This window comes from Oryx dammah, unplaced genomic scaffold (genome assembly GCF_014754425.2).
Source record: "Oryx dammah isolate SB20612 unplaced genomic scaffold, SCBI_Odam_1.1 HiC_scaffold_13, whole genome shotgun sequence".
NCBI classification, from domain to species: domain Eukaryota; kingdom Metazoa; phylum Chordata; class Mammalia; order Artiodactyla; family Bovidae; genus Oryx; species Oryx dammah.
In genome coordinates, this window is record NW_024070197.1 from 18,343,590 (window position 1) to 18,606,231 (window position 262,642).

At 47.5% G+C, this 262,642-nt stretch overlaps 14 protein-coding genes and 1 long non-coding RNA gene across 39 annotated transcripts; 8 read left to right on the forward strand and 7 right to left on the reverse strand.

Annotated features, from left to right (window-relative positions):
* Positions 1-1,589: 1,589 nt before the first annotated feature.
* Positions 1,590-22,652, reverse strand: ZNF146 (zinc finger protein 146). Of its 3 annotated transcripts, none has more exons than XM_040253048.1 (3): positions 22,546-22,652; positions 14,488-14,709; positions 1,590-4,867 (listed from the first exon to the last, which is right to left on the reverse strand). In XM_040253048.1, exon 3 carries the CDS (start codon positions 4,148-4,150, stop codon positions 3,272-3,274), a length of 879 nt encoding a protein of 292 aa, XP_040108982.1. In that variant the 5' UTR covers positions 4,151-4,867; positions 14,488-14,709; positions 22,546-22,652; the 3' UTR covers positions 1,590-3,271. The 3 variants fall into 3 exon arrangements, with proteins under 3 accessions (XP_040108982.1, XP_040108983.1, XP_040108984.1); XM_040253049.1 differs by having other exon boundaries at positions 22,167-22,630; XM_040253050.1 differs by having other exon boundaries at positions 22,587-22,607.
* A 5-nt stretch (positions 22,653-22,657) lies between these two features.
* On the forward strand, positions 22,658-50,500 carry ZNF565 (zinc finger protein 565). Of its 11 annotated transcripts, none has more exons than XM_040252981.1 (8): positions 22,705-23,123; positions 32,234-32,326; positions 32,913-33,003; positions 35,931-36,068; positions 37,324-37,397; positions 42,010-42,136; positions 42,981-43,076; positions 48,722-50,500. In XM_040252981.1, exons 5-8 carry the CDS (start codon positions 37,389-37,391, stop codon positions 49,972-49,974), a joined length of 1,485 nt encoding a protein of 494 aa, XP_040108915.1. In that variant the 5' UTR covers positions 22,705-23,123; positions 32,234-32,326; positions 32,913-33,003; positions 35,931-36,068; positions 37,324-37,388; the 3' UTR covers positions 49,975-50,500. The 11 variants fall into 11 exon arrangements, 9 of the variants coding, with proteins under 9 accessions (XP_040108918.1, XP_040108915.1, XP_040108914.1 ...); XM_040252980.1 differs by having other exon boundaries at positions 35,934-36,068; XM_040252987.1 differs by lacking the exon at positions 35,931-36,068 and adding an exon at positions 44,776-44,905 and having other exon boundaries at positions 22,707-23,123.
* Positions 50,501-70,928: 20,428 nt separating this feature from the next.
* On the forward strand, positions 70,929-72,538 carry LOC120872584 (cytochrome c oxidase subunit 7A1, mitochondrial). Its single transcript, XM_040253087.1, has 4 exons — positions 70,929-71,035; positions 71,724-71,810; positions 71,934-72,018; positions 72,400-72,538. The coding sequence occupies exons 1-4, from the start codon at positions 71,021-71,023 to the stop codon at positions 72,453-72,455; spliced, it is 243 nt and encodes an 80-aa protein (XP_040109021.1). The 5' UTR covers positions 70,929-71,020; the 3' UTR covers positions 72,456-72,538.
* Positions 72,539-73,104: 566 nt separating this feature from the next.
* Positions 73,105-80,232, reverse strand: CAPNS1 (calpain small subunit 1). Its single transcript, XM_040253051.1, has 11 exons — positions 79,971-80,232; positions 78,967-79,169; positions 77,990-78,023; positions 77,593-77,682; positions 77,366-77,423; positions 77,204-77,268; positions 75,775-75,843; positions 75,591-75,669; positions 75,333-75,449; positions 73,818-73,876; positions 73,105-73,622 (listed from the first exon to the last, which is right to left on the reverse strand). Exons 2-11 carry the CDS (start codon positions 79,158-79,160, stop codon positions 73,596-73,598), a joined length of 792 nt encoding a protein of 263 aa, XP_040108985.1. The 5' UTR covers positions 79,161-79,169; positions 79,971-80,232; the 3' UTR covers positions 73,105-73,595.
* On the forward strand, positions 76,827-98,314 carry LOC120872615. The gene is made up of 2 exons (XR_005723284.1): positions 76,827-76,898; positions 98,150-98,314. It is a non-coding gene; the product is annotated as an uncharacterized LOC120872615 (long non-coding RNA).
* TBCB (tubulin folding cofactor B) lies at positions 95,565-104,024 on the reverse strand. Of its 2 annotated transcripts, none has more exons than XM_040253060.1 (6): positions 103,803-104,024; positions 103,265-103,408; positions 99,818-99,914; positions 98,943-99,134; positions 95,995-96,067; positions 95,565-95,844 (listed from the first exon to the last, which is right to left on the reverse strand). In XM_040253060.1, the coding sequence occupies exons 1-6, from the start codon at positions 103,914-103,916 to the stop codon at positions 95,730-95,732; spliced, it is 735 nt and encodes a 244-aa protein (XP_040108994.1). In that variant the 5' UTR covers positions 103,917-104,024; the 3' UTR covers positions 95,565-95,729. The 2 variants fall into 2 exon arrangements, with proteins under 2 accessions (XP_040108994.1, XP_040108995.1); XM_040253061.1 differs by lacking the exon at positions 103,803-104,024 and adding an exon at positions 103,686-103,750.
* POLR2I (RNA polymerase II subunit I) lies at positions 103,801-105,805 on the forward strand. Its single transcript, XM_040253088.1, has 6 exons — positions 103,801-104,655; positions 104,739-104,793; positions 105,079-105,152; positions 105,239-105,313; positions 105,421-105,472; positions 105,703-105,805. Exons 1-6 carry the CDS (start codon positions 104,597-104,599, stop codon positions 105,763-105,765), a joined length of 378 nt encoding a protein of 125 aa, XP_040109022.1. The 5' UTR covers positions 103,801-104,596; the 3' UTR covers positions 105,766-105,805.
* Positions 105,806-105,813: 8 nt separating this feature from the next.
* On the reverse strand, positions 105,814-107,838 carry OVOL3 (ovo like zinc finger 3). The gene is made up of 4 exons (XM_040253084.1): positions 107,634-107,838; positions 107,495-107,559; positions 106,552-106,753; positions 105,814-106,067 (listed from the first exon to the last, which is right to left on the reverse strand). The coding sequence occupies exons 1-4, from the start codon at positions 107,725-107,727 to the stop codon at positions 105,859-105,861; spliced, it is 570 nt and encodes a 189-aa protein (XP_040109018.1). The 5' UTR covers positions 107,728-107,838; the 3' UTR covers positions 105,814-105,858.
* Positions 107,839-111,035: 3,197 nt separating this feature from the next.
* WDR62 (WD repeat domain 62) lies at positions 111,036-162,139 on the reverse strand. Its single transcript, XM_040253113.1, has 32 exons — positions 161,880-162,139; positions 151,010-151,101; positions 149,306-149,368; positions 146,917-146,974; positions 146,514-146,684; positions 145,214-145,351; positions 144,627-144,809; positions 142,113-142,273; positions 140,421-140,610; positions 137,821-137,958; positions 136,122-136,300; positions 133,769-133,860; positions 131,389-131,514; positions 127,897-127,964; positions 127,694-127,815; positions 126,887-126,962; positions 125,497-125,608; positions 125,173-125,236; positions 124,337-124,462; positions 122,636-122,769; positions 120,372-120,424; positions 118,974-119,192; positions 117,020-117,147; positions 116,621-116,724; positions 116,157-116,264; positions 115,751-115,885; positions 115,258-115,372; positions 115,035-115,161; positions 114,901-114,952; positions 114,121-114,741; positions 113,176-113,333; positions 111,036-113,081 (listed from the first exon to the last, which is right to left on the reverse strand). Exons 1-32 carry the CDS (start codon positions 162,054-162,056, stop codon positions 112,818-112,820), a joined length of 4,554 nt encoding a protein of 1,517 aa, XP_040109047.1. The 5' UTR covers positions 162,057-162,139; the 3' UTR covers positions 111,036-112,817.
* A 470-nt stretch (positions 162,140-162,609) lies between these two features.
* Positions 162,610-176,559, forward strand: THAP8 (THAP domain containing 8). Of its 2 annotated transcripts, none has more exons than XM_040253057.1 (4): positions 162,610-162,834; positions 173,978-174,170; positions 174,282-174,638; positions 175,970-176,559. In XM_040253057.1, the coding sequence occupies exons 1-4, from the start codon at positions 162,752-162,754 to the stop codon at positions 176,108-176,110; spliced, it is 774 nt and encodes a 257-aa protein (XP_040108991.1). In that variant the 5' UTR covers positions 162,610-162,751; the 3' UTR covers positions 176,111-176,559. The 2 variants fall into 2 exon arrangements, with proteins under 2 accessions (XP_040108991.1, XP_040108992.1); XM_040253058.1 differs by having other exon boundaries at positions 174,282-174,607; positions 175,894-176,559.
* Positions 176,560-176,654: 95 nt separating this feature from the next.
* On the forward strand, positions 176,655-191,319 carry CLIP3 (CAP-Gly domain containing linker protein 3). 3 transcript variants are annotated; one of them, XM_040252966.1, is made up of 14 exons: positions 176,655-178,216; positions 178,434-178,757; positions 182,411-182,550; positions 182,635-182,728; positions 182,932-183,093; positions 183,491-183,609; positions 184,102-184,338; positions 186,887-187,022; positions 187,143-187,271; positions 188,142-188,285; positions 188,354-188,477; positions 188,684-188,748; positions 189,119-189,191; positions 189,774-191,319. In XM_040252966.1, exons 2-14 carry the CDS (start codon positions 178,592-178,594, stop codon positions 189,826-189,828), a joined length of 1,644 nt encoding a protein of 547 aa, XP_040108900.1. In that variant the 5' UTR covers positions 176,655-178,216; positions 178,434-178,591; the 3' UTR covers positions 189,829-191,319. The 3 variants fall into 3 exon arrangements, with proteins under 3 accessions (XP_040108900.1, XP_040108901.1, XP_040108899.1); XM_040252967.1 differs by having other exon boundaries at positions 178,517-178,757; XM_040252965.1 differs by having other exon boundaries at positions 178,534-178,757.
* A 393-nt stretch (positions 191,320-191,712) lies between these two features.
* On the forward strand, positions 191,713-197,526 carry ALKBH6 (alkB homolog 6). Of its 6 annotated transcripts, none has more exons than XM_040253040.1 (7): positions 191,713-191,812; positions 192,617-192,699; positions 193,016-193,084; positions 194,965-195,025; positions 195,398-195,549; positions 195,762-195,965; positions 197,089-197,526. In XM_040253040.1, exons 1-7 carry the CDS (start codon positions 191,743-191,745, stop codon positions 197,350-197,352), a joined length of 903 nt encoding a protein of 300 aa, XP_040108974.1. In that variant the 5' UTR covers positions 191,713-191,742; the 3' UTR covers positions 197,353-197,526. The 6 variants fall into 6 exon arrangements, with proteins under 6 accessions (XP_040108974.1, XP_040108977.1, XP_040108976.1 ...); XM_040253043.1 differs by having other exon boundaries at positions 195,762-195,878; XM_040253042.1 differs by having other exon boundaries at positions 193,058-193,084.
* Positions 197,527-197,737: 211 nt separating this feature from the next.
* On the forward strand, positions 197,738-202,956 carry SYNE4 (spectrin repeat containing nuclear envelope family member 4). Of its 3 annotated transcripts, XM_040253020.1 has the most exons (8): positions 197,738-198,322; positions 198,727-198,877; positions 199,910-200,053; positions 200,354-200,548; positions 200,620-200,868; positions 201,816-201,893; positions 202,578-202,636; positions 202,730-202,956. In XM_040253020.1, exons 1-8 carry the CDS (start codon positions 198,195-198,197, stop codon positions 202,908-202,910), a joined length of 1,185 nt encoding a protein of 394 aa, XP_040108954.1. In that variant the 5' UTR covers positions 197,738-198,194; the 3' UTR covers positions 202,911-202,956. The 3 variants fall into 3 exon arrangements, with proteins under 3 accessions (XP_040108954.1, XP_040108952.1, XP_040108953.1); XM_040253018.1 differs by lacking the exons at positions 201,816-201,893; positions 202,578-202,636; positions 202,730-202,956 and having other exon boundaries at positions 200,620-201,296; XM_040253019.1 differs by lacking the exons at positions 201,816-201,893; positions 202,578-202,636; positions 202,730-202,956 and having other exon boundaries at positions 200,363-200,548; positions 200,620-201,296.
* A 6,201-nt stretch (positions 202,957-209,157) lies between these two features.
* SDHAF1 (succinate dehydrogenase complex assembly factor 1) lies at positions 209,158-210,579 on the reverse strand. Its single transcript, XM_040253085.1, has one exon. It carries the CDS (start codon positions 210,285-210,287, stop codon positions 209,811-209,813), a length of 477 nt encoding a protein of 158 aa, XP_040109019.1. The 5' UTR covers positions 210,288-210,579; the 3' UTR covers positions 209,158-209,810.
* A 28,578-nt stretch (positions 210,580-239,157) lies between these two features.
* On the reverse strand, positions 239,158-251,237 carry LRFN3 (leucine rich repeat and fibronectin type III domain containing 3). 2 transcript variants are annotated; one of them, XM_040252939.1, is made up of 3 exons: positions 246,899-251,237; positions 243,951-245,387; positions 239,158-241,032 (listed from the first exon to the last, which is right to left on the reverse strand). In XM_040252939.1, exons 2-3 carry the CDS (start codon positions 245,369-245,371, stop codon positions 240,567-240,569), a joined length of 1,887 nt encoding a protein of 628 aa, XP_040108873.1. In that variant the 5' UTR covers positions 245,372-245,387; positions 246,899-251,237; the 3' UTR covers positions 239,158-240,566. The 2 variants fall into 2 exon arrangements, with proteins under 2 accessions (XP_040108873.1, XP_040108872.1); XM_040252938.1 differs by having other exon boundaries at positions 243,951-245,390.
* Positions 251,238-262,642: the final 11,405 nt, after the last annotated feature.

Genomic DNA, 262,642 nt, shown 5'->3' on the forward strand with positions numbered 1-262,642 from the left:
AAATACAAATTCTAAGCCCCCATCAACACAGATTTCCTGCATCAGGAACTCTGGAAATGGGACCAGCAATAAGCCCTCATTAAGCCCAGAGATTCTAGTGTACACTGAAGTTTAAAATTTTACATGAAAACACTGTAAAAAATAGAACACCAGGTTATTACTGACTTGTATGACAAAATCACATTTGCTGTTCACTAATGGTACATAGTAAAATTACAAAGTGGGGTTTTTCATAAAATAGTTTGTGTTGGCCCAGTATTTTAAAACAGAACACCTTAAATGTGAACTACATATGCAGTATCTAAGCAAGAAAAGCAGAGATAGTATTGCTTAAACAGATATAACTAAGGAATACCTCAAACAGTAGATGAAAGGTTGTAACTGAAAATTAGGATAATTTATTTTGTTGGATTTTGGGAAGAGATGTTTTATGGTGCCTCACATGGTTTGGGTATAAGGGAACTAATATGTATGTGGGCAAAGTGGGATTAACCATAATTTATCTTATACATCTGACTAACAATGATTCAAGTTCCCAACAAACTACTTTATTAGGATGAAGTAAGATAGATGTTCAGGTCATCTGCCTCCTGACATGTTAAATAAAATGACAATTGTGATTTTCAGATTTGACTTCCCTCTTTGGATCAACACAGCCAAGCTGGGTGGGAGTGGGGCATATCCTAAGCCACAGTCAACAGATACATTAATGTATTCTCTTAGTTTTGTCTTAGCATTTCAGGCTTTATTTACTGACTCCAAAGCTGCAAAAACAGAGCCAAGTTAAGACCTAAATGAAGCATGAGAGATTAAGAAAATGCCTTATGACTAAAATCTTTATGGGGAATGTTCTTCCTACTGTGATTGATAAGTAGAGACACTTTTTTTTTTTTGGCTGCACCCAACCCCCAACCAGGGACTGAACCCACACCCTTGACAGTGCTAAGTGCAGAGTCCTAATCACTAGACCACTAGTGAATCCCCTGGAGGCAGTTTTTAAACGGTGTACAAACAACTGGTGTAATTCCCTAGTAAATTAGTACATAACACAGTAACGTTGTGGGTTTTCTTCCTTTTTGGACATGCAGCATGCAGGAACTTAGTTTCCTGGACCAGGGATTGAATCCCAGACCAGGGATAGCACCTGTGCCCCCTGCATTGGGAGCATGGAGTATTCCCTGCATTGTGAGGGAAGTCCTTAAGAGCTTTATAAAAAGCAGTTTTAAGTCAACCTCAAATGCTGTATTGCTGATGTTCACAATTGAAGAAAATCTTAAAATATTATTTATATCAAGTTACATTGTGATAAGGGAATAAAAAGTACCTTCAGGAAGGACTGGTTTACACAATAGAATCCTGCCCAGAGTATGAACCACTTTTTCCACACCCATCCCATCCTTTCCACCTTTGTAAAAGAAAACAGTAACTTGATGGGGAGACTCCCTTCACAATGTCTACCAAATCATCATGTAGTATGCCTTACAATTTTGTCAAGTTATACCTCAGAAGAGCTAGAAAAAACAAAAACAAAAAAGATGTGTTTGTCAAAGTAGGGGAAGAATGAAATAACCTGCAGATTAAGACTGAGATCCAAGCGTTGACATTTAATTCAAATTGTGGATGTTCTGGGATGCTGAGTGATTTTCTTTTTAAAAATAAAATAATCAAAAGCTTTCTTGTTAACACATATGCTGTTCCCACAGAAATGCACAAGACAGTAAAATGGTCATTCCAAAGTCAGTTTATCTGAAAAAGACAAATTATATCAAGTCTATGTTTATCTTTATTTAACTAAATGTTCTCAAAACTTCCTAAGCTCAAATGATATGTCACAAAATAGTGTCAGAAACATGAAGATATAAATAAATTAAAACATTTGGATTATACTGTCAGTTTTAATTTTAATAAAATAGATAATTTCCTACTACATAGAGAGCAAGTCCATCCACTCATTGATAAAATTTTAGAAATATTTCCTATAAAAAGTTTAGTAGTTGATTGGGAATGAATCCATTAGAACATGATTTCTATAGGTACAGAGTGTTCCCATCCTCACCCCCATTCTTACTAATTTTGAGAAAATTTAAAAATACAGAAAAGTACAAAAAATAAGACAAGATATCCATATACCACAATCCAGAATTAACCAGTATCTCAATATATCTTTTGCAGTCTTTTTTTTTAAGAGAAATTGATGTTTATATATAAAACTGAAGTCCCCCTCTAACAGCCCCCTCCCCCACACACATTCCCTTCCCTTCTCCACTCTTCACAGGCAACCACTATCAAGAGTTTGGTCTGTATCCTTCCAACCCATTTCAAAAACACTTAAAAAACATACATACATATATGTATCCATTACCAATATATAGCACTGAAATTCTGTGAGGAAGTTTTCATTCAAATTTACAAAAATGTCATCGTATTATGTCATTCTGCAACTTTCTTTCCCCCTCAACATGACTTTTGAGATCTTTCTAATACATATAGATCTCATTTATTACACTTTACAGATATACAGTATTCCATCATAAGTATTTTCCATTTTGTTCCTGATGCACACTTGTTTCCAATTAATGAGTACTACAAATCATGCCACAGTAAATAGTCTGGTACATAATTTCCTGAGCATACAAACTCAGAGTAGAATTGCTAGATAGTTTTCAATTTGCCGTAAGGAATGTTTCCCATTCCCAAGGTCATAACCATTTTACTATATAGCTTTCTCATACTTCTGCTTTTAACCCAATCCCCTTATCTTTGTATATAGTTCATGTTCTATTCCCCGCCCCCCCTTGGAGAACAAATTACCTCCAAAGCACTTTTTAAAATAGTCTCATTAGCTTCTCAGCTCCTGATGCCTTTTCTATATTATAAATTCTAATAAATGCATAGGTTTTTGCAGAATCTCTTCTGTTCTGCTAAATCAATACCATAGAAGTCTCTTTCTAATACTTATAGCTTTGTTTTTATTACACTGGTGAAGATCTCCAAATTCATGCAGATGGCAATCATAAAAATGTTTTCCACTCCCAATTTTAGTGGAAATGCATCTAAAGTTTTCAGTATTACCTTTGCAGTATATTTTTTTTATTGGATACAGGATTTTAATCACACAAATGTCTTTCTCTTCAAGATGAATTCTCTGGTGTCCTTTAAGTTTTTAGCTTTTGCTTCCCTCATTTGTGATGCCTTCCTTCAGAATGATTATTTCTGATGTGTTATAAGGTGTAAATTCCTGATGAACACCTTTCATGATATCCACAGGGTTTTAATGGGTATGAATTTTCTGGTGTCTAATGTGGTGTGACTTCTGGCTGAAAGCTTTCCCACATTCACTACACTGATAAGGCTTCTTACCTGTGTGTATTCTCAAATGTAGAGCAAGGGTTGAGAACTGCGAGAAAGCTTTCCCACACTCATTACAACCATAGGGTTTCTCACCTGTATGGCTTCTCACATGTACAGTAAGAGATGAACTTTGAGAGAAGGCTTTTCCACATACATTGCATTCATACGGCTTATCACCTGAATGAATTCTCACATGCACAATAAGGGATGTTCGCTGAGAGAAGGCTTTTCCACATTCATTACATTCATAAGGTTTCTCTCCAGTGTGAATATTTTGATGTTTTATGAGGTACTTCTTCTGACCAAAAGCTGTTCCACATTCATTACACTTGAAGGGTTTCTCTCCGATATGAATTTTCTCATGCTCAGTAAGGTTTGATTTGCCACTGAAGGTTTTCCCACACTCCTTACATATAAAGGGCTTCTCTCCTGTGTGAGTTCTCTGGTGTCTGATGAGATTTGACTTCTGAATGAAAGCTTTCCCACAGTCCTTACACTCAAAAGGTTTTTCTCCAGTGTGAATTTTCTGATGGGTAAGAAGGTTTTCCTTCTGGCTAAAGGATTTTCCACATTCATTACATTCAAAAAGCTTCTCTCCAGTATGGGTGTTCTGATGTTTAATGACATACTGCTTTTGGCTGAATGCTTTTCCACATTCATTACATTCAAAAGGTTTCTCTCTATTATGAAAATGCTCATGCTCAGTAAGAGTTGATTTGTGGCTGAAGATTTTCCCACATACCTTACAGGCAAAGGGGTTTTCCCCACTACAAATTCTCTGCTGACTGAGGTGTGACATCTGAATGGAAGCTTTCCCACATTCACAAGGTTTCTTTCCTGTATGAATTTTTTGATGAATGAAAATTTACTTTTAGCTGAAGGTATTTCCACATTTCTTACATGTGCTGGGCTTCTCTGTGTATGGCCCTTCAAATGTAGAGTAAGAGATAAGGTTCAAGAGAAAACTTTATCATAATCAGTACATTCAGAGCTTTCCAACTCTGAATTTTCTAAATATTCAGTGACGTTTATAACCTTCCCTGATTTCCCTCCAGTATGAATTTTCTTCTGCTCAATGAGATATTATCGAGGTAAAGGATTTTCAATATTCTTTAGAAGCACGGGATTTCTCTCCAGCCCGACTTCAACACTGAATGAGGTGCAACATACAAATGAAAGTTTTCTCACATTCAGCAAATTCATAGGTTCTCTCTCCAGTATGAATGCTCCGATATCATGTGGGGTTCAAATTTTTAATGAAGGCATTTCCACACTGATTTTATACCCTTTTACAAAAAGGGTTATCACTACAAGGAGTAAGCTGTGAAAGATTTCCACACTATTTAAATCGATGATTCTTTCCTACACAACTAACTCTAAATTGTGTTTCAAGAAGCACTTTTCCAATTTTCTTAGTCACTGCTTTTTTTCTGTCTGTACTTTATTGAAGCTGGATGCAACTTGTCTCCCAAGTCTTGTTGCCAATCTATCTGTTCATCATCTTCTCAAGCTTCTTCTAAATAAAATGGAGTACAAAGAATCATCATTTAAAGCAGTCAGTGTATAACGTGCTTAGAACTGTGGCAGGCACATGGTAAGTACCCATAAATGTTAGCTTTATGTTATCATTATTTATGATTTTTCCCATTATTATAATGAAATTTCAGATTGTGCTTTGGGGGATGAACTAGCTCAAAGTATGAAAGAATCCTCATGATCAATGTCTTCAACTAAATTCGAGATGGAAACCCTTGAATAGGACCCCTGGTTGAAAATTAAACATTTACATATATACAAACAGCTCAGAAAACTCTTGAAAAATAACAACTTCATAATCCAGCAAATTGAATATAACAAAAAATGAGGGATTAACAAAAAGGATAAAAAGATAACCACATAAAATTGAGGAAGTCTACCAGGGATTCTGGAAAAGAAAAAGGAAAAGCCAACTGCTTCCTTCTAAAATTCCATTCAAAGGACAAGAAAAGGGGAAATGGCACAAACTCACAAGAAAGAAGAATGACAGGCAACATCAATACACACAGGTATTAACATTTTTTTTAAAAATAACAAAGTATATGGAGTATTTTCGACAGAAGAGCTGAGGAAGTTCAAATAACATAAAGGCACTGCAGAAGAGGACAATGATGTCAAGCAAGCAAACCTGTGCCACAAAATATCATAAAGACTCAGAAAATGAAGGGAAATTTTAAGCATCTCAAAAGAAGGAATAGTATTTGCTGTAAAAATAAAATTTGTTTAAGTTGCAGCTGGCCCCTTACTGTCAGTCATGAGGACAAAGGGGCCACTCCTTTCACAAAGTCAAAGTTATTCTTTGCAGGAATTTAATCACAGAAGCCTCAGTCTCAGGGACACTCAACAAATGAGATGACAGGTGCTATATTGAAAGCAATGGGATGTATATGTAATATGGTGAGACTCCAGCTCCATTCTGTAGTCGATGCCAAAAGTGTTGGAAACTTTGAGCAGGATATGAAAGGACCCTTTTCTGGACAAACTAAAAGGCCAATGAAAAACTTAAATAGGATGCCTCCCATCTAAGATGATACTTATTTGTGGTCATTTTTTTCTGGTGAAACAAAGGACCTGGCCACATCTGATCATGAGAGTAAGACAGTATAACTCAGAAGGAGACCCCCAAGTCCATGAAGCATTCTAGGCTCTACTTATCCACTGACTAGAAGCACCCAGGAACAAAAGAGCTTACCTTTTAGTGAATTACTCTTAAACATGACTGTTTAGCCAATACTCCACACACAGTAGAGGAACCCCACTGACATGAAAGATCAACATTGAAAGAAAGTAAGAAACTCTAAGGCACAGCAAACAACAGAACCCTGAAACCAACTGCAGACAGTTATGAGAAGATATTTTATCAGTGAAACAGTAACAGCATTCTGGAAGCAAGAAACAGAAAAAGTTCCCTCAGAAAGTAAGACTGGGACAATGGGGTGGGGTGAGAGGTAAGGTAAGGGTAATTGTATTACCATTCACCAATCACAGGGTCTCTGTAGTCCAGAAGGATTGCACTGCTTCACTCTAGCAAACTCAGGCATGGCCAGGTGCCTTGTTTGGTCAATGACATATAAGCACAGGTAACAACTGTCATTTCCTGGTAGAAGTTATAGGAAGACACACTGAAAGATAAACCAAAGTAATAAAATAGCCGAGTAAAAGAAGTTCCAGAAAATGAAAGGGGGAAACTGGCTTAGAGGAAATATTCAAAGAACAAAAAAATGTCCTCTCCTCTAAGTCATGACTCTCCAGACGTCTTAAAAGATGCACTTGGTACCCTGCACAATGAATAATAAAAGATGAGTATCTAGACACATTACCGGGACATTTCAAAACAGCAAGGAGGCGAAAAATGCTTTCAAAATAAAGAACATACATCATTCAAAGAAAAGAGAATAAAATTTCCCAACAGAAAGACAGGAAGCTAGAAGACAGAATTCTGATTGAAAAAAATTTAAGCTTAGACTATCAATCTAATGAGACGGTCAAGTACAGGCATTTTTCAGTTATGCAAATGCACAAAATGCACCTCTTCTCCCAGGATGCTATTAGAAGATGTGTTCGACCAAAATCAGTAGACAGAGATGGTAACAGATATAGAATCCAAAAATGAGGGGATGTACACTGGGGTAAAAAAATGAAGTAATTTCTATGTTAATGGTGATGAAAAGCTAAAAGGTAAGAGATGACTATCAGGTCAGAGTACAACCTGGTCTACACTGAAGTAAGAGGACAAGAATTCTAGACTTACTGTCCCCAAAGGGAAAAATGGAGATTTCCCAATGCATGTAACAATGTGGAAACTAGTACTGAGAGGGCTTTGAACTATTCTGAATAGGAAATCTGTGCTTTAGTATAGGAAAATCAAGCAAACAAAAAGTGTAGTGAGTATCAAATCCATGAAAAGCAAAAACTATAAAGAATATTAATTTTATACATATACACATATACTTCTGTTGTACACAAGAGGATGACAGTTGTCTCAAGGGAAAGCACTTGGGCAAACAAATTAAGTTGTGAGCTAAACCTAGCCACTTTACTCATGAAGCACCATTTTTTACTTTATTTCATGCTGCACCATTAATTTGCTTTAAGCAATTAATAAATGCTTTACAAACTATGGTTATTAAGACTTGGGCATTGTTTGGCACAAACTTTCTTCAGACAAAAAAAGAATCATCTCAAGGAAAATAATTGATAGTATATGCTGCCAATGATAGAATTTAAGTTCTCAAACAAAAGTAAAAATTAAGATTTTGGAAAACCTGTTTCCTCCACCATGTGACTGAAACTTCCAAAGACTTTTCTAATGAGACTGGTAATGTTATCAAAATATGATGTTTTGATATTGTATGAGTTATGTTAACACTTGTGTGTTCAGCTGTGTCTGACTCTTTGCAACCCCATGGACTGTAGCCCACCAGACTCCTCTGTCCATGGAATTTTCCAGGCAAGCATACGGGAGCAAGTTGCCATTTCCTTCTCCAGAGGATCTTCCCGACCCAGGGATTGAACTGGCCATCTCTTGTGTCTCCTGCACTGGCAACCAGGTTCTTTACCAGCTGAGTCACCCAGGAAGGCCCCCATGTCAACATCTGAAAGAGCTGCAGTTCCACTGGCCAGTGCATGATGGGTTTCCCTGGTGGCTCAGAGGGTAAAGTATCTGCCTGCAATGTGGGACACCTGAGTTCAATCCCTGGGTTGGGATGATCCCCTGGAGGAGGGCATGGCAGCCCACTCCAGTATTCTTGCCTGGAGAATCCCCATGGACAGAGGAGCCTGGTGGGCTACAGTCCATGGGATCACAAAGAGTCAGACACAACTGAGCAACTAAGCACATAATGCGGGATGTTACAAAATCACGCATGGGTCAGAAATCCATTCAGAGTTTCAGATAAATGGATATTGCGTAAGAGAACAGAAAAATCTGTTATAATTTCAAATTTCACATTGTGGCTAATCTTGAAAAACTTACCACTTGTGAAGTGTTAGTATAGTACCAAAGAATATTCACAATTATCTGAAAAGGCTATTAAAACACTGTTCCACAAACATGCAAACAATGCCACTCTTCTCACTAAACCTTTTTATTTTGGAAAACTGTTACTTAAGAATTGTAATTTAAATAAGTTTACATGTAATGAGATTATTATTTGAGTTTTTTAAATTAATAAATGTTTTCCAAAGTTTCTCAGTTTTACATTAAATAAACATAAAAGTCCACATAATAAACCAAAGCCCTTTGGAGGCCCTCAAGTTTTAGGACTGACTATAAATGTTACTGCTCATGGGTAATGGGTTACATTCTGTGATGAGGAAAATGTGATAATGGTGATGAGTACACAACTTTGTGAATATACTACAAAACACTGAACTGTATATTCCCAGAAGGGTAGATTTTATGTTATCTGAAATACATCTCAATAAAGCTGTTTTTTTAATTAGAAAATGTGAAGAGTTCCTAAGACCAAAAAGTTTGGGAATTGATGCTCAAAACATTTCTCATTATTCATTCAACAAATACCTTCTTCTACCTTCTTCTTACTGAGAGTCTGGCATAATTCTAAGCTCCAAGGATAAAAAGCACTGAACACCACTGACAAAACTTTCTGCCCCCATCAAGTTTACATTCTAGTGGACAGAAAAAAAAAATAAAAGAGAAGGTGTGTTAACAAGTTTTAACTGCTATGGGAAAAAATTAGGGAATGGATAGTTATAGTTTCAGACAGAACAGCTTCTGAGAAGGTTAAGATTCATGACCTGAAGGAAGAAAGAGAGTGATCCTTACAGATGCGTGGAGAAAGAGCATTCTAAGTAATGGTTAAGTTCACAGGTCCTGAGAAAAAGCCTACCAAGCATGTTAGGTATACAATCAATGAATCACAGTTAGGCATATTACGTTCCTTATGTCCCTTGGTTTAACCCAACTCCTTCCTATATCTTAGGCTTCTTATAATCTGTAGAACCTCCTGGAATCAGCTCCAGTAACAGGCTCCTAAAGACTTCTCCAATCTTGTCTTGTACTTCTAAACATCTTTCCCTTAACTTCTATTCACAATCACACTTCACTTTTCTTAAAATAAGTGTTTCATATGAAGTATTTTTAAACCCAAATTTCTATATAGCTAAGTCAATATACTAACTATAATCTGAGATGCTAGACTGCAGTAATGGCTGTACTCTTTTTTTCTTTGCATGGCTGACAATTAATTATTTTCTAAATACAACGGGCAAAATGAAGGGGTAAATAAAGGAGAGGACAGTTTACCATTTAAAGATTAAAAAGACAATAACCAGATCCAACATTTAAACCTTGACTGGATTCTGGCATTAAAGACAAAAAAGCTATAAAAGGTATTTTGGAGGCAACTGGGGAAATCTAAATATTATTACATAATATCAATCATCTAAGGTACAGGTAAACAGTGGTTGACTTTATTTTGGGGGGCTCCAAAATCACTGCAGATGGTGATTGCAGCCATGAAATTAAAAGACCCTTACTCCTTGGAAGGAAAGTTATGACCAACCTAGACAGCATATTAAAAAGCAGAGACATTACTTTGTCAACAAAGGTCCGTATAGTCAAGGCTATGGTTTTTCCAGTAGTCATGTATAGATATGAGAGTTGGACTATAAATAAGACTGAGTGCCGAGGACTTGATGCTTTTGAACTGTGGTGTTGGAGAAAACTCTTGAGAATCCCTTGGACTGCAAGGAGATCCAACCAGTCCATCCTAAAGGAGATCAGCCCTGGGTGTTCACTGTTAGGACTGATGTTGAAGCTGAAGCTCCAATACTTTGGCCAACTGATGTGAAGAGCTGATTCATTTGAAAAGACCCTGATGCTAGGAAAGACTGAAGGTTGGAGAAGGGGATGACAGAGGATGAGATGGTTGGATGGCATCACTGACTCAGTGGACATGGGTTTGGGTAAACTCCAGGAGTTGGTGATGGACAGGGAGGCCTGGCATGCTGCAGTTCATGGGGTTGCAAAGAGTCAGACACAACTGAGTGACTGAAGTGAACTGAAGGTATGATAACAGTATTTTTGTTATGTGGGCCCCAGCCCCATAACATTATTTTTAGAAAATGCAAACTTCATTATTTAGGAGTTAAATGTCATGCTGTTTCAATGCACACAATACTCATGCACTAGGGAACAGATGCATCAAACACGGCAAAATACATATTACTGAATCGATGTGGTGGATATACAGTAGATCAATGTACTCTTCTTTCAATGTTTTTACTGTTTGAAAATGTTAAGAACAGATCTAAAAAAATCTACAATAATTCAGATTATTTAACAAGTTACAGCATGTGTAATCAAAATTTCAGACAGAAAAAATAAAATATTGGCCTTCCTTTCAATAGGTCCATATGATAGAGTCCACACATAAAAGTAAAAAATATGTAAGATGTTTACTACGGACTTTTGAATTTCTGTGCAAAATGTGAAGCAGGATGGACAATTATATGGTAGATCAATAAAAGAGGAATTAAGTAACAAGTTTAAATAATCAGGAAATGAAAAGGTAGGGAATTTCATAATCAAAGGCCAAGATTCAAATAATTTTATAGAGAAGGAAATATGTTCACATTACACTCACAGGGTTAATATGTCCTCTCTTTATTAAACTGTATCTTTTAAAAGGTTTGACTGACCATGTCACAAGGACCAAGAGAAAGGAAATGATCTAGACGTAATTTGATGTGACATCTGGACCTGAAATAATGAGCTGAAATCTCTGTCTAACACAATGAAAATGAAGTCACAATTGGATAATTGTTTATCCCATAAATAGGTAAAATTATGGTGGGCAAGACAGAAAGGCTGGAGGTACAAAAATAAAGATATTTATAGAAAGCTTGGGACTTCCCTGGTGGCTCAGATGGTAAAGTGTCTGTCCTACAGTGGGGGAGACCTGGGTTGGGAAGATCCCCTGGAGAAGGAAATGGCAACCCACTCCAGTACTCTTGTGTGGAAAATCCCATAAATGGAAAGGCCTGGTAGGCTACAGTCCATGGCATTGCAAAGAGTCAACACACAACTGAGCGACTTCACTTTACTTTCCTTTTATTTCTAACTTCAGAATCAATGAGTCATTTCTGAGAATTAATTTATAAAAGGAAAGAGGAAAGGCAGAATGCAGAATTCCAGAAGACATGTCCAATAAGAGGATAGAGCGAAGGGGGAGAAAAAAGCAAAAGATAGGGAAACACTTAGATAAAGCAACAAAAGCACCCATAAAGCTGAATCTGGAAAGAACTCCTAGAAGAGTGACTCAAACATATCATAAGTAGATCTTTTCCTCTAAAACGGTAAAATAAAGACATGTTGGGATTTCCCTGATGGTCCAGTGGTTAGGACTCCGCCCTCTCGCTGCCAAGGGCCCAGGTTCAATCCCTGGCTGGGGAACTAAGGTCCCATAAGCCTCAAAGTACAGCCAAAAAAAACCAAAAAGACATCTCTGCTCACTTTGTCTGAGAAGGAGAAAGATAAAGACAAAAAGGAAAAACTGCATTGTTGGTAAAAGTAGGAAATAGCTATAATTCTAATGTCCTACTAGGAAGAATATGAGTAGGCAGCTGTCACTGCTGTTTTTAGGAAGAGCTCTTATGCACAACACTCTCCAAAAACAAACAGCACAGTCTCAGGGGGTCACATCACCACTTCCTAGTTTCTAACAACAGAATCTAGGAATGCAGGCTGGATGCAGGAGACTTGGACACAATGGCATCTCTGAGTGCTAAGAAAAGTAGAACTGAGCAAGGATATGCAGACACCACCACTGATTAAAGCAGCTTGTCAGTATAGCAAAACATACATCTTCTCAACTTTCTAGGTTCCCTAAATTCCTGACTTTTCAGCTCCCTAGATTCCTGACTGCCTACCTGAATATGCACTTAGATGATGGATCAGTAGACAGGACACAATTAACAAGTCCATAAGAAAATCCTTGCTCGGTCTCCCAAAATTCCTGAAGTCTTCTTGTCTCATCCTCATCTAGTTAAGTTGTCAGTAACTTCTCTTTCTCTCATATCCAACATATAATCAGTCAATCTTTCAACTATTCCTTTAAACCATCTTAAAAATCTGACCACTTGTCACAAGTATAACTATTACCTAGATCACTGCAGTAGTGATCACTCACATTAATCTCCTAGCCTTGGCCCCCTATACTATATTTTCTTCATAGCAGCTCAAATTTAATTCTGATCTTTTCACTCCCACCTCAAAAACCTTTGATGGCCTCTCAAATCACTCAGAATAAAGGCCAAAGTCTATGATTTGGCCTGTTACCTAACCAAACCCTTTATCACTCTGCTCAAGCCCACTCCCCTCATCACTATTTCTTTAAGAGGAAGCTCCAGCCTTAGGGCTTTTAAGACTTTTTGTTCCTTTTGGCTGAATGCTCTTCCACCAAATACTGCACACTGCACTCTCATACTCTTAAATGTTACTCTCTTAATGAGACCTTTCCCTAACTTATTTAAAATTATAACCTCCAACTGGCCCTCACTATGCAAGTTTTCCTTGCTTTATTCTTCTTCATAGGACTCACCACCATCTGATAGAATACATTTTTTACCTATTTACTCATAGTCTGTCTTCCCCAGTTAGAATGTAGACCTCAAGAGGAAGGAATTTTTGACTGCTTGATTCACTAACATTTCCCTAGTACCTGAAATGGTGCTAAATATAAATCATGCAGGAAATACTTATTGAATGTATCAATATACCATGTTGGTAGACATGTAAATTGGTTTACTTCTTTTCAAAACAATGTGCCTATTTCTATCAAATCTATAAATAAACTTAACTTTGACCCAGCATTTCTACTTAGAGTAAATTAGGATGCAACTGTATCTGCACATCTCTGCAAAGCAATATAAACAAGTATACTGACTTGCATCTTCACTCACACAAGTCTGGAAACAACCTAAATGTCCATTAGAGGCAGGTTAAATGAATTAAGTGTTGATGGAGAAAAGAAAACTAGGTACACAATAGAATACATACCATCATTTAAATGAAAAGACTGAGTGCTTATATATATATTTGTATTTGTACCACAGATACATTAATATATGCTTGTTTATTCACAGACTACCTCAAGAAGAATCCTTAAGTGATTGCAGCTTTGAGAAAGAACTACAGGACCAAAGGTCAGATGTTTTCACTGATGTTCAAAAATTTTTTACAAATTCATATATTAAATAATAAATACAGACTCATCCATCCATTCATCTATACACACACACATAGCAAAAAAGCAGAACTGATTTCTACAGCAAAAACTTCTGAAAAGAGGTACACTGGGGCAGAACGGAAGGAGGCAGGAGTTTATTGATAATAGGGGAACTAGATAAGAAGACAACAGGAAGTGTGATTACAGATGTAAAATAGGATGCTGAAGCATTTAACCACTGAAAAATGAGAGAAATTGGTAAGTAATAAAAAGGAAACTGGAGAAGGCAATGGCACCCCATTCCAGTACTCTTGCTTGGAAAATACCATGGACGGAGGAGCCTGGCGGGCTGCAGTCCATGGGATCGCAAAGAGTCGGACACAACTGAACGACTTCATTTTTACTTTTCACTGTCATGCATTGGAGAAGGAAATGGCAACTCACTCCAGTGTTCTTGCCTGGAGAATCCCAGGGACAGAAGAGCCTGGTAGGCTCCCATCTCTGGGGTCGCACAGAGTAGGACACAACTGAAGTGACTGAGCAGCAGCAGCAGCAAAAAGGAAACTAAATATCAGACAATATGTAAACCTAACATATTAAAAGACAACTCACAAGGAAAGGAGCCGACACACACCAGGAGATATGAGACTGAGGCTATCATGGAAGACAGAACAATCACAGAGAGGCAGGGGGAATGAAGTGTGAAGGGCTGACATGCAGAATAAAAAGAAGAAGGGCACCTGGCCCTCTAGAATCTGATTAAAGGGATAAACTACTGAAAGAAAAAATAATGACTGGAAATGTCCTTCAGGTTTCTAAAGACTCACTCTAAGACTAGGGCTGGTAACACAGCTTTTCCGAAGCGCTGACTGAACAACTGGGATGTGCCTGCTTGTGATGCACTCACCTGAACAAACTTCCTTTCCACTTCTTTCTCCACCATCCAGAGGTCGTCTTCGTGCTTCAACAGAGGATCACATCCAGCCTGATCAGTTCACAACCTGCTACTGGGGAAATGACACAGCACTAGAATGTTAATGCTGGAGCCAAAGTTCTCTCCTAGAACTCGGCTGAGCCCTGGGGCCTCCTGGCCTTCTGAAGGATGAGGACGGTGCACAAGGAAGTGACCCTGTGAAAAAGAATAAAGTAATAACTTTTTGCCTTAAGAGATTAAAGCATATACAACTATATGAGAAAAGGTACTATCTGGATCCAGAATTTCAAAGCCATATACTCATTAAACCATTTAAGGCTCCACACAACTGAGAAATGGAGGAAGAAAGGGGGAATTTATTTTGAGAATTTGACTTACATACGAAAAGCTGTTCACATCTTACATGACTGGCTGCTACTGTTCTCTAGCACCACACTTCTACATAGGTTCCTAAGTATGATTTTAACTGTGACCCTGACTCTTGGATGAAATTTAATATTCATTATCTAGAACAACTTATGCCTATCACAACTAAGTCACATGGATAAAGTTGTTCTTAACAGTATTTAGGAACAAAAACTGAAAAAGTGTTCCTGGATTACTAATATTTGATTGCAATATACTCTAAATGAAACTATATATTAAAACATGTCCTATAAATATGTTCACCCACACATTCAAAACAACAACAACAAAGAGTTATGAACATTATTGGGACAACAGACAAAAATCTGAATATAGACTTTGAAATAATATTATTATACTTTCTGATTTTGATTACTATACCATGATGATGTATAAGAATGTCCTTATTCTTAGAAAATTTATGCTGAAGTATTTATAGATAAAGGGAGCAGTATACAACTTAGTCTCAAATAGTGCAAAAGAACCTACACATTTCTGGAGAATTAGAGAAGGAAAAATAAGGCAATTTAAAAAGTAAATGGTGAATTTGGGTAAACTGTATATGGGACTTCTCTGTACACTGTACTCTTCTCTAGAAAGGGTACATGCAGCTTTTCTATAAAGTTGAAATTACTTTTTAAAAAAAAGCAAAATCCTAAAAAATACAAGTTACTACTTATACACTCTATCTACTATGCACGGTGAAAAAGCACAGTCACCAACTTGTACTGGGGTATGGCAGATGGAAGGCTCAGAGCATGACTTAAATAGTAATGTACACAGAGATAAACATGAGAGTGTGGGTTGCCTAGAAACAACCTGCAAGAAGAAGGAGATCAAGTTTGATCTGGACATTCAGAGTGTCAGGTTTCTAAGGAACATGCAGGCAAATATATCCATTAGGCAACAGCATACATAAACAGGGAGCTCAGAACAGCCTAGAATGGAAATGGCAATCTGTCAGCTGTCAGACTATAACTGCTGCAGAAGATAGGTGGAATGTTATGTGATTGCTTATAGAGAACATACACAGTATGTGAATGGTCAAGGACAGAATCCTAGGAACACCAATGGTCAAGGAGACAAGGAAACATTTCACAGGAGCAAGGTGACTGCTTAGTTTCAATCTTTTAAGTACTTTTCCTTAAAACCATACAAAATATTAAGCAAAATGGGTTAATGGGAAGAGGAGAGTAAGGGGCAAGCAGCTAACCCATACATTACACCTGTACTGAAAGTAGTAGAGAGAATTTATTTTAACTCTAAATTATTATGTCAGTGTGGCCCCAAAACCTAAAATAGCAGAGGTGGTACAGGAAGGACAATAATGTGTGACAGTGTAGCAAGAGAGACTAAGATAATGGTGAGAGTTCCTTAAGGTAGCAGACTTCAGAAATAACCAGGAAAGATTCATTCTCAGAATGAGGAATTCACCCTGAGTGAGAACTGTGGTCATCAACAAGACTCATGACAAAAAAAAAAAAAACCACCCAAACTCCACCAAAGGAAAACCCACATAGGGGGCCTACAGAGTAAGTTGCAAAAAAGCCTGTGAAGAACTAGGAATGCTGAGGGAGATTCTAAGGACTTAGGGAGTTCAGAAATCCACAGTTAATATTTCCTTACAGAATGAGTCTTACTCGAAGACAGAATCAATGAGAGTAAAACCTAGATTAAACTGAAAAAGACTGCAGGGGAAGCAGAACAGACTTAAAAAGCACCTGGGAGTGGGGTGACCTCAGATTTAGAAACCTCTAAAAGTAAATGCATCATCCTGGAAGGCAACTACTATGAAGATTTATGGGAAACAGAAAGAGAAAGATAGAGGTTGGCCTCAACCAAGTTAGGGTCAACTAGCCAAAGAACACCTGGAAGTCTTCTGCTTTTAAACACTAGAAGAGGCAGGAGAGCCTTGAAGCACAGAATGCTGCTATGTTTCTCTTTTCCTGATACTTATCTAGGAAAATCTACCTCCTACAAACACGGCAAATACTTTGTGTCTATACAAGGAGGCTTTAAGAAAAACAGTGGCAATCAACAGCAGAATTTTTCAACAATTAAACTCACCTGAAAATTACTGCCACAAGTACATAAAAAAAGAAAATAATGTAACAAAATTATTTTTTGAAAAAGACAAAAACTTTAAGCAAACAAAAGCTATAAAAAGAATACAAAAGATAAATGGAGAAACTGAGTTACAAAATGGTCACCCAAAAGGAGGAAATGGAAAAACAGAATATGAATGGGTATCTTATTTTTGTTCTGTTTGATGTTTTAAGACTGTAGTTATCAGAGTTTAGAGAGATTTTTATTTCCCTGATTAATGTGCTCTTTCCTGGTTGTTGTATATGAGGCTTGGCAGTGGTCTCAGTTTTAAACTTTTTATTTCTACTCACACCCCCAGAGATCCAGGCAGGAGGAGTAATATTTACACATATAGGTCATCATACTCTACATCTGACCACAAAAGCCAGCATCTTATCTAACGCAAAAACATTGAGGGCATTTCTATTAAATTCTAAATAAAGATATGGATGCCCAAAGTCTCGTTTTAAATAATTACATTTAAATGTAATTATAAACAATAATAGGTTAAGCAGGGAATAAAATTAACTTATAGAAACCAACAAGCTTTATATTATATACCACAACAAAGACTCCATTCATAACAGCAATATAATAAAGGACCTAGAAATAAATTTAGTAAAGTGTCTAAAATTTATATGAAGAAAATTTTAAGACACTCTAATAAAAGACCCAAAAGGAAACTAGCATATATACAACACACAACATGTACACACACAGGAATATTCAACACTATAGTCCCTTTCGCTAAAATTATTTTACAAAATTTAATGCAATATCAAATAGCTTTTTCCTAGAACTAGACAAGCTGATTCTAAAGTTTACATAGAAAAATAAATGAGAATAGTTAAGAAACTGAAAAAGATAAGCAATAACAGGAGACCAAATATACTAGATATTAAAACAAAATCATAAAGCTCACACACTAAAAAGATAAATATGGGTACACGAACACAGACTGGAAGATGGATGAGAATATAAACTCCAGAAACAGACCAAATATATGAAAATTTACTATATGATCAAAATAAAGAATCTTAAAATAGTAGAGTTAAGGTCTTTTAATATTAATAAATGGTGTTGGAAGTACTGGGTAGCCTACTGGAAAAAAAATATAAACCTGGATGCATACCTAAATATCATAAGCTAGGATATGAAAACCCATAAAAATTATAACCCTGTAAGGATTTGAAAGTAAAGATGAAACTTGGAGTGAGAAAGGCTTTCTACGACCATAAATGGGAGAAGGCAATGGCACCCCACTCCAGTACTCTTGCCTGGAGAATCCTATGGATGGAGGAGCCTGGTAGGCTGCAGTCCATGGGGTCGCTAAGAGTCAGACATGACTGAGCAACTTCACTTTCACTTTTCACTTTCATGCACTGGAGAAGGAAATGGCAACCCACTCCAGTGTTCTTGCCTGGAGAATCCCACGGACAACAGAGCCTGGTGGGCTGCCGTCTATGGGGTCGCACAGAGTCGGACACGACTGAAGTGACTTAGCAGCATGACCATAAATGAAAAGACCAATTAACTAACATCATTTTAACTAACTGATAAATCTAACATAAAAACAAAAACTTCCTGATTCCACATGATTCTTAAAAAGAAACAACCACTGAACAATATCAAAACGCAAATTTAAAACGTGAAAAAAACCTGCAACTCATCTCACATAGGACTAACCTTTCTAATGTAATTTAACAGTTCCTAGAAGGAAGAGGCACTCTGAAGTAAAACGAGGATAAGGATATGGACAGTTCCCATATAAGTGCATGTGGCCTTTAAAGGTACTCAACCGCACCCATAATAGAGATGTAAATTAAACCTACATTTAGATAGCAATTTTCACTCATACTTTTGGCAAAAAAAATAAAACATTCAACACTACACTCTGATGGTAAGGTTCTAGGAAGAGAAGTGTTCTTGTAGATAGCTAAAAAGAAATTACTTAGCTCTATGTGCAATTCCACTTGCAGCAATCTACTTTAGAGATAATCAAGGGCCTTCCCAAGTGGCGCTAGTGGTGGTAAAGAATCCTGCCAACTCAGGAGAACCTTCCATAAATACAAAATGACACAGGTGAAAAATTACTCATTACTGCAAGTAATTAGTAACAGCGAAAGATTAGGAATAACCCAAATGTCCAACAGCAGAATCAACTACAGTACACACACACACGAGGCAGTTAAAAATCATGTATATGATTAAGAAAGGGTATCTCCGGGATATATTGTGAAGTGACGAAAAAGAGGAATGTACAGAATGCATCTTTTACATAAGGACTGGGGACAGGAGGGAAGAATAAATATACACGAATGGCCCACCAAATACAGAATCTATTTGAAAGATAAACAACAAAAAAAAGCTTTTTTTTTTTTTAAATTGGGACAGAGATGAATGTGACAGGGAGGAGAGCAAAATGAGATCTCTCTATGAGAGAGTTTTTGTTGAAATGCATTATCTACTTTTTTATATAATCAAATTCATTTCTTAAAAAGCAGTCCCTAAACTGGAAACAAATTGAAATACATGAACTCAACTGTGCATTAACTTGGTAATTAACATAATTCCTCAAAACAAGGATTTATTTCCAATGACTTTAAAACAGAGAACTTTGACTCTACATCTTTTGTGTACTCAGGGGAAGGGCAAAAACAGCCACAAAGAAAATTTTCACAGGATACAGTACGTTTATGGTTACAACACTACCAACATTATTATTTTGAAACTATTTTCAGTTACTTTGAAACTGCAGAATAAAGCAGATAAGCCCACACTTGTATTAACCTACTCCAAAATTTTTTTACCATAAAATACAATTAGGAGCTATTGAGGTAAAAATCCTGAAACATTTAAACTGAATTAGATATACTAGTATGAACTCATGATTTTTAAAAATGGGTTTATTCATTCTGTCTATGAAATGGCCTTGAAACAATGTTACCTCTGCAGCAATGAGAGCATCTAGCAACCAGATCTTGGTGTCCAATACCATTCTCCAGTAAAAGGAACCAGAGCTCCTTGGAGAAATGGCCAATTCCAAGTTTGGGAGAGAAGGTACAAGGTGGGCCTGGAGTGGAAAAAGCTTTCAAAGTTAAATGGTGGCAAGTTAAAATGAGACAGGAGTTAGCAAGAAGGAAGGCCCACTGAATAAAATTGTGATACTATGACTATCAGAAAGAAAACTAGCTATAAGAGGACAACTTTAAAATGATGATTAAGGAAGAAAAAAAAACAGGATAAATTTGATACAATTTGAGGTAGCAATCAAAGTAAAAGTAATGAAAAAACTAGAAAATCGTCACTTTGCAAGCCTTAAATTACTGCTGATTCAGCTAAAGGATTATTTATGGGTGTTAAAACCATTCATTAAATGATCGACGAGGATGAGCAAATTATGAAACCATAAAGATTACATTTTGGTCATAAAGGAGAAAATACAATCGCTAGTGGTGGATCAATCATATATTTCTCTCCTGATGTTATTATGTATGCAATTTGAAGATCACCTCTGATGTAGTCTGACCCAAAATAACTCACAATTAGGATCTGTAAAAAATATCACCAGAAGCTCTGTCTTAACCATGAAACCATGGGAAAACAACCATCATGGAAATCAAAGAACAAAATCTCATAAAGGAGGCAGTGATGAGTTGCTAAAGATGAGTGTAACCTGAACAAAGAATTCTAACTTCCTCATTCCAGTTATAAAAGGAAATGTCAAAAAAAAAAAAAAAAGCTTAAACACAGCAATTTTAAAAGAGCATCCGCATATCTGAATCTTTCAGAAATTTTTACCAGAAACAGTAAGAATATCTATACTATTTCTATTTCTGAGGAATTTTTTCTCCCTTTCTGTATTTTTAAATTGTTATTTTATATTGGAGTATAGGTGGACTATCAATGACATGTTAGTTAAAGATGAACAGCAAAGAAATTCAGTTATACCCATAGACCTAGCCATTCTTTTTCAAATTCAATCTCCTACTGATGGACATGAATTGTTCCTAATCTTTTCCTATGTGAAACACTGTACCTGTATCACTTCATGTAAATTCAGGTACATTTGTAGAATGAATTTCCATCTGTAAAATAACTAGGTCAAAAAGAAAAGTAGTTATTATATATACTGCTGAATTGCCCTTCATAGGCCTGTTTCCTTCTAATACCAATACTATTTTAATTTCTGAGGATTTAAAATGTTACACCATCAGGGGAACTCCCTGGTGGTCCAGCAGTTAGGATTCCAGGCTTTCACTGCCCAAGGTGTGGGTTCAATCCACACCCTGGCTGGGGAACTAACAAACTCAGCAGTGCGCCAAAAAAAAAAAAAGGTAAAATGTTACTGTTGGGTTCCCACACCCCAACTGCTTTTCTTTTTGAGTTTTACTGGCTATTCTAGCTTGTCTATTTTTCCATATGAAGTCCAGAATCAGATTAATCTAGGTCCCCCTCCTAAAAAAAAAAATTTGTGATTCTTTTATTGGGATAACATGAAAAACACTATTTTTGTTCCTATCTTACAATACGCCCTTCAGCAGTATTTTAAAGTTCTTTTCCGGTACTTTCTTAAGCTTATTCTTCAATTTAAAAAAAAAACTGTTGTTGTAAATAATGATTTCCCTCTATCATACCTTCTAACTGGCAGTTGTTTGCCTATCTGAAGGCTACTGATGTGTAGGTATTGATTTGGTACCCAATTATTTAAAATACAAGAAGGATAACTGTAGGAGATTCCTCAGAAAAAGTACCTTTGTTACTTCACAAAATCCATAACCCGGGAAAACGCATTTAGCAGTCAGGATACTTAACTGGTCCAGATTCATGGATAAACATTGCAGGAATTAGTTTTTTCAAAGAACGAGGATAACAGTGCCGAATCTAGAACCTCAAACCCTTGAATCCCCAGTTCTCGGCTTCTGCGCAATAGGACACTGCTTCTAAAAACGGAACGCTGATATTTACTCTAAGACTTAACAGGAGTCCTATTAAAGGACCCCAAAGATCAGGACATTGGAGACCATTTGAAGCAGGCTCCCCCTAACAAAAATATCCTTTAAAATATTGTGTAAAAAAAAAAACAAAAAACAGTGATTTGCCTTCTACCCAATTAAAAGGAAAAGCACTTTTATACCAAAACCCATTTTAAAATTATTTACCACTTAGCTTTTATAGACCTTCAATCTTCAAGTAAATAAGATGTTCCAGAAAGATGGCACCGTTAATCATCAGCACTTTCGACAAGGGAAGTGCCGCTCGGATGTTATTCTCTCAGTGCCGGTCTCCTACATCTCTGAGAAGCAGCCATACAATCCCGTACCCAGTTTCTCCCTCAACAATCTCAAACATCCGGTCAAATTTGCGGTCAAACTCAGGGTCACGCATCGCTCGAACCCTCCCCAGAGGCCCCCACCCCCACCCTACATGTAGGCCAGCAGCTCTTAAACCCACTCCACACTCTCGCACCGCACCCCAATAGATCCGGAATCCTTCCCTTCAACCTCCCCGACCCCATCGGCCCAAATGCCCACATCCCACCTCCTATTTTCGCGCCACGTGGACCCAGGGGCCGGACTGACCCGCGGACAAAGACCAAAATGTCCACTCGATGCGCTGCGCCTGCGCACTCCGAGGGCGAGTGAGCACTCCCAGAAGTCTTCACGACGCGGCCCGCACGGTCACGGTGGCCGAGCACAGGCTGGTATCTGATTACCTTCTGTCAACAGCAACCGCGCTTTCCCGGCCTTGGACTACATTTCCCTTAAGGCTTTGCTAGTTGACACTCTACGTCTCTGTCTCTTTCCCCCAGCCAACTTGGTAGGCTCTTCTTGTGATTATGAGGCTCTCAGAGTGAGTAATCCTGACTTGGAGGAAGATAAGTTCAGGCATGGTGGAAGGTTTGGAGAGGGAACCCCTTTCTTTGAAGGCTTTCGAGGGCAGTGTCAAACGGGCCAAGCCCAGACTGTGGGTATGAGGACGCCATCTTGTCTGTGGCTGGACTAGCTCTGGACTACGTTTCCCAGAGTCCACAGTGGCCCAGCGTTAGGTCTCTCTTGACGTCGTGGCGAGATCTTTAGCTCCGCAGGGACCCGGACGCGACCAAGGGAAGGCAGAAGGTGAGGGGTCTGGGACTCTGGGGCGGGGACTGGGCGTGTCCAGAGAGCCTTGGGTTTTTGCGCGCTGGCTGCTGAGGATGCGAGATTCTGTATGTGGCTTTGTGTGTCATAGTGTGAGCAGATTGTGCGACTGTGTGTGCCTTACTGGGTGTGAAATTGTGACTGTGTATAAAGATGTGGAGGTGTCTCATTCTGTGGTTGTGTCCTTGTGTGTCCTAAGAGCGAATATCTGGTGGTATTTCTGTGATACTGACCATTTGTTCAGCACCAAGTGTGTAGCTGTGAGGTGCCTGTGACTCCAGTGCTCTGACAGATTGTGACCCCAGACAGTAATTATAACCTCAGCCTTCCCGTGTAACACCGAGATGGGGCATGAGGGCCATTCTTCTCTGCTCACCCTTGCCTGTGCGGGAGAGTTGGGCGATGAACCTTTAAAAATGACCTGATCCCTCACGATTGTTTTTTCTTGATTCTTCTCCAAGAGATACATTGAGAGAACTACTGTTGAACATTAAAAAGCCAGGTTCTCCGTGCATCAGTTTTTCTTCTTTCCCTGAAACCCTTGTTTTTCGAGATATGTGATTAAACACATACACAAGTAATTCAGCCAAATGTGAGGACTAATTGGCTTTATTCAACTTCTGAATCTGGCAGTATCCCATCTACCAAGTAGCTACTCCAAAGGGTTGTACAAAATGGAAGTTTTTTACGGGCAGTAGGAAAGTGGGACAAGGAAGTTATTAGCAAAAGAAAAGAAACGCTTGTTTTAGGCCTGGACATCTTTTAGGGGAAGGGAATGGCAGGGGTCTTATCATGCAGATTAGCTCACCGGTGCCAAGCAGGAAATTTCAGATCGATTTGTTTAAAGAGCACATTTTCTTGAGAAACATTTAAACTGGAATTAAGTCTTGGTTTGTTGTTATGGGACACATTACTCCATTTTAGGCTTTTTTTTTTTTTTAAACATGTGCTTTCTTTTTCTTCTGAAACTTCTTGCCTAACAAAGCGTCACACCACCATTCACCTCCAAGTGAACTGGAGTCCTGTATTTGCTGTTGGAGTCAATTACTGAGTGCCATGAAGGTAAACTGAAAGGCCCACGCTTTCCATATTCCCTGCACACCTAGTGTTCATCTAAATGTTTTAAACTTTTCATTTTAAATACTAAAAAATAAAAATAAATACTTAAAACTGTTGCAAAAATAGAATTCCCAAGTACTCTTAACCCAGCTTCTCTATCAAGACCAGGAGATTAACAGATACACTAATAGATACTGATATTGTTGTTGTTGTTGTGTTACCGGGTGCAGGCTTGCTCTGCTCACCACAGGTAGGCTAATGAATCCAGGAGACGAGGTGCTGAGGCAAGGAAGAGACTTTAATCAGGGAGCAGACCAACCGAGAAGATGGCAAGCTAGCGCCTCAAAATAACCATCTTATTGGAGTCTGGATGCCAGGTTCTTTTATAGATCAGAGAGAAAGAAGCGATGAGGAACTAAAGTCAAAAGACAGAATAGAAACGGAGATGCAGGGGGGAAGTAAACTGAAAGGGTCTTCAGCCTTGCAAAACATCTCCAAGGGAATGTTCAGCCTTCAGAAGTGAAAGTGAAGTCGCTCACTCGTGTCCGACTCTTTGCGACCCGTGGACTGTAGCCCTCCAAGCTCCTCCGTCCATGGGATTCTCCAGGCAAGAATACTGGAGTGGGTTGCTATTTCCTTCTCCAGGGGATCCCTCCCACCCAGGGCTCAAACCCAGGTCTCCCACATTGCAGGCAGACGCTTTAACCTCTGCACCACCAGGAAAGCCCTTAAATACAAGAATACAGTCTCTCAGAAAACCTCCTATAGAGACACAGAACTTAAAATCCAAGTACTAACATCAAAGATTTCAAGGGAGGAAAGGAAGCCAGGTTGAAAGAAGGGGGAGGAGGCGGGAGAGGGGGGCGAAAGGGGTGGCCTTACAAACGTTTCCTGCCACCCTACAGATACCCAGGCCTTATGGGACTTTTCCCTGGGCCTCCAGAGACGGGAGGCCTGGAACTTGGCCCTAGCAGAAATCAGACCAGACCAGAACCAAAATTCGAGTTCTCTGCCAAGAGGAGGTGATCAGTCTCCAATCCTCAGCTCAGGCTGAGGGCCCTTCGACCAGATTCCTGCGTCCAGGACCGGGGGACTAGAAAAATGGGAAAGGATAGGAAGGGTTAAGGAGAGGAAAGTGAGAGGGAAGGGGAGAGAGGTCAATAAAGTCTTTTGTTCCTTACCCGGTCGGGGCACTCTGGCCAGTTGTCCACGTCAGGAGGAGACCAGGGACAAAAGGGTCCCAGTTGTGGCCGCTGGGTCTGGTCCATTGGCAGACAAGGTGGCCCCTGAGTACCCCGAGTGGTCAGGATGTCAGTCTCAGCAAAGAAGAATCCCACCAGAGTCGCCATTTGTTGCAGGAAGGAGGACCCCTTCCAGGGCCCGAAAATGGGCTCTTGTCTAACATTCGGAAATGAATTGTCCGAGAAGACACATGCTAACAAAGCAAGAGACTTTATTGGGAAAGGGCACCCGGGCAGAGAGCAGTAGGGTAAGGGAACCCAGGAGAATGTATTAATCTCTTCTATTCACAGGTGGACAGGGACAAACTCTGTCAGCTGAACAAAGGCACTCTAAAGTCAAGCAGAGGGCAGGGTTCTCCAGGCAAGCCATTGAGTATGATTATAATAATAAAAGCAAGTCAAAGAAACAGCTTCCAACAAGAAGTCAGAATTGGCTTCCTCCCTGCAACAGTTGTTGTTCAGTTGCCCAGTCATGTCCAACTCTTTGTGACCCCTTGGACTGCAACATGCCAGGCCTCCCTGTCCCTCACCATCTCCCGGAGTTTGCTCAAGTTCGTGTTCAGTTATAGTTAGTTAGTTAAGTAGCTCAGTTGTGTCCGACTCCTTGCAACCCGTGGATTGTGGGGCTCCTCCCTCCATGGGAGCTACCAGGCTCCTCCCTCCATGGATTCTCCAGGCAAGAATACTGGAGTGGGTTGCCATTTCCTTCTCCAGGGGATCTTCCCAACCCAGAGATCGAACCTGGGTCTCGCACATTGCAGGCAGACGCTTTAACCTCTGAGCCAAGAGTTAATAACTAATCTACAACTTTTGCTCAGATTTCATCAGTGTGGCTTAACCGTCCTGTTTCTGGGCAAGGATCCAATCCAGGATCATATGTTGCAGTTAAGTTGGTAACTCTCCTTAATCTTCTCTTTTAATTTTATTGTATTATTTTTATTATTTAAAAAAATTTTTTTGCTGCACTGCATAGCACATGGGATCTTAGACTAGGGATCAGATCCCCTGTATTGGACACATGCAGTCTTAATGACTGGACTGTGGGGGAGGGGTGAGTTACTTACTAGGGCTTCCCAGGTGGCTCAGCTGGTAAAGTGTCTACCTGCAATGTGGGAGACCTGGGTTCAATCCCTGGGTCCGGAAGATCCCCTGGAGAAGGAAATGGCAACCCACTCCAGTACCTTTGCCTGGAAAATCCAGTGGACAGAGGAGCCCGGTAGGCTATAGTCCATGGGGTCGCAGACAGTCGGACATGACTTAGTCTTTCATGACCTTGACACTTTTGAAGAGAACTGGCAATTTATTTTGTAAATTCTGAAATGTAGAATTTACAGCCTCAATTTGAAGTTGTCTGACACTTTCTCATAATTAAATTCAGAGTATACAGTTGAGGCAAAATGAAAGTCACTCAGTCGTGAAAGTCGCTCCATCGTGTCCAACTCTTTGTGACCCCATGGACTGTACAGTCTCTGGAATTCTCCAGAACAGAATAGTGGAGTGGGTAGCCGCCATTCTCTTCTCCAGGGGATCTTCCCAACCCAGGGATCAAGCCCAGGTCTCCTGCATTGCAGGCAGATTCTTTACCAACTGAGCCACCAGGAAAGCTCTATTGGGAGACATAAGATCAATTTGTCTCATTATTAGCAATGTTAACTTTAATTTGCCAGGTTTCTTCACTGCAAAGTCATTCTTTTTTAATTACAATTAATGTGTCTTATGGAGAATTGCTTTTTAGTCTATATGGTGTTTCTTATCCCACTTTAACCTACTACATCAATTGATAATTCTTGCCTGAAAATTTATTACCAGGTATTTTCCAAATGCTTTTTTTTTTCAGATTCTGTTATTCATTCTATATTTATTCATTATAATTTTGTTAGAAATAAAATTTCCTTCTCCCCATTTAACTTACCAACTCTTTGAATTTAAGTTCTGTAGGTTATAATCCATTACTATCACTATTTTATTGCTGAATTATCCCAAATTTGACCACTGGAATATCCTTTGGATTGGCTTCTGTATTCTTTCAGTGTGTCTGCTTGATGTATTTATTTATTTTTAGTATTTCCTTATTTTCCTGCACCACAAGATGTTCCAGGTTGATACTGTACCTTCCCAGCCCCAGTCCTGAAATCAGCAAATTTCTGAGGGATCTCTGGCTCCTTTTATGTGAAAATTATACTTAGAAACCAGGATTAGATGTACTCATTGCAAATGGGATGCTCTTGCTTCTTGTCTTTCTCAGATATGAAATACATGCATTTGTACTCACATATCTGTATTTGTCTTTATGAAGTGACTTAGCAGCAGCAGCAGCATACTTATATAGATAATCCATGATTTCATATGATCTCTCCAGTTCAGTACCACAGCACTTCTTCTAGCCTTCTCCATTTCCTTTTCTGGAATTCCTTTCTCTGACAGTAAAAAAACTTGGCTTTCATTAACTACATATATTTATTTATATTCTCAGTCTTAAGTAGAAAGTAGTTTAAGAATTGCTAACCCATATCCCCAAACCTCATACAGTACTTTTTGTACTTAGTCTTACAGTCCATAGTAAAAATACAGTTGTTTATTCACTGAGTCTTGTCCAGCTTCTGTCCATGGTATTTCCCAGGCAAGAATACTGGAGTGGGTTGCCATTTTCTTCTCTGGGGGATCATCCCGACTCAGGAATCGAACCCACGTCTCCTGCATTGGCAGGTAGCTTCTTTACCACTGAGCTACCAGGGAAATATCCCAAAATACAGTACCCAACCCAAAAAAATGAATAAAAAATAGTTTTCCCTGTACCTTTCTACATTACTCGTTTGTAATATACCTGAGTTCATTTGAGACTGTATTTTATTTGGGGTTCCCAAACACACATCACACATCTTGGTTGATTTTAATTATTTTTTGAGTATGTGAAACTTTAGCATATTGTGAAAGACATAATTAGATCAAAAGGTCTACTCAGTTATTCCTCCATCATTCCATCTCTTCTAATTCCATCCTCCCATTCTTTCCACACTGTTCCCAGTCACCCATTGTAGGTAACCAACCAATCTCAGTTTGTTGGGGGTTTTATGGTTTAATTACATAACATAAAATTTTCATTTTAATTCTGCTGTTCAGTAACATTAAGTGCATTTACATTGTACATATATACCACATTATGTTTATTGGTTTATCTATCCATGAGCGCTTAGGTAACTAACGTCTTTTCACTTTTGTGAATAATGCTGCTATGAACATGGGTTTACAATTATCTGTTCAGGTCCCTGCTTTTCCTTCTTTTGGTTATATATCCAGAAGTTGAATTGCTGGATCACATAGTATGTTTATTACTTTGAGGAATCACCATACCATTTTCTAAAAGAGCTGCATTGTTTTATTAATACATTCCCACTGGCAGGGCACAAGGGTTCTGATATCTCTACATCCTTGCCAGTGCCTGTTTCTTTCTGATTTTTCTTTTTTTTTTTTTAAATAATACCCATCCTAATGAGTGTGAAGTGGTATCTCATTATGGTTTTGATTTTTGTGAATTGTCCATCTCTTTTTCCTGTTTACTTTCATGGTGCTTTTTTTGTTTGTTTGTTTGGGGATTTTTTTTTATGCTTTGTCACATGTTTAAGAATTCTTTACACATTAGGAATATTAATTCCTCATCTGTGATGTATGATGCAGATGTTCAATATTCTCTCCCTGTTTGACAGCTGTCTTTTGACTTTGCTTCCCTGGTGGCTCAGCAGTAAAGAAGCTGTCTGCAATGCAGGAAACCCGGGTTCTGTCCCTCGGTCAGGAAGATCCTCTGGAGAAGGGAATGGCAACCCACTCCAGTGTTCTGGCCTGGGAAATCCCATGGACAGAAGAGCCTGGCCAGCTACAGTCCAAGGGGTCCAAGAGTTGGACACTACTGAGTGACTAACACACACTTTTGACTCTGTTTATGTTATTTCTTTTTCCATTGAATGTTTTTATTTTTATATAGTCAAATTACCAGTATTTTCCTTTACTGCTTCTAGATTTTGAAAGCCTTTCTTGATCTCAGAATTAAAGGAGAATTTACATGTGTTATCTTCTAATAATTGTAGGGTTTCATCTTTTACATCAAGCACCCTGATCCATTTGGAGTTTAATCTTGGAGTATGGATTTAATTTTGTATCTTCTAAAGGGCTCTACAGTTTGCCTAGCACCATTTATTAAAAGTTTTCTTTGCTCCAGTGATTTGAAATGTGATCTCTATCATATACTAAATGTCCATATATACTCGGTTCTCTTTATAGGCCTTTGGGTCTCTTCCCCTGGTTTGTCTGTTTACGAACTACTGCCATACTTTTTTTAATTAAAGAGGCTTTATGGTACATTTTAATATCTAGTACAGCTACTTTCCTGATGTTCATTTTTTTACTGTCAAATTGTTCTGTTTCTCTTTTATACCATCTCTGCAGCAAAGAGTTCTGTTAGCATAGACCTATGTCTTTCTTTTTTTGATAGATCATATGATAATTCTATTTTTATTTATTTTAAATTAACTTTTATTGGAATATAGTTGCTTTACAATGTGTTAGTTGTACAGCAAAATGAATCAGCCATACATACACATATATCCTCTCCCATTTGGACTTTTTATAATGAATTCCTTTGGATCAGACATTAGACATTTATTAAGAATTGCAAATATGCAAAATCCTAATCTAGAACACAGGGAGACAAAATACTTTTAAAAAGTGAGTCTCTATTTTTAAATTACAGATAATGTAATATGGGAAATAAAACTGGTATATAAATGTCCAAAGCAAAGGATGATAAAGGGCACTAGTTCACTCTGCTATTACACCGTGTGAATTCTTAGGAGGAAGATATTTGTATGACCAGAGAGCAGTCATTGTCATGTCATCATATCTAAGTCAAACTGATCCCACAAGAACTCTGAGGAGGTGAATTGAGTCACCTGTATTTGCTGCAATTTTCATTCTAATCTTCAGAAATCCAAATATGACAAGTGGAGCAAGGTGCCTCTATAGATGTTCAGAGAACCCTGAGGCCAATAGGGCAGGTTACAAAAACATCATAAACCCATCTGGCAAGAAGAGCTGAAAGGAAGCATCACTTAAACACAGGACTTGGCCTCAGTGACTTTTAGTTCTTTTCCAGCCACATAAATGTAGTTACCAAATCAGGAAGTTTGCAGCTATTGGGAACTGACCAAGTAAAAATAACAAAAGCCATTCTGTGAAAGAGAACAGCTTTTGAATATCCTGAGCTATTGTTTCATGTTCAAAGGAAGATTCTTAGGAAAGTACTTTCTTTTTTATCTGCTACTTGTCAGAGAAGGCAATGGCACCCCACTCCAGTACTCTTGCCTGGAAAATCCCACGGATGGAGGAGCCTGGTAGGCTGTAGTCCATGGGGTCGAAAAGAGTCAGACACGACTGAGTGACTTCACTTTCACTGTTCACTTTCATGCTTTGGAGAAGGAAATGGCAACCCACTCCAGTGTTCTTGCCTGGAGAATCCCAGGGACAGGGGAGTGTAGGTTATATTTAAAAATTAATGTGTGGTTATTGAAAAAATACACTTAAGTAAAACTAAGGAAATTGAAGAACACAACCCAGAAATAACCAAAGTAATCTGTAAGGATAAAAATTTCCAGAGGGACTTCTACTGGCTGTCTAGTAGTTAAGATTCCATACTTCTAGTGCCTCCACTGCAAGGGGTGCAGGTTTGATCCCTGGTCAAGGAACTAAGATCCCACATGCCTCACATGGCATAGCCAAAAAACAAAACACACAAAACTTCCCAGCTGTGTTCAGTCTGGTTTTTCTATCTTGTCTACTTTGATATATACACCACATGATGCCCAGTTGTTTTGTAATCTTTTATTTCACTAGCCATATCTTGAATATTTTCTATGTTATGAACTACTTCATTACTACTAAATTTGTGAGTACTCAGCATTACCATTTTATAGAAATCTTTCACTTATTTAATATGCTGTTGTCTGACTCAGAATCTTGACCATTGCCCAAGAATGTACATACCTCTCAGTGTGTAGATTTTGGGTTGATTTTAGACTGGAAAAATTTATGTTTATGTCCATAAAGCTCAATACATATAAAAATATGACATACAGGGAAAGTTTCAAGTTACATCAGAAATTCACTTGGTAAAATATCAGTGTCACGTGAGTGTTTTGACAGAGGTATAAATTGGCTTGTCAACAAAAGGAATAACTAGTTGTCAATAGCCATAATAATCAGTGATCAGGAAGTGATGTTTTAAGAAATTTTCATCTTAATACAGTAGTTTCTTATTTATATGTAGGTTTTTTGTGTTTAATTATGTTTAGAAATTATTGGGGGGCTTTGTGTTAAAATGTGGTACATATTATTTTTCCAAATTTTAAATATTGGGAAAGATGCTCCTAGTTAGAGTTTTTACTCAGGATGATTGCTTTTTCAGGAATAGGTTACTGATGTTAAGGTGACAACACCTATATAGATCTACTCATGACTGGCAACGTCTCCCACTACCCCTACCCAGGTGCTGGCAATCCAGTCTAGTATTCTTGCCTGGGAAATCCCACGGATAGAGGAGCCTGGCTGACTAGTGTCCATGGGGTGGCGGAGTCACGACTTGGCGACTAAACACAGCTACAGGGGACTGGAAAATGTCATCTGCGTGCCCAAAAGAGAGGAAAACTGGATGCTTGAAAGACTGGATAATGGTGAAACTTTAGTAATTAAATTAGTAAGGTCACCACACTGGCTAAGACCCATTTCTTTTTCTGTGTATAGAAAGTTGCTTCTGGATATTAGGTGTCAATTCTTTTTAGAACAAGGAAGACATCCTGGGCTATGGAGAGAGACTGACAAAAGGCCTGTGCATAGGTGAGTGAGTGTGTGCCTGCGTGGTCACTTCAGTCGTGTCCGACTCTTTGCAACCCTATGGACTGTAGCCAGCCAGGCTCCTCTTTCCATGGGGATTTTTCAGGCAAGAATACTGCCATCGGTTGCCATGTTTTCCACCAGGGGATCTTGCTGACCCAGGGACTGAATCCTCCTGCTTATGCCTCCTGCACTGGCAGGCATTTTCTTTACCACTACCACCACCTGGGAAGCCCAGGCGAGTGAGGAGATGCAGACAGCAGGAAGCCTTTTACATGAAAGCTTACGTCCTCTGTGGGAACCAGGTCAGTCCCTCAGTGGCTCTAGAACTACACAGATTAAGCTCCTTCAGTATACAAGTTCCCAAAGGCACTTCACTGTCACTCATATCATAGTTTATACATACTTTAGGTCTTCCAGATCTCTCTTCCATATCTCTGTCCTTTATCTTCAGAATTCATCTTATCTTCAGGTCTTCTACCTTTTTTATTCCTTCCTTTCAGTCTTCTGTAGGCAGTCTTATTTAGTATCAGAGCTTTAAATATCAGCTGAACATCAGTAACTTCCAGGTTTATATTCCTGCATTTAGACTTTCTCTGAACTCCAAGATCAAACAGCTAATGGACATTTGGCATTTCCACTTGGATGTATAATAATCATCTCAAGGATTAACGTAAAAGGTAAAACAGAACCTGTAATTGGTCCATCCAAACCCACTTCTGTCATAGTCCATTGTGTTAAAAAATGGCAACTTCATGAGAATTCCTTGGTGGTTCAGTCGTTAAGCCTTGGGCTTTCACTGCTGTGGGCCTGGGTTCAGTCCCTGGTTGGAGAACTAAGATTCTCACAAGTCACATGGTGCTGTCAAAAAAAGGGCAACTTTATACTTCTAGTTGCTTAAGCTAAAAACCTTTTTTTTTTAATATACCTAAAGTCAGCAAATCTTGTCAACTCTTTCTACAGAGAATATCTAGATTTTGATCAGTTCTCATCACCTCTCCTGCAACCATACCACCCTAACACAAGCCCTTCATCCCTTGCCAGGATTACTGCAGTAACCTTCTCATTGGTCTCCCTGCTTTGGCAAACGCCCCCACACACACACACACCCCCACCCCTGTCGTCTTAGTCCATTTTTCCATGAATGATCCCTTTTTAAAATATATATATATATTTATTTGCTTATTTATTTATCTGGCTTCTCTGGGTCTTAGCTGTGGTATGTGGGATATAGTTCCCTGACCACGAATCGAACCAGGCCTCCCGCACTGGGAGCCTGGAGTCTTGGCCACTGGACCACCAGGGAAGTCCTGAGTGATCCTTTTAAATGAAAATTAGATTATGTCAATCCTTGGCTTAAAATGTTTCAGTGGCTTCCTGTCTTACTCAAGAATAAAAATCAAAGTTCTTACAATGGCCTATAAGCCCCATGTGATCCAACTTCCATCTTCCTCTCTGGCCCTCTTTTTCTCACTCACCCCATTCCAACCTCTCTAGTCTCCTTCCTCTTTGTTATCAGAGAAACCTGCTCTTATCTTGAGGCCTTTGCATTTGTTTTTCCCTCTGCTAGGACTGCACTTCCCCTAGATATCTGTGTACCACGTGTCATCTTCCCAGTGAAAAGCATCCTTGGGCTGCCCTTCATTCCCTCAATGCTCCCTGTCTCTCCTTAACTGTTTTATTTCCCTCCACAGAACTTTGACCTCTTTACATATATAAACAGGAATATCAATGTCAGTGTATCAATATTTTTTACTTTTTCCATTAGAACCTGAGATCCGTGGGAGAGGGGCTGGATTTGTTATCTTCCTTACGTGTAGAACCATGCCAACTGAGGTAGGAACTCAGTAGATAGGAAAGAATTCCTGACTCCTTTTTCTCTCTCTGCGTGCATATTCAATCAGATGCCAGAGCCTGTTGATTTTACTTCTCCAACATCTTGAATTCATCCCCTTCCTGTTTCCGCTGTCACTGTCTTGGGCCAGACCCTTTGTTTGGGAAAGGACAATCACCTTTCAGTTGATCTCCCTGACTCCAGTTTTACTCCTCTCCATGAAAATAATCTGGCCATATTGGCCCTATCACTTCTTTCTTTAAGTTCTTCAGTGGCCTTCCATTAATTTCTGGTGAAAACCAAACTTTTATATATTTGATCAGTACTCATTGGTCACCTTTACCCTTCGATCACTGTGGCAGGTGCCATTCACAGTGATGATGAGACCTGTCCTCATAGTTAATGTTGTAAGCATTAGCTACATGCATTATGTAGTGCATGCATGCTCACTTTGGTTGTGTCCAGTTCTTTGCAACACTATGGACGGTAGCCAACCAGGCTCCTCTGTCCATGGAAGTTCTCCAGGCAAGAATACTGGAGTAGGTTGCCATTTCCTACTCTAGGGGGTCTTCCTGACCCAGGGATTGAACTTAGGTCTTTTGCAACTCCGGCATTGTAGGGAGATTGTTGACTGCTAAGCCAGCTTCCTCTAGATTCTAGAATTAATTAAATTTAAATTCAGATTAACTGAAATTAAATTAAGAACTCAGTTCCTGGGTCAGACTAGCCACATTGCAAATGCTTAGTTTGCCACATGTGGCTATTGGCTGTGTTACTGACAGAACAAGATGTGTAGATTTCCCCCATCACAAAGGTTCTATAAGACAGCACTGGTCTGAACTCTGCCCCAAACTATACAAGCTATTCCCAGTATTCTCTGCTCTCCAAACACACCATCATTTGGTCCACTGTTTTTTGCCACTACTCTTCACTCTGCTCAGAGTGCTCTTCTGTCATTTTCCATGTGTGTACACTCAATCATGACCAACTCTGTGTCACTCCATGGATCGGAGCCCGCTGGGCTCCTCTGTCCATGGCATTCCCAGGAAAGACTACTGCAGTGGGTTGCCATCTCCTTCTCCAGAGGATCTTCCCAACCCAGGGACTGAACCCATGTCTCCTGCTTGGCAGGTGGATTCTTTACCACTGAGCCACCTTCTGTCCTTTTTTTCTCTATTAAATTCTCTGATTTTTAGGCCCCAGATCACATTCTGAAATCTTCTTGACATCACCCCCCAGTGATTTAGTCTTCCTTCTGACTCTCCTCACCATAGTAAGCTCCTTGCCTCTCTAATTAGAACCAGCCTCTTAAAAAAAAACAAACAAAAAAAACCCCTGAATTATGGGACTTCCCTGCAGTTCAGTCATTAAGAATTAGAGCTTCCATCCAACTGCCATATACTATTTACTGCAGCTGTCTTGCAGAGCACTTAAGAGTTACTAAGTACATATTTGTATAATGCTAGATGAGGTTATAATAATTCTTCACATGAGATTATAAATTTTATGTATGCAATGACTATATCCCCCAATGCTGAGCACATAGTATGTGATCAATAACTATTTGTGAATAAATGAATAATTTTAACTTCAATAAAAAAAGAATCTGAAAGTAAAGATAATTAAAAAAAAAAGAGTCTGAGTTTCCACTGTAGGGGTTACAGGTTTGGTCCTTGGTCAGGAAACTAAGATTCTGCATGCTGCTCAGTGCTGCCAAAAAAATCAAAAAACAAACAGACCAAAAAAAACCCCTGCATTCTCCTAATTTTGAAGTAGGCTGCTCTCCCACCAGCCTCAGCAGCTGCCAGCCACAGAAGGAATCTTATTCTTCAGGAAAGCAGTGGAGAGGGCTTAGGTGGAAAATAAGGATTGCCTGGCCAAGAGGCTTCTAGGAACTGAGTTCTCACTCAGGTCAGTACTCTGGATGTGCCCATATGCTTGTAAGATGCCTGTATTACTGTGGTTTCCTTGCTCCTATCTGGTTAGTCCAGCTCTGGCTGGAGGCTTTGACAGAGCCCCTCGTATGGGTGGTGTGGCCCCTGTTTGGACTTGGAAGGAGAACGCAGAACCAGGGACATACCCAAGAGGTTTTGCCTGTTGAGCCCAGAAAAGCTGGAAGACTTTGTTTAAGGATGTCTTTTTCATACGGTTTGGCCTGCACAGGTATGCTCTGCTCCTAGCCTGTAGGTCCCAGCCTGTAGGTACTGTCCTCACATGAAGCTTGAGTGAGTCTGTGTTGCAATCTTCCTTGCTTCAGCCACAAAGGAAGGTCTGGTTGGAACGACTGGGAGCTGTCTAGGCCCCATCTGGGGTATAGATTAGCATTAACAATAGGTGATGCTATCCCAGTCTCTGGGACAGAGACTGTCCCAGCTGGAACCCCACCTGCTGAGATGCTTGGATTCTGTGTGAATGATGGAGCACATTCGCCTTGATTCCATCTTTCACTTTCCCTATGGTCTAGAAAAGGGCTTGGTTTTGTTAACTCATTAGTTCTTGGTATTAGTGTTGTGTGGGGGATCAAGGAGGTGGCAAAAGAAGCCAAGCAGGGACCCCGGAAGTACAGTTGTTTTAAGCTTGTCTGTTTAGGTGGTTTATGGCTAAATTTAAAAAAGTCACTTAGTTGTGTCCGACTCTTTTGAGACCCCATGGACTGTACAGCCTGCCACACTCCTTTGTCCATGGAATTTTCCAGGCGAGGATACTGGAGTGGGTTGCCATTTCCTTCTCCAAGGAATCTTCCCAACCCAGGGATCAAACTTTGGTCTCCTGCATTGCAGGCAGATGCTTTGCCATCAGAGCTATTGCTGCTGCTGCTGCTGCTAAGTCGCTTCAGTCGTGTCCGACTCTATGCAACTCCATAGACAGCAGCCCACCAGGCTCCCCCATCCCTGGGATTCTCCAGGCAAGAACACTGGAGTGGGTTGCCATTTCCTTCTCTAATGCAGGAAAGTGAAAAGTGAAAGTGAAATTGCTCAGTCATGTCCTACTCTGTGCGACCCCATAGACTACAGCCCACTGGGCTCCTCCGTCCATGGGATTTTCCAGGCAAGAGTACTGGAGTGGGGTGCCATTGCCTTCTCCAGTCAGAGCTACTAGAGAAGCCTAAATAAATGGTGTCTCTAATTAAGCTCGGTTTATGAGATGTGCCCCTTCTCTTTTTCAGGACTCTTCACTTGTTCAACAGAAGAATCTAAAGAAATACAAGCAGGACAGGTGGTTCTAAAAGCCATGATCCAGGTAAGTGGAAATTTCCTCTATTCTTGAAATAATATCAACATTTGTGTTCCTTATCCTGAAATTTTCCTGTCTCGATTGAGCCCCATTCAATAACCTGCTCCCAGTTCCTCCAGTGCAGGGAATGGACGATGATGCCCCTGCCCCCACTTCTGGTGGCCCTCTTTCTCCATCAGCGTTCTTACCAGAGCACCAATGGAGCAGAAGTATATCCCTTGAGAGAAATACGAGAGCTGCCCTTATCAGAACCATGGCTAAATAGAGCCAAAAAGAAGATAACCTTCACCTTTTTCATTAACCCAAGTAGTTTCTTTTTTTCTCTTTGATTTTTAAATGTCACCCCCCATAAAAATCATAAAACATTTCACATTATCAAAGAATATATACAAAAACATATCTATAACATGCATGTGATATAAAGAATAATAAAATGAATGTTGATATATTCATCACTCAGCTTAATGTACCATCTGAGGAACCCCTCCCACATCCCTTCACATATACTGCCTTGCCAGTGTTTTTTAATTTATTTGTTTATCTGTGGCTGCGCTAGATCTTCGTGTTTATGTGAGGGCTTTTCTCTAGTTGTGGCAAGTGGAGCTACTCTGGAGTCGTGCACAGGCTTCTCACTGCGGTGTCTTCTCTTATTGCAAAGCACAGGTTCTAGGGCTCAGGCTTCAGTAGTTGTGGCACAGGGGCTTAGTTGCCCTGCAGCATGTGGGATCTTCCTGGATCAGGGACTGAACCGGTGTCCCCTGCATTGCAAGGTGGATTCTTAACCACTGGACCACCAGGGAAGGCCTGCCTTGCCAGTGTTAATGACTATGTTTAATTTTGTGTTTGTTGGTACTTTCTTTTTTTTTTTACTTTGATTCTTATAATAATTTTGCCATACATGGATTCATGCATGCGTGTGTGCTGAGTTACTTCAGACGTGTCTGACTCTTTGCGACCCTATGGACTGTAGCCTGCCAGACTTCTCTGTCCGTGGTATTCTTCAAGCAAGAGTACTGGAGTGAGTTGCCATGCCCTCCTCCGGGGGATCTTCCCAACTCAGGGGTCAAATCCGTGTTTCTTATGTCTCCTGCATTGGCAGACAGGTTCTTTACTACTAGTGCCACCTGGGAAACCCACATGGATGCCTACTAAACAATTTACTTTTGAGTTTTTACTTTTTACTTGTATTAGAGTTTGCAATTTTTAAATTTGATGTACACTTATCATACTCTCCCTGGGGAAGGAAATGGCAATCCACTCCAGTACTCTTGCCTGGAAAATCCCATGGACAGAGGAGCCTGGTAGGCTACAGTCCATGGGGTCGCAAAGAGTCGGACACAACTGAGTGACTTCACTTATCATACTCTGTTTTTTACCAGATTTTTTTTTTACTCAGCACAGTGTATTTTCAAGTCTTTCATGTTAAATTGTGTAGCGCTAGGTCAGCAGTTCTTAAAGTGGTCCAGGAGGACTTTGAGACCCTTTCAGGAGGTCTAGGGGCCAAAATTACTTCAATAATAATACTAACACATTATTTCCTTTTTTCATTCACAACTCTAATGAGTATACAGTGGAATTTCCCAGAAACTATATGAAATGTGTTATCCTAACAGACTGGGGAATTCCCTGGTGGCCCAGTGGTTAGGATTCCAAGCTTTCATTACCATGGCCCAGGTTCAGTCCCTGGGTGGGAAGCTAAGATCCTGCAAGCCATGTGGCATGGACAAAAAATAAAATAAAGTTAAGTTGACCAACAGGTTGAATACAGAAGGTATGAAAATCTCTTTCATTCAGCCAGTCATTAAAAAGATTTGCAAAAATATAAACCTGTACTACTAAATGCTTTTTTATTTTGATGATTCTTTTCCATCAAATGTGTTATTTATATTAACATGTAACAGGCTTATTATTAGTTATTTAAATAAATTAATAATAATTTAAACATTTTCTCTCTTTTAATTTCTAATGTGGTATATATTAGTAGATTTAACCAGCATTAACAAAAGCCTTCAGTTGCACTAACAGCTTTATTTATTATACATATATATATAATTCACATACAATGAAAGTCATCCATATAAGTGTATTGTTCAGTGGTTTTTAGTATATTGGCAGAGTTGTGCAACTGTCAGCACAAGCCATTTTAGAACATTTATATCACTACCAAAAAATAATAATCCTGTGCATTAGCCATCACTCCCAAACTCCCCTCCTCTTGCCCTGACAACCACTAATTTACTTTCTGTCTCTATGAAATTGCCTATTCTGGACTTTTTGTATAAAGGAGTCATTCAATATTTGATCTTTTACGTGTGATATTTTTTCTCAGTATGTTTTCAAACTTCTATGATACAGCATGTATTCGTACTTTGTTAATTTTTATAGCAAGCAATATTCCATGGATATTGTAGACCACATTTTGTTCATTTTGTTCATCAGTCTTTGGACATTTGAATTGCTTCTACTTTTTGGCTATCATGAATAATGCTGCTGTAAACATCAGTATATACCAGTGTTTTTAGGTGGACGCTTTTCTGTGTACCTCGGAGTGGAACTTCTGGGTAGCTTGATAACTCTCTAACATTTTGAGGAACTGTCACAATTGTTTTCCAAAGTGGCTACCCCATTTTAGATTCCTACCAGCAATGTAAGAGCATTCTAGTTTCTCCACATCTTCACCAAAATGTGTTTTTGGAAGTTTTATTTTTTTGTTTTCTTCTGTTTTTCATAATAGCCATCCTAATGGATGTGAAGTACCATTTTATTGTGGTTCTGATTTGCATTTGCCTAATGATCAGTGATGTTGAGCATCTTTTCATATACTTATTGGCCATTTGTATATCTTCTTGGGAGAAATCTCTTCAGATTCTTTGGCTAGTTTAAAATTAGCTTGTCTTTTTTATTATTGAGTTGTAAGAGTTCTTTATATATTTTGGATTCAAGTCTCTTATCTGATATACAAATTGCCAGTATTTTCTCTCAGTTTTGTGGGTTAGATTTTCACTTTCTTTATGAAATTATTTGCAGAACAAAAGTTTTTAATTTTGATGAAATTTATTTTATCTTCTTGTTCTTTTGTTCTTTTTGTTTATTTTTTGGTGGTTGGTGCCATGCCTAAGAAACCATTGCTCGACCAAGGCTGTGAAGATGTACTCCTGTGTTTTCTTCTAAAAGTTTTATGATTTTAGCTTTTACATTTATATCTACAATCTATTTTAAGTTAATTTGCATTTAATACTCACTTATTCCAGCACTATTTGTTAACAGACTAATCTTTCCCCACTGAATTAACTTAATTGGTTTGATATGTGGTAATCCTTAGGGAACTGGTAGAAGGTGCCTTTCTTCAAAGAGGCTTTATACCTAGGAATGTCTTACTGATTCAGTGGACATGAGTTTGAGCAAATTCCAGGAGATGGTGAAGGACAGGGAAGCCTCGTGTGCTGCAGTCCATGGGGTCACAAAGAGTCAGACACAACTGAGAGACTGAACAACAAGAAGATGCCTTTCTTCAGAAAGGCTTTGTACCTAGGAGTGTCTCACATTGGGCAGACTTTAATTTTTCTATTTCCCCCAACTGCATGAATTTTAACCTCATTAAAAATGAGACAACCAGTGATTATGTGCCTCCTAAGGAGACGCCACAGGAAGAACACAGTACAACCTCTGACATATTTATGACCCTTAAAAAAATATGGAAGTAGAGCAGCATATTAAACACCACCATGAAGATGTGATGAGCCAAATTCAGAATCTGGGAGATGCTACTGATTCAAATGTTTCTTTAATGAATAAATAGCAATAAAACTTTTTAAAGGGGCTGTTAGAGATTTGAGAGATACAGGAAGTCTGTAAACTAGTTTCAAGGGGTGGATTTTGCTTGAATCCTGATTTCAACAAACCAACCATCAAAAATCATTTCTGGAAAAAAAAATATCTACTGAGAAAATTAAGGCAATTTGAAACTTGAAACTTGATCTAGTTATTAGGAAACTGTTGTTAATTTTATTCCATGTGGTAGTGATATTCTGGTTATTCCCTGGTGGGCCAGTGGTTAAGAATCTGCCTTGCAATGTGAGGGACACCAGTTCAATCCCTGGTCTGGGATGATCCCATCTGCCATGAAGCAGCTAAGCCTGTGTGCCACAATTACTAAACCAGTGCTCTAGAGCCTGTGTGCTGCAACTGCTGAAGCCCGCATGCCCTAGAGCCCACGCTCTGCTACAAGAGAAGCCATCAGAATGAGAAGCCCACGCACCATGACAAAGAGTATCCCCCACCCACCGTAACTAGAGAAAGCCCATGCTCAGCAATGAAGACCCAGCACAGCCAAAAAATATATAAATAAATCTTAAAAAAAAAATTTAAGTCTAATCTGTTAGATACTAAAGTATTTGTGAGTGAAAGACTATAATTTTGTATGTGGGATTCACCTCAGAAAACACCAAGGGTAAAAAAATGGAAATGTGTAAGGTCCTCTTAAATGACTGAAGCAGAGTAATGGACGCATGGGGGCCATTATACTATACTATATACTTCTGTGGATTTTGAAAAATTTTGTAATTTAAAAAATAAAAGTCATTTCATTTACTGGTAGTGCCTGGGTTTATTGTTTCAGGGATTGGTGACATTTAGGGATGTGGCTGTAGAGTTCTCTCAGGAAGAATGGAAGTGTCTGGAGCCTGCCCAGAGGGACCTGTACAAGGAGGTGACTTTGGAAAACTTTGGCAACTTGGTCTCACTAGGTAAGGACACTGTATGATACAGGAGCAGCCAGGAAAGATGGCTGCCCGGGACTACAGCAGTGGGAGGCTGTTACCCGCTCTGGCTGGAGGGGGTCAAGGGAGGAAAGACTGCCACTGGAAAATGGTGAGAGCACAAGCCATGGAGAAGGGCTGGCTAGCAGCAGATGTAGCTGTATCCAGAACTCCTGGGTCAGAGCGGGAGAGGAGAAAGAAATATCCTGGACTGTCTCTTCCTGCCCACTGAGGCTTTCCACCTACCAAACCCAGTGAGAAATGATAAGACCAAGGTAATACAGTCCTTATGTTCCAGGTGGATCAGTGGTAAAGAATGCAGGATACATGGGTTTGATCCCTAGGTTGGGAACATCCCCTGGAGGAAGAAATGGCAACCCACTCCAGTATTCTTTCATGGAAAATTCCATGGACAGAGGGGCCTGAAGGGCCACAGTCCATGCGATTGCAAAGAGTCTGACATGACTGAGCGACTGAGCACTCACACAAGCACACACATGCAATACAGGTAAACTAGGGCACAACTGGGCATAGAGCAGGGCCAGGAAGAGTGAGGACTGGGGAGAAGGAGAGAGCAAATGGAGAATGCAGTTTCTGGTTTCTTCATGGTGAATTTCTAGGAAGACTTACAAGTGGCTGCTCTGTCTCCAAGGGAGTTGTTTAGTGCTTCATCGAAGTGCAAATGGATAGTGCCTTGGCACCTCCACCTTCCTAACCTGCAGACAGCCTCACACCTCCCTCTGTGTAACTGCCTCTCTTCCTCAGCAACCGGGGGACTGGGTTGGAGTTTGGAAACAGCATGATCATGCCCCATTTCTTTTCCTATAAACAGGACTTTCTATTTCTAAGCCCGATGTTGTCTCCTTACTGGAGCAAGGGAAAGAACCCTGGATGGTTGTGAATGATATGACAGGACCATGGTGCCCAGGTGAGTGAGGGCTGATCCAATGGTGGGAAGTCACTGTCAATGACAGCCCTGCAGGAGTGTTAACTCATCACAGTAACTTGAGTTATTATCCCGAAACTCCCTCAAAACCTTGCTAAGGAAGAAAAGCCTGAGACATGAAGCCCTAAAGAACAGAGCATCTGCTTCCAAGGGAACTTCATCCTTATCCCCATTAACTCCTTCTTGTTCTTTCTTCTCTCATGTTTCATCTCATTTCAAAAAGGAATGTGCCTCTCTTTATTCTCCAGGGGCACCTGTTTCACCTGTTCTTAGCATCATTTTTTCTGCAAATGTCTTCATTCCTTAAAAAATACTTATTTTCTTAAAACAGCTTCTCGCTTTACCTAATTTAGCAATCCATTTTATTCTTTTACCTTTTGAGAGGTTAGGATGTAGAGTGACTGAGGGAATACTCTAGAATCAGATTTTGTGAGTTCACATCCTGACTCAGTCACTTACTAGATCTGTGAGTTTAGGTCAGTTACTTCAATTCTCTGTGCTTCAGTTTTCTCCTCTGCAAATATGATTAAAAATAGTGCCTTCCTCATGTAGTTATTGTGGCTTCTTTATGAGTTAGTATGTGAAAATGCCCAGAACAATGCCAGGCCATAACAATCACTAAATAAATGTTAGCAAGTATTTGTAACTGGCACTTGCTTGATAGAGTTGGAGCCTTTGAATATTTGGTTATCAGTTACAACCTCCTGACTTCTTTGTATTGTTGTCATTTATTTCCCTCTGGGAGCATTTTTTTCTCTATCTGAAGAACACCCTTAAAATTTCCTTTTGTGTAGGTCTGCTGTTGACAAATTCTCTCAGTATCTGACCACATGAAAATGTCTTTATTCTACCTTCTTTCTTGTAGGATATTTTCACTGAGTATGGAATTCTGTGTTGGCAAGAGTTTTTTCTCAGCCCAAAGAACTCATTCCACTGCCTTTTTTCTTCCAGTGTTGTCAATAAGTCAAGTTGTTCCAGTTTGGGGAAATACTCCATGTGTATTTAAAACTAGTGTTCTTTGGATGGTGCATTCACCTCTTTAAGCCTTTTTATTATATGGTTTAGAGTCTTTATGTCCTTTTAACATTCTCTGTACTTGTACTGTCAAATTTGGAGAGCTGTTAATTGTATTAACAGCAAAATTTTATTTTGCTACTACATACAGCATTTTTATTAATAGAAAGGTGAAATGTAGATCCTTGTTGCAAATTGTATTTGCAGTACAGTCCATCCTTCATTTTGCCACTTAGTGCTTTTAATCTTGAATTCTAGTTTTTCTGATATTAAGTGCCCTGTTGTTGTTAGTTTAAAAAATTATGGTGTATCTTTGCTTATCCTTTTTAAAAATCGCCATTTTAAGTTGTGTCACTGTAATCAGGATTAGTTTCCTTTTTAAATCAGTTTTAATAGAATTTAATCTATTCTCATTTGTGATCATTCATATGTCTGTTCTTATTCCTGCTATCTTATTTTATATTTTCTGTTCCTCATTCTTTTTGTTTCCCTCACATTTTATTGCCTTTCAAGCAGTTTAGAAGTACAATAACCTTTAACTTGACTTTTAAAAAATGTGCTTAAACCTGCATTTCTCTTCCCACCTAAAGACCGAAATAGGATTTTTTTCTGTTTAGTAAAAATTTTGTTTTTAAATATTTGTTTATTTAATTATTTGGCTGCACAGGATCTTTAATTGGCAGTACAGGAGCTCTTAACTGCAGCATGTGAGATCTAACCCAGGGATTGAACCAGGCCCCCTGCACTGGGAGCTCAGAGTCCTAGCCACTGGACCATCAGGGAAGTCCTTCTTTCTGGTAAAGTTTTTTTCCGAAATATTTTTATTTTGAAATCATATTAGTTTAGACTTATAGAAAATTTGCAAAATTACTACAAGGAATTCCCAAATACCCTCCACTCAGCTTCCCAGTGTTAAAATTTTATGTAATCATAGTATAGTTATCAAAACCAGGAAATTAACATTGGTATAGTACTATTAACTGATCTACAGATCTTATTAGAATTTCATCAGTTTTTCCCCTGATGTCCTTCTTCTATACCAGGATCTAGTCTGGGATCCCACATTGCATTTAATTGTTGTGTCTCCTTAGCATCCTCCACTCTGTGACAATTCCTGTCTTTCATGACCTTGATCCTTTTGATGAGTTCTCTTTTGGAGAATGTCTCTCACTTGTGTTTGTCTGATATTTTCTACAATTAGATTGAGGTTATGCATCTTTGGCAGGAATACCACAGAAGTGATACTGTGTCCTTCTCTCTGCATCATATCAGGGATTGCAACCCCTTTTTCTGAGCAAAGTAAGACCTTAAGACCTTTACCATCTTTTACTCTGCTATGCCCTAGACTAGGGGTTGGCATACTACAGTCTATGGGTCATGTCCAGCTTGTGGCCAGTTTTTTGTACCATCCACAAGCTAACAATGGCTTACACATATCATAAGAGTTTAAAATTATATATATGTGACAGAGACTTTAAGTAGTCCATAAAGCCTAAAAAAAATTTACTATGTAGGCCTTTACAGAAAAAGTTTGCCGACCTCTGCTTGGATTCACCCCAAACTAATCTTGTTTTAGTGATCTGAAATTCTTGCTTCATACTGTTATTTTTATAATTTATAAATGTATAGTTTGTATTATTCTTAACAGTAATGATATAAATCAGTCATCTGCACACTATGAACTATGGGCTAAATCTGTCCTGCTACCTGTCTTTATATAGCCTATGAGCCTGTTGAATTCTGTAAATGCCTTGTAAGAGAGGGCATATACATAATTAAAATCATATGCTTATGGATTTATATCAGTATTTGGCAGTACTATCTATATGAAACATTTTCAAAAGTGAAATACATAAAATCTGACTACAGATCAGCACTAACAGATAAATATTTACCATCAATTCTGATGCTGGAGAACAATAACCTTGAATTCCAGTTAAGTGAAATGTTACCTCCCGCAGAAAAGAATTCTGTGCTTCTCATTCTTTGATCTGTATTACCAAAAAAAAAAAAAAATTATTATGCTTTGAATTTCATCAATAAAAAATGTGTAGCAATTTGTTTTCTTTCTTATTACGTAAGTGCCTACATAACATCCTTATTTTTGTCTCTTGAACCACAAAGCCTAAAATAATTATCAGTTCAGTTCAGTTGCTCAGTCATGTCCTACTCTTTGCGACCCCATGAATCGCAGCACACCAGGCCTCCCTGTCCATCACCAACTCCCAGAGTTCACTCAGACTCACGTCTATCGAGTCCGTGATGCCATCCAGCCATCTTATCCTCGGTCGTCCCCTTCTCCTCCTGCCCCCGATCCCTCAGAGTCTTTTCCAATGAGTCAACTCTTCGCATGAGGTGGCCAAAGTACTGGAGTTTCAGCTTTAGCATCATTCCTTCCAAAGAACACCCAGGGCTGATCTCCTTCAGAATGGACTGGTTGGATCTCCTTATAGTCCAAGGGACTCTCAAGAGTCTTCTCCTACACCACAGTTCAAAAGCATCAATCCTTCGGCACTCAGCTTTCTTCACAGTCCAACTCTCACATCCATACATGACTGGAAAACCATAGCCTTGACTAGATGGACCTTAGTCGGCAAAGTAATATCTCTGCTTTTGAATATGCTATCTAGGTTGGTCATAACTTTTCTTCCAAGGAGTAAGCGTCTTTTAATTTCATGGCTGCAATCACCATCTGCAGTGATTTCATCTGGCCTTATAAAGAAAATCCAACCCCTGATTCAGAGATGCAATTGAAAGTCCATGTTTAAGGACAGAAGTATATATAATCAAAACTATATTTGCCATGGACTTAAATTAGCCTTAAATTACCAAGACATCTGTACTTTAAAGCTCAGAGACCAAGAACCAGATTTCTGGTTTTATTTGTACTTGGCTCTATCTTACATTTCCCTGGAAGACTGGACTCCAGAGTTAAGACTGAATAGTCACGATACATTGAGTTTCAGTGTTTTCTTTCTGTGTGTATTAGTTTCCTACCCTTGTATAACACATTACCACAAACTTAGTGGTTTAAAGAAACACATGTATTTTCTCACAGTCCTAGAGATTAGAAATCCAAAATATATCTCACTGGGGTAAATTCAGGGTATCCAAAGGGCTTATTCCTTTCTGTAGGCTCTCGGTAAAGATCGGTTTTCTTGCCCTTTTCCAGCTTCAAGAGGCACCTGCATTTCTTGGATCATAGCCCGCTTCCATCTTCTTCTTCTTCTTTTTTTTTTTTTAATGGCTACACCACACAGCTTGCAGGATTGACCAGGGAAACCCACACCCTGAGCAGTGAAAGTGCTGAGAGCTTTTTGAAAGTGTGTTTTAATCTGAAACCTGAAGAGAAAATCAGCCATGTAAAGGGTCCAGGACAGGATTCCTGACAGAGATCTAAGATGGAAAAGACCTAGATTTATTCTAGATGCTCAAAGGAGGGCTGTGGTTTGTTACTTTGGGAGGAAAGGGGAGAGTACGCAATTTGAAGATGCATTGTCCTTGGTGGAGATAGAGCAACAGAATGACTACAAAGACAAGCAGGGACCTGCTTTGCCAAAAACCTGTGAACCATGGCATTGAATTTGAAATTTATTCTAAGTGTAGTGGGGAGGCTATGAAAAAGTTTAAGCAGAGATTTTCATTCAATTGACACTAGCATCACATGGTGGAAAGTGTTAAAAATATAGATGCCTTATTTGTATGAAATGCCCTGAAAAGGCAAATCCATAGAGAGAGAATTAGTATTGCTCTGCCATTAGTGATTGCCAGGGGCTGGAGGGACTGGAGAATGGGGAGTGGCTGCTTAATGGGCACAGGGTTTCTTTCTTTTTATTGAAATACAGTTGATTTACATGTTTTGTTTCTGCTGTACAGTAAAGTGATTCTGGTATATACATGTCTGTGTGTATGTATATTCTTTTTCATATTCTTTTCCATTGTGGTTTATTACAGGAAATTGAATATAGTGCTATATAGGACCTTGTTCTTTATCCATCTTATATATAACAGTTTGCATCTGCTAGTCCCAAACTCCCAACCAAACCCTCCCCCGCTCCCCCTCCATCTCTGCAACCACAAGTCTCTTCTCTGTCTCTGTGAGTCTGTGGCATAGCATTTTTATTTGGAGTGATGAGAGTGTTCTGGAGCTAGGTAGTGACAGTGATTGCATGACACTGGAAATGCACTCTAAACCACTGAATTGTACACTTTAAAATGATTAAATGAGAAATGTCACGTTATGTGAATCTTAACTTTGTATTTCGAGAAGTATCTACACACGTGTCTTGTGCCTACACCTGAAGATTTTGATTCAGTGTGAGGTGGTTCTTGAAGAACATTTCGTTACAAGCCTTTCTGGATGATTCTGTCCTCTGGCAGAACTAAGAACCACTGGTTTAACTTGTTTTCTTATTCCTTTCTGGCACCGTGTGAGGTCTCATCATATCTGTGCCTTCATGTGCTTTTTAGACATTGCACAGCAATATTTGAGGCTTACACAAGCAGTTCACCAATTATGGTGATTATTTTCATTTTTTCTCTCTAATCTACTGGAGAATTTTTAAATTTCTCTAAGAGGGAGAAAACAAGTTGTATTTTTTTTCATTTTGCAGACTTGGAGTCAAGGTGTAAGACATTTCTGCCGAAAGATACCTTTGAAGTCATGTCATTCAATTGGGAGCTAATGGAAAGCCTTCAGTGCTATGATGAAGACTGGGCATACAAAGGCAAGTTTGAAAAACAACAAGTAAATCATGAGTGCTGTTTTAAGCAAGTGAAGGTCACCTATGGCAACATGCCCACTTTTGAGTGTGGGCATACATCACTCACCCTACATCCCAGCAGTGAGACTGGTGAGAAATCAATTGAATGTAACGAATGTGGGAAAGCATTCAGCCGTGGCTCACACCTTATTCAACATCAGAAAACGCATACTAGTGAAAAACCCTTTGAATGTAGGGAATGTGGGAAGGCCTTCAGTCGTACCTCACACCTTGTTCAACATCAGAGAATTCATACAGGTGAGAAACCTTATGATTGCAAGGAGTGTGGGAAGGCCTTCGGTCGAACTTCAGAACTCATTCTCCATCAGAGACTTCATACAGGTGTCAAACCTTATGAATGTAAAGAATGTGGAAAGACCTTTCGACAGCATTCACAACTTATTCTGCATCATAGGACTCATACAGGTGAGAAACCCTATGTCTGTAAAGACTGTGGCAAGGCTTTTATTCGTGGCTCACAACTTACTGTTCATCGGCGAATTCATACAGGTGCTAGACCCTATCAGTGTAAAGAATGTGGGAAGGCCTTTAGACAGCATTCACAACTTACTGTACATCAGAGAATTCATACGGGGGAGAAACCCTATGAATGTAAGGAATGTGGCAAAGGCTTTATTCATAGCTCAGAAGTTACCCGACATCAAAGAATTCATTCTGGGGAGAAACCCTATGAATGTAAAGAATGTGGGAAGGCCTTTAGACAGCATGCACAGCTTACACGACATCAGAGAGTTCATACAGGTGACAGACCCTATGAGTGTAAGGACTGTGGAAAGGCCTTCAGTCGTAGTTCATACCTTATTCAACATCAAAGAATTCATACAGGTGACAAGCCCTATGAATGCAAGGAATGTGGGAAAGCCTTTATTCGTGTTTCGCAACTGACTCATCACCAGCGAATTCATACTTGTGAGAAACCCTATCAATGTAGGGAGTGTGGAATGGCCTTCATTCGTAGTTCACAACTTACTGAACATCAAAGAATTCATCCTGGTATCAAACCTTATGAATGTAGAGAATGTGGGCAGGCCTTTATTCTTGGCTCACAGCTCATCGAACACTATAGAATTCATACTGGCTAGAAAGCCTTGGTGTTAGGGATATAGGGAAGCCTTTATGTGGAATTCATGCCTCACTCAGTAGTAAATAATGCATAATGTAATTATTGTCAGAGAACCTTCATTTGTCACTTCCATTATGGAACATCAGGTAACTCATACCACAAGAAAATTCAATAAATGTGGGAATTCTTTTTGCCTCATACTCACTGTTTACTAAGGGAATCAGGGAGCTTATAATGAAAAAAATTTAATATGAGTATAGAAAAGCCTCATATTACCACTCAAAATAAATTATGAGAATTCCTAATAGAAAATGACCCTATTAAAGTATTTTATGGCTGTGCCTTTTGCCATTTACCTTATTTAATTAACATTATCTCTCTTCCACCAATTATTGACTATACAACATTGCACAAATTATGCAGTATCTGAGTTCCTCAGTTGATTTATTTTTAAGCAGTGATAATTATGTGTATCTAATAGAGTTTTTGTGATGACTGTCAGAAATTTTAATAAGCCCATGCTCAATAAATACTAGTTATTGTCATTAATTAATAACAATATTACTGTTAAGGACATAAGTCTGGATGGCTCAGATGGTAAAGAATCTGTCTGCAATGCCAGAGACCTGGGTTCAATCCCTGGGTCAGGAATATCCCCTGGAGAAGGGAATGGCAACCCACTCCAGTATTCTTGCCTGGAGAACCCCATGGACAGAGGAGCCTGGTGGGCTACAGTCCATGGGGTCTCAAAGAGTCAGACATGACTGAGCAACTAAGCATACATACATATTACTGTTAAGGAGTTAGGAGTTCATGTAAGAGGTGGGCCTTATGAATATATCAAATGTGAAAAAACCTTCAAAACCACCTCTTCTGAAAAACAGTAGCAAAGTAATTATCATGAGAAGATGTTCATTTAAAGGGTTGTAAAATTTGAAGATTAGAAATGGAACAGAAGAGTAGTCAAAGAAATCTGCCCAATTAAGGAATCTGAAACCACCTCCAAGTATAACTTCAAGAGAATCAAAACTAAAACTACAAACTAGAAGTGAATGGCAGTGAATTCTGCATATCAAAACCAGTTCATGGGACTTCCTCGGTGATCCAGTGGTTAAGAACCTGTACTTGCACTGCAGGAGGCACGGGTTTGATCCAGGAGGCACAGGTTTGATCCTGCATGATGCCTGATATGGTCAATAAATAAATAAACAGTTCAGTGTAACCAAAGCTGTACTCCTATCAGAACCCAAGGTATAAGGGTAGATTAAAGGATCCAAGTAAATCTCCAGCATCTACTCCTTGCCAATCACATACTAAACACATTAAGTGAATGGTCAACTAAAAGGGGAAATTATCACATCAACCCAAGTTAACAGTAAGAATGATTATTAAAAATAAAAGAAAAAGCTAATAAAGTCAGAAACAATAGTAGACCTAAACTGAAAGTTAACAATAGACTTTCCCTGGTGGTCCAGTGGTAAAGAATCCACCTTTCGGTGTAGGGAACATGGGTTTGATCCCTGATCCAGGAAGATTCTACATGCCCCAAGGCAACTAAGCCAGTGTGCCACAACTACTGAGCAGCCCATGCACTGCAACTAGAGAAAGCCCATGTGCAACAATGAAGACTCAGCACAGCCAAAAATTTAAAAATACATAAAATTATTAAAAAAAAATTTTTAATAGACAATTGAGAATGCTGATGTAGGAAGAAAAAGACATTTATGAATGAGGAAGAGGTATTTTTTTAAATAGCTACTATGCATGACTATTTAGAAATCTAGAAAGAATGGATTTTTGTAAAAATATCAAAATTGATTTAAGAAAATAAGGGATTTCTGAACAATCAGTGATTATGGAAGAACATAAAAAGTCATCCAAGCTCTGTCTCTGTAGAGAAACAGTTTAACCTACAAAACCCTAAAGAACAAATAATCCCTGAGAGAAGCTTGCCAATTTATCATCAAGGCTAAATAAAATTATGATTAAAGAAACTCAACAAGGATAGCTCCCGAAGAACAAACTGTAGGTAATTATCATTTGTGAAGATAATAGAATCCCAGTTAATTTGATCCAATTTATCATAATTAATTTTAGATGGGATGTCTGGAATTGTACCCATTTCTGGATTAAATATTCAGTTCAGTTCAGTCGCTCAGTCATGTCGACTCTTTGCAACCCCGTGAACCACAGCACACCAGGCCTCCCTGTCCATCACCAGCTCCCGGAGTCCAACCAAACTCAGGTCCATTGATTTGGTGATGCCATCCAACCATCTCATCCTCTGTCGTCCCCTTCTCCTGCCCTCAATCTTTCCCAGCATCAGGGTCTTTTCCAATGAGTCAGCTCTTCGCATCAGGTGGCCAAAGTATTGGAGTTTCAGCTTCAGCATCAGTCCTTCCAATGAACACGCAGGACTGATCTCCTTTAGGATGGACTGGTTGGATCTCCTTGCAGTCCAAGGGACTCTCAAGAGTCTTCTCCAATACCACAGTTCAAAAGCATCAATTCTTTGGCAATTCTAAGATTCTCAGCTTTCTTTAAATATTAAAATTTTGATATTGTAACTGCAGGATATGATGGTGATGGGGGAAAAGGCCTTGATCCAACTCCAGGGACATCCAGGTCAGGGCCTGTGAATGAATCTGAGAATCTTAGAAAACACATCCCCTCAGCCCTCGTGGTAGCCTGGGGCAGAATACCCATTGCACCCAGTGTCTGGGGCAGAATACGCATTGCACCCTGATGCCGTCCATCTTCTCAGTCATCCTGAGTGTTCAGCCAAAATACCTGGATTTTCTGCATATACCACTGCCTACAAAGGGTTTAGAAAGCAGTGTGCTGTATGTCATTTTTCTTTTAAGTGGCTTAATGATTAGGATGTACTGTTGGAAGGGCTCAAAGCTATGACATTAAGAATTATCTCTCATGGGACTTCCCTGGTGGGATGGGGCTTCCCTCATAGCCCAGTTGGTAAAGAATCCGCCTGCAATGCAGGAAACCCTAGTTCGATTCCTGGGTCAGGATGATCCGCCGGAGAAGGGATAGGCTACCCACTCTAGTATTCTTGGGCTTCCTTTATGGCTCAGCTGGTAAAGAATCTGCCTGCAGTGCAGGAGACCTGGGTTCGATACCTGGGTTGGGAAAAAACCCTGGAGAAGGGAAAGGCTACCCAGTCCCGTATTCTGGCGTAGAGAATTCCATGGACTGTATAGTCCATGGGGTCACACAGAGTCGGACATGACTGAGCGACTTTCAGTGGGTAAGACTGTGCTTCCACTGCAGGGGCACAGGTACCAGGCTTGGTCAAGGAACTAAGACCCTGCTTGCCAAGCGACACAGCCACAAAAAAGAAAAATAACTCTGAATAGTTTAAACACAGGCACAGGATAAAAATTTTCAAGTTAAATTTTGTATTCACATAAGTGAATCTTCACACCCTTCTTCAGGGTGAATAATTCTCACCCTGTCGCCCTTCATGTAGCAATCACTGCTGTCAAGTTCATGTATATACTTCCTGATTTCTCTGCTTAAGTGTCAACATACACATAACACTCTTTATAAAAATGTTTTATATAAGTGGTAGCAAATTTCCGTACATTTCTATGAATAGTTTTGCTTAGCCATATACCTTAAAGATTGGACCACATCAATACAAAGTGGCCTTATTCTTTTGTAACAGCTGCATAGTATTCCATATATGTTTCATACTTCTTTAACTTCATCAATTTAGTTTTTACTAATTTTTGCTCTTTCCGTCAATCCAATAATATCCTTGCACATACATTATTTTATATATGTGTAATATATCCTTAAGATGAATTTCTAAAAGTGGAAATGTTAGATCAAAATGTATATACTTTTTTAAAGCTTTCTATCCTCACAGACTCTTACAATGTATCCAGTGCTCCCATGACCAACTTCAATAATTACCATTTTATGGCCAGGCTTGTTTTATCTGTATTTCCACCAACTCCTCCAACTTCATGTTGTTTTTGAAATAAAACCCAGATATATCATTTTAACTATAAAAATTTTAATATGTATCTCTAAAATATATCACAATTTTACAAAAGATTTTCACACCTTAAAAAAAAAATTGAGAGTACTGCCTTAATGCTATTACATATCTGATAGGCAGTGTTCCTTTCTGATTGTTTCATGAATGTCAATTTTTTAAAAGTTAATCAGGATCCAAATAATGCCCCAAAATTGCAGTTGATTGTTATGTTTTTTAAGCCTCAGTCTATGCGTTCTCCTTTATCCTTGTTTTTGCCTCCACCAATTTAATTTTTGAAAAAACTATTTTGTTTGCCTTACAGTTTCGTAGACCTTGGTTTTTGCTGGCAGATCCCAGTGGTTAGTTTAACCTGCTCCTCTATCCTTGGTTATTTCCTATGAGCTGGTACTTGATATCAAGGATACATTGAGGTTCAATTTTTGTGGTTAAGATTCCTTATAAGTGGTTAATATTGAGAGGCATAATATTTAGATGTTTTTTTATGACGTAGCAGCCATTGATGTTCAGTTGGTAAATCTGTTAATAGGGACTACAAAATGATATATTATTTCTTTTTCCTTCTTTAGCTAGAATACTTTTATAAAGAAAAACGTCCCCTAAACTGTTCAGTTACCCATGTAAAGAAAGGCAAGTTTCCAAAATAATGAGCTGGTTCTCTAGCCTACTGCCACGGTAATCAGTGAGTTTAGAGTGGTGTGTATGTGAAACATACTCAGTACATTTAAATCTATGTAAGCTGTATTCTCATTGATGCTCAGATTGTTCCCTGTGTGGTTTGACACAGGAGTGTCAAAAAGGACACTTGTCTTTGATCACTGGTCTGGTGTCTGCAACAGAAGGATGTCCCGAGCTCGTCTTGTTCATTTCCCTAGTTCCCACCTTGATGTAGCCATTTTCTAAGGAGTCCTTTTTCTTTCTGGTATTTTGGTACTTTCCAAAATGGTATTTAGAAACCACAGTCACTAGTTGTACATCATTCTGCTGTTTGAACTTTTTTTTTATATAAATACACATTTTAGGCCATTTTGTACAAATCATTCAAGTGCCTTCAGGAAGATTATGCATCTATGCATCTGCCCACTTTACAAGAGATCCCAAAGCACCGCATGAATTCATCTAATATTTATTGAATGTTCACCACCGGCTGGGTGAAAAAAGTCACTTTTGTTTTCTCTTTCATTCCTTTGATTATGATGAATAGAGATGACCATTGTTCACATATTTGTTGACCACTGGTTTTGCTTTCAGCATGGTGCCTAAAATATAGTAGGTGCTCAATAAATATTTGTTAATTGAATAAATTAACTGTATGTTCATATGCTTTATTCACTTAATATTGAGGTAGTCATATTTTTCTTACTTAAAAGAACTATTTTTGAGAGGAATAAATGTGTACAAAATCCCTAGTACAATGCCTAAAATTCACCAAGTGTTAGTTCCCTGCCTTGCTGTTTGTGTCCATTGTCATTTGTGCCTCTGATTTGGCTTATTTTTCTACTTTAAGATAAAGAAATTGAGGGACTTCCCTGGTGATCCAATTGCTAAGACTCCACACTCCCAGTGTACAGGGCCCAGTTCAATCCGTGGTCGCGGAACTAGATCCCACATGCTGCAACTAAGAGTTCACATGCTGCAACTAAGACCCAGTGCAGCCAAATAAATAAATAAAAATTTAATTGAAAGAAAGATAAGTTGAAAGTCAAAGAGACAAAGTAGTTTGCCCAAGGCCTCTTAAGTGGAAGATCCTAATTTCAAGGACAAGGGCAAGACAGGGTAGAGTTTCACGTGTACATATTTGAGTGTATGACTGAAAAGGAAAAAGATGATCAGTGTTTTTTTCAGATAATCTATAAATTTCAGTCTGAAAAATCACTGGTGGCTCAGACGGTAAAGAATCCACCTGCAATGCGGGAGATCTGGGTTTTATCCCTGGCTTGGGAAGATCCCTTGGAGAAGGGAACAGCTACTCACTCCAATATTATGGCCTGGAGAATTCCATGGACTGTATAGTCCGTGGGGTTGCAAAGAGTCAGACACGACTGTGTGACTTTCACTTATAAATTATAGTCAGTTCATGGCCCTAACACAGAAAGTGGAAATGCTAGGAATAAAAGGATGAAAGAACTTAATAAGATTTTTGTTTGTTTTATCCTTATAAAAAAGTAAAAATGCCCAAATAGAATACAGAGAATATAGGAAAATAGGAGGGAAAAACATTTACCTTAAACATAAATGTTACCATTTTTGCATACTTACTTCTAGCTTCTAAGTTTTTAAAAATTCAAACTTTGTCTTTACTATGGAACACTTCAAACATATGCAGAAGTAGAAAGTATAGTAGAATGAGCCCTCATATTCTCATTACCCTGCTATATAAACCATCAGCCCAGGGACTTCCCTGGTAGCCCAGTGGTTAAGACTTTGCCTTCCAATGCAGGGGGTATGGATTTGATCCCTGGTTGGAGAGCTGAGATCCCACATACCTTACACCCAAGCAGAAGCAATATAGTAACAAATTCAATAACTTAAAAATAGTCCACATCAAAAAAAATCTGAAAAACCGTCGGCCCGTGGCCAGTGTTGTTTGTCTGTACTCATATCTACTTCCTGTTTCATTGGATTCTTTTGAAAGCTGATCTCAGATGTTATATGATGACATCTGAAAATATTTCAGTAATTATCTCTTAAAGAGACTTTTAAAAAATATGAGACTTTTAAAAAATTCTAAAAAATTAGAATTTCTAATCCTGAGCCACTAGTAGAAAACAGTAAAATTTTCTACCAAATCCATTTTAGCTGATTCTCACTGTGATTGCAAAGTTGTTTCATATGCATAGGAAAATTAGGAATTTAGGAAAAGACTTTCCTAGAAATGACATTCTCTCCCAGATTCTCTCTTTTCTTTTCAAAAAGAAAAATTTCACAGGTGTGATTGTGAAATGTGAAGGGTTTTTTATTGTTTGTATTAAAAATAACTGACATGGTACAAGTCTTAACCATAATTCTAAATCTTTGATATGTTTAGAATTGCATTTGCTACTCTGTTCCTAGGATGCAGTCAGATACCTGCTGAATGACTGAGTTAATAAAGTAGGCAAGTAATAGAATATTTTTATGGTGAGGAAAGATGTAGGTGGGGAAGTTCCCTTTACAAAAAAAAATAAATTTTTAAGATAAATATAGATGTGAAATTCCCCACTTAGAAGTCACCATGCCTTAAACCTTGGCTGAAGAATTTCACGAGTAATTCCAAAGAATTAACTTTTTTTTTTTTTTTTTTTGGTTGTGCTGTGTGGCTTGCAGGATCTTAGTTCCCTGACCAGGGATCCAAGCCAGGTCCCAGTAAAAGCACCAAGTTTTAACCATTGGACCACTAAGGAATTCCCAAGAACTCACATATTTTAATTTTGGAAATAAAGTTTGATATTTCATCTTTGTTAGATTCATAAGCAACATTAATGATGGACCAGGTTGCTTTACTGTTCCAGCTAGGAACCCCTCAGGCATCTCAAGTGTAATATCTAAAGCCAGGTTTATACTTCCACCCCCCCCCACCTTACAGCTCCAAAATCCTCTTTTCCTTCCACATTTCTAATATATCTTCTAACAATGTCCCAGTTAGCCTGGTCTCCCAAGCCATAAATAGACTATTATTGGCTATGAGTTTTGGTACCTTATCTTCCACATTTGAAATATTAGCTTTAGGATGAGGTCTGGACTCTTATCACTAGACAGATATGATAACCTAGCTTCTCTAAGCATCTGTTTGGGGCTCATAATAGTACCTCATGGAGTTATCATGAAAACTTCAGTGTGAAAACCTAGCAGAGTTTCCAGCACAATAAAATCAGAAAGGAGGGTGGGAGGGGGGTTCATGTTTGGGAACGCATGTACACCCATGGTGGATTCATGTCAATGTATGGCAAAACCAATACAGAATTGTAAAGTAAAAAAAAAAAAAAAATCAGAAAGGAAAATCTGATGTTACATAACAATTCAAAGTTACTTTAGTAATTGCAGGCATACCTAAATTGACCCATTCCTAGTCATACAAATAAGTTCCTCTAGTTCATTAAATGGCCCCCCATTGCCCACCCTGATACCCAGGGACCTTCCTTGGCCCGCCTCTCCCTGGTTATTTTAAAATCTCTTGTGCCTCTATCACTGGGGCATTTCTGGAACACACACCCCTTTGGTGAGTACCATGAAGAGGTACTTTAGGACGATAAGCCCTGGGCCAGAAGTCCTGAGTTCCAAGTCCAAGTGCTGCTACTTTACTTGCCAAGCGGCCCTGAACTAGCTTCATAATTTGTGTCTAGGTAGTAACTCTTATGTGAGGAGACAAATAATATATGCTTAGAGCATGTCTGGAGCATAGTAAAGGTTGAGTACATGTATTTTAATTCAGTTCAACTCTATTTATTGAGCACCTACTATATGTCAGGCACTATTCTAGGCCCTGGAGATACAGCAGTGAACAACACAGACAAAAAGCCCCTCCTTCCTGCAGGCTGTATTCCAAATAGGGGAAGAGAGACCAACATCATAAGTCAATTTTGTAGTATGTTGGAAGGTGTTATGCATTGAGGTGAAAAAAAGGGCAGGGTAAGGAGATCAGGAATGGGAGGGAGGTTGCAATACAGCGATTACTAGTTATTGTCATCACCAAGTATTTAATAATTGTTCTTTTATATATGTTAATACATATATATGTGTCTTACTTATTAATTAATGAACTCATTACTGTTTATCATTTGTTGTTGTTTAGCCACTGAGTCCTGTCTGACTCTGTGACCCAATAGACTATATATAGACCACTAGGATCCTCTGTCCATGGCATTCTCCAGGCAGGAATACTGGAGTGGGTTGCCATTTCCTTCTCCAGGGGATCTTCCCGACCCAGAGATCAAACCCACAATCTCCTGCTTTGCAGGCAGGTTGTTTACCACTGAGCCACCTGGGAAACCCTTATTTATAGTTGTGCTGTGCTAAGTCACTTCAGTCATGTCCAACTCTTTGCGACACTCTGGACTGTAGCCCACCAGGCTCCTCTGTCCATGGGATTCTCCAGGCAAGAATACTGGAGTGGGTTGCCGTGCCTGCCTCCAGGGGATATTCCTAAGATCAAACCTGTGTCTCTTTCCTCTCCTGCATTGGCAGGTGGATTCTTTACCACTAGCGCCACCTGGAAAGCCCTTATTTATAGTTATTAAGTGCTAATTATTAAGTAGGGGGATTCCCTGGTGGCTCAGACAGTAAAGCGTCTACCCATAATGTGGGAGATCCAGGTTTGATCCCCGGCGGGAAGATCCCCTGGAGAAGGAAATGGCAACCTACTCCAGTACTCTTGCCTAGAAAATTCCATGGATGGAGGAGCCTGGTGGGCTACAGTCCATCAGTGATCATTGTTTATCACTGTTACAATTTTTATTATTGTCTTAAGTCAGCCCTCATCATCTCTTATCTTCCATCAGAAAGCTGTATGTAAAATCAAGTATAACTATGTTCCATCAATAGTCTTCACTCACTTAAGGAATAGAGTAACCTAACTGAACCTTAGCTCTGCTTTGCTCACCAGCTCCAGCTCTTAGGCCTCTCTCTGGATCTATCTAAGTCGCTTGCAGCTCATTCTCACAGCATATTGTGATTTCCTGTGACGTAATGACATGAGAAGGGGACAGTGTCACTCTGTGACCAAATCTGAAATGAGAGACAATAATGCTCTGCAACCACAAAAATCACATGGTTCATGCTACATGGTTCAGGGTCATGACTATTCTTCTAGCTTCTAATAGCCAAGGGGACGTGGGGACTTCCCTGGTAGCCCAGTAGCTAAGGCTCCACACTCCCAAGGCAGGGGGCCTGGGTTCCATCCCTGGTCAGGGTTCCTGGATCCCACACACTGCAACTAAGAGTTTGCATGCCACAGCTAAAGATCCTGCATGCTGCCACTAAGACCCGGCACAGCCAAATAAATAAATATTTATTTTAAAAAAGCCTGACATGAAGGGGAAAGGTATCGGGAAAGACAGCAGATTTTCTTGGGCAGCTTTCACCTTCGTTAGATGCCCAGAGTCCTGATGCAGGAACTGGAAGGAAAGATGCTTCAGGCCTTGGCAAGCAAACACATCCACCCTTGGGGAACATGGATGGCCTCTAACTAAGGACAGAACCCTTGAAATCCAGAGGGCAGCCCCTGGCTTAGGCTCCCTCCTGGGGATGGTCAGGGTCTTGAGACACTTTAGCTGGGGAAGGGCAGAGAAGAGGCTCCCAGACTCACCTACTGTGCCCACCCTCCTTCAGCCTGGGGGATCAGTCCTTACCCTCTGACCTGCATACATCTTTTCTGATACCCACACAGTCCCGCAGCTCTTACCGCTTATACCCACACCAGCGGGGAAATCAGCCCCCTCTTCCTTTCTCACCCATGATGCCTGGGGATATAGTAACAGCCCTGTTTTGCAAATGAAGAAACAGACTTGGGGGGGTTAAAGCAACTATTGGGCTTAGTAGCAAGCCCAATAAGATACCTCAGAGAGACAGTGAGGAAAAACTACAATAGAGACTTCCCTGGTGGGTCCATTGGTTAAGACTCCACCCTTCCAATGCAAGGGGCATGGTTCCATCCCTGGTCGGGGAACCAAACTACGATCCCACGTGCTGCATGGTACAGCCAAAAATAAATAAAATTTTAAAATAAAAATCCACAATGGGAAAAATAGGACAGTGGGAAATGGCAGGGGGTGGGGTGGGAGGGGCATAGGAAATGGGACAATGGGGGAAAAAACAACCAAAACTGAATTTATATCTAAGGAGTGAAAGTGAAAGTCGCTCAGCTGTGTCCTACTCTTTGTGACCCCATGGACTATATCCTGCCAGCCTCGTCTGTCCGTGGAATTCTCCAGGAAAGAATACTGGAGTAAGTAGTTGCTCTCTTCTCCAGGGGATCTTCCCCACCCAGGGATCAAACCCAGGTCTTCTCCAGCATTGCAGGCAGATTCTTTACCTAAGGAGCCATAGCCTAAACCAAAATCACAAAGATTTACTCCTATATTTTCTTCTCAGTTTCATAGTTTTAGCTCTTTGATCCATTTTGAGTTAGTTTTGGCATATGGTATGAGGAAGAGCCCAACTTAATTCTTTTGCCTGTAGATACACCATTTTTAATTACTATTCTTTCCCCTACTGTATGTTCTTGGCACTGCACTTTACTCTTATTATCTATCATCTTATTTTTGACCACAAGGTTCAGAACTACCCCTGGTATGAGAAGGAAGGGAAGGAAGGAATGGTGACTACTAATATGCTTTTTGGAAATCTGCAGAAAAGTATACCCTGTCAGTCAAAGTTCTGAGTTTAATTTCATACTGGCACTTCTGCTTAGTTATGAGGCGAAATTCGAGAGAATTTTACTACTGCTAGAAAAATAAATGTTTGACTGAGTTTCAGCTACCAACTTTCAATGCATTTTTAAAATAATTTTATTTATTTACTTATTTATTTTTGGCTGTGCTGGATCTTTGTTGGTGTGCAGGCTTTCCTCTAGCTGTGGCAAAAGTGGGCACTACTCTCTAGTTGTGGCTGAGGGCTTCCCACTGTGGTGGTTTCTCTTGATGCAAAGCACAGGCCCTAGGGCATGAGGGCTCAATACCGGTAGTTCCCGGCCTCTACGTCACAGGCTCAATAGTTGTGGTGCATGGGCTTAGTTGCTCCTCAGCATGTAGGATCTTCCAGGACCAGGGATCAAACCTGTGTTTCCTGCGTTGGCAGGCAGATTTTTTACCTCTGAGCCACCTGGGAAGCCCTCAAAATCCAACTGTACATGTTATCTGAACTAGTATTAATTGTGCTTAGAATGAATGGTTTTATTGTTAGAAGAAAAAGATTAATGAAATGAAGAGATGTGTTCAAGTTCCACTGCTGGATCAGAAAACATAAATAATGGCAATGTTCAGAAAAAACGTTGATTCAGCGGACTTCTTAGAGCAACATTATCAAAGGAAAAAAATATAAGACTTTAACACATATATATGGAATCTAGAAAAATGGTACTGAAGAATTTATTTATAGGGCAACAGTGGAGAAACAGACATAGAGAACAGACTTATGGACATGGGGAGAGGGAAGAGAGGAAACTTATATTACCATATGTAAAATAGATAGCCAAGGGGAATTTGCTGTATGGCTCAGGAAACTCAAAGAGGGGCTCTGTATCAACCTAGAGGGGTGGGATGGGGAGGGAGATGCGAAGGAGTTTCAAAAGGGAGGAGATATATGTATACCTGTGGTTGATTCATGTTGAGGTTTGACAGAAAACAGCAAAATTCTGTAAAGCAATTATCCTTCAATAAAAAATTTAAAAATATAAGACTTTATCATGAAGGTTATTTTTTAATGGTTTATCAAATATATAAAATTCAAGGAAAAATGTCATGCCACAATATATTTCTCTATGGTTATATTCTTACCAAAAAAAAAAGAAATTAATTCAAGATACATGAGGGACATCCTCGGTGGTCCAGTGGTTAAGAATCCACCTTACAGTGCAGGGGCACAGGTTTGATTCCTGATCCAGGAATGAAAACCTCACATGCTGCGGAGCAACCAAGCACCTGTGCCACAACCACTGAGCCCGTGCTCTGCAACAAGAGAAGCCACAGCCACAAGAATCCCACACGATGCAACCTGAGAGTAGGCCCACACCGCAACCCACAAGAATCCCACATGATGCAACCTGAGAGTAGGCCCACACCGCAACTAGAGAAAGCCTATACTCAGCAACGAAGAGCCTGTGAGCCACAACAAAGACCCAGCATGGCCAAAAATAAATAAATAAAAATTAATTTAAAAAAAAGAAACATGGACATACAGCACACCCACCTGCTGCTGTGCCCAGAGGATGCTGTGCTGTGCCATCCAGATCACTGTTTCAGGACCAAGGCACTCAGTCCTTCATCTGCTTGAAGTGCTGGCTAGTAATGCCTTGCAGCTGAGTTCCCCCCAGTGCATGCTCTCAGCTAAAGAAAGATTTCAATTGCAACTATGTCTGGTGATGAATGTTAACTAAACTTGTGGTGGTGCTCATTTTGCCATATATACAAATATCAAATTGTCGTGTTGTACACCTCAACTAATAGAACATTATATGTCAATTATATCTAAATTTAAAAATAAATTTAAAAAACAAAAGGTCAAATAAAGATTACAAGTAATATCCCCTTTCTATAGATGCCTTATACATGCACACATCAGACATACTGTGAGCTTGGTTCCAGGCCACCATGATAAAGTGAATAACGCGATAAAGTGAGTCACACCAATTTTTGGTTTCCCAGGGCATATGAAAATTATGTTTACTCTATATCATAGCCTATTAAGTGTACAATAGCATCATATCTTTTAAAGTACATACCTTATTTTTTAAATCCTTTATTGCTATAAAGTACTAACCTTCATCTGACAACACAGGGTTGTCACAGACCTTTAATTAGTAAAAACCACAATATCTGCAAAGCACAATAAAGTGAAGCATAATAAAACAAGGTATGCCTGTATCCAGTTACTGATTGATTCTAGAGATTTCAGCCCCATTGTCCCAACTTGGAAAACTCTGAGAGGCCATCCATCCAAGTTCCACAGCTCCCCTAGGCCTGATGTAGAACACCCAAGGAAAAGGCCCTCCCAGGGCTTGAGATCCAGAGCTTGTTGGAGAGGGCATGGCTATGGCTCACCGAAGGGCAGAGAGAAAGGTGGTGGTGAATCTTGCTGGAGATGTGCCATTTGGAACTTGTTGGAATGGAAATCCACTCTGGTGTGTCTAGGAAAGCTGTGTGAGGGGAAGCGTCTCACCCGAGGCACTCTGCTATAAAACCACCCAAAGAGGACACTTCCCTAGTGGTGCAGTGGTTAAGATGCCATGCTTCCACTGCAGGCGGTGTGGGTTCAGTCCCTGGTCCGGAACTAAGATCCCACGCAGCAGGACTACGGGGTCGGGTGGGGGGGGGGAACAAAGCTACTGGCCACTAGGTGCTACTTGGCTGCGATGTACTTTATGTCATGCAGCACCCTGGTTCAGGAGAAGCTGAGAACGCCATGGGAACCTGGTGCTAGAAACTGCCCACACTGCAGGAGCTGGGCATCAGGGAAGCCAAGCACACTGTAGGAACCTGGCCATCGAGCACAACAGAGCCAGGACACAGACCCCCCCCTTTCCATTCTGCAGTCTCATTCAGCCTCTACTGATGAAGCTTATCATCATGCCAACTGGCAAAGAAAAAACTTTTTTTAATGACCCTATATTCATTTTCACAAAAGAGACAAAAGGGTGAATTTAGAGCTAAAGGGCAATAAATCAGAAATCAACACTGTCTATCTCTTGGACTAATTAGTATAGCACACTCTACACACATGTAAACCCCTATACAACTGCAAAATGAGAAACAGTTGTGTAACTAATAAGATACAGCTGTCCTCCTTACAAATGAAGAAATTCTCCCCCTTTCCCCTAAGTGAGATGCACAGACCCCAAAAGTCACTGTATCCATTACTGGCTATATTAATTACTCCTCAAGTCACAGTCTGACTGAATACTAGTTTAAGGCTCAACTGTAAACTAACTTCCAACAACTTGCATACAAACTAAAAAGGTATCAAGGAAAGAGGAGAAAATAGCATGTACAAATAAATACCTACAGTAGAAAAATGGGCGACTGGCCATTCTTTGTGGCTCAGATGGTAAAGAATGCCTGCAATGCAGGAAATCCAGGTTCAATCCCTGGGTCAGGAAGATCCCCTGGAGAAGGGCATGGCAACCTACTCCAGTATTTTTGCCTAGAGAATTCCATGGACAGAGGAGACTGGGGAGTTATAGTCCATGGGGTCGCAAAAATAGGACACGACTGAGCAACTAACACACACAGAGGCAAATAAGAGACTTCACTGGGGGCCAGTGGCTAAGATTTGGGGCTCCCAATGCAGGGGGCCAGGTTCAATCCCACAATCTGCAACTAAAGAGCTCGCCTGCCATAACAAACAGCCAGCACAGTCAAGCAAGTACACATTTTTTTTTAAATAGGCAAATGGGAAATATGGAAAGCCACTACAATTTTCATTTTTGTAACCAGTCACAAGGCCATAATTGATAGCTTCCTTCTTCCTCAGCCCATTCTGTATTCCCACCACCCTCAGCCAGAACCTCATCTGCTCCAGGTTCTTTACCTGGTGGGGTGATCTGTTTTGATTGTCTCCTACTCACCCCACTGCTAAAGGAGGGTTCCTCTACCTGAACCTTATTTGTACTGACTTGCATTTGGTGTGACAAAGTATCAGTGAAACAACTTAGGACTTGGCACTTTCACTGCTGAGGGCCCAGGTTCAATCCCTGGTCAGGGAACAAAGATCCCACAAGCCATACAGCTCAGCCAAGAAAAAAAAAAAAACACTTCTATTTTGGGATATAGTGTATATAATTTTTCCATAATAAGTCAACAGATAAGTTAGAACTCTACATCTCAATAATAAGGGCATATATCTCATCAAACCAAACCTACACTGCTGTGAAATACTAAGAAGCAATTCTTTTTAGGCCACCAAGTCTGGCATAGGTTTGATATAGTCTATTTCCTTAGAATACTAATACTGCAAACTTCACAACACTTTTCATTTATGTGACATATCAAGATAATTTTATGAGGGAATTCCCTGGCAGTCAGTGGTTAGGACTCCATGCTATTACCAAGGGTTTGGGTTCAATCCCTGGTTAAAGAACTAAGATCCTGCCAGCTATGCGTACTGCCAAAGGGGAAAAAAAAAAAACCACACAAAAAGATAATTTTATGACAGTTAGTTTTATTTAAATTCAACTCTATACTCACAGGATTGAACATACCAATAGGACTATTAAAAGGTATTATTAATCAGTACACATGAAACTGAAAATTTTGTGAAGGAATTACAAGCAATGGAGCTATAAGTATGACCAGAAAAGATAGTGGAGCTATTAAACTATTGGAAGAATTACAGAAATAATTCTTTATATGACAAAACTTTGGCACCCAAAGAGATTCTTCTGAATCTTATTAGATGCACTGTTTTCAAATGCAGTAAGAATTGTTAAAATGAATCTCATCAAAGAGCTGAATTAATGAAATATTTTGTTCCAACACTGGAGGTATTATACTGAAATGTGTTGATTGGTTGGGATCAAGGTGAAGTTTTACACGTTGTCAGTCTTCTGGCTTCAACTGTTCTGGGGTCTATGTGCTTGAGGCCAGCAGTTTTCAGCTGTGGGGGTCTGGTTCCTTACAGGAACAACTTAGGAAGGTGTGTCAGACCTTCATAGCTTCAGGGAACTGGGTGTTGTGATTCTGCTATGTGACTGGTTTATAGTCTAAACTGTTACTGGCTTCCCAGTCCAACAGCTATTTCTTATGTCTACATCTTCACATTTTCTAATCATTAACTCTTGAGCAAGGCTTTTGGGACTCTGGGGAGGACTGGGAAACTAAAGCAAAAGCCTTTTACTTCAAAAATCAGGGACACAGGGGCCTGTATACAGTTTCAAGCTCCATATTACCCCTAAAAAATGAACATTAATTCCTTCTTATAATAAAATTTTCAGTCCATGTTCACATTTCCCCGTTTGGTCATATTATTTTTATATTTTTCTTTGTGGAAAATATATACATACTGCTTGTTCAAATCAGGATCAATAAATATCACTGAATAACTGCTGATTTCAGGAACAAATTATCCTTTTATGCCTGGGGAAGGCCGAGTATATTTTTGTACTTTTGTTGTTGTATTTGAGGGGTTATTTTTGTTTTGTTTTTTACATGCATAAAATTTCCTTGGAAGGACACACAGAATGGTTCCCTTGGAGAGGATCACAGAGAGTGATCAGAAGGAAGATTTTTCTTCCTATGCACACTTATGAATTTTAAACCATATTGAACTCATGATCTACTCAACAACTGGGGAGTTAAAAGTAAAAAGTTTTCTAAAGGCAAGTCCTAAAACATCATCAAAAGGGATTAGAATGTGGGAAGTAAAGGTGGGAGGGCTGTTTCCAGACCTGCCACAAGATGGCAGCAGAGTGACACCGAAGCTTGGTTCTGGACTCTAGAAGGCTGCCTGGCTGCCATCAGTCTCCCTCCCCATTCAGGACAGGCAAATGCTGGTAGGTTCCTGCCCACCACTATCCTGAGCTGTGACCCTGTACCTGAGCTAAATCCCCAGATTCCTCACCCACAGAGGCTGTGAGATGTTTACTGTTGTGTTAAGCTTCCACATTTTGAGGTGATTTGTTACTTGCCAGTTAGATACTAGACTTCATACTATTCCACCAAAAAGTATTTGAGTATGTATTTCTAAAACGTAGAGACTCACTCTTAAAAAAAACACAACCACAATAGAAATATGTTTAAATTATTTACTATAATAAAATATCCAAGCAGTCTAGTTAATGACGCATGAAGGATTTGAATTAAAAATATTAATGTCTGCAATCTATTTTAAAATAGATCAAAAATTTATATGGATGGATAGAGGTATAGATGGCTAGTTATGTGATAAGGCAAATGTAGCAAAGTGTTTATTATAGAATCTAGGTGGTGGGTATATGAGTGTTTACTAGAAGATTCCTTTACCCTTTCTGTATCTTTGAAATTTTTCATAAAATGTTGTGGGAAAAGTCAATCACTGGGGCTTCGCTGGTGGCTCAGTGGTAAAGAATCTGCCCACCAATGCAGGAGACTCGGGTTTGATCCCTGGTCCAGGAAGATCCTGCATGCCAAGGAGCAACTCACTCCGTTGGCCGTAACTGTTGAGCCTGTGCTCTAGAGCCCGGAACCGCAGCTACTGAGCCTTCATGCTGCAACTACTGACGCTCAGTGCCCTAGAGCCACAAGGGAAGCCACTGAGATAAGAAGCCTGCAACCAGAGAAAAGCTCGCGAAGCAACAAAGACCCAGGACAGCCAAAAGTAAATACATTAAAAAAAAATTTTTTTTAAGTCAATCATTGTTTAAATTTCCAGTTGTCTCAAAAGTGTTGCAGGTGTTTTTTGTTTTTTGTTTGCCCATATCAAGATCGAAATAATAACCACAGGGTGAGATTGGTAAATATAAGTTCTGTGTTCTTCAAATCACAGAATTTTGGTGCCTTTTTGTTATATCAATAAGCGTTCATCCTAACACAGGGCAACAGAGTTTACATCCCCCAGCTGGCTCTTGATCCTGAAGTTGAGCTCTTTAGTCTTGCAAGCTGATGAACCCATTCCTAAAGGAGACCTGAGTGATGGCAGCAGCAGCTTTTTTCTTTTTAATATTTCTTTTTAGTTATTTATTTGGCTGCACCAGGTCTTAGTTGCCATATACAGATCTTCCTTGGAGCATGCAGGTCTTGTTTTTTTTTTAGTTGCAGCATGCAGAATTTTTATTTACTGCATGCAGAAATTTTAGTTGTATCATGTAGGATCTAGTTCCCAACCAGGGATCGAATGCAGGTCCCCTGCATTGGGAGTGAGGAGTCTCAGCCACTGGACCACCAGGGGAGTCCCGCCAGCAGTTTGTGACTAGGGCTTCCTGACCAAGGTCAGTGCTGCAGGATGTGTTCTGGACTCTGTCCCTGTAGGGGCAGCTTCCGAGAACAGCCCTCTCAGGTCAGTTTTTACCTGTCCCGAGTGCCAGTCCTATAGGACTAGCCTAAAAGTGAGGCACGTGTCTAGTGCAGCTACGCGGAGCCCCACCCTCAGAAGTGGGGAGTTTAATCCTCTGCAGTTGCCATCATGTAATTCCTTTTTATTTTTCATGAACTGCTGCTCATTCAACACACATTTTTGTGATTTATTATTTATATGCTGTGCTGGGTCGTCTTTATGGCGCCCGGGCTTTCTCTAGTTGTGGTAAGTGGAGGCTACTCCTCATTGTGAAGCATGGGCTCTAGGTGTACGGGCTTAGTTGCTCCACAGCATGTGGAATCTTCCCTGACCGGGGATTAACCACTAGACCACCAGGGAAGCGCGCCACCTTGTAATTCTTCATGTTATCTTTGAATTTGTGTTTTGTGTTTTATAAGTGAAGTCTGCTGGGATAATGGAGCAGGCATCAGGAACTTAAAGCCTGACCTGTGTGCATTCTCCCTTCCCACCACTCTCTCTCCCTGAGACAGGCTCTTAGCTGCCTGTTCTGCCTCCTTGAGGGCCTGGGCTTCAGGAGGGGCAAGGTCCACTACACACATCCCATGGGTCTGAGGGCAGGGCAGAGTGGCAGCTACTCCCTGCTCAGTTGGCAGCATATTCAGCAGGTGACCAGCAGGGGCGAGTGTCCTGCCCACCACTGACCCCAGTTCTGTGTCTTCTTGGAAGAGAGGCTGCGTCCCCCTGTGGGGAGCAAGCCTGAGAGAGGAAGATATGCCTTGTTTGACTTCTCCACCTCAGGCCAAGGCACCAGTTGGTCCAGTGGTTGGTGGGGAGAGAAGGAGAACTTGGCAGCCAGCAGACATGTGTACAGACACACAAAGTTGCAGGGCAGGTCACCCGGGTGACTGTAAGACCTTGGACTCACCCCAGGGTATCCCTTGCTCTAGGGAGCATGACAATGAATAGCACATTAAAAACACCATGACAGGTTACGAACAATCATGGAAGAAAGGAAAATGCTTTATATCTTAGTATTTTTATTTTTTTAATATCTATTTATTTAGCTGTGCCAGGTCTTAGTTGCAACATGTGGGATCTAGTTCCCTGCCCAGGGACGGAACCCGTGCCCCCTGCCTTGGAAGCACAGAGCCCCAGCCGCTAGACCACCAGGCAAGTCCCAATATCTTAGTATTTTTAACAGCGGTTTTTTTTCTTTCCGTTTGCTGTTTGAAGGAGGGGTCCCGCATTTTCATTTTGCACAGGGCCCCATACATCAGTTCGCAGTCCTGCTTAGAGGACACTCCTTCAGCCTTTCCAACATTTCTGGTATCCCAACCCAGAGCAATTTCTGTTTTCTTCCCCGAACACTGATCCTACACAGCTGCAGATAACAGGGGACAGCTGGGGGAATGAGCACATGTGTGGCCACTTCCTGGATGACTGGAAATATCTAAATGAGTAGAATCTAGGAGGAGCACTGAAGCCCTACTTGGTTAAGGAGATGGGAGTGACCAAGTTAGAGAACATTTGGCTTATATTGTATATCCTTTGACAAATATTTATCAAATCCACCCATTTTTCAGTTGCTGGGGATGCAGTGGAGTCTAAAGTCAACAGACAGAGCAACTACACTGTTTTCCAGGGTGAAGAACCGAGTGTGGAGGTGGGGGTAAGATGAAGAAGCAAAGACGATTGCTATGCAGCGCAGTCATTTTGTGCGCATGTTTAAGTTAAGCAGTCAGCTACATGGGTTCACAATAAACAAAGATAATGAAAAATAATTAAACAAGATTATCCTGCCCTTCATTCCACTTAATGAATAAGCAGAGTATGCTCCCTCCTGTATGAGATATGGGAGTAATCTACTTCCTTGGGTCTCGTATCTCATCTGGATGTAGTGTGAGTTGAGTGTACTTTCCATACAACGTAGTCCCTGAACTCAAAAATGAACATTGACATTTAGCCAAAGCCATAGCCATCTGTTACAACGTGGGAGGAAAATGCCATAATGAAAGATGGTGTCTTACCTTCCTTTAGTTGCTCTCAACATCAGCTGGATAGGGAGAGATCCGGGGAACACAACGGAGAAACTGCACTTACCCTAGCCGGATACCTCCGCAGAAACAACCCAAAAATGTATTCTCTGGGACCGCTTTCCTCTCCCCGTGGACCAACAGAATTCTGAGATGAGTAACAGATGGGTGCTCCAACCATTCGGCGCTGGGATGCTGGGATGGGGTTGCAGCGTCTTCCCCGCCCATCTATTGGACGAATCGGAAAGCGTCCTCGGGACCGCGGTGTCCTGGGGCGCGCGGGGGGCGTGGCCTGGGACTCCCCCCGAGGGGAGGGCGCCGTCTGTCCTTGGGCAGAGAGGGGAGGTGACTCCGGCCGAAGAGGAGGACACAGGATGAGGGCCCTGCGGGTGAGGGCCCCCAGGGGTCGGGTTGGGGCCCCCAACTCGGAAACTCTCAGAAACTCTCACCCCTATTTGAGACTCTCCCCAAATTCCGGGATCTGGGGACTTGGAACGTGAGCCCCCTTCAGGGCTCGGGACTCCCTCGTAATAAGCCTGGGGCCCCTCTCCCCAGCTCCCAACCCAAAATCTTTTGAGACAGCCGTGGACCCGTTAACTTGACCAAAAGCCCAGAGTTGGAACTTCTTCCCTTCATCCAGGGCTCCCTTAGCATTCCTTCCCCTCTCCCTAACTTCTTAGGCTGCCGAGAAATTCCCTAAGCACCCCGATCCAGCCCTGCCCTTCCCGCAACCTGAGCTCTTCCCATTAACCCTGGGAACCGAAAAGAAAAAAAAAAAACCTCTCGGGACTGGGACCCGCGGAACGTGAGCCTTCCTTCTGGGTCCGATCCTCTAGACGGTCCGATAACCTTCAAGCCAGACCCTCTAGGCCCGAGTCCCGTTCATCTAGGCCTTTCCTGCCAGGACACCCTCCCCCACTCACGCTGTCAGTTCGCATCTTGCCTTTGAGACGCTCCCAAGGGACAGGAGTGTCCCCAAGTCAGAGCCTCGGAAAGTCCGACACCCTCCCCCCAAAGGGACCTCCTCCGGGACGCCCCTGCAGACTCCCTCAATGTCCACCCATCCCCTCTGCACAGGTCTCCCAGGCGCTGGCCCGCTCCTTTAGCTCAACCGCCCGGAACCGCTTCGAGAACCGAGTAGCTGAGAAACAGAAACTCTTCCAGGTGGGCGGAGCGGGGGAGGAGCCTGGGCGGCCCGCTTGGTCCCGAGGAGAAGTTGGGGGTGGCAGGAGCTTAAGGTCTGCGGTGCTGACAGCGCCTTTCTCATCGTGTGCCCTCAAATTCCAGGAGGACAATGGCCTCCCGGTGCACTTGAAGGGCGGTGCAACAGACAACATCCTGTATCGAGTGACGATGACTCTGTGTCTGGGGGGTGAGTGCAGGGCCAGGCTCGGCCTGAACTGCGGGAGGAGGCGGCGGGGCTCGAGATGGAGAGGGGAAGGGGCGGGTTCTGGCGCTAGAGTTTCGCCAGAGAATCGGATTCTGAGCTGGTGTGGGACCCTATGGGAGCCTGGGCTGACAAATACGGAGCGAGCACCCCAGGGCTTGGGCTCCTGTCCCAGGAAGATGGCTGGGCCAGTGATGCATCTGGGGAGAAAGCCTGAAGCCTGGTCTGTATCAAGGTCCAGCATTTCCCCAGCTGAAGGGCAGTTGGGGAAGGGACTCGAGCCTGCAGCATGGGCTCAGAAGCAAGATGGTGGGGCTCAGGGAGGGAACTGGGGCTCATTCAGTATCCCCCACACTCCCTCCCTAGGCACTCTCTACAGCCTGTACTGCCTTGGCTGGGCCTCCTTCCCTCACAAGAAGTGAAACCAAGAAGTCTGCAGGACCCGAACAGGCATCAATAAATGTGCTGGTTTCCTGGGGAACCCAGCCCAGCTCCATGCTCCCTATTTGTGCCTCCTAGCCCATCCTTCCACCAGCGAGTCATCTCTGCCCTGTGGACAACCCTGGGACCCTCCTACTAGACCAGGGTTATCCCCCTAGGATGTCACTGCCTCTCAGCCCTCCCAGAAGCCCCAAACAGCATCCCTGAGCTGTCCCCTCAGGGTCTGGGGACCTGCTTTGTATCCTGGGATGGCAGCCCCTCTCCCTGCAGAGGCCCTGGGGTGGGGAAGAAGATCCTGAGCATAGTGTATGACATCAGAGAGGTAGAGGCAAGTGAAGACAGACTCATTCAAGCACAGAAGCTGAGAGGGGCAAATATGGCCTTGGGGGGCACAGCCAGGGGGACACTGAGACCTCCCACAGGTCTGGCTCTGGCAGCAGAAGCAGACATGGTCCAGACATCTAGTCTTGGTTTCCATGGGATCTGAGCGAGATCTCAACAAGAATAAGGCTACAGCTCATTTGGGATCCAGAATGAGAAAAAACACTGGGACTAAGAGACACATAGACAGGCTTCCTCTGCCTCAAACAGAGGCAGAGCCACCCCCCACCTCAAAAGAGGAGGCAGATATCGGAGAGAGCAGCAACTAGGGTACATTTATTTCCTCCCAGGCCTGGCAGCCTGGGAGCAGAATATAGACAAAGGCACTGGGGCATGTGGCCCTGTTTTGGCCTGGAGTTCAGGTGCCTGGGTGGTAACTGAATGGGTGTGCCTGGGTGTGGAGGGACTGGAGTGATCCTCCCAGAACTAAGAGAAGGGCCCTTGGGGTGTGGAAGCCACACAAATGTTGGGCTTGGCACAGGTGCAGGAGAAGGGTTATGGAGTAGACGAGATGGGTGTGCTGGGTGGGGGTGACTAGAGGGGCAAGGCGTGCTGAAGCATGTTGGGCCCTGGCTGTTGACTGAGAATCCAGGTGCCAAGGGCTGAGAGGACAGAAAGGCCTGTGGGTCAGCAGGACCCACGAAGATGTGACTGCAGACAGAATCAGCCCTGGGGGAGACCGAAGAGTCCAAGGTGACTCCTACAGCGAGGTGATGAGGGGGCAGGCCTGCGGCTCCCGTTCAGGAGTACATGGTCAGCTGCAGCCACTGGGGAAAGGAAGGGACAGACAGTGAGGAGCAGGGAACCCAGGAATACCAGCAGCCCTTCTCTGCTTTCACCCAGGGGTGTTTGGGAAATTGGGAAGGAGGGAGGGAGCCCTAGCTCCAAGCTGGTACATGGGGCTGAGGGGAGGGGCCCTCTGCTAGTATCCCACATCCCAGGGTGGAGATGGGGGTTCTTACCTCCTGGATGTTCACCTGGATTTGTCCAGTGCCATCTTTGTCGAGAGATTTGAAGGCACCTGGGGAAAGGAAGGGTTGGTGGGACTGGCTTTTAGGATTAAAATATACTAATATATGATAATACTAACAGCTAGTAGTCTGTCTACTCTGGCAAGCACCTGTATAAAGTGCTTTCCATGTATGAATTCATTTAACCCGATTTGGGGAGGTAAGTGTCATTTTAAAATAAGGCACAGAAAGGTGAAATGATGTGCCTGTGTTACATAGAGAAAAAGGAAACTGGGATTGGAACCCAGACTGCTACTCATCTCAATAATGGCCTCCATATCTTGACCTTCACGCCCCTCATCACCCTCTGCCTAAGCCCCAGCCCCCTACCAACTTCCAGTTCCAGCTGAAACAATCTACTGCAAGGAGGCTCTGCATTTCCTGCTCCTACAGTCTATTGTGGTCCCCACTCCTGCCCTGAAACTCATCTCCATGTTCCCCACTCACAGCCAAACCTGTATGTAAACAGGTGCCCACAGTCTGTGTGGCTCTCTCTCACTCACGGCTCAGTCACCACCCTCGGGGGTCCACGCGTGTGGTACCCTGGACCCTCCACGTGCAGCTAGCCCTCTTGCTGGTAAACCCCAGGCCATTTCTTGACACTCATACATGGCTTTTGGCATCATCTGCCCTGTGGTCCTCTCCCACCTTCCCTTCATGTCCCCAGCATACATGCCCCTTTTCTTCCCTGCATGCTCTTAATATACTGTCCGCCCTGGGCTCTTGGCTGCCAGGAGATCTTCCTAAAGGAAACCTGAGACCCTGTTCTTCCCCTGTCTAGACCCTGTTCACTGTCCACATTAGTGTCTGAGCACCTCCAAACTTGGCATTCACAGCCCTGCATGGCCTGACCATCCCACTGCTCCTGCCCCCTCTCTCAGACAAATCTATGTTCAAATTCTAGCTTTGCAAATTCTAGCTAAGTGGCTGTGAGCAAGAAATTCACCTCGTCAAACCCTAGGTTCCTCCTCCATGAAATACTCTAACCAAAATCACCGAGATCACCATCTCCTCTTTCCTTTCTAGGCCTTCACACAGGCTGTTCCCAATGCAACACTACTCCCCACTCGCTTGCTGGGGTCACTTCTTACCCACCAGGTCTCAATTCACACATGCCCTCCCTCCTCCAGGAAGACCTCCCTGATCACTTAAGCTACATCAGCTGCCTAGTTAAGTTTGAAGAGCTCCCAGTTACAAGTCTAAACCTGATCTACCCTGACCTTCCCCTCACAGCCCCCATCACTCTGCAAAAGCTTCCCCGATCCCAGACTTAACCAGCCCGAGCTGTCACTGTCCGTTAATTTGCCTCTCCTGTGGACTGTGAGCAACGTAAGGGCAAGAACATGGGCTGTTTCAGTCACTGCTGTGCCCCTAACACTGCCTACCTCAGTGTCAGGCTCAAAGGAGGCTTGGCCCAAGGAGGCTGGACAAATCCCCACCTGGGAAGAGAGCTAGGGTGTCACTTACGGAACATGGCATCCAGTCTGACCAGGCAACTGATGAAATTGTCAAAATCCATGTTCCCTCCCTCATCTGAGTAGCGTCGGATGATCATGTTGTAGAGATGTTCATTCAGGTGGAATCCTGAGAAACGATTTAGTTAACAGGTGTGGGGGCCACATAGCCGAACCCTCTCCCAACCCCAGGATTCAGGCTCAGACCAGATCAGTGGGGGCTGCCTCACCATTCCCACCCCCAGTCCCACCATGTTCCTGCCAGCCACACCTGCTGCCTCAAAGGCCCCTGGGAGTTCACTGCTGCCAATGGTCCCTGAACGGTCAACATCAAACTGTTTGTATATGGCCTGTGGGGACAAGGAGGTCAGGATTCAACTGGGCCTCACGGGGCGTGGCATTTCCAAGGCTTGGGGCACTGTCTTTGTGCCAGTCGTTTCAGAGGCTGAACACACCTGCCACTTTTTGATGTTGTTCCACAAGTACTTGAATTCTTCGAAGCCCAGTTTACCAGTCGTGTCACTCTGGTGGGAGGGTGTTAAGAATAGCCATACCCAGAAGTGTGGACAGTGTACACAATGATGGTAAGGGCCAAGCAGGGGAGCCTGGGCTAAAACCCCAGCTCCTATCCCACCCTCGTCCTGTCACCTTGTGTGTGGCTTCATTGTTCGTTTTGCCCATAGGTACTTTAGTTTGTATTTCTAAATGATAAAGACTCTCTTTACACATAATCACATGAAATCCTCATTTATAACATTTTTTGATAGTAATTCAAACTTACAAATGTTAGGACATGTAAAACACCAGGGTATCTTAGAACTCTAAGGAAATGAGGTGAAAAGAGTAAATACCTGATGCATTTGTGATAAAAGTGAATGAGATATTGGTATAAAGCCCTCACTCAGCTCAGGGTTGGCACTTGATAAATTCTCAGTAAATAGCAACAATGGCCAAGACTTATCACATGACTTCAGATAGTGCTAAACTTCTCAGGAACATCACTTGTCTCACTAAATCCTCAAGATACCAGCCCCATCAGTATTGTATCTGGGTGACAGAGAAACAGCTTCAGAGCTGAAAAATCTATCCAGGTGAGATCATAGTAACAGTTAGTGTGTGCAGACCACTTACTCTGTGCTACCCATTGTGCTAAGCCTTTTGCATGAAACGCCAATTTGGTATCACCATTATCATTCACCCAATTTTATCAAGAGGTAAACTGAGGCACAGAGAGGTTCAATAACCTTGCTAGGAGACTGAGCTGCATTTGTTTCACCCTAGACAACACATGTATGTCATCACATGACATGCATATGTGTCTAATGCTTTGTGCAGTATGTGCCTGTGTCCAAAATCAGTGAATGATGTGTGTTCCCATGCACACGCCTCTACATATCTTCATGTATGTGGGTGTGCCCTTATATATGTGTGTGTGCATGTGGGCAAACCTATGGCAGTTACAAGGTGGGGTTATAAGGTTATAAGGTCCTTCTGATTGCCTCTCTAGGTCCTGGTTTCTTCATCTGTAAAATGGAATATAATAATCATACCTGTCCAACAAGGTGGCTGTCAAGTAAATGTAAGTAAAGTGCCAGTTATGACAGCTGATGTTATGTATTGCCACATGTCCATAGGTGGGTGTGTGTTCTAATGTACACATGTCCACATCTGTGGGTGTGAAAGCTACACCCTGACTGCCCCAGCCACTCTCGCAGAAAATCCCTTCTTGCGAATTCCCTGGCAGTCCAGGGGTTAGGACTCCCTACTCGGTCAGGGCCCCAGTTTAATCCCTGGTTGGGGCATGAAGATCCCACAAACCACGCAGTGTGGCCAAAGAAAATTCCCTCATCCTCAAGTTCTACACCAGACTACTCTCAAGGATACATCCATTACGGCCACCATGCTGCGACACGTGTCAATGCCGAAGCCATCAGTCTTCAGATCAGGATCTGTGGGATACAGGCTGAAGGTCAGAGGCCAGAGACCACAGCTACCCCAGCCACCATGCCTCCAAACCCGCCCTGTCTGCTGACCCAGGTCACTCACGTCGGGTCACCACTTTGTTGAGAATATTCATGAGTTCTGTGGCGCTGACCTCCATGTCCTGGGGGGAGAAGTTAGGAATGGGTCAGGGGTGACTGAAAGCGGTCTGAGGGTGTGATGAAGGCGGATGGGAACTTTGGGATTGCCATGGTGGAGTGTACATGTAAAGGGCAGCCCAAGGGAAGGCATGGAAGGGTTAAGGATGGGTCTGGGGTCCCCTGTTTACTTACATCTCCAGCCAGCTGGGCAAAAAGCCTCCGGAACTGCCGGACCTCCTCACTCTCATTGGCCTCGATGTTGGAGTAATGTGTGCGAGGGGGCTGCAGAGGGAGGAGATTTCAGAGCAGGTAGGGGGAAGGGTGCCCTGGCCGGGACAGCAGTAGCTTGGGAAAGTCTGAGTGGGCTGAGTGGTGAGTGACCAATGGCAATGAATAGGAATGGATATAGCTAAGTCCGCAAAGAGTTGGATATGACTTAGCGACTGGAAAATAATAGCTAAGTTTGAGGATGTTACAAGGGAGAGATTCAGTGAGATAAATTTCATAAGGAAAGGGATGGGGCTTCTTCAAAGGGACAAGGATGGGTGTTGGAAAAGGCCTCAGAATGAGAAAACAGGTGGCGGCTTACCAGGGGCTCTGGGTTGTACTGCGCAGCCGCCTCACTGAAGGAAAACATGGGGGTGGGGGGTTAGTGCCAGGGGGCGGGGCCTCCAACCGGCAGCCAGCCCCACACCCCATCCCTCAACCCCTAGCTGGCCACCCTACCTACTTGCTCCCTCCGCCCTCATCAGACTTTGTCCTCTCCTGTCCCTATCCTTGCTGCCCTGGTTGTGCCCCCACAGTAAGACCCCCCTTGCCAGAGCACACCTACATAATGGCAGATTCCTCAAAAGACCCAGGCCCTTCGAGGGCTCGCCTCATAGAAGCTTGGCCCCAGCTTCCCGGGGCCCCACCCTCCTGGGTTCCTCCATGGCTTCTAACGTTTGTGTCTTCTCAATATCTCACCCCAGCTCCATTAGTTCTCACCCCTTCATAATATCACACTCAATGGCTAAGACCTACCAGGCACCTACCGACCCCTACTCTCCCTTCACTGCTGCTGCTGCTAAGTCGCTTCAGTCGTACCCCTTCACTAGGACATTTTTAATCCAATCAGTTCCCAGCCTCGCCTTGCCCCTTGATGGCCTTTTCCCCAATCCTATAAGGGCTAGACCTCTTCTGAGCTCACCTCATTGACCCACCTACGAGGGCCACGCCGCGCGCACAAGGCTAGCCTTGCCCCCATGAAGTGATAACCAGCCTCATTGGCTCCGCCCTCTTAACGTTTGTCTCCAGGTTAGCGGAAGTAGGCCCCGCCAGCCCCATTAAGTCCCACCTCCCAAAGCCCCGCTGGTCCCATCAGACTATGTCCCCTCAATAATCAGAGTACCCCCATGTCAAGCTCCACCCCCATGAACTTATTAAGGTCGGCCCCCTCAAAGCGGGTCTCCTAGCCCAGGCCCGGCCCAACCTAATTAAGGTTCCTGGTCAGTGTCCAGGTTACCCCATTCTACTGCTGGACAAGCCTCCTCCTCAGGCCACGCCCATCACCAGGCTCCGCCTTACCTAATGGCGCTAATGACCCCGCCCAGGATGCGCATGGCAGTTCCGCCTCCGCCGCCGCCGCCGCCGCCTCCGCCACCGCCGCCGCCTCCGGCCCCGCTGATAAGGCCTCCAAGCACATTCCCTAGACCCCCGCCCAGGCCCCCGCCTCCTCCGCCGCCTCCGCCACCCTTCAAAAACGAGTTAACCAGGAACATTGCTGATTCCTGAGGAGGGAGAAAGGGGTCAGATGGCTGTCTCGTCCCTGAGCCCGCCCTTTCCCCCACAAAAATACGCATTTCTGACTGCTGGACGTGAGGAAGTAATATGAAACCTCTAGGCGGAGACCTATCCTCCGGCTGGGGCTTAAGGGCCCATTCGGGGTGAGGTCTGGGCTTCTAGGGGAGGTGGTTCTTGGATGGTGGCATAGGGACAGAAAATCAGGTTTGAAACCTCCTTCCGTTCCAAAGGTCCGCATCTGGCTTGAAAAACTCTGGACTGAGTCTACGCATAGGCATCATGAAGTACCAGGCACTGGCCAGGTCAAGTGGGATTCTCAAGGTGGGGGGTCCCAAGCTAGCGCTCGAATCTGAGATCCAGAGCTCTAGAGGTTCGAGGCGGGTCAGGCCCCTGACACAGAGTTTAGGAAATCCAGAATGTGGGTTTAAGGATTTAGGTGCAACCAGCAGTGAGACTAGACTGACTCATTGCTGGGTCTGTGGGATCAGGTCTAAGATTTTAAGTGTTGAGCCCCGGAGCCTGGGATAACGGAGTTCCTGTTAGAATTGAGAGGACGGATCGTGGTCCCAGAGGCTGCACCCAGGGCTGAATTTACTATTTTAGATCCTGAGAGGAAGGGTGGAAGAGTCCCTGGGGCGGGATAACTAGGCCGGACAGATCTGGGAGCACGAATCTGAGATCAAGGGTGTAGTGGATCCCTGAGGCTAAGATTTTAGGATCTCTTCGGGTCTGGAGGCCTCCAGGGCCGGAATTACAGAGTGCAGGGGGAGTTCGGACTGGGCGCTCACCGCCTCGTTCGCTCGTCCGCCGGTCCGCTCGTCGGTGTAGCTCTGGGGCCTCCGGCTGCGTCCGACTCCGCAGGGCGGGGCGGGTGACTCAGGCTGCCAAGGCCGGGTTAGGCTCTGCGGGGTGGCCCAGCCCGCTTCCGCCAGGTCCTAGAGCCGACATTAAGACTAAGCATGCGCTTTTCGGTCCCGCCTCCTGTGATTGGATGCCGCTGCACAAGGTCCACCCTGCGTTTCCAGTGCCTTGCATTCCCGACACCGCCCTGAGTTGACGGATCTGAGGTCTTTCCCTATTCTATGTGGTCCCAGATGCAAGCACCTGGGACCTAGAACTCCGAGGGAATTTGGGCAGTCATCGTGCCCAAGGCCACCTAGTGTCGATTTTCGCCCCAAGCCTGCTGCCATCGTCTCACAGATGTGGCTTTCGGTTTCCTCTGAAAAGGACTCCTGATACTCTTGGAACTTGTCTCTTAAGTTCCAAGCCTTGTCACGACAAACAGCGTCTGGAATTGTGTTTGGCCCACAGTCTGGGACAAGTGCCCGCTTCTATGGCGGGGATCCTGCAGGCAAAGCCCTGATGGTGGTCCAGTTTCACCTACGAATCGGACCGCCTTGTGCCTCCTGCATCCACACCCCTTGACCCCCTGAGCCAAGACCACTAGAATTATTTTTCCTGGACGGGTCCAAGTGTAGTCTCAGTCTTCCAGTCTCTAAAGAGGGGCCCGGATACAGGAAAAATCCGCTGGCCACAGCCTGGTTTCTGAGGCTGGACGTTCCCAGGGTCGGTTGGTGGCCGAGGTGGAAAGTGCAGCTGGGAAGGAAAACGGCAAAGGAGGTCACCTTTGGAACACTTTCGCTTGCTCTCTGCTTCCAACCTGTAAGCGCCCAGGACCTTTTCAGGGTGCCTCAGAGGGAGCTGTCAGTCTGTCTCTCTAGCCCTTAGGCGCTACTCTGGAAGCTGACTCAGGTTGGGGTTGAATCCTGACTTTGCCCCTTAATAACTTGGAATTCCAAAACAGTGACCTGAGCCATGATTTTCTAATCTGTAAAATGTAAATAAAGGTCTCCATGCCCCACTGTCTAGGCTCCTAACAGAATGAAGCAGTAAAGGCTTAGTTAAATCGTAGAGGATACTGTGTGTCTGTTCTTTCCTCCTGGAGCCTTCTTGGGTTCCTGAGGTAGACTCTTGCTCTTCCTTAGTTAATACAGTAAGTCCCCTACATACAAACCCTCAAGTTGCAAACTTTCAAAGATGCAAATTGTGTTTGCATGTCCAATCACGTAAGTTAGTTCACCTGCCCGGTGTACATTGTCGGTGCAAGTATCCTCTATAAGCTGTTGTGCTTTTGTGTACTTTGCAGAACTGTATAGAGTGGGCTTCCCTTGTGGCTCACCTGGTAAAGAATCTGCCTGTAACGCAGGAGACCTGGGTTGGGAAGATCACCTGGAGAAGGGAAAGGCAACCCACTCACTATTCTGGCCTGGAGAATTGCATGGACTGGATAGTCCATGGGGTCACAAAGAGTCGGACACAACTGAGTGACTTTCACTCACTCAGTCACTCACTCACTCACTGTATAGAGTTCAGTAGTATAGTATGTTTATTTCCAGCCCAGGATGTCCAGAAGCAAGCATAAAGGCAGTGATGATGTACCTGGTACTACTGTACTTTTTAAGGTACTGTACTGTAAGATTAAAAATGTTTTCTTATAAGTTGAGAAAGCCCGTGTGCTGTGAGCAGTATTATAAACCTATTACAATACAGTATCTTATGGCCGTTTGTGTTAATTGGTACCGAGGCTAACTTTGTTGGATTTATGAACAAATTGGACTTACGAGTACACTCTCAGAACATAACTCATTCATAAGTAGGGGACTTACTGTACAGATAAAAAGAGCTGCCAAGCACGTTCCCAAGTACTTTACATAATGGCAACCCACTCCAGTATTCTTGCCTGGTGGGCTATAGTCCATGGGGTTGCAAAGAGTCCGACATGACTGAGCTACTGACGCTTTACATGTATCAGCTCATATGTCCTCATAACAGTCTTTGAATGGATGCTATATATCATCTCCATTTCACAAATAAGTAAACTGATTCTGAGGGTAAACTCCCTAGCTTGTACTCTTATTTTTTTTTAATTATTTAAAATTTATTTGACTGTGTCAGGATCTTTGTTGCATCATGTAGGATCTTACTTTGTGCCCATGAACTCTCTAGTTGTGGTGTGCAGGGTCTGGAGCATGTGGGCTCAGTAGCTGCAACACGCAGGCTTAGTTGCTCCTCAGCCTGTGGGATCTTGGTTCCCTTATCAGGGATCGAACCTGTGTTGTGAGGTGGATTCTTAACCACTGGACCACCAAAGTGTTAGTCACTCAGTTGTGTCAGACTCCTTGTGACCCCATGGATTGTAGCACACTGACTCCTCTGTCCATGGAATTCTCTAGGCAAAGATACTGGAGTGGATTGCCATTTCCTTCTCCAGGGAATCTTCCTGACCCAGGGATTAAACCCAGATCTCCCACATTGCAGGCAGACTCTTTACTGACTGGACCACCAAGAAAGTCCTTAACCTGTACTCTTAAGCACTACCGAAACTGAGCAGGACTCTTTGAGGCTCCTGGACGTGGAAGCCTTTGTGTTCCCCATTACTTGTTTGTAGGAAATAGGCTTCACTCCTTGACCTTCCTTGAGTTCCAAAGGGCAAGTTCAAACAGTTGCTAATCAGGAAAGAATGAAACATACATACTTCCCATGAACAGTATGAAAAGGCAAAAAGATATGACACTGAAAGATGAACTCCTCAGGTCGGTAGGTGCCCAATATGCTACTGGAGAAGAGTGGAGAAATAACTTCAGAAAGAATCAAGAGACAGAGCCAAGCAAAAACAATACCCAGTTGTGGATGTGACTAGTGATGGAAGTAAAGTCTGATGCTGTAAAGAACATATTGCACAGGAACCTGGAATGTTAGCTCCATGAATCAAGGTAAATTGGAAGTGGTCAAACAGGAGATGGCAGGAGTGAACATCGACATTTTAGGAATCAGTGAGCTAAAATGGAAAGGAATGGGGGAATTTAACTCAGATGACCATTATATCTACTACTGTGGTCAAGAATCCCTTAGAAGAAATGGAGTATCCCTCATAGTCAACAAAAGAGTCTGAAATGCAGTACTTAGGTGCAGTCTCAAAAACGACAGAATAATCTCTGCTTGATTCCAAGGCAAACCACTCAATATTACAGTAATCCAAGTCTATGCCTCAACCAATAATGCTGAAGAAGCTGAAGTTGAATGGTTCTATGAAGACCTACAAGACCTTCTAGAACTAACAGCCCCCCCCCCCAAAAAAAATGGCCTTTTCATTATAGGGGACTGGAATGCAAAAGCAGGAAGTCAAGAGGTACCTGGAGTAACAGGGAAATTTGGCCTTGGAATACAAAATGAAGCAGGGCAAAGGCTAACAGAGTTTTGCCAAGAGAACGCACTGTCAAAGCAAACACCCTCTTCCAACAACACAAAAGAAGACTCTACACATGGACATCACCAGATAGTCAATACAGAAATCAGATTGATTATATTCTTTGCAGCCAAAGATGGAGAAGCTCTATACCATCAGCAAAAACAAGACCGGGAGCTGACTGTGGCTCAGATCATGACTCCTTGCCAAATTCAGACTGAAATTGAAGAAAGTAGGGAAAACCACTAGACCATTCAGGTATGACCTAAATCAAATCCTTTATTACTATACAGTAGAAGTGACAAATAGATTCAAGGGATTAGAACTGATAGACAGAGTGCCTGAAGAACTATGGACAGAGGCTCATGACATTATACAGGAGACAGGGATCAAAACCATCCCCAAGAAATAGAAATGCAAAAAGCCAAAATGGTTGTCTGAGGAAGCCTTACAAATAGCTGAGAAAAGAAGAGAAGCTAAAGGCAAGGGAGAAAAGGAAAGATATACCCATTTGAATGCAGAGTTCCAAAGAATAGCAAGGAGAGATAGGAAAGCCTTCCTCAATGATCAATGCAAAGAAATAGAGGAAAACAATAGAGTGGGAAAAACGAGATCTCTTAAAAAAAAATTAGCAATACCAAGGAACAGTTCATGCAGAGATGGGCACAATAAAGGAAAGAAATGGTATGTACCTAACAGAAACAGAAGATATTAAGAAGAGGTGGCAAGAATACACAGAAGAACTGTACAAAAAGATCTTCATGACCCAGATAATCACGATGGTGTGATCACTCACCTAGAGCCAGACATCCTGGAATGCGAAGTCAAGTGGGCCTTAGAAAGCATCACTACAAACAAAGCTAGTGGAGGTGATGGAATTCCAGTTGAACTATTTCAAATCCTGAAAGATGATGCTGTGAAAGTGCTACAGTAAATATGCCAGCAAATTTGGAAAACTCAGCAGTGGCCACAGGACTGGAGAAGGTCAGTTTTCATTCCAATCCCAAAGAAAGGCAATGCCAAAGAATGCTCACACTACTGTACAATTGCACTCATCTCACACGCTAGCAAAGTAATGCTCAAAATTCTCCAAGCCAGGCTCCAACAGTACGTCAACCATGGACTTCCAGATGTTCAAGCTGGATTTAGAAAAGGTAGAGGAACCAGAGATCAAATTGCCAACATCTGCTGGATCATCGAAAAAGCAAGAGAGCTCCAGAAAAACATCTACCTCTGCTTTATTGACTATGCAATGCAGGGGGCACAGGTTCAATCCCTGGTCAGGGAACTAAGATCCCACATGCCACAGAGCAGCTAAGCCCACAAGCCAGAACTAGAGAGTTCATGCACTGCAGTGAAAGACCCTGCATGATGCAAGGAAGTTCACACAAAGACCCAATGCAGCCAAAAACAAAAAGAAACAATAGTGCAGCTTTGGGACAGGATCCTCGTTCTGCCTCAAGGGACACACTTTATACCTCTGAGCTCTGCAGAATTAAAACCTCCACCCAATGGAAGATGTTAGATGCTTAATGAAGCATTCTTCATTCCAGAGAAGCTCATCAGGAGACCACCAGGAGGTCAGATTAAAGGAGTGCAGACCCAGCATACTCCCTGATCCTTATCAGCAACCCTGCCCTTGAACTATTGCTCTAAAACTCCTCACCAAGTCCTCCTGAGTTGATACACAAGTTTTGAGGGCACAAGCCCTCTGTGTCTCCCTTTGCCTGGCAAAGCAATAAAGCTATTCTTTTCTACTTCATCTAAAACTCTGTCTCCAAGATTCAATTCAGCACTGGTGCACAAAGGCCAAGTTTTTGTCATCACTTACCCGAGTGTATTGACTCTTCAATAATATAATGAATAAATAGCCCAAATAACAAGGTCACAACAGACAAAATTCCAGTCACAGCTATGCTTCCTGAGGGCTTGTTGGGGCTGCTTGGCAGGCCTTATCTATGATGCAGGATCTAACAGGAGAGAAAATGGAGGCTGGGTCAACTTGCCTGAGTTCACAGAGAGTGGCAGGACCAGATCTGAACCTGGGCTTGGCTGATGCCAAAAGTTTGCTTGATGACTTATCTGGATTCCTTTCTGGCCACACCCCTCCCTGCCAGTCTGAGTAGCTTCCTCCTCTGCCCTTTCCTGGGCTCACTTGCTGCCAGGCCTTTGCATGGGCTGTGTCTGGAACACACTTCTGCCTCTTTTGCCTGGTGGTGTTGTAACCACTCAAGCTTTGAGGAGTCACCCCTTCTAGGAAGCCCTCCCTGTCTGAGCCTGAGACTGAAGCTGAAGTTTGCAGTTCCGTGCTTGTAGCATACATTCTCATAGCACTCACTGCCAATTGCAATCATCTAGGTCTGGCTCCCTCATCTCTCAATTCTGACCAGCTCTAAGTCTTAGTCTGCCTCTCTAGCCCACTCATGCCATTGTGGATCTCCCTTTTTTGTTGTTGTTGTTCAGTTGCTAAGTTGTGTCCATCTCTTTGTGGAGATGGACCCCATGGACTGCAGCACGCTAGGCTTCCCTGTCCTTCACCATCTCCCAGAGTTTGCTCAGATTCATGTCCTTTGAGTTGGTGAAGTTATCTAACCATCTCATCCTCTGTTGCCCTCTTCTTTTGCCTTCAATCTTTCCCAGCATCAGGGTATTTCCCAATGAGTCAGCTCTTCCCATCAGGTGATCACAGTATTGGAGTTCAGCATCAGTCTTTTCAATAAATATTGAGTTGATTTCCTTTAGCTTAAATTCCACCTCCCGGAAATTTCTTGGTAGTCCATTGGTTAGAACTCTGTGTTTCAATGCTGAGGGCTAGGTTTCAACCCCTGGTCATGGAACTAGGATCTTGCAAGTCACACAGCATGGCAAAATAAATAAATAAATTCCATCTCTAGGCTATCAGCTTATGCCCAGGTTTCTATCTTCAGCCCAGATATTTCTATCTTTAGGCTCCTCCATTCTGTATCCTACTCACTGCCTCCACAGGGGTCTTAAAGATGTGTCCAGCTTGGGACATCTTTACCTTCCTCCTCACCTCCCCCAACTAGTTTAATGGCATCTCTATCATTCCAGTGACTGAGATCAAATACCCTAGGTTGGCCCTTTAAAACTTTTTTTTGTTTGTTTATTTGGCTGTGCTGGGTCTTAATTAAAGCTCGAGGTATCTTTTAGTTGAGGAATTGGGGATCTAATTGACTTCCCAGTAGTAGCATTTAAAAGCCAGTGCAGGATGCTCAAAGCTCTAATCTTCTGATGCTCTCAGGTTGCCTAGGCAACCCTGGAAGCTATGCAAGCACTGAGGTGCCACAGGAAGGAAGCTAGCTGGATCCCTAAGCCATGACAAGGAGCACATCTGCCAATTTCTACGAGCAAGAAATCAATTTTGAAGTGTTAGTCCACTGAGGGTCAGAACTCATTGTCACCACCATATAACCTAGCCTATTCTGACTGATGCATGTACAAGTAATTATGATGCCATGAGTTAACCAGAGAGATGCGATTACTTGTCCAACATCATACAACTAGGAAGTACCAGGGTCAAGATTCAAACCCAGGAAGACTGACTTTGTAGCTTATGCTTTTTTTTTTTTTGTCATGCTGCCTGGTATGTGGGATCTTAGTTCCTTGACCAGGGATTGAACCTGCATCCCCTGAAGTGGAAGCATGGAGTCTTAACCACTGGACAGCTAGGGAAGACCTGTGGCTTATGCTTTTAATCCTCACAATTTGCTGCCTCAACGATGTTAATGTTACAATGCCGCCACCAATTAATAAACTCAAAATAGTCATAACTAAGCTAGCTCATGTCTCCTGAGGGTTTGATGTGCCCAGGCTGAAGTCACAGCATTTTTATAGACAAGTCTTGCCAGGCCTCTCACAACCCTCTTAGCACGGAACTAACATGAAAAGAAGTGGAGGTTCAGAGAGATGGAGTCATTTGCCTGAGGGGATGGCAGAGTCAGGTATGAACTCAAACGTAGTTGATGCCAAATTGTTTCCCGATGACTGATACAGTTTACTGTGCTTTTACCTCACCAGTGTATTAGTCAGAGCTTTCAAAGAAACAGAACCAGTAGGGTATACGGAGAGAGAGAAAGAAAAAGACTTATTACAGGGACGTCCCTGCTGCGCCAGAAGCTACGACTCCATGCTCCCAGTGGAGGGGGTCTCGTTTCCATCCCTGGTCAGGGAATTAGATCCCTCTGTGTACTACAACTAAAGGTGCCTCATGCCGTAACGAAGATCAAAGATCCTGGGTGCTGCAACTAAGATCCCGCACAACCGAATAAATAATTTTAAAAAAGAAGAATTCAGATCTATGTGGCCTCCTCTTGAATATGGGTGGATTTGTAATCACTTTCATCAATAGACAGTGGCAGAAGTGACTTCTGAGGCTGAGTCAGCAAAGGCCGTGCAGTTTTCCCTTGGTTCTCCTACAACACTTGCTTTGGAGAAAGCCAGCTCTCATCTAAAATGTCCAGCTACACTGGCACAGCCGTTATGGAAAGAACATCTGAGGTGCTTTAGTTATAGGCCCCACTCAGCTCCCGGCCGACAGCTAGCATCACTGCCAAGCTGCTGAGTCACTTTGGACATCCAGCCTGCTCAAACCTTGAGATGACTGTAGCCTCAGCCAACTTCTGACTCAAACACAAGAGAGATCTCAAGTCAAGTTCATCCCAAATTCCTGATCTACAAAAGCAGAAAAATGGGAAAAATAAAGTGGCTGTTTTAACTTGCTGAGGTTTAGATAAAATTTAATGTAGTTAAGATAACTGGAAAACAGTTACATTAACTACTGCTGTTGCTGCTGCTGCTGCTAAGTCACTTCAGTCGTGTCCAACTCTGTGTGACCCCATAGACGGCAGCCCACCAGGCTCCCCCATCCCTGGGATTCTCCAGGCAAGAACACTGGAGTGGGTTGCCATTTCCTTCTCCAATGCATGAGAGTGAAAAGTGAAAGTGAAGACGCTCAGTCATGTCCAACCCTCAGCGACCCCATGGACTGCAGCCCTCCAGGCTCCTCCGTCCGTGGTATTTTCCAGGCAAGGGTACTGGAGTGTGGTGCCATTGCCTTCTTCAAACTATTGCTGTTAACAAGTTAAAAACCAAGATTGAATAGCCTCAAACAATATCTACTATCTCACATTGTCTGTGGGTCAGGAACTCAGGAGTCCTTCCTCCCGCTGGCCTACTCCAGGCCTATGCTGTTAGCAAGAGGCCTGCCAGCTCCTTGCTGACGAGTCCTTGCAGGACTGTTTCTCAACCACAGGTTGTCACATATGGAAAGCTGGTTTCTCTTGGAGCCAGTGAACCCTGAGAGCAGGATGAAAATACAATGCCTTTTGTGAACTGATCTTAGAAGTCCCACACAATTTTTTCTGTTATGTTCTCCTGTTCCTTAGAAGGAAGGCATTAAGTCCAGCCCTCACTCAATGAGAGGGTCTTTTTTTTTTTTTTTTAACAAACTACTGAATTAAAAAAAAATTATTTATTTGGCTGCCTTGGATCCTAGTTGCTTTATGGAGCATTTTTTGTTGCAGTGTGCAGACGCAAGTTGTGGTGCCTGGGCTCAGAAGTTTCAACGGCTACTTGTTCTGTGGCATACGGAATCCTACTTCCCCAGTCAGGGACTGAACTCCGGTCACCTGCACTGCAAAGTGGATTCTTGTTTTTTTTTCTTTTTATCTTTTAGAGTTTTATTAGATTCATGGCAAAACTGAGTGGAGATTCTCACACACTCCTTGCCAGCATAGCTTTCCCCTTTATTAACATCCCCCACAAACGAGGTGCATTTATTGATCAATCTACATTGACACATCATTTTCAGTCAAAGTTCACAGTTTACATTAGGGTTCACTTTTAGTGCTATGCATTCTGTGGGTTTAGACCAATACACAAAGACATATATCCATTGTGCAAGGTGGATTCTTAACCGCTGGACCACCAGGAAAGTCCCAATGGGAAAGCTCTTGAGAAATGAGTCCAAAAATTTGTGGACATATTTTATCTATGTATATATTTATTTATTTGTTATTTATGTTCTCTTTTTTTAAATAAAAAATACATACTCCAAACCCTAGAGACCTGGGGTTTGATCCCTGGGTCAGGAAGATCCCCTGGAGGAGGGAATGGCAACCCTTTCTAGTATTCTTGCCTTGAGAATTTCATGGACAGAGGAGCCTGGTCGGCTACAGTCCATGGGGTCGAAAAGAGTCAGACACAACTGAGCGACTAACACTTCACTTTCTCTCTTTTTTTTAACTGAAATACAGTTGATGTACATTATGTTAGTTTCAGGTGTGTTGTAGACATATTTTAAAATCACAACAGGGATTGCAAATTTAACCTCTAATTCTAATCCTAAAGCAGTCAGACATATCATGTAAATCAGTGAGCCTGGTGTAGAACAACAGGTCAGGGTGGGAACCCTGGTGCAGAGGGGAACCCAGGCCCTGCTGCTCTGGGCTGTACCGCCCCATCTGGCCCTTGCCCTCCCCTTACTGCTCTAGGCCACGGTAGTCCCCCAGTCTCCTCTTCATAGATGGCACCTGGGCTTTTGCCAACAGGAAATGTGGACAAGAGACCAGAGAGAGCTGGGAACTTTAGGAGCTTCCTGCTGCACTAATTTCCATTTGGTTTACTGGCTCCTGTTCGGCCCCGCAGCTCCTCCATCTGCTGTGTAACCTCCTCCATGTGTTCATGTCCCTCAGTTTTCACATAGGAGTGGTTTCTGCATGCCGGTTAGGTCCTGGCAGGTACAGCAGCTCCAGCCCACTGGGCCTAGTAGAGACATGGACTCTGTATTGTTAGATATCCTGGTGTGGCAGAAGCCAGAGACCAGCGTTGTCACAGGGAATGTTTGGATATTTCAAACGCTGGGGACACCCAGGCATCCTTCAGATCTTTTTAGGGAGTCTTTGAAGTTAAAACTATTTTCATAATACCGCTAAAACTTTTTCCTTTTCCACTCATTCTTTCACAAGGGAACAGAGGAGGGTTTCAGAGGTGATATGATAATATTCAGTAGTTCACATGCAGAAGCAGATGTGAGAACTCAGCTCTCTTCTCTTAAGCCTGACATGGTGGGCTTACTGAATCTTAACTCCCCAACCTGGGCCCTTCACTGTGAAAGCTCAGAGGCCTAACCACCAGACAACCAGGGAGTTCCCTAAAAAGATTTTCAAAATGTAAGAACATGTCACTCTTCTTGCTAGTTTTTTTCAAAAGTTATTTTAATAAAAATGTTAATAATGGTAACATGTCTATTTTGTTGGTTTACTTACTTACTTATTTGGCTGTGCCACATCTTAGTTGCCACAAGCAGGACCTTCTTTCTTTGTTGCAGCATGTGGGGAACTAGTTCTTTGATCAGGGGTCGAACCTGGGCCCTCTGCATTGAGAGGGTGGAGTCTTAGCCACTGGACCACCAGGGAAGTCCCTGGACTATTATTTTTTAAATGAAAGTTTAAAATTTTTAATCTCCATAGTGGTAAATATCTACAGATAAAAGCCACCTAAACAAAAGCTGTCTGAGGTTCTCAACAATTTTTAAGAATGTAAAGTCCTGAGACACAAGTTTGAGAACCAGTGGTCTAAATGTCAGCTGTCATTGCTGTATCAGTAAGTTGAGGTGAAGAGTCACCTCCTGAGTTTAGCAACAAGGAAGGGCTTCAGCAAATAAAAAGTTTAGTTTTTGTGGAGTTGGGAGAGGGTTGCAGGAAGGAGCACCTAGACATCTCTTGCCTGAAGTTTGGTTGTGGTTTTATAACGGATGGATCAGGCTGACAACACAAGAATCCAACCTTGGATTGTCATGTCACAAAGACAAAGACAACCTGGTAACGTGTGCCTCCTGAGACAAAAACTCAACACCACCCAGAAAGTATATTTATTGCAAAACTGAACCTGAAGCTGACCTAGTTTTTTAATCTACCAGTTTGTAGAACACACAGGGATAGAGGACAGCAGCGTGTACAACCAGCTAAATCAGACTGTGGCAAATCACACAGGGAAACTGTTGCAGAATAGAAGATTTAGAGCATTAATAGCCAAATACAGCGCCCGAACCCTATTTGGATTCTGATTTGAACAAGCCAACAGTAAAAAGACATTTATGAAACAAATGGGGGCTTTGTTTCATACATAATAACGCTGACTGTATATTAAGTCATACTAAAAAATTACTGCAGTTTTGTTTGGTGTGAAGACCTCATAACTTTTAGAGATACATTTAGAATACAGATATACATCTGGATGAGATGATATATGTTGCCTGAGACGTGCTTTAAAATAATGATGGGAGAAATAGGAGGAGGCCAGAAAAACTGAACACGATTGGCTATATGTGGACAATTACTGGCTCAGTTGGCAAAGAATCTGCCAGCTATGAAGGAGACCTGGGTTCCATCCCTGGGTCGGGAGGATCCCCTGGAGAAGGAAATGTCAACCTACTCCAGTATTCCGGCCTGGAGAATCCTATGGACAGAGGAGCCGGGCAGGTTACAGTCCATAGGATCGCAGAGTCAGACATGACTGTGCGACTTTCACTTTTCACTTTCACTCTTTTCATTGAAGCTGGGTGACAAGAATAAGGGGGAAAACTTTTTTTTTTTTTTCCCTTTAAGCTGGGTGCGCCTTGACCCAGCTTGAGAGCTAATCAGGAGCCCGGAGAGTGACCGGCTGAGATGCAGGAAAGCAAGCGGGAGGCAAGAACACGCCGGCCGCGAAGTCGCCTCTGTTCTTTTAGTGCAGCCAGAAAGTGAGCTCTGGCGCCCCCGCCAGGACATTGGTTCTTAGTTTCTGATTAAACCAAGGCGGGTTCGGTAGGTCTCCTGCATCGGCACTGACCAGCTCTCCGCTAGGGAGCCAAATCCTTTTACCCCAGAATTCCCCGCGCCGCAGGAAGGGAGCAAGACCTTCGCTTCCAGACTTGCACAAGGTTAGACCGAGGGTGTCGCTTGGTTTTCTGGGAAACTCAGTTCGTGTGGTAGACTGAGACACCGCCCAGCGAAAGCGAGCCTATGCATGCGTTGCTGCCCCCCGCGGCGACTGAGCGGTCATTGCCCGCATCTGGGACCGTGCAGAGGGTTAGGGTTAGGGTGCTGAGGCTTCAGGGACTTTGGGGAGGCCGGTGCCAGCCTGGAAAACCCTTTAGGAGAGAGTGGCCCCAGACCTGGCCCAGAAAAGATGGGATGGGAAGAAAACGAAGAAATTGGAGCCAGGACCCGCAATGAGGATTAAATGAAGCCAGCATTGTAACTGTTGACCGTATACAGGCATTTTTGTTCCTATGGCTTATACAGCATTTACCTGTGTGCCTGGCTCTGAATTTAAGTGCTTTAGATGTATTAGCTCATTTAATGCTCATAAAATCGTTTGAGGTGATTACTATTATTGAAATGAGGCTGAAATTAATAGAATTAATAGAAATGAGGCTGAAACCCAGGGAGAAGGACTTGTTCAGTACCCCAGCTGGTGAGGGACAGAGCTGGGGTTTGAACCAAGGCTGTTAGGCTCTTTCTCATTAAGTTACACTACCTCTTAACCTACTGAATTATCCCAAGTTTGTACTGGTACACGAGTGAATTCAAGTGAGCCATTAGCATGTTGTTAGCCATTTATCACAGTTCCAGGAACCAGGGGAAAGGTTGCATTCACCCTAATTTTGTGTTTAGCACCGGGATCAAGTTTCTGATCAGCATGAATCACCAAAAGGATTACTTCAGGCCCACAAAGCCTAGTCCTCTTGTTCACATGACTACTATTCAAATATCCTCCATTTCATCCCTTCCCTCATACCAGCACCACCTGGTAGATTTAGTGATTTTATTCTCCTTTCCCCTACGGTCAGTAAACTTCTTCATATGAAATATCACAGTCAAAAAAATAAGAGAAAATACTTGGTAATTATGTTTGTCTGCCTTCAACTCCCAGGCCCATATGGAGTTCATGAGCCTGTAACCAGCATCAAGCCTGACATTGTGGGCGTGGGGAGGACTCCAAAAATGTGCAGAAAGCGTGCTAGACATCCACTGTCTTCCACCTGCATTTACCTGAGGATTAAGAGGAGGCTGGTGGATGGTGCAGGTCAGGCATGGGCAGTTTCGGATTTAATGGGTCTGGTGGATCCCACAGCCCTTTCCTGCTGCTTCCCCTGAGACTGTGGATCTAGTGACCCTGTGAAGGGTGGTCAATGCTAGAGCCACCAACATTCACAGTCGGTTTTCAGTTAGTAGCTAGGAGGGAGCTGCTCAGCCCAGGAGTTATGTTCCAAAGCACATTCTGCATAGGAGTGGCTGCATGACTGACAAGTTCTCACCCATAGAAGCAGAAATGGAACATGTAGATTTTTAAAGAAAATGGTGAAATGTCCCCTATCTGCCACCTGAAAGCTGGTAATTCCAAACACAAGAAAATAATGGAGCCCCAATATGGAATCTGGGTGTGTGAATCATGGAGACTGCTGCCAATTAACCAGAACCTCTGCACTGGAGTGTGTAGGGGGATATTGGTTACAGCAGCTGGTATTTCCTTAACACACTGACCACTGTCCCCCTTCCTTTCTGGGCCCCCCTTAAAGCTTAAGCACCAGGTTATTCTGTAAAATGTGTCTCTGCAATCCCTAACTGTGGTTGACTTTTACAGACATGTTGGTCGCACAATCACGTCCGACTCTTTGTGACCCCCTGGATTGTAGCCCATCAGGCTCCTCTGTCCATGGAATTCTCCAGGCAAGAATGCTGGAGTGGGTTGCCATTCCCTTCTCCAGGGGACCTTCCCAACCCAGTGATTAAGCCCAGGTCTCTTGCAGGCAGATTCTTTACCATCTGAGTCACCAGGGAAGCCCATAGCAAGTGTTTCCTATTTAGAAATCACCAGCATGATCCCTTCCATTGTCCTCTGATGGGGACAGCTTCTTCCATGCTGACAGCTGGACGCCATTAAAGCACAACCCTGGAAGTTTGTGCTGAGATCTTCCACTGCAGTTGGACAGATCCTCATATTCGCTGATGCTGTGACCTGTGCTTGGAGCTCAAAGGTGATTTTGGGCAATCAGTGTGTCCAGGAAAGCACATGATCTTCCTGTCCCTGTCTTTAGCCTCGTCACATGGAGGTGCATAGTGGGCCTGATTTTAAAGTGAGCCTCAGGTCCTCAAATGCCAATCCATTAGCTAATTCTGCTGAACTCTGGCTGAACTTTGATTGGTAGTTATTGAGAATTTGCAGACACCCCCCAATGCTCCTTGCTCTGACAACTCCCTCATGTGGAATAGACCTAAGCCTTGGGGTCCTTTTCTAAAGTAACCAGTTAGGGGACTTTCCTGGTGGTTCAGTGGGTAAGACTCCTCGATTTGAATGCGGGGGGCCCATGGTCAGGGAACTAGATCCTGCACGCTGCAGCTAAGAGTCTGCATACTGCAATGAAGATCCTGGGAGCTGCAACTAAGACCCAGCACAGCCAAAACAAATAAAAATAAAAAATAGCCAGTTTTGCTTTATAGATTGACAACTTCATTGATTTGCGTGTGTGGCATGTGTGTGTAGGTGTATGTCTACTCCACAAAGGTGTTTGATGTCAATCTCTGAGTGTATCCTGTGTGCTTCACTCTCCTATGTAGAGAAGAGAATCTTTGTGCACTGACTGTATTTCTCTACCTATGATCTGTAGTGTCTGTATTCTCCAGAAGTCAGTCCAGCTGTGTGAATGTTCTGAGTATCTGAGTGAGTCTGTGTACATTACAGTAGGCATTGGAGAATGTATCAGGTTGTAGGTACATGTGAGCACCTTCCCCCAGAACCCCTTCAGCTCCTAAGCATTTCAACCTCATTCTGCTTACTGTAGTTGCTCCTACCACTGCCAACTTCTTCTCCAGAAGTTATAATTAATTGCAACAATTAAGTAGAATCTCTCAAATATTATAGTCAGGAATCCCTCAAGGAGCTAATGAGGGATTACTGTGCATGCAGACAGAAACAGGGTGGATCAGGCTTTCTAGAATGCATGGGCTGCACGCACTCATCACATACCTAAAGCCTCACCATGCCCAACTTGGATTTTGCCCAGCCTCCTGTTTCACCCTCACCCATGCAGCTGTCCACAGCCTCTCCTATAATCACTGAGTCCTCCAAACACTTCCCAGGTTTTCGGCAAATTTAATACATGTGTCTCAAAAGTCAATGGTGAGGGTAGTCAATAAAATAAAAACAGGTTCACGGGGAGAGGGCCATGGGCACACACACAGGGAAGGGCAATGAGTAGGCAAGTTAGCTGGAGCAGGGGGCTGCCCTTCCTTGGCCATCACATCTCATCCAAACCGTAGTCCTCTTCAGGGAAGTCCCCCACAGTCACGACCGATGGCTTGACGAAGGCGCCGTACTTGGCCTGGCATTCAAAGTAGCGTTTCCCATTCACGCTGCAGGACAGGATACGGGGGGCATGTCAGAGGGCTCCTACTCCAGATGCTAGCGTGGGTGGGCTCCCCCAGTAGTACACGCATGCACTTACACAGAAACGCACACGTGTGTGCACAGGCACACACACACACTAGAGTGAGGATCTTTACCTGCCATCGTTTTTCCCTAGTGGTTCATCATAGCGGACGCCGATCCAGTAGCCAGGTTTGAAATCTGTCAGTCCTGCCCAGGGGAGAAATCCCTGTGAAGCCTCCCTTCGCAGCTCATCCCAGATTTGTGCCTGCCACTGACTATAAAGCCTGTCCAGGCAAAAACCACTCCTTGCTACCACCCAGGACAACCACCACCTCCAGCCCACTCTAATATGGTAGTCTCTTCACTGGTCTCCCTGTTCCTACCTCTGACCCCTTGTTCCCTCAACAGCCCCAGTCACAGGGGGCTTTGTAAAAACAAAAGGGAAGCAGCCCCGCTGGGGTTCTCAGTCCCTCAGTCGTGTCCGACTCTTTGCAACCCTATGAACTGCAGCCCGCCAGGCTCCTAGGGATTATCCTGACCTTGCCCCAAATTCCTCAAAGGCTGCCTATCCCACTCAGCATAAAATCCACAATGTTTATGGCCAAATGATTTCTGACAAGGGAGCCAAGACAGTTTAATGAGGAAGGAATAGACTTTCCCTCAAATTGTATTGGGATGACTAGATATCCACATGTAAGAGAATGAAATTAGACTCCCACCTCACACCATACACAAAAATTAATTCAAAATGGTTCAAAGACCTAAATGTAAGTTATAACACTAGAAACCCTTAGAGGAAAATACAGGAATAACTCTTTGTGGCCTTGTCTAAGGCACTAGTTTCTTAGATATAATACCCTAGACACAAGCCAAAAATAAAAATAAATTGGAGTTGATAAAATTAAAAATGTTTGTGCTTCACAAGTCACTATCAAGAAAGTAAAAAGGGACTTCCCTGGTGGCCCAGTGGTTAAGAATCCACCTCGCAATGCAGAGACACAGCTTTAATCCCTGATCAGGAGACTTAGATCTCACATGCTGCAGAGCAACTGAGCCTGCACACTGCAACTACAGAAGCCTGTGCACCACAACCAGAGTTCATGCACAGCGAAAGATCCTGCATGCCACAACTAAGACCTCATGCAGCCAAATAAACAAATACTAAAACAAAAACCAAAAAAAACAACCAACCAACCTACAGAATGGGAGATATGTATTTGTAAATCATATATCTGATAAGGGAACTGTACCTAACATATATAAAGAACAACTTGTTATGGGCTTTATTGTGTTCCCCCAAGTTGAAATGTTGAAGCCCTAACCCCTTGTAGCTTAGAATGTGACTGTGTTGGAGACAGGGCCTTTAAAGAGATAATTAAGTTAAAAGGAGGCCATTAGGGTGGGATCTAATCCAGGCTGACTGACATCCTCATAAAGATTATCTGGACAAAGACTCCAGGGATGTGCCTACACACAGAGGAAAGAACATGTGAGGACAAAGGGAGGAGAGGGCTGTCTCTAAGCCAGAGAGAGAGGCCTGAGAAGAAATCAAGTCTGCTAAGGCATTAATCTAAGACTTCCCGCTTCCAGAACTGTGAAAAACAAATTTCTGTTGTTTAAGCCATGCAGGGTGTGTGGTACTTTAATATGGTAGCCCTAACATACCACTCAAAAACCAAAAAGACAAACAACCCAACTAAAAAATGGGCAAAAGAGCTGAATAATCTGTCTCTAAAGAAGACATACACAAGGCATTAAGCACCTGAAAAGAGGTTCAATATCATTAGCCACGCAGAAATGCAAATCAAAACCATAATGCTGGAACTTCTCTGGTGGTCCAGAGGCTAAGTCTCTATACACCCAATGCAGTAGGCCCAGGTTCGATTCCTGGTCAGGGAACTAGATCCCACATGCTTCATGGGGGTCTTCCCACTAAGACCTGCCACAGACAAATATTAAAAAAACACAACACTGCCACATGCTACAACATGGGTGATCCTTGAAATTATGCTTCTAGTAAAAGAATCCAGTCACAAAAGACCACATATAATTCCATTTGTAAGAAACTTCCAGAAAAGGCAAATTTTGAGAGACAGAACATGGATTAGTGGCCACCGATGTGGACTAGAAGAGCTGGGGTTTCCTAAATGGGGAATAGCTGCTAATGGTTATAGCATTTCTTTTGGGGGGTGATGAAAATGTAAAACTGACTGTGGTATGGTTGCACAATTCCGTGAACATGCTAAAAAATAATGAATGGTACTCTTTTTCATTTTTATTTTCTCTTAGCCATGCTGCTTGGTTTGTGTGACCTTAGTTCTCTGACCAGGGAGTGAACCTGTGCCCCCTGTAGAAGTCCTAAACACTGGACCACCAAGGAATTCCTGAATGGTACTGAGTGAATTTTATAGGGTATATAAATTATAGCTCAATAAAGCTTTATAAAAACAAACAACCCACACTGCTCTCTCCTGTCCCCGAGGCCTAGCACAGTCCAGCCTGCCCATGCCCCAGGCCTTGACTCTCTCTTTCCCCCCTGTCACTCCCCACTAGCCATGCTGACTTCCTTTCTCTGCCTCAAACAAGTCAAGCTTGTTCCTGCTCACAGACCAAGCCGTTTCACGGCCTTTGCGCTCACTACGCCCCCGGCTCCCTCTTCCCCCTTTCCACCTTCACTCATCCCTTTCCTTCAGATAGCCCTTCCTCAGGAAGCCTCCCTGGTTTACTCTCAAGGGTCTGGTACTTCCTTGCAGGTCACACAGCCGCCTCAGCTTCCCTCATCACTGCTCTGATCACTTCAGCCTGAGCTTCCCCCATCACAGCCCTAATACTTCTGCTTGTTTCCCCATCTCAGCTCTGATCACTGCACCCCAGGGTTTCACCTTAGAATTGATCCCTCTGGCCTCTGCTTCCTCTGTCACATGCCAGGTCACATGGCCTCTGCTTCCCACTTCCGTGCTGTGAACATGCTAGGCTGTCAGTCACCCCTGGCGCCATCTCCCCTCCTGGACTGAGATCCCTTTGCAGGCTAAGGCCCCAGCACTGCCCAGTGCAGGGCATGAGGCCCCTGGGGGCCACGTACCTACATACATGACAGTGCCCCTGCGAGGGGGCTGCCCAGGTGCCCGCACCTCACAGCGGCTGCCCACAGGGATGGTGCTGGCCTGGGCCTCCTCCTCGACAAGGCGCTTGGAGTTCTCGGCCTCTTGCTGGGCCCGCTCTTCTTCATTGAATCGACCTAGCTTGTTGCGCTTCAGGAAGGAGCGGATTGAGTCTGTGGGTGGAGCGGGTGGTGGGGGGTCAGACATGAGAGACCTGGGAGACCTCTGGCCTGAGGAGATAACCTGCTACCCCCACAGGGCCAACATCCAGAGACAAACTCTCCCGTTCTGGGTGCTGAAGGGCTGTCATCAAGCGCCCCCAGGTCTCCCACCAGAGCCCTGACCTCCCCACAGAACCCCTGGGCTTCCCCACAATCCTGAAAATAAACAGAAGGCGCTTGCCTGCAGCCTGTCACGTTACCCCGTCTTCCCTGGCCCTTCAACCTCACACTTACCTCCATCCGACCCCTGAAACCTTCCTCATCCCTCCCCCCACATTCTGATCTGTCACCGCACTGGTCTCCACACTGTTCTGTCTGGCCCACATATTCTACCACGCTCGGCCCTCCGCACTGTGCCTCTGACCAGACCCTCACACCCTGAACCTTTCCCGTGGCCCTGTTTGTTTGCCCACACGCCCCACACCTCCCAGCTTCCATTCACACCTCATGCCTGTCCACCCTGACTGCTCTCCCACAACCCATCTGTCCCCATGCCAGCCTTACCCCACCCCACACAGCGCCAACGTTCCCCTCAGTGTCCTTGTCTATCCTGTGTGCCCCTGCACACACCTCTGCTTGCCCCCACACTTCCTCTAGCCCCCACAGGCCCCCATCCATCGCTGGGCATCCCGTACCTTGCCTCTGTTCATAGGCTTCTTGTGAGATCTCGTATTTCTCCACCTTGGATATGTCCTCATACTCCCCAAGGCGGGCACCGCTGTGGTCAATGACCTGGAATGAATTGAGGGAGGTCAGTGGGGATCAGGGTGAGGGCACAGAGACCTAGGATGCTGTGGGGGTGTGTGGCTGCACATTCTGCAGATTTAAGTCTCTCCTGCCTCCAAAAAACCTCATTCCCCTACCTTCACCTTTATCCCAGCCTTCTGTCCTCCCTGGAGCCCAGCTGAAAGGGTGACAGCAGGTGTCTACAATAGGTGTCTCCCCCTCCACACTCCATCTTGAGGCCCTGGAGGCTGCATCTGCCTCCCATGTACCCCATACACCAGCATCCACATGATTGATGGCCCCAGGCTACTGGAACCCAAGGGCAGAGCTTAGGCCTTGCTCACCCTCTCGGCAGCATGTCTGTCCTCTCTGGACTCTGGGACCCACCTACACTGACCCCAGCTTCCGTGTCTTGGAGCATCTCTTCCTGTACCATCCCTAACATCCGTCCACTTGTTCCTCCAGGGTGCCCTGCTGGGCCCTGTGCTGAGTACTAGTGCTAAGTCGTTTTCACCTGTGTCCAACTCTTTGTGATCCCATGGACTGTAGCCTGTCTGGCTCCTCTGTCCATGGGACTCTCCAGGCAAGAATACTGGAGTGGTTGCCACACCCTCCTCCAGAAGATCTTCCTGACCCAGGGATTGAACCCCTGCCTCTTATGTCTCCTCACTGGCAGGCAGGATCTTTACCACTAGCATCACCTGAGAAGCCTGGGTGATGGGTACTAGGGCCACGGTGCAAAATCATATCAATCCCTGCCCTCAAGAAGTGACCATTCTGTTGGGAGGCCAACTGGAAAAAAAATGCACAAAGATGTGTATTAAACACGAGACGACGACAAGGTTCTAAGCAGACAAATACAACTTGAAGAGGCTTCTGGCAGGAAGGGATAGCTGAGACAAGGCCAGGAGGAACAACGGGCACAAAGCCCCAGCTGTATAAATGTCTTTAGCTCCTTTGAGGAACAGCAGGGCCAGTGAGGTTGGAGTGGAATGAGCCACAGGGAAAGTGGGAGACACAAAAGGCCATTGAGGATTTTGGCTTTTACCCACAATGAGATGCAGCTATGGAAGGGCTCCACTAGGAGGGCTCTGATCTGACTCAGGGGCTCACAGGCTCCCTCAGCTGAGTGTGGGAAGCAGACGGAGAGGCACTGGGATGGGGGCAGGGAGAGGCTATGTGATGGCCCTGCGGTGGGGCGGGGTAGGGGTTGTGAAAGGGAAGGATGGAGGTGGGGTCAGTACGGGGGTATTAGGGAGCAGAGTTTAGACTCTGGATAGATTTTGTGGGTGGAGCCAACAGGGGCTGCAGAGAGATTAGATGCGGATGTGGGAGAAAGACAGAGATCAGGAATACCCTAAAATGTTCGGCTGGAGTCGCTCAGCAAAATAGAAATGGCCCTTATCTCTGGCCAAGGATCACTAAGAATGTCTATTTTCTACATTAGGGATTTTTGTAAGTTTGAGATTGCTGTTGTTCACTGCTATAAGAAATAGGGGTGATATTTAGAAACAGAAAAAGAATTTTAGAAAAAATACAGGGGAGGCAGGTGGGAGGGGGATTCAGGATAAGGGGGACACATGTATACCTGTAGCTTATTCATGCTAATGTATGGCAAAAACCATCACAATATTGTAAAGTAATTATTCTCCAATTAAAATAAATTAACCAATTAAAAAAATACTAATTCTCCAGAGGCTCCACCTTTAGGAAACTTTCCTTGTGTGGCCACGTCAGTCAGCAGCCAGCCTGTACCTGAATCCATGTGTAAAACCCTCCTGTTGGAGATGCCACTACCCTGCGTGATCCACCCAGCATCCCTAGGGTGAGACTGCCTAGGTCAGCCCAGTCCGTTCTAGGGGCTACGAGTTCTAGTTCACAGTTCTAGGACTGTGAGCCCAACACAGTCCTGACCGACTCCCACTATGGTCCAGGACCCATCACTTCAACTGGGTCCTGGACCCAACTAAGGAAGCAGCCTCCTCCTTGGTCTCCCTACTTTTCTGTCCTCCAGTCATTTCCCCACAGGCAGTCAGAGGGCACCTGTTAACACCTGACTCACACCAGGACCCTCCCCTAGCTACCACTTCCCTCCACAAGAGAAGTCACTCTTCAGCCCCCATACCTACTCTGCTCCCTCCCACCTCAGAGTGCACATGCTGTGCCCTCCTCCTGGAGCATGCTTTTCCCTTCTTTAGTTAATTCTTCCTATTCTTCACGTCTCTGCTCAGTTAGCACCTCCTCCAGGAAGGCCGCCTGGATCTTGCTGATGGGGTCAGGCTTCACAGTATATGATCTTCCAGCTCTGCGATGTCCTCCTGTATGGGCCTCATCTCACTAATCCTTCCCATTTATTTCTGTGAGTGTTTAGCTAACAACTACCTCACATACTGGACAAAGCTAAAACAGAGACCTTCTCAAAGCTGATTCATGGCTATACCCCTGGCACATCATGTATGCTCAATGAATAGTTATGAATAAATGAAAGAGATGTTCTACCCATGTTCCTCCTTAGGAAAGTCAATTCCATCCTGAAGCCAAGTTTTCTCTTCTGCGAAATAGTGTTAATCATACCATTTTCTAAGCCTTATTTTCTGGATTCAATTCATCATTCACCAGTGAATCACTGAGCATCCTCTGTGTGCCAGGCTCTGTTCCAGGTACTGAAGAAAACTCCACAGTATGTCACAGGGAGATTAGTAAGAAGGAAAATCAAATAAAGTGGGAAAGGGAGGTTTAAATTTTATACTGAAGGCCATGAAGCCCTCACACCCAGAGACATTTATGTAAAGACTGGAAGGAAGAAGCAAGCCATGGAGGCATAGAAAAAACAATCATTCAGGCACAGGGACTAGCATCTGCAAAGCTCACCCAGGATGCTGGCTTGTCTGAGTTTTTGTGGGGGATACCGAAAACAGAGAGGATGATCTGAGCTGATGCATGCAGAGGTCCTCTGTGTTCTGGCTTCTGACACATGAGCCTCTTCGCTCACCCTGACCCATCTGACCCTCTGTTCCCTCTGCCTGGCGTGTCCCTTCTACCTCTTCTCTTAGGAGGCCCTTTCCTCATCCTTCAGATTTCAACTCAGGCAACCCGCCTTTCAAGAATCCCCTTCATATACCCCTGGGTGGGGTCAGGCACCTCTGCTGGATGCCTCCAGTCCCCTAGGCTTTTCTCAGCCCAGTCCAGATCGCTAAGTGCCAATGTCTGGGGATGGGTCTGTCTCTCTCCCTGCTGGACTGGGAACTTCATAAGGTTAGAGGCTATCTTGGTTATCACATAGTGCAAAGCACTGCAAACATCTGTTGAATAAATAAATGAATGGAAGGGAGGGATCCTAGGTACGGAGGCCTCACATGGATGCGACAGCCGTCGTCTACGGGGTAGGAGCCCAGCAGCGCATCATCCTGATCCAGCTTGCAGTAGAACTTGTCGTCAGGTCCATGCAGCTCCAATTCCATGCAAGAAGCAGGGCTGCCCACAACAAGCTGTAGTTTACACTGTTAGGATACAAGACGGGGAAGGCGGGGAAGAGGTGGAAGGCTGTCAGTGGCCCCACCCTCTGCCCTGAGGCTCCGTCCTTTGTATCAATAAACACCACCCCTTCCCAGTTCCTCCAAGAGACCTACCATTTGGGACCCACCGGGTATTCCCGGCCCCACCCCGTTCGGGTCTGTCCTCAACTCCCCGCAACCTCTGATTTTCCCTGGCCCCGCACCCATTCTCTGGAACCTAAGGTTCCACCTGCCCCCGCCCCGCTGAGGTCTCGTTCCCAACCTCTGCAACCTGGGTTCATTTCTGGCTCCTTTCCTGCGTTATGGAAGACCCTCTATTTCTTCTTGGTCCCGCCCCCTCAACGCCCCGCCTCTCCGGACCCCGCCCCCATGGCCACACCTTGAACTCAGCTACGGTGAGGCTGCGACTGTACCGCTTCTGGGAGCGAAAGCTATTGAGAGAGCTGCTAATGAACACGTTCACTGTGGGCGCCGACAACCCCGTCACCTCCATCTCGCCGCGCCCTGTGGCGGCCCGCAGCCCGGTCAGCCGCCTCACACCGGCTCCGCAGCCGCCACCGCTTCTGGGATATCAGCTCCGCCCCTGCTCCCCGACCTGGCCAATCCACGCCCTCCCGTCAGGAGAGTCCACCAATCGCCGCGCCTATTCGCCGTCCGCAGGAAGAGGGTGGTAGGCTTGGGTAGGCCCAGCCAATCCTGAAAGGCCTTCCACGGCCTTTCATGGTGCACAGTTCCTCCAATAGAGGCACGGGAAACGGCCTGCCGGGCGAAGGCTGAAGCCGAGAGGAAAAACTGGCAAAAGCTAGCCCAGTCCGCGAAGGGTAAACTCGCGCATGTGCACTGGCCTTCAGCCCGCGAAGAGCTGGGGCTTCTTCATTAATGCTAAGCTCTGCGCGCGTTACGCGACGCGTCGTTTTGCTGGCTCTCGTACTACACTATTGTGTGAACTAGGGAAGCACGGCCCAGAAGTTGGAAGCAATTATTCTAGGGTATCAAGAGACTGAAGCAAGTAATTAATCAAACCTCAGGACAGACAGGCGAGCACAAAGCCGCTGGGCACCAGTACATGTGCCCAGGTCCGCCCTTAGTTTGGCGAAGCTAGGAATTCTGACCCTTCCTGCGACCTGTCGCACGGGGGAGCAAGCGCGGAAGTTGGACCGGCAGTGAGTCGCTATGGAACCCGACGGGACCTACGAGCCAGGCTTCGTGGGTATTCGATTCTGCCAGGAATGGTGAGGCCCGGCCAGCATCGTGGAAGGGCAGCAAGTAATGGCCTCCGTACTGACCTCTGATTTCCCTCTTCCCCTCTTCACAGTAACAACATGCTTTACCCCAAGGAGGACAAGGAGAACCGCATTCTGCTCTACGCGGTGAGCGCCGCCCGCAGGGTATTCCGGGACCGACCCCCTGGTACCCAACGTGGCCCCGCGCTACTCCGGTTGCCGCCCCGACCGCTCCTGGTCTAAACGCCAGTCTGTCCCCCAAATGAACTAGACTTTGTCTTTGCCATCCCGGAGGTGATCCTCGATTACACCCCATGATCCCAGTTCCGAGACTCCGTCCCCTAGTCATGCCCTCCGGGAAAGACCCTGCCCTTCCACTCCCTTTGGGTATCACCCCTTGACCCGCTTCCCGCCGCACACTCCCTCTCGCAGTGCCGGAACTGTGATTACCAGCAGGAAGCCGACAACAGCTGCATCTACGTCAACAAAATCACGCACGAAGTGGAGTGAGTGGCAGGACTGGAGTTCGGGGACGGGGTTGTTGGCTTGGGAGGTCGGACCAAGCATACTTATTCACCCTCTATTCCCTTAGCGAGCTGACCCAGATCATCGCTGACGTTTCCCAGGACCCCACGTTGCCGCGAACCGAAGACCACCCGTGCCAAAAGTGAGTGCGCAGCTGGTATTGGGGAGGGGAGGTGGCTGGCTTATCCTCACCAAACCGAGAAGCGGGGAGGGGAGAGGATGGCAGGCTCTGGGTGACTGTCTCCTCAGGTGCGGCCACAAGGAGGCAGTGTTCTTCCAGTCACACAGTGCTCGGGCCGAGGTGAGTGGCGCGAGCAAAACTTTCTGGGTGATCTTGGTTTGGTCCTTCCCGGGGGGTGGAAATACCTATATTGGGGAAGACCCTGCCCTTCCGGGTGTCCTGAGATGGACATTTAGCAGTGAGGAAAGCCCTCTATTGTTTGTTCTTTTGGGGTGAGGCTTCTCTGAATGGAGGTTGCTTGTACCCCGCTGTGGGTCGAGAGCCTTCCTAACCATGTATCTTTCTGCCAGGATGCCATGCGCTTGTACTACGTGTGCACGGCCCCGCATTGCGGCCATCGTTGGACCGAGTGACCCTCTCTCTTCCTTGTGTAATAAATGCTGTGTTCTGTGAGTGCCTTTTCTTTGTTTATTTCCGTCTCATGGGTTGGACGCCGGGTACACAGTCTAGGCAGCACGATGGAGAGCACGGTGCCGAGCGAAGGCATCGGGCTGCGAGCTGGTGAAGCCACAGTCCTCGCACACGTGCAGCTTTTCACGGCGCTCGCGGTAAGCGTAGCTGGCCGGCTGCCCGTGCACCTTGGCGAGGTGTGCTTCAAGTGAGCAGCGCTGCGTAAATGCTTTTCCACAAGCTCCGCAGCGGAATGGCCGGATCCCTGCACAGGTGGGCCAGAGGGAGGGCAATGATCCCCATACCAGAGCCTCCCCACCCTCACCCTCCGTGAGCATCCCCCCCACACACACACATTTTTGCTCCAAATTCGCCAGACCTTGGCCTGCATCCCATCATCTGCTCCCTCTCCACCCAGTGCAAACATGGACCAGACACCTGTGTCCCCACCCTCCTCACTACGATGTTCCCTTTTGCACCCTGCAGTCTGGGACCTGAATCCTGTAACCAGTATCTGTTTTCTCCCCATATCCCTCAGCAGGCCCCCAACTTGGCACTGTCTGACAACCACTGGCTGGGAGCCGAGGTGCGTGGTGTTCCTAGCCTGCTGAGGCCTAAGTCCTGCCCCACAAACACAAGCACCACTTGTGCACAGAACTCAGGTGCTTGGAGTCTCTGAGTCCCCTGCACCTCCCTCCATTTCCTCCCATCCCCGAAAGCAGCCCCTCCCAGTCCCTGCCACGGCTCACCTGTGTGTGTCCTCATGTGGCGCTTGAGGTCGAAGGCGTCATGGAAGCCCTTGCCACAGCAGTGGCATACGTGGCGGCGAGCAGGGCTGTGGCACTTGAGGTGCCGGGTTAGCATGCGCTGCAATGGGAAGGCCTTGGGGCACAGCGGGCAGCCAAGGATCCCAGGGCTACTAGGGGTGGCAGTCAGAGTGCCCTGGGAATGCTGTGGAAGGAACAGGGGGGTTAGGACCCCAACTCCCCTCCACTGGATGGAATGAAGTGCCTAGAACCGGGAACCACGGAGGTCTGGTAAGGCCAGAGACTGCAGTTTGTGTGAGCAAACACCACCCACAAAGCCTTCCCTGGTCACCCGGCCCCCATCTCCCTTACTTTGTTTTATATTTTCCCATAGTACATACCATCTTCCAATGTATTTTTTCCCTAATTTTATTATCTATATCTGCAACCCCCACCAGATGATAAGCTTCAGGAAGGAATGAGTTTTTGTCTTACTCTTAAACATCCATAGCCTAGAACAGTCCTGGCTTCCAGTAAAAATTGAAATAAAACTCCAGCACATTCACATCCCGTCTAGGGCTTTCTTTCCTCCAGGGTACTCAGAGCTGAGTATCTCTTCTGAGATGCCCCAAGCTCCTCCTCTACCCCTCATCCTGCTCCTGTCACCTTGTCCAACTCTGACATAGATCACCATCCATTTATGGGCCTGAATCTGTTCTTCTGCCCCACTGGGCACAGAATCCCTGGGGAAACAGTGCTTAGGGGAAGGTCTAACAGTGAGCCCACTACTCAGAAAGGAAAGGCATTCCCAGCAGAGAGGGCAGTGGGTGGGCAGGTCCTAAGGCTGGAGGGGTCTGTGGGAGTAAGGGGTAGTCAGGGTCTCTTGAGGCTGAGCGCCGGCAGGGGTGAAACTGAGCAGGGTCTTGGGGGCCTGCTGCAGACTCACCGCTGCCCAAGAGTCCCCGAGCCCGGAAGTCCGGTGTACTGGCGGCCCCCCCAGGTTGCTGCAGTCTGAGGAGAGAAACCAGGTGGTCATGCTTTATGTCTTCCCTGCCCCTCACCTCCAGGCCCAGGGAGGGGCCCACCTGGGACATAGGCGTCTCCCCGGAGCTGGTCAGGCAGGTGGTCCCAGTTGGGCGGCTGTGGACGCCGACTCCTGACCAGAAAGGCACGGGGCATCACCTCTGGGAATAGGGCGACAGCTCCACACACGCGGCTGCTTCTTCCACCTGCTGTCAGACCTCAGGTCCAGGATGACTCTCCCAGGTGGGAAGGGAGGGGGAAGCCCCAGAGAAGCCTTGTTCACTCCATGCAAATTTCCTGACAGGCCCTGGGGGCAGACTTGGCCAGCTCTGGTTACCTCTGCCTTAGGTCCTGCCACTCCTCCCGCTTCTCCCCTGCCAAGTTTCCCAGCTGCACTCTCCAGCCTCCAGGGGAAGACAAGCCTTAAGTCCTCTGAGGAGGTGCAGCAGGGCAAGATGGAACCCAGGTGGCTCTTGGGGTGTTGGGAGAGGAAACAGAGAACCCAGTGAGGCTGAGTGTCTTTCCATAGTACCAGCAGGGCCCAGGACCAGAGGGTCTGTTTGCCAAGCAAATTAGTCACTACCGGACATCCACCAGCCTGCTTGGTTATTCAAATCACAGCAGCTGTATGAGGAATCAGGGGAGGAGGTGACTGTGATTGCTCCAGAGGCTGGGGGGACAGCAGGGTCTACTTAGTAAGATCAAAGTGAGACTCCATGCTGAGCATCGTCAAGAAGAAGCTCTACCTTTCTGATCTTCAGAGGGTAAGAGCTGCCGGTCAGCCAGAAGCATTGTTCAAGTGTAGGGGATGTTACAGTACTGGTTTATTCATCGTCCAGGGGCTTCCCAGGTGGTGCCAGTTGTAAACAACCTGCCTGCCAATTCAGGAGACACAGGAGACTTGGGTTCAGTTCTTGAGTCGGGAAGATCCCCTGGAGAAGGAAATGGCAACCCACTCCAGTATTCTTGCCTGGAGAATCCCTTGGACAGAGGAGTCTGGCAGGCTACAGTTCATGGGGTCACAAAGAGTTGGACATGACTGAGCGACTGAATGTGCACCTGCGCGTGCACACAGGCACACACACTAGTCCAGCTCCTAGTAACTGTCTGGGACACCACTCCCCCACCCTCCTATGGTTCAGGAACTAAAGGAGGGGTCATGTGACATAGCCAGAGGCTCCCAGGACCCTAACCCCAGCACTCTGGCCAGGCTCTGTTCTAGATTGGTCATTGGTTTCTTAGCCAGGGGTTAAGGATTTTGAATATTCTCCTGCAGTTAACTTTTTTTTTCACTTATTCACCTACATTTTCCTGAGATCCAACGACAGACCAGGCCTACCTTAGCACTGAAAATGAAGACACAACCTGGTCCATGGAGGAGATACCCAGAATGACCAAGGCTATGGAGCACAGGCAGAGGGACCCAGCTTCAGTGGGGAAAAGCCAGGGGGCTCAGGGGACCCAGAAGAGGCTCCTGATTCAGTCTAAGGGGTCAGGGATGACTTTCCAGGTGTGAAACTTGATGGAAGAAAAGGTTGCTGATAAACAGGGAGGGCTCTCCAGGCAGAACAGTCTGTAAAAGGCTTGGTGGTGAAAGAAGCAATATTTATTCATTTCTTCACATTCCTGGAGAGTCAGTCCTGCTAATGCATTTTCAAAAACAAGGGAGTTTAGCACTGGAAGTCTGCAGGCCCAGAGCTTTGCTATTTTAGCTCCACGGAACCTGGGCCAAGCCATGTCTAGTTGAGCCTGTTTCTTCTTCTGGAAATGGGACTGATGTGTCTTCCTACCACTGGTTTGTGTTGAAAATCCATATGTCACCAGGCGGGAATGCTTTGCATAGAATCTGGCATGTGACAGAGATAAATGGGGGTTGTTAAAAGTCTTTTTTTTTTTTTGGCCACATAGCAATCATGATGCAGGATCTTAGTTCCCCAACCAGGGACTGAACCTGCCTCCTCTGCAGTGGAAACTCGGGAGTCTTAACCACTGGACCACCAGGGAAGCCCTGTTTCAAAGTCTTGAAGGGTGGGGTGGCTAGGAAAGCATCTGAGTTTCAATCAGCCCGTGAAATGTGATTTTAGGTGTCTCCATCTCTCAATTGCTGGACTTTACGCAATGTGCCTGGAATGCCTAGCCCAGGTCTGGGGGCCCAGTATCTAGGACCTGTCGGTTGTGGAGTGCAGGGCCCAGAGGCACTGAAGAACGAGCCAATGAATGGGTTATGGGAGCCATTTTGTGGCTCTCTGCTGTCTAGTTTTCCATGCCCGACACCACGTCTCTTGGGACAACTGGTTCCTGAGTTGTTGCTGAAAACACATTAGGGAAGAACCCTGGGCTTGGGGGTCTTTACTTGCCCCCAATCCCCTTCCTGTCCTGGGTCCTGGAGGCTGACCGGGGTGGGAAGCATCACCTGGACCCCTGTGCCTGCTGGCTTTCAGCAGGATTTGGTAATGGGGGGCCCCACAGAAGATGGAGCCCCACTTTCCAGGGTCACAGCTCCCCTCAGGGCAGCCCCCTCTCTGGGTTCCACTGTGCTCCCTGTGCCTTCTGGCCTGAGCAGCAAGGAATAGCTCTCCTCCAGTACCATCCTAGGGTACTTTACTGGCCCTGAGGTTCCCCTGTCCACTTCTTTACAAATGATCCCTCTGCTGAACTCTCTTTGAAATATCCCACATGAGCATGCTTCCTGCTTGGACACTGCTGCATGCACACACATTCACCAGCAGTGGTTCCTTTTTAAAAAATATTTACTTGGCTGTGCTGGGTCTTAGTTGTGGCGCTCTGAATCTTCTAGTTGTGGCATGCAAACTCTTGAGTTGCGGCATGTGGGATCAAACCTGGGTCCTCCACATTAGCAGTGCAAAGTCCTACCCACTAGGACCACAGGGAAGCTCTAGCAGTGGTTTCTTAACCAGTTGGTTTGTCTAAGGAAAGTCTTGTCCTTCCAGGACTGAAGAGCTTGGCGAAGGTGGAGACTGGCAGACACACTGCCCGCCCACCCTCCTTTTGTATTGAGAGAACCCAATTTTGCTCACTAACATGCCCGGGAAAGAATGGCTGAATCAAATAAATTAAAGCCACTTCCATTCCTGTTGCCTCCAACTGCCCTGAAAGAGAAGGGCGTCTAACAATTGTCCCTATAGCTTGGGGCCCCTTAAGCCAGGTGTTTGCTTCCTGGAGTTGAAGACCTTAACTATGATACAAGGTGGAAGGAGGGGAAAATCCACGAGGGACAGAGGCTCAAGGTGGTCCCCTTGGTGTTCAGTCAGCTCAGAGATTTTACAGCTTTGGCTGAGCCAGGCCAGGGCGGGGAGAGTGGTCTTCAGTCTTGAGGGGTGGTCTGTGAACCCAGGGAGGGAGCCTCCCGACAGAAATGCGGCCCACCTACGTGTCCTGGGCTGCCTGGGCTCCCTAAGGCAGGAAGAAGGAAGGAAACCTTGTGAAATAAGCAACACTGGGCATCTCACAAACACCAAGATCAGGGATTTTATTTAGAGAAAAACCTGTATTGTGAATGTGTCTTGGATTTAATTTTTTTCTTTTTTTAAATTTAATTTTGGTTGCACTGGGTCTTTGCTGCTGTGCAGAGCTTTCTCTAATGGTGGCGAGCAGGGGCTACTCTTCATTGTGGTACATGGGCTTCTCATTGCGGTGGCTTCTTTTTGTCGTGGAGCACAAGTTCTGAGCAAATGGATTTCAGCAGTCATGGCTCGGAAGGCTCTTTAGAGCACAGGCTCTGTTGAATGTGGGATCTTCCCAGACTAGGGACCCTTGTCCCCTTCACTGGCAGGCAGATTCTTAACCACTGGATTATCAGGGAAGTCCCAGATTAAAATGATTTACAACATCAAGGCCCTGCCTGGTAGGACCCATTTTTCCTCCCACCTCCTCTCCTACCATCTCCTTGAGCCCACTCCATTCCAGCCTCCTGGCTTCATTGCTATTCCTTTCATCGTCACATCTGAGCCTGCCATGGGGCCTTTGCACTAGCAATTCTCTCTGCCTAGATACTTGCCCAATTGTCCACACTGCCTGTCCCCTCTATCAAGCCTCTGCTCCAATGTCACCTAAGAAAGGCCTTTAACCAGCACAGTGACTGTGAGATCCTTCCATTTACCTGCAGTTACACAGTTATCGTATTAATTCCTATCTTTTGTTCTCTAGAAGGTGAATGCACGATGCTCTGCTTGACCATTGCTTGTTCCTTGCTCTACTCCTAACATGTAGAACAGTGATGAGAGATGGGACCAGGAATTTCCTGGGGGCTGGGAAGACTTTTTAACAACTGCATAATTAGTTCAGTGTTTACAGGGGCAACAGAGGGCCACGTCCTCAGGCTGAAGGGCCTGGCTCTACCATCAGGCAAGCCTGGGTTTGAGTCTCAGCTTTGTGGGGCCTTAGGCATGACCCCGGGTATCTCTCTGAACCTGTTTCTGGAGAGCCATGATCACATTAGGGCCTGGAGGAACTCACAGGCAAGTGGGGGTTCGGGCCCCACAGAACACGTGATAGGACTGGGCTTCAGGGTAGGGCCCTGCTCCTGCTGCGCTTCCTTTTGTAGACTCAGGACAGTGAAGGCTTTTGTGGTCCCAGTAGTATCTTCTCAGCAGATACACCACGTGGCTAGATGCCTGCTGCCTGGGGAGGCTGGTCCCAGAGCTGGAAGCCCATGGGATGTTGGAGCTGGACACAGTCCTGCTGGTGAAGGAATTACTGGCTCCAGCTGCTGGGTGGCCTGGGCTGGGTTGTCCAGTAGCCGAGCCTGTTTGTCCTTCCTCACTTTCCCCTGCTGTAAATGGGAACAAAAGCCTGGAGCTCATAGGATCCACTGTGGGCCTGGCCCAGGGGCCGTGAGACAGTGTTGTGGGGATATGTGAATTGGTGGCCAGCGTCTGGCACATGGTGGTCATAGCGGCTCCAGTGGGTTCTTGGGCATTGGCAGGGGGCAGGGAAGAAGGGCTGGCCCCTCCCTAGGGGCCAGCAGCTCAGTGGGCTGGGGACAGGTGATGCGGGAGCCAGGTGCTGAGGTCATCACTCCTGCAGTGCCCAAACAGTCCTGTGTGCCCCACGACCGGAGTTCCCTAGACTGTCCTCCTCCCCTCTCCCCCGACATCCATCTGAATGGGGCTTTGTGGATGCACCAGGACAGGCACCAGGTACCACTTATGCAAGCTATCTGTTTATTTGCTTAAAATACCTATTTCCTCAGAAACACAGGACTGCGGTGGAGAGGCTGCTGGCCCTCAGTCCCCACGCGCCTTCCTCCTCACGGCCTGCACCAGCAGCTCTGAGTAGTGTTCCAGCAGGGCATGCAAATCCGGGCTGGCCAGGGGGCACAGGGTAGGCGGGGAGGGGGCACCTGGGCTGGGCGGGGCCTGGGCTGTGGCCACATCCGTCCCCACCAGCCAGTCGCTAGCCTCTAACTGGCTGTGGATCCAGAGGAAAGTGGAGGCCAGCTCAGTTTGTGCCTGCCGCTGTTCGGCGTTCACCTCATCACCAGAGACCATCTGCAAGGGGCACCCACCTTGTTAGGGGCCACCTGGGCCAGGCAGTGCCAGGGAGCCCCTCAGCCCTTTCCCCTGACCCTGGGGCTTGGCTCACCAGGTGGTAAAGGTCCAGGGCTTCCTGGAAGGCAGCCTGCAGTCTGTGCACGACAGTCCCCACATTGCTCAGCTCCAGGGGGTCTGGGGGCAGGAAGCTGGTTGGCGCCCCGGGGTCCTCCCAGTGTCCAGGGCAGTCCTGGACTGGACTGGGCACTTCTGGGGGTGGAAGGGAGGAAATGAGAAAGACGCTTTTACTCCCCAGCTGATCTGAAGAGGCCAGGGTGGCTGGGCCGATCCCAACTGTTGTCCCCTTTTCCTGGGACACTTTCTTCAGTCCCCAGGGCTCCTTTCCCAACCCTCCTGCAGGTCTCTGCTCAAATGCTATCTTCTCGCTGAAACCTTTTCTCATCATTCACCATCCATCAGCCACCTGTCACTCCCTAAACCCTTTCTTTCTCTTCCTTTTCTCCATAGCGCACCTCGCTATGATACACTTAACCCTTTCCTTATAGATTTAGTCTGGTCAGGGAGGGGGGCACAGTTCTTGAGGCGCTAGCCTACTGCGTTTCCCCTTTGTTTGCCTGGCAAAGTAATAAAGCTACTCTTTCCCTCTCCTTTAAAAAAAAAATTTAGCCAGGGCATCTCCCCCAGTTAAGGTATTAATTTCTGTAGTCTCATTTACCACCAGCTCCTATGGATCGGGAAGATCTCCTGGAGAAGGGTACGGCAACCCACGCTAGTATTCTTGCCTTGAGAATTACATGGACAGAGGAGCCTGGCAGGCATCGGTCCATGGGGTTGCAATGAGTTGGACACGACTGAAGCGACTCAGCACACCCATGTCCCCAGGGCCCAGAACAAAGCCCAATATATACAAGTAATCACTAAATATGTAAGGAAATGAATGAATGAATGGCAAAGCGCCTGTAGCCTTTGGGGCTGAGCTAGCTGTTACATGGGATGAGCTTAGGGAACAATCCTTCATTCTAAGGATGCTACTCACCAGCAGTGGGCTCCCGGAGAGAGGCGATGCTGCCAAGGACCCTAGGCCTGGCCTCTGGGAGCGGGGGACTGTCGGGGAGGACAGGTGTATCGAGGCGCACAGGGGCCAGGAACCTTGGGAGAAAGGCGGACTTGTGCAGCCTTGAGGCGATCCCATCTGCAGGGCTGTGGGCTGGGAAACCATCTGTCGTAACAGTGACATTGCGCTCAGTGTCCACAGGCTCCTGAGACCAGACACACGTGGTGGGAGGCTCCAGTTGGGGTGGGGGCAGCAAGAGCCTGTCACAGATGCTCGACAGGCTGAGTTTCAGGCTAGCGCGGGCCTCATGGTTGCCCCGGGAGGGCAGGGCAGGTTCTCGGCCCTCGCTGTCAGAACTGTGTGTCACTGTGGTGGTGACAGCCTGGCACTCCTGGCTCAGGGAGGCCAGCTCCTCCAGGGAAATGCTGCGGGACATCTTGGCACGGGAACTGGCAGTGGCCTCCATGTGGGAGCGGGTGGCAGGGGTGTGGACACCCTGAGCCAGGCCTGCAGCGGGTAGGGCTGTGGGTGCTGGTGGCTTCTTGTCTGTGGGCAGCGCAGAGGAGGAGGGGATGCAAGGCGCCAGGCCCGTGAAGCAGGGGGCTGGAAAGGAAGCAGGTGACTTGCTCTCACAGCCCAGCTCAGGGCTGACAGACAGGGCCCCCACCTGGCGTGGCTGCATGGTCCAAGTGGCCCCTGGCCATCCCCACCATGGCTCAGTGAGCCACCCAGGGCTTTCCACTGGGAGATGGGGACACTCACACAGTGGGGCCCACACCTCCAGCGTCTCCTCAGCCTTTCCTCCAGGGAGGACCTACAAACACAGCCCTGCAGTGAGGACAAGGCCTCCCGGCTCCCAAGCCCCATGTCTCGAGGGAGGTGGCTCCAGTACTCACGTTGGTCCTGACTGGGGAGGTGGAGCCAGCACCCACTCTTGGGGGCTCGACCTGGAGGTCCGTGAGTCTGATCTCTGAGGACTTCATGAGGTGCCGGGGCAGTCGGGAAGGGAAGGTGTGGGGAAACCTGTTAGGTAAACAGGTGGCAGTGGCTGCCCTCAGGGTGCCCAGGGGCACACAGTCCTGCCCTGCAGGGAGAGTTCACTAATTCACCCGCTCCTACCTGGATGTCTTCTGAAGGCGGGAGAGGAACTGGGCTGAGATGCTCAGTCGGGGGTTGAAGAAGTCATCCTCGGTCTCAGGGGCTTTCAGGTCTCTCAGGGATCCGAGGAAGAGCTCTAGGGCAAGATGCCAAGGGAGCCCTCAGAAACCCTCCAGCCAGCCAGCCCTGGGCCCAGGCAGACCCCACAGACCAGCAGACAGATCCTCAGAGACCCTCAACAACAGATAACATGGGGCTTCCCTGCTGGTCCAGGAAAAGATCCCGCATGATGCAACTGAGACCCGATGCAGTCAAAAAGCAGACAACACACACCTTGGGAGCAAATCGAGCTGGCAGAGGATACCGTGCCGCTCAGTCCCTACCTAAAAAGTAAAACGCACACCCTCCCACCACTCTCGCCAGCCCTGCCAGGGAAAGCCGCACCCTGGGGACGTCCACACTGAGCCCAGTCCTCGGTGCGCCCAGGCAGGTGTCAGAGAGGGGCAGGGCTTACCCTCAGGGTGGGCATCAGTAAGCGTCTCGAAGTGGTGGCGGAGGAACTTCTCTTGCTCAGGGGTCTGGGGCAGGGAGCTGTTGGATATGCCTGGCACCTCGGGCATGGGCAACTCTCCTGCAGTCCCTGGGCATCCTGGGCAGAGGGCGTGGGCAGGGGAGAACCGTCAACACCATGAGTCATGGAAGACGCCCTGAGAGAGCCACCAGCCGCTTAACGATGGAGGAAGCTGGACTCGCCCATCACACACCCTGTGGCCACCAGGCGGAGAAGGCGGGGCTGACGACTGTCTTCTAGGGGAGGGAATTGGGGGTGCAGGACTGATGTATGGCCAGTGGTTATATATTACAGCCATCACTCGGCCAGGCCCACGCACTGCCCTTTTCTGCATGTGGCCGCTGCTTACCTGGTATGGGGGGCATTGTGTCAAACTGAGGTTCTGGGTCTGGCTGTGGAGGGGAGGAATGGATGGTGGTGAAGCTGCACTCCAAGTCAGCCTCTGACTCCCCTGAGTCTGGAAGAGAGTGGCTAGGGTCAGGGGCCCAAAGCTGGGCCCTGACTGGGTGAGTCAGGTAAGGAGGCTACGGGTTTCTGGGCTTCAGTTCCCTCATCTGAAGAAGGGGGACTATAGGACCCATGCCCTATTTTATGGACCAGCAAGGCTACACTTCAAGAGAGATGCAGAGCTGGTCTCCCACTGGTGGGCAGCTGGGCTCCAGAAGTCTAGGGTGAAGACAGCAGGGATGATGTCTGTCTCTATGACAGACTCTGAGCTTCAGGAAGACTGGGTCACAGTCACCATCAGTGCCCAGAAAGGGCTCTGGCCAGATGAAGAGATGACTGCAAGGTGTCCTGCTGGTGCTCACTCACCCTCAGGTGGACTCCGGTCCTTCGAGCTGATTGAGGGGACCGGGAGGAAGGGGTCCCCTTGCTGGTCTCCACGCGCCTCCACTACCTCCTCCGTGCAGTACTCACTGCATGCCGGGGGTGAGGGATGGGTAGGGAGAGGGAGAAATGGCACTGGTTAGTAAACACCTGGCCCCTACCCAGAAGCCCTGGGTATCTGCACCTGCTCCCGCTGGGAGCACAGCCTCGCCTCTCCTGCCGGCACCAAAGGCGGCCTCCATGCACCTCCTCTTGGAACCAGGGAAACAGATTGCAGCCTCAGCCCTCTGCCTCCCTCCCTCAGGCCCACTGGGACAGCGGAGCGCAGTTCTTCCAGGGTGTGCCTACTAGTCGAGGCTTCCTCTCTCCAACTAAGGAACTCACCTGTCCCTCCCTGTGACTGTCACCTCTGTCTCCGGGGGGCAGGTGATGAGCTCGCTGGCCTCAGAAGACTCCTGCTGTGGGGGTGACAAGGAAGGGTGCCCGCAGCCATCCTCCTGGGGACTCTCAGACTGTGGGTGAAGACAGCGCAGCCTCAGAGGCAGCCGTGAGCCCTGGGCCCATGTCAGCTGCAAGGCCTGCCACCCACACCGGTGGCGACGGGAAGGATGGCAGGCCTCACTGTCGGATGCTCCCTGTGAGGCAAGACCTGGGCGGGGCCGTACTGAGCTTGTACTGAGCTTGCTTTCTGCTGCTCCTCCATTTCATCAGCCCCTTTACAGATAAGGAATAGGTATGGCTCCCCCCCCCCCATAAGAGTCTATTCATATGAAGTTCAAGAACAGGCAAACCAATCCATGGGGACAGAGGTCAGCATGCTGGTGACTTCACTGAGGGTACTGACTCCACGGGCAGAGGGGTCCTCCAAGATTAAGAGGCAGAAAATGCTCTACATACTTTGACTTAGGGGGTGGATACGTAAGTGTGTACACAGGTATTCAGCAAACTGTGGTTTTATGATCTGTGCACCTAATTGTACTTATATTATGCCACATAAGAAAACTTACGTTGTTGTTAAGTTGCTAAGTCGGGTCTGACTCTTTGTGACCCCATGGACCACAGCCCACCAGGCTCCTCTGTCCTTCACTATCTCCTGGAGCTTGCTCAAACTCACATCCATTAAGTCAGTGATGCTATCTAACCATTTCTTCCTCTGCTGCCCCCATCTTTCCTCCTGCCCTCAGTCTTTCCCAGCATCAGGGTCTTTTCCAATGAGTTGGCTCTTTGTATCTGGTGGCCAAAGTACTGAAGCTTTAGCTTCAGGATCAGAAAACTTACATAAGAAAACTTATATCAAAAAAGAATTTTGTTTGGAAAATAATAGAATAAGATCTAAAGATGTGTTAGCACCTTTTTGGGCCCAGACTCTGTTTATGGCCCTGGATAACTGTAAAAGCCCTCTGAGGGCTTCTTTTTTTAATGACCATTTTAAACTTTTTTTAAAAAATTATTTTTTGGTCTTGTCCCACAGCATGTGAGATCTTAGTTCCCTGATCAGGGATCAAACCTGTGCCCCCTACTTTGGAAGTGTGGAGTCTTTTTTAAGATATTGTTTTGTTTTTATTTATTTGGCTGTGCTGGGTCTTTGCTGCAGTGTGAGAGATCCTTAGTTGCAACATGTGGGATTTAGTTCCCTGACCAGGGATTGAACCCTTATCCCTTGCATTGTGAGCCTGAAAGACATCTTAGCCACTGGACCACCACGGAAGTCCCTTGAAGTGTGGAATCTTAACCACTGGACTGCCAGGAAAGTCCCTATGACCATTTCAAAAAATGACTTTTTGATATCCTTTTTCTTGGTCATCTTTTTTTTTTGTCTTTTTTGAAATGATCGTTATTTTTTAAAACCAAAGACCAGAGAATTGAGAATCAAGCCTTGCTGCAAGTTACATAGCCAGGAGTGGGTAGGCCCAGGGCACCACCTGCTCAAACGCCCTCCACTCAGGTACAGGCCTGCCCTTGGGCCCAAGCTCTGACCCCCAAGCGAGCGCCTCCCTGACTCTTGGTCTGCTCTGGACGCCTCCCTGTGCACCAGGCCCAGGGCTCATCCACCTGCTCACTGCTGTCTCGTTGCCCTCTCACATCCCTGGAGTGGCGTCTGCCTGCTAAGTCGCTTCAGTCTTGTCTGACTCTTCGTAATCCTATGGACTATAGCCCACCAGGCTCCTCTGTCCAAGGGATTCTCCAGGCAAGAATACTGGAGAGGGTTGCCATGCCCTTCTCCTAGAGTGGGATGGCCAACCTTATTTTCAAAATGCACGCGCGCTGAGGCCCCAGGTCCTCGACTGGCGGTCGTGGTATGTATGCTATGGGTGGGGCTGGGGCCAGCAGTCCATACCTCGCTCAGCAGGCCTGCCAGTCTCTGTGACTCCATCGCATCCACGACAGAATCCTCCAGGCTCTCGGGCTTCATGGGGGTGAAGTAGCAGTCCAGGTCCCTGGCATCCAGGATGGTCTTAAGAGGCTCCTGGTCAGCCCGCTCTGCCCAGCGGCCATGCGGCTGGTAGCTGCGCTTGGCATGGAAGGCTGTGCTGTCTGCTGCGTCATCATCTCCTAGCTGAGGGGACAAGGGGATGCTCAGGCAGCTGGCCAAGTGCTCGCCAATTCCAGTGAGGGTGAGGAACACTGCACAGCCCCTCTTCTAGCCTTGTGGCTTTAAACCTCACTCAGAAACAACTTGCAGGTATCTGTCTCCAGCAGAACCTTGCTATTTTTTTTTTGCCATATCACGTGGCTTGTGGGATTTTAGTTCCCTGACCAGGGATCGAACCTGCACCCCCTGCAGTGGTGGCACAGGAGTCTTAACCACTGGACTGCTCAGGAAGTCCCGAACCTAGCTCTAAACTTCAGAAGTCCTCATGCAACTGCTCCCCATCTCCACATAGATGTTTAGCAAACTTTCAGAGCAAACATGTTGAAGACAACTGACCCTTCCGTCTAAACCAACTCAACCTAAAGTCTTCTATCTCAGTGATTCTTTCCAGCTACTCAGGCCCCAAACCTTCAGGTCCTCTTTCTTCCTCTTATTCTGTCCCTCACACTTCACATTTCTGCAACTCTGCCACTCAAACACACCCAAGATATGTACACTTCTCTTCTCTGCCGCTTCCCTGATCCTGCTTACCACTGCCTCCTACTAAGACTTGCTTGGCAGACAGTGGAAGGGTGAGTGCTTGAGAACCTGGGCTCTGGAGCCAGCCTTCTAGGGTCAATCCCACCTTCTCTAATTCCTAGCTGTGTGACCGCTTTGGGCCTCAGTTTCCTATCTGTGAAATAACAGGGGATATGAAAAGCCCAGACATCAATGATGATTAAATAATACATATAAAAGACTCAACAGAACCTGTACAGAGCAAGTGTGCTGTGAATAATTGTTATTGTTGTTTTAGTCGCTAAGTTGTGTCTAACTCTTTGTGACCCCATGGACTGTAACCCACCAGGCTCTTCTGTCCATGGGATTTCCCAGGTAAGACTACTGGAGTAGGTTACCATTTCCCTCTCCAGGGGATTTCCCGACCCAGGGGTCAAACCTGTGTCTCCTGCCTTGGCAGGTGGTTTCTTTACCACTGAGGCACCAGGCTAGGCATGCAGTAAATACCTGTGGCATGAATGAAGGGCTGTCTAATCAGAGACTGACACCATGATAACGATTCTCCGTGGGAAGTAAAGACATGAAGGGGGAAAGGCACCTGTACTTTGTTAGACTCTAAGTGTCCCGCTCCCCAGGCAGACTCACCAGCCGCTTCGCCCAGAGCGGCAGCTTGCCGTTGGTCAGCAGGCACTGAGGATCTGAAGAGACACAGAACATCCATGAAAACAGAATACACAAGTCAAGAGACCACAACATAAAGAGGCAGCTCTCCAGAGACCACACAGGAAACGACACATCCAAAGATGGCTGGCCTCACTAGCTGTCGGGGAAAGGCACATTTGTTTTAAAGAGTTCTTTTTTGATGAGGACCATTTTTAAAGTCTTTACTGAATTTGTTAACAATATTGCTTCTGCTGTCTACATTCCGTTTCTTTTTGGATGTGAGGCACGTGGGATCTTAAGTCCCCAACCAAGGATCAAATCCACATTCCCTGCCTTGGGACGCGAAGTCTTCACCACTGGACTGCCGGGGAAGTCTCACGGGAAATGCAAATTTAAACAATGGGATACATTTTCCCCACGCACACTAAATCGCTTCAGTGGTGTCCAACTTTTTGTGACCCTATGGACCATACTCCTCTGTCTGTGGGATTCTCCAGGCATGAATACTGGAGTGGGTTGCCATTTCCTCCTCCAGGGGATCTTCCTGACCCAGGGATCGACCCGCATCTCTTACGTCTCCTGCATTAGTAGGCAGGTTCTTTACCACTAGCTTAAGATTGACCAAAATTAAAAGGCTTCAAACTATCAAGTATTGGCAAAAGTATGAGGAAATAGCGGGCTTAATACTGACTGCTGGCTGGGGCCGTCACTGGATTTGGAGGGCCTTGGGGTTATCTTTTAAAATAAGAAGTGTATTAATCCTGGGATCCAGCAGCGCCTGTCCTTGAATTCTGTCCTAGAGAAACACCCTCACAGATGGCCAAGGAGGTGGCACTGGGCGGGGGGTGGGTGGTCAGCACAGCCTCATTCACAACAGTGTCAAGTCAGAAAACACCCAAATGCGGGAGAAGGCTCAAGAGGGGCTATATGTATACATATAGCTGATTCAGTGTTGTACAGCAGAAACTAACACAATGTTGTAAAGTAATTATACTCCAATAAAAAAATAAGAGTAAATAAATAAAGCTAAAAAGAAAAAAGAAAATACCTCGGTGAGCGAAAAAAAGACACAGAAGAATATCTGCAGTCTAACATAATTTGTAGACATAGATGCTCCCCGTATATATTATGTATATTAATGTTCAGAAGAAGGCCTGAAAGGATCCACACCAAAATCCTAAGAGTGGCCATCTTGGAAGAGACGTTGGACTGGATGTGAGGGTGGTGACAAAAAGAATGAGCTTACTGTCTAGTTTTTTCCCCAGGTTGAATTCTCACATGGCTGCTGCCTACCAATCAGCCATCCAGGGGGCCCCTGCCTGTTTCCTCCCTGTTGGCAGAGCCCACCAGCTTCACTAAGAGCACATGGGCTAGCCACCATTCCCAACTTCTCTCACAGCTGGGGCTATCATGGCCAACATGACCAGCAAGAAGCCTGCAGGGGGTTCTGGGAAAGAAGAAGCCCCATAAAGGCGATTCTAGGAGGGAATGTCCTCTTCAGTCATGTCTCTGATGGCTGGAACTTCAGCAGCCATCTTGCAACATGAGGGCTGAAGCCAAGGCAATATGCAAGGAGGCAGGAATTCATGGAGGGCCTGGCCTCTCATAAACTCGCTGAGCCACTTCTCTCCCTTCTGCCTGAACAGGAGAATCTGGTTTGTCTTCTGGCTAACATCACCCTGTTTTTCCCCTGGGACAGCCCCTTACACTCACCCCTGGCCTTTGATCACATAGTTCAAGTGGAGCTGACTAAAGCCTCTGCCCTCAGCAATGATCACACGACTCAGGGCTGGCCAATCACAGTGGCTGGATCAGAAACGGGCTGGTGACATAGCAGGAACATAAGTCATGAGCAGAGGACTCCAAACTGTTGGGGAAGAGGTGTTTTCTTCTCTACAGTGTTATAACCTTGAGTTGCTAGGGATACTCTGCCCCTTTAACAGGGAGAGTCTGCCTGAGAGCAAAGTCAACACAGAGAAAAGCAGAGCCAAGAGATGGAGAAACATCTATTTTTTAACGTCACCTGACTACCAGGATCCAGCTATGCCTGAACCCATACTCTCAAAGTGTCCATTACAGGAACCTCTTTCTAAATTAAGCCAGTGAGAGTCTAGTTGCTATGACCCTGAAAGAGTCCTGACTGATGTGATTATTGAGTTTCAATATGTGTCAGGCTGTGAAAGTAGTGGCCAAAACCCAGCAATGATCCCTCTGCTGAGAGTTCAAAATAGGGCCCCTTTCCCAACCTGGATCCAAGCTCTCCTTGGATGGGGTCTTCAGCAACTCTTCAGATTCACACTCTTCCTCCAGCTCATCCTCCGTCTGCTCTCCAGGGCTCAGGGAGCAAATCTCACTAGGCACAGATGCATATATCTCCTGCCTGAAGACAAGAAAAAGGATGGCAGGAGAGAAACACAGGTAAATGGGGTGGGAAGAGGGGACCTGCCTAGGGCTGGGTCCGTAAGAACACACTCTTGGCTTCTGGTCAACACGGGGCTGGGAGATCTCACCTGCTACCACCCCTCTGCTAGAAACATACTGTCACGATAAATGACATGTAACAAAGGCTGGCCTGGAGAAGGAAATGGCAACCCACTCCAGTACTCTTGCCAGGAAAATTCCATGGACAGAGGAGACTGGCGGGTTACAGTCCATGGGGTCGCAAAAGAGTTGGACATGACTTAGCAACTAGAAACAACAAAGGTTGGGCTCAAAAAATAAGACAAACTCTTCAAGGCCCACAGCAATGGAATCGAAAGCAAAGCAGATGGTAGGGCATGAGTCCTGAGCTGCTGGCTTCTGTCCCAGAAAGCAGGGTTAGCAATGAGATTTTAGTTTCAAGGGCCAAAGAGCTGTCCACTCCCTTGGTGCCTAGATCTGCAGCACCTCAAGATGACCGCAGAAAATGAGGCTATGTCAGGCCTGGTTCCCAGGGGGAGGCAATGGCAAAACCTCAAGACAGAGAGAGACGACCTCCCTGGTGGTCGAGTGGTTAAGAATCCACCTGCCAATGCAGGGGACAGGGGTTCCAGTCTGGGAAGATCCCCTACACGGTGGGGCAACTAAGCCTGTGCACCACCAACTCCTGAAGCCCACACACCTAGAGCCTGTGCTCTGCAACAGGAGATGCCACTGCAATAAGAAGCCGTGTGTACCTCAAGGAAGAGCATCCCCAGGTCACTACAACTAGAGAAAGCCCATGCGTAACAATGAAGACCCAGAGCAGCCAAAAATAAATAAATGAAAAAAAAAAAAAAAAAAAAAGAAAAAGAGAAAGAGAGAGGGACAGCTCCAGGGACAGGAGAGAAGAAAATTTAAAACCTCCCACTCCAAGGGAAACTTCCAAACCAAAATCCCAAATCAAAGACCAGAATAGGAATTCACTCCAAATAAAACTGGTCTTGGAACTTAAAAGACTTAAGAAATAGGTTTAGGAAACTCAGGGATATAAGTGAAAGAACAACTTCCATTTAAAAATTAAGAAGACATCTCTGCTCTCCTGGACCCTTCCCTGACCTCCTCCCTCTGCACCAAGGGCTGGGTCGGGGGCCTCCTCTAGTCCCCACAGCCCCAAGGCTCCACACCAGAGTGCTCACAGGCTCTCCTAGCACTTGTGTTTTTACACCTCAAAACCTTTCTCATGTGTGTTACTATAACTTTGTATTCAAAAGTCCATTTCCCAGAGAATACATGCAAAAATATAGCTGATTCACTTCCACTATATAACAGAAACTAATGCAACATGGTAAAAACAACTATATCCCAATAAATGAAAACAAAAACCAAAACCCCACAAAGTTCATCTCCTCTTCGAGGCCCTGAGGGCACAAGGGGCAGGGTCTGGGGCCTGGGGCTCTCCAGGCTCTGCCTGTGTCCACAGCCTCACTCCCCACGGGGGCTGGGGCAAGAAGACAGCCTCTGGTGAATGGATAGGAGGCTGCCAGGACCTGGGGTGGCCACTCCACGTGCCGTCCTTCGTGTTCTGCTGCTGCTGCTCCCGGTGGTCGATCTCCAGCAAGTGCTGCTTCATGCAGCTGGTGATCTCGGGGCCCAGGTGCCAGATGAAGACACAGCTGCAGAGGCCAAGGAGAGATGTGGAAGGAGGAGGAACGGTGAACACAGAAGTCATCCGACCCTGGAGCCACCTGCGTCACCATAGCCAAGACCCTACTCCCTGGCCTGGAAAATAGCTCCCATCAGCTCAGTGCAGGTCTACACCATGGTGGGGTCCAGGGCCCCCAGTAAACCAACGCTGCTCTGAAGACCTCAAGACCCACGGAAGACAGCCATGAGGGAGGGTAGTAAATCGAACAGAGTGACGAAAGGGACACCCTAGGACACCAACCAGGTGCTAAGGAACTGACACGTCATCTCATTTGACTCTCACCTATGATTCTCAAGGTAGATGCGGTCATCTCTCTCTCTTTTTTTTGGCCCCACCATGCAGCATGCAAGATATTAGTTCTCTGAATAGGGATCGAACCCCCTGCCCCCTGCCATGGAAGCTTGAAGTCTTAACCACTGGACCACCAGGGAAGTCTCGGGCTCATCTCTCTTTTACAGAGGTTCAGAGAGGGGAAATGACCTGCTCAGGGTCACAAGTAAGCAGATCTAGATTTGAACTCAGGGCTTGGCACACTGTCCAGCGAGAGTAAGCTGGCACGCTCAGAGTTCCAGCTGTGGGCACCGGGCTCTAGTGTCTGAGCCCTGGCTCTCCCCATAGGATAGGTCTCACCCACTCCCAGAGGGAGGCCCTGCCGGGCAGCCTCCAGGCCTTTCCCACCTGTCTCCGGACACGGTGATCAAGTGACGGCAATCATAGGTGAACTTCATGCCAGTGACAATTTCTGCAAGTAGAGCAGAGAAGCTGCATTGGTCTTTTTCACTTATTTATTTGACTGCACTGGGTCTTAGCTGCAGCATGTGGGATCTTTAATCTTCATTGTGGGATCTAGCTCCCCAACCAGGGATCGAACCCCGGCCCTCAGCATTGGGAATAGGGAGTTTTAACTACTGGACCACCAAGGAAGTCCTGCACTGGCCTTCTGAGCTAGAAGGCTGGGTGAGGGCAGGTGGGAAGGGGTCCCAAGCAGAGAGGCACACCCACCTGAATGGCCAAACATCTTGGCAACACACTCGCCTGAGTAGAAGTCAATCACTGAGATGCTTTTGTCAGAGCAGCTTGTGGCCAGGAAGGTGCCGGAGGGGTCCACGTGGACCTGCCGAGAAGAGCGCCCACGTGACACTGGGGTGGCCTCCTTCTTCCCAGAGGCCAGGGTCTCAGTATCACAGCCCCACTGACCAAGGACCCCCTTGTGCTGGGCGCTAGGTACGTGGACTCATCCCAAGTTAGCCTCACGACACACCCCATGGTAGGCAGAAGCTCCTGTCCCCATTTCACAGGTAAAGAAATTAACCACCACCACAATGGTACTAATGGCGGCCAGGCCCTGTGCTAAGTACTGTAAGTATGTGGATTTATTTCCCCCACAGACCCCTGTGATAGAGGCTTAAAAAAAGTTTTTTTAAAATCCTAATTAAATTTGTTACAATATTGCTTCCGTTTTATGTTTTGGTTTTTTGGCCATGATACATGTAGGATCTTAGCTCTCTAATCAGGGGTTGAACCTGCCCCCTGCACTAGAAGACAAAGTCTCAGCTTTTGGACCTCTGGAGAGGTTCCTATAGAGGCTATTTTTATTTGCATTTCAGAGATGATGAAACAGGATTGAGAGGAGATGACATTTGCCCAAGGTCACAGACAGCCTGAGGCAGAAGTTTAAGAGGATCTGACTCTGGAGAATTTTAACAACTCCCCTAGTCCAGAGACTCTTGAGAAGGTTCCCACCTCATCCTGGATAACACAGGCAGGGGTTAAAATTTGAAGAGGGACCCCAGACCTCTCTGATTCTTCCCACCACACTCTATTGCCACTCAAATGGAAACCACTTAAATGTGCCCGCTTGGGCAAAGTGGCTCAGTTGTGTCTGACTCTTTATGACCCCATGGACTATATAGTCCGTGGTATTCTCCAGGCCAGGATACTGGAGTGGGTAGCCGTTCCCTTCTCCAGGAGATCTTCCCAACCCAGGGATTGAACCCAGGTCTCCCGCATTGCAGGAGGATTCTTTACCAGCTGAGCCACCAGGGAAGCCCAAGAATACTGGAGTGGGTAGCCTATCCCTTCTCCAGCAGATCTTCCCAACCCGGGAATCAAAGCAGGGTCTCCTGTATTGCAGGCAGATTATTTACCAGCTGAGCTACCAGGGACACCCCCACTTGGGGAAGGGTTCAGTAAATAAATGTAGAGCTGCTGGGGCCACTCCTGGCTCCCAAGCATCCTTAGTCAGCCAGGCCTGAGTGGATGCTGGCCAGCATATGATCCATTGATCCCATGCCCAGGAGGACCCATATTTCAGATGGCTCAACAGGGTAGGAAACAGACAGGGGCGTGTGTGTGTCTGGGTGTGCTTTCAGCCAGGGCCCCAGTTCCTTACCTTCAGCAGGGACCCATCATCACCCTGGGAGCCCTTGTAGCACTTCTTCTGCTTCCCGTTCACGGTGTTGTAGACTCTGGAAGGTGAGGGCAGGAGTGGCTAACATGGCCCCACCCACACCCCTTCTCGTTCCACCCTTACCTGCTGCCCTCCTCTCCCTGGGAAGCCCCCAGTACCTCTTTTCCTCCGCTGCCTAGATTGAAACCTTGTATCAGGGAATGGGACCCTGTCTCAGGCTGAGGTCACGGAGGTTATGTCTGGCACCCAATTTGAATAAGCAAATGTAGGGGAAGGAGAATCTCTTTGGACATGCTTATTCCTCCATATCCTTCCCAGTCTAAGCTCGGATATCCCTTCCTGTGAGCCCTGCTTGAGCCCCAGGTGGGATGGATGTCCTCCCAGGGTCCCCCAAAGCCTCTGGGCTCTCCTCATCCCAGCCCTGACCACTCCATGCTGTCACTGTCTGTCTGTCCTCCCCTGCGCTCCACGGAGGCAGGGCTAGGGACTCTCTCTCTCTTCCCCGCAGACAGGGTGAAGAAACGAGGGTGAATGGTTTATGAGCCATGCCAGCACCTCTTGGTTACCCCATGCAGGCTCCTGAGAGCCAGGGAACCCACTGTTGACCTGGAGACAAGGCCTGGGTGAGCCCAGCTCCTAAGAAACACCCACTGGGTCCCTCCACTCCACCCAGCTTCTCAGGGACTGATAGGCAGGGGAGGAAAACTCATGAGAAGACAGACCCACAAAGGCCCTGCCCAGAGACCAGCCAAGGCCAGGGCAACCGAGCTGCCCAGGGCAGCTCCTCACCTCACATTGCGGTCCTGGCAGGCCACGGCCACGTACTTCTGGGTAATGTCGATGTCCATGTCATACAAGGTAGTCTTCTCAGCCACGTGGTGGGTACGGACAAAGTGCAGTCCATCCGAGGCCTGGCAGGGCAGATGGGATTTTCAGAGGACACCCCCGAGGAGCCCCCACATCCAGCCCCCAAGGAGGCCACCCCACTCTACCCGCTGGGCACTGCGGAAGTAGATGCTCTTGTCGGCGCCACAGCTGATCATCTGGATGTCTCTGTTGCCTGGAGGAGGAGGCCGTCATGAGGTAGGGCTGGGCCCCTCTGAGCCCAACTAGGGCTAGGGATCCTAGCTAGGGAACCCTACCATAAGGGAACTCTGCTGGGCATCACAGAGGGCATCCTGGAGGAGGTGACAGGAGTGCTGGCAGGTGGGAGGACTCTGTAAGCTGTGAGCCATGTGCGTGAAGGGGTATGGACGGTGCAGTGGGCAAGGCAGGCCTCTGCAGAGCAAGAGCATACATGGAAACAGGCCAGGGTATAGCAGGGGCACCAGGCTTAATCTGGGATTCGGAAAAGTGACTCAAGCCACAGAGTGGAGACATGACTGAAGCAGGCAGCAAGAGGAGACAGGCAGACTGCTGGGAGGCTCATGCCATCAAGAACGATCAGAGGGACTTCCCCAGTGGCCCAGTGGGTAAGAATCTGCCTGCCAATGCAGGGGACACGGGTTTGATCCCTGGTCCAGGAAGATTTCACATGCAACTAAGCCTGTCCGCCACAACTACTGATGCCCATGTGTCACAACTAATGCTAACCATGCATCACAACTAACGATGCCCATGCACTCTAGAGCCCGTGCTTTGCAGCAAGGGAAGCCACCACAGTAAGAAGGTTGTGTGCCACAAGGAAGAGCAGCCACCAGTTGCTGCAACTAGAGAAAGCCCGCATAGCAATGAAGACCCAGCTCAGCCACGAATGATAATATAAAAAAGAATGATCAGAATATCCGTACAGGGACTCCCTTGGCTATCCAGTGGTTAGGACTCCACGTTTCCACTGCAGGGGACTTGGGTTCAGTCCCTGGTCAGGGAACTAAGATCTCACAAGCCGTGTGGCACAGCCAAAAAAGAAAAAAATCCACATAGATCCCAGGCCAAGCCCTATGCCACTTAAGCCTCCCCCTCCTGACTGTCACCAGCCACATTTTTGCAAATGTGAATGAACTAGGGGCTCAGAGTTACACAGTCCTTGTCCCAGGGTGCAGAGAGTCAGGACCAGGCCAGGGCTGATCCAGGCATCCTCTGGTTATTAAACACTGTGCTCGGAAGCCAAGCTTTCTCTTCCAAGTCTCAGCTTCCTGTCTGTTCAATGAGCCTGTGTCAGCCACTGCCCCGTGGAGTGGCATTGAAGCCCCTGGGACAGTGGCTGCCACCTGGTAGGTACTATCGATGTTCTTGCTTTTAGGCTTCTCTCTTTATAGAAGAGGAATAATCAGAGCACAACTACCTCACAGAGTTGTGGTGATGATGAAAAGACAGAACGAATATAAAACATGTAGAGCCTTGGTACAATGGATGCTGCTCCTTTGTGAGAGGACATTTGCAAGCTCCCAGGCCTGACATTAAAGCTAAACTGTTACTCAAGTGGGAGTCATGGTCTTAGAAGGGAGAGAGCCGTGTGTGTGGGAGGGACCCAGAGAGGGCCTGGAAGTTACTGGTAATGTTTTGCTTCCTAACCTGGGGTGGAGATTCTACGTGTTTAGCAAGATTAGGACCAGGATCAATCAGAACAGTCTCTAGCTAAAAACAAGGGGTGTGTCTAGTTCAGGCCTACCGACCGTGAACTTTGATGTGGATATTCATTGTATTATGCTATAAACTATTCACAGATTTTCTGTTCACTTTTTGGAATATATGATTCAAAGAAGAGAGTTCAAAGACTGACATTCTTTAGCTGGGTAGCTTCAGACAGTTTCCGGTTGGCTGGTGCCCAGTTAATACAAATCATCAATGTTTCGAGCACAATGCCCAGGTGAGCCAGCTCAGCTACAGTGGGGCTCACAGGAGCTGAGTTTAGGATGCCCATCCTCTCACACCGCCTGGGGCTTTAACAGAGGTCCACACTGTCAGAAGGACCGACTCGTGGGTCACCCTCTTGGCCAGTTGTCACCTCTCTTGGATTTAGACCATTCATTAAAGCTAAGGTCACTGCTGGGCACAGCACAAGATTTACTGATCTATTCTACCTACGTCTCCCCTGTGGAATGGGATGGTCTAAACAGTTTTTTTAAGGCTATCTGAGAAAGTTGAGCTGATCAGCATTTGTTAAGTCCTTACAAAGAGATGCAGGTTTGATCCCCGGGTCAGGAAGATTCCCTGGAATAGGAAATGGCAACCCACTCCATTATACTTGCCTGGAAAATTCCAGGGACAGAGGAGCCTGGCAGGTTATAGTCCATGGGGTCGCAAAGAGCTGGACATGACTGAGCGACTGTACATACACACACACACACACCCACACACACACATCACAACACAGCAAACACTGTTAGCCTGTTTTTGCTCAGGTCCCACCCACCTTAGACAGAAACAGGGCAGAAAGTGGGGAAGACCAAGGGACACATTCTCAGCCACAAGATTATATGTACAAAACTCTTCCTAGTCAAGAACATGGAGCACAGGGATGTATTCTCTCCATAAATGGATTCTTCTTGAATATAGTTTTGAATATGTTCTTGGGTTCTGATCATTTAAACTCCTACAAGGGCCTGCTTCCCCTCCTCTTGGAATCCCTTAGGGCCAGGGATCTCCAAACTGAATCTTTCCAGTCTTGGAGGGATCCCTTCAATTGCCTGTTTGAGTGAGGGCTTTGAAGGAAGACAGCCTTCTGCGAAATGCTGGCTGTGTGACTCTGGCTGTCAAGTGGGGTAACCGCTGGGACAGCACAAGGGTCATCAGCCAGCACAGAATTAGCCTCCAGTAACTGTCGCTGTCACCCATTTTTCTGCCAAAGTCCCCAGCACCCATCCCATCCTGGACTGGCATTCTGACTTCCTTTTGGGGCACTCGCCTAATGTCAGTTCTCCTGGATCAGAGGTGGAGGCGGGTGGGAGCTGGAGAAACAGGAGTCAGACCCAGCCTAAGAGGATACTCCAAAGCTCTGGCACCGATAACTGTCCTGGAAAGGGGTGGCGCCTCAAGTCAGCACCAGGAAAGTCAGCTCTCAATTTCTGCCAAAGTGGTAGGAAGAGGGGAAGTGTCTTTCCAGCAGCATAGGAACGACTGAGACCCTGCCCACCCAAGAGAGGCACAGCCGACAGAGGGAGACAGTCTGGATAACTTAAAAAAATTCAACCTTTGGGGGACTTCCCTGGTGGTCCAGTGGTTAAGACTCTGTGCTCCCAATACAAGGGGCCCAGGTTCAATCCCTGGTCTGGGAACTAGAGCCCACTAAGAGTTCTCATGCCACAAGTAAAGATCCTGCACGCTGCAACAAAGATGGAAGATCCTGAGTACCACAACTAAGACCCAGCACAGCCAACTAAATAAATGATAAAATAAAAAAAACATTCAACCTTCGGACCCAGCCGGGCTTGAATCCGATGTTGCTGCTCGCTTTTTCCTCTAAGCTGAAGGGGGCTCTGCTGTTATGTGCAGCCAAAGGAGCCCACTGAAGGAGGCACAGGATGTAGAAGGCAGGGGCTTACCAGCGAACTTGATGGCCGTGATGGATGAGGAGTGGTCATCCAAGGTCTGCTCCAGGTTGTAGTTCTTCTCCACGTTCAGCACGTGGATCAGTCGGTCCCGACTGGCCGAGGCCAGCAAAGTCAGCCCTGTGGGTGAGAGGGAGGTCCTGGGTTCTCTGGGGACCACTGGATGGCTTGGCCTCTCAGACAGCAGCGTGACCAAGCTTTCCTGGCCTTGAGGAAGGGGATCTCTGGTTTCCTAACTGCAGCCAACTTGCCCCAGACCCTGGCATTCTACATTCCTCACCATCAGGTCGTGCAGGATGAATCCTGATGGACACATGGACACTCATCCACCTGTATCCATATCAGACACTTCAGCAAAGCCCAGCACACCTTCCTACCCAGTCCAGCTACTGGCAGCCATGGGAGGCCCTGCCAACTTCTCAACCTCTCCAAAACTCCACCCACCCCCTCACTCTGTGCACTCTGGCTTTGTGAGCCTCACATAGGCCCTACTGACCATCTGCTGCCACCCTGCCTTCAGACACTGGCCCTTCGTGCTGGCCCCCTCAAATGGTGCCTACCCTGGGCACCTGCTAGGTCTAAGGCCTAACACGTGATCTGAGGTGGAAGGGAGCTCAGGGGAGGTGTACTGGATGAAACGAAATGCAGAGGGAATTTGGCAGAATAGATATGGGAGAAGGAAGGAGAGAAGAAGAGCATGGGAAAGAATATTAACCTCATCAGTACATAACCTCATCAACATTACATTCCTGCCAAAAAGGTATCATCAGAATCAAAACATGAAGAAAACAAACAAATCCAAATGGAAGGAAATTCTATAAGATGATTGGTCTGTATTCTGAAGAAAGAAAGTCATAAAGACAAACTAAATGAGGCTGTGGAAATAAGCCTCAAGTCAGGACCAGATCAAAGGTGACAAAAGAGCCATGACAACTAAAGGGTGAACCTGGACTGGAAAGACAAAGGCACTGCAAAAGACAACACTGGGAAAACTGGCACAACGGGAATAAGCTCAAGATACGGACTGCTCTGGTGAGTCAGTGGTCAAGAATCTGCCTTCCAATGCAGGGAACAAGGGTTCGATTCCAATGCAGGGAACAAGGGTCAAGGAGCTAAGATCCCACATGCCTTGAGTGCTGCACCTAGAGAAGCAACTAGAGAAACCAGTGCGCTGCAGCAAAGACCCAGCACAGCTAAAGAAAAAAAAAGCCCAAGAGGGATGACAGATTTGGTAAGATGTGCATTGGGCAAGTGCACTGTGGTGAGGTAAGTAGATGTTCCCATTGCTAGGAAATGCTCACAGAAGCATTTAAGAGTGAAAGGACAGCATGCCCTCCTCTCAAGTAGTTTTAACTTCCTCTCAAGTGGTCTTGCCTAGAAAATTCCATGGATGGAGGAGCCTGGTGGGCTACAGTCCACGGGGTCACAGAGTCGGACATGACTGAGCAACTTTACCTTCGCCTTCACCAAGTGGTTTAGCAAAAGAAAAAAAAACAGGGCTTCCCTGGTGGCTCAGTGGTAAAGAACCTGCCTGCCGATACAAGAGACATGGGTCCCATCCTTGGTCTGAGGAGATCCTGCGTGCTATGGAGCAACTAACCCCGTGCACCGCAACTACTGTGCCCTTGCTCCAGAGCTTGGGAGCCGCGACTACTGAGCCCACGTGTGGCAGCTACTGAAGTCCACACACCCGAGAGCCCGTACTCTGAAACAAGGGAAGCCACTGCAACGAGAAGCCCATGCACCACGAGGAGAGAGCAGCCCCCTTCGCCAAAACTAGAGAAAAGCTCAAGCAGCAATGAAGACCCAGCACAACCAAAAATAAATCAATAAAATTACTTTTTTTAAAAAAAGAAAAAATTATATACATGGCATTATTTTATCATGAATGTGTATATACACACACATGCACAAATCGAGAGAAAAGGAGAGAGGGGAAGCAGATAATGTCATATGTGTATTCACAGGGTCAGATAGGATTTAAAGAAAAAACCTGGGGAGTTGTGAAGAATCTACAGGTGTTCATGATAATATTCTTGTAAATTTTGTATAAGCATCAAACTTTTTCAAAAGAACATGTTTGACAACTGATCTATCTTTTCCAGCAGAGAAGGAGCTCATCCATCCATTTACTCATTAACCTTGACCTCTTTAGCCTGAGCACTGTTTGGGATGCTGGGGACTAGGGTAAGCAGGTCAAGTTCTGCCTGCTGGGTCTTACTTTCAGGAGTCCCAGCCACCCTGGTCCCAGGGCCTGGGAACAGGAACTCTTATTAAATGCAGGAGCCCTAGCTGTCAATCACAGTCCCACCAGACACCAACCGCCCCTCCCGGTGGCTCTGCCAGGCAGTTCGTGCCCCCACCACAGGCTCACCTGTCTCCGGCTTCGAGTACTCCAGGCACAGCACCTCAGCATCGTGGGCCTCCACCTTGACCAGCTCGTCCATGAAGGGCAGCTCGTGGATCCTGGGAGACACACACTGCCTGCTGTACCCTGTCCACTGCCCCTGGCCCTCAGCCCGAGGTGCTCTGCTACTAGAGAAGGTCAGAGCAGCCAGGTGGGGGACATAGAGAATACCCTGCCCTAGCCAACTAGTCTACAGGTGCCTGACCATTCTCAGCACCCAGAAAGCTCCCAAGCCTGGGAGCACCTCAGCAGGCACCCCGCCCCTTGTGGTTCCGTGGGTTAGCATCTAGGATGGTCCCTGGGGGAACAAGGGTTAGGGGAGGGCTATTCTCAGAGGTGGTCACTGGGGGTGGGGCAGGGGTCAGAGGTCATACTCAAAGATAGGCCCTATGGGTGGGAACATTTTTGTTGCTTGTTTTGCTTTTGGTTTTTGGCCACGCTGTGTGGCTTGTGGAATCTTAGTTACCTGACTAGGGATCAAACCTGGGCCTTTGGCAGCGAAAGCGTGGAGTCCAAACCATTGGACTGCCATGGAGGTCTCAGGTGGGAACATGTAAAATATATATATTTATTTATTTGGGTGTGCCTGGTCTTACTTATGGGATCTAGTTCTCTGACTAGGGACTAAACCCAAGTCCCCCTGTACTGGAAGAGCAGAGTCTTAGCCACTGGCCCACCAGAGAAGTTCCCCAGGTGGGACCATTTGATTCTAACTTTTTTGGCCACACCCCAGGGCTTGCAGGGTCTTAGTTCCCTGACCAGGGATTGAACACAGGCCCTTGGCAGTGAAAGCCAGGTCCTAACCACTGGACTGCCAGGGAACTCCCTCTCATTCTTCAGTTCAGTCGCTGAGTCGTGTCCGACTCTTTGCGACCCCATGAATCGCAGCACGCCAGGCCTCCCTGTCCATCACCATCTCCCAGGGTTCACTCAGACTGACGTCCATCGAGTAAGTGATGCCATCCAGCCATCTCATCCTCTGTTGTCCCCTTCTCCTCCTGCCCCCAATCCCTCCCAGCATCGGAGTCTTTTCCAATGAGTCAACTCTTTGCGTGAGGTGGCCAAAGTACTGGAGTTTCAGCTTTAGCATCATTCCTTCCAAAGAAATCCCAGGGCTGATCTTCAGAATGGACTGGTTGGATCTCCTTGCAGTCCAAGGGCCTCTGAGTCTTCTCCAACACCACAGTTCAAATGCATCAATTCTTCGGCGCTCAGCCTTCTTCACAGTCCAACTCTCACATCCATACATTCTTAAAGGGTCTCAGATCCAGACTTTCTTCATATTCTTGCCAAATGAAATCAGACAACAGGTCATCCGGGACTAAAATAAGAAATGGTCATCCCAGCTCCTCCGTTCTCTACCCATGTGATCGCAGCCTGGCCACTCGGCCCTTCTTTCCATCTGGAAGCGGTGCAAATGACAGCACTGACACCAGAGGGTCGCTGAGAGGGTTAAATCAGTCTGTACCTATGGTGCTCAGGCCGGCGGCCGGCCTGGGAGAAGACCGTGATGCCTAGCTCTCTCTTTACTGTTTTCCACCGTTCACACCAGGATGCTGTCAACCGGAGCAGCCCCCTGACTTGCTGGGTTTGCCTCATCAGCGACTGACATCGAAACAGCTGCTAACATTTAAAAACCATAGAATTTCACAGGAAAAAATCTGCACAGGAAGTTTTTTTCTGTCGTTCTTGAATGACGGAATATGTGACAACGTGGAGCCTGTCTGCTGGTGCTGCGTGGCGGCTGCCCCTTCATGGGGTGCACGGTCTCCAGCACCCCTGGTCCCTCCCATCCTGCCAGAGACCCAGCACCCAGGCTGTCACTGCTGTACCCTTTCCTGTTACACCTGATCCCTGTGACAGGGCTCATATTCTGGCAGCACCTATCAGGCCTGTCACATCTTGCAAAACCTCTGCAGGGTGGTAAACAGCCGGAGCCCTCAGATGTCCCATCCTCCAACCCCTCTCCTAGCACCCCCAGCTCTAGCTGGCACCTTCTCTGAGGGTTCAGCAGTGGTACCATGGGGCCAAGAAGGTGTCACCCTGCTCTGGAGTCATGCAAGTGTGCCTGTCCACTTGGCAGGCAAAGTTCACAAGGCCCAGTCCCTAGGTAGCTACTCTGATATACTGGGAGCCAGCCCTTCTGAAAGCCCCTTCTCAATTTATGTTCCCAGGGCGGGCTGGCTACCAGGCTGCTACCCACACTCCCTCATTCCCAACGGGCAGCTGGAGGTGCCAAGGCCAGGGCTCCCCCTCACTGCCCTGAGCACCCGAGCCCAAGCTGGGAGGTGTGCGCTAGACACCGCCAGGGCCCACTTGCCTCAGATTTCCACTTCGGTCGCCTGAAGCCAAGTGTTGGCCATCAGGACTGACCTGCATGACTCGAACACCAGCTTTCACGTCCACGGGCATCGCATTCTCGCTCCCCCGGTCTGGGAAGTGTGACATGTCCTGCAGGTGCTGGATGTCGTTCTCCACATACACAACCTTCAGCAGGGTCTGCAGAGAGGAAAAGGCTGAGGTCAGTGCTGTAAGTAGCTCTGAAGCACTGCTGCCATTGTGTCTCCTTACAGCCAGCCTCCCAATCTTGATTAGCAAGAGAACGCTGATTCTGACTTGGAAGCTTCATCACTCAGAATAATTACTATGCCTCCCAGACTCCTTTGCATCTAGATAAAGTTGTGCGAATAAATTCTGGTCAATGAGATGTAAAGCAAGTGAAAACTCTTCTTCCTTCCCACTGTCCAGCTCCCTGGAACTTGGATGTGATGACTGGTGCTCCAGTAGCCATCTTGGGTCATGAGGATAAGGGCCACTCCTTCAAAATGGATGGTTCTTAGGTCTCTAAGTGCTTCCTAAAGCTGCCAAAACAGCCTGGACTTGTTACCACTAGGCTATTTTTATGAGCCAGAAAATCAAACATTTACCTCTTGTTTGGGCTTTTTCTATTGTGTATAACCAAATACAACACATACATCACAGGTGCAGAAGAGAAGATGGTTGGGGGAGAAGAGGTGCTAGTGAGGGTAGTAGGAAAGGAGCACTTGCTTTACATATCCGGCATTAAGGCCCTTTTTTGGTCCAGTGTTACTGGACCTCTTTTGGGTTTTCCAACTCACCAAGCTCTTGCCTATCTCAAGGCCTTTGTCCCTTGGTGTAGAACACTCTCCCTTCCCCTCTTTACACTGCCCAATCCTCCCATCTAAGTTATCTCTTCCTCTAGAGGCTGCCCCTAGTGCCACAGACAGAATCAGATGAATATTCATGTGACCTACTCATGCCTCAGAACTTTCTTTCATGGTACTTATTATGCTTGGAATTGTATCATAGTGTGTGTAGTTACTCTCGTTGTCTGCCTCCTCCACTAGACTGGAGGTGCTACAAGAGAAGAATGTGTCTTAGTCACTGATGTGTCCCCAGCATGCAACACAGCACCTAGCACTGACCCTGGTAGTATCTGCAGAGTCAGTGAGTGCATGATTTGGGCCCTCGCTCCCTGGAGAAGCTCTCTCACTGACCTGGCGACACCCAACATTTCTCCAGCAAAGTGTTTTCTCCCCAGCCTCTCATCATGCCAGCACCCCATCGCTGACCCCAGTCATTGCTAGACAGGGGACACCTCTGCCTGGTTTGGCCCATCACGTGCTCCCCAGGGGGTTTCTAGCCCAAGACTTGGGGAACAATTTCTTCTTTGTTGAGTATATTGGATTGCCTGGAGTAGCTGTGTTCACATACACTTAGGAGAGTAGGAGATGACTCAAAGGAAAGCAAAGAGGAAAGACCATTAGAGAGGGAGAGAAAGAAAACTGAGAGGATACAGAAAGTGACCTGCCTTGGTTCCTGGTTCCTGCCCCTAGTGAAGTCGAACAGCCAGGTTCCGTAAAACTCTTTCCTGCCCTCGACAGGGAGGCCTGGCGTGCTACAATTCACGGGGTCGCAGAGTCGGACATGACTGAGCGACTGAACTGAACTGATGCCTTTGTTCCTCCTAACAGACAGATCACAATGAAGCCACTCACATTACTGAAGATGTTCTTCTGCCAGTGAGAGTCAGGGTTGCTGTCCATGTTCCAGAAGCGGATGGTATTGTCTGAGGAACAAGTCAGAAAAGATCCTGATGGTAGACAAGCTCTCTGATCTTCAAACTCAGGATACACCTACAGTCCCCAGAGAATAAGGCAAAGGGTGTTTCAGGACAAGCACTTTGATGACAACACTGTGAACTACTATTGGATTTTTGCGAAAAAAAGTAAATTGCAGGGCTACCCTGGTGGTCCGGTGGTTAAGAATCTGCCAGGCAATGCAGGGGATACAGGTTTGATCCCTGGTCTGGGAAGGTTCCACGTGCCTTGTGGCAACTAAGCCCATGTGCCACAGCTACTGAGTCTGCTCTAGAGCCTGAGAGCTGCAACTACTGAGCCTGAGGGCCCAGAGCTCACGCTCTGCAACAAGCGAAGCCCTCGTGCCACAACTAGAGAAAGCCTGCAGGGAGCAACGAAGATCCAGTGCAACCAAAAATAAACAGACAAATAAATAACAAAATAAAATCAGTGTTGATGAAAATACAATGATGAAAATATTGAATAATTTGTGACAATAACAACATGGGGGGGGGACAGAACTACATAAAGAGCAGAGTGTTTGTATACTATTGAACCTAAATGGCTATTATTTCAAACTAGTTTGTTAAAAATATAAGATTTACTTATAATCTTCTAGTAAGAAGGTAACTTTAAAATATACAAAAAAAGAAATGAGAAGCAAATCAAAATGGAACAATACAAAAAAATCAATTAAACACAAAAGGTAGTGATAAAAGAATTAAGAAACATCAAAGATAGCAAGAGTAAATCCTGGATAGCATCACCACCAACTCAATGAACATGAATTTGAACGAATTCTGGGAGATAGTGGAGGACAGAGGAGCTTGGTGTGCTACAGTTCATGGGGTCACAAAGAGTCAGACATCTCTTGGTGACTGAACAACAACGTAAGTTCTCTTATGTGGCATAGTAAGAGTAAGACCTACTTTACGAAGAATTACTTTAAATGTAAATGAGTTAAACCATCCAATCAAAGGGAAATAAATAGCAGAAAGATTAAAAGATCCAACTATATGTTGTCCACAAGCGATTCAGTTGGGACTTCCCTGGAGGTCCAATGGATAAGACTGTGCTTCCACTGGCAGGGGGCCGTGGGTTTGATCCTTGGTTGGGAAACTAAGATCCTGCATGCCATGTGGTGTGGCCAAAAAAAGAGAGAGACTGACTTTATATTCAAAGATACATACAAGTTGAAAGTGAAGGTAGAGAAAAAGATACTCCATACGAATAGTAACTAAAAGGGAGCTTTGCATGTCTATTGAAATGTTAGATAAAATAGACTTTGAGTAAAAAGTTATTAAAAGATCAAAACAGACTTTAGCTTTATCTGTAATATTTCATGTTTTTTCCCAAGAAGAATGTTTTTATACATAAATTTTGAAAATTATTTTTAAAAAATATTCTTGTTAAGTGAGAAAAGTACAAGGAACAGAAATCTCAGTTCCATGAAGGCAGATACATTCAAGCAAAGAGCTGGATAATGCCTATTCGAAAGAATGAAGTTATTTCTCACAGTCTTGAATTGGGCCACTGAAAACATCATTTATCTAGCACAAACATTTTCAGAAAAAAAAAAATTGGATACAATTCTTTCTGTAAGAGTTGCTTTATCAGCAAGAAGTACTTCAAATACCTTCAGAGAATGAAAAAGTCCCACAGATTCATTCTCAAAAAATAAAGACTTCTTTAATACTTAAAAAACAACAAAAAAGCAAGCTTCCCTGGTGGCTCAGTGGTAAAGAATCTGCCTGCCCATGCAGGAGACTCAGGTTCGATCCCTGGTCTGGGAAAATCCCACATACCATGGAGCAACTGAGCCCACGCGCCACAACTATTGAGCCTGTGCTCTAGAGCCTGCAAACTGCAACTACGGAAGCCCCAGAGCCCATGCTCCGCAATAGGAGAAGCCCGCAGACTGCAGCTAGAGAGTAGCCCCTGTTCTCTGTGACTAGGGAAAAGTCCACGAAGCAACAAAGATCCATCACAGCCAAAAATAAAATAATAAAAACCAAAAAAAAACCCCAATAAAGTACACAAATGCCCTTGACAGAAAGCTCCCTGAGGTACACATCCTCCTGCTGTGGGGTCTTTGAGCCTGCCATACCCCCAGTGGTGGCTAGCCTCACCCCTCTCTTTCTGCAGGTCCCTCACTAGAAGAAGGTCACACCCTCAGAGAGGCTTTCCCTGACCACTCTCCTTTCTAAAATAGCACCTTTGATCCCATTCCCTGCTAGGTGGCTTTTTCTTCAGAGAGGTATTGTACTCAGCATGTTCTAGATTGATTTGTTCATAGGTGTACCCTAGCACCTGGATGTGAGCTCCAGATGCGGACTCATGTCAGCTTCCTGCTCAGACATGTCCCCAGCACCCAGAACAGCACCTGGCACATAGTAGGGGTCCAGGAGTATCTTTGGCAGGTATGGTTGAACGGGCTTCCCAAACTCTCCAGAAGCTTTCTCAGCTGAGCCCCCAAGCTGGGGCTGAGCAGGGGGAGGGGGAGGGAGAGAGGGGCTCACCTCCACGTTCCAGACGTAGGAGCTGTGGAAGAGCTCCGACCACACCTTGCCTACTTGGTTGATGTCTCTGACATCCCAGATGTAGATGCTGTGGTCCTTGTACACGCAGGACAGCCACTGGTGCATGGGGTCAAAGGTCAGCGCCACTGTATCCGGGTAGGTGGCCTCTGCCTTCCTGTGGAAGAGGAAGCTGACAGGGCCACGTGAGTCATCAGTCACCACCAATGTCACTGAGTAGTGACAGCTGCCTCTGGTGACACCCGAGCAGCCTCCTGCCTGGCAGTGCCATCTCAGATGATCTCTGTGGTAACCCAGCTCTCCCACTCCGACTTTACTGCTCACTCCTCCATCTTCTTCCTTTGCTTTGCTTCTAATACACAGGCTGTAAACTGGAAGCTTCTGCCTGGCCCCTCAGAGTGTTTGAGTTTTCAACTTCTGTCAACATTTCTCTCCCCTCATTTTACAAGGCACAAAATCCATCCTCTCTGAGCACAGGATCATGGCCTTCTCTCTTGGCCTCAACACATGATCAAAATTCCCTGTACCAGTCCTGGCCTGGGGCCTTCCTACCACAGCTACAGTTTACTGAGCCCTCCAGGGTGCTGAGCTGAGCGTTCTAGCTGTGTTGAGTTCCCACAACCTCCAGGAAAGGTAGGTACTATATTATACGTACAGTGACCTGCCTGAGGCCACAGAGCTCACAGCGGAAAGTAGCAGAGCTGACCACTACAACGCACTGTCATCCATCTTCTCCTTCCTTTGCGGCATCTGGGCACCCTCTCCAAACGCTTACCCAGGAGGTAGTCCCAGGCACCCAGCACCCCCACAGACTGACAACAAAGCAGGAAGATATACCACAGCTCAGCCCCTCCACTCTCTCAACATGGCAGCCAGAGGATCTACTACTCAAGGCCTCACCAAGTAACACCAATGCCTAAGGTCCCAGTGGTTGCCCACTGACTTCAGGATAGGCTCCAAGCCCTTCCAGCAGCTTCCATCAATGCTCTCACTTGTCATCCTTCCCCCACCCGGTACACCAGGCTCCAGTGACATGGCCTCCTGCTGTCCCCATGACACACTGAGCCCAGTGTGCTGTCCCCTTAAGGCCTTTGCATTCGCTCTCAGGACCCAGTTCTCCACACAGCTGGCTTCATCTCACCAGGAGGCCTCCCCCAGCCACCCAATCAACACAGACCCATCCCAAGACCCTCTCCTGGAGTCCCTGCTTTATTTCAGCAAAGCATTTATGACTATCTGAAACGATCTTTTTTAATTTTTCAAATGTTTATGTACTCATCCATCATCCAGCACCTTGGGGCTTCCCAGGTGCTAGTGGTAAAAAACTCGCTTGCCAATGCAGGAGACATAAGACACTCAGGTTCAATCCCTGGGTAGGGAAGATCTCTTGGGAGAGGGCATAGCAAGCCACTCCAATATTCTTGCTTGGAGAATTCCATGGACAGAGGAGCCTGGTGGGCTACAGTCCATAGAGTCGCAAAGAGCTGGACACAACTGAGTGACTGAGCATGTATGCATTAAACTACAGATATCACGAGATTTTGCTGCCTCCTTAGGGTCTGTATCCTGCTCCCAGCCCAGGGCTGCCAGTAAGCAGACGGATCAGGAAGCATGGGTAGATACTGGCAGACAGACTCTAGGTGGGCCCCTCTCCCTCCCCGTGCCGGGCAGTACCTGGGCTCCAGGCCCTGGGCCACATCCACCCCCAGGTAGTGCGGCTTGGGCAGGTTGGTGAGGTACTGTAGGCTGTGGGCTTGAAAGATGCGGACTATCCCGTCAGTGCAGCCACAGAAGATGAGCTCCTGGCTGACACAGAGGCAGGAAGACAGGGAGACCTGTGGGGGCAAAGGGGACCCAAGTGGACTTGGTGCTTCATGTGGCCCAGATCAGGTCAGCCTTGGGCCTCCAGAAAAGCTTTATAGTTTTTGGATTTAAGAAGCCCATATTTTGAACTTACACAACAAAAAGAGACTCATAGACTTAGAAAATGAACTTATGGTTGCCAGGAGGCAGGTTAGGTGGAAGAGATAGGGAATTTGCGATGGATAGGTCCACACTGCTATATTTAAAATGCATAACCATCAAGGACCTACTACAGTACAGGGAACTCTGCTTGATGTTATGTGGCAGCCTGAATGGGAGGGGAGTTTGGGGGAGAATGGATACATGAATATGAGTGGCTGAATTCCTTTGCTGTCCACCTGAAACTATCATGACATTGTTAATCAGCTATACCCCAACACAAAATAAAAAATATTTTTTTTTAAAAAGAAACCCATTTTTTGCAGATTTTAAGATTTTTGAAATCAAGACACAAGGTACAGTCACTGTGGAAGAAAAGGTGGCAGCAGGCACACAAAGGCATAAATTGGGGCAGAGTTGTCATTGCTATAGAGGAACTCAGCTGTGTATGGAAAATATCTCCTTAGCGGATTGAGAACTCCGAGGTTACCTGCACTAGAAGTGTTGAATTTTAAGCTTAAATTTGATTCCATATTGCTTAAAAATAACTTCATAGAGAGTATATACTTCAAAGCAGCACAGAAAAAAGTTACTGTCTTTTAGGAAGGACTATCTATTCAACCAGGGCATGCACATAAAGGGGTAGGACATGCCAAACTTCTAGATATAGCTTAGAGTAGTTATGCCAAATCTAGAGAGACTCAGTTTCTGAGTCATCTAAGACCACTGCTCAGGGACTAAGCATCTATCTATCAAAACTTCTGACTTGCTTAAAAGCTTCAGTAGTTCTAGCAGGAGGATTCAAATGAGAAAAATAAATAATGCTCACTGCAGCACTGTTTACAATAACCAGGACATGGAAGTAACCTAGATGTCCATCGACAGATGGATGGACAAAGATGTGGTACATGTATACAATAGACTATTACTTAGCTATAAAAAAGAACACATTTGAGTCAGTTCTAGTGAGGTGGATGAAGCTAGAGCCTGTTATACAGAGTGAAGTAAGCCAGAAAGAGAAAAATACATACTGCATATTAACGCATATATACATGGAATCTAGAAAAATGGTATTGATGAAACTATTGGCAGGGCAGGATTGGAGATTATAGAGAATGGACTTGTGGGCACAAAAGTAAGGGAGGGAGAGACGGATGGAGAAAGTAGCACCAACATATATGCACTATCTGGTGTAAAGGGGATAGCTGGAAAGGCTGCATACCACAGGGAGCCCAGTCTGGTGCTCTGTGATGATCTAGAGGGGTGGGAGGGGGTGGGGAGGGAGGCTCAAGAGGGAGGGATGTATGTATAATTATGGCTGATTCGTGAGGTTGTATGGTAGCAACCACACAACATTGTAAAAATTAAAAATCAAAACAAAACAAACAAAAAAAATGATGTTTAACCAACTAGGAAAGACAGAAAAGGCTCAGAATTCTCTACATGCCTCTTGCCAGGCCGTTAACCCTGAAGCTGAGGTCTGGGGGAGAATCGCAACAGCAGGGATAGGACAAGCAGGAACACTTTTGATGCTTCTGCTAACAGCCAAACGGGTACCCAATCCCAGGACGGAAAGACAGCTTGGACTCAGACCCTCAGATCCTGAAGAAAAGTGGTTCTGCAATTCACTGATACATCATTTTTTGGATTAAAATTTTATGTATTTTTCTTAAACTTTTAATTCTGTATTGGGGTATAGCCAATTAACAATGTTGTGATAGTTTCAGGTGAACAGCAGAGGGACTCAGCCATACATATACATGCATACTAAATTTTTTTGTATTTTATATAGCCTTTGATTGTAAAAACAACATAAAAATTATTAAGTCCATGATACCTTAAATTAAACAAGGGAAAAAAAGTAGTCCTCCCCCCAGCCAAGAATGCCCAGTAAAGAAAACAAATGTGAACTGGATCACACAGTGATGGGGAAACAATTGTACCCCTGACCCGTTACAGGGGCCAGGCAATGTCCTAAGTGCCTTACATACACCATCCCACAGGACACCCCTATCAACTTGGTGAAGCAGACAGCAGCAGTCCCATTTTACAGATGAGAAAACCGAGGCTCAGAGAGCCTCTCCCAGAATCAAATAAGCAAAACCATAAATTAGACCCTGAGCTGGCGTGACCAGCTATGATGCAGGGGCACTGCTGTGTCTCTGGAGACACATGTCATGGGAAGAGTGTTTCCTGCACCGACAGCAGAAAGAGGGGTTGGGGTACCTTCAGGTTGATCCACTTCTCCAGCACCCTCTTCTCGTTGAACTGGCAGAGGAGGCCCGAGTAGGACACACAGAAGGTACTGCCTGCCATCTGGCCCCGGCCACAAGCCACACCACAGAAGACGTTGTCATGCAGCTCACCCAGGATGCCTGAGCGCCCCACCAGGGGCACCGTGCCCGTCACCTGGAGGGAGAGTGGGGCACAGTGAGACCGCGAACAGACAGCCTAGTCCCCAGCCAGGTCACGACAGGCTCTCCTGACCAGTGGACAGGACACAGCTAAATGGGAGAACTAGCAGAAACACCTCCAAGCAGAGAAGGAAGAACAGAACACGCATGCCTCCAGGCAGAGTGGTTGGAGGCCGCAGGCCTGGAACGAGGGCTGCCCTAGGGCCCAGCTGGGAAGAAGAGGTTTCCCAGCAGGTCTGGCAGTCAGTCAGCACCTAGAGAGCAGTCCCAAGAAACAGCAGGCCGCCCCACTGAGAGGCTTTACAGCCACTGCCCCCGAATCATAGTAGAACCAGGAGTCCCTACTACCCTTGACGGTTCTCCCCTAGGCCTGGCTGAGGGGTGGGGATGGAAACTCACCTTTGCTTCGGTGGACACTTCCAAGAACCAGAACCTCACGTGCCGGTTCCCAACAGTGACAAAATAGCTGCTGTCCTCTGAGAAGGAGAGGGCAATGACCCGGCACGATACCTTGTTGGAGGCCACCAGGATGTCTTTCTGGAAGAATCAGGGCAGAGAAGGTCACCCCAGCACCCACCTCACCAGACTCTTTGAGCCTCTTCTCTCAGCCCTGCGTCTCCCTGCTCTCGCCTGCTCCAAGGGTGTCTTCCTCAGGCCCTTCTTTTTGGGGAAACCTACATGTGACCCTTTTATCATTCCCAACACAGAGGAGACTGAGGCCTGGAAGGGCCTCCACATGAGAGGAAGTTCCAGAACTCTCCTCAGGAGTCCAAGCCCTGCAGCCCACACGTGGTGTTGAAGACGGCCACAGCTAGAAGCAAAGGACAGTGCAACCCATGTTGCTGGAGACTGGGCTTCCACTCTGGGCCCCGCGGAGCCATTCACAGGGCAGCTCAGGAAACCCCTCAACAGTCCCATGAGGGAGGTGCTTCTCCCCTACCCCGTCATGCTCAGGGAGGACTGTCGCATGCTCAAGGTCACACAGCAGGTGATGAACAGAGCCAGGACTGATACCCGCTTCTGCCAACTCTAAATCCTCCCCCAGCTGTTCCCAAACCCAGCCTTCCAATGCATAGACCAGAGTTCTCCCAACTCAACAAAGTTGATACTATTACATCCATTTTACAGATGAGGAAACAGACTCACAGAGAGGTTAGGTCACTTGCTCAAGGTCACAGCTGGTCAGTATAAAAAGAATGATACGTTCCACTAGCTGAGAGCTTGTCACACGCCCTACAACAAATGCCTGGAATAGGGATTGGCATGCAGCAGGTGCTCAAGAAATATTTGCTGGATAGGGCTTCCCTGGTGGGTCAGTGGCAAAGAATCCGCCTGCCAATGCAGGAGACACGGGTTCAATCCCTGGTCCGGGAAGATCCCACATGCCGCGGAGCAACTAAGCCCATGCGCCCCAACTATTGGGCCTGTGCTCTAGAGTCATGATCCACAACTACTAAAGCCCGCACACCCTAGAACCCCGTGCTCTGCAACAAGAGGAACCACCGCAAGGAGAAGCGCAAGCGCTGCAACTAGGGAAGAGCCTGCACAACAAAGACCCAGCCGAAAGTAAAAATCATTAGACAAACAAAAAGTGCGCTGGATAAACGCTTTACCAAGTTCTCTCATTTAGTTCTCCCCATGCCTGAGACTCAGGGTGTTCTGGCAGCCAGCTGTCTGCCACCCACCCACCAGCTCTTACCTTCCAGTCCCAGACGTTGAGCACCATGTCGTGCTGGTAGCCCATGGACACAATGTGCTTCATGTTGGGGGAGAAGGCCACGCAGGCCACGCCGTACTTGTGGCCCAGCATTTCCGCCACCTGACTCTTCTCTTCCACGTCCCAGATACGTACAGCAGGCCTGTGCCCATTCTGGGGAAGATGGTACCATTTCCTGCAGCTGGGTTCTGCACCGGGTGAGGCTGGAGGGGCTGTCAGGGCTGAAGCTGGTACTGCCCCAGGGTGTGCCCGAAAGCCATCCCCCACCGTCCCTTGCCGCATCTGGTCCAGGAAGGAGCTATTCCAGGGATTCCTCAGGTCTGCTAGGGCCAGAAGAATGGCCCCAAGACCCCTCCCCACCCACTCCACCATGATCACCACTCACCTCCCCCGTCACTATGTACTTTCCATCAGGGGAGAAGGCCAGAGCGCTCAGAGACTTCCTGGGGACAAGGAAAGGGGTTGATCACTGGTTCCACTGAGGGTGGGCAGCCAGACCCCAGCCTGGCTGTGCTCACAGCACTCGGTGCAATCCTCGCTCCACTCCTCGCTCCCAAGAGGCCAGGAGAGGTGAATGACCACAGTTCCCCGGAGCCAGTGCTGTAAGCTGGCCCAGCACAGCACCCGGTGCATTCCCAGCACTTCCTGCAGCCAGGAGAAGCAGGGGCAGTGCACAGAGAAATGAGGTTTTGTAAAGGCAAAGGCCCTTTCCTCCCCCAAACCTCAAGCCCTGATGGAGTGGATACTGCACAGCCTGTGGGATCGTAGTTCCCCGACCAGGGATTGAACCGGGGTCCTCAGCAGTGAAAGGGCGGAATCCTAACCACTTGACCAGCAAAAAATTCCCAGAGACAGAGAATGATAAAGCAAATGTTGTTAAAATGTTAGCATTTGGAAAATATGGGTGAAAGGTGTACAGGTGCTCTGTGTACTATTCTTGTAGTCTGAAATTATTTCAACGTAAAAAGTTTAAAAATTGCCAGTGCTTACGCCTTACTCCATACTGATTCTGCCTTCTCTGAGGGTGAAGCCTGGGATCAGGTGACTCTGAAATGCAGCCAGGATGGAAACCTCCACCCTGGCCACACCGCCTCCTTAGACAGACCCACCAGTGACTGAGAGTAGACTCTTCTCAGCTATGTGCTTCAGATCAAGGTGACCTATTCTACCACCTGTGGGCATCAGGAAGGCAACCGGGAGGATAAGAATTGGCCAATGGAGATTCTGACAAATGCCACCAACCTCCAGTCCATTCCTGCCATGGAGAATATGGGCCCCAGAGATGTGAACCTCTCACTTTTCCAAAATGAGAGGGCATCTGGATTTTTGTGTAGAAAACTTTGAAGGTTGTCGAGTAAGTCCAATATTTGAGACAAACATTCAAGAAGTATTTCATTTGAGATCACAAAGTGAATAAACATGCTTGGATGGGGACCCACCTCTGCCCTCATCACCAGTGACAGAACCACAGTCAGAGTCAAGGGTCCAAGAAGCCCCTTCCAAGACAGAATCTGTATCTGCCAAACCATATCTCAGGGACTCTGCCTTACGGATTGTAAAGGAAGAAGAAAACCCACATCTTCTCTGTCCACCTGGAGAGCTGAGCCAAAGGAACAAAACTTGAGCTATTTGTGCAGTATTTGTAGAATAAAAAGTTTCAGTGAGGGGAAGGACTGGTGGTCCTGTGGTTAGGACTCTGAGCTCTCACTGCCAAGGTCTCAGGTTCGATTCCTGGTAGGGGAACTAAGATCCCACAAGCCAAAAAAAAAGTTGCAGTGGAGTGCCTTCCTAAGGTCACAACTCAGTGGGGACCAACGCCCAAGGATGACACAGTGATCAGTGGGCCACCAGGCAGACCCCAGGTACCAACTTGGGGCCAAGAGTCTTCCCCAATAAACTGGCAGCTGGAGGGATCTTTCTAAAACCCAAATTACATTCGTTCATTCAGGAAACAAGAAGTGCTGTCAATGTCCTAGACACTGACCTAGGGTATAGGGACAAAGAAATTAACTAAAAGAAAGTCCCTGCCCCCAGACAGCTCATCTTGTAGAGAAAGACAGTAAATATCATCATTGAGGGAATTAGAAAGTATATCAAAAAGGAGTACATTTTGTGGGAAAAAGGAAAGTGGGGAAGGGAAGTAGAGCATGCTAGAGGGCTCGGGTGGCTAAGCATAGCCTCAGCCTGCAAACGCCCTCTAGTGGCTTCTCTTTGCAATCAGCATGATAGCCAACCACTCCCCAAGGTGATCTGACTTCTGGGGCTCCAGCCTCAACCATGGAACTCCTCAAACAACTTAAGATTCTTAACTACTCAACCGGAGATTCAAAAATGACTTTGCTCTTGCTGTCCCCTCTGCCTACAATGCTCTCCCCATACCTTCACATGGGTCACCCCCTCACTTTCTCCTGGTCTCAGCCCCAGGAGGCCTCTGATAAGACTCGGATAAGGGTCCTCTGCCTGCCAATCTGCCCAAACACATCCTCATTTCCTCCATAGCCACAGTCAAGGTCTGATGGTTGGCTAGTAACTTGCAAACTAGTTTAGTCTGTCTCCCCCACAAGCTGTCAGCTCTATAAAGAGCAGCTTCTTATCTCCTTTATTCATGGCTGTGTTCCCAACACCTGGACCAGTGCCTAGCACAGAGCAAACTGAACCTGAACCGAGCGAGTGAATGAATGAGTCACCCACAAGCACCTCCAGGCAGTGTGGGGAAGGAGAGATGTGTCAGGACCTTGATCCCACCCTTACTCCTTGCCCAGGCCCCAGCTTACCTGGCAGTATTAAGAATGTGCTGCTGCTTGTTCTCCTTGGGGTTCAAAATCACCACCACACAGCTGGGGAGAAAGAGGAAAATGTGCCCAAACTGAGGGGAATATTGGGGTCCAGGGATGACTGCACTCCCAACATAAGAGCCCACATATAGACAAGGCTATGTGAGAGTTGGACTATAAAGAAAGATAAGTGCTGAAGAATTGATGCTTTTGATCTGTTGTGTTGGAGAAGACTCTTGAGAGTCCCTTGGACTGCAAGGAGATCCAACCACTCCATTCTAAAGGAGATCAGTCCTGGGTGTTCATTGGAAGGACTGATGCTGAAGCTGAAACTCTAATACTTTGGCCACCTGATAAGAAGAGCTGACTCATTTGAAAAGACCCTGATGCTAGGAAAGATTGAAAGCGAGAGGAGAAGGGGACGACAGAGGATGAGATGGTTGGATGGCATCACCAACTCAATGGACATGAGACTGAGTAATCTCCGGGAGCTGGTGATGGACAGGGAGGCCTGGCGTGCTACCATTCATGGGGTCACAAAGAGTCAGACACGACTGAGCAACTGAAATGAACTGAACTGATAGACAAGGCTCTTTCTGTTCAGAAGCTTCTCTCTTCAGTCTCCTCCTCCCCCATTATCTATGCTGAGAATTCTAGGGCACTTATCATTATTACTGATATCAACAAATTCTTAAAAGAAGCCAACACTCCCTCTGTAGTAACTATACTGCCAGGCTCTGGTCTAATAAAGACTTACTGTTGTTCAGTCACTAAGTCGTGTCTGACTCTTTGCGACCCCATGGACTGCAGCCCGCCAGCCTCCTTTGCCAGGGGATTTTCCAGGCAAGAATACTGGAGTGGGTTACCATTTCCTTCTCCAAGGGATCTTTCCCACCCAGGTATTGAATCTGCGTCTCCTGCATTGGCAAGCAGGTTCTTTATCAGTGAACCACCAGAGAAGCCCACAGAAGACTTATTGTGTACAATATCTTTAAATCCTTACAACTGCCAAGTGAGGTCAGCAGTCTTAGCTGCTTTTCATAGATGATGAAACTGAAGCCCAGAGAGAGCAGTTCTTTGTCCAGGGTTCCCCAGCAGGTCAGGGAACGAGTTGGGATGTGATTCCACACCTGTCAGATTCAAGAGCGTCCCCCCCACCGTCCTGTATTCTGGCTCCTTCCCAAAGACTCAGTAATAGATGCTGTTCATCAGGAATTACTATGGCCTTGCCCTGCCCTGCAGGGGGAGGGGTCCCTTCGGTGCCTAGAACAGTGCAGGTTAGACCAGTATTTGTGGAATAAATGGTTGCAGATGACCTTCAGTCCTCTCTAACTACCAGGAGGAGGGTATCACTAGTTTTGTTTTACCAAAGCAGAGGCTAGGACAGGGGCATGTGTGGTGGAGCTAGGACACTAATGCAGACTGCCTGACACCAACTGTGGCTTTGATCTTAACCTTCTGTCTTTCCCAGAATCGCTGCCACCTCCCACTTGCAGTCACAGTAAGGCTTTCTTAGCATGCACGCGTGCCTGTACCGTTCTAGACATAGAGAGGCGGGTGGAATCCTTCCCACAGCCTTCAGAGGCAGGCAGCAATATCCGCACTCTACAGAGGGAACAGCCAAGGCCCAGAGAGGATCATCAAAGACTTCAGGCTCTGAATTCAGGATCCGTGATTAGAGGCTAGGCCCACAGACTCACTCACCCTGCCAGGTAGGCCACGTGGCCTGTGCTGGGGTCACAGGTTAGGCCACTGCTGTTCTGGGCCGTGATGCCAAGCACCTTCTCCAGTGATACCTGCAGGGAAAAGGCCCAAATCAGAAACACCTGCCCCAGCAGCTTCCCCACCCCTCAGCCATCCATTCAGTCTGTTACTTCCAACATGTCCAGTGAGCTTCTAGGGTCATCTACCAGCAGCTAATGCTTATCTTCTTCAGGACTGCTTTGACAAGCACTGTGCTAAAGCACAGAATGGTGAGGAATGTAGTCAAACCCCTGTCCTCCTGGAGCTCACATTCTATTGGTGACGGGATGATAGACCCAGGAAACGAACGGAATAAATATGTAAAATAGATATCAGGTGATGATGGGAGCGTTAGAGAAAAACTAAGCTTGGAAGGAAATTGAGAGGTCAGAGGAAGGGGAGAAGGCCTCAATGAAAAGAGTAAGTCTCTATGCATCTTATATGAAAGACTTGAGAGCCCACAACCACCCAGAGAAGAAGGTGCTGTTATCAGCCCTATTTTACAGATGAGAACACGGAGGGCCAAGGTCCCACATCTATGAAATAGCAAGGCTGGGATACAAACTCAGGCAGTCTCTGGTTTCAAAGTCAGCACTGTGCTCACAGCAGTGAACAGAAGAGGACACTATCCGTTTGCTCAGTAAGTTGACAGTCTAGAGGTTCAGTGAGTAAAGAAAATAGTGAACTGGAACAATCACACTTAAAAGTTAAAAATTCTCTAAGCAAAATAAGTCAAATGAGCTAGTTCCCATCGTGGCTGATTAAACATTTACAGAGGATGGACTAACAAATCATGATATTTTCATATTCTTAAGAGATTAGTTTCTAATTATTATAAAGTAAAACACTCTCAAACAAGGTGTTGGGCCTCAGAAATGAGAGGCATAGAGAGGACAGTAACAGTCAATATTTATTGAGCATCTGATCAGGAGACAGGCGCTGTTTATACAACTGTATTAACTTATTTAATGCTCACAATAACCCTGTGATATAGTCACTATCATCATCATCTCCTTACAGATGAGGAAAGAGAGGCCTAGAAGGGTAACCCATCTGAAAGTTAGCAGGATTAACCCAGGCAATGGAACTCATGTTGTTTTTTTAATCTGTTAATCAGCATTACTGGGCATGAGCGTAGCTGGTCATTTTTAGACCAGGTCTTTTGCAAGCTGGATGGACTCTGCACCACCAAACAGGAAAAATACATGACATCAGTCACCCAAAATACATAATCACAGCTGTAGTAACTAACAGCAATAGAGTACTTACAATGTGCCAAATGTTTTTCTAAGTACTTAAGATATGTGAGCTTACTTAATCCTCACAAATACGCTATAAGGGAACATTTATATTATTATCCTCATTTTACAGATGAGGAAACTGAGGCACAGAAAAGTTCAAGAAAAAAAGAATTCAGGTTAAAACCCAGGCAGTCTGGGTCCAGAGGTGGTGCTCCTAACCACCTTGCTATACCACCTCTCTGGCACTAATGGTAAAGAACCTGCCTGCCAGTGAAAAGACTAACAGATGTGGGTTCAATCCCTGGCTTGGGAAGATCCCCAGGAGAAGGAAATGGCAACCCACTCCAATATTCTTGCTTGGACAATCCCATGGACAGAGGAGCCAATCCACAGGGTCGCAAAGAGTTGGACACGACTGAGGCAACTTAGCACGCACGTACCACTCTCTGAAACTGATTGTTATTCCTCTCCTTCATATACTTTAGAGCTCACAAGGCACTTTCTGAAACATAAGAGATAAAAGCTATGAATATAAGGTGCTGGGTGAGAGACTGAGGTGGGTGACTGCTTTAGGCTGGGGCTCAAGAAGGCCTCTCAGAGGAATAAAAAAGAAGGTCTTTCAGGGTAGAGATAATCAGGCTGAGACTCAAAGAATAGGTGCCAGTCAGGTAGACTGCAGTAAAAAGCCCAGAGGACTCACCAAACACAAAGGCTAAGAGGCAGAAAAGAGCTTGGAGTCTCAAGAAAACAGAAAGCAGGCCAGTGTGACGGGACCTTTGTGAGAGGAAGGACAAGGGAAGTGTGGCCAGAGAGGTGAGGAGCAGGCACATGCCCAGCAACTGGCAGCCAGGAAGCCACAGAGCAGGAACAAGATCCACCCGCAGGTATCGCGTATCGACCCTTTTTCTGGCATATTCACAATTTCCTTTCATCTCCCTGCAACACCATGGCTATTGTTACCACCATTTTATAAAAACAGATTTCGCAGCTCTGCAAGTTGGAGAATAATTTTTTAAACTGCTGCTGTGTGGACGTTCCTGGTGATCCAGTGGTTAAGACTCTCCCTGCCAATGCAGCAGACACAGGTTCAGTCCCTGGTGTTGGAAGATTCCGTATTTCTTGGGGCAATTAAGCCCCTGCTCTGCAGCTATTGAGCCTGCCCTGTAGAGCCTGTGCTCTACAACAAGAGAAACCACCACAATGAGAAGCCTGTGCACCACAAGGAGCCCCCACCCCTTGCCACAGCTACAGAAAGTCTGCAACACAATAATGAAGAACGGGCACAGTCAAAAGAAATAAAAACAAATAAATATATTTTTAAAAGTTGCTGCCGTACTGTTGGAATTTCTTCTACCTACTCTAAAGCTTCGCATCTCAGATGTAGAGAGCTGGTCTATACCCGTGCCCCTCCCCACTGCCCCCGCAGTGCTGCTGAGATTCCAAATATTATTCACATCCTCTCCATAGTTCAAGGCGGCAGTATGGAATAAGCATCCCACCGTGGTAAGGGAAAGGAAAGAGAAGGGAGGATGAGGGAAGGCAGGCTAGAGCCCAGGGAGACTTGGAACACGTAGCACTGAGGACTGAACCCTGGTAGGGACCCCAAAGACCCAGCGGGGGATGAGGTCAACAAGAGTGTAAGGGCCCAGAGAGACCTCTAAAGGTGACTGAGGAGACAAGCAGGAAAGCAGGACTAGGAGGTGACCAGCAAAACTATAACGTGTTCCAAAGGATAAAGTCAGGTAGGACCCCTGGAACGATCCAAAGGCTGAGGGCGCCTTTGTTTGCCTTTCCTACTGTTCTCTTCCCCATGCGGTTAATCTTTAGTGTATATAAATCTTCATCTACCTATTTAACTCTGCATATCTATTCTTTCTTTCTTTCCTTTCCTCTCAGCATATTTGTTAGTTTTGTTTTCATTGCTTTATTCCCCACTTGACACCTTGCTTTAGTTTTGTTTTCCGGTTTGTGCTTTAGTTAGTTTTGTTCTTAACTGGTAAATACAATTTTTGATTTACCTTGTTCGCTGCGTCAATCTACTGTATTTTTGTTGGACTGTTTTCACTTTGCTTGTGGGTATATATGTGTATGTGTATATTGTTATTTTATTATTATTTGCCTGATTTTGTAACTGCCATTTGTCTGGGGTTCATCTTTGGTTTCTCATTTTTGGATATTTATTTTAATCTCAATTAATGCCATAACAAACCACTTGTGGAATTTTCATTCCTGACTAGAGATCAAGCCCTGAGCCCTTGGAGTGGAAGCACTGACTCTAAGACCCTAGACAACCAGAGAACTAACCCTAGAGAGTATCAAATAGTGAGAACTCACACAAAGGAAGCCACTTGAATACAAGACCTCATCACCCAACCACCAGTACCATCCTGTGCAGGATGCCTCATCTAAACAACAAACAAAACAAATACAAACCCAATCATCAGCAGACAGGATTATCACCTCACTCAGCCTTGCCCAACAGAGGAAAATCAGACAAAAACTCAGTACAAATCTCACCCTGTACAAAGCTTACCCAAACCACTGGACCAACCTTAGGAGGGCAGAAACCAAAAGGAAGAAAGAATTCCACCTTGAAGCCTGGGGAAAGGAGACCTCAAACACAGTAAGTTAAAATAAAATAAAGAAAAGGCAAAGAAATACTACACAAATGAAGGAACAAACTAGAAACACAGAAATCCAAATAAATGAAGAGGAAATAGGCAAACTACCTGAAAAAGAATTCAGAATAATGATAATAAAGATGATCAAAAACCTTGAAAACAAAATGGTGAAAATGTAAGAATCAATTAACAAAGATCTAGAAGAAATAAGCATAGAGAGACAAACAACACAATTACTGAAATTAAAAATACTCTAGAAGGAATCAATAGCAGAATATCTGAAGCAGAAGAATGAATCAGTGAGCTGGAATATGAAACAGTGAAAATAACTTCTGAAGAGCAGAATAAAGTAAAAAGAATGAAAAGAACTGAGGATAGTTTCAGAGACTTCTGGGACAATATCAAATGCACCAACATTTGAATTATAGGGGTCTCAGAAGAAGTAGAGAAAAAGAAAGGGTATGAGAAAATTTTTGAAGAGATTATAGCTGAAAATTTCCCCCAAATGGAAAAGGAAACAGTCAATCAAGTCCAAGAGGCACAAAGAGTCCCCTACAGGATAAACCCAATGGAAAACATGCCAAGACACATACTAATCAAACTAACAAAGACTAAACACAAAGAAAAAATATTAAATGCACCAAGAGAGAAGCAACAAGTAACATACAAGGGAAACCCCATATACTTAACAGCTAATCTTTCAGCAGAAACTCTGCAGGCCAGAAGGGAATGGCAGGATATATTTAAAATATTGAAAGGGAAAAATCTACAACCAAGATTACAGTACCCAGCAAGGATCTCACTCAAAATTGATGGAGAAATAAAAAGCTTTTTGAACAAGCAAAAATTAAGAGAATTCAGTACCACCAAACCAGCTTTACAACAAATGTTAACGGGACTTATGTAGTCATGAAATACAAGAGAAGAAAAAAGATCCACAAAATCAACCTCAAACAATTAAGAAAATGGCAATAGAAACATATATATCAATAATTACTTTAACTGTAAAAGGAATAAATGCTCCAACCAAAAGACACAGACTGGCTGAATGGATATAAAAACAAGATCCATATATATGCTGTCCACAAGAAACCCACTTCAGACCTAAAGACACATATAGACTGAAAGTGAGAGGATGCAAAAACATATTCCATGCAAATATATTTTGCATGGAAGCAAAAGAAAGCTGGAGTAGCAATTCTAATATCAGATAAAACAGACCTTAAAATAAAGACGATTACAAGAGATAAGGAAGGACACTACATTATGATCAAAGGATAAATCCAAGAGGAAGACATAACAATGGTAAATATCTATGCACCCAACAAAGGAGCACCTCAATACTTAAGACAAACACTAACAGACATAAAAGGAGAAATTGACAGTAACACAAGAATAGTAGAAGACTTTAATACCCCATTCATACCAATGGACAGATCATCAAAACAGAAAATTAATAAAGAAACATAAGTCTTAAATGATACATTAGATGAGATAGATCTCATTGATATCTTCAGGACATTCCATCCAAATGCAGAAGAATTACACCCTCTTCTCAAGTGTACATGAAACATTCTCCAGGATAGGTCCACCCACATCTTGGGTCACAAATCAAATCTCAGGAAATTTAAGAAAATTAAAATCATATTAAGCATCTTCTCCAATCACAGTGCTGAGACTAGATATCAATTACAAGAAAAAACTGTAAGAAACACAAACACCTGGGGAACAACACGTTTCTAAATAACCAACAGGTTACTGAAGAAATCAAAAGGGAAATAAAAAAATTTCTAAAAAAAATAAAAATGAAAACACGACAACTCAAAACCTATGGGATGCAGTGAAAGCAGTCCTAAGAGGGAAGTTTATAGCAATACAATCCTACCTCAAGAAATAAGAAAAACATCGAATAGACAACCTAACTTTACACCTAAAACTGCAAAAAGAACAACAACAACAAAAACCTAAATTAGTAGAAAGAAATCAATAAGATCTAAGCAGAAATAAATGAAAAAGAAATGAAAGAAACAATAGTAAAGATTAATAAAACTAAAAGCTGGATCTTTGAGAAAATAAACAAAATTGACTAGCCTTAGCCAGACTCATCAAGAGAAAACAAGAAAAGAAAATCAAATCAACAAAATTAGAAATGAAAAAGGAGAGGTTACAAAAGACAATGCAGAAATACAAAGGATTATAAGAGACTATTAATATATGGCAATAAAATGGATAACCTGGAAGAAATGAACAGATTCTTAGAAAAGTTCAATCTTCCAAGACTGAACCAAAAATAAATAGAAATTGTGAACAGCAACAACAAAAAAGAAATTGTGAACAACCCAATTACAGGCACTGAAATTGAGCCTGTGATCAAAAATCTCCCCAGAAACAAAAGCCCTGGACCAGATGGCTTCACAGGAGAATTCTATCAAACATTTAGAGAAGAGCTAATGCCCATCCTAAAACTCTTTCAGAAAATTGCAGAGGAAGAAACACTTCCAAACTCATTCTATGAGGCCACCATCACCCTGATATCAAAACCAGACAAAGAATACACCAAAAAGGAAAACTACAGGCCAATATCACTGATGAACATAGATGCAAAAATCCTCAACAAAATTTTAGCACACAGAATTCAGCAACATATCAAAAGCTCAAATACCATGATCAAGTTGTTGATTTGATTCCAGGAAGGCAAGGATTCTTCAATATATGCAAATCAATGGGATACACTATATTAACAAATTGAAAGGCAAAAACCATATGATAATCTCAATAGATGGAGAAAAAGCCTCTGACAAAATTCAGCACCCATTTATGATTAGAACTCTTCAAAAAATGGGCATAGAAGGAACCTACCTCAACACAGTAAAGGCCATATATGATAAGCCTACAGCAAACATTATCTCAATGGTGAAAAACTGAAAGCATTCGGCCTAAGATCAGGAACAAGACAAGGGTGTCCACTTTCACCACTATTATTCAATATACTTCTGGAAGTCCAAGCTACAGCAATCAGAGAAGAAAAAGAAATAAAAGGAATCCAGAACAGAAAAGAAGAAGTAAAGTTCTGTTTGCAGATGATATGATACTGTACATAGAAAACCCTAAAGATACTATCAGAAAATTACTAGAGCTAATCAGTGAATTTACCAAAGCTGCAGGATACAAAATCAATACACAGAAATCACTTGTATCTCTATATACTAACAATGAAAAATCAGAAAGAGAAATTAAGGAATCAATCCCATTCATCACTGCAACAAAAAGAATTAAATATCTAGGAATAAACTTACCTAAGGAGACAAATAGGAAAAGGAGTACGTCAAGGCTGTATATTGTCACCCTGCTTATTTAACTTATATGCAGAGTACATCATGAGAAACGCTGGACTGGAAGAAACACAAGCTGGAATCAAGATTGCCGGGAGAAATATCAATAACCTCAGATATGCAGATGACACCACCCTTATGGCAGAAAGTGAAGAGGAGCTAAAAAGCCTCTTGATGAAAGTGAAAGAGGAGAGTGTAAAAATTGGCTTAAAGCTCAACACTCAGAAAACAAAGATCATGGCATCTGGTCCCATCACTTCATGGGAAATAGATGGGGAAACAGGGGAAACAGTGGTGTCAGACTTTATTTTTCTCGGCTCCAAAATCACTGCAGATGTTGACTGCAGCCATGAAATTAAAAGACACTTACTCCTTGGAAGAAAAGTTATGACCAACCTAGATAGCATATTCAAAAGCAGAGATATTACTTTGCCGACTAAGGTCCGTCTAGTCAAGGCTATGGTTTTTCCTGTGGTCATGTATGGATGTGAGAGTTGGACTGTGAAGAAGGCTGAGCGCCGAAGAATTGATGCGTTTGAACTGTAGTGTTGGAGAAGACTCTTGAGAGTCCCTTGGACTGCAAGGAGATCCAACCAGTTCATTCTAAAGGAGATCAGCCCTGGGTGTTCTTTGGAAGGAATGATGCTAAAGCTGAAACTCCAGCACTTTGGCCACCTCATGCAAAGAGTTGACTCATTGGAAAAGACTCTGATGCTGGGAGGGATTGGGGGCAGAAGGAGAAGGGGACGACAGAGGATGAGATGGCTGGATGGCATCACGGACTTGATGGACGTGAATCTGAGTGAACTCCGGGAGTCGGTGATGGACAGAGAGGCCTGGTGTGCTGCGATTCATGGGGTCGCAGAGAGTTGGACAAGACTGAGCAACTGAACTGAACTGAACTGAAAGAGAAAAAAGAACTGTACACAGAAAATTATAAGACACTAATGAAAAAAATCAAAGATGACATAAACAGATGGAGAGATATTCCATGTTCCTGGGTAGGAAGCATCAATATTGTGAAAATGACTATACTACCAAATGCAATCTACAGATTCAGTGTGATCCCTATCAAATTACCAATGGCATTTTTCACAGAACTAGAACAAAAAATTTTCACAATTTATATGGAAACACAAAAGACTCTGAATAGCCAAAGCAGTCTTGAGAAAGAAGAATGGAGCTGGAGGAATCAACCTTCCTGACTTCAGATTATACTACAAAGCTACAGTCATCAAGACAGTATGGTACTGGCACAAAAACAGAAATATAGACGAATGGAGCAAGATAGAAAGCCCAAAAATAAACCCATGCACCTATGGGTACCTTATGTTTGACAAAGGAGGCAAGAATATACAATGGGGCAAAGACAGTCTCTTCAATAAATGGTGCTGGGAAAACTGGACAGCTACATGTAAAAGAATGAAATTAGAACACATACCAACACTTGTGTATGGTATGTGTAACACCATACACAAAGATAAACTCAAAATGGATTAAAGACCTAAATGTAAGACCAGAAACTATAAAGCTTTTAGAGGAAAACATAGGCAGAACACTCAATGACATAAATCAAAGCAAGATCCTCTATGACCCACCTCCTAGAGTAACGGAAATAAAAACAAAAGTAAACAAGTGGGACCTGATTAAACCTAAAAGATTTTGCACAGCAAAGGAAACTATAAGCAAGGTGAAAAGACAACCCTCACAATGGGAGAAAATAAAAGCAAATGAAACAACTGACAAAGAATTAATTTCCAAAATATACAAGCTGCTCATTCAACTCAATGCCAGAAAAACAAACAACCCAATCAAAAAGTGGAAAAAAGACCTAAACAGATATTTCTCCAAAGAAGACAAGCAGATGTCTAACAAACATATGAAAAGATGCTCAACATCACTCATTATTAGAGAAATGCAAATCAAAACTACAATGAGATATTACCTCACACGGGTCAGAATGGCCATCATCAAACAGTCTACGAACAATAAATGCTGGAGACGGTGTGGAGAAAAGGGAATGCTCTTCTTGCATTGTTGGTGGGAAGATGGTATGAAAATTCCTTAAAATACTAGGAATAAAACCACCATATGACCCAGCAATCCCACTCCTAGGCATATACCCTGAGGAAACCAAAATTGAAAAAGACACGTATCCCATTGTTCACGGCAGCACTATTTACAATAGCTAGAACATGGAAGCACCCTAGATGTCCATCGACAGATGAATGGGTAAAGTAGTAGCAGTACATATACACAATAGAATATTGCTCAGCCATAAAAAGGAACACATTTGAGTCAGTTCTGACGAGGTGGATGAACCTAGAACCTATTATACACAGTGAAGTGAGTCAGAAAGAGAATGATAAATATCATATTCTAAAGCATCACTTCATGGGAAATAGATGGGGAAACAGCGGAAACAGTGTCAGACTTTATTTTTGGGGGCTCCAAAATCACTGCAGATGGTGACTGCAGCCATGAAATTAAAAGACGCTTACTCCTTGGAAGGAAAGTTATGACCAACCTGGATATCATATTGAAAAGCAGAGACATTACCTTGCCAACAAAGGTCTGTCTAGTCAAGGCTATGGTTTTTCCAGTGGTCATGTATGGATGTGAGAGTTGGACTATAAAGAAAGCTGAGCACCAAAGAATTGATGCTTTTGAACTGTGGTGTTGGAGAAGGCTCTTGAGAGTCCCTTGGACTGCAAAGAGATCCAACCAGTCCATTCTAAAGGAGATCAGCCCTGGGTGTTCTTTGGAAGGAATGATGCTAAAGCTGAAACTCCAGTACTTTGGCCATCTCATGAGAAGAGTTGACTAATTGGAAAAGACTCTGAGGGATCGGGGGCAGGAGGAGAAGGGGACGACAGAGGATGAGATGGCTGGATGGCATCACGGACTCGATGGACATGAGTCTGAGTGAACTCCGGGCGTTGGTGATGGACAGGGAGGCCTGGCGTGCTGCGATTCATGGGGTTGCAAAGAGTCGGACAGGACTGAGTGACAGAACTTAACTGAAAGCATATATATATAAAATCTACAAAAATGGTACTGAAGAATTTATTTACAGGGCAGCAATGGAGAAACAGACATACAGAATAGACTTACGGACATGGGGAGAGGGGAGGAGAGAGTGAGATGTATGGAAAGAGTAACATGGAAACTTATATTACCATATATAAAATAGATAACCAATGGGAATTTGCTGTATGGCTCAGGAAAAACAGGGGCTCTGTATCAACTTAGTTGGCTGGGATGGGGCAGGAGATGGGAGGTAGGTTCAAAAGGGAGGGGATATATGTATACCTATGGCTGATTCATGTTGAGGTTTGACAGAAAACAAAATTCTGTAAAGTAATGATCATTCAATAAGAAAAAAAATTTTAAGACTGAGGGCGGGGCCAGGGGTTGAGAGGTGGGACTAGGGGTGATGGGCAGTACCCGAGAGAGGAGGAGACGAGGAAGTGGGAGGAGCCTCACCTAGGGGCGGGGCCTAGGGACAAGGCAGGCCAGAGAGCAACCAGAGGGGTACCAGCCGGGGGCTGATAGGCGGGGCCAAAGATCTAAGGGTGGGACCAAGGACCAGCAGGGAACTTGGAACTTGATATGGACAAGGCAAGCAACTCCTCACCCGATTCTGCACCGTGTCCTCGGGAGCCGCCGGGAGTCGCGTCCGCCGCCGGAGGCAGAGCGGTGGAGCCGGGGGCGGAGAAGACTGGGCCCTCCGCGCCGGAACTCCCGCCATGACTGATGGCAGCTTCTCAACTGTATCATTCCGCGCGTAGCCTCCGGGCCCCAAGGCCGCCATCGTCGCGTCGGAGCTCGGCGACCGTTACACTTCTCAACCGCCGCAACCGCCACGGTCCACTTGAATAGCGAACGGCCGCGGGAAAGCCGGCGCCGCCGCCCATTGGGCGCGGAGGGCTGCTGCTCTGGCCAATCTCAGGGTTACCCGGCGGCGCTTTTGACCAATGAGGGCTAAGAGGAGGAGCGGGGGTTCTGGCTGGGTGGAGCCACGGCTTCTTAGCTAGATGTTTGATCGAACGTTGTGGAGTTTTTTTTTTAATCCCGTCTGTGTTTTTATCATTCACTGAATTTCAGTTTTGAACTTTTACGAGGCTAATGCCAAAGCCCCCTACCTCCACCCTAGGCCGACTATCCTCGCAGTAGCAGTCGCCCGGATGTAAGCTAGGGTGGACCGGAAAAAAGGCTGAAGAGTTTGCGCAGACTCAGAAAGGTCTTGACGCCACCTCTTCCCAAACACGTGATGAAGTCCCGCGTCTCAGAGCCGGTTTTGCTTTATCCACTTGCCACGTGATGTGGCAACGCCGTCTGGCGCGTAATACGCAGGCGCAGCTTTCCTTCCCTCCGCATGTGACGAGAACCCAAGGGCCGTCACGTGAGGCAGGCGGCAAGCGCGCAGGTGGGGCGGGGTTCGGCGGCGCCTGGTGAGGATCAAAGTGCGGCTGCAGGCCGGGCAAAACCCAGCTGGGCTGGACAGCCATGCCCAAGTACTGCCGGGCCCCGAACTGCTCCAACACCGCGGGCCAGCTGGGCGCGGACAACCGCCCTGTGAGCTTCTACAAGTGAGCGCCAGCGAGGGGCGGGGCTTAGAGGGAGGCGGGGGCCAAGGGCGGGGCAATGTGGGGCGGGGCCCGAGGATAAATGCAGCGGCGCCGGGCTTCTGGTCCAGGTTGCAGGTATTGGAAGCAGGGTTAGCTGGCTGAAGGGACCATGTTCCCCGCGTTTCACTTGCAGTAAACACGGTACATGTAAACGTGCAAAGGTATGATACAGCAGGGATAGACGATTAACTGCAGGTAGTGAACGAGGCGAACGGAGGAAAGGGAGGGCTGTGTAAAGGAGTGAGGTTGGTCCAGGCTCAGAAAGAGCTTACAGTTGCCCACTCGCCATCCCCACGAACTTGAGGCATCTCAAACTCAAAACATCCGAAATCGACCTCCCGACTCTCCCAGAACTTCCCATTAAGCTTTCCTATCTAATAGCTTTCCATCTTTTACTCTCTTTCAGGCTAGAAATGCTTAGAACCAACTTTACTTTTTTCTCACACCTGAGAAAGTAAAACAGCTTGAATTTTTAAAACAAAACAAACTCCAAAAAACCTGCCTTCTAATTTATTTAGGTGGGATAACAGAGATGGGAAAAACTGGCTTAAGAGTTAATAGGAAAAAAATTTTCTTAGGGACGTGCTGCAGATGTGAAGTAGCAAGACTTCCCTTCTTTAAGCGGCTACTGCTTTTTTACTAGGAAGATTTGTTCTCTAAAATGATAGGCTATCACAAACTTTGCTGTTTGAAATTACAACAGTAGGAATGAAACTTCTTACTTAAGGCCTGGAGAAGTTAGGTCGCTGTGACAGAAGCAGCCTTGATTTACAGTCCAGGTTCAGAGCTTCAGGTAAGGGGTTTCTGGACACAGTAGTTCACATCTATGCAAACTATATTGCTTCCAAGGAGACAGGCCCTGGGCCCACTTTGCAATCCAGGTCTGATATTGATCCATTTACTCACAGTTCTGCTCTGCTTTGATCTTATCCAAACACTGTTTCACTTACATTTCATCTAAACTTTACCCATCCCCCAAACCCCAATAATGATGCTTCCCAGGTGGCGCGTGGCGCTAGTGGTAAAGAACCCAACTGTCAATGCAGGATATGTAAGAGACCTGGGTCAGGAAGATCCCCTGGAGGAGGGCACCGCAGTCCACTCCTGTATTCTTGCCTGGAGAATCCCATGGACAGAGGAGGCTGGCAGGCTACAGTCCATAGCATCACAGAGTTGGACATGACTGAAGCGACTTAGCATGCAAACCCCGATAATAATTATTTTCCTCTGTTTGGTGAAATTCCCCACAGTACTTCTGGTGTGCAGTTCACTTATTGCCATGGTAAATAAACCTGACTTTATTAGACTCCAGGTTTGTCCCTGGTGGCCTTAGTCTAAATGGGCCAGGACACATTCCTCATCTGGTCCATCAGCAAATCCTGTTGGCATTCCCTTTTTAAAAAAAAATTTTTTTTTTAATTTATTTTTGGCTGCACTGGGCCTTCCTTCATTGCTGCACACAGGCTTTCTCTACTTGAGGTGAGTGGGGGCTACTCTCTAGTTGTGGTACCCAGGCTTCTCGTTGTGGTGGCTTCTTTTGTTAGAGAGCGCGGGTGCCAGGGTGTGGGGGCTTTAGTAGTTGCATGAGTGTGCTCAGTAGTTGTGGTCCACAGGCTTAGTTGCCCTGAAGCACGTGGAATCTTCCTGGACCAGGTGTTGAACCCATGTCCTCTGCATTGGCAAGTGGATTCTTAACCACTAACCACCAGGGAAGTCCAGGCTCTTCCTTTAAAGTCTATCCAAAATTGACCACTTCTGTCCCCCATCTTTGCCCTGACCCTGCCATTGGCCACCTCCTGACTGCACTATTTTAGTAGGCTCTCCATTTGACAAGCTGCTCCCACAGTCTGTTTTCCACGTGCAGTCACAGGGGACTGGTAACCCCCTGAGTCAGATCAGGGCTTAGATGCCTCCCCGGCTCTCACCTGACTGTATAAAAGACAAGAAGGTGAGGCTGGAGCAGGCAGAAAGCAGGCCCACGAAGCCCTACAGGCACTGGATCCCCAGTGTCTGGCCTTATCTCCTTTCTCCTGCCCCTTACTCACTCCATGCCAGTGTCCCTGCCTGTTTGATGTTCTTCTAGCATGCCAGGCACTTTGTTGCCCCAGGGCCTTTGCACAGAAAGTTTTTCTCTTTATGACCACTACTCTGTAAAATGATAACCCTCTCCCAGTACGTACATATTTTCTTTACTCACTTCCTGCTTTATTTTTCCCTTTAACCTTAACACTATCTGGCATACCACATGTTTAATACTGGGTTGGCCAAAAAGTTCATTTGGGTTTTTCCACAAGATTGTATAGAAAAAGCCAAACTAACTTTTTGGGCAACCAAATATATCCGTTCATTGTCTCCTCCATTAAAATGTCAGCTTCTTGAAGGCAGGGATTTTTGTCTGTCTTATTCCCTGTTGTGTCGCTATCACCTTGAACAGTGCCTGGCACATAGTGGGTGCTCAGTAAATATTTGTTGGGTTAATTAGGTGAATGTGTCTCATATGAGCTTCCCAGGAAACCTAGAACTCCACATCCCAGCTATCCTTTGAGGGACCCTGTTTCAGGGTAGGAGGAGAGTAGAGTGGTCTTTGGAACTGAATCAATATGTCCAGACTTGCTTTTTAAAATGTATCATTCTGACTTGTATATGCGTGCTAAGTTGCTTCAGTTGTGTCAGACTCTTGTGACCTTATGGACTGTAGCCTGCCAGGCTCCTCTGTCCATGGGATTCTCCAGGCAAGAATACCGGAGTGGGTTGTGTGCCCTCCTCCAGAGGATCTTCCTGACCCAGGGCCCAGTCCACATCTCTTATGTCTCTTGCATTGGCAGGTGGGCTCTTTACCACTGGTGCCACTTGACACCATTTATTAATTCAGGAACTTTGAGAGTCTCCTGTAGTGAGCAAGCCCCTGCTGGACACAAGGGACGCTGACACATCTTGTTCCTGCCCTGACAGAGCTCATGGAAAGGTGCAGAGTCAGTCACTGATGAACTGAGGACACAAATTGATCCTCTTTTCTTCAGCACCACTGCCCCCAGTTCAGTTCAGTTCAGTCGCTCAGTCGTGTCTGACTCTTTGCGACCCCATGAATCACAGCACGCCAGGCCTCCCTGCCCATCACCAACTCCCAGAGTCCACCCAAACTCAGGTCCATCGAGTCGGTGATGCCATCCAGCCATCTCATCCTCTGTCGTCCCTTTCTCCTCCTGCCCCCAATCCCTCCCAGCATCAGGGTCTTTTCCAATGAGTCAACTCTTCACATGAGGTGGCCAAAGTATTGGAGTTTCAGCTTCAGCATCAGTCCTTCCAATGAACACTCAGGGCTGATCTCCTTTAGGATGGACTGGTTGGATCTCCTTGCAGTCTAAGGGACTCTCAGGAGTCTTCTCCAACTCCAACACAGTTCAAAAGCATCAATTCTTCGGTGCTTAGCTTTCTTCACAGTCCAACTCTCACATCCATACATGACCACTGGAAAAACCGTAGCCTTGACTAGATGGACCTTTGTTGGCAAAGTAATGTCTCTGCTTTTGAATATGCTATCTAGGTTGGTCATAACTTTCCTTCCAAGGAGTAAGCGTCTTTTAATTTCATGGCTGCAGTCACCATCTGCAGTGATTTTGGAGCCCAAAAAAATAAAGTCTGACACTGTTTCCACTGTTTCCCCATCTATTTCCCATGAAGTGATAGGACCAGATGCCATGATCTTAGATTTCTGAATGTTGAGCTTTAAGCCAACTTTTTTACTCTCCTCTTTCACTTTCATCAAGAGGCTCTTTAGTTCCTCTTCACTTTCTGCCGTAAGGGTGGTGTCATCTACATAGCTCAGGTTATTTATATTTCTCCTGGCAATCTTGATTCCAGCTTGTGCTTCTTCCAGCCCCCAGTCTATACAATTAATCCATGCTTTAACTCTACCCTCTGACACTCCCCATCCTGCAACAATCACAACAAAACCCCTAACTCTTTGGAAATACAGTTACAAATGCCAATGACAGAATCCTCACTAAACTATTAGGAAATAAAGAAAGGAAAAAAACCCACCACGTTCCCAGTCTGACTACTTCTTATCACCTCTGCTATCACAGTGTAGTCCAGGCTGTCATTCTCTTTTAAGATTTTTTTTTAATGTGGACCATTGTAGTCTTTATTGAATTTATTACAATATTGCTTCTGTTTTGTTTTTTGACCATGAGGCATGTGGGATCTTAGCTCAGCTCCCTGACCGAGGATCACACCCAAGCCCCTTGGATTAGAAGGCGAAGTCTCAACCATTGGACCACCAGGGAAGTCCCTGTCATTGTCTCCTAATGAGATGCTGTTATAGTTGCTTGCTGATCTCCCTACTTCCACTCTTGCTTCCCTTACAGCAACAACAGTAATAACTTATTTAGAGAGCACTTACTGTAGGCCAGGTACTGTTCCAAGCTCTTCACACACAATAATGACTACACAGCAGCCAGGTGGTCATATAAAAATCACTCCAGGGAATTCCCTGGTGGTCCACTGGTTAGTACTCCACCCTTTCACTGCCAAGGGCCTGGATTCAACCCCTGCTGGGAGAATTAAGATCCCACAAGCCACTTGGTGTGTGTGTGTGGGGGGGAATCAGTTCACATCTGTGTTGTTGAAATCTCCACCAATGGCTGCCAGGCTGTTCCTCACACAGGCTGACCCATTCCCACCTCAAGGCCCAACCCTGAATCACTGTTGCAGAAGCCATTTAGCTAAGAGTTTGATGAGAAGTAGGCTCCAAAGTAGATTCCAGAGGGCATGGATGCTAGAAGGAACAAGGTGAAACAATGAGCAAAGTACTGGGAAATAACTTGAAATTCCTGCCAGGGTGCCAAAGGAAACATTTCATTAGTTGTGTTTTAGAACCTTTTAGCACACAGAAACAAATGACAGTCATCTCATGGGGGTGGGTGTCTATGGGGTGTCTATCAGGTATGGATTGCTCCTGTATGGCAGTTAACAAAGTCCTGAAATAGTAGTGGCTTAACCAAATTATGAGGTCTGTAGGAATCAATCTGGCCAAGTTATGCTACAATAACAAACTCACCGAAACTCAATAGCTTATGGCAACAAAGGTTTATTTCTCACTCAGACTAATGTCCTTGGCAGGCCATTGATGGCATTTCTCTACTGTATCTTAATTAGGGGCTCAGGCTGGAGGAGCTGCCCTTAGGTGGAATGTTGCCGATCTTGTGGGAGGGGAAAAAAAAAAGTGGGGAGAAGTCACCCAGTGGCTCCTGGTAACTTGTGTACTTTGAAGTGGCCCATGTCACTTTTAACTGCTTTCACAAGTCTATAGCAAGCATCAGGTCAGTGGAGTGGAAATGTGTCTCTGTGTGGGGAATGGTAGCAAATGTTTTGAACAATAATTCAGTGTACGCAAGGTTTGTTTTCTTTCATATAAAGCAAGTACGTAGGTTGGCAGACCAGCACTGATGTGGCAGCTCCATAATCATTGGGGATGAAGGTCCTGTCTTTCATATCCATCCTCCAGCTGCCACGTGCCCCAACCATCATGCCCTACCATTTCTGGTAGGGAGAAAAGGGAAAGGAGGAAGAGTAAAAGGGACTCAACTCTAAACTAAGCTGGTCCACTTCACAAAGCCTTCCCAGAAATCCCACCCAGTGATTCTTCATCATTGGGCATTGCAACTGCAAAGGATGCTGGGAAATGTAGTCTTTTTGATAGACCTTTAACCACCCTGATGACATTTTGAATTATGTTAGTAAGGTAAAAAAGAACTAGCAGTGCTCTAGATAGAATGGCTAACAAGACTAAAATATTTCTACATATAAAAAAAGATTGGCTGTCCACTTAAGGTAGATTTTTAGAGAGGGACATTTCCTATTATAGATGTTGCTATCTAGAGAGAACAAAAGAGAATAAAAATAAGACCAAATTAGGAAGGGGTTTTTAAATGATATTCCTTTCCTCCTTTGCCCCTTGAGCTGCTTCTGATTCCACTTGAGGTTGCTTCCACATTTAAGGTACCATCTCAGATGTCTCACCCAACATGGAAATATTCATTCGCCAGGACTTAATTGCATGGCCCCACTATGGCAAAGAAACCCAGGAAACAGTCATTTCACAGGGCACATTATGGCCTCAAAAAAGTTGGAGTTTGTTAGTAAGGAAGAAGCAGAGAGGGGATATGGAATAATCCTTTGGCAGTCTCTGCCCAGGAGCAGGTAGGTTGTGCTATTACAGAGTTATTTCATGTCCAGGCAGAATGAGGCTGGGGAGAGCAGCTGGATCTCAGATGGGGGCTGAGGGAAGTGCAGCAGCAGAGTTCCTGGCTCTGTGCCCTGGGGTTCTTCTCTTTGGCTGCCATCACTCCCCTCTGAGTCAGCCCTCAGTTCTCTTTGACCAGCTACCCGCCACTGTCTGCCCTTTGCCTGAGGAGTCTTGCTCTGCACCCCACCACCAACCTCTGTCCAGCCCACAGGTGGCCTCTTTAACTTCTTATGTGGCTTTCCCAGTGTTTCTTTACACAAATACAGTATATGTTGGTTAGTTTCCTGTGGCTGCTGTTTCAAACTGCTGGTGGCTTAAAACAATAGGAATTATGCTATCACAATCCAGGTTGGTTTTACTGGGCCAAAATCAAGGTGTCAGCAGGGTTGCATTCCCCAGGAGGCTCTAGGAGAAAATCTGTTTCTCAGTCTTCCAGTTTCTGGTATCCACAGGCATTTCTTGGCTTGTGGCCACATCACCGCAGTCTCTGCCTCTGTGGTGACATTGCCTTCTCCTCTTTTGTCTGTGGTAATAATAAATTCTTTCACTTCCCTCTTAGAATACTTGCAGGACTTCCCTGGCAGTCCAGTGGTTAAGATTCTGTGCTTCCACTACAGGGGACCAGGGGTTCGATCCCTAGTCAGGGAACTAAGATCCCGCATGCCATGTGGTATGCCAAAAAATTAAAAACAAAAAACAAACTTGTGATTGCATGGAGGACCAACCGGGATGATCTCCGATAATTTCCCCATCTCAGGATCCTTAATCACACCTTTTGTTATGAAATGCAGTATTCACAGCACCCAGGATTGGGACAGGGATGTCTTCTGTGGGACTATTATTCAGCCTACCACAATTATGAAAGGTGGTGTACTCCATTTGGAACCTTTTTTCACATAATATATGCCTAAAAATAGCATGTCAGTTCATACAGTGCCTCCAACTTATTTTAGAGCTCATAGTGTTCTTTTGTGTGCATGTGTTTATTTATCTTGTCTCCTATGGATGGTACTGTCCCCTACTTTCTAACACTCCTTCCTCTTCCTTTTTAAGAAAGAGGGTACAGACCTTATAGCCCTCAGCCTGTTAAGATATCCAGGTGTTTTTTATGGTTAACTCCTATGTATGGAATTGAGACTGATTTTCCATTTTCAATTGTGATTTAAAGATACCTAAAAGCTTCTCTTATAGGTATCTTTGTTTAATACTTAAAGTTGGTCAATTTTTAAAAAAACTTGTCATTTTGTATTGGGGTGTCACCAATTAACAATGTTGCGATTGTTTCAGGTGAACAGCTAAGGGACTCAGTCATACCTATCCACGTATCCATCCTCCCCCAAACTCCCCCTCTCATTCAGGCTGCCACATAACATTGAGCAGAGTTGCCTGTGCTATGCATTAGATTCTTGTTGGTTATCCATTTTAAATACAGCAGTGTGTACAGGCAACCATAAGTTCATTCTCTTTCTGTTTTGTGAGTAAGTTCATTTTGTATCATTTCTTTTTAGATTCCACATATAAGGGATGTCATATGATATTTCTCCTCTAACTTATAAAATTGCTCAGTTTTAAGAAAAATATTAAGTAAATAATGTCACCTTGTGGAAGACTTTGTGAAGGGGGCATGTGGATAACTATTAGTTATCTAATGCTTCATAACATTTAGCAGCTTAAAATAAACCTTTTGTTTTAAACCTCACAATTTCTGGCAGCTGCCACAGGATCAGCTGGCCAGAGCTTAATGGTGCCAACAAAGGTCCGTCTAGTCAAGGCTATGGTTTTTCCAGTGGTCATGCATGGATGTGAGAGTTGGACTGTGAAGAAAGCTGAGCGCCGAAGAATTGATGCTTTTGAACTGTGGTGATGGAGAAGACTCTTGAGAGTCCCTTGGACTGCAAGGAGATCCAACCAGTCCATCCTAAAGAAGATCAGTCCTGGGTGTTCATTGGAAGGACTGATGCTGAAGCTGAAACTCCAATACGCTGACCACCTGATGCGAAGAGCTGACTCATTGGAAAAAACCCTGATGCTGGGAAAGATTGAGGGCAGGAGGAGAAAGGGACGACAGAGGATGAGATGGTTGGATGGCATCACGGACTCAATGGGCAATATTAGAGTAGTTAGCCTATCTCTTCTCCAGCAGATCTTCCCAACCTAGGAATCCAACCAGGGTCTCCTGCATTGCAGGTGGATTCTTTACCAACTGAGCTATCAGGGAAGCCCGAATAATCATTAGGGATTTGATTTAGGTCATACTGGAATGGCCTAGTGGTTTTCCCTACTTTCTTCATTTAAGTCTTAATTTTGCAATCAGGGGCTCATGATCAAGCCACAGTCAGCTCCCAGTCTTGTTTCTGCTGACTGTATAGAGTTTTCCATCTTCAGCTGCAAAGAATATAATCAGTCTGATTTCAGCATTGACTATCCAGTGATGTCCATGTCTAGAGTCATCTCTTGTGTTGTTAGAAGAGGGTGTTTGCTATGACCAGTGGCAAAACTCTGTTAGCCTTTGCCCTGCTTCATTTTGTACTCCAAAGTCAAACTTGCCTGTTATTCCAGGTATCTCTTGACTTCCTACTTTTGCATTCCATTCCCCTATGATGAAAAGGACATCTTTTTTTATGTTGGTTCTAGAAAGTATTGTGGAATCATACAGTATTAGGACTTTTTTGTGACTGGTTTATTTCATGGCAACCCACTCCAGTATTCTTGCCTGGAGAATCCCATGGACGGAGGAGCCTGGTAGGTTACAGTCCACGGGGTAGCAAAGAGTTGGACACGACTGAGCGACTTCACCTCACCTCACCTTATTTCACTTACCGTAATGTACTCAAGGTTCGTCCATGTTATATAGCATGTGTCAGAATTTCTTTCCTTTTTTTTGGCTGCACTGCCCAGCATGTTCCCTGACTAGAGATAGAACCCATGCCCCGTGCAGTGGAAGCATAGAGTCTTAACCACTGGACTACCAGGAAAGTCCCAGAATTTCTTTCTTTTTTAAGGCTGAGTAATAGTCCATTGTGTATGTGTGTGTATTGTATATATATATATTGTGTATGTATATGTGTGTGTGTATATATATATATTCCACCTTTTGTTAATATATTCATTTGTTGATGGACCCTTGGGTTTCTTCTACCTCCTGGCTATTGTAAATAATGCTGTTATGAACATGAGTGTGCAAATATCTCTTTGAGACTCTGCTCTGAAGTTTATTTTGGGGGGTCTATATCCAGAAGTGGGATTTGGATCATATGGTAATACTGTTTGCAGTTTTTTGAGGAACTACCATACTGCTTTTCATAGAGGCTTTTCCATTTTACATTCCCACCAATACCACACAGGGTTCCAGATTCTGCATGTCCTTGTCAATACTTGTTATTTTCTTTCTTTTTTTTTTTAATATAGTGGTTATTCTAATGGTTATGAGGCAATATCTTGTGGTTTCAATTGGCATCTTCCTAATGATAAATGATATTGAACATCTTTCATATGCTGGTTGCCATTTGTATCTTCTTTAGAGTCTATTCAAGCCCTTTGCCCATTTTTTAATCAGTTAATTTTTTGTTGTTTAAAAACTTTTTGACATGTTTTCAAGCATACACGAAAAATAGTGTTATTTAAATGAATCCTCATGAATCTATCACTCAGTTACACCAGTAGTCAACATTTCACTAATCTTTTTCTTCCACTTTCCTCCCACGTACATCTTTAATGCAGTATTTTAAAGTAAATTCCAGTCTTTTATTCATAAATATTTCAGAATATTTTTCCAACAGATGACTATTTTAGAAGCTTAAATCAGTGTAATGATCACACCTAGCAAAATTAACTTCTTACAATTATCTAATAACCAATTCATGTTCAATTTCCCCCAACTGGATTAAAATCTTTTTACAGAATGGTTGGTTGCAGAGGAAGCCCAGATCTGCCTTTGTGTTGATGTTTCTTAAATACCCTTTAATCTATAGCCCCACCCTCAGCCCCATGAATACAGGATCTCCCACATTCTAGATTAGTCCAAGAAGGCAATGGCAACCCACTCCACTACTCTTGCCTGGAAAATCCCATGGGCAGAGGAGCCTGGTAGGCTGCAGTCCATGGGGTCTCGAAGAGTCGGACACGACTGAGCGACTTCACTTGCCCTTTTTACAGTGGGGAGGGGATAGTGGCTATGGAAGAGAGACCAGGAAGGAGACTGGAGGCTTTGGGGGATAGACAACGGATTGTGGGAGAGGTGGGCTGATGCTGGGTGTTTAAAAGATGAAAGTGAAAGTGGCTTAGTTGTGTCTCTTAGACTCTTTGTGACCCCGTGAACTATATAGTCCATGGAATTCTTCAGGCCAGAATAGTGCAGTGGGTAGCCTTTCCCTTCTCCAGGGGATCTTCCCAACCCAGGGATTGAACCCAGGTCTGCCACATTGCAGGTGGATTCTTTACCAGCTGAACCAGGAGATGGAGCCAAAAAATTAGATATGGGTAGAGGCAGAGGTGGGCTTCCTTAGTGATTCAGATGATAAAGAATCTGGAAACCCAGGTTCCATCTCTGGGTGGGGAAGATCCCTAGAGGAGGGTATGGCTACCTACTCCAGTATTCTTGCCTGGAGAATCCCATGGACAGAGGAGCCTGGTAGGCTACAGTCCATGCGGCTGCAGAGTCGGACAGGACTGAGCGACTAACACACACACACAGGACTGAGCAACTAACACACACACAACTTGGTTGGGAGGCATGGCCAGACTCTGGCCCAGGGGAGGCAGAGGTTTGGCACTCAAGGCTCTCTGGGTGTGCGCGTGCTGGCGGTCGCCGTGGGGCGGGAGTTGGACCTAACAACCCTGACCTCGCTCCCCTGGCAGGTTCCCGCTGAAGGATGGCCCCCGGCTGCAGGCCTGGCTGAGGCACATGGGCCGTGAGCACTGGGTGCCCAGCTGCCACCAGCACTTGTGCAGCGAGCACTTCGCCCCCTCTTGCTTCCAGTGGCGCTGGGGCGTGCGCTACCTGCGACCCGACGCCGTGCCCTCCATCTTCTCCCGAGCGCCGCCCTCCCAGGTGAGCTGGGGAAGCCCTGTAGCTGGAATCGGATCCCCAGCCCTCCCCGCCTGAGGAGTTTTCTCTTGGAGTCTGGCCGTTATGTCTCCCACCCCGCGCCTTGTCTTCCAGAGGCAGCAGAGTGCCCGAAGCACGGAGAAACCCATCATGGCTCCGCCTCTGCCGGCGACCCCATCCTTGGCCCCTGGGCCCGTACAGCTCTTGGTGCTGGGGCCAGCCTCCGGGGCCCCCGAGGCTCCAGCCACCGTGTTCCTGACGCCCCTGTCGCTTCAGCCGGCACCCGCGGGGCCGCGCCCTGGAGCATCGGCCCAGCAACCCCGGGCCGGGCTGGGCGCGGCGCTGGGCGCGCTGCAGCGGCGGGTGCGGAGGCTCCAGCGGCGCCACGAGCGGCACCAGGCGCGGCTGCGGGCCCTGGAACAGCTAGCGCGGCAGCTGCAGGCGCGGGTGCACTGCGGCCGGCTGTGTGCGGTGAGTGCCCCGCCTGGCTCACACAGCCCCAGTGTTTCCGTCTCGAGTGCAGAGTTGAAAAGTCACAACATTTCACCCAGGTTTCCAAATTGCTGCCGTGAAAAAAAATCAATCTGGCAATGCTAAGCAACTATGGGTGGGAGCTGAGTAGTGGCTGCTCCCTTTATTAATAATACTTAAGCACCCCTATTCTCTTCTAGGGGGTTCCCCAAGTGGCACTAGAGGTAAAGAACCTGCCTGCCAATCCAGGTGAAGCAAGAGACGTGGGTTGGATCCCTGGGTCAGGAAAATCCCCTAGAGGAGGGGACAGCAACACATTCCATTATTCTTGCCTGGAGAATCCCATGGCCAAAGCAGAGTTTCCCAGAGTTTACTGCTGGGAATTTTCTGGGGTGGGAAGTGGAGAGGATCATGTTTTTAAAAATCAAAAATTGGCCAGGCCTTTTTCCTCCTTAAAACCCCAGGGGCAAACTTGAGGTCCCGGGGCTCTTGTTCCTGCTTGGAAAAGGGAGGTGGGGAGGAGTTTCCGAAAGCCCCTGAGGTGCCTCTGTAGCTGAGGTGCCCTCACCTGACAGCCAGTGGGGTGGACCTGGCCCACAGATACCATTTGTCTGGGCTCAGTGATGCTTTAACATATTTTCTGGCCTTTCCCGAAGGCTCCGCAAATCTAGCAGGACTGGGTTCACATCCCCAGACGGTAGCAGTCAGCTGGAGCTGCAGTGGCCGTCCCTGGAGGCTCTGTTTGAGACTGGCCTGAACCAGGCGTGCACCGGCCGGACATGCTGGGGGGGGGGGAGGGGAGAGGGACGAGCACAGAACTCAGACTCGGGCCTAAGGCTCTCCATGGAGCCTGCCAGGGTCCCTGGGCTGACGCTGTGTCTCTCCCTGCCTCCCCTGCCCCTCTGCCATCCCTGTTTCTCAATCTCTTCTTCTCTCTCCCACATTCATCTTTGTCTTTCTGCCCCCCAATCTCTCTGTCATCCCATTTGTCTCCCCATTTCCCCGTGTCTCTTCATCTGCCTCTTTGTCTGTCCCCCATACCCCTGTCCCTGTCTCTCTCCCTGCATTTCTCCCACCGCCCGTATCTGTCTCTCCATGTCTCTGTCCCCCTCATCTCTGTCCCTGTTTTCCCATACCGCCTCATTCCCTCCTGAATGTCTCTCGTGGTCTCACCTCTCTCTCTGCCCATGTCTCTGTCTCCTGACCCCCCTCCCCTCTCAACCTCCCTGTTCCTCATGGTTTCTCCCCCTGCCCCCACTTCTTCCCTCCTCCCCTCCTCTTACTTCCCTGTGTCCTCCACCTCTACTACTTCTTTCCCTGGGATGGCCCAGCTCCCTCGACCTGAGGAATCCCAAGCCTTCACCATCATCTGTGGAGGGCCTGACATTGCTGTGGTCCTTGCCGATGGTCCTGCACCTCCCACGCTGGACGCCAAGCCTGAGCTCCTGGACACTCAGACTCCCAGTGCATAAGGACCAGGACAGATAATGTCGTGGGAAGGATGACAGAAGACAGAGGAAGAGAGACACAGCACACACAGGCCTGGCCCGCATGCCTGGGGCATAGCACTGCCTCCCTCAAAGGCCTGGCTCCCACCACCTCCTCCTAGGAACCCCTTGAACTTTAGGGCCGACCTGGGCCCAAGACCTCTGTCAGCAGTGATGACCCTGGGTACCAGGTCCCAAACCCACCTTCAATCTTTGTGGTCAGTAAAATATTCTCAGAGCAGGACAAGCATTGTTTGCTTGGGGAGAGTTGTAACTGGTGCTGAAGCCCCTCATACCCTTTCCCAAGACTGGTGCCAAGCTGGGGATACAGCAGTGAACACAGCTGACAAAAGTCCTGTCCTCATGGTGCTCCAATTCTGCTTGAGTAGAAGATGAAATAGTGAACTAATAAACAATATAATTTCAGACTGTGATAAGTGCTATAAAGACTGAATGAAAATATAATGGGCTGCAGCGAGGCAGTGGTGGGGGGGTGGTGTGGGCAGAGGGAGGGAGGGAAGATTCTCTAAGGAGACAGTGTTTGAGCAGAGATCTGGATGATGAAAAGGAGCTGGCCTGGAAGGCATGCAGATTGGATGTTCCAGGAAGAACAGCCGCTGTTCTAACAGCATCATCTAAGGTGTAAGCTGGAGGAGGGATGAATCAGGCAAGGGAGTGAGTTTGTAAGGAGGGCGGGGTTGGGAGGCAACGTTAGATAGAGCCAAAAAGGTCTCATTGAAAAGGAACCAATAAGTGAAAGCCTAAAGGAGAGGAGAAAGGAGAGCAGGTATTTGGGGGAGGAGCATTCCAGGCAGAAGAAACAGCTCGTGCGAAGGTCCAGGGGTGAGGAGGGACAAGGAGGCCAGTGGTTAGAGTGGAGTGAGTGACGGGGAGAGTGAGAGGAGGTGAGATTGGTGAGGTGATGGGACTTGTGGGCTATGGTTGAGACATTGGCTTTTATCTGGGGTGAGGTGCAGCAAGCAGATGCCTTTAGGAAGGCCCTGATGTGATAGGTATTAATAGGTCCCCTGTGGCAGCATATTGGGGTGTTAGCGGGAGCAGGGAGAACAGGGAAGAGGCTGCTGCCACAGTCCAGGTAGGAGAGGATGAAGGATGGACCAGGGTCAGGGCCTGGGATAAGGGTGAGGGATGAAATAGCTTGGAAATACCTTGAATGGAACTACTGGGCCGTCCCATTAGAAGGATGAGGGGTGGAAGGCAAAGTCAACCAGTTCTGTTCAGATCAGAGTGGACATGGCAGGCCGTAGTCAGGTGTGAAACAGCCAAGCCGCTGTGATGGGGCCATCCTGGGCTGGCTCCTGGAGGCCTTTCTGGGGAGGGGTCTGTTGGCAGATGTGTACCCTACACTGCCAAAGTCAGGTAGCATGGCGATTAAGCCGGGCTACTTGGATTCAAGTCTTAGCTCCATTTTACCCACTTGCTCCATGCCCTTGGGCAAGTGGCTTAGCTTCTCTGGGCCTGATAAGTTCGTGCGAGCACTCTGCGACAAGCACTCTGCGACAAGCACCGTGACAATGACCGTAGGAGTCTCTATAAAACCATCCCTCTGAGACATCACTTGTCTAGGGCGAACATGGAGAAGAGGTCAGGTCTGATACGTCAGAGAGAGAGAACCTGTCACCACCACAGAGACCCCTGCCCTAATTGGTGTCTGGTTTGCAGACCTGCGGGCAAGGCGCTATCACAGCGGGAAGGACTGTGCCGGTTTTCCCAGGACTTAGCGACTGAACAACTGCTTCATCTCTCTCCTTCTGTCTCCAAGCCTCACATCTTTCTTGGTGGCCATTTCTTCTTCCCCATCCTCGGTGTCTCTTCCCTTCCCATCCCTGCCTGCAGCCTTTTCATCAATGCAAACAGCCTCGCGCTGTCTCCGCCCCCGCGCCTGGTTGGGGGTGACACGGCGCATGCGCTGTCAGTGCCCCTCCCTCTCCACCCCCATCCCCCCGTCGGCGTCTGGGCCTCATCCCCTTCTCTCTGTCTCCTTCTCCCCCATCACTTCTCCAGACACTGACACCCCGTTACTCCAGTTTCCCCGGCTTCAGCTTTGGTCTTCAGCCCCATCCACCCGAGGTAAGACGGGTAGAGGGGAGGCCGGCGGAGAAGGGGAGGGGCAAAGCATCCTGCATCCTGAGATAAACAAACCCGGGGAGGGGGCGGCCTAGACTGAGGGGCCTGACGCGGGAGGAGAAGAATGGGGGACTGGCCTGGGGGAAATGGTAGACCGTAGGCCCTCAAACCAGGGTCCTCTGATGGGTGACTGACATCTCTATGGTTGCCCAAAATCCAGTGCTGGGGGCGTGAGAGCCATCCGGAGCCCTGGGAGCGTTTTGAGGGGCTCAGATTCTGGAGACTGTGGATCACCCTCTCTAGTTGACCTCTGCCCCTAGGATTTGCCTGAAGCCCACCCCCAACTCTGCACCTGCCCCCCGAGGGCCACCGAGGACCATGACTAAGACAGATCCTGCCCCCATGGCCCCGCCGCTCAGGGCGGAGGAAGAAGAAGAGGAGGAGGAGGATGAGCCTGTCCCGGAGCCCCCCAGCCCCACCCAGGAGCGCCGGCAGAAGCCTGTTGTGCACCCCTCGGCACCAGCCCCCCTCCCCAAGGACTACGGTAACCCCCCTCCCCATCCTGCAATATGGCCTGGAGCCTTGGGTGGCCAGGGAGGTCTGGCTGAAAACTCCGCTGGTGGAGATGGTGGGAGGACTCCCGAGGATTTGAAGGTGGTCTGGAGGAGTCATGGCCCTTGCATCCCTACCCCCCTTCATTCATTCATTCATTCACCCACTGGAGAATGGAACTGGGATAATCCTAATATTTGATTCATGACACATCATTCAGTCCTTTAGTCATTCAACAAGCATGTTTTGAAAGCCTGCTATGGACCTAGGAGGTGGGGCAGACAGATCTAGTCTTTGCCTAAGAAAATTCACAGGCCTCAATAATGGTCACACAAATAAGTACAAAAATACAGGTACATAATTAAAGACATGATGAGAATCGTGTTTGCCAAGAATAGAAGTCTGCAAGAGCTTTTTAAGATACAGTTTTCCTGAATAAATAACATTCAAGGGAGACCCAAGGATGGATTGAGGGTTAACAAAGGGAAGGGGATCCCAGGAGAGGTGACTACAAGAGTGAAGGTTCTGAGGTAGGAAGCTGTGGAGCTGAGAGGGAGGTGTCCTCTTAGATAAATAGAAAGTGTCTACTCATTCACCAGCAGTACTATACTCGGTGAGAAGCCTTTGCTGGGAGATGGAGATTTAATGGTGAGCAGTCCAGGCATGATCTCTGCTCTCAGAAGAAAAGGCAAGACTAAACAAGTAACAGATATATAAATCAGATAAGTTCAGGGACTTCCCTGGGGGTCCAGTGGTTAGGACTTTGCACTTCTACTTCAAAGGGCATGAGTTCGATCCCCGGTCCGGTAGCTCTCACATGCCATGAGGCATGGTCAGGAAAAAAAAAAAAATCAGATAAGTTCAGATTGGAGTGAATGCTATGAAAGAAATAAAAGATGGAGATATAATAATAGAGAATGGCTAGGGGGCAGCACCTTGAGATAGAGCAGTCAGGATGGGTCTTTCTGACGAGGAAGCATTTAGGTGGAAACCCTGAGCATGAGGGGGGCTTCCTTGGTGGTTCAGTGGTAAAGAATCCACCTGCCAATTAGGAGATGTGGGTTCAGTCCCTGGGTCAGGGAGATCTCCTGAGAAGGAAATGGCAGCCCACTCTAGTATTCTTACCTGGAGAATTCCATGGACAGAGGAGCCTGGTGGGCTCCAGTCCATGGGGTCGCAAAGAGTTGGGACACGACTTGGTGACTAAACAACAACTGAGCAAGAGGAGGAATCAACCATAGGAGAGCTGGAAAAAGAGAGTTCCAGGCGGTAACCAGCAAGTTGCAAAGGACCTGAGGCAGGACTGAGCTTGGAAAAAAAAGAAAATCATGCTGCTGCAGTTAGGGAGTGATCAGAGTTGAAGTGAGAGGTTGGCAAGGGCTAGATCTGGGAAGGGCCTTCAAGGCTACTGTGAGGACTTCATGTATATTTTAAATGTGATGGTGGGGAGAGCAGTTGGGGGCGGGGGCATGGGTATTTAAAAGCAGGGGAGTGGCAGTTCTGATTTATATTTTTAAAAGCTCCCTCTGGTTACTGCATAGAGAGAGTGGCGCTCAGCCAGAACTGGGTATAGGAGGAGGCTTTTAGATGTTGGCTGAGAATCCTCAGTAGCTGTATGTTCAACTAGGTTCCAAGTTCAGAGTGTAGGCACCAGCAGGATAGGGCAAGAGGGATGGCCTCTGTGGACATGTGTCACTCCCTAGAGGGGGATCAGAGAGGCTATAGGTTGCCCTCAGTCTGATAGAAAAATAACATTATCTGGGTGTCCAGGGCAGGGTATCCATCCCGGAAAACTGGAAAATTTCCTTTGGAAATGTGGCTGGGGCCTGTGGCCTGCTGGGATGTCAAAGAGCCTAGGGTGTCTGTTCCCCACCCCCAGGAACCCTGCTGCTTGTGAAACAAGGAGAGTTTGGTCACAGAAGGTGAAGGAATCTGAACATGTGGTTGAGGCCAGAGAGAGGGCTAAGGTGGACTCCAAGAGAAACTCATGTATGTGTTTATTAAATGTGTATATTAATTCAATGGAGACTGAGCATCTCCTGGATGCCAGGGCCTTGGGGATAAGGGAGAACAGAAATGTCCCAGTGAGGGGGACAAGTGAGAAAGAGAGATAGAGGGAAGAAGAGAAAGAGAGGAAAAGAGGAGGGAGGGAGTAAACAAGTAATGGGTTTTGGTTTTTTTTTTTTTTGGCCACATGAGGCATGCAGGATCTTAGTTCCTTGATCAGGGATTGAACCCAGGTCTCTGCAGTCTTAACCAGCAGATGGCTGGGGAAGTATCCAAGTAGTGATATTCTTAAAGAAATTTTTAAAAAGGCAAGAGGGATTTTCCTGGCGGTCCAATGGTTAAGACTCTGTGCTTTCAGTGAAGGGGGTGTGAGTTCGACCCCTAGTTGGGGAACTAAGATCCCACATGCCCTGCGATGCAGCCAAATTTAAAAAAAAAGAATTGGGGGCGGGGGAGCAAGAGATGGAGAAGGGCAGAGGTGCTTACTTAGCCAGGGTGGTCTGGGGAGGCCTCTCTGGAGCCTTAAGATCTGAGGAAGACTGACCCTGGCAAGAAAAACAGCAAGCACAAAGCCCTGAGACAGCAATTTGCCTGGCAAACTGAAAGGGCGGAAGGAGGCCAGTGTGACTGGAGGGGAATGAGTGAGGGGGAGAGAGCAAAGAACAGACAAGGCCAGTTGGTGCAGGGCCTTTGGCCAGAGTGAGATTTGGATCTGTACTCAAGTGTGATGGGAGCCAGGGCAGGGATCTCCGCCAAGAAGGGCTGGGGTTTTAAAGGAGCACACAGGCTGCCTGCTGAAGACTGTACGCTACTTCCCTGGGCTCTCTATCATCTGGTCATTCATGTGCTCATTCATTCAACAGGCACTGAGTTTCCACCACATGCCAGCCCTGTGCTGGGTGCTGAACATTATTAGAGGGCAATCCTCAGAGTCTAAAGCAGGGAGATGGAAGTTCCTCTGGGTTTCCCCCTGGCTGGCCACAGGTTGGATCCTGTCCATGGATAACATTTTATGTGGACTGCACAGTAGCTGAAAAATTGGGGAGATTTTTCTTAAAAACTGATTTCTGGCTTTTAAGTTTTCTTTACTCTGGGACTTCCCTAGTCATCCAGTGGCTAAGACTATGCTCCCAATGCTGAGTGCCTGGGTTCAATCCTTGGTCAGGGAACTAGATCTAGATACTGCCTGCTACAACAAAGATCCCACATGCCGCAGCTAAGACCCGGTGCAGCCAAATAAATAAATCAATATTAAAAATTTTTTTTCTTTACTCTGGAGATTCGGCCTAACCGTGCCCAGACTGACAGGGTGCCATGGGCCAGAACAGTAGCAATCCCCTTGGGCATGCAGATTCCTTGTCACACTCCTGTTTCGTGAGGTAGAGGTGGCTGTTATACAGGAATGGCCTGATCTTTAATTTTTCAAAACACAGAGGGCATCCTAAGTTTTATGTGAAACCTCTTCATTTTGAAACCTCATGCTGGCCACAGAGAAAATGCCCAGGGCCCACAGGCCACCAGTGTGAGACCCTGCCTTAGGAGGTCTTAAAGACAAAGACCTAGGGCTGCTGTATCTCAGGGTGGAAGGAGGCGGGGTCAGGTTGCCTGGGGGTGACCTTGGACCTCTCACCACCCCAGCCTTCACATTCTTCGACCCCAACGACCCTGCCTGCCAGGAGATTCTGTTTGACCCCCAGACCACCATCCCTGAGCTGTTCGCCATCGTGCGTCAGTGGGTGCCCCAAGTCCAACACAAGATCGACGTCATCGGCAACGAGGTAAGGACACTGGTGATGCAAGGGAGGAGGGGAAGAGGTCCCTCACGTGTTTGGGTGACCCTCCCTGGTCCCCGGCACCCTTAGATTCTGCGTCGAGGCTGCCATGTGAATGATCGCGATGGGCTGACCGACATGACACTGCTCCATTATGCGTGCAAGGCTGGGGCCCACGGAGTCGGTGAGGGTCCTAGCCCCCAAACCATGAACCCCCAAACCTAGGCTCCCACGCCCGACACTCTCAGAACTCCAGCCCTCCAACCTCCATCCCGAGTCCACAGCCTAGGACCGCAAAGGGCAGTCCCTGAGGCCCAGGGTCTGCCCCATGGCCGTGGCCCCGCTCTCTGGAGGAGGGGACCCAAGCTGACCTGGGCTGTCGCGCAGGGGACCCCGCGGCGGCGGTGCGCCTCTCGCAGCAGTTGCTGGCTCTGGGGGCAGACGTGACCCTGCGTAGCCGCTGGACTAACATGAACGCACTTCACTACGCTGCCTATTTCGACGTGCCGGATCTCGTGCGTGTGCTGCTGAAGGGTGCGCGGCCCCGAGGTGAGGAGGAGGGGCCAGGCTGGGAGCAGGCAGGGCCCAGGAGAGGAAGGAGGTCTTGAAGCAGGAGGAGGGTGCTCAGGGGTAGGAGTGAAGAAGGGTGGGAAGATGACTAATGGTCCTGGCGTGGGAGGCCAGGATAGGAGGCGGGAGGCGCAGGAAATGGGGCTCAGTGGTCCTTAACGCTGCTGGGACCTGGCAGGAGCTAGTCGGGAGGGGTGTGGCCGAGGAGGGGCGTGGCCGAGGAGGGGCGGGGCTCTGTCCGAGGCTGCGGGAGGCATTGGAGCCTGCGGGTTAAGAGAGAGATGAAGAGATGGACTTCCGGAGACTGGAAGGCAGCAGCGAAGGGGCTGGGTGCCGAGGGCGCTCACTTGGAACCCTCCTCTCACCCACTTCCTAGTGGTGAACTCCACGTGCAGTGACTTCAACCACGGCTCAGCCCTGCACATCGCTGCCTCCAACCTGTGCCTGGGCGCGGCCAAATGTTTGCTGGAACACGGCGCCAACCCGGCGCTTCGGGTACTGCCACCCTGGCCCAGTCCTGTTACCTTCCTTTTCCTTCCTTCCCAATCCCTTTCCAGCCAGCAGGCCTCTGCAGAGGTCCTGCAGAGGTAGGACTACTTGCCTTTCTTGAAGCTCTCATTCCCCATTGGCCCAGTTGGACCCTTGACCTGGTACCACAGGAGCCCATCTTCTGTGTTTGTCCTTCCATAGCCCCATTTCTGGGCTTGGGGGTCTTGGCCCTGAAGGCATGACCTACACCACTGAAGTGGGACGTTCATTCCCCATTGGCTCCATACTTGACATCCCCAGGCTGAGGTCTCAGGGGTGGACCTCCCTGTGGTCTGAACCTTAATGCCCCATCCCTTCCTGTTGCCATGTTGGCCCAGGGCATGACCTTACTGCCATCTCTGCTTCACCTTGACCCAGGATCTCTGGGGGCATGGCCTCAGTGGGAGGGCAGCCTACCACCACTGAGTTTTCTCCCCCTCTCTTCCTGTTGGTCCACAGAACCGAAAGGGACAAGTGCCAGCAGAGGTGGTCCCAGATCCCATGGACATGTCCCTGGATAAGGCAGAGGCGGCACTGGTGGCCAAGGAGCTAAGGACGCTACTGGAGGAGGCAGTGCCACTCTCCTGCGCCCTCCCCAAGGTCACACTACCCAACTATGACAACGTCCCAGGCAATCTCATGCTCAGCGCACTGGGCCTGCGCCTGGGAGACCGCGTGCTACTAGATGGCCAGAAGGTCAGGAACTGGAGCAGGGAGGGGAGGGCAGGACTCAGCGCTCAACGCTGGGGCCTTGGGCAGAGTCCAGACTCGCCCCCTCTGTCTGTCCGCCCTCCTGGGCATGCACACAGCGTTTATTTCATCCAACAGTTGTTCTGCTAGAGCCTCCATTATGCCCCACGCTGGGCTGAGCTCTTAATCCAAGGGGGACAACAGATCCATCTCCTGACAGTGACAGCCCAGAGCAGTTGTGGCTCTCGTGAGGAAGCACAGGCAGAGGGATCAGCACAGGTCGGCCCCATTTGGGGCCCCCTGGGCCTTGTGGTCCCCATTCAGGGGCCACCTGCGCTCCCAGAGTGATCACTCCTTTGCTTGGGAAAAAAGTATGGGTCAGAGCAATCAGGGGCGTGATGGGGAATGCACCCACTTGAAGATGTGGAGGAGTGAGCCAGGAGAAGAAAAGGAGAAAGGGGGGGGGGGTCTTAGGGAGAGGGAGCAGGGATAAAGTCCCAGAGGACAGAGAATATCTTCATTCATCCAGGCATTCCAAATTGAATTCATTTACCTGATGTCCCTCAGGCTCCATGCTGGACCCAGCCTGTCCTTAGGGGTAAAGACCTGTGTCAGCCCCAGCCTTGCTCTCATAGAACTCCATGTCTATTGAAGAAGAGACAGTCAATAAAGTTAACTCACAGTTAAGATAATTTCCAGTAGCAAGGGCTTTGAAAACATTTATTAAATGCAAATATTTAATAAATTGGCCCTGGCCGAGGGCAGAGGTGGTTTTAGCTAGGGTCTTCTGAGAAGGCATCTCTGAGGAGGTGATATACGGGCTGAGATGGGAAGGAGCTCATCTTGCAGAAATATAAGACAAAGGAAACCAGAGGTACAAAGGCTCAGAGGAGTGTGCATGGAGGGGAGTTATCTAGGGAGAGTGAAGTGGCAAGGTTAGCAGGGGCTGGATCACACTAGACCTGCAGGCCACTGCAGTGACTGAATTTTGTTTCTTTGTACAGTGAGAAGCCATAAAGTCACACTTTGTTTCCTAATCAAGAGTTTTGCATGCAGCAGCCCCCTTTGGAAAGTTCTTGTATGTGATCTAATCAAATCAGTATCCCAGTTTTGAAAGCAGGAGGGGTTGACTCTCTCCATTTTACAACATAGAAGACTGTAAGAAATCCAGAGTGGTGAAACCTTTGTCTGGAGACATGTAATAACAGTCTCTGCCTGGAGAGAAGCAACACAGCACAGTGGTTATTAGGATTTGCTCAAGCACATCTCAGCTTTGCCACTTGCCAGCTGTGGGGCCAGTGATTTCACCTCTCTGGGCATCAGTTTCTTCATCTGTAAAAGGAAACTAATAATACCCATTTCAGGGGGTTGTATGAGGTTTATTTTAAAAATGAATTTGTATTTTACAATGTTGTGTTAGTTTGCTTCATTGTACAGCAAAATGAATCAGTTACACATACACACATATCCATTCTCGTTTAGATTCTTTTCCAAGTTTAAATTAGTTAAAATGAGTAAAGCCCTTAGAACAGGGCTTGGTGTACACCAAGTGCTCTTTATGTGCCAGCCACTGTTCTGATCCCCACACCAACTCTCCAAAGGAGGCACTATTATTTAGCCCATTTTATAGACAAGGAACTGAGGCTTAGAGCAGTGAAGGAACCTCACCCAAAAGATAATAACCACACTCACTGCAGCTAAGCAATGTCACATATATTAAAAATGATTCCACCAGATAACTAGACTCTGAGGTGGACTGTTATCCTTATTTTATAGGTGACACTGAGGCCCATGCAGTCCCTCTACGAAAGTGACAGTATACTAATAGGCAACACTTGCTGATCCCTTACTCAGCACCAAGCCCTGTACTGAGGGCTTTTCTGTCTCTGTAGCATTCATGTCCAATAGACTTTGTGAGATTGGAAATGTTCTGTGTATTTATAGTCCAGTGAAGTAGCCACAAGCCACATGTGGTTATTAAGAACTTGGAATGTATCTACTACAATTGGGGAAATACTTAATTTTAGTTATTTTTTTTTCTTTTTTGGTCACCTTGCTCAGCATGTAGAACTTTCCTGACTAGGGATCAAACCCATAACCTCTGCAGAGGAAGCATGGAATCTTAACCACTGGACTGTGGGGGAGGTCCTGATTTCAGTTAAATTGTCATTATGTGGCTAGTGGCTATTTAGTACATTGGACAGGGCAGCTCTGTAACAATCCTGTAAGGTGGGTGCAATTTCTACTCCCATTTCGCAGATGAGGACACTGAGGCACAGTATGGTTAAGTCACATAGCCAGTGAATGGTGATGTCCAAGCTGAGATGCTGAGATTTGAGCCTGGGGCTCCCTCATACACTCCACCATGCCGCTTGTTGCCACTGATCTTTTTTTTTTTTTTTGGCCACTCTGTGCAGCTTGCAAGATCTCCAGGGATTGAGCAGTGAAAGTGCTGACTCTTAACCACTGGACCGCCGGGGAATTCCTTGTGCCAGTAATCTTATCATGGCCTCCCAAGGCCCACCCAAGCCATATCCTCCCTTGTTTTCTCCAGACGGGCACGCTGCGGTTCTGCGGGACCACGGAGTTCGCCAGTGGCCAGTGGGTGGGAGTGGAGCTGGATGAACCCGAGGGCAAGAATGATGGCAGTGTTGGGGGCGTCCGGTACTTCATCTGCCCTCCCAAGCAGGGTCAGTCCCACTGGGGTCCACTCAGCAGTGATGCTGCTGACTGAGGGGTGGAGACAGGGGTGATGATGGGGCAGGGGCCAGAGGCCTGGACAACTCCCAGCCCAGGCTCTGTCCCCCCAGGTCTTTTTGCCTCTGTGTCCAAGATCTCCAAGGCAGTGGACGCACCTCCTTCATCCGTCACCTCCACACCTCGGACTCCCCGAATGGACTTCTCCCGTGTCACTGGCAAGGGCCGCAGGGAACACAAAGGTCAGGCGGAGCCTACGGGGTGACAGGAACCGGTCTTGAGGATATTCTGTGTGTAGCCCAGCTTCTGTGACTCAGTTTTTGCTCAGGCCCAAGCTCCCATTTTAGAGGACAAACTCTTGAGTCCCTGACTTTTGTACCTGAGTTTCTCCTTTGATTCAGTACTGGTCCCACCCAGTTCTTGGAAGGACCTGTATGTGTTCCCTGCCCTCTGTGACTTAGCTTCCCCTTAGACCCAAAGGCTTTCTCCCAGTTTTAGGGAACAATCTGTGGGGTTCCTGGCTTTAGTGACTTGCTTTATCCTCAGACCCAACTCCCTCCTTCATTTTATTTATTTTCCCCTCTTCATATTTTTATTTTAAAAATTTATTTGTTGTGCTGGGTGTTAGTTGTGGCACATGGGATCTTCCACCTTCCTTGCAGCATGTGGGATATTTAGTTGTGGCATGCAGAATCTAGTTTCCTGACCAGGGATTGATATGGGCCTCCTGCATTCGGAATGTGGAGTCTTAGCCGCTGGACCACCAGGGAAGTTCCCCCTCTCCTTCATTTTAAAAGGATAATTTCTAACTTTTGACATTCGTTTTTCCTTTGGCCTCAATATCCTTAACTTTGAGAAAGAGTTTTTGGGGTTCTCTAGGTTCTTGACTCAGTTTTCTCCCTCACGCCTAAAGCCCCCAACCCCAGTTCTCTGGCAGCTGGGGTTTTCTTTCAAGCCCCCCAGCCCCCCACTCCTATTTCAGAGAAGGGCTCTGCAGTTCATCTCATTTGATCAAGGACAGAGTTCCTACCTGTGGTTTTCTGGGTGGCACAGTGTCCCCTGGGCTGGCGTCTAGAGGCCTCACCCTCAATCCTTGTCCCCTCCACCCCCAGGTAAGAAGAAACCCTCATCATCCCCGTCTCTGGGCAGCCTGCAGCAGCGTGAGGGAGCCAAGGCTGAGGTTGGAGACCAAGTCCTCGTCGCTGGCCAGAAGCAAGGGATTGTGCGCTTCTATGGGAAGACAGACTTCGCCCCAGGTGAGGATCATGATATGGGCTGGGGGGCAGGCAGGGCCTCAAGGCGTCCTGACACCCTCCTGTTTCAGGGTACTGGTATGGCATCGAGCTGGACCAGCCCACCGGCAAGCACGACGGCTCTGTCTTCGGTGTCCGGTACTTCACCTGCCCCCCGAAGCATGGCGTCTTTGCACCAGCATCTCGAATTCAGAGGTGAGCCCAGACTCTGATCATCGCCCAGGGTACTACCTAGAGCCTTGATACCCGCCATAGATGTCTCCTCCTCTTGGACCAGGAGGACAGAGTGGACACCCACCCCCATACCCTAGCGCTTTCCTCGTAGGCTCCCTGCAGCTCAGCTCCTGCCAGACCCTGGCCTCTTGTGGCTCTGACTCCTCCCACTTCTCATGTCTCCCCAGGATTGGTGGATCCACTGACCCCCCTGGGGACAATGTCGGAGCCAAAAAAGTGCATCAAGTGACAAGTGAGTTGCAGGCTGGGTGTGAGGAGGAATGTGGTTTGAGGGTAGGCAGTAAGGTCATGGGTCCTTAGGTATATGCTGGTGACAGGATCTCCAGTATTTAATTGGGGATCCGGGAAAATGATGAGTCGGACCCCCAAAAGGATGGGTGTTATGGAGAAGAGGATGTTGACAAGGCTCTGAGCAGGCACTGGGGACATGGGTAGGTCTCAGAGGACACAGGGAATATTATTGAAAAGAGAGTCTAGATGGCTGTTGGAAGTGTAGGATATTGGGGATGTAGATAAATATTAATGACAAAGAGTCTGGGTGGATACTGAGGACAGAGGTGGGTCTGTCATCCCATCACCTGAGACCTTGCCCCTTTCTTCAGTGACGCAGCCCAAACGCACTTTCACAACAGTCCGGACCCCAAAGGACATCGCATCAGAGAACTCCATCTCCAGGTGCGTAGCAACCCTTGGTCCCCTCTCCTATGAGATAATTCAGGGAAAGCCATCCACCAGGCCACTGGACAGAGGGGTCTGGAGTTCTGGTTGGGGCTGGAAATAGAGGTTAGGAAAACTTAGGACTTAAGTTAGCTTACCCGGAAACAGTCTTTAGAGAGTGAGGCCCCACCATGAATCCTGGTGAATTCAATTTTTAAGAGGCAGGTAAGACCTTCCCTGGTGACTCAGTGGTAAAGAATCTGCCTGCCAACCAGGAGACAGGGGTTCAATCCCTGGGTGGGAAAGATCCCCTGGAGAAAGAAATGGAAACCCACTCCAATAATCTTGCCTGGGAAATCCCATGGACAGAGGAGTGAGCTACATACAGTCCATGGGGTTGCAAAGAGTCAGACACAACTAGCGACTAAACAAAAATAAGGGAGACAACACCCTCTGCTCCAGAGGAGCCCGAGAGAGCCGGAAAGGTGGAGGCAGAACCCAGAAAGGCCAAATCCCAGACCCTTGGGGAAGAGCCGGGTGGGGATGGGCCCAGAGGCTCCCACACCCTGCACTGGGCTATCACACAGTTCTTTTCCCCAGGTTGCTCTTCTGCTGCTGGTTTCCTTGGATGCTGAGGGCGGAGATGCAGTCTTAGAGGCTCTGGACATCTGACAGAGACACAGAGCCCCCTCTAGCGTCTCCTGACACAAGGAACCCCCGAGTCACCCTGAGATAGAGATTCCCAGTAACACATCCAGAATAGAGACCCCCATTAGCCAGCCCTCGATCACTGAGGCCCTATTAACAGATTCCCCCATGAAGACCCCCCAAATGCAGACCCTATGTTACCCAGAAAGAGATTCCCTGAGTGTAGTACCTTCAGGCTAGTCCCACCCCTCAGATCAGACCCTCCAATTAACAGATTTCCATCTCACCCCAAATGATGGTGACTTTCTCTACATAATGCTCCACAGTAGAACATTCCTGAGTCACTAGTCACTGGAGCAGAACCATTCCCTATTAACAAAGACCCTCCCCGCATCAAACCCCCTTGAAAGAAACATCTCCAGAGAAGAGTAACAGACCCACATTTAATATCAGTCCTGTCAAGATGTTGTGACTCCCATGGTCACCCCAAAACCCTTAGACTGCAATCGGACACTCCCTCCATTAACAAAAACCTCTACTCTTACCCCTCAAGAAGAGACCCACATTAACCAGCCCACTGTCACCCCCAATTTACAGATGCCAAAACAGTCCTGGAAGTGCTAATTACAGGACCCCCAAGTCTTCCTATCCTCAGCACCCTCAAGAAACCCCCAGTGCCTTGTATGAAGCCCACCCCATGTGGCCCACAGCACCTGTGCTGGCCAGGCTCCCAGAAAATTCTCTATTTTTTAAGTAATGATTTCCCCCTTTGGGGGACCCCAAAATTTGGAGGCCCCATTCTGGGACTCAGAATCCCAACCCCCAGAGTACATGTCCCAAACTTCCCTCTGCCCCTAATTCCTACAGCCCCTAGGAGAACCCCAAACCCTAACTCCCAGGACCCCAAAATCATGGAACCCCAAATCCCCAGGGAATCCCAAATTTAAAAAATCCGATTCCAAGCCCCCAGGAAACCCCCAACCATGGAAGTCCCTATGCCTGAGATGGAGGAGACTGTAGTCAGGATATGCATCCTGGGCATCCAGGGCATGTCAAGCCCTATTCATAGGCACCAGGAGACCCCCAAACAGAAATTCTCATCCCTGGAAACCAGAGGACTTCAATGCCCCGAGTCCATGGATCTCAAGATACCCAAATTCCAAGAGCCCCAGTCCCAAGGGAATCCCCAAATCCTCAAGCCTCCCTCTCTAATAAACGAGGAGCATCGAGGCCTTGAGGGGATCCCAAATCCTGGAGCCCCCATTTCAATCTACGTTCTGGTCACAGGTCCAAAATGCCAAATCTAAGTTACTGGCCCTGAAGGACCTCAGAGCACCCTGGACAGACCAGCAGAAGCCGACGGAGACCCTGAAGGCCCAGGGTGTCCAGGGCAGACCTGGGGCCCTGAAAACCAAGGACAGCTCACGACTGCCCCTTCACTGCATGTCCCCAAACTCAGCATGACCCCTATCCCCTTCAATAAAGACGTTTCTATGGCTTTCTGTGTGGAGTCGGTGTTTAGGGAGTTAATGGCCGTGCCTCTGTACCCTTACTAGGGGAGCATGGCAGAGGAAGTCCTTCCCTCAGTCTCGTCTCCCTACGGCTCGTATATAGGATGGCCTAACCTGCGGGGGGAGTCCTTCCAACACGTTTTCCCTGTGGGCTGCGAAGACTGCGCCTCTACTCGGCTCGCTCCGCAGTGTGGACGGATTCCGTTCTGAAGCTCTCATTGGTGGGTCCAGACGAAGCTCGGTCTCTGAAGGGTCCAGTGGCTCAAAGGCCAGGAGGCATAGCCTATCACCGAACGAGGGTGAGGGGGCGGGGCGACACTCCGTGACAGCGCCTATTGGCTGGAAGGCGGAGCTTTAGAGCCTTTGAGAATTTCCATTGGTCTGAGGATGCCTGCGTCGGGCAGTCGGGCATGGGGGCGGAAGTAGCTGGGAAGGGAATTGGGATGTTGAATTTGGATGTTGGAGGGGTCACGGTGGACGGTCAGTTTGCGGGGTGGCCGAGGGTGGAGATGGCGGTCCAAGAGAGCTGAGAGTGGGGACCCAGGGAAGCGCATATGGGAGTCCGAGGAAGCTCAGAATGTGGAGGTCTAGAAGACAGAGTCGGGGGATCCAGGGGGCTCAGAGCATGGAAGGAGTCAGACTCAGGGTCACAGGTCCAGGGGTGCTGCAGTGAAGGGCGCTCCGGAAGAGCAATCTGAAGGGAGTCTAGAGTAGGGGGATCCGAGGAGACTGAAAACGGGCATGTCTGAGGAGGCTTAGACTGGGGGCGCAAGGGGGCTCAGAATGGAGTGTCTGAAAGGGCTTGAGGAGGAAGGAGGATCTGTGAAGACCTTGAACACTGTTAGAGAGCCAGGATTGCAGTTTTTAGGCATGCATGCTGTGCCGTGCTTAGTCAGGGCATGGCAGTTTTTACGATGAGGTCTCAAATCAAGGTGTTTAAAGGGACTCTGGTGTGTAGCCCTGGGGGATATGTGTGGAGCTCTTGGGAAAGGCGGCGGATGGAGTCAGAGGCTGTTCTCTGGGGGAGCAAACATGTGTAGTTTGATGGACCTTTGGTGGATGGAGTTTGGGGGAGTATTCTGGGTGCTCATTGTGTCCGGGCAAGTGTGGGGGCTGTGCACCGAGTGGCTTTTGAGATACTGAGGACTTAGGTTTTAGAAACCAAGAGAGCTTCCCTAGAGGTCTGAGCTGAGGCTGTGGCCCATGGTAAGAGCAGAAAGCTGGATCATAATCTGAGGACGGCAGGCTTGGTTACTTCAGCATGTTCTTCTCCCCTCCCCACAGGTCTGACCGGGTACCTGGACTTGCTGTCGATGGAGGATCAGGATGCCAGGGTCCCAGCCCTGGAGCCATTCAGGGTGGAGCAGGTTGTCAGGACTGGGGGTGCAGAGGGTGAAGGTGGGGACTAGAGGGTGGGAGATAAGAGTGGAGATGGATAGGGAGGCTAACTCCTGGGTTTGTGGGCTGGGACTGACCCCTCCCTCTCCATTCTTACCCTCAGGGTCCAGCCCTATCCTCACCCCCACCTTCTCATCCCCCAAATAGTCATTGGTCCCTTGACTTAAGGCCCTGGCCTGTATGGGGACATCCTGAGCTACCCTCCAGAAGAGGGGCTGCGCATGGGTGCTAGCACTAGTCTGCAGATGGAAGGGCCACACCTTCAGGGGGATCTCTCTGTCCTAGGCACCACCTGTAATCTACTACATCCCTGACTTCATCTCCAAGGAGGAGGAGGAGTATTTGCTTCGACAGGTGACCTCAACACCCTTCTGGTCTGTTCTTCTCCTCTTCCCAGATCCCTCTCCAACCCCCAGCTCTCATGTGAGAGCCCACAAAGCCACAGTGAAGACCCTGGCAGAAAGGAGGGTGCCACCCAGCACCCATCCCTCACTTTCCCTATTCCTTTCTCAACACCTGCTGGGGCCTGGCTAAAGAGCTTTTCCCAGGAGGCTTAGGGGAAATCAAACTGATTTTTTTTTTTTTGGCCAAGTCATACGTCTTGCAGGATCTCATTCCCTGACCAGGGACTGAACCCAGGTCATAGCAATAAAAGCGCTGGATCCTAATCACTAGACCACCAGGGAACTTCCCAAACTGATTCCTAGAAAGGTGGTGGTTATTATGGAGTTTAGGCTCTCTGTGCTAAGACAACCCAATCCTGTTACTGTTATAAGGAAAAGGAGAGGTTACAGCACAGGTTGAAAGAGCCCAGTTCAGGACCTTGAGATTTGGGGAATGAAGAATTTACAGTGTTCAGATTTCTGTGCTGAGATAGTTCAGGCCTCAGAATGTTAAGAGTAATTGCTTCCCTCTGCTGATAGCTCAGCATAGACCCAGAGCCTTGGGAACAAGGTTACCAAGCCCAGACCACCTGTGTTAGATAGTACAGCCTGTATTCTATTCTTAAGGTTTGGGGAAAGAAGAGAGTTTTACAAAGTTCAGAATCCATGCACTGGGATAGCCCTTTGCAGCCCCAGAGCCTTGGTTATAGAGCCTGAACCTGCCCTGTGCAGTCTCAACTACTCCTGTCTTGTTTGAGGCCCAGGAATGAGTTAGCTTGAGAGCTCAGACTCTCCTACTGAGACAACCCATCCCAGCCCCATTACCATGAAGGAAATAAGGAGATTTCTTAGGCTTATTTTTTTAAAGATGCTTTTTGGTTAGTTAATTAATTTTTGGCTGCTCTGGGTCTTCCTTGCTGTGCGCAAGCTTTCTCTAGTTGCGGCGAGTAGGGGCTACCCTCTGTTGTGGTTTCTTATTGAAGTGGCTTCTCTTGTTTTGGAGCACAGGCTGTAGGGTGTGTGGGCTCAGTAGTTGTGTACACAGGTTTACGTGCCCTGCGGCATGTGGGATCTTCCCAAACAAGGGATCGAACCCATGTCCCCTGCATTGGCAGATATATTCTTAAACATTGGACCACCAAGGAAGTCCAACTTGTTATTTTTTAGTATTTATTTGGCTGTGCCAGGTCTTAGTTGCAGTATTAAGGATCTTCAAACTTTGTTGCTGCACGTAGTTTCTTAGCTGTGGCATGAGGGTTCTTAGTTGCAGCATGTGGGGTATATTAATAGTTCCCTGACCAGGGATCAAACCCAGGCTTCCAGCATTGGGAGTGTGGAGTCAGCCACTGAACCATCCAGGAAGTCCCTTCTTAGACTTCTTTGAGACAACCCTTTCTAGACCCCTGGGGTCTTGGCAGTGGAGAATTTTCAAAATACTCTCTTGACTGTATTGAATAACCCAGTTTAGCACTTTTTCTTCCCCAGGCAATAGGAGCAAGGAGGTTCCAGAACTCAGACTGTCCTGAGATAGCCCAGGAATCAGAAAATTAGAGTGCAGACTGTTTGCTGAGCTGAAAGAGCCCAATCCAGCCCAGAGCTCTGGGTAGATTTAGACCCTGATTATACAGCCCTTTCTCAATCCTGGTAGACACAGGTCAGCTTTGAGGCTTGTGGTCTCCACAGGGGGAAAAGGCAAGCAACAAAATCCTGGGAACACTATCCCAGAGAATGATCCCACAGACACTGAGATGACCCATTTCCACCCCAGGTAAAAACTGCTTTTGTTGGCCTGGGTGGGAGAATCAGAGAGGGTGGTCCTTGAAAAAGGACTGACCCCCTTCTATCTCCCAGGTCTTCAATGCCCCAAAGCCAAAATGGACCCAGCTCTCCGGGAGGAAGTTACAGAACTGGGGTGAGTGTCCCTGACTGTGAGCATAGCTGACTTAGGGATGTGGGCTGGGGTAGGCATGTCAGGTTTGATAGTCTCAGGACATTGAGGCCAAGGTGGGGGGGTCCCTGAGGGCTCAAGGTATCCCAAGGGTCAGGAGGATTCTAAGGGGTCAGTAGAGGTCTTGAGGGGTTAGAATTTCCTGATGGGTTGGGGGGTATCTCTAGGTTTTGGAAAAGCAGGAAAGCTTTGAAGAGTGGAGTGGAGATCTCCAAAGAGTTAGGGGTCCCTGAGGAGGTCAGAGTGCTCCCAACCACTAGGATATTCCTAATGGGGGCTCCTTGGTGCCAGAGCTCCTTGGTTGGGTGCCCTCAGCACCCCATTATCCTCCCCCAGGTGGGCTCCCGCATCCCCGGGGGATGGTTCCTGAGCGACTGCCACCGTGGCTCCAGCGCTACGTGGACAAAGTGTCTGACCTCAGCCTTTTTGGGGGTCTCCCAGCCAACCATGTCCTTGTAAACCAGTATCTGCCTGGGGAGGGCATCATGGTAACCACTCTCTCACCCCACCCTCGAGACCTGGGACCCACCATGGGGCAGGGCATCATGTTGACCCACATCCACTCTCATTAAGCAGTTCACATAGCACAACCAAGCATTCGCCTCCCTGTCCCCAGCTGGGGGACACCTTTCACCTCGGAGGGTTGGGGGCAGGGGTGTGTGGACTCCTGCCCCATCCAGCCCTGGTACTCACTCCTCAGCCCCACGAGGATGGGCCACTGTACTACCCGACCGTCAGCACTATCAGCTTGGGCTCTCACACCATGCTGGACCTCTACGAGCCTCGGCAGCCAGAGGATGATAACTCAACAGAGCAGGTGGGCCCTGAGATGCTGCCCCAGCCACTTGTGAGCGCTCCAACCTCCCATATCCTCCAAGAGACCCTGGTTCCACCCACCTATGAGGTAGCCCTGATACCCATCTACCTGCAGGGTGCCCTAGAAATCATGATCTTCACAGATACCCCAATACCCCCACCTGTTGAGCGACTATCCTGACATCCTACAGATGTCCTGGCCCCACATATTTAGAGTGAGCACTCCAATACTGCAGGCAGGGCTCCCCAGTTCTCCAACAGACACTGATATCCTGATACCCCCACACCATCCCCTCAGGGGTGTCTCTGACATCCTCCCAGACACCCTGACTCTCAGTGGCTACTGCATAGGCACCCCAATACTGACCTCCTCCCTCCCACTCCAATAATGTGATCTGTCACGCAGGACACCTCCAGACTCTCTTGGCACCTCAACCCAGGACTCACTGCTCAAGCCCCCTTCTGTGACGGTTGCTCATGACAATTTCCCTGACCTCTTTCTCTGATGCATGTCTGACGCCCCAGTGTTCACAGAAACTCCCCTGGATACCCTGATCACAGCTGCTCCTTAGGGTTCCCCCTTAAAAAAAAAACCAAAAAACTTTTATTTATTTGGCCATACCACCCAGCAAGTAGGACCTTAGTTCCCTGGCTAGGAACAGAAACTTCATCTTCTGCAATGGAACCACAGAGTGTTAACCACTGGACCGCCAGGGAAGTCCCAGGGCTCCCTTTGTCAATCCTACATGCTCCTGTCTGCCCCCCACCTTGCTGGTGTCCTCAAAGCATCCTGAGATACCCCACGTCCGCCCAGACCACACCTGCTCCTCTCTCCCTCCCTTCCTGGCTTCAGCCAAGTCCTCGGCCCAGTTTCACCCAGTTTACTGGGACCACTGATCCCTAAGTCCCAGACCCTTGCAGATTCTTTAGACACCTAGACGCCCCCATCTGCAGCCTAGTTCCTACCCCTTCCCAAAAGACTGCCGACCACTCCCCTTTCCCTCCCCCCGCGCCCCTCCCCTCCAGGCCCTGGCCCTGGCGCCCTTGGGATTTTCATTCCAAAGCCTTGATTTTTAGGAGCACACTTGCCCCTCAGCCTTTGCCCCTGGAACTCACTGGCCCTCACCCCCTGAACCCCCAAACCTGCTGAACTCTCGTCTGCTCCCGTCGCCGAATTCTGGGGACCCGCTAACCTTCAACCCTCCCCGCAGCCCCGGCCCCCATCCCGGCCGGCCACCTCTCTGCTGCTTGAACCGCGCAGCCTGCTGGTGCTCCGTGGCACCGCCTACACGCGCCTCCTCCACGGCATCGCGGCAGCCAGCGTAGACGCGCTCGAGGCAGCCTCCCTGCCGCCCAACGCCGCCGCCTGCCCCTCGGCGCAGCCGGGAGCCCGCCTGGTGCGCGGCACCCGCGTCTCGCTGACCATCCGCCGAGTTCCCCGCGTGCTGCGCGCTGGCCTCCTGCTCAGCAAGTGACGCCAGGGCCCAGGACCTGCTCGGATTTCCGAGCTCGCTCCCTCTCTGGACTGCTACCTCCCTGTGACCTTGGATCTCTGGGGTAGAGGCGGCTCCCCTCGGGTTATTTTCCAGTACCTGTGTGGAAACCACAGGAAGAGGACCCATTCCAAATAAACCAACAACAAAAAAGTCTTACTGTGGTTTTGGACATTTGGGGGTGGGGGTGGGCAGATGTTTGGGTTCCCGAAGGGGTCTGCGTCTGTGACCTTGGATGAATGGTGTGAGCTCCCAGGGGGTCTTCCCAGGTGGCTCTGTGATAAAGAGTCCCCCTACTAATTCGGGAGACACAGGTTCAATCCCTGAGTGGGGAAGATCCCCTAAAGTAGGAAATGGCAACCCACTCCAGTATTCTTGCCTGGGAAATCCCATGGACAGAGGATCCTGGCGGACCACAGTCCATGGGGTTGGCAAAGCCTCCCACATGACTGAATATGCATGCACACACAGATGTGGGTTCCCAGGATGAGAGGTCTGGGTCTCAGAGTGGTCCAGAACTTGGGGTTCTTGAGAGGGCAGGGTCATATCTGGAAACCCCTTAGTTGGGTGGGGTGAGCTTGAGAGTCAGCTACTGGTATACTAGGGAGGAAGGAGTTAAGTGGAGATAGGGTCACCTGAGCTAGGCATCAAATTACCTGGGTCCAGGTTCCACCTGGAAGGAGGTGGAGCTGAACCTGCCCCTGGGCTTTTGGCTGCCTCAGGCCTGGGTGAGTCCTACTGAGGAAGTCTTCAAGGAGACTGGGGCTAGAGAAAGGGCTCCTGCTGGGGGTCCTCACCGACTCTTTGTCCCCAGGCTCCCAAATATGGCCCGGCCCCCACCTCTGGGTCCTAGATCCCCCTCAGAGCCCTTCAGTCACCCCCCTGGAGCGCCTAGGGAACTGGACGCTACTGGAGACACAACGTGCATTGCATCTGGAGAGGAAAGCATCAGGTAGGGGCTGGGGCTTTAGAAACTGGGGTCCAAAGTGGTGGGGGCATTAGCAAGGTAGAGGTATTGTGGCTAAGACCCCCTGGGGACATGGGGACAGGGGAGAGGTAACCCGGCACAGGGGTGGGTAGAGTGAGTAATGGGCACCTAGCCCACCTGGTGGCTCAGATGGTAAAGCGTCTGCCTGTAATGCGGGAGACCCGGGTTCAATCCCTGGGTGGGGAAGGTCCCCTGGAGAGAGAGATGGCAACCCACTCCAGTACCCTTGCCTGGAAAATCCCATAGACAGAGGAGCCTGGTAGGCTACAGTCCACGGGGTTGCAAAGAGTCGGACACAACTGAACGACTTCACTTTCACTTTCACTTAAGACTCACCCAGTGGCCTGTCACTGTCCTCCACCTCCCAGGTCAGAACAGGCCCAGAAGCTGGGGCAGGACTCCTTGGACCCTCCAGAGCACTTCCGGGGTGGGCCAAGGGGCCTGGAGCCTGTTGCTGGCCTCCCCAGGTTGCCAGCGCCCTCTTCTCTTGAGGAGTCAGCTGGAGCCAAAAACTTAGAGGTGGGTTGAGGTGACCTGGGCCCCCGGGCCAGCCCCGGGGATGAGGCGATGATTCGGGAAAAGTGTTGGCCAACTGTGTGGGGGTGGGATGCTCTAGACAATGATTCTTGACCTGTCTACTACGTCATATTTTATCAACTGAGAGAGAATTATGTTAATATTTTATTTATTTATGGCTGTGCTGCGGAGAAGGCACTGGCACCCCACTCCAGTACTCTTGCCTGGAAAATCCCATGGACGGAGGAGCCTGGTAGGCTGCAGTCCATGGGGTTGCTAAGAGTCGGACTCAACTGAGCAACTTCACTTTCACTTTTCACTTTCATGTATTGGAGAAGGAAATGGCAACCCACTCCAGTGTTCTTGCCTGGAGAATCCCAGAGATGGGGGAGCCTGGTGGGCTGCCATCTATGGGGTCGCACAGAGTTGGACATGACTGAAACAACTTAGCAGCAGCAGCAGCAGCAGCATGGCTGTGCTGGCTCTTCATTGCTGCATGTGGGCTTTCTTTAGGTGCAGAGTTGTTATTGTTGTTCAGTTGCTCCAGTGTGTCTGACGCTTCGTAGTGGGGCTGCTTTCTAGATGCGGTGCATGGGCTCAGTAGTTGAGATGCGGTGCGGGCTTGGTTGCCACGCAGCACGTAGAGTCTTTGGACCAGGGATCGAACTCGTGTCCCCTGCATTGGCAGGTGGGCTCCTAACCACTGGACCACCAGGGAAGTCCAAGAATTATCTCATCACTGGCCCTGGTGTTCCCTGTGGGAGTAATTTGGTTCCATTACCCTTCCCTCTCCAAGACCCCCAGGCCCTATATGGACAAGTTTCTAGGAGCCTTGAAAACCTGGAGAATTTGAACTAGAGGTTCTCGGGCCTGACTCCACTGGGAAGTTTCTCTAGGTGGGAGCGGCCTTGGGGCACACCCACAGGTGGACTCTGCTGCAGAGAAGCACCCAGAAGGCAGGAGCCTGGGTGCAATGGGAGTGGGAACAAGGTCCGGGTTGGCTCACTGGCCCTGACTCAGCCCTGTGTTCCCCAGCACCCCATCTCTGGCCGAGAGGTATTGGAGGCTGATCAGGACAGTCTGCATCTTTGTCTTCTGGGGCTGGGCCTCTGGCTGCAGGACTTGGAGCGAGGCCTGGGGCCCTGCGTGTCAGCCCAGAGCAGGATGGTCCAGCTGCAGGTGGGCAAGGGCCTCAGGAGTGGGGGCCAGCTTCCCTTGGAAATGGATCTGTTCCCTGTTCCCCATGTCTGGATGGGAAGAGGGTGGGGGTAGTAACTCCAGTCCTAGGTCTCTGGTGTTCTGGTGCCCCTGCGGTGTGTGTCTGTGTGTGTCTGTGTGTAGGCAGCGGGGTGGTGTGGATGGGGTGTGCTGATGATGTCCAACCACGTGTACGCAGTGTGTGTGTGTGTGTGTGTGTGTGTGTGTGTGTGTAGGCAGCAGGGTGGGGTGTATTGATGATGTCCAACCATGTGCACCCAGGCACTACAGGTAGACCTATGTGGGGCAGCTGAGCGTTTAGATGCACTGCTGGTGTTCGGTGAGGGGCTGGCACAGCGCAGTGAGCCTCAGACCCGGGCAGCCCTGGAGCAACTCCTGAAGGCCTTCAGAGCCCACCAAGACAGCATCTTCCGACAGCTGTGGAGGCTGCAGGCCCAGCTGGTCAGCACCAGCCTGGTATGGCCCACCCTTGCAGTCCCTGGCGCGGGTGCCAGTCTCAACCTTCATGACCTCTGTCCTCTGAGCAGGTGTTGGAGGAGGCCAGCACACTGGAACAGGACTTGGAGTTCGAGGGGGACTCAGATGGGCCGGGCCCTGGTGGGGTCTGGGGGCCCTGGGCACCCAGTAGCCTCCCCACGCCAGCAGAGTTGGAATGGGACCCGGCGGGGGACGTTGGGGACCTTGAGCCTCTAGGGCGAAGGACAGCCCGGATGCCAGGGGCTCCATGTGAGCTGTGTGGCTATAGGGGCCCCCAGAGCAGAGGACAAAGCCTGGAGGTGAGAGCAGGTGGGGTGACCTCCTCCCTCCAAGCACCCATGGGACCCTCTGTGTGTCTCCTAGCAGGGTCCTTGCCTTTCGAGAAGGCCTTCAAACCTCTGGCTCTGTCTCTCCCAGTGTCTCTTTCTCTTTTGGTGTCTCAGTGTTCTCCTTCCGGGTCTCTCTGCCCTCACTTCCTCTCATTCTCCCCCTCATTCACCCCACCACAACCACACTACCTTCCTGACTCTTCAGACATTTCAAACACACTCCCATCTCCAAACCCCCAGATACATGCCCAGCTCCCCTCCTCCTTCACTCCAATCTCTCCTCAAATATCAGCCCTTCAGAGAGACCCACCCTGGCCTCAGAACATTATCACTCCTTATCCTCTTATTGGGCTTCCCTGGTGGCTCAGCTGGTAAAGAATCTGCCTACAATGTGGGAGACCTGGGTGTGACCCCTGGGTTGGGAAGACCCCCTGGAGAAGGGAGTGGCTACCCACTCCAGTATTCTAGTATTCTGGCCTGGAGAATTCCATAGACTTTGTAGTCTATGGGATCACAAAGAGTCGGACACGACTGAGTGAAAAGTTAGCACCTAACAGTACTTACCACATCTTGACATTATGTTTATTAAATTACAGTCCCTCTCTCTCCCGCTAGAATATAAACTCCATGTATGCCAGCATTTTGCCTGCTTCTGTGCCCACTGTGTCCTCAACTCCTAGGACAGTACCTGGAGCGTAACAGTCACTCATTAAATATTTGTTGAGTGAATGAATAAATAATGTCTCTCTTTTCGGGTTTGTTGTTGTTGGGCTCTGGCCCTCTCTTCATCTCTCCCTGAGATTTCGCTCTTCCCCCAGAATCTCATCTATATGACACCATACTGCCATTGTGGCCCTTCCTCAACTTTGTGTCTGTCACTGATTCTCCAAGGACCCCACACCTCTCTCCCCACACAGGACATGCTCATGTCGGGCCTCAGCCACCGAAAACACATAGCAAGTCACCGAAGACAACCCCTGCTCTGGAAGTCTCGAGTGAGTTGGTCCTCAGCCAGGTGTATCACTCACGAATCGTGATAGCAAGTGACAGCAACCCAACCCTGACTGAATTACACACAGAAAGGGGATGCTGGGTTGTTGTTCTTTTTCCCCCACTTAACTTAAAAGTCCAGATGCTGTTGAATTTCAGACCTCAAATACTGCCAAGGTGCAGTCCCTCCCTGTCTTGGGCTCTACTTCACAGTGGATTTCTTCTCAGCAACATGGCTGACCCAGCAGCTACACATTCTCTCCCCACTGCCTCACTCACCCCAGGAGAGAATGCTCCAGACTCACAGGCAGCAAAAGTTGTAGGTCGGACTCCCGCTTCGCCACCAATCACAGTAGCCAAGCTGACAGAGGGCTCTGATTGGCCAGATCTGGTCACATGCCTAGTTATGGAGGTAGAATTGTGGATTCAGAAAAGTGGGGAGTTATGATACCGTCCTCTCCAAGTTGAACCACCATTACCAGGAAAAGGGGGACTGCATGGAGGGAAGGCACAGACAGACCTCCACTACACTTGGAGCTATTCCAAGTCCCCATGAGGGCTTGAGGATGGAAGGGGTGCTAGGAAAGTAGGAGAAATAAGCCCAGTTCTGCCTGTCTATGGTAGTAAGGTAAAGAGCACATTAAATGTCACTTCTACCCATTCTGCTGCTGGTGGCTCTCTATGTTTAGGACAGGATGAGGCAAGTATCTCCCAGTCTCCAAGATGTGATGCTGGAGGCGCACGCTGGGTAAGACGTTTTGGGAGAGGAGTCCGGGGGTTTGGGGGATAGGGCTCATGGTGGCACCCACTGGTACATTTAACACTGTATTTCCCTTCACAGAGCGCCCACTCCTGCATCCAGGCGACCTCTGACCTTCTTCCGTCTCCTCCTCCTCTTCCTTTTCCTGGTGGGTATCACATTGTTCCTGCCCACGTCAGGGGGTTCCTGCTGCTCTCCTGTGCAACTGATCAGGACACCTTACCTGGAGCTCAGCTATGTCAATGGTCCCCCTCCAATGTGAGAATGCAGTCTAGACATGTGTAATAAATAGTCCCTGTTAAAGGATATGTCTTTGTCTGGGCTGCTGTAACCAAATAACATAGACTGAATGGCTTAGAAACAATAGAAGTTGGTTTCTCACAGTTCTGGGTGCTGAAAAGTCCAAGATCAAGGTGCTGACAGATTCAGTGTCTAATGAGGATCTACTTCCTGGTTCATCGATAGCCATCTTCTTCCTGTGTCCTCACATCAAAGAGGGGCCAGGGAACTCTCTGAGGTCTTTCTCTTTTTTTTTTTTTTGGCCACATGGCATGTGGGATCTTAGTTCCCTGGCCAGGGGTCGAACTCACAGCCCCTGCATTGGAAGCATGGAGTCAACCATTGGACCCTAGGGAAGTCCCTCTTTGGGGTCTCTTAGAAGGGCACTAACCCCTTTCATGAGGCCTCCACCCTCATGACCTGACCAGCTCCCAAAGGCCCCACACCTCCTAATACCATCACATTGAGGGTTATGAGTGTTGAGGGGACACAAACCTTCATTCTGTAGCAGGATGTGTGAGGATACTGGATGCTTGAATATTGACAATCTTTGATATGACCCTGGTACATCTAGACAACCCCCTCCACAGATCCCTTTGCCTTGAGCACAGAATATACAATTGAATCAGCCCATCTTGGGTTGGGTTCCCCCAGACCATCAGACAAAGATTCAAGCACAGGTAGTTTTTTGTTTTTAAAACATAGTGTGTATATATATTTATACACCCCATTTTTTATGGGGTATTTTAATTTAATTATAATTTATCTGTGCTGGGTCTTAGTTGCAGCATGAGGGATCTTTAGTTGTGTCATTTGAACTCTTAGTTGTGGCATGTGGGATCTAGTTCCTGACCAGGGATCAAACCTGGGCCCCCTGCACTGGGAGAGTGGAGTCTTAGCTACTTGACCACAAGGGAAGTCCCTCAAGCACAGGTAGTTTTTTTTGGGGGGGTGATCCTAGGCAAATTGATAGGGGAATGGGAAGTGAACCAGGGAAGGGAGTCACTGAGCTGGTTGCTTCTCTGGGCATTGGTGTGCCATCCCCCTAGGGACCTCTGGGAGATTGTGGGACACACAGAGGTGAAGGACTTGTGGCATATATGTACCAGCTCTCATCTCTCATTGATTCAGGATTAATCCTGGAGATGTTAACTCCCCAGCACTTCCAGCCTCTCCTGCCTGTAAAGACCCTCAGGCAAAGAGGTATGGGTGCTTGCCACAGGCTACTAGAGGGGTAGCCTGCATTCATCCAGGTGCTCTGTTCAAACACTACATGGTGGGCTCCCAGGCTGGCCATCACTAACTGGACTGTGAAAGCCCTCTTCTCCCAGATCACCAAGCTGAACTGCCAGGGCTCAGTCCTGGAGTCCAGTCCCCAGCCTCAGGTGTCTAAGCTTATCCTCTCCCAGAGCTTAAAGTATCAGGACAAGAGGTAGAGCAGAACCAGACTCAAGAACAGAGGCAGGAGCCCCATGCTAGTCTCCTGGATGTGCACTTAAGACAGACACTTCCTTGAATTCTCACAACCACCCAATGGTGTGTCCCTGCTTAACAGAAATGGGAAACTGAGGCTCTAGAGGAGAAGCCACTAGCCTGAGGCCACACACGGAGCAAGTGAGTGAAACCCAATCTCCATTGATTTAAGACTAAGACAGTGAGCACCCTATGCAGGGGGCCCAGGTTCCACCCCTGGTTAGGGAACTAGATCCCACATGCTGAAATTAAGAGTTCGAATGCCACAACTAAAAAAATAAAAAGAACCCACATGATGCAACTAAAGATTCTGGATGCCACAACTAAGACCTGGCGCAGCCAAATAAATATTTAAAGCAAACGAAAACAAGAGTATTCCCTTAAAAAAATTGGGAGTTAATAATTAATTTTTGTGGGTAACTTAAAAGTTCAGGACTGCAAGCACAGCTGGATCCAGGGGCTCAGTTCTTTCCTGTTCTGGCTTCAGTCTTATCCAAATGGTGGGGAGTGCCCCTTGAAACCGCCAAGCCTACATGCTACCAATTTAGCAGTCAATAGAGAGTTGTGTGTGTGTGCTAAGTTGCTTCAGTCCACGGGATTCTCCAGGCAAGAATACTGGAATGTGTTGCCGTCCTGTCCTCCAGCGGATCTTCCCAACCCAGGGATCAAACCCGAGTTTCTTATGTCTCCTGCATTGGTAGGCAGGTTCTTTACCATTAGCACCACCTGGGAAGCCCAACAGGAGAGTTGCAGTGAAGCGAAAGTCGCTTAGTTGTGTCCGACTCTTTGTGACCCCAGGGACTGTAGCCCACCAGGCTCCTCTCCATGGAATTTTCCAGGCAAGAATACACTGGAATGGGTAGCCATTCCCTTTTCCAGGGGATCTTCCTAACCCAGGGATCAAACCCAGGGCTCCTGCATTGCAGGCGGTTTCTTTACCGTCTGAGTCCTGAAGCCAGCTCCTCTGGCTAGTGTCACATGCTTCACTGGGGCTGCAATCAGCCTTGCTTGTACTGAAATAGGCAGGGGGGAGTAGTTCGCCAAAAAAAAAACCAACCAGGGAGCTGTTACCAGAAGAGGGAATGGACCCTGGGTGGGGGGCAGGGGGCAGGAAGCAGGAAGCAGCAGATCCTCAGAGTAATTCCACATTCAGGGAGAAGTCTGTGCAAACCTGGGTCTGTTCTCTTTCAACTGCCAGACCAGGTCCTGTCCCCAGCTGAGGAGGAGGCATGGTGTCCCTGGGGTCACCAGCAAATTGGATGGATGGGCAGGATCTTGGCAGTATCGTGCCAACCGATTGAGTAATGGAGCAAATCCATGTCATTCATTCGTTCATTTACTACTCACTGAGTGTCTGCTATGAACCAGGTCAAAGAGCAGGATTATGACTGTGAACAAGACAGGCTAAAATCCTGGTCCCTGTGGAGCTGACATTCTAGGGAGAGAGAGATGGACGGGATCGGTGGGAACTTGCAGGTTTGACCTGTGGCTCCTTGTCCAGTATGATGAATTTCCCAGAATTCCCCAGGGCCCCCTGGACCACCTCATGCACCTGGTCACTCTTTTGGAACAGTGGAGCTTGTGACTCAAGACAAGAACATATTCTAGTGATCTGTCATTCCCGACAGGGTGGAGATCAGAACCTGTGAGGGAGAGCAGATGTTACTATTTTAAAGGTCAGGAATTTAAATTGATTGCTAAATCTGTGAGAAAGTTATGCATGAGAGATCTATCCAAGTCTCAGAAAATACAGGCTTTGCTTTTCTCAAATCTCTTGTAAAAATGTACCCTGTGTGTGAAGATATCTGGCGTCCGAAGACAAATGACCAGTAAGACACTAATATGACCATTATCTTTTTGGTAACTTCTTGTTTTGTTTCAAACTCCTGAAAAGCTTTAAGACTAGTAACAAGAAACTCTCACGTACCCTTTACCCGCCTTCATCAATTGTTAACATTTAACCCCATGGGCTTCGCCATTCACACTCTCAGTAATATATCTATGCACATATTTTAGAACCATCTGCGAGTAAGTTGTAGACATGATGCTCTTTACTCCTGAATACTTCAGTGTATAGTTTTTAATGTCATGGACACTGTCTTACACAACTACAGTACAGTTACTGGATTCAGGAAATTTCAACACTCAATTCCATTATTAACCCACAATCTATATTCCAACTTATTCTAACCCCCTAAGTCCTTTATAGCAATTTTCTTAGATCAGGAGATTCTTGACAGGTTGAGAAGCAGTGACCCTGTCCCTTAAAAGAGTGAAAACACAGCAGCCGACACAGACAGGACCAAGGTGGGTGGTTTAACATCAGTACATTCTGAGATAAGGGCTTGAGTGAGGTGGTTTATTTGCAACGTGATCCCAGGAGGCAGGAGTTAGGGAATGAGGAGAGACAGTGAACAGGCCAAAAGCAAAACAGATGCTTATGGTGCGGGAGCCACTGTGAGTAGCTGGGGCTCGGTCCCATCGGACAACAGGCAACTGGGGCACTTATCCAGTGACTGTAGTCCCCCACGGGCTGCAGTTTGCTCATGAGGGCATTAACCCACCTCTCATAATTCCTAGAAAGCCCTCAAGCAGAAGAGCAGAGATGCAGGGGCTCAGCAGGAAGCTGGCAGTCTCTTGGGAACCCTCCTCTGCAGCTACAAGTGAACTCAAGTAGACAGGAGGGATATGGGGTTGGGACATCACCCTCTGCTGCCACAGGTATTTAATTCACTGTGTCATAATGATGACTGCACCATGATATTAAAAGATGCTTGCTCCTTGGAAGAAATGCTATGACCAACCTAGACAAAAGGTCTATATAGTCAAAGCTATGGTTTTTCCAGTAGTCACGTGAGAGTTTGGACTATTAAAAAAGGCTGAGTGCCAGAGAATGGATGTTTTCAAAGTGTGATGTTGGAGAAGACTCTTGAGAGTCTCTTGGACAGCAAGGAGATCAAACCAGTCAATCCTAAAGAAAATCAATCCTGAATATTCACTGGAAGGACAGATGCTAAAGCTCCAATACTTTGGCCACCTGACGCAAAGAGTCGACTCACTGGAAAAGACCCTGATGCTGGGAAAGACTGAAGGGAGGAGGAGAAGGGGAGGACAGATAAGATGGTTGAATGGCATCACCAACACAATGGAGATGAGTTTGAGTAAACTCAGGGAGATGGTAAAGAACTGGGAAGCCTGGTGTGCTGCAGTCCATGGGGTTGCAGAGTCAGCCACAACTTAGCAACTGAACAAAAACATACCATAACAGCTGCATAGTTGGTATGCCCATTTGGCAGATAAGGATGTTGAGGCACAAGGAGATTAAATCACTTGCTTCTGATCACGTAATCAGTAAGTGTTAGAACTGCGATTCAAACCTAAGCACTCCAGTTCCAGAGTCCAAGCTCTTAATCGTCCGACATTCACCCTGTAACGCCCTTCTGACCAGGACACCCACCCCCAGTGAGAACTCGATCACTGCCTGCAACCCTGCCAGAAGCTCCCATCCTGGACCTTATTAGGGCTCAAGATCTTGGAGCCAGGAATGAGCAGGAGGAAGAGGAGAGAGATACAAGGGGAAGAGGAGGGAGATGCAGGGGGAGCTCTAATTCGGACTGGATGGGTAGGACTTAACTCCTCTAGCCACTTTCAAGATTTTGGTTTTTACTCTGAAATGCAGCCAGGCCAGGATTAATAGCAACACCCTGGTGGAAGAAACTGAGGCGGACAGATGAACATGGGCGTGGAGGCTGAGTACCAAGCAGAGACAAAGCTGAAGTAGAAGCCACTTGCATGAACTGCACAGCCTGTGCTCTGGGGCACTCCAGGCCCCAGCATTTCTCCCCTTCGCCCTCTCCAGGCCTTTACCCACACGGTCCCCCTGCTTAGAAGCTTATCCCTACATTCTGGCAAACACCTCATAACTCTTCAGATTTCAACCTCATTTTGTAACTATTTGAGTATCTGCCTCCCCCACTGGGACTGGGGGAGAGACTGTATTTCTCTTTGGTCCATCCTACCTTTGGGGTTTCCCAGGTGGTGCAGGGGTAAAGAACCTGCCTGCCAATGCGGGAGACCCAAGAGACGTGGTTTCAATCCCTGGGTTGAGAAGATCCCCTGGAGTAGGAAATAGCAGCCCATTCCAGTATTCCTGCCTGGAAAAAAATTCTATGGACAAAGGAGCCTCACAGGCTACAGTCCATGGGGTTATAATGAGTCAGACACGACTGAGCAGCAGGCATGCCATGGCATCCTACCTTTGATCTGAGCTCTGAGTTCCTTTCCTGAGGTCCTCCTCCTCTCAACTGCTTTTAATGGGTGCAAATACAGCTGAGGGCTACAAAACGCAGCACCTCAGGGAATGTCTAGGGCATGTCCCTGTGGGGGCATGGGAAGAGGTATGTCTGTGGCCTATGGGTCCACCTCTGCTTTCTCACCCCTAGGCCTTGCTAACAATTCCAGCTTGTAGCTGAGGCTGGACTCCTTAGCAAGGTTTGAGGGTCCCATTACTACTGCAGGGATTACCAGCCAGGCCTCCTCAGCTCCACCATTCCTCTTCCACCTCACTACCTTCCATTAAGGGGTCAACAGGGGCTTCCTTGGGGGTCAAACCAGGGTGGCTTCCCTCCATGGATCTACCCAGAAGAAAGAACTATGCTGCTCCAACCAATCTGCCATTCTACAGGGTTCCCTACACCCATCCCTTGCCAGAGGGTCACTTCTTGATAACCCTCAAAATCCCCCAAACACATCAAATCTTTACCACCACCAACAGGGAAGTAAGCACACCCCCATTTTATTGCCTTTTTGTCCAACAGTCCTGAGCAGGGAAAGGGGCAGGAATCGGGGTGGAGAGGGGGAGGTTTCCCCCTCAGAACCATCATGTAGAGGTCTTGAGGGGGTCTTTAACTGATTAGCGGGGTGAGAAACCCCTTACCCCCTTCCTCACCAATCCCAGTTGGTCTCAGTGGAGTAAAGATTTTTCTGAAGGGGTCTCCAGGCTTCTCACCGTCCATCAGGTCATCGTCCCAAACTCCTCCTCATCTGCTCTTCTCAGAGTTAAATACAGGAGATACGAGTCTCTTTGAGGAGCCAGCAGTGGTATTTCTCAGGGTTCTAGACAAGGGCGTATCAGTCTCTTTCTGTCCAACAGCGGGGCGTCTTGGCTCCCCAGGCCTTAGGGTAAGTAGCTTTTAGTTTGACAGCCCACCCCAAGCCTCATTGGTTAAGTCTGACCAGGTACCATACAGCAAGTAAAGCCGGGCATTTCTCGCCATCGCACCCCACGTCCCAGGAGAGCTCTTCAACTACCTCAATCTGTCGATCTAGTTTCTCAAGACCTCTCACTTTCCATCGGGGGGCTCCCCGGTCCTCCAGTCCCCCTGAGCCATCGGCAGAGCCCTTCAGCCGGTCACCGTCCATCCAGCGGGGTCTTCGGTGTCCTTATGCTGTCTAGCGGTCTCCTCCGGTCGTCACCTTCATTAGACAGGGTCCCTGGGGCCCCCGCGCCGTTGGACTCCTCGGTCGGGTCCCGCGTACGGACGAAGGCACCCATGGCCGTGGCGTGGCCCGAGCGTAGCATCTGGAGCTGGCGCCGACCGCGGCGGTACAGGTACTCAATGCGAAGTACGTCTGAGCGTGGCAGGCAGGCGTGCTGCCGGAATTCAGCCCGCACCCGTGCCTCGGCACCCGGCTTCCCGCGCCCGGCGCGCAACAGCTCGCGGTACAGGCTCAGAACTTGCCTCTGCAACCGGCTGTGCCGGCTCATGGCAGCAGCTGGGCCGCGGGGCACGGAGCGGCGCACGGGAACAGGCGGCAGAAGCGGTGAAACACTGCCACAGGCACTTCCGCCTCCCGCTCCCAGCTTTGCGGCGCCGTCGCGCCTCATAGGTTGTCGCTGATGCTACGTCACAATGTTGTGATAAGGGGCGGAGCTAATGGTTCATGGCCCGCCCCACTGGACATCAGTGTCCTTGAGAGGACGGTACTCCTGAGGGCCTGGAGGAGGAGGACGCTAGACGCTGAGACTCTTAGGTTTGGGGTCGGAAGAGACCAGGGGATCCTGACCTGACTCTTGAGTCCTGCGAATGGAGAGAGCTAGAGGTTAGGGTCCTTGTGTTCCCCAGAGCGCTGGGGGCACTGGGAGAGAGAAGACGGGCACACACGTGGGTTTATCCTCATTTATTAAAGCAACCATGGGAAGCTCCGTGAGTCTCCACTCCCAGAGCAAGTGTACATCGAAGGCCCCAACCCTTGGGGACGGGAATACCCGGTAAAGTGTTGGGTCACAGTCGGCAAAACAAGCCTCTCGGTGCTGAGAATATGCCGTGGGCTATAAGCCCCCAAACGCAGCCTGTTTGGGTCGGTAGCGCTCTCTGCCGACGTGAGTCGGATCTGAGGGTAGGAGAGGGAGGGGCCTCCCTAGCTGTTGAAGCCGAGTCCGCCCACAAGGAACTCTTCGACTATGTTGGCACTCCGCAGACCTCCAGGAAGTATCAGGTAGTCAGGTGCAATTCCGTTATAGTTCCCGCAGGGTATTCGGAGGCGTCCTCGTAGCGCTGGGAGGCCCGCAAGGCCACAACCCGCTCAGCACCCTACCAGCACCTACCAGCACCTCCCGGCAGCCGAAGCGTGGGGAACCGGAAACGATGAACATGGACCCCTCCGCTCAGCGTGCGACCACGCCCCCGCACATCTGGTCATGGGTTCTTCCTCGAGAGGCTAGGCTAGTCAGGGTCTGGGGAGAGGGCCTGAGTCTGGGAGTCGATCAGTTCGGTTCAGTTCAGTTGCTCAGTCGTCTCCGACTCTTTGCAACCTCATGGACGCCAGGCTTCCCTGTCCCTCACCAACTCCCAGAGCTTGCTCAAACTCATGTCCATCGAGTAGGTGATGCTATTCAACCATCTCATCCTCTGTCCTCCCTGTCTCCTCCTGCCTTCAATCTTTCCCAGCATCAGGGTTTTTTCTAATGAGTCAGTTGTTCGCATCAGGTGGCCAAAGTATTGGAGTTTCAGCTTCAGCATCAGTCCTTCCAATGAATATTCAGAACTGATTTCCTTTAGGATTGACTGGTTTGATTTCCTTGCAATCCAAGGGACTCTCAAGAATCTTCTCCAACACCACAGTTCTAAAGCATCAATTCTTTGGCTCTCAACTTTCTTTATAGTCCAACTCTCACATCTATACATGACTACTGGAAAAACCATAGCTTTGTTTAGAAGGACCTTTGTCAGCAAAGTAATGTCCCTACTTACTATGCTGTCTAGGTTGGTCATAGCTTTTCATCCAAGGAGCAAGTGTCTTAATTTCATGGCTGCAGTCACCATCTGCAGTGATTTTGGAGCCAAGTCCATGCAATTCTCCAGGCCAGAATACTGGAGTGGATTGCCATTCCCTTCTCCAGGGGATCTTCCTAACCCAGGGATCAAACACAGGTCTCGAGCATTGCAGGCAGATTCTTTACCAGCTGAGCCACAAGGCGAGCCCTGGGAGTCAATAGGGAGATCTGAAACCGCTGCGATTCCTGCTGGTATCTCTCTGTCAGAAACACATACCAGGTTCTTTGCTAGAGGAATAAGGTCGGATTTGCTTTAAAATCCTACAGCACAAGCAAAACAAAGAGTGGGAGGAAAAGATGAAAGCAAGCATGGCAAAATATTTGTAACTGTAATGGGGTTTCATAACACTATTCTTTTGTGATGCTTGAAATTTTTCATAATAAACACTATCTCAGAAGGGAACTTTAGAGAGAAAAAAAAAAAGCCTCTGGAACCTGTCACATCTCTCATCTATGTCTTCATAATCTAGTAACTGTTTACTGAGCACGTACTCTGTGCCAGGCACTCTTTCAAGTGCTTTAATATTTTATTTATAAGATAATGTATAACAGTAGGTTAATAAAATGTGTAATATAATATGCTGCAATTGGCATTTTAATATATTGTCACCTAACTTATTTTATGTAATCCATTTATTTGAAAATAGTAAATATTTAAAACAGTTTATTAAACATTTAATGTTTTAAGTGATATTACATCTTCATCAACACTCTGATGAGACGGTCTGTATCATATGACTCTTACGAAACCAAGGCCAAAGAAGTAACAGCCTGCCCAGCTTCACATACCTGGTAAGTGGCAAAGTTAGGTTTTGAACCTCGATCAGATTTCATGACCTCTTGTTTTAACAACTCTGCTATACATACTGAAGGCTTCCCAGCTGGTGCTAGAGGGAAGGAATCCATCTGCTAGTGCAAGAGGCACAGGAGATGTGGGTTCGATCCCTGGGTCAGGAGGATCTCATGGAGGAGGGAGTAGCAGCCCACTCCAGTATTCTTGCCTGCAGAATCCCATGGACAGAGGAGCTTGGTGGGCTACGGCCCAGAGGGTTGCAAAGAGTCAGACACAACTGAAGCAACTTATCATGCATATACATACTGCCTCTCCAAAGATAAAATAAAAATGGTTACAAGAGCAATCACAGCTCATACTTACTGAGCACTTATGCCAAGCACTTTATATATATCTTCACAGCTACCCTGTATGGTGGGTACTGTTCTTATCACTACTTTTTGTGGATGAGCAAACAGGCATAGACAGAGGCTGAGTCACTTACCCAAAGCTACACTAGAAGTTTAGGAGACACAGTCAGGAGTCTCTTGACCCTTGAACCAAAGGGTCAAGCTTACCTGTCTGGCTTAGCTTACCTGACAGTTGTGGTTGATGTCCAGGCTGTTCTCTCCCATCCTCCCACCCCTACAGGTAACCCTGAACTCACAGATGATTCTATTTCTCATCATGAGATTTCAGGTTTGTCTTCCCCTTACTAATAAGTAGCATTCTGGGACTTCACCAGTGGTCCAGTGGTTAAGAATCACCTTCCAATGCAGGGGACTTGGGTTTGAACCCTGGTCGAGGAACTAAGATCCCACATGCCGTGAGGTATAGCCAAAAAAAAAATAAAAACAACAAAGGAACTCCCAAAACTATCCATTTTGCCTTCCCAGATCCCAGCTCTGCTGTTGCTCTCCTGCTTTCAAGGGAGCAGTGCATCCTCTATCCTGGCATCTTTTCCTGCTGGATTTCCAACCTCTCCTTGTCTGGCTTCTGCCCATCAGCACTGAAACTTCCCTAAGTTTCTCCCATCTCAAAATAATATTCATAAAAATTAGTTCTAAGATATCCTTTCCTTCTGGCTCATCCTAGCTGATCTTATTATTATTTGTTCCATGCCATTGGGGCATGCAGGATCTTAGTTACCCAAACAAGGATCACATCTGTGCCTCCTGCATTGGGAATGTGGAATCCTAACCACTGGAGCTCGAGGGAAGTCCCCTAGCTGATCTTTATTCTCCCCTTTCTGCATGGATACCTTGTCAAGAGAGGTGTCTATGCTTGCTATCTCCAGCTGTCTCATTCCTCAACCCTGCAGTCCAAGAGCTGCCTCCTGCTGTGTTGTGTGATAGAAGGAGCCTGTGTTTCTGAGTTGGAGGAAATGAGCTGGTTTTACTTGGGCTGTTCATGAGAGAGCAGTAAGGTTTTTATCAAGTTTAAATCCCTGTAATGTTGAGCCTCTGTTATAGCTCTTGGCCCCAAAAGTCTAATTAATATAGATGCTAATGAAACCACTTATCTCAGATTGGCACTTGATCCCATGTGCTGGAACTTGAACCCAAGTGGCTGGGCCTTGAGCCCAGCCAAAACCTTGCTTGGGAATCTAACCCATGTGGCTGGGACTCAAGCCAAACCCGTGGTACCCAGCAAAAACCCATGGTACCCAGTTCCAGGACCTAATGAAGCTCAGGTTCTTGATGCTTCATCACAGAAAGAATTCAGTGAGAAACAAAGTGATAGGTAAGAAGTGGATTTATTCAGATTCAGGGAGAAGCACACTCCACAGAGTATGGGACATCGCACAGGGCCAGTGTGATCTTTGAAATGTGGCTTGGTTAGTTTTTATAGGTTGGGTAATTTCATATGCTAATGAGTGGGAGGATTATTCCGTCTGTTTTGGAGGAGAGGTGGAGATTTCCACTGGTCACTGTTCTGATGCACAATTCCTTGCAGTGGCCCAATGTTTTGGTCTTTTGACAGTGCCTTGGAACTGTCATGGTGCCTCTGGGTGTGTCATTTCACTTGCTGATTGAGGATCAGGGTCTGGTCTTGTCTGCCATCTTGGTCCCATTTGATTCTAATCAGTTTATGTTGTGTCCCTTGGTTGATGTCTTTCTTTCAAAAGTTTTGTCCTGACCTTTCCCCTCCTGTTATGCTAACACAGAAAAAGGAAAAGGCAGGGATGAAAGATGGAAACTTGAGTCCTAGTGACATCATTTGAGTCCCCAAATCCAGCCCTGTCTGAAAGCCGCAACTTTACCCAAAGAAAAGTAGATATATTTCCTGTTGTATTTAAGATAGTCGACGTTATTTTCTGTCAGTTACAACTGAAAGTCTTATTGATATGGTGTCCTGAAAGGAGTATTTTGATAAGATATGGGAGACTCTGTGCCCACCCACCCAGGCCTGGGGACCTATCTTACGGGCATGTCACATTCCTTGTGGAAGCAGCCCCAGTGGTCTTGGGACACACAATCTGTGCCATCAAAGATGACACCAGGGTCACACTCACAGCCCTCATGGCATTAGAACAGTGAGCAAGGCTTGTTGCAGAGAAGCCAATTCTGACTGCATATTGGAAACTGTTTCTTTGACTTGCTCTTTGTTGCTTTTGTTATTTTGCAAACTCTGGGAGATAGTGAAGGACAGGGAAGCCTTGCATGCTGCAGTCCATGGGGTCGCAAAGAGTTGGACATGACTGAGCCACTGAACAACAAGCCTGCCTCAGAAGACCCTGCCCCTCTTCCTGACTGTAAACTAAAGTGCTTTTGTTCAGCTTATAGAGAGATAATCTGACCTTACCCATCTGTGAATAGCTACAATAAAAAGAAGAGATTAACACACCCCTTCCAAAGGTTGGCCATTCCTGGAGATGTTTTGCAAGACTAAAGATTCTTTCACTTCACTTCCCCACCGCCTCTCCCCCTCTATTCTGCCTTTTGATTTTTGTTCCTCATCGCCCCTCTCTCTGGCTCTGTAAAAGAACCTGGCATCCAGAGCCCAACAAGATGGTTACTCTGAGACATTAGTCTGCCATCTTCTTGGTCAGCTGGCTTTTCGAATAAAGTCATATTCCTTGCCTCAACACCTTGTCTCTCGGATTTATTGGCCTGTCGTGCAGCAAGCAGAGTGAGCTTGGACTCGGTAACAGGCTGAGAGGCAAGACATGGACCCTATGACAGGGCCATGCACAGTGGCTTCAGGTGGACAAGTGAGGACGGCAGGTGGATGGCAAAGGTGAGCGCTTGGACTCCCAAGCTTACTTTTCCAATCCTACTGCCTCCTACCCCGAGTCAGGTTAGCTTCCTAGTGATGTTTTCCAACCTCCGCAACTTTGCAATTATGGTTCCCTTTCCCTTCCTTGTATGGCCCGCCTACACACACTCCTCAGCCAGTTCCATCAATGTCAGGTCTTCTCTGATTCCCATCAGGAGAGGAGACTCTTCCTGCCGGCCCACGACTTGCCTAGCATGCATCCCCAGCCCAGCCAGAGCACTCACAGCAAAGTTGGGGGCGCCTCCAGGACATCATGGTAATCCCAGCCTCCTGATGACCCTGCAGTGTAGGCTGGGATGTAAAGAGGAGACAGATGGTGAGGAAAAGAGACGGGCACAAAAGAAAGAAAGACCTTGGGACTTTGTTGGCGGTCCAGTGGCTAAGACTCTGTGCTCCCAATACAGGGGGCCCAGGTTCCATCCTTGCTCAGGGAACTAGATTCCACATGGCACAACTAACAGCCCCTATGCCCCAGCTAAAGATTTTGCATGCAGCAACAAAGATGGAACTTTGTTGCCTCAACTAAGACCTGGCACAGCCAAATAAATAAATACTAAAAACAAAAGGACAAAGACACCCATAAAGACCGTGTTAAACTGCCGTCCCTCCAGGTCTGGCCACTTCTTCAGATCTAGTCATTGCTCTTTCCCAAGTCTTCTTCACCTGGCCCCACCCACCAAGGCCTAAACTTCGCCACTGCATGCACGTGGCCACACAGGCTGGGGCAGAGGAGCCTGCAGACCAGGCCACAGCTTGGCATCTCTGCCAACTTCCAGGTGTTGTGCAAGGGCACTGAGGGGCTGCTTGGGCTGCCTGGGTCATGAGGTCAACATAGGTAGGCTCCTGTAGGGCCTCAGCAGTGTCACGTGCCCCAGGGTGTCCCCATCTTAGGTCAGAGAGAGGCTGAAGTGGGTGTCTATGCAGGGCAGGCAGCCTGGCAGTAGGTGAGGAGGCAGTAGTCCTGAATGAAGGGCGGTGATTCCAGAAGTCCCTTCACCAACTGCGAGGGACTGCGGGAGGGGAGAGCAGCCAGGGAAGGGGGTAGTGGCGTCAGCAGACTCTTCTGGAAATGTCACGGAAGGGTCAGAGAGGGATCAAGGAGAACACTGGTGGTTCGTTAAGGGGCGTTTAGTCATTAGGGATCAAAGGAGAATTCAATGGGAGGTCAGTTGGAGGAGAAATGGAGGGTCAATAAAGGATCCAATGGGGGATCAATGGTAGAGTGGTCAGAATTAATGAGGGGTCAATGGAAGACAAATGAGGGGGGAAAAGAATAATTAAGGAGTTGGTGGGGAGCGGTCAGTGAGGGAGCAAGGGGAGGATCACAAAGAGGACAAATAGAGGCAGTGGAAGGACAGATCCATGCATCACTGAGGATCAGGAGAAGACTTAGGTGGCTTTGGGTGACAATGGGAGGACTTAGCTCATGGGTACGTTGGGGTAGATTCAGAAAGTAAACTGATGAATTAATGTGACCCTAGGAAAGCCTCACTGGAGCCCACCAGGCTCCTCTTCCATGGGGATTCTCCAAGCAAGAATACTGGAGCAGGCTGCCAGGCTTTTCTCCCAACCCAGGGATCCAACCCCCATCTCTTATGTCTCTTGAATTGACAGGTATGTTCTTTACCACTAGCACCACTGGGAAGCCTTCAGTGAATAAGATACTGCATCAAAGAGGCTCAATTAGGATACCAGAAAGGCGTGAGAATTCAATGCAAGAGTCAATATCAATAGGAAGATCAATGGGAAGATCCACAGGGGTGTAAATGATCAGTCGAAGACTCAAAAGAGAGTTAATTGGAGAGTGATAGGAGTCTCAAGGGTAGTAAATAAGGACAAGTGAGAGTCAGTGGGAAGTAGTCCACAAGCAAGTCAGTGAGGAGGGGAGTCAGTAGCCATTGGTGGGGGGCGGTGAATGGGGCCACGGGGGAATCTGAGTGGACATCTTTGAAGACCAGTGGGAGAGTCAATAAAGGGACAACAGCAGGAAAAAAGGGATCACTATGGATTTTGGGGGTAGTGGGGACAGTAGAGGGTGGGGGTCAGTGTGGACCTTTGAAACCTCACCCCGCTGTGGTTGAGATCTTTCAGACTTATGTCTGGTGTCAGAACACAGGTTCAGAGGGTCAGACCCTTGGTGCAGCCACATGGCATCAAACCCAGACTGAAGTTGTCATGGACTGTGCCACGGAGAGACACCAGGTGGTAGACAGAGGCGCCAGGGAATTCACAGTGGGCTCCTTCGAATGTGTGGAAGTAGAAGTCTCCCATGGCAGGACAGACCAGTGGCTCCTCCAGGACAGTGGGGCCGGGTGGGGACTAGGCAGTGGTACCAGCCACCGGTGGCAGCCTTGCAGTGACCACAGCACTTCTCAGGCCAGCACTGGGGCATGCTGCTCACAGGGCACCAGTGGCCAGCTGGTAGCCACACTGAATACAGTTGTCTGTCCAGAAAGCGCAACCTTGGCGGAGGAAGCAGGGGCAGTGGGCACAGGGCATGCGTCAGCCCTGCAGCAGAAGATGACCAAGTGGGCACCAGCAGGGGCATGGGGGCAGTGCCAGTGCTCTGCAGCTGCGGGGTTGGTACATATGGTTGGTTAGACAGTGCCACATGGCACAAAGCTGGTGTTAGGTGGGCTGGGGAACAATGGTGGGGAAATCAGCAGTGAGGCCATGGGGCCCAGAGCAGGAGCCAAGTAGATGTGGAGGTTAGGGACCCATGAGTCCCAGGAGTCTGAGTCACAGTCCGCTCCTTCCCAACACCCGGAAGTCATGTGCTAATCTCTGACCCCTCAGGCCCCTGGTCACCTTGCAATTGATAGCCTAAGAGTCCATCTCTGATGCCACAGACCTCCTTCGTAGGGCAGCTGCAGGGGTCCCAGGTCACACCCTCCCCTAGTTGGCAGGTATAGGAGGAGCAATTCTTTCTTTTTTAATTAAAAAAAATTTTTTTTTAAATTTCTTTATGTTTGGCTGCGCTGGGTCTTCATTGCTGTGCACAGGCTTTCTCCAGTTACTGCGAGCGGGGACTACTCAGTAGTTGCGGTGCACAGGCTCCTCAGGGCAGCAGCGCCTCTTGTTGCAGAGCGCAGGCTGTAGAGCACGGGCTCAGTAGTTGTAGTTGTGGTGCACGGGCTTAACTCTCCAAGGCATGTGAAATCTTCCCCAACCAGGGATCAAACCTGTGTCTCCTGTGTTGGCAGGCAGATTCTTATCCTTTGTACCACTGCTGCTGCTGCTGCTGCTAAGTCACTTCAGTCCTGTCAGACTCTGTGCAGACCCACAGACGGCAGCCCGCCAGGCTCCCCCGTCCATGGGATTCTCCAGGCAAGAACACTGGAGTGGGTTGCCATTTCCTTCTCCAGTGCATGAAAGTGAAAAGTGAAAGTGAAGTCGCTCAGTCGTGTCCAACTCTTAGTGACCCCGTGGACTGCAGCCTTCCAGGCTCCTCCGTCCATGGGATTTTCCAGGCAAGAGTACTGGAGTGGTAGGGAAGTCCTAAAGATTTTTTTTGATGTGGACCATTTTTAAAGACTTCATTGAACTTGTTACAATATTGCTTCTGTTTGATGTTTTGTTTTTTTTTTGTTTTTTGGTCAGGAGGTAAGTAGGATTTCAGCTCCCCGACTAGGGATCAAACCCTTACCCACTGCACTGGAAGGTGAAGTCTTAACCACTGGACCACCAGGGAAGTCCCAAAATTCAGTTCCAACATAGTGTTATTGTTGTTGTTGTTTGGCCACACATGCAGCTTGCAGGATCCAAGTTCCCTAACCAGGGATCGAACCCATGCCCCCTGCAGTGGGAGTGTGGAGTCCTAACCACTAGACCTCCAAGGAATTCCTCTAAGAGGAGCAATTCTTTAACAGGACAGTCTGGCCAGCCTGTGGAGGGAGGGAGGAGAGTGAAAGGGGAGGTGGTACTAGAGAGAGGGTATGACTAGAGGTTCTGACGTGAGACCCATTCAAGAAAGTGCATAGAGATTACAGGCAAAGTGGAAGGCTCCAAGTGAGACTAACAGGGACCCAAGAGGATGCTCACAGGGAAGTTCTGGCCATTGTGGAGGCAAGAACAGTGGTCCACAGGGGTGCAGTGCCCCCTACCTGGAAGAATCCATCCTCACACTCAGAGCCCTCATCCCAGGGAGTGGGAAGCTGCACCACCCCCTGAACACTCGGACAGGCCACAGGGCAACGGTTCCTCAGAAGATACAGAGGCTCTTTGAGGGTAGGGCGAGGGTCGGGGAGGCTGCATGGCTGGAGAGACACACTTGTCATGCTCAGACAAGCCAGAAGCCTACCCTCCATCCAACAGCACCCCGAGGCTGCATTGTTCTGTTGAGAACTCCCCTTGGATCAATCATAACAGCAAAAATAACCCAATGAGCACTGTCTACATACCATACCATGTGCTAGCTACTTTAACAGGTCCTGGATATGACTGAAGCGGCTTCTCTTTTCTTTGTCTTTGGGGTTTTTCTGGCCCACCACTCACCCCAGCCCCTACTGAAAGGGGTGACCATCCCTTGAATCATCAAATGACTTTACCTCTTATCTGCCTGTTTGGGCCTGTGGGGAACCTGCCAGTAGACTCTAGTGGTGGCTGTCTTTTCTGTCCTCCCATTCTTTAAAAAAAAATGCACACACAAAAAAAACCACCCAAATGAAAACATCTATTTCTTTATTTGGCTGCAGCAGGTCTTAGTTGCAGCACTCAGGATCTTCGATCTTCATTGCTGCATACGGGATCTTTAGTTTCAGCATGTGAGCTCTTAGTTGCAGCACATGATATCTAGTTCCCTGGCCAGGGATCGAACCTGGGCCCCCTGCATTGGGAGTGCAGATTGTTAGCCACCGGACCACCAGGGAAGTCCTCTCCCATCCTTCTGACAATGAGACCTCTACCTCCTTTTTGACAGTCACCTATCCTTATTTCCAACATGCAGATTGAGATGACTCCACATCCAGGCTCCAGAGATGGGTACAGGAATCAGATCTGGCTAATCAGGCTATTCCTCCCTCGTCTGGGCCCCAGTAGTTGGTCAAGCAAAATCTATGAGTGGGGACTCTAGGACTTTGGCAACTACTGGGGGAAAGGTGTTACATTTTGGGAGAGGGCTATAAAGCTGTTAGAATTGTCTTCCTGTTGTTGCAGAAGCCTTGCTGCTACCACAGGGGAAGAATTTGCTTGAGAATAAAGCTAACACAGAGAGAGGAGGGCTCCCCTAGTAGCTCAGATGGTAAAGCATCTGCCTGCAATGCAGGAGACCCAGGTTCAATCCCTGGGTTGGGAAGATCCCCTGGAGAAGGAAATGGCAACCCACTGCAGTATCCTTGCCTGGAAAATTCCATGGACAACGGAGCCTGGTGGGCTATAGTCCATGAGGTCACAAAGAGTCAGACACAGCTGAGTGACTAACACACACAGAGAGAGAAAGGAAGGGAAAACCAGGACAAAGAAGAGAGAGAAAGAAACAGATTTCTTCTAACTGCAATTGAAAATTCTTAATCTAGCTAAGCCTGAAGATAGAAATACCTTCTGTCTTTGCAGCTATATGTGCTTCAAATCCTTCCCCACCCCCACCCCCCCAGTTTAAGATTTTGACACTGCCAGTAAGAGGCCTGCCTGACATATTGGCCACACCATGTCCCCATGACTCCACCTCTGCCACAGCCGGTTGGGCCAAGGCTGGACAAATGACCATGGCCGACAGAGGTAGGGGTGGTCATCAGTCTATAACTAAAAAGCAAGCCAAACAAGTTTTCCCCCAGGGTGCATTTGAACTAGAGGCAGGAAGGGTCAGACAGGGATGGACACTGACAAGAAAGTCAGGATGGAGCCAAGAGATCATGAGGAACGTGGAGAAGAAACGTGGACAAAAAGACTCAAAGTTGATGAGAGTCTGTTCAATAAGTGAACAAATGTTCAGATGCCAGCTAATTCATTTTCTAATATATGTGTATATATATTTATTTGTCTATTTTTGGCCACCCTGGGCCTTTGCTGCTTTGGGGCTTCTCTCTCCTTGTGGTGAGTGGTGGCTATTCTATTCTCTGGTTGCAGTGCTCGGGTTTCTCTTTTTGTGGAGCACTGGGCTTCCGTAGGTGCAGCCTCCGGGCTATAGAGCACAGTCTCAGTAATTGCAGTGCATGGGCTTAGTTGCTCTGTGGCATGTGGGATCTTCCCTGACTAGGGATTGAACCCATGTCTCCTGCATTGGCAGGCAGATTCTTTACCACTGAGCCACCAGGGAAGCCCAGCTAAGTCATTTTCTAGGTGTAGGACACTGGGCAAATTCCTTAACCATCAATGCCTTGGTTTCCCTCATTCATAACATGTACCTGCCTGATGGGACTGTTGGGAGAATTAATTAAGGTAATAGAAGGCTTGTGTGTGTGTGTGTGTGTGTGTGTGTGTGTCTTAGTTGCTTAGTCGTATCTGACTCTTTGTGACCCCGTGAACCTTAGCTCTCAAAGCGACTCTGTCCATGGATTCTCCAAACAATAACACTGGAGTGGGTTGCCATTCTCTTATCCAGGGGATCTTCCTGACTCAGTGATGGAATCTGTATCTCCTGCATTGGCAGGTGGATTCTTTACCATCTGAACCACCATGGAAGCCCAATAGAAGGCTTAGCACTGAGCAAGCACTCTATAAAGTTAGTCCCCTTTTCATGTTACTACTGGAACTGTTTTTACATTATTGTTAGAAAGATACTAAAGCATAGAGGGTTCAGGAGGATTCTGGAGTCAGGCGGAAAGGCCAATTCTGCTGCTTACAGCTGAGATCTGGGGAAGCACCTAGCTTCTCTGTGCTTCAGTTTCCTCACCAGAGAAAAGAGATGACGATTGACCTTATCTCCTAGTGCGGTTCAAAGGTGCAGTGAGCTGATTTGGAACAGGTCAAACAGAAGTTCTGATCTCCTGACGGGTTTGTTACAAAAGGATGCTGGGCCCATCCCAGCATTTCTGAGCCAGTAAGTCTGGGGCAGCCTGCATTGTAGACAGGCCCTGTATTGCTGCTGCTGGTCTAGGGACAATAATTTGAGAACCAGAATGGGTGCTTTGTAAATACAGCCATGAGAGAAAATCAGATCCGTTTTCCCAAGGAGAGTGTGGGCAGAATTCGGTCCTGTTTGGCACTGTATCTCATTCGTGGGCCTGGCACATGGTGGCTCTCCCTACCACCTGTAGGATGATGGAAGACCAGACCTGGTCTTGCACCGCCAACCCCCCTGGTGATGGCTCACAGCAAAAGCCAAGTGTCCTTCAGGGCCATACACAGACACCAATCATTTGGCAAGTGGCCGTGGAGGCCTGTGGGCAGGCACGGAGCACTTGGTTGTTCCCATGGGCATGACCCTTGTCGGCCACAACCCTTGTCAGCCACAACCCGTGTCAGCCACACAGGCCAGGAAGAACTCTGGTGGCAAGTATGGGTGGCAGGGTGCCAGCAGGCCTCTGGGATCATACAGGAGGCTGCAGGTGCTATGTCTGTGCCCCTGTCCTTGGTGGCTGGTGGCGTCTGGGCAGGGACACAGGCCTGCCATGCAGCTCCAGCTTCAGCTCCACACAAGTGTCCAGAGTGCATAGGAATAGTGTGAGTGTGCAGGTACAGCGAGCCTGGGGAAAGAATAGTAATGGAGGTTTACTTGGTGGTAGGTGGTTGCCGGAGTCTCACTCCCAACTTCTGGGGCTGGAATATGACATCTGGGGCCCTGTGGAGGTAAGGGCTGGAAAACTTCACTTGTGCAGAGCTGAAGCGAACCCTCAAAGAGGTAAATGCTAGGTGGACCATCCATGGATCAGAGGCACAGCTCGTCAGTATGAGCTTAGGTTGGGAAAGGCCTTAGGGGCTGGACTATGACCAAGTCTGAGTTCCTAAAGAGGTAAGAGTTGAGTAACTGGACCACGATCAGGGCTGAGAAGCGAGAAGGATGAGAGCTCGGGGCTGGACTTCCGTCAGAATTGGGCTAACACTTTAGGGTGGGCAAGGTTGAGGGTCTAGATCATGATGGGGAGGAGAGGATGGTTGGAGGCTGGCAGTGGGAAGCACAAGGTCTCAGGGACTACATTGTGCAGGGAGGGGCTGGCATCCTGAGATGGGCAACAAGGAGCTGAAGTTGCCCTGCAAGGGTCAAGAATGGGGCCAAGCCCTGCCTATGAGGGAAGATGAAGAGGTTGGGCTGAGGCCTTGGACCCTTGCTGCATAGACCCAGTTCCTGCCAGGGAAAAACTTGGCCACCCAGCAACAGGCTGGTTTCACAGTAGACACTTAACATCAGGCAGGGTCCAGTGCCCAGGCATATGTCTACGGTGCAACCTTGGGTTTGGGGTAGGAAGCTCATGGCCTGGGTGGAAGGGTCTCAGGGGGTCAAGAGGATATCACATGTGTGCACAAAGTGGGCTGGGGTGCTGGTGGTTGGCAGGGTGACACAGGATGGAGGCAGAACCTTGCCAGCAGCATCCAGGCACCCAGCGAGGGAATCCACCCAGAAGCTACAGCTGAAGGCCCAGGCCAGTGCATCCTCAGGCAACATGATGCCTCCTAGAATGGAGGTTTTCCAGCCCTCAACTCTGGTAATCTTCACCCAACAGGGTCAAGTTTCAATCTTTAGAAGCCAGCAGTTGTGTACGTAAAATTCAGGCCATGGGATGCAGAACTCTCACTCCAGTTGCCTAGAGGACATTTCCATCCACCAAATCCAGGAGTCCTGCCTTTTAGAACTCAGTAGTTCTACACCCCAGGAACCAGAAGTCTTCACCCTCAGGGCCCACAGACTCCAAACCCAAGACCTAGTGTTTCAACCCTCAGAACCCAGAAGTCCCGTACTCCCAGTGGGGAGAAGTCTCCACCTCAGACCCAAGGATTCCAGCCTCCGGAGCCTTAGCAGTCCCACCCCTAGGACCCAGAAGCTGTCCCACCCCTGGATCCCTGGAGTCTTGCCCCAGCAACTGACTCCAGTATCAAGGAGAAGTTTAGTCGCTCAGTCGTGTCTGACTCTTTGTGACCCCATAGACTGTAGCCCACCAGGCTCCTCTGTCCACGAAATTCTCCAGGTAAGAATGCTGAAGCAGGTAGCCATTCCCTTCTCCAGGGTATCTTCCTGACCCAAGGATCGAACCTGGGTCTCCTGCATTGCAGGCAGATTCTTTACCGTCTAAGCCACCTGGAAAGCCCCCAGTATCGAGGAGGGTTGCTTTTAAATTCCAGAACCCCTTCCTTCCTAAGGTTCTCTTACTATAGCCAACCTGGAATCTTGACAGGTTGACACTGCCACCCAGACGCTGACAGGCCAGCCCACAGACATGGAGGGCCACGCAAAGCACAAATCGGTAATTCGAGAAGAGAGATCCAAGCACTGCTGCTGGTCTCGAAGGGTCGAGGCGGCATCATGTCGTGGCAGCAGCTAAAAAGCCGGTTCGGAGCCACCTGGGCAGGACAGGGTCCCGGGGGCTCCAGTGGGGCCCCAGGCCTGGCTCAGGGCACAGCCTAGGGGGGCTGGCCCAGGGCATCAGGTGGCTGCAGGGCCCAATTGTGCAAGGAGGCACAGTGCAGGCAGCTCCTGCTCCAGACCTGCCTCTGCCCCTAGTCAGGAGCTGTGGAAATACAATCACGCTTCCTGATACTGAGGGTCAAGGCTATCACAGATGCTGTTGGTCCACCTGCGAGGTGACCTAAGCGTAGGGCCACCAGAAAGGCTGCATTCCCAAGCATCTGAGGAGGGGTGCGGGATGGAAGTTGGTGGGGGGTTGAATGTTGGGGTACTGGGGCTTTGAGAGGTCTCACCCTCATCTATTAACCAGGAGTCTTGTTTTCAGTATCCAGTTCCATCCTCATGCAAAACTCAGAAACCCTCCTCTGAGGAAACCAGGTAAGTTGTTTCACTAAAGAGCTAGGAGTGCCCACCTCCTCCAGTTAATAGGAGAGCCTTCAGCCAGGACTTAAATGTCTCTCCTCCAATTATCAAGAGCCTCCACCAAGACCTTCCAGATCAGAGAGTCTCCCTTCTCCCAATCTATGATTTCCCTCTTTTTTTTTTGTCCCCCACCTCATCCCCCAGAAGCTTTCCAGGTCACCTTGTACTCTCCTTCACTGCCCCCTTTCTGGTCCAGCCCTCATCCTCTCCTACCCGGACTACTGCAGCGACCTCCTCACTGCTCTCCCAGCAGTTCCTCCATCAGCCCCATAGACTGTTCCCTACATGGCGCCACAAGGGTCCTATTTACATGCAAGGGATGTCTCAACCCTCCTCTGCACAAAATCTGTCCTTGACCCTGACCTTACATAGTATAAAAGCCGAAGTTATTGCAAGAGCCCACATGGCCGTCCACAATCCGAATCCCATAATCTCCTCCTTTACTAGGTATCACGATCCCTCTCCTTCAGCCTGGACTTCTTGCTGTTCCTCTCACATGGGTGGCAGATTTTCACTTTAGGCACTTGCTGTTCCCTCTGCCTGGAATGCTCTTTTCTCAGATATCCACATGGCTCTCTCCCTCACTTCCTTTGAGATTTGGCTTAAGTTACATCCCTCCTATTTAAAACTGTACTCTCAGAAATCCTGATCACACTTTCGTTGCTCTATTTTTTCTCTTTAACATGTATCATCTCCTAACATGGACTTCCCAGGGGCTCAGTGGTAAAGAATCTGCCTGCCAAGGCAGGAGATGCAAGACACAAAGGTTTGATCCCTGGGTCAGGAAGATCCCCTGGAGAAGGGACTGGCAACCCACATATCAGGTTCACATATCAGGTCTTAGCACCATACACTTCCTGAGCTTTCCTTATATTATTTCATTTAACCCTCACTACAGCCCTATGGGTTGTTGTTGTTGTTCACTTATCATTGTTAAGTTGTCTGACTCTTTGTGACCCCACGGACTGCAGAACACCAGGCTTCCCTGTCCCTCACTATCTCCTGCAGTTTGCTCAGACTCATGTCCATTGAGTCGATGATGCCTTCCAACCGTCTCATCCTCTGTCGCCTCCTTCTTCTCCTGTGTGCCTTCAATCTTTCCCAGCATCAGGGTCTTTTCCAATGAGTTGCCTCTTTGCATCAGGTGACCAAAGCATTGGAGCTTCTGCATCAGTCCTTCCAATGAATATTCAGGGTTGATTTCCTTTAGGATTGACTAGTTTGATCTTTATATCATCCCAATTTCACAGATGAAGAAGCAGAGACCCAGAGAGTTTAAATAATTTGCCCAAGGTCATATAAATAATGAGTGGTCAAGTGGGGATTTGAAAACAGACCATCTGGCTCCAGAGTCTACTGTCTTTCTATAGTGCTGAAAGGTAGCTTTGTACATCCATAACATCCATCAGTTTGCCCCTGATTAAATATATAGTCTTGAAGAAGGCGATGACAACCCACTCCAGTACTCTTGCCTGGAAAATCCCATGGACGGAAGAGCCTGGTAGGCTGCAGTCCATGGGGTCGCGAAGAGTCAGACATGACTGAGCGACTTCACTTTCATGCACTGGAGAAGGAAATGGCAACACACTCCAGTGTTCTTGCCTTGAGAATCCCAGGGATTGGGGAACCTGATGGGCTGCCATCTATGGGGTCGCACAGAGTTGGACACGACTAAAGCGACTCAGCAGCAAATATATAGTCTAGCCCCCACAACTTTCCAACCAGAGAACTGTCTGGAAACCTTCCCTGAGGAAAAATTTGGGACATGCCAGTGGCTGCATGTGGCCCTGGGATATGGCCAAAGCTCAGAGAATTTGGAGGTTCCAGATGCCAGTGTTAGAGGAAAGTAAAAATAGGCAAAACATTCCTCAGTGACACTTAGCATGAGCTGGACTTGGTTCTAAGTGCTTTCCCTCCGTTAACTTGTTCCCACTTCACAAGAGCCTGACGGAGTAGCTGCTAGAGGTCCACAGTCCCTTTTCTACAATTCCCCGATGCAAAAGTGGGCTGAAGACTGAAAGATGTGTTCTGTGTTTGATGTTAAAACTAAGTCAGCAGCAAAAGCTGACCTGAACTCACATGTGGCTGCTTACAGTTGTAATTTATCCCAATTGGTATGCATATTCAGACATGTCACTGCAGAAACATTCATATTTGTGGTTTTGTAACACCCACTGAACTGAACTGAACTGAACTGATCACCCACTAGGAGTATTATATGATATGTGGCATTTGCATGGGATGAGCCTTTGAAATTCTAAAATCTGAAATGCACTAGGCCATAATCATTTTATTTACTTATTTATTAATTTAAAAATTTATTTATTTATTTATTTATTTTTGTCTGTGCTGGGTCTTCGTTGCTGTGCAGGCTTTTCTCTAGTTGTGTGCGGGCTTCTCATTTCAGTGACCTCAACGGTTGTGGAGCACAGGCTCTAGGGCACACGGGCTTTAGTAGTTGGGCTCCACAGGCTTAGCTGATCCGTGGTGTGTGGGGTCTTCCCAGATCAAGGATAAAACCCACCTCTCCTGCATTGATAGATGGATTCTTTACATTGAGCTACCAGGGAAGCCCTATTATTTATTTATTTATTAAAAAAAAATTGTTACTGTTGGGACTTCCCTGGTAGTCCCGTGGTTAAGAATCTGCCTTGCAAGGCAGGAGATGTGGGTTCGATCCCTGGTCTGGGAACCATGGTCCCACATGCCACAGAGCCGTGTGCCATAACTAGAGTCTTGCCCCAACACAAGATTCCACAGGAAACAATGAAGATCTTGCATGCCTCAACTGAGATCCAACAGCCAAATAAATAAAAACATATCCTTTAAAATGTTACTTTTTAAAAAAGATTTTGTTGATGTGGATCATTTTTAAAGTCTTTATTGAATTTGTCATGATAGTGCTTCTATTTTTTAATGTTTTGTTTTTTTGGCCAAGCTCCCCTGGCCAAGGATTAAACCTGAACCAGCTGCATTGGAAAGTGAGATCTTACCCCCTGGACCACCAGGGAAGTCCCCCCAATCATTTTAGATAAGGGACTGTGGACCTGTCTAACTGCCTCCATTTTAGAGATGACAAAAATGAGGGATGGAGAAGGAGGGAGTTCTCCAGTATTCCATACAGTGTGATTCTCACCTGAACAAAGCTGAGCTCATGTTTGACAGCAATGATGCTTATGCCAAAGATGTGCATTGTGACAAGCATGGACTGTCCCCCTCCAGAGCAGGTGAGCCACAACTGAAAGGAAGGGAGGCCTCTGTGTGGAGTCTGAGGGCAAAGGCTCAGCGTGTAGATGGTAGCTCCCAGGCGTGGGGAAAGCATAACCATCAAATGTATAGGAACTTCCATGGCAGTCTAGTGGTTAAAACTCATCTTCCATTGTAGGGGACATGGGTTCGATCCCTGGTTGGGGAGCTAGGATCCTACCTGCTGCATGGTGCGGCCAAAAAGTATAGATATATGATAACCCAGAGGCATAGCAGTACCCTCTGTGATGGCCCCCTGCCCATTGCCAGAGAGAGCCTCTATCTGTGATTTGGTCACAGACATCATTTTGGACTCAGACACAGTTTCAAGTTCTGGTTTCCCCAGTCACAGCCTCTAAGCTTCGTTCAGTACTCACCCGGGACCCTGGGTGGGCCACTAAGGCAGTTGCTGACCCAGACCATAACACTGTCATTGGATCTGGACTCTGGGTCAGCCACGAGCATCAGCAGGGAGACAGGTGCATGTGCCAACCCAACCACAGGTACAGATTCAGGCCAGGGGCCCTTCACAGCCCCTTGGCAAGCCCCAGCTAAGCTGCGGCCACAGGTAAAAGCCTTGGTTCCATTTCAGGTGTGCTTTCTGATCCTGGATTGGCCATTACCATAGTTTGAGAGCTGGACACTGCTCTGGAGTCCCTCAGAGGTACCATTTGGGAACTGGACATGGTCTTGGACTCAAATGTGGCTTGCGTGCTGGGCACACACAGTCTTGTGTTTCACAAAGGTGACATGTGGTCCTGTTAAAGGAAGTGTCATTACAGGAGACTGGGAACTGGAGTGGAATCATCAAGGAAGATGCTAGGAGGGAATGAGATTCCATGGGAGGGTCCACAGCTTCCTCAGTCAGAACATCTGGAGATGAGATGAGGAGACGATGCATCAGAACTGAATCCTGGCATTAATCTCATCCCTCCACACCCTAGACACCCAGGGTCTCTGGTATTGAAGAGTCAGCATTCAGAAGCTAACACGGTTCTCAATATAAAATGAATTGGAGGACTTCCCTGGTGGTCCACTGGTTAAGAATCCGCCTGCCAGTGCAGAGGACATGGGTTCAGTCCCTGGTCCGGGAAGATTCCACATACCACAGAGCAGCTAAACCTGTGTGCCACAACTACTGAAGCCTGTATGCCTAGAGTTTGAGTGCCACAGTGAGAAGTCCACGCCCTGTGACTGCTGCAACTAGAGAAAGCCCTCTTGCAGCAACAAAGACCCAGTGCAGCCCCAAAAAAAAATTCAGGAAAAAATAAAATGAATTGGGGTCCATATCAGCAGGAAGAGAATGGTGGGGCTGAGGGACAATACAGAAATGATCAGCACAGCCTAGGTGTAGAATAGGACTTTGGTGAGCTGGTGAACACAAGCTTCATCTAAAAACAGCATTGCGTACGCGCATGCTCAGTTGCTTCATTTGTGTCCGACTCTTTGCGACCCTGTGGACTGTAGCCCTTCAGGCTCCTCTGTCCATGGGATTTTCCAGGCAAGAATACTGGAGTGGGTTGCCATTTCCTTCTCCTGGGGATCTTCCCGACCCAGGGATCAAACCTGGGTATCCAGCTTGCCTGGCAGATTCTTTACCACTGAGCCCCCAGGGAAGCACAGATACTGAATGAGAGCCCCTTATTCCAAGGTTCTGGGAAATCAGTCCCATACCATAATTTAGGACTGTGATCAGCGGCCAGTTCACACTGAGTCTGCGCGGAGGGCCTCACTGTTGGTGGCAACAAGCCTCTTCCCTAGTGGCCTGAGCGGATTTGAGGGTCACAGCTGCCACCTGTTGCATGTGCAGATTAGGGTGGTGATTTCTTGACTTCAACCTTCAACTCCTTCTTCTATAAAATAGGGATAATAAAAAGATCTGCCTCCACGGTGGCTATGAGGATTACATTTTTTAAACAAATGTTAGTCACTCAGTTGTGTGTGACTCTTTGTGACCCTATGGACGGTATGTAGCCCGCCAGGCTCCTCTGTGGAATTCTCCAGGCAAGAATACTGGAGCGGGTTGCCATTCCCTTCTCCAGAGGGTCTTCCCAATCCAGGGATTGTGCTCGGGTCCAGGAGGCGTGGCGCATCTCCAGACTGTGGACTGCACAGCGCAGGGGTCCACAGGCCAGCTCCGTCCAGGCGAAGCCCTGGGCAGGGGCTTGGACTTGGTCGGAATGCTGCTAGCGATGCGGCCCAGGACCGGAGGGGCTGAGGCTCCAGGGCAAGTTGAGCAGCGGCCGCGGGTTGGCAAAGCCTGGCAGCTGCACGGGCGCTAAGCGAGGCTGAACGCGCCCACTGGCAGCATGAGAGAAAAGAAAGGATCATAGACGACGCCCCACCCGCCCGGGCCGCGGCCCCACCAGAAAAAGCACGTGCAGGAGGGCCGAGCGCAGCACAAGAGGGCGCCGCAGGTCCACGCTGAAGCGCAGCCAGGCGCCGGGGCGCACAGTCGGCGCACCCCTTCGGTGCCGCCTCTCCTACAAGCGTTGGCCGCGGGTGCTGCCTGCCGCCAAGTACACGAGGTTTCGGTGCCAGGGTTCCACCAGCACGAACGGAGGCACGGCGTAGACAGGTCCTCAGAGACCCTAGGACAGCATTTTGGACATGTGGTCGCAGGCCTTGTCTCCCGCGTGCAGGAAGGGATGAGTGGCCACCACGCCGGTGCCCAACAGGTCTCCTGAGCTCTGCACCTGCTATACCTGGAAAGGCTCAAGGTGTGCAAGGAGAGGCCGGCGGGCCGCGTGCTCGACGCCGTCCAGCAGGACCGGGCCCGGAGGCCTGAGGCTCGGGCCACCGCGGCAAACTAGTGCGGGTCGTGAGGCTGCGGCGACGGCGTCATCATCACAGAGCAAGTATCCAGCAGGTGGCGCAGTAGAGCCAGCGCCGGGTCCAGGGAGGCGTGCCCACCCGGGGTCACCACTGTCACTCCCATTGGCCTGGACGCCTCTAGGTGCACCTCGCCACCCACTGCCCTCCGAGGGCCCCGCAGCTACACAGCGCAGCACAGGGGCGCCCACAGTGTCCACCCGGTGCGCCCTCACCAGCACTCTGGTCAGCGGCCCCTTGGGCGGTGGCGACAGGTACAGCCGGAAATTGGGCTTCTCAGCACCAGCCCTGCAAGAAATCCTGATGTAGTAACATCCCTGGAAACCCACACATGCAGTCACGGGGCCGGAGGGATCTGGGAGGGGACAGGAAGGAGTCAGTATAATCTGGTGGACTTCGAGGGCAAACACATAATGTTCTAATCCTGTTGCCATCTAATCCCTGGCCATGTGAGCGTGGGCAAGGTATTTCACTTCTTTGGGTCTCAGCTGCCTCATATGTAAGAGAGGGTGTTAGCCCAGGGGTATGGGAAGATTACATGAGATGATGTATGTAAAGGGCACAGAACAATGTCTGGTACATAAACATTAACTTAGAATAAAGTTGCTTCCACTGGGCGGTCCTCCCAGAAAGGCCCGACTGGTCCCCTTCTCACAAGCAGTTTGGCCAAATCCCTTGCTACAGTCCCTGCCCAAATAGTCCTTTGCCCCAGTTGGCCACAGCCCTGCCCCAAGAAGCTTCACTGTGGCCGATCCTCTGTCACAGAACTTGCCAGGCAGCCCAGGAGCTGGCACTGCCAGTTTCCTCCTGCTGATCCAGACTAACTCACCCGCTTTCTGTGTCTCCCATGGGTCACTCACCCCACAGGAAGCTCAGGGCACCACAGCACAGTGGGGCAGGTGAGAGGGTGCCCGTGGCAGAGAAGGAGTGGGTGGATCCCGGTTAGTCAGTGCAGTCTCTCTTACCAGTCTGCCCTCCAGGCCTCCTACCGCAGGAGCAGAGGGGACGCAAGAGGAATCCTAGAGAAGAACGCAGGCCTCAGAACCCAGGGAATAAGGTAAGATGGGGGCTTACCTGCAAGGAGCTGGAATGAGGCCAGGCACATTGTGGGGGCATTTATGGTTCCAAATGCCTGGGCTTCCATGGTGACTCAGATGGTAAAGAATCTGCCTGCAATGCAGGAGACTCAGGTTCAATCCCTGGGTCGGGAAGATCCCCTAGAGGAAGAAATGGCAACCTGCTCCAGTATTCTTGCCTGGAGAATTCCATGGACAGAACTTGTGGGCTATGGTCCATGGGGTCTCAAAGAGTCAGACACGACTGAGCAACTAACACACACATGCTTGGGCCTGGCCCTCAGCACTCTCCCTGGGTCAGCACACTGAGGTCCCCATTAGCACTGGCTCCAGCCTGACCTGTTGCCATCGATAGTAATGAGGCCTCATTATGTGGGCAGGGTCAAGGAAAAGGGGCAGATGGAGAGAGGGGAGGAGAAAGGACAGGGAGGGGAGAGGAGGGAGACAGAGCCGAGCAGAGACACTGACAGAGGGAGAGGAAACATGCAAGAAAATTGCAGTGAGATGGAGAGACGGGTGTGGGGGGAGACAGGCGGAGTCAGAGAGGTAGAGAGAGCTGAGTGGTGGAGAGATATGAAGACCTAAAGAGAGGCAAGAAAGATATTCCTCCAGAGGGCCCTCAAGTGTTTGGAGGGGTGAAGTCTCCAAGTTTAAGACAGAAAATTACAAATCAGGGGATTGAAGTGGGTAAGACTAGAATACCATGGTTGGGACTTCCCTGGTGGTCCAGTGGTTAAGACTCTGTGGTTACACTGCCGGGGGCGTGGGTTCAACCCCTGGTCACAGAACTAGCATGCAGTGTGGCCAAAAGAAAAGAGAGAGAGAGAGAATATCATGGTTCCTAAGAAAACAGGGTCAGGGTTCCTGAGCCTGCTGAGGAGTGAGGAAGGAGAGGCTTCAGGCTTGAACTTTTGGGATCCTGGAAAGGAGGGCGCTGGGTGCCTGGACACCTGGATTCTGCAGAAGAGGGGGCATGAGACTGGATTTCCTGAGTCTGAGGGAGGAGGACCTGGGACCTGAACTCCTAGGGAAGGTGGAGGCTGGGCTCCAGGTCGTGGAAGTGACTGGAGCAGGCGGGAGAGGGCAACACATGCCCCATGTGGAGGGCTGCAGGATCTGACAGTGGAGAGCCCAAGGGAAGACAACAGCTTCCAGTCGCGCCCATCCTCCTAGAACGCCCTGAACCAGAGAAGAGTGGAGCGTCACCCTCCATGGAGGGTCTGGGAGGAAGGACAAGGCTGGGGCTCTAGACAGGGAGAAGCAAGGGACCTTGGGTATAGTTTTCAGCCCCTCCGTTCTCCCAAGTCCCAGGAACATGCGCCCCTAGCCTCTTTCCGCCCAGAACCCTTGCTTTGGGTGGGAGGTGGAGGGGGAGAATTCAAGAAGGAACTGACTTCCAGTAGCTTCATTTCTCACCTGCTTAAGATCCCTCCCGGGCTCTTCATCACAAGCAGAGGCGGTGAGGGGGGCTTCACCGAGGGCACGGGAACAAAGCGAGGAGAGGTGTGGGAGCGTAAAGGTGAGAGTCTTCCAGGGAGCAGTGACTTCCTTCCAGACCGAGGTGGGGAACATTCATGCTAGAGATGGAGCTGACCTGGGAACAGGGGAGGGGGCAAGGCCTCTGCTGCCAGGCTGTGGAACTGGGCTCTGTCCCGGGGCCCCTGGAGAGCCATGGAAGGTTCTATGCAGAGGAGGGTACGTGGGTGCTTAGTCGCTCAGTCGTGTCCGACTCTTTGCGACCCCGTGGACTGTAGCCCACCAGGCTCCTCTGTCCATGGGGATTCTCCAGGCAAGAATACTGGAGTGGGACTGGAGTGGGACTGGAGTGGGTTGCCATTCCTCCTCCAGGGGAATCTTCCTTACCCAGGGATCGAACCAGTGTCTCCTACATTGGCAGGTGGATTCTTTACTACTGAGCCACTTGGGAAGCCCAGAGGAGGCTCGGGTTTGGCTTTAGGAAGATTCCCTGGAGCAGAGGGTGAGACTGAGGCCAGAAGCCCAGGGGAAGGAGGTACAGGGACCCACGTGGGTGAGGCCAGAGTTAGAACAGAATGGGGCCAGAGAATGGAGGAAGGTGGGGGTTGCTGCTGGGGAGCGCTGCTCAGGGGGCGCTGCTCAGTAGGCTGCGTGGGGATTACCTTGAGACAGGACTCAGGAAGAGGGGCAGCTTTGGGAAGATGCTGAGGCCAAGGTGGGACCCAGTGGGTGTGAAGGGCCCCGGGGGGATGTTCAGGAAGCCAAGGAAAGCCAGGCCCAGGGTTCAGGGGAAGGGCTAGGGCCGGGACAGAGGTGTGGAGGTCCTCAGCGGAGAGGGAAAATGGAAGCTTCAGGGCTGTGGATGAAGAGGAAGTTCCCAAAGAACTGATGTTTTATCCAGAGTCAAGTGTACCCCAGGGATTCTATAGAGAGTTGAAGCCAGAATATACCCAGAATAAAATCCTCTGAAGTGTCACGTTTTATACTCTAAAATCCGTCAATTTTGCATTCACCTCCATCAGTCTACCCATGTGAGTTCTCATATTAAAAGATTTTCAAATACTTACCAGGAACACCCTTGAACCTACCCTTGTGTACTCCCCTCCCACCCTCAACAATGAAAATGGGTTCAGCCTCTCTGGGTTCAGCTGTGGAATCTCCCTGATCAGTCTCCCGGTACACCGGAGTGTCAGTCACCCATGTATCCAAGGCTCTTCATAAGCCTGCCCACAGAGGTCAGACAGTCCCAAGCCCTCCTAAGGCAAATGAGCCCCCAATCCTGACTTTGTTCTTTACTCTGGGCCCCTGGCCACCCTCCTCACCATGGATCTTTCTAAAGTCCATACCAGTCCCTGCGCCCCCCATGGCTCCGGTGCCTCTGGTGTGCAGTCAGACTTCCTAAGCCTGGCAGCAGGCATCCGCCTACTTCTTAAGTTTCCCTGTCACCCTCCCTCTTCTCCCACTCTGTGCTGCAGCTACAGGGAACTTTGGCCAGCTCTCCAAGTGCCCAGCCTCTCTCTTTCCTGCTTCTCTTTTGCAGACAGTGTTCTTCCTTCTTGGGAGACCTCTCTTCTCCCAGCTTTCTCTGTATATCCTTCAAGTGTGTGGGGTGGGGTGGGGTCCCAGTGCAAAATGAAAATGTGGAGTCCTTTGTTCAAAAAGCATTAAGATTTTCACGATTGTGACAGTGGGGCATCAGCCAGCATGGGGTCCTTTTAAACAAGGGGCACTGGGCATCCACGCAGATCACACAGCCATGAAGCTGGCTCTGCCTTCAGGGAATCTTGGAATCTCCCCACCTCCCATCGCAGGCTGTTAGGAGCCGCTTCTGGGCTCCCAGAGTCCCCTCGGCTTAAACAGGCCCTAATCATTCTTCCCTGTGCTTCTCGCATCCCAGCCTTGACTGCCATTGTTTGGTGAGTATTTATTTGCTCCACTGGACTTGAACTCTATGAGGGAAGGGTCTGGGGCTGTTGGTTACCACTCTTCCCAGTATTTCTGTGCATGAAAAAGTGAAAGAGTCATGTCTGACTCTTGCCACTCCATGGACCGTAGCCTGCCAGGCTCCTCTGTCCACAGAATTTTCCAGGTACGAATACTGGAGTGGGTAGCCATTCCCTTCTCCAGGGGAAATCTTCCTGACCCAGGGATTGAACCTGGGTCTCCTGCACTGCAGGCAGATTCTTTACCATCTGAGCCACCAGGGAGGCCCCTATCATTTTGCACAGGTCAGAGCAACACTGAGCATTGATACCTATCCTTGCTTTTGTGAGGTGTGATCAGGGAGGAACCATGCCCAAGTTCAGTCTAGGAAAGAAACTTCCCCTTTCGGAGGACCCTTCATCTGATTCTCCCACATATGTGTCCAGGTAGCGTTGTGAAGTCTTGGCATTAGCCGAAGCCTCTCATGTTATCACAATTATTCCAGACACTCAGGAACCCTGGGTTAGCCACACCCAGGATCTGGCAGGAGGCAGACAGGGGACAGAGTCCTGGTATCAGAACTACAGTGTCTTCAAGAAAATCCTCCAGAAGCCTGGAGATTTGGTGCCAGTAAAGCTGGTCTCAAAAATGTGCAGGGGATCCTCCAAGCCAGATGGGGGATGGACAGTGGAAAGAGTAGCACTTCCTGAGCTCAGGAAACTGGTGGACTCAGCTAGGCAATGTTGGACAAGCTGAATTTTAACTTTCAGCTACAGACACAAGCGATCGTTTGTCCAGAGTTGGATTGTATCTGCATAGGGTTGGGGGATGGTCCATGTATCTTGTTGGGGAGGCAGAAGGGGACCATGCTAGAGGAACCAGCCTGCCCCGTGTGCCTCCTCCCACCTCTCTACTTCTGCCTGTGCGGGTGTGCATCTGTCTCTGGGACTGAATTTCCTGGGTCCACATCCCCCTGCCCCATAAGCCACAGCCTCAGTCTTAGCACTTGAACCTGGAAGAGGTCCTTAATTCCTGTAGAGAAGTCACCTTCCTCATCTAAGGGATGGATCCCAGGTATCAGAGACCGAGGCCCCACAACTCTTCTCCCGCAGCCACTGCAATCTTGCCTGAGAACGGGGCAGCTGGACAGTGGTCCCACTGTCCCCTTCTGTGTAGGGGATGGAGGCCTTGGGTGAGGTATTTCAGATCTCTCAGTCCACTCACTTCAGCTCCCAACCTCGTCTGGCCACTTTTTCTGCCTGCACCATCACGGTAGCCTCCTCCTTGGTCTCCCTGAGTCACCTTTGTTGTGAATGTGCAAACAGAACCCCCACTGGAGCTTCCTAGACATCAGGGAGGACCCTTCTCACGGCTCAAAACCCTCCACTGACTTCTCATGCCATAGAATAAAATCCAGGATGCTCCCAGTTGCCCACAGGGTCCCTCATCATCTGCCCCCTTTCAGCTGCCCAGCCTAAACACAGGATCACTTTCTTTTTCCTCCCCTCCAACCCACGCCAGCCCTGCAGCCTCCTGCAGTGCTGTTTCATCTGTACGGAATATCCTTTCCACCCACTGGGTAGTTAGCTTGAGCATCTCAGCAGGTGTTACTTCCTCCAGGAAGCCTCCCTAAACTCTCTTCCTGGGTCAAGTCTCCTGGTTATAGGGTCTCATAGTTCCAAGGGTCTCTCCTGTGTGACCCACCTTGTCACCATACACGCTCTCCACTTGCTTATTTGACGCTTGTTTCCCTCACCAAATGGTGAGATATAGGAGGGCAGGACGGGCCTATACTTGTTCAGTATCGAATCCCTTTTTGTTGCTGTTGTTTAGTTGCTAAGTCATGCCTTACTCTCTGTGACCCCCATGGACTGTAGCCCCACCAGGCTCCTCTGTCCATGGGGTTCTCCAGGCAAGACTATTGGAGTGGGTTGCCATTTCCTCCTCTAGAGGATCTTCTGGACCTAAGTATTGAACCTGTGTCTCCTGCATTGTCAGCGGGATTCTTTACCGCTGAGCCAGCGGGGAAGCCCTAGTACTTTGCATTCAGGGGGCACGCATTAATTGTTCAAATTTTAAAAGGAAGGTAGCAGGATGGCACGCTCTGGCTCCCCCTTATGGCAGCAAGTGGTATTTTGTAGCAGGCACTCGCTATCCATCCATCCTCCCACTCTCTAGGTCCCTTTCCCCAAACACCTCCCTCTCCCTGATGGCTTCACCTGACCTCAGCCACTGAGGGTAAGAGGCAACAAGAGGAAGGGCCTCGTGATGGTGCTGGAGCACTTGGGGGATCAGGTCAGGTCCCTGGGACTCAGGCTGTTCCCTTGGTCAATGGAGGACCATTTCCAAGGCCTACACCCCACCAAGAAAGGTGTGCCAGGATCTAGGAGGTTATTCCACGAGGACAAGTCATGTGCACCAGATCATGAGCATGCCAATCCAGGCTTGGGCTGTCTTCATCAAACCCCTCACACAGCAGGGAAGAAAGACCGGAGCCGAGTTCCCTCCATATCTTGCCTCAGGAGGTGGTACCAGCGATGGTCTGAGGTCAGGGAGCGCTGGTCCTCCTACTGCTGATTCATTCCTGGGCTTTCAGTGACACTTCCAAGACCCAGGGTTGGTCTTGCAAACCTCCACGCCTGGTATCCAAGGGGAGGCCTAGGGTAGATCTAGACTGAATGAGGACAAACCCTGGAGAGACGTAGGGGCAGAAAGGCCCCGATCAACCTGAACTAGGCTCAAGGCCCACAGGATCACAGGGTCTACACTCCCTGTCTATAGTTTCTTACCTCCTACTGTCAAGTCAGCTGGCTTTGGCAGCTGCCCAGCCAGTCCCCTAACACAGCTCTCGCTGAGGTCACCACAGCCCTGAGATCATTAAACACAAGAGTCCTTGGCTCTGATTTGGCTGGTTTGCTTCACTCTGTCCCTCCACCTACTGCTGTTCAGGCTTTGTTCTTCAGTCCAGGTATTTATTTTCCTATCCCTTAAATATGGAGAGTCTGATGACCCATTCCCACTGACAGAGCCCCATTTCTGTTCTTACCTGTGGTCTTAGACTAGGGGTCTAGTGGCCTCACGGCTGCCACCCCTTGATGGCATGCCCACCTTCTGGGTCCCCCACCCCCATATTCAACAAGTCCCAGTGGCATCAGTGGGACAGTGGCGAGCACGGCTGCCGTCCATGTCCACCAAGTCCCACACTGGCCTCAGTATCTTCCTCCAACCTGCCCCTCCTCCCTGGCTCTGTATCAGGGCAGATTCACTGTCTCTCTCCCGGTCAGAGCCCTGGGCCTTCTCCTGGACACTTCCGTCCCCCACAGCCCTTCAGCTCCATAAGCGATCTACTCAGCTTCCTGTTGTTCTCACCCACCCTCTGCTGCTTTCGCCCAGGCCTGCCCCTGGTCCGGCTTTGTCCTCACCCCGCCAGGCTCCTGCCCTGGTTTTCCCCAGGCTCCCAGCCTGTCTTCATTTCGGATCCACCGTCCTGACAGCTAGAAGGATCTTCCTAAAACCCAAACCTGACCCTCTCCCTCCCTTGCACAGACTCCTCCATGACTCCCCAATACTATCGGGCCAGAGTCTGAGCTCCTCCACCTGGGGGTCCTGAACCCTGCCCACGCCTCCTGCCTCACTTCTGCTGCAGTGCCCCCAGTGCCCTGCATGTCCTAAGCCCTTGCTTGTCTTGGCCCTCTGCCCAGAAGACCGTTCCTTCTGCTCTTTGCCCAATTATCTCCTTCAGATGTCATTCTCAGCTCATGTCTCCTTCATGAGGCCCTCCCTGACCACACCCTAGGCTGAGTCAGACACCTTTTGTGGGGCTCCTGCCATCTCCTAGGCTTCCCTCCTCACCAAGTCTCTCCTCGCTCTGAGCTGTCACTGTCTGAGGGGCAGGGCTGGGGGCTGCCTGGGTCACCAAGGCGTCACCCAGCACAGGGCAGGCCCAGAGAGGACGCTCAGGGAATGTCTGCAAGGTGAAGGGATGACCTGTCCTCAGGCTCATCCAGAGACCTCAGACAGAAACGGACAGGGAGAGGGCGGTTCTCTCCTCAATGGAAGCATCCCCCCTCGCCCCCGGACCTCTGAACGAACCCCCACCCTCAACAGACAGAGACAAGGGCAAGTGCCCAGGCCCAAGCTTAGAAAAATAGGACTTTCTTGTTGTGCCCGGTGCCCCTGACACCCTCCCCATCAGAGTTTTAAAAACCGTGAGCAATTTGGTGAGTCCGAGGCCAGGTCCCACGGGGTGTCTGGGTCCTGCCACCCCGGCAGGGGGGCCCTTCTGGGCCATAGAGGTGGGCGCGAAGCTAGGGTCCCGTGGGTTCGTGGCTGGGCCCCCACGGCTCACAGTCCAGCTGGACCACGGTGTGGGCCCTGGGTGCGGTGGGCTCAGGGGCCGGCGGGGCCGGCGTGGGGCCCAGGGCGCCGTTGGTTTGGGAGCATACGCTGCTGACAGGCGCGGAAGCCTTGGTCTTGCCGGGGGGTTGGCCGCCGTGCACCTTGTAACGCATGAGCAGCACGAAGATGAAGACCAGGACGGAGGCCACGATGACACCCCCCAGCGCGATGATCATGGTGCCGCCCAGGAAGGGCGCATGCGGGGCCCCGCAGGGCCGCAGCGCCGGCTCGGTGGAGAAGCGGTTGCAGCCCACCGGCCGTGTGGCGGTCAGCCCCGTGGCGCCGTCCTCGTACACGGCGAGCACGCACAGATCGTAGGTGCGGCCTGACGCCAGGTCCGTCAACAGGAAGGAGCTGCTTTCGGCCGGGATCATTCTGGAGGGACAGGCAGGTGGGGGTCAGGTCAATGGCTGCCCAGCACCCACCCTGCACCAACTCTCCAGTCTGGAAGATCCCCTCCACCCCCTATCCGAGGCCACTGCCTCATTTCATCCTAGGCCCTGAGGTCCCTGTAACCACTGCCTGAATTCCCTTTGGTTTGATACCCTTCAGCCACCTGACATCTTTCCATTCTGTTAGCCAGTTTTACCCCAGTCCACCTTCTCATTTTCCTGCTGCTCAAATGTCCTTTTGATCTCCCTCTGGCCTCAGTGCCTACATTCTCACCAGTGCCCGCTTCCCCTCCACTCTGCTGCCCAGTTTGCCGTGAGCCCCACTGCCTCCCAAGTGTGGTTTCATTTTATATCCGGTTGCCTGGTTCCCCTCCTGCACTGCCACCCTTCCAGCATTTTCTCCAAGCCTGCAGCCCAAGTTTCCTCTAGCCTTACTGCCCAATTTTGTTCCACTCCCCTGCCTAACTTCACTCTGGTCACCCACCCCACCCCACCACCAGCTCATTTCCTGAATCCCCCAAGTCTATCACCCCATTTCCTGCCAGCCCACCACTGACTTCCCTCCAGCCAGACATCTCTTCAACTCTGTGCCCAGTTTTGTTCTTTTTTTAAAAAATTTTTTGATGTGGATCATTTTACAAGTCTTTACTGAATTCGTAACAATACTGTTTCTTTGTTTTGTTTTTTTTGGCCCGGAGGCATGTGGGATCTCAGCTTGCAGACCAGGAATCTAACTTGCACCCCTTGCTTGGGAAGGTGAAGTCTTAACCACTGGATTGCCAGGGAAGAGGCTGCCTGGTATTCCTCTAACCTGATGCCCATTTCCTACTACTATCCCCCTGCCCCATCCAATTTCCCTCTAATCGCACCTCCACATCTCCCTCTAGGCCTTCACCTCATTTCTCTCTGTCCCTCTGACTTTCCTCCATCCGGGGCTTGGTTGCACTTTCCCAGCTGCCTGACTTTCCTCCAGTGGAAAGCTAGAATTCTCTCTAATCTAACTGCCTGAATCCCCCATTGTGCTGATGCCTGATTTCCTTCTAACCTGCCAATGAAGGTCCCCTGAGCCTCGCTGCCGTATTATTATTGCTGTAGCCGTAGCCTGCTTGCCAGAGAGCCCTGTCATCTGACTCCGTTTTCATTAAACTGATGCGCCTCAGTCATCGCTGCTGAGTTCTTTTCCTCCCTGTTGCCTTATTTCGTTCCAGTTCTGTCTCCTGATTCTCTTTTATCTCTCTGGCCTGGTTTCAATTTATCCTTATCTTTTCCATTTCCTTTTATCTTTAGTACCCAATTTCACTATATTTCCTTTTGTAGCAGGGCGCACTGTTGGAGATTTAACTTGTTTTATAACCCCTGTTTTATTCTTCAGTGGCTTTAATGAGGGAACTCTGTGATTGTCTCTAGGAGGGTGATGATCTAGGAAAGCATTTGTCCCATCTTCCCCAACCCGCCCAGCAAGGTGGATGGGACTTGCGTGATTTTCAGGTGTGAGCCCTCTGTGGAATCAACTGAGGATGGCTGTCTTCGAAATGGAATGGAGAAAAGCTTGGTGGATTTCCAGGACTGACTGAGAAAGAAATCAAGTGATTACCTTTGGAGGTTTTGGCTTGTGGGGAGGCAAAGGGAACCCAGATACTGGGTTTACAAGGCATGGACCCCAGACCTTGGGAGGCCCACTCCTCCGCAGCCGGGTTTCAGGGGCGGTACCCCTGGGCCAGCCTGACAGTGAGGATAGGGAGCCATCCCCAGCCATCCATGCAAAGCTGGAGTTGGGTGAGATGTGTCAGCTGCACCTGGGTTACAGCCACCATCAGTGACTACATGTGGCCACAGTGGATGTCCCGACCTTGCCTGGATGACTGTCATGGTAACCCACTCTTGGAGTGTGTAAACCCAGGTTTTGTTTGCAGCAAGAGAAGGGAGAAGGGAGTAGGGAGTCCCTAGCAATGGCAGACTGAACAGCCCTGTTCACCTAGCAGTGGTGGAGCTTGAGCTAGCTTGAATATGATTCGGAATGTCACCATGTTAGAACTCCAACCACGTGGAGCAGGTCACACTGTCCAAACCCAAAGCCTAATCTCTATATGACCTCCTCCCCCATTTTCCTTTTAACCTCTGGTCTGAGTTCCTTGGCAGGCTTTCCAGGTGGTTCAGTGGGTAAAGAATCCACCTGCAATGCAGGAAATGCAGGTTCAATCCCTGGGTTGAGAAGATCCCTTGGAGGAAGGCATGGAAATCTATTCCAGTATTCTTTCCTGGAAAATCCCATGGGCAGAGGAGCCTGGCGGGCTACAGTCCATAGGGTTGCAACGAGTCAGACACGACTGAAGTGACTGAGCATGCACTGAGTTCCTTGGCAGCTGGGCTGCCTCACTCCATTTCCCCCATGATCCCTGGACCCTCCTGCTTGGTCTCTTTTTCTTCCTGCAGCCTAACTTGAATCTAGCTGTCATCTGGAAATACTTAGTTCTCTTTACTACTTAAATCTGCTCGTATCCCTTCAACCTTGCCTCCCCAGCTGCCCAGTTAAACTTCTATTTTTTTTTTTCCTGTCCACACCTTGCAGCATACAGAATCTATCTTAGTTCCCCAACCAGGGATCGAACCCATGCTCCATGTAGTGAAACCACAGCACCCTAACCACTGGGCCACCAGGGAAGTCCTGATTGTTTTATTCTCGCTGCCGGATTTCTTTTTCCTGTCTGTTACTGTTTACTTTTGCTGCCTTCTTTCTTTTTACCACTGCTGCCACATTCCTTTTGCCTTCTTTGCCTGATTTCCTCTGTAACCCTGCAGCTTCACTTCCAGTGCTGCAGCCTGGGATACCAGTCGGTGTTCCTCCAGCCCTCCTTCCACCTCACTCCCCCACCCGAACTGCCCGCCGCCTGGACCCTGCACCTGTACACGAGGATGTCGTCGGCTGAGCTGTTGTACTGGATCTGGTACATGCGGATGCCCGGGATAGGCCGCTGATCTGGCCACTGGACGAGAGCCGCTGTGGCGCCATGCTCCGTCACCTGGACACCACGGTCAGTAGGGGCCCCGGCCTCCACCGCCTTGGCAGAGGCAGAGGCAGAAGCGGCAGAGGGCGGGGTGAGTGCATCAGGCTCCCCGGCCCGCGGGGGGTCACAGCTGGTGCTGTTGGCTAGCTGAGGGGGCGGTGGGGGACCCACGGTCAGCTCAACAGCAGCCGTGGCCTCGCCAGCTGCGTTGGCTGCGATGCACGTGAAGATGCCGCCATCTCCCGGTTCAGTGACCAGCAGCTCCAGTGTCCCGTTGGGGAAGGCGCGTGCTCGGCTGGAGTTGCCCAGCAGCCGGCCCTGGGGTGACACCCACCGCACGCGGGGCTCAGGGTCCCCCACTGCCCGGCAGCGCAGGGCGGCCGGCCGACCAGCAGGCACGGCCAGGGGCGGTGAGCGATGGGTCACCACGGGGGGCTCGCACACAAACTCCTCCTCGCCCACTGCCCAGAAGTAGCGGCCGCCCAGGGCCGGCGGGGAGGCGCAGGCCTCCAGGTCGTCCTCCCGCGCCAGCCGCCGCAGCCACACCAGCTCGCAATTGCAGTGCAGGGGGTTGCCGCCGAAGGCCAGCACCAAGGCGGAAGCGGGCGAGCCGCGGGGCCGGGCCAGCAGCGGCAGGCGGGAGAAGAGCGGGTCCGGCGGGATGGTGGTCAGGCGGTTGGAGGTCATGTCCAGCCGCGCCAGCTTGTGCAGGCGGGAAAAGGCGCCGGCGGGCACGGAAGCCAGCAGGTTGTGGTCGAGGCCCAGCGTGTTGACGTTGCCTAGGCGACCCAGCGCCTCCCAGGGCAGCTGTTCCAGGTTGTTGTAGGAGAGGTCGAGGTCCTCCAGCGTCTCGGCGCAGTCGTCCAGGGCCCCGGCCGCCAGGGCCGCCAGCTGGTTGTTGCTCAGGATAAGGTGGCGCAGGTTGACCAGGCCGCGCAGCTGCCCCTCGCCCAGCGAGGTCAGGCGGTTGCCATCCAGGTGCAGCGCGCGCAGGGCGCGCAGGTCTGCAAAGGCGCCGGCGGCCACGTGGCGGATGGTATTGCGGGACAAGCTTAGGTGCAGCAGGCCGGTCATGTTGGCCAGGTCCCGGCGCCGCACAGTCGCGATGAAGTTGTCCGCCAGGCGCAGCTCGGCCGCCCGACGGTCCAGCGAGGGTGGCACGAAAAGGAGGCCTGCCCCGGGGCACAGCACGCTTAGGGGCAGGGACTGTGTCTGGCAGCGGCAGCGCCGGGGACACGGGCTGGGTGAGGCTGGCTGGGGTGGAGATGAGGCGCGGGCCAGCGGCAGCAGGCAGAGGAGCAGCGGGAGGACGGCCATCGCGGGCAGGGGCGGCCTGCTGGGAAGGGGAGGGGGCGTTAGGGCAGGCTGAGGCCAGAAGAGGGGTGCTCGAGGGGGTCGGGGTGGTCTGGGACCAGAAGAGAGGGCCACAGTGGCCTGAGAGCAGAGAACTTGATCGACGATGGTCAGAGAGGAGTGGTCAGACAGACCAGAAGCCAGAGAAGATGGTTAAAGACTCAGAGAGGTGTGTCACGAGGGAAGAGAGGGAAAAGAACAAAGAAAGTCAGAGGGAAGAGAGGTGATTAGAAATGAGACAGGCAGAGAACAGGAGCAGTGATCAGGGTGGGGAGAAGGTAAGCCAGAGAGCTTTAGATGTGGTCAAAGAGAGATACTCAGAGATGGCCAAAGAGAGAAGAGGTGGTCAGGGCGGTGGGAATGATTAGGAGTAGCCAGACAGGAGCAGACGAGAGAGGTTGTTAGAGATGGTCATGAAGATGAGGAGTGGCCAAAGAGAGGGGAAGTGGCAGGGGTGGCCAGATCCAGGAGAGATGGTCAAAGATGGTCTGAAATGGTCAAAAGACAGAGAGGCAGTCAGAGAGAGGAGGAGGGGACAGACATGTCAGAGACAGCTGGGGACGGGACAGCTGGTGAGATTGATGGGTGTGGGAAGAGGGCACCAGAGAGAGGAAAGGCAGTCAGAGATGTTAGAAATTATCAGAGAGCATCAGTGAGCAAGAGAGACTGAGAGAAGAGAGGTGGTCAGTGACGGCCAGGATGGTCGGAGACTGGCAGTTGGAGTCAGGAGTGTGTAGAGGACAAGAGAGACAGTGAAAGATGGTTAGACAGAGGAAAAGGTGGATAGAGGAAGTCAGAGAGGAGAGACAGAAAACAGAGAGAGATGGTGAAGATGGTCAGGGACAGTCACGGGTCAAGGCTTAGAGTCAGGGGTAGACACGGGTAAGAGCTGCTGAAAGATGATTAGAGAGAGGTACTACAGGCAGATGTCAAGGGTGGTCATTGAGTGAAACAGTAGACAGAGGTGGCTGGAGAGAGATGCTGTGGACAGGGGTGTTAAAGGCGATGATCAAAGACAGCAGTGGCAGACAGAGATGGTCACTTGAGAGGAGTGGGGGCCAGAGGTAGCCAGGGAGAAAAGCCAGTGGACATAAGTATCAAAGATGATCAGAGAGACAAGAGGTGAATAGAGATGGTCAGTGAGAGGAAGAGATGGAGAAAGGAGACTGGAGAGCGGAGTGGTGGACACGAGAGCAGCTGGAGATGATCAAATAAGACAGATGGTAGGAAGAAGCTGGAGAGCCTGAGCGGGGTGGGGGGAGGGGGGCAGTCACAGACCTGGAGATGCCATCAGCTGGGGATGAGGAGGTCAGAGAGGGGCAGGGCTGGCCAAATGTCCACAGTGTTTGAGGTAGACTCTTGTGAAGGGACATCTGTTCCCTGGGGAAATTCCAAGGGTGCCCAGGGGGACATGGTCCTCCTTACCTCCACCCCCAGCGATGAAGTTCCTCCCAAGTCCCTCCCCACCACAGGGTCTCCCAGTAGCCTTACCTGAGCTGGAAGCTGCCCCAGGGAGCAAGAATCCTCAAGCTCCGAGGGGTCAGGGGTTAGGGCTCTGGAGGGGGTGCCTGGTCATGCCTTCCCTGCTCCCAAAGCCTCTGTCTGTTATGTCTCTGCTCAGATTTATGGCCAAAGAGTCTCTAGACCTTGATACTTAGGGTCTTAAATATCCAAATATTGGGCCTCTTAAGGGTCCAATTTTAGGGACCCAGGCCCCAATTTGGGTTGCCCGGAGTCACCATCTCCCAGCTCCAGTCTTGGGATGCTAAACAGACAGCTGGAGAATCTAAGATCTGACTCCCAAGCCCAATCTTGGGATTTGATGCTAGGGTTCTGGGTTTAGATATTGGGGCGCTGAGTCAAGATTCACCCCAAATTTCAGCATTCAGCTTAGCAGCAAGGATTTCAGGCCCAAACTCAGGTTTGGGCCCTTTGCAATGCCAGGGTTCAGATCTTGGACTCTGAGGCCTAAATTTCAGGGTTCCAGTCTCAAATAGTAGGCTCCAGGGTGTAGAAATGAGAATCCAGTTCCAGATTTGAAGGTCCCAGGCATAGAACTCAAAGCTCAGCTCCAAATTTGGAGATTCAGATGCCAAATCTCGAGGTTCAGGCTCCAAATATTGGGGTACACATCCCAATTCTTGGGGTTCCAGCTCCAAATCTTGGGGTCCCAGGGACTGATGTTGCGATTTCAGCCCCAAATACTGCTGTTCAGGCTCCAGGTCTTAGGGTCCCAGCCCCAAATCAGGCTCCAAGGCTCAGGTTTCCAGACCTCTGGATCCAATCTCGGGGTGCAGGCTCCCCAATTTCGGGGTGCGGGTCCTGGTTGTGGGGCAGCGGCGTCTCCAGTCGCTTCTCGGGATGCAGCGGGGGCTGGTCCAGAGGGAGGGGGGCGGCTGCGGTAGGGGGGAGCGGCCAGGCAGCCCCGGGGGCCGGGGTGGGGCGAGGCCTGGGCGCGGACAGACGGACAGACAGGGACACGCGGGGCGGGGGCACCGCAGCAAAGGCCGGGACGCAGGGGGGAGGGGCCGCGCTCAGAGACCCCTCCCCCGCCGGGGCCGGGGCGGGGGCCGGGCGGGGGCCGGGCAGGCGGGCCGGGTCCGGGCGCTCCCGCGGCCTTCTCGCCGGGAACCCAGGGCCGTGCGCGCGCCCGCGCTTAAAGGCGCAGGCCCCGCGCGCGCCCGCGCTTAAAGGTGTAGGCAGGTCCCCTCTCTCAAAGGCGCGCCCCTAGCCCCACCTTTCATGGAGTCGTCCTGGCTTTCCTTGGGAGAGAGAATCCTTGGATAGAGTCAGGAAGACGGAGAGGGACACAGAGACTGAAACCGAGAGACATACAGAGATAGAGAAAGACAGAGCAGAAAGATAGGCAGGCTTAGATTGAGGGACAGAGAGGAGCAGAATCAGAGAGGCAGAGACAGAGAGATAGAAAAAGACACACATATTCAAGGAGAGATGGAGATACAGAGAAGAGACAGTGAGTGACCCTGAAAGAGAAAAAAGAGACGAGAGACAGTACAAGTTAGAGATAGGCAAAGAGACATAGAGATAGTCAAAGAGATAGAGACTGAAGGAGAGAGAGAGAGACAGCGACAGACTGAGCTGGGCAGCTCAGCTGTGAGGGTGTGTGTGTGTGTGTCTAGCTCTCACTCGCAGCCTTGAATGTGATTCTCTATCCCAGAGCCCTTTGCCCCCCAAGCCTGTCCCCTTCTGCCTTCCTCTCTCAGCATCACCTCTCTGGGATGTCCTTTAGGTGGAATTTTCTTGCTTGGGCCCTGCCTGTATCAAGCCTGATCTTTCAGGCCAGTGTGGAGACTCTGCTCTGTCCCAAGGCTCTTTGCATTGGCTGCAAGGGGAAAACTTGGCTCTGGGAATACAGCTAGATGTCAAGTCACACTGGCCAGATATCCCATGGAGGAAGGAGAAGATAGGAATTGGAACAGAGGCAGAGGGCCGGCCGGGTTGACCCAGAAAAGTCTATCCACTGCCTCCCCTCTCCTCAACTCAGGTCCACTGCCCCGCAGAATATCCTACTAGAATCGTACTAACACATGACTCACCAGGAGTGGTGTCTGCCTGTGCTGATGCTCGCAGAGGATAGTGGAGGAGAGGATGAGGGTGGGGGGATCCCACGTGTTTCCTGGCAGATGGTGTTGCGGGAAGAGGAATGTGGGCCGTGGTCTACAAGCCTGGCCTCGGAACTTGGTTATAGCAACCTGGGGACCTAATCTTTTGGGAGCCCTGGTCCAAGGAGGACACACCCTTGGCTCATGGTCATCGCCCTACCCTGGGGGAACCTGATCACAAACCCTCCCCCCCACCCCAGAATCCCCCAGCTGAGTGGAGGAGTAAAGTAACCCTGTTGGGGGCGGGTGCATGAGTGCACATCCACCCTGGCATCACTAGCTCTGCTGAAGGTTTCAGAACAGACTTTTGGCTCTTTCCACTTGTGTGTATTGAAAAATTGCAGCTAAAATTAACTCAGCTCTAGGGCCCGCCTTTCCTGATCATTAGCAAAGTTCATCAGTGTTCCTGGCCCAGTACAGCTGATACTGGTTTCTCAGACACTCAGGAAAAGGATGAGAAGTTTCAGAGATGCTACAGCAGTGGCGGAGGTGGGGGAGACAGAGGAAAATACCTGGAGAGTGAAACTGATCTTTCCGACCCAGGGATCAAACCAAAGTCCCTTCCATTGCAGGCGGATTCTTTACCAACGGAGCCACCAGGGAAGCCTGAAGATAGCTGGAGACAATCCCAAACAGACTGGGATTAGAATTCAGTGGAACTGGCTGATTTTGGGTGTGGCCCCGGGAAATGCGCGAGTGGGGAGGGAAAGAGTGAGGCAGAGGAGGGACCAAGTTAATAGAAGGTGCAGACAAGGAGTAGGTTACCCTTTTGGGCAACTGGGGCTTGATTCTACTGGGGAACATTAAGGAAACTTTTAGAACACATCAGAAGTGTTGTTCCTTCCCTTCCTTCCCTGATGCAGAGTTCAGAGAGCCTGGGGCATTTATCCACAGTCTTGCCTTCTTTGATGATGACTGTTCCTTGGTGAGAGGGGGTGGTATTGAAAGCCATCTGAGATCAGAGGGGGCTGCCTTGCATGATCTAGATCCGAGAGCCTCACATTTCAGCCTTATCGGAATCACCTAGAGGATGTGTTATCCAGAGATCTTCAGGTCCCAGTTCCAGAGTTTCTGATTTGCATTTTTACCTTCCAGGCTGGTGGTAATGCTGCAGGCCCAGGGACCACACTCAGAGAAGCACTGGGCTAAACCAGCAACAATGTGTGTGGTCCTGGCCACCACACTGTGCCAAAACCTGGTGGATTGAGGGGACATAGCAGTGCCATATGTTGGGGGACACAGTGCCAAAGAAGCTAACATGTTTAGAGGCATAAAGAGAGACTTGGCAGCAGAGAAAGACAGAGGCAAAGATGCTAGTTCAACATTTACTTTGGATTTCTGGGCATGGTTGTGCTCTTGATGACACTGCAGTAAAAGTGTTACCAAGATAGTGTCAGGTCCTGCTTCACTGAGCTCACATTCTAATGGAGAAAGACAGCCTGGGGTGGTCGGGGCTGGCATGGGGAAGCTTGGGCTAGAAAGACTGGGACTAGACAGAGCGGTCAGAGTATGACAGAAGCACAGGGCAAAATAATAAGGGCTTTGATGACAAAGCACAGGGCCGGGTGGAGGAACCGGAAGGTAGTCTGATGGAGGAAATAGAGGGTGTGCATCTCAGAGGCACAGTCCAGCCTTTTCCTCCACCTTCCCACCCTCCAGGAGTAAGGAGGACTTCCTGGAGGAAGAGACCTTTATACTGCGATCGAAGGATAAGTAACAAATGAAGCAGGTGGCCAAAGGGACCCCTATGCTGTTTGTATGCCCTTATGCCATAGCATGTGCAGGCTGGGGGGAGTTAGTTTCTGAATAGTTCCGTGCGTGTGTCTGCATGTGCTGTAATCCCTCATTAGCTCCTGGAAGGAGATCCTGGTGGGATGGTTGTTTGGGGGACTGCGCTTAATTGCTGCATTTACTTAATTGCAACATCTGGAGAAGGGGACCGAAGCATCGGAAACAGCCACAGCAGGAAGAATGAGGTTAAACTGCCTGAGAGCTGAGGGAGCCTTGGGAGGAAGGGAACTGCTCATATCCACACACACAGTCTATCCAAAAATACACATCCATACTCTCGATGCACATCACATCCTCAGAGGCTCACCAGAACACACACGGATACAGAAGGCACACGGAGCACACATCACGTCCAAATAAAGAGACTCATACAAGTTGGGCTTCCCCAGTGGCTCAGCTGGTAAAAAAAAAAAAAAAAAAAATCCCACCTGCCAATGCAGGAGACACAAGAGCCACTGGGTTGGGAAGATCCCCTGGAGAAGGAAATGGCAACCTGCTCCAGTATTCTTGCCTGGAAAATTCCATGGACAGAGGAGCCTGGTGGGCTACAATCCTTGGAGTCACAAAGAGTCGGACATGAATGGGGATGCACACATGCAGTGGGGTTGGGGGGCACACAAATACATACTTAGACACACTTCCAAAACACACAGACTCACATTCAGACATGGAAGTCACATGTGCAAAAACACACTTGCCACACAGATTCTCTCTTGTACACGTGTGTGAGCCACATTCCCACACATAGACACAAGGAATATTCTGAGAGTCACATCAGACATCTACACAGGATGGACACAACACGCGCACATACATGTACATTCAAATCAACAGATTCAGTCTATCTGCCAAAAAAGGGTGGCTTTTTAAATAAACCGAGGCCCCTTCCAAGTCAGGGGGTTGTTAGAGCAAGAAGGGACGGAGGTGGTATATCTCCTTATCCTCAACTAGTACCTACCAACTCCTCGTACAACACAAGTCCAGCCAATGGGGATTCATTGAAATTAGCTCAGCTTTGTAATTAGCACATGAATCAGCGCTGAGGACTAGGGACTAAAAAGATCATGTCTGAATGTGCACCCCCAAATGGAGAGGGGCCAGGAGATGAGTACATCTTCTCCGCCCACCCCCTGTACATACACACTAACCACCCTAAATCAGACTGATGGGTCCCAGGCAAGCACTGACTTCTACATGGTAACCATGAGACCCTGTATTGAGGTTCTGCTGAACTATGGTAGAAGACAGAATACAACTTTCAGGGACTGTTTTAATGACTTCCAGCTATCAACATGGAAAAAGACTTCTGTAAAAACATGGGGGAAAGTTTACATTTGTGCCAAGAATTGAGGGAAATATGTTGAAAACTTTTAACCAGCAAACGTAGAGACTCAGGGCCATTGTAGAGATCTGTTCTGTGAAATCCTGAAAACCACAGTTAGGGTTTTGAGACTCAGTTTACAGAATGACAGGAGGGCTCAAGCTTTATTGATATCTGGGGAGGAAAGGAAGGAGCAGTGTATTAGTGAATGTAATGCCAACTGCTGTAACAAATAACCCGCTGAATTTCGGTGACTTCATACAATAGTTTATTTCTTGCCAGAGGTGTCTTGCCACAGGTAGCCAGCTATCCTCCAGTCAGTCAGTTAGTTAGTTCAGTTGCTCAGTCGTGTCCAACTATTTGCGATCCCATGAACTGCAGCACGCCAGGCCACCCTGTCCATCACCAACTCCCGGAGTTTACTCAGACTCTTGTCCATTGAGTTGGTGATGCCATCCAACCACCTCATCCTCTGTCGTCCCCTTCTCTTCCAGCCTTCATCTGCTGATAAACAAACCAGTTGTTTATCTTGCACCTCTGTTATTTCCTGGGGCTCAGAATTATCTGCTTTCACCAGGTGGCCCTAGTGGTAAAGAACCCGCCTGCCAATGCAGAAGACGTGGGTTCCATCCCTGGGTCAGGAAGATCCTCTGGAGAAGGAAATGGCAACCCATTCTAGTATTCCTGCCTGGAGAATCCCATGGACAGAGGAGCCTGCTGGCTACAGTCCATGGGGTCTCAAAGAGTCAGACAGCACTGAAGTGACTTAGCATGCATGCACGCACCTGGTAAATGGGAGGAGACAGGGCGGAGAAGGTGGTGAGTTTCTTTAAAAACCTTGGTCCAGAAATGACCTTCCACAAACTTCCCTCTTGCCCATATTTTATTGGAGAGATGCAATGGGGCTGGGAACATATTTCCAGGCTGGATATCTCCTCCCCCACCCAGTCACATTTATACAAAGAGTATGGATTTAATGGACCCAACATCAACCACAACCAGATCCACAACTTCAGGGGGCTGTGGAATCTTCTTCCATCCACTACAATGAATCCTGCACAGAGGATGTTCCCAGCCCCACCCTGACTACCCTCCCACCCACCTACCCTGGTCCTCTGCCTTTGGGGTGGGTGACCACAAATTTGACTCTTTTAAGAATGAAGAGAATCTGGCTTGATTTGATAAATGTTTAGATCACTGCAGAAGGATAATGGTGAGGATCTGACGCTCTTTCTCCAAGCATTTATTGAGCTGTTACTGTGTGCCAGGCACGATGCTGGGAACGTGCCCATGAATGAGACACAGTTAAGGCTTTGGAATTGCATCTCCTCTTTCTCAGGCAGAAAGAGAACAGATGAGTTCTGAACCTGTGCTTGTCGCTGTGATATTTCACTATGAACAATATGGGAGAGAGGGGAGGGGCAAGGAAATCATCAAGTCTGTCTGCCTGTTGGTGATAGAGGGGGTAGGGTTCAGGGAAAGGAAGGGGGCAACATTTGAGGAGGGAGGTCACCTGGATCAAAAGGGTGGGGAGGGCTTTCTAGGTGTGAATAGAATCTCTGTGTGCAGACTCGTGGGCTAATCAGAGACCTGTAATTCCAGCTTCTAACACAAACCATTGCTGATTCAAGTGCTAATCAGAAATCTTATCCCTTTGAAAGCAAACCTGGGCTGATTCATGTGCTAATTATAAATCTAAGCTGATTTGTAAACTCTGTCCTGGAGCAGGATCTAAATCACAAACGGGCAGGAACTTCTGCTGACAATCATCAGCTCAAAGAGATCTGCGTTGCTAATGGCCATCTAGAGTTGATTCGTGTGCTAATTACAATCTTGGGATAGTTTAATAGAATGATCAGAGGGTGTCAAATTCATAGCAAAGAAGAGCACAGACTCTGAAGCCTGACAGTCTGGGTTCAAATTCCATTCCTGTAAAGAGGGGGCTGATAGAACACCAAATGTCTTTTGGGAGGATTAAACGAGTTAATACAAGTAAAGCACTGGGAGCAACGCCTGGCACCTAAGTGCTTACTCTTGTAAGTAGTAGCTGTAACAATAATATACAGGCAACAGTTATTCTGATTTCATTTCATTCTTCATAGCAGGCCCCACCTCCAGTCTCTTCACCACCTTCCTAAGCCCAGGTCTGAGGGCCTCACCCTCTGGAAAGGCTTCCCAGGGACCTGGGAGTCCCCAGTCCCGCCCCCGCCCCTATCCCTTTCAGAACCCTTCCCCGGTCTGGACGTCACCGCTCAATCGCCACTTGAGGGCAGCAACACACCGCCCAGCCGCTGCGCGCGGTGCATTGTGAGGCGCGCAGTCTTTGCGCTGATTAAGCGGTAGCTTGGGCCTGGCATGCGAACTGCATCTCCCGGAAGGCCATGCGACACACTACGCCTCGCCTTGCTTAAACCTGTAGGCGGAGATCTCGCCCTCCTCAGAGAGCGAGCCTCTAGAGCGGCGCGGGGGATCACGGGGTGTAGGGACAGCCCGGCGCCTAGAGGAGGGATTGCTGCGCAGGCGCGGGCAGCCTGTGTCTGCTACTGGGGGCATTAGGAAGCGGGTGACCCTATAGCCACAGACGCCGGAGCTGAAGTTGAAGCAGCTGTGGAGGCTTCTTGTTCAGTCGTGTCCGACTCTTTGCGACCCCATGGACTGCAGCACGCCAGGTTTCTACGTAGTCCTGACTCGTGGAAGAGCTTAATACCGCCTGGCTCCACCCCCACCCCCGTGGTGTGCCCTGTAGCTTGCTCACCCGCCTTCCTGCTCGCCGGCATCTCCACCGTTCCTAGGATTTTCTTGGCGCTCTAGTCTTAAGAGGAAAAAATAAAATCCTTTCCTTTCTTTTACCTTTTCCTCACAGGCACACACCCCCTTAAAACACACAAACCCCTTATGGTAATGTTCAACCAAGCACAAAAATAGAATAGTATAATGATCCTCCAGCCACCCATCACCTTTCTTCAATAATTATCAACGTATGATCTTGTTTTATTTTTTCCGCTTCCCTCCCCAGGTGAATTTATTTAAAGCAAATCCCAGACATATGATTTCATCCATAAACACTTCTGTATGTATCTCTAAAATAGAAGGTTCTTTAAAAACAATACTTTTATAACACCTAAAAATGAATAATAATTCCATAATATTATCTAATATCCAACCCATCTCCAAATTTTCCTGATCATCTTATGTCTTCTAACTGTTTGCTTGTTCAAATCAGACTCCAAACAAGGTAGTGTATTCCATTTTGTTGACACCTCTTTAAGGCTTATTTGCTGACAGTTGCTCGTTATTCTCATCTGTTTCACAGTCTGATCTGGCAGGTTGCGCTTCTTGGTGTCCTTTAATATGTTCTGTCCCACCTACACCGTGTAAACTGGTAAATCTAGAGGCTGGGTCAGATTCAGATTCAATTTAGGGGTAAGTGTACTTCATGGCTTACCTGGTGGCTCAGATGGTAAAGAATCCACCTGCAATGCAGGAGACCTGGGTTCGATCCCTGGTTTGGAAAGATCCGATGGAGAAGGAAATGGCAACCTACTCCAGTATTCTTGCCCAGATAATTTTATGGACAGAAGAACCTGGCAGGCTATAGTCCACCGGGTTGCAAAGGGTCGGACATAACTGAGCAACCAAGCTCAACTCCACTTCTTCCATCAGTTATCATGTGATAATGCCCGGTTGCTTCTTTTCTGTGTGTGATGTTAATATTCACTGTTGGGGCTGAGTGTTGTCACCCTACTCCATCCATTATAAAAGCACGGCCAAACTTCAGGAAGGAAGTGTGTCCATGCTCTCCCTTCCAGCTCTCTCCAGCTGTTTCACAAGTGTGGTCTATTGCTAAAGCTCTTCCTTGTTGCTAAACTCAGGAAGTAATCCTCCATCCTCAACTCGCTGATCCTGTAATAAGTGGCTATTGAGAGCTTGTGCCTGCGAGCATGCGGGACACACAATAAGTCACTACAGTTGTGTTCAACTCTTTGCGACCTGCCAGGATCCTCTGCCCATGGGATTCTCCAGGCTAGAATACTGGGGTGGGTTATCATACTCTCCTCCAGGGTCTCTTTTTGACCTAGGGCTCGAACCCACATCTCTTACATGTCTCTGAAGCAGGTTCTTTACTGCTAGTGCCACCTGGGAAGCCCTTTTGAGAGCTTAACTAGTCCTAATTGAGATGTGTGCTGTAAGTATAAAATACACTGGGATTTCAAAGAGTACCAAAAAAAAAAAAAAAGAATTTAATGATGAGAAGCCCGTGCTCTGCAACAAAGTGTAGGCCCTGCTCACAAGTAGAGAAAGCCTATGTGCAGCACTGAAGACCTGGTGCAACCAAAATAAATAAGTAAATAATTTTTTTTAAAAGAGTGTAAAATATCTCAAGACTTTAAAAAATATGGATAATGTTGAAATGATAGTCTTTTATATAGTAACAATAAAATACATGTGTGAGCTACCTTATTAAAAATTACTTTCACCTGTTGCTTTTTATCTTTTAAATGTGGCTACTAGAAATGTTAAAATCACATATGTGGCTACAAGTTATATTTCTAGCAGAAGGTGTTGTTCCAGAACAGTGGTTTTCAAAGTGTGATCTCTGGACCAGCAGCGTCAGCATCAACATCATATGACAACATGTTAGAAATGCAAATTCTATGTTGCGCTGGGCTTGCTGAACCCAAGTCTCCGGGGACTGGGGCCCAGCAGTCTGCATTTGATTGAGTCCTCCAGATCATTCGTGTCTGAAAACTCCCCTCCCGGTTTGTGTGACAGAACCCTCCCAAACCCACCTACTTCTCACCCCTTCACTGTTAACACCTTGGTCTGAGCATCTCTTGGTTCTACCTGGACCCCTGCAGTCGCTTGCAAATTGGTTTCCCAGCATCTAATCTTGTGCCCTACTTGTAGCCCTCACACTCCATTTTGGGCTTCCTCCAAAAACATAAATCAGATCACCTTAGTTCCTTTCTTAAAAACTTTCAGTGGCTTCCTATTGCACTTTAGAGTAAAATCCAAACCCCTTCCTGTGGCTCCTGCAGTCTCCCCATCTTCACATAGTCCCCCGACTCCACCTTCGCTCTTTCTGCCCCAGCCTTACCATCCTTCTTGCTATTGCTCACACACTCCCAGCTCCTCCCTGCCTCAGGGAATTTGTGATGGCCATTCCCTCTTCTAAGAATGTGGTTCTTTGTAGGACTGGCTCGCTCTTCCTTTGGGCCTCAGCTTAGATGCCCCCACCTCAACTGTCACTAAAACCAAGCCCATATCCATATTCACACAGTGTCACCCACCTTTCATTCTCTGCATGGTACGTATATAACACACACTGTTCTTGTCATTCGTCTGTCTCTCCCACTATCAGGTATGCCTACAAGGGCAGGAAGTCATCTCTCAAGCTCACCACTTTGACCCCAGCTCCTCCCACAGGGCCTGCACACAATGGGTGCTTTTAAAAAGTCTGTTCATTGACCCAGCATGTGAACTGCTGCAGCTGCTCCTTTTCAGTCGCTCTCGCTGCCTCCATCCACTCTGAAGCCAGAGGACCATTGTCATCCATGGTGTTTGAATTCTCAGAACCTTCCCCATGACCTCCTCATTTCTGGCTTCTGCCACACTGGGATATCTGACAACACAGAGCCCACTTTCTGATTTGGGATCGGCAGGCTGGAGCTGCTATGCCTGTGAGGGCTTGAGGAGGATACAGAAACCACTTCGGTGTTAGAACAGAGGGATGTTAACACATCGGGGTGGTTATGCAGTGGATAGAGGCGCTGAGGAGCCAACAAGAGCCAGTGAAGCCAGTGGAAATTAACAGCAGTGGGAAGCCACCACTGCTCCAGGCTGGAGGAATAAAGCGAGGAGGTGGGGTCACCAGGGCCTGGAGACAAAATCACCTGATGGAAATTGGGAACCCAGTGGGATTGTCTAGCTGGCTGGAGTGGTGGAGGGGGCAGAGCCACAGGGAGAGAGGCGGGCTTACCAGGCAGGGGGAGGATTGCCCTGGCCTCTTCCTCCTCTCTTCCAGGCTCCTGCCACTGCTTTGCAGTGGCGGAACCCAAGGTAAATCCAGATGAAGGGGAGATGAACTGTGGCCTGGGATGCAGCAGGAGGGCCAGGAACAGATCGGGGCAAATACAGCCCAAAGTAGCACAGCATGGTTTGCTCTGTACACCAAAGAGCCCACCTGGTCATCCCACACTAGGCCTCGAATTGTTGTGTTCAGTCGCTAAGTCATATCCGACTCTTTGCAACCCCATGGACTGCAGCATGTCAGGCTTCCTGGTCCTTCACTGTCTCCCGAAGTTTGCTCAAACTCATGTCCATTGAGTCAGTGATGCCATCCAACCATCTCCTCCTCTGTCACCCACTTCTCCTCCTGCTCTTGATCTTTCCCAGCGTCAAGGTCTTTTCCAATGAGCTGGCTCTTCGCAGCTTACTGAATTACATCATGTGTCTGGCTGCTGTAGGATTAGGATTTTTTTTTTAATGTTTATTTATTTGACTCTGCTGGGTCTTAATTGCAGCATGTGAGACCTAGTTCCCTGACCAGGGATTGAACCCTGGCCCCCTGCACTGGGAGCATGGACTCTTAGCTACTGGACCACCAGGGAAGTCCCTAGGGTTAGGGTTGAGTTTGCAATCCCAGTGTTTCAGATATCTATTGCTGCATTACAAATTATCCCTAAATTAAGCAGCTAAAGATAACCATTTTCTTTTTCCTCTAACTTTAAGGATCAGAAAGTTACAAAGGTTTCAGTGGGGTTGTTTTCATATGGTGTCTGTCCTATAGTTGGAGTCAGATGTTGACTGGGGTGGTCACTTGAAAACTCGACTGTCCAAGATGGCTCACTCGCGATGTTGCTGGCTGTCATTTGAGAACTCAGTGGGCTGTTGATCAGAGAGGCTGCACATGGCCACTCCAGCATCATGATATTACTTGGGGGCAGGCTTCTTCCAGAGCATGTGTTCCAAAAGACCCAGACAGAAACTGTATTTTTTTTTTTAATGACTTGGCATAAAAAATTCACACAGCATCACTTCTGCAGTCAAGATCCACCCAGATTCAAAATGAAGCTACATAGATCCCACCTTTTGATGAATTGATGGCCACATCTTGCTCCAAAGAATGTTATTTGAGGCATGTTATATGAGTTTTTTTCTGTCCTGACTCTAGACAGTCTCCTGAGATGAACATCTCCGTTATATTCTGGGGGTTTTGATGACTAACTACATGGCTACGTTTTCAAGCCTTATATGCAGCCCAGCCCATCTCTTGATCCGTAGAATAGTTCCTAACTGGACGTTCCTCCTCCCAGGTGTTGTTTCAGTTCAGTTCAGTCACTCAGTCAAGTCCGACTCTTTGCAATCCCATGGACCACAGCATGCCAGGCTTCCCTGTCCATCACCAGCTCCCAGAGCTTACTCAAACTTGTGTTCATCGAGTTGGTGATGCCATCCAACCATCTCATCATCTGTCACCACCTTCTCCATCAGCCTTCAATATTTCCCAGCATCAGGGTCTTTTCTAAGGAGTCAGCTCTTTGCATCAGGTGGCCAAAGTATTGGAGTTTCATCTTCCGCATCAGCCCTTCCAATGAATATTCAGGACTGATTTCACCTAGGATGGACTGGTTGGATCTCCTTGCAGTCCAAGGGACTCTCAAGAGTCTTCTCCAACACCACAGTTCAAAAGCATCAATTCTTCGGCACTCAGGTTTCTTTAAAGTCCAACTCTCACATCCATACACGACTACTGGAAAAACCATAGCTTTGACTAGACAGACCCTTGTTGGCAAAGTAATGTCTCTGCTTTTTAATATGCTATCTAGGTTGGTCATAACTTTTCTTCCAAGGAGCAAGTGTCTTTTAATTTCATGGCTGCAGTCACCATCTCCAGTGATTTTGGAGCCCCCCAAAATAAAGTCTGTCACTGTTTCCATTGTTTCCCCATCTATTTGCCATGAAGTGATGGGACCGGATGCCATGATCTTAGTTTTCTGAATATTGAATTTTAAGTCAACTTTTTCTTCTCCTCTTTCACTTCCATCAGGAGGTTCTTTAGTTATTCTTTGCTTTCTGCCATAAGGGTGGTGTCATCTGCATATCTGAGGTTATTGATGTTTCTCCCAGCAATCTTGATTCCAGCTTGTGCTTCATCCAGCCCAGAATTTCTCATGATGTACTCTGCATATAAGTTAAATAAGCAGAGTGACAATATACAGCCTTGATGTACTCCTTTCCCGATTTGGAACCAGTCTGTTGTTCCATGTCCAGTTCTAACTGTTGCTTCTTAACCAGCGTACAGATTTCTCAGGAGGCAGATCAGGTTGGTCTGGTATTCCCATCTCTTGAAGAGTTTTCCACAGTTTGTTGTGATCCACACAGTCAAAGGTTTTGGCATAGTCAATAAAGCAGAAGTAGATGTTTTTCTGGAACTCTCTTGCTGTTTTTATGATCCAGCAGATGTTGGCAATTTGAACTCTGGTTCTTCTGCCTTTTCTAAATCCAGCTTGAACATCTGGAAGTTCACAGTTCATGTACTGTTGAAGCCTGACTTGGAGAATTTTGAGCATTATTTTACTAGCATGTGAGATGAGTGCAATTGTGTGGTAGTTTGAACATTCTTTGGCATTGCCTTTCTTTGGGATTGGAATGAAAACTGACTTTTTCCAGTCCTGTGGCCACTGCTGAGTTTTCCAAATTTGCTGGCATATTGAATGCAGCACTTTCACAGCATCATCTTTTAGGATTTGAAGTAGCTCAACTGGAATTCCATCACCTCCTCTAGCTTTGTTCGTAGGGATGCTTCCTAAGGCCCACTTGACTTCACATTCCAGGATGTCTGGCTCTAGGTGAGTGATCACACCATTGTGGTTATCTGGCTCATGAAGATCTTTTTTGTACAGTTCTTCTGTGTATTCTTGCCACCTCTTCTTAATATCTTCTGCTTCTGTTGGGTCCATACCATTTCTGTCCTTTATTGTGCTCATCTTTGCATGAAATGTTCCCTTGGTATTTCTAATTTTCTTGATGAGATCTCTAGCCTGTCCCATCCCATTGTTTTCCTCTATTTCTTTGCATTGATCACTGAGGAAGGCTTTCTTATCTCTCCTTGCTATTCTTTGGAACTCTGCTTTCAAATGGGTATATCTTTCCTTTCCTCCTTTGCCTTTCACGTCTTTTCTTTTCTCAGCTATTTGTAAGGCCTTCTTGAACAACTATTTTGCCTTTTTGTATTTCTTTTTCTTGATCCCTGCCTCCTGTACAATGTCCCAAACCTCTCTCCATAGTTCTTTAGGCACTCTATCAGTTCTAATCCCTTGAATCTATTTGTCATTTCCACTGTATAATCATAAGGTCATACCTGAATGGCCTAGTGGTTTTCCCTACTTTCTTCAATTTCAGTCTGAATTTGGCAATAAGGAGTTCATGATCTGAGTCACAGTCAGCTCCTGGTCTTGTTTTTGCTTCTCCATCTTTGGCTGTAAAGGATATAGTCAATCTGATTTTCATATTGACCATCTGGTGATGTCCATGTGTAGAGTCTTCTCTTTTGTTGTTGAAAGAGGGTGTTTGCTATGACCAGTGCGTTCTCTTGGCAAAACGGTATTAGCCTTTGCCCTGCTTTATTCTGTACTTCAAGGCCAAATTTGCCTGTTACTTCAGGTATTTCTTGACTTCCTACTTTTGCAAGACGGATAGGTCATGGTGGAGAGTTCTGACAAAACGTGATGCACTGGAAAAGGGAATGGCAAACCACTTCAGTATTCTTGCCTTGAGAACCCCATGAACAGTATGAAAAGGCAAAAAGATAGGACACTGAAAGATGGACTCCCCAGATTCGTAGGTGCCCAATATGATACTGGAGATCAGTAGAGAACTAACTCCAGAAAGATTGAAGAGACAGAGCCAAAGCAAAAACAATGCCCAGCTGTGAATGTGACTGGTGATGGAAGTCAAGTCCGGTGCTGTAGAGAGCAATATTGCATAGGAACCTGAAATGTTAGGTCCATGAATCAAGGCAAATCGGAAGTGGTCAAACAGGAAATGGCTAGAGTGAACATCGACATTTTAGGAATCAGCGAACTAAAATGGACTGGAATGGGTGAGTTTAACTCAGATGACCATTATTTCTACTACTGCAGGCAAGAATCCCTTAGAAGAAATGGAGTAGCCATCATAGTAAACAAAAGAGTCCAAAATGCAGCATTTGGATGCAATCTCAAAAATGACAGAATGATCTCTTTGTTTCCAAGGCAAACCATTCAATATCACAGTAATCCAAGTCTATGCCCCAGTCAGTAATGCTGAAGAAGCTGAAGTTAAATGGTTCTATGAAGACCTACAAGACCTTCTAGAACTAACACCCAGAAAAGATGTCCTTTTCATTATAGGGGACTGGAATGCAAAAGTTGGAAGTCAAGAGATACCTGGAGGTATTGTTTAAGCACCTCAAAAATTGCTGATTGGGAATCACTGTTCTTCAAGATGAGTGCTAAA

Excerpts from the sequence above, each read along its gene's own strand:
- ZNF146 (XM_040253048.1), bottom strand. The coding sequence starts at position 4,150 with ATGTCACACCTCAGTCAGCAGAGAATTTGTAGTGGGGAAAACCCCTTT.
- ZNF565 (XM_040252979.1), top strand. The coding sequence starts at position 37,302 with ATGTGCCCCTTCTCTTTTTCAGGACTCTTCACTTGTTCAACAGAAGAA. Across the intron at positions 37,398-42,009 it reads TTCTAAAAGCCATGATCCAG|GGATTGGTGACATTTAGGGA; the intron begins GTAAGTGGAAAT and ends TTATTGTTTCAG. Across the intron at positions 43,077-48,721 it reads GACAGGACCATGGTGCCCAG|ACTTGGAGTCAAGGTGTAAG; the intron begins GTGAGTGAGGGC and ends TTCATTTTGCAG.
- LOC120872584 (XM_040253087.1), top strand. Across the intron at positions 71,811-71,933 it reads AGAAACAGAAACTCTTCCAG|GAGGACAATGGCCTCCCGGT; the intron begins GTGGGCGGAGCG and ends CTCAAATTCCAG. Across the intron at positions 72,019-72,399 it reads GATGACTCTGTGTCTGGGGG|GCACTCTCTACAGCCTGTAC; the intron begins GTGAGTGCAGGG and ends CTCCCTCCCTAG.
- CAPNS1 (XM_040253051.1), bottom strand. The coding sequence starts at position 79,160 with ATGTTCCTGGTTAACTCGTTTTTGAAGGGTGGCGGAGGCGGCGGAGGA. Across the intron at positions 75,670-75,774 it reads ACAACATCAAAAAGTGGCAG|GCCATATACAAACAGTTTGA; the intron begins GTGTGTTCAGCC and ends TTGTCCCCACAG. Across the intron at positions 73,623-73,817 it reads TCCAGGTGAACATCCAGGAG|TGGCTGCAGCTGACCATGTA; the intron begins GTAAGAACCCCC and ends TCCTTTCCCCAG.
- TBCB (XM_040253060.1), bottom strand. The coding sequence starts at position 103,916 with ATGGAGGTGACGGGGTTGTCGGCGCCCACAGTGAACGTGTTCATTAGC. Across the intron at positions 103,409-103,802 it reads TCACCGTAGCTGAGTTCAAG|TGTAAACTACAGCTTGTTGT; the intron begins GTGTGGCCATGG and ends GTATCCTAACAG. Across the intron at positions 96,068-98,942 it reads GGGCACTGTCATGTATGTAG|GACTGACAGATTTCAAACCT; the intron begins GTACGTGGCCCC and ends TCCCCTGGGCAG.
- POLR2I (XM_040253088.1), top strand. The coding sequence starts at position 104,597 with ATGGAACCCGACGGGACCTACGAGCCAGGCTTCGTGGGTATTCGATTC. Across the intron at positions 104,794-105,078 it reads ACCGCATTCTGCTCTACGCG|TGCCGGAACTGTGATTACCA; the intron begins GTGAGCGCCGCC and ends TCCCTCTCGCAG. Across the intron at positions 105,473-105,702 it reads CACACAGTGCTCGGGCCGAG|GATGCCATGCGCTTGTACTA; the intron begins GTGAGTGGCGCG and ends TCTTTCTGCCAG.
- OVOL3 (XM_040253084.1), bottom strand. The coding sequence starts at position 107,727 with ATGCCCCGTGCCTTTCTGGTCAGGAGTCGGCGTCCACAGCCGCCCAAC. Across the intron at positions 106,754-107,494 it reads TCGGGGACTCTTGGGCAGCG|CATTCCCAGGGCACTCTGAC; the intron begins GTGAGTCTGCAG and ends TTCCTTCCACAG. Across the intron at positions 106,068-106,551 it reads CCACATGAGGACACACACAG|GGATCCGGCCATTCCGCTGC; the intron begins GTGAGCCGTGGC and ends CCACCTGTGCAG.
- WDR62 (XM_040253113.1), bottom strand. The coding sequence starts at position 162,056 with ATGGCGGCCTTGGGGCCCGGAGGCTACGCGCGGAATGATACAGTTGAG. Across the intron at positions 133,861-136,121 it reads GACCGAAGTGGAAATCTGAG|GATCCACGAGCTGCCCTTCA; the intron begins GCAAGTGGGCCC and ends TGTGTCTCCCAG. Across the intron at positions 114,953-115,034 it reads CCTCCCCAGTCAGGACCAAC|GTCCTCCCTGGAGGAAAGGC; the intron begins GTGAGTACTGGA and ends CTGTGTTTGTAG.
- THAP8 (XM_040253058.1), top strand. The coding sequence starts at position 162,752 with ATGCCCAAGTACTGCCGGGCCCCGAACTGCTCCAACACCGCGGGCCAG. Across the intron at positions 162,835-173,977 it reads CGCCCTGTGAGCTTCTACAA|GTTCCCGCTGAAGGATGGCC; the intron begins GTGAGCGCCAGC and ends CTCCCCTGGCAG. Across the intron at positions 174,608-175,893 it reads CAGCTAGCGCGGCAGCTGCA|CACTTCTTCCCTCCTCCCCT; the intron begins GGCGCGGGTGCA and ends TCCCCCTGCCCC.
- CLIP3 (XM_040252966.1), top strand. The coding sequence starts at position 178,592 with ATGACTAAGACAGATCCTGCCCCCATGGCCCCGCCGCTCAGGGCGGAG. Across the intron at positions 188,286-188,353 it reads GAAGACAGACTTCGCCCCAG|GGTACTGGTATGGCATCGAG; the intron begins GTGAGGATCATG and ends CTCCTGTTTCAG. Across the intron at positions 188,749-189,118 it reads AAAAGTGCATCAAGTGACAA|TGACGCAGCCCAAACGCACT; the intron begins GTGAGTTGCAGG and ends CCCTTTCTTCAG.
- ALKBH6 (XM_040253040.1), top strand. The coding sequence starts at position 191,743 with ATGGGGGCGGAAGTAGCTGGGAAGGGAATTGGGATGTTGAATTTGGAT. Across the intron at positions 191,813-192,616 it reads TGGAGGGGTCACGGTGGACG|GTCTGACCGGGTACCTGGAC; the intron begins GTCAGTTTGCGG and ends CCCTCCCCACAG. Across the intron at positions 195,026-195,397 it reads GAGGAAGTTACAGAACTGGG|GTGGGCTCCCGCATCCCCGG; the intron begins GTGAGTGTCCCT and ends ATCCTCCCCCAG.
- SYNE4 (XM_040253018.1), top strand. The coding sequence starts at position 198,195 with ATGGCCCGGCCCCCACCTCTGGGTCCTAGATCCCCCTCAGAGCCCTTC. Across the intron at positions 198,323-198,726 it reads TCTGGAGAGGAAAGCATCAG|GTCAGAACAGGCCCAGAAGC; the intron begins GTAGGGGCTGGG and ends TCCACCTCCCAG. Across the intron at positions 198,878-199,909 it reads CTGGAGCCAAAAACTTAGAG|CACCCCATCTCTGGCCGAGA; the intron begins GTGGGTTGAGGT and ends TGTGTTCCCCAG.
- SDHAF1 (XM_040253085.1), bottom strand. The coding sequence starts at position 210,287 with ATGAGGCGCGACGGCGCCGCAAAGCTGGGAGCGGGAGGCGGAAGTGCC.
- LRFN3 (XM_040252939.1), bottom strand. The coding sequence starts at position 245,371 with ATGGCCGTCCTCCCGCTGCTCCTCTGCCTGCTGCCGCTGGCCCGCGCC. Across the intron at positions 241,033-243,950 it reads GACGACATCCTCGTGTACAG|AATGATCCCGGCCGAAAGCA; the intron begins GTGCAGGGTCCA and ends CTGTCCCTCCAG.